This window comes from Notamacropus eugenii, chromosome 5, assembly GCF_028372415.1.
Source record: "Notamacropus eugenii isolate mMacEug1 chromosome 5, mMacEug1.pri_v2, whole genome shotgun sequence".
Taxonomy (NCBI): domain Eukaryota; kingdom Metazoa; phylum Chordata; class Mammalia; order Diprotodontia; family Macropodidae; genus Notamacropus; species Notamacropus eugenii.
In genome coordinates, this window is record NC_092876.1 from 429,910,716 (window position 1) to 430,199,073 (window position 288,358).

Sequence of the window (288,358 nt, forward strand, 5' to 3'; positions counted from 1 at the left end):
ACAACATGATTAATATGGAAATATCTTTTGCATGTATATATGTAACCTATATCAAATTGCTCACCTTTTCAGTGAGGGTTGAGGGTATGGTGGGAGAGAATTTGGAACTCAATATTTTAAAAAATGAATGTTAAAAATTTTTACACAAAATTGAAAAAATATTTTTTATAAAAGGTAGAAAGTGGGAGCAAAGAGGTCAGTTTGACTGGAAGACAGAGGGCATAAAGGAGAGTAATGGACAACAAGGTAGAAAAGTACCTAGAAAAGTAGATGGGAGTAAGATTATAAATGGCTATCAATACCAGTGTACAAGTTATTTTATCTTAGAGGCAACGGGGGGAATTAGAATTCTTTGCACAGGAGAGTAACATGATTATATTCCTGGTTTAGGATACTTTGGCCAATGTGTGGATGGTGAATTGGAGAAGGTGGAGACTTGAGATCAATCAGGGGGCAATTAAAATAATCCAGGTGAAAGGTAATGATGGATTCCATATGGTAATGACCATATGGAAGGAGAGAAAGGGAACACAAGATCATAGGACTTGGCAACTGATTGGATATAGGAGGAGGGGGAAGGTCTGCGAAGGGTCAAAGATGATTCTGAACTAATTTAGAAAGAAGGGTGGTTTGAGGAGAAAGATAAATTCTGTATAGGACATTTTGAGTTTGAGCAGTCTGTGAGAGCTCCAGTAGGAAGAATCCAATAGAGATAGTTGGGACTGGAACTCCAAAGTGACCACGAGTGGATTTATTAAATATGTAGCAGTTTTGTGTAGATGAAACATGATATTCCTGTGATCACAGGACGCAGGTCTGTGCAAGTACAAGTTGGGAATCTTCCTACACGTTTGTGTGAGTCGAGTCAGTCAATAAAAACTCTATTATGTATCAAGTACTGCACTCAATGCCCTAGATACGTTGTAAGAGATACCTTTTACAAGGTAAAAGACTATCCATGCTCTCCAGCTCACAGTCTAATGGAAAAAGACGATATGCAAACAGCTATGTACAATCAAGCTATCTCCAGGATAAAATGGAGAAAATTAATAGAAAAGCGTCAACAAGCATCTACTAAGAGCCAAGAGCTTATATTATAGAGCATAGGTGGGTGGATAGAAAGCCTGGATGCGTTCGCATGTTTAGGAGGAATACTGTTGCTGGAATGAGTAAGATAAGATAATAATGGCAATAAATGAACTCTACAATTACAACAGACATTGACACATCATGTGATACATAGTAACATTTACACATTTTAAGGTTTACAAAGAGCACATCTGTATGGCTTCATTTGCAAACATGGAGAAGGGACACACAGCTGGGAAAGTCAGTGCGGAGTGAACTTTGGAAGGCTGGCATGGGTCAGAAGGGCACGAATCCCTCCGAGCCCTGCCCATGTCCGGGAGTCAGGGACCAATCTCCCCAAAGAGGCCACGCCCCCTTCAGCCCGGTGACGTCAGAGGCGGTCTCTAGGCAACGGGACGCTAAGCACTCTCTGCCTCCGGGGGAGCCTCTCGGCAGCGTCCTCTCGGCCCTGCCCGGACCCCGCACCATGTCCCTTCCGCTGCTGCCGGGATATACCTTCAACAAGAACGTGAGTAAAGCTGGCTGGGGAAGAAGGGGCACAGGCCCGGCTGGGCATGCTGCGGAGAGGAGCCGGGCACTGGAGGGCACCCACGCCGGCGACGACCGCGGGCTTCCTGCAGCTGCTCCTTAACGCCCACCCCCAGGAGCGGTTTAATGCTCCGGGGGACACCCACCCCGAGCTGCCCTGCCGCCGCCCCGCTCTTCGGAGCGGGCGCACTGCCAGCCGAGTGCGTGGGCAGAGGGGCGTGTTGGCTGGTTTTGGTTGTTTGAATATCTCTCAGTTTCTCTCCTTGTGTCTCACAACGCCGCAGCGCCCCCAGGGCAGAGGGAACCAACGTGATTTAGGTGTGTAATGCGACGTGGTGAGAGAAAGTCAGCAGGGGCACACGTAAAGCCTACCGCCACCCTTGTGTTGGTGGGCTCGCCCCATGCCCGAGCAGCCCTGCCCCCCACCTCTCTGTGCCATCTGTGCAAGTCACGGCTGTATACATTAACATAAGAGGAATGAAAAAGTACTTTGTCCTCCTTCCTTCCTTCCTTCCTTCCTTCCTTCCTTCCTTCCTTCCTTCCTTCCTTCCTTCCTTCCTTCCTTCCTTCTCTCCTTCCTTCCTTCTTTCCTTCCTTCCTTCCTTCCTTCCTTCCTTCCTTCCTTCCTTCCTTCCTTCCTTCCTTCCTTCCTTCCTTCCTTCCTTCCTTCCTTCTCTCCTTCCTTCCTTCTTTCCTTCCTTCCCTCCTTCCTTCCTCTTTCCCTTTCTCCATCTCTTCCTCTCTTTCCTTCCCCTTTCTCCCTCCCTTCCTCCCATTCTCCCTTTCTCCCATCCTTCCTTCCTTTCTTCCTTCCCTCCTTTCCTTCCTTCTTTTTTCCTTCATTCTTTCTTCCCTCCTTTCCTCTTCCCCTTTCTTCCTTCCTCCACCTTCCCTTTCTCCTGTTCTTCCTACTATCCTCCTTTTCTCCCATCCATCCATCCTTACTTTCTTCCTTCCTCTTTCCCTTTCTCCTTCTCTTCTTCTTTTCCCTTCCCTTTTCTCCCTTTCTCTCACCTTCCTTTTCTCCCATCCTTCCTGTTTTCTTTCCTCCCTTCCTCCCATCCTCCTTTTCTCCCATCTTTCCTCCCTTCTTTTCTTCATTTCCTCCTTCCTTTTTTCCTTCCTTTTTTCCTCTCTCCCTTCTTTTTTCCTTCTTCCCTCTTTCCCTTTTGCCCTCTCCTCTTTTTCCTTCCCCTTTATCCCTTCCTCTACCCTCCTTTCCTCCCATTCTTCCTTTCTTCCGTTTTCCCTTTCTCCCTCCCTTCCTCTTTCTCTTTCTTCCTCTCCTCTTTTTCTTTCCCCTTCCTTCTTCCTTCCTTCCTTCCTTCCTTCCTTCCTTCCTTCCTTCCTTCCTTCCTTCCTTCCTTCCTCTTTTCCTTGGTCTCCCTCTCCCTATCTCACCTCTCCTCTCTTCTTTTTCTTTCCTCTCTCCTTTCCCTTTCTCCCCTTTCCCACTCTTCCCTCCCCTCTGCCTCCCTATCTTCTCCCTGCTCTTTTCCATCCTCTTCCTCCTCTCTTCCCTTCCATCTCCCTTTTTTCTTTCTTATCCTCTATCCTTTTTATTTTTCCTCCACAGAAGAGTTTGTTCTTGAACTTTTTCTTCTGGTAATGGTCAACCATCTAGTAACAGAAAAAAAGGCACGTATAAGCTACTTTATAAAAAACTTATGTTAGAAAGGTTTCATCTTGAAACATTCAGATTTATGGTTTATGGACAGTGTGTTGTACCCCCTGGGTAGACTAATATTGTTAAATATTTGCCTTTACGCACATATCTGGTTCTGTCCTTTGTAATCCATTATCTTCTTGGATCCTCTGTGTATATAAAATGACATCCTGAAAACTTCATGGGCCTTCATTTCAGTCTAATTAATTAAAACATCTATTTCAATAATAAAAGACCAGAGCATGAAAAAAGATCTTGGGTCTAAAATGTCATTGTGATAAAAATGGACAACACCATCCTCCAAAGATAATAACATGAAGTTATTTTAGGGGTCCTCTAGGCCTAGTCTAGCATTTACAGATGTTATAATATGTGGAAAGGGAAAGTGTTGTGGGTCAAGATGAAATTTTTTTTTTAATCTGAAAGCCTGTAGTAAATTTGATTTTTTAAAAGACATTTCAGTTATTAACTTTTTGCTTGAGGCCAGCAGGATTTTATTGTGGGACTTGGAAATGGAAGGTTACTTGTCCAATAGTTCGGGGAATGAATCATTCCAAATAGTTAGACAGTCAGTAAACATTTATTAAGTACATACTTCTTATGTTCCAGGCACTGTGCTAAGTGCTGGGGATACACAAAGAGGAAAAAGGCAGTCCCTGCCTTTAAGGAGTTCACAATCTAACATTTTTGTTGTGTGTTCACTATTTCAATGTAATTGAATTTTCGTCTTTCTGTCCTGTTATTAAGTGTACTGCTGTGTACTTCTTTATATTTTTGGTAATATTTATAAAATTCATATTTTGGATAAAGACACTGTGACTTAGTAGAGAGAATATTGAACTTGGAATCAGGATACCTGGTTCCTACCTCCAATGCTTATTAGCTAGTATGACGAGCCTGATTTTTCTCATCTGTAAAACAGGGGAAAATAACACACTAAATATGAATTATTAAGGTGTGGAAGTAAGCCTTCCACATATAATGGCCAGTAGATTAAGCCTCTTGATTATTATCAGTAAATGAAAACCTTTGTCCTCTTTCTTGTAGCATCATTACCTTGCTCTATGGGTATAAAATTAGGACCAATGCCAATATGTAAAGTTTATTGTTTTTAGGGAGAGGAGAGTGTTTTGTAAAAATCTTGTGATTTCATCAGTGTGAGGAATGCCCTTCACAGCTGATCTAGCATGGTGCAGTGGGAAGAGGGCTGAGCCTTGAGCTGTGGGACCGAGTCTAGACCTCAGCTTCCTCCTCCCCTCGTATTTTTCCAGAGATTTCTGGAGCAATGAGAAATGAACTGCCTAAAGTCACACAGGTAGTGTGTGTCAGATGCAGGAATTGAACTCAGATCTCCCTGACATCAAGGTCTACTCTCTATCCATTACTTCTTATTGTCTTTCAAAAATAATAGTGATACAGCATGACTATTATGGATATGTTTTGCATGGCTACACCTGTACAACCTATATAAAATTGTTTGCCTTTTCAATGGGGAAGGGTGGAGAGTGGGAAGGAAGAAAACTCAAAGTTTTAAAAGTAAATTTAAAAATTGTTTTTACATATGACTGGGGAAAAATTAAATACTAAATAAATCAAATTAAAAAATAATAATAGTGATAGCTAGAAATGTATAGAGCACTTGAATGTCTACAGAGTGCTTTATATAGGTTGTTATTTGATCCTCACAACAACCCTTTGAGGTAGGTGTTGTTAATTATCCTTATTTTACAGATGAAAGAAACTGAGGCAAAGACAGATTAAGTCAGAAGAGTCACACTGCTAATAGGTGTCTGACCTGGCAGAGATGGAACTCAGTTCTTTCTCATTTCCACATCTAGCCATAATACCATAATGCCACCTACATATGGATATGATGAGTAGAGCACAGGTTCTGATAGATTCTACCAAACTGGAAAACCTTTTTCCTTATTTTATTTTTTAAAAAATAATATTTACCCCCCCCCCCCAATTAAGTGTTAATTTTTAACATCTAAAAAATGTTTTGGGTTCTAAATTCTATCCCTCCTTCTCTGAGATGGTAAGCAATCTGATGTAGGTTATCCATGTAGTATCATGCAAAACATTTCCATATTAATCATTTTGTACAGAGAGACTAGAACTAAGGAAGGAAGGAAGGAAGAAAGGAAGGAAGGAAGGAAGGAAGGAAGGAAGGAAGGAAGGAAGGAAGGAAGGAAGGAAGGAAGGAAGGAAGGAAGGAAGAAACAAATAAACAAAAAGAAAGGAAGGGGAAAATAGTATGCTTCAGTCTGTATTCAGACAATAATAGTTCTTTCTCTGGAGGTGGATAGTATTTTTCATCATGAGTCCTTTGGATTTTTCTTGGATCATTGTATTGCTGAGAATAGTTGAGCCATTCTTAGCTGTTCATTGTACAATGTTGCTGTTACTGTGAACAACATTTTCCTGGTTCTGCTCACTCCTCTTTGCATCAGTTCATGTAAGTCTTTCCAGGTTTTTCTGAAATCATCCTGCTTGTCATTTCTTACAACACAATAATATTCCATAGCAATCATATGCCACAATTTGCTCAGCCATTCCCCAATTGATGGATATCCCTTCAATTTCCAGTTCTTAACCACTGCACAAAGAGCTCAAGCTGGAAAAGTTTTAAGCAATGTCCTGACATACTTAGGTTGAGCCAAGCTAAATATGGAGAGACTCATCGCCAGAAAGCTTATAGGAGAGATATTGTATCTGGGGAGATCTACTGTGCTTACTGTGATGTTTACTTACTATTGTATAGAGGGGTTTCAGTCAGTATGGTTGGAAAGCATACCTTTATTATTATTTTTTTTCCTCCAAATGATGCCTTATTGACCAGAGCAGGATCATCACTGCTTTATGCCACCCCCCTCCCCACCCCACAACCTTCCTTCCCCCCTCCAAAACAACAAAAACAGCAACCCATTGTTTCATTATTATCAGTAAACCCACTATGGAAGAGAAAGGGCTTGTCATTCCCTTATTACCACATGCTCTTCTGGATAGAGGAAGGAAAAGGGGTTCCCAGAACCAGTCTTATCATCTATAAATCAATAGGGATTCTTTAAAAGGGAAAAAATTTGAATATGAAAAAAGCAAAACAGATATATGAGGGAGACACCCTGTCCAGAAAGAAAAAAGGAATAGGCTTTGCAAGTTAGAGACAGGAAAGATATTCTCCCAGAAGACATGTCATATATCCCTGAAATATTGAGTCAGTAAAATATAGAGAATTATGCGTTTCAGAAATACTTATTGTACGTGTCAAACATTCCAAATGAGCATAGGCTTAATTTTCTCCCTTTGGCTCTTAATAACTCACATTTATATCTTGATATTTCATATACCTAGACTCTTCGAACCAACATTTATGGGTTCTGTTCACTAATTTATTATTGCAAGTTCCATGGTGTTCCATGGCAGTTGTTTGGGAGACCAGACCAGATGATTCCTACCCCTGACACACACTCCTATATCCAAATATGAGTTATAATTGATGTTGTTTTGATTGTGCTGCTAAGGACGTTTTATAAATATACTTTGACATGTATTAATAACAATATCACAATTACTTTGCTAATGTAAGTCTGATTACTCTCTTAGGGACCTCATCAGTTTCGGTGGGTTCTGTTATCATCTTTATGTACATGACTTCCACATTGATCTGTTGAGTCTGTTTTTTTTCTGAGTCCTAGAAATCCAACATCAACAACTGCTTTTTGAACATTTCAAACTGGATGTCCCATAAGCATCCCATATTCAACATGTCTAAAATATAATTTGGTTATCTTTTCCCCCAATACACCCTTTCTCTGAATATCTCTCTTTCTGTTAAGGACACCTGGTGTCCTTTCACTCATCCAGAGGCACAACTTCGGAGTCATCCTTCCCATCTCTGTCACTTATACCCCACTCATTTGCAAGTCTCCTTGATTCTACTGCCACCTCTTTTATTGTCATTGTATCCTTGGCTGTCTCTAGTCATCCTGATGAATTATCTGGTCACTGGATCCAGATGACTCAGGAAGAAAAAGAGGCTGGTGACCTTGCACAGTTCTCCCTCACTGAAAACAAAGTCAAGTGCAAGTCATGTCATCATTTCTCTGATGGTACGGTTTTCTTTGGCAATGAAGGACGAACACACATAGTCTATTTTTAAAGGTGTTATTTTCTTCATCATATTCTTGAGTTTCCTTTAGGAAGCTGTTGACACATTTTTCATGATTTTCTTGCATCGTTCTTATTTATCTCCTCAGTTTTCCTCTACTTCTCTTACTTGACTTTCAAAATCCTTTTTGAGCTCTTCCATGACCTGAGACCAAATCATATTTTTCTTGGAGGCTTTGAATTTGACTTCTGTCTTCTTCTGGTTGTACATTTTGATCTTCCTTGTCAATAATATAGGAAAATCCCTCTTCACTTGCAAAGTAAGAACCTATAGTTTTTTTCCCTATTTGCTCATTTTCCCAGCCAATTACTAGACTTTTGAACTCTGTGTTAAGTGGAGGGCTCTGGAAGCCGTGTTCATTTCAACCCTGGCTGTAGCCATCCTGGAGCTGGGCTAAGGCTGGGGCCAGACTGCTCTCCCCTCTCAGGCAGGTGAGAAACCCTTCCCGTTGACCTTTGAAGCTGTCTCTGACTTCTGTGGGTAGAGAAGTCTATAAACCACCATCGCCATCTGCAATTCAGTCCCTTAAGGCATGCTCTAGCTACTTCTGCGATGGTGCAGCTCATGCTGAACTGTACTCTCCTCCCAGCCTGGCATGACAGACCCTTCCTGTTGACCTTCCAGATTTTCTTGGGCTGGAAACATGCTTCACACCATCATTCTGTGACTTCTGCTGGTCCAGAATTTGTTCAGTCATTTTTTACAGGTTTTATGAGGGGAGAAAGCTCTGGCAGGGCCCTGTTTCTACCCTGCCATCTTTGATCTCTGTCTTAGCATCCTCTCTTTACTTCTCTTGGGTATCAATTTCCCTTTGGTCATTGATGTCCTTTCTTTTCCAGGGCAAGTGTCATATTTTTTAGCATAGAAAACAGAAGCAAAATAAGACTTGAACAGCTCTTCCTTCCCTCTGTTGTTAATTATCATTGCATCCACCCCAAGCAAAACTTCTGTCCTTCTATTGGGCCCCCCTTTTTTCTCCCAGGATAGCTTTAAAAAAACAACCCTTTTTGTTTTCCTTCATTTTCCTTGTCAACTGCACCTTATTTCTCACCTTTAGCATTTCTGACACTGTTTTTATAGGACCAGGCCACAGTTTTATATCCATCGTCACTTACCTGAACTCACTTCCACCTTCTATACGTTAAAAAGCAAAAACCAAAACCAAAAAAGCAAAACCCCCAAAACTTAAGTTGGTATATGACAGCTAATAATTAGAAATTCAGAAGGGATAGATGTAAATTCCACATTTGGGTTCAAAAAGTCAGCTTCACAAGATGAGGGAGGCATGGTTAGACTGTAATTTTTAAAAAATATTCATTTATTTTTAGTTTTCAACATTCACTTTCATAAGATTTTGAGTTCCAGATTTTCTCCCCTTTTCTCCTCTCCTGCACCCAAGAGGGCATGTAATTTGATGTAGGCTCTACATATACATTCATATTGAACCTATTTTCGCCTTAGTCATGTTGTGAAGAAGAATTAGAACCAATGGGAGAAATCATGAGAAAGAAAGAAAAAAACAGAGAGATCAAATAACGTCCTTCAGTCTTCATTCAGACTCCATAGTCCTTTTTCTGGATATGGACAGCATTTTCCATCATGGGTCCTTTGAAGTTGTCTTGGATCCTTGCATTGCTAAAAAGAGATATTAGACTTTAGTTTTTATGAAAAAAAGATGTAAGGTTTTAGTATATTTTGAGCCCAAATAGACTCAGTGGTGGGATGCTGTGGCCAACAGAACCTGGGGAACATGATTCTATTGAGAGAGCTGTGGCTTCCAGGACTAAGCAGGCAAGATTTCCTCTGAATTCTGGCCTTATCAGATCTTATCTGGACTATTGTGTACATTTCTGGGAACCATAGTTTAAGAAGGACATGGATAAGATGAGGAGAGTCCAGAGTGGGCAACAAGGCCTGGAGTTCATGGGATAGGGGGATCAGCTGAAGGAACTAGGAATGTTTATTCCCTAGAAGAGATAACGCAAGACAGGTGAAAGGCATGATCATTGTTGTTGTTCAGTTGTGTCCAACTCTTTGCGACCCCATTTGGGATTTTCTTGGTGAGGATACTGGAGTGGCCAACTGTTTCCTTTTCCAGCTCATTTTACAGATAAGGAAACAGGCAAACTGGATTAAGTGACTTGCCTAGAGTGATACAACTTGTAAGTGTCTGAGGTCAAATTTGAACTCAGGAAGATGAGTCTTCCTGCCTCTAGGCCTAGCATTCCATGCACTACTCACCTAGCTGCCCCAAAAGGAATAATAATTATATGGAAGTATTTGAAAAGTCATGATATGAAAGAGGAATTAATTAGCTTTCTTCTGTTTGGAACCAGGAACAATGGGTAGAAGTGTCTTAAGAAGCAAATTTAGGCTTGATGTCAGGAAAGACTTCCTGATTAGAGTCCTCTAGAAGAGGAGTGTGCTGCTTCTAGAGGAACAGATGAGATAATGTTTATAAAAGTGCTTTAGCACAGTGTCTGGCACATAATAGGTGCCCTATAAATACTCATTCCTTCCCTCCTGAAAGACTTAGTGGGTTCTCCTTCCTTTGAGGCTTCAAACTGAGGGTGGTTGACTCTTTGTCAGGTAAACTGTACTAGGCCTTTCATGTTTGGGTTGGATTAGGTCCTGGCTGAGGTCCCTGCTAATTCTCAAAATTCTCTAATGCTGTGAAGATGAATCACTGGATGCATTCCCTACTTAGTAATTTTTTTCAAGAGACAAAATATGTAATTAAGAAAAATTGTTTAATTAGACCTTTATATAAGACTCTCCATTATGTATGTTATTTATATATGTAGGAAAATCACTGAATGTGAGATGTATATAAATTAAAAGTTGGTTTTACCATATGCTTTGTACAGTAGACCACCTTTGATTTTGTTTGACTATAAATTATAGTTTGATTATAGATTGTCAGTCATCATATAGTAAGACCTTTATACTAGGAGAAATCTTATCTGAAATTCTGTCTTTAAATCACTGGGTTATATTTTTACAGGAAAGTGTAGTTGACCTACAAAGCTCTCTGTTGTCCATTAAATTTGGTCCCAAATGGTCGTTCAAAGGTGCCTGGAGCTGCTTCCTCAGCCAATGAAAACAAAATTAAGTTTCTGAAGGCCAGGAATTGTTTGTTTTTTATCTTTGTATCTCCAGAGCCTTAGGAAGACACTTAATAAAGGCTCATTGAATTATATTGAATCGAAACATATCAAATTAACAGTAAAGATTCTACATCACCTGGTTCTACTTTTTAAAAATTTCTTTTTATTTTTTATTTAACTTTATCTTCCACTGGCCACCATGTTGTTCTTTGTACTATACAATTAATCTCCCGACTCTGAGCATTTTATCTGGCTATTCCCACCCTCTCCCCTTCCCCTGCCCCCTCCCATGCCTGGAATATTCTCTCTCCTCATCTCTACCTTCAGGCTTCTCTGGCTGCCTCCAAGCCCCAGCTAAAATCCTGTGACCTACAAGAAGCATCTCCCATTCGTGGTCAATTTTAATGCCTTCCTTCTGAGATTATCTTCAATATATCCCCTACTGATCTTGTTTGTACATAGCTGTTTACATGGTGTCCCCTCAATTAGATGGTGAGCTCCTTGAGACCTTGAATTGGTTTTTGCCATTCTTTGTATTCCTAGCACTGTGCACACTTAACTTGGCATTTAGAAATGCAGTAAACAATGCTTATAGACTGCTCCCAGAATCCTCTGCTCCTTCTTGAACCATATTCATATGAACTGGTTATCTCAGCTTTCTCACTGCCTGTCAAAATCTGCATGGTGTTTCTGGCTATCTACAAAGCTTTAACTCCCTCCCCCCAACCCCAGCCCTCAGCAATCTTTCCATCTCAGAATTTCTAAAGCATTTACAGTCTAACACAAGTCTGCATTCAAATCACATGCAACCTTTAGAATCAGAGAACTTGGTTACATATTCCACCTTTGGAACTTACTGTATGATCTTGGCAAATCACTTAACCCTTCTGTGCCTCAGTTTCCTCATTTGTAAAATGATGGGGTTGGACTGGAGTTCTAAGGTCAATTCTAGTTTTAATCTGTGATAAAAATACTGCAATAAATTAATTGCACTTTTAAAAAATTTATTTTTAGTTTTCAACATTCTCTTTCATATGACTGAGTTCCAAATTTTCTCCGTGTCTCCCCTACCACCACCTGAAGATGGGGTATGATATGTAAAGAAGAATTAGAACCAATGGGAGAAACCACAAGAAAAAAGAAACAAAAAATTTTCAAAAAAATTCATTGCACTTTGATAAAAACCCTTTGGAGACTGGAGAAAGGCAAGTACAAAAGAACTGTGTTTTCTTTTGATAGCCTTTCAAATTCTTGAAGATGGTGATCAAAGTAAGCTTGTGGTTCACTAAAATCCTCAGATCTTTTTCAGATGTATTTTACTTTTCACAGCCAAACTTCTAGGAAAACTAAACAAAACAAAGTATCTATGCTCATTGCTGTCTTTGCCTTATCTCCCACTCACTTTTCAACTTGTGTCAGTATGCTTTATGCCCCCACTGCTGCCCTGAAATTGCCCTCATCATGGACGCCAGAAACCTTTTAATTATCAGATTCGATTGCCTTTTTAGTTATCATCCTTGACATTTCTATGGTATTTTGAAGTGCGAGCTGTCTCTTTCTAAATACTCTCCTTCCATGGTATTGAGGACACTGCTGTCTTCTGGTTCTCCTCCAATCTCCATGATTTATTTGCATATGAAATACAAATAGAAAAATGAGACATTTCCTGCTCTCCCAGAGCGGAGCTCCCATTCCAGTTGGGCCATTGATCCCTTTCGTCTGTCCTGTATCTGAAACCTCCTATCTGTTCTGGTTCCTTCAATTGCAATGGAAACGCTTTGAGAGTAGAGACTTCTACCCCCTTTCTTTTTGTATTCCTAGTACTGAGCACACACAGTACTTGGCACAAAGAAAGTGATTAATAATTTTGTTTTTCATTCATTCATTCACTCACTCATTGAAATCTTCTTTTTCTGGATCATCATCTTTGTGCCATCTCTCTCTGTGGGTTTACCTTAGGGCTCTATCATAGGCCCTCTTCTCTCTGATGGGCACCTTTCATCTCCTGGTGTATATGTATCTCCTAAAAGAAGGTGACAAGGAGGTGATATAGGGCTGCATGACTTCCATCTGCCCCAGAGTAACTTCCCCATGAACCAATGGTCTTAGCATTTCCTGCTGCACTTCCTGAACTCTATCCAGGCTTAGGTGAGAAGAGGAGTGAGACCTTCCTCTGATTATCAGCTCTCCATCTCCTGTTGCATGTGGGAAGACCAGGGGAAGGTAGCAAGGGCCTGGGGTGGGCTGACTCCATCTGTGCTAGCTCAAGGCAATTTCCCCATCCTGCTGCCAGCCTTATCTCCCAATTGTAATGTAGAGAACTTCCAGTATAAAGAGGAGCAGACCTGACTTTCCTTTGATCTCAAGTCTTCCATCTCTTGCTGTGCCTGCCTCTTGAAGGAAGTGGAAGAGGAAAGTTAGTGGGGAGAGGGAATTTCCTTTTCCAGCTGTACAGGTTCAACTTCAGTGTCCTGCTGCACTGTTTCCTTCCTAATCCCCAGTCTTCAGAGGGAAGAGAAATAGTGAAATGGGGCCTCCAATCTGACTGTGTACCTTCTTGTCTCCAGCCTGAAGTCTAACCTCCTTTCAGAAGAGGAGTGGTGCTGTCCACTCAATGATGAACATTTTCATACCTGGTCATCCCCTTCACATCCCACTGACTCTGAACTGTTGTAGGTCGAAACCCTGTTTCCCATGCCCCACCACTTGCTTCCTTATTCCCAATTTCCCTCAATGTCCCCACCCCAACATTCAAACCAAACTTACCCCTTCCATTGAGCCCTCTGGAATTGTTCCACAGGCAACAAACTTTCCTTCATCCTAAACCTTTTCCTCTCCCTCTCCTTCCATCTTTTAGCTGTTACTGAAAACTGACTCCTTGTGGGTAACACAGCCCACCTTACCATTTTCTCCAGTACTGGATATACCTTCACTCATTCCCATTGGCTCACTTGGGTCAGGGTGGGGAAGTTGGAATATTCTTTAGTCTCCATGACCACTTCCAGGGTTTCTTCCTACTTCTGTTATTCAGTAATCTCTCTTCCTTTGAGTCTCATGCAATTCATATTTACTACCCAGTCAAAATCTTGGTAGTTGTTATCTGCAGACCTCTAGCCTACTTCCTTTTCTTTTTCAATGATTTCAGTATGTAGCTCACAATTTTTTCTCTTCTCCCCAACTCCTGTTCTTATATTAGGGGACTTCAGTATACATGTTGATTGTCCCTCAAATCCTGTAGTAGTTTCTCAACCTCCTCATTTCCCATGAGCTACTCTTTCACCTCACCTCATCTCTGCACAAAGATGGTCATACCCCCTTGATCTTGTCATCCACCCACAGATGTACCAGCTTCATGTTTATGAATTCTGAAATCTCCTTATCCATCTATAATTTATTGGCTTTCTACCTTTTCCCATGATGTCCCTTATCAAACTATACTCTTCATCCACACTGTCACCTCCAGTCCCTTGACCCCTCAGTCATCTCCCATGTCGTTACCTCTGCACTAGCTGGTCTCTCTTCTTTTCCCCATTTTTATCTTTTGGTGGACCACTTCAACACTACATTGCCTTCATCTCTTGAGTTCCTAACCCCCTTACCCTTTTTCCAATTGCACTCCGCTAAGTCTCAGCCTTGGATCATTCCCACCATTTGCCACTTTTGCTCCTATTCATGTACTGCTGAATATAGATGGAAAAAGTCTTATAGTTGTTCTAATTTACTGCTACTAATTTATGTTACACAATCTCAACTGGGCCCCCACTGCTGCTAGGCAGTCCTATTTTAATTCCCTTATAAACTCATTATCACATGCTCCATAGCAGTTCTTCCAAATCTTTTCATTCCTTCTCAAACTGCTCATGGTTCACACTTTTCCCACCCTCTTGACAGAAAAAAATTGAGGTCATTTGCCATGAACTCCCTCTTCTCCCCTCTTATTATCATTCATATACCTTCTGCCACTATCTCTTTCACTCCTGTCTCACATGAAGAGGTAACCTTACTCTTTATCAAGGATAACCCCTTGACCTGCTTAAGTGGTCCCACCCCATCTTATCTCCTCCAGCAGATTGCCCCCTCATTATCCTCACTCTATCATTTATCTTTAGTTTCTCCCTGTCTACTGACTTCTCCCACACTTTCCACATACATGCCCATGTCTTCCCTTATCCTCAAAAAACCCTCACTTGGTCTTTCCTTCCCCTCTAGCTATCATCTTATATTTCTTTTGTGTTTTGTGGCTAAACTCACTGAAAAGGCTGACTACAATGAGTACCTCCACTTCAACTCCTCCCACCCTCTTCTTTACACTTTAGAATCCGGCTTCTGACTTCCATCATTCCACCAAAGCTTCTCTCTCCAAAGTTACCAGCGATCTCTTAATTGTCAAATGTAATGATCTTCTTAATCCTTATTCATCTCAACTTCTCCACCTCTTTTGACCTCATTGATCACCTTTTCCTGGTTCTTCTTCTACCTATCACACCACTCATTCTCAGCCTCCTTTGCTGAATCCTCATTCAGATCACTCCCACTAATCATGAATGTCACACACGGTTCTGTCCAGGGCCCTCTTCTCTTCTCCCTCTTGATGATCACAGTAGCTTCCTATGCTGATGATTCTCAAATCTACCTTTCCAGCCCTAGCTTCTATGTTGACATCTAGTCTCATTGTCTCCAACTGCCTTTCAGACATCTACTGGATGTCCAGTGGACATCTTAAACTCAATGTGTCCAGAGCAGAACTATTAGCTTTCTCTTTAAACCCTTCTCCTCTCCTACCTTCTCTGTTACTGTAGAGGGCAACACTTTCCTCCTGGTCCTTCATGACCTAGGAGTTGTCCTGGACTGTTCACTGTCTTTCATCCCCCATATCCAATCTATTGCCAAGGCCTGTCAGTGTCACCTTTGCAACATTTCTTGAATTCATCCCCTTCTCTCTTCTGACACTGCCACCAATCTAGCGCAGGTCATCATTACCTCATGGCCAAATCACTGCAATAATCTGCTCTGCCTCTAGTCTCACCACTCCAATCCATTCTCCAGCCAAATTCTGTCGACAGTTATCCCCTCTCCTTGAACAGTAAGTGGTCTTGTTCCTTATTTGAGCCTCTTCTTTTCCCCAATATAACTGAAACTCCCTTTTTGTCGTTTTCTTTGTAAACTTCAGTTCCTTTTGAGCATTAGCACCCCGATACTGTTCTTATTATACTAGGCCATATTTTGGGACACATTCTGTTACCTGACCTTGCTTTCATCTTCTATTTATAACTTTTTGAAGTCTAAATTTCTTGTTAAGATCTCCATGTGGACACATCAGTCAGTTTATAAACTCATGCCAGTGTTTCTTCTTGTCACAGTTGACTTTTTTTCTTTCAGAATTTCATTTTTTGAGAATTTTGCGTCTCTTCTAGGATGACTTTGTAGGATTTTAGTCTACAGAATTCTACCTATTTTATGAAAGGTCTCTTGTAACAAGAGATTAGTCTTATGATGTTATGACTGTTGTAGAATAAGATATTTTTTATTTTAACAACAGTGAATTGTGCGTCTCAGGATTTAAAAAATGACAGACTTGTTTTCTTATTTTCTGCAAACCTGTCAGCTAGGACCACACACAGTCTTTTCCCTCTTTTTTTTCCTCTTCTTCTTTTCCTTACTTCCTCTCTTGTCTTTTCTTAAGCTCCTTTCCTCTCTCTTAACTCACCAGAATAAGGCATTTCATGTTACCCAACAAGTTGATTTCCAGAAATCCTTAATATTGCAAAACTTTTGTATTTCCAAGGCAGAGATACTATAAGAGGAAAATGAGGGCTCACCTCAGTCATAAAGCATCAGGGTGAGCAAAGCTAACTGTTTTTTAGGTAGTTGTCACTAGCATTTGGAGGTCGAAGGGTTTTTATCAGTTTTATATGTGGATAACCACATGCCATATTTTGGAGTAACAGTACAGTACCGAATTGCTGATGCATTTGGTGGGGCTAAGGTGCTCTCCCTTTACCTTTTTAAGGGGCTTCTAGTTCTTGACCCATGCACATAGATGGTGTTCAGTCCTGGGGTGCGGGGGTCTGAGCCCCTAAAGATACAGGCTCAATCTTTCTTGAATGCTCTGCTTTTTTGTACCACTACCACAGAAAAGAATTACTTAGAGCTTAAGTTTGGATTGTGTTGAGCGTTGCATCAAGCAAGAAGGAGAAAGGCATTCAATGTACAACATAAATCAGTTATAGAACAGCTGTTTATTTATATCCTCTTTATAAAAACACCACAGATTCACAAGTGCACATTGACAAAAAAACTGCAGCACTAACTTATAACTAGGGCAGCCAGGTGGGGCTATGGATAGAGTGCTAGGCCTGAAGTTAGAAAGACTCATCCTCATGAGTTCAAATCCCACTTCAGATACTAGCTGTGTGACCCTGGGCAAGTACTTAGCCCTGTTTGCCTCAGTTTCCTTGTGTGTAAAATGAGCTAGAGAAGGAAATAACAAACCACTCCATTATCTTTGCCAAGAAAATCCCAAATGGAGTCATAAAGAGTCAGGCATAACTGCAACAGCTGAACATTGATCAAAGTGTGGGGGCTGGTAGAGGAGGGGGTGCTGAGTGAGAGCATTAAGAATTAAGGATTATTTTCTCTGCCATTAATTCATCCACTTGTCGCCTTGTTAGGATTATTGGTGCTTTAGCCTATGGAGGCAACTTCAATTGCTTTACCTCTTGTACATAAGTTTCATATTAGGAAGTTTTGATACTTAAAAATGTATGATGTATTTTGCAGTACTACTGAATTGGTATTTCACTTTTACCTCAGCATTGTACTATTCAAGCTGTTTCCTGGAGGGCCATATCTTCTGGCAAGCCAGGTTCTGTCTCCAGTCATTTTCTCCAAGTAAAATTCTAGTAGTTGTCAAGGGCTCCTCTCAGAATCCATTTGAGGACCCAGGAGCACCTGTCTGGAGTTGTACATCTCAGGATTGCTGCTCAGTCATCTATACCCATGAAAGAAACAACAGCAGAAGCAGCTCCAAGACCTGGACTCAAGGCTGCATAGGCAAGGCATGTGTTTTCTGTTGTCTGCACAAATCATTCATATATTAAGGTGGGGGAACATGGATTTTTTCTCATGGGAAACCCAAGAGAGATAGACTTGCATGCTAATTGTTATGGAGTAAGGGAGGGAGAGTGTTCCCCCTTTTAAATATGGAGTAAGGGAGGGAGAGTTCCCCCTTTTAAATACTACCAAGTGAGTAGTTCTTCCTGTATTAGGTACGAATCTGCTTGGTGCAGATACTCCTTGCCTCCATTATGAGATCAAGGGACCTGTAAGGGAATGGTTTCATTATCTCAAAGTGTCCAAATGTTAAAGTGCTCCATTACATACAACCACCTGGAAGTAGCCAGAGCAGCTCAGGACATGTTCCATGGGGATTCCCCTTGAGTCCCATCTCTACACATACACCATAGAATGTATTCCCATCCGCCCCCCATTACTTTGGTGTAGCAACTATGCTGTGTAAAAAGCTTGGTTGGTGGAGTGCTGAGATCTTCATTCTCTTTCTTAGCAATGTTTATGGAATTCCTGCTGGGAGAGTTATTATTACAAACAGGTTTTTTTGTTTTTGTATCTATGTTGCCTTCAATTTAATCTATATTTTCTCACTCAGATAAGCCTGGTATCTTAAAAAATATTCAGATTGAGTTGGTCATCTGTTTTATTGGTTATATGGAATCACTTCCTTCTCATTTCAACGTAGTTTTGTCTTTTCTCATTCATATTTCATGTGTTAGGAAGGTCATACTTAATAATATAGAAAATGCATCCAAGGTCATAGATTTCTGTCGTAGACTTTTAGACTTTTAGAGGTAGAAGTCACCTAGAAGAACATCTAGTTTTAATAGTCCTACCCTTTCAGTTTTGCTCCTGTGGAAATTGAGTTGAAATGACTTGCCCAAAGATTCATAGTTAATTAGTAATAGAAAGAGGAACACTAATAATGATAATTTAATAGCTCACATTAAATAGTACTTTGCAGTTCACACAACATTCTCTTTCATTTGCAAAAATTCCTGTTTTATAATAAATATTTTCTAATAGGGACTTTGATGGAATAGTATCCCTATCTTTCCCTCTAACTGTAAGTGAACATCAAGCCTCTGTTCTGGGTTGTCTTCTTCCTCTACCCTTTCTCTTCAGGTTATCTCTTCAGCTCACGTGGCCTTAATTTTCTTTTTGATGACTTTGAGATATATGTGTCCACACCTGGTTGTCTCTCCCACACTCTAGTTCTATATCACCAACTATGTATCAGACATTTCAAATTAGATGTCTCATACACTCAACATGTCCAAAACTGAACTTATTCTCCCCTCTCCCCCCCAATTCACTCCTTTTCCAAACTTCCCTTTTTCAGTTCCCTTTTCCCTCATTGTTTAGGGGATTTTTATACCCCATCTAGATTTCATGGTTCTCCCTCTTTAACCCATTCCTTATGAGAGTAAGGTTCTAGCACTATCCATCCTTTCCCCCCACTTCCTTCTTCTGTATCAGTTCTTCCTTTCATGCACTTGTATGAAATAACCAGTCCTTTTCATTTTTCTCTACAGTTTTATTTTATTGGAATCACCCCATCATACACCACTCAGCCCAAGCCTTTCTTTCAAAGTACCCAAATAATGATGACAGTCACAAGAGTACTTATAACTCATATATATGTGTGTGTGTGAGATGTAAGAAGTAAACAATTTGACCTTCTTGAATCCCTTATAATTGGTCTTTAATGTTTATCTTCTATTTCTCTGTGATCTTACATGTCAATTTTCCACTAACTTCTGCTGTTTTTTGTCACAAATACCTGAAAGTGTTTCAGTTTGTTAAATGTGTTTTTTTTTTTTTTCCAGTCAGGATTATTCTTAATTTTGCTGGGTCAAACTAAAAGCAAGCAAAATGGAAATGTTGCTTTTTTCTTTTTGGAGTTCAGTTTCCTAGGTTCAGCCTAAATTGAAAACATCTGAAGGGTGATTCACAACTGTGCTGAGTCACATGGGTTGTGATGCCTTCTGGCTCTGAGTCTATTAGTTGAAAATTATTTATACTGGGAGGTTGGTATTTTGCTTTGGGGGTTTTCTTATGAGTAGGACCTTTTGATTCCCTGATGGGACTCTGTGTAGCTGTTTGTTAAGAGCCCCACCACTACTCAGATGTTGCTGGTGCTCCCCTGTACAGTGGTGTTTGTAGATGGTTGCATTACCTTGTCAGACAATTGGAGCCCTGTCTATTGATCTTTGTGATAATTTCTTTGCTTGTATTTTCTCTGTATTTTCTCCATGGTCAGTGTAGACCTTTCCCCTAAACTAGTGAATGACTTATATATGTTTAATTGTTAAGCCCTTTGAAGCTGTCTTTCCTTTATAAAGCAGATCAAAGATTCTGTGCTAGCAGGCCATCGTGGGTGTGCTAGTGGACTTGCTGTTACAATAAGTTACCCTTGGTCATAACCCCAGCTCTTTTGCTCTGTGAAGTATAGTATTCCAAGACCTACATTCCTTCAAAGTAGTAGCTGCTAGGTCTTGTGTAATCCTTATTGTAGCTCTGTGATGTTTAAATTTTTTTTCTTGTTGCTTGCACTATTTTTTACTTAACCTGGGAACTTTGAAACTTGGCTATAATGTTCATATGAGATTTTCTCCTGGGATCTCTTTCAGGTGGTGATCAGTGGATTTTTTTTTTCTTTATGCTTTGCCTTCTTGTTCTAGAACTTCAGGGCAATTTTCCTTGATAATTTCTTGTAATGTTTTATCAAGATCCTTTTTTTGATCATATCTTTCAGGTAGTCCAACTATTTTTGTATTATGTCTCCTTGATCTGTTCTCCAGAGCAATTGTTTTTCTGATGAAATGTTTTACATTCTCTTTATTTTTTCATTCTTTTGATTTTGTTTTATTATTTCTTGTCTTATAATGGGCTTCCTCTTGCCCAATTCTAGTTTTCAAGGAATTATTTTCTTCCATAAATTTTTGATTTTCTATTTCTAGTTGGATTGACTTTCTTTTCATACTTTTCTTGATATTCTTGGATTGCACTTTTTTAAAAAATAAATTTTCCTTGATCTCTCTTATATGATTTTTAAAGTCTTTTTTAAGTTCTTTCAAGAGCTCTTTTTGGGCTTGTGACCACTGGACATTTCTCATTCAAGAAGAAGTGGCTTTTTTAACTCCATTATCCTCCACTGAATGTAAACCCAGATCTTCTCTATTCCCATAGTAGCTATCTATGGTTGGGTTCTTTCTCCTTTGCTTACTAATTTTTAGTTTGTTTTTAGTAGCTATTATTATAATCAAGTTTTAGTCCAGAGATATGTGAAATGATACCCCAAGCCACAGGTCCTTCTTACTCTTATTTTCTGAGCTCTGATCCTGGGGCCCAACCTTGGGCATTCCTCTCCACCCTGAAGCCATGGCTAGGGCCCCCAACCTCCACTGCACTGCTCCCTGTGGTCCCCCTGGTGGCTGCAAACTTCACTCTCTTCTTTGCCCTGGAACTGAAACCAGGGTCTCTGCTGTCTTCCAAGTGGCCATTGGTCATCACACTCACCAAGCATGTGCTAACTTCTTTTCCTCCGTGGCAGAAACCTGGGACCCCATCTGGTCAACACAACTGCACCTGACATCCCTTGACAACGGTAGCTGTCTGACCTCCAATTCTGTCTGTGACGTGAAAGTTTCTGAGGCAGAGGCTGCAGCCCAAACCAGCTGCTCCCAGGTCTTGCTGTTTGTTGACTCCAAAGAATCAGCCTGGAGGTGTTTGCACTTCACTCAGCTGCTTTACCCCACCTCCTGCAAATTTCTGCTGCTCTACATTCACTGGGAGGCAATATTCTGTCTTTTTGTTTTTTGTGGAGGAAATTTGGAGAGTTGCAAGTTTTCTGGTTTAAGCTGCCATCTTCCCCAAATCCTCTCTAGAAAAGCATTTATTGAGAAAGTACAACAGAATATTCTTTTGTAAACCTGGAGGCAAACTTATTCACAAATACACATGGAGTTCATGGAAAGGGTAGACAAATAAAATATAATGGTAGTGAGGCAGATTTGTCGGGGACATGTGGTAAAGGGATTCCTCCCAACTCCTGATCCTGGAAGTGCTTTTCTTTCTTCCCCAGGCTACTCACCAAATTTTAGTTAGGCGTAGATTTCTGTTAACTTCATGGGCACTGGAAGTACAAAGCCAAAAAACCCTGCCTCACAGAGTTTACATTCTGTCAAAGAAATTACATTCACATAAAGATGTGTTCAGACAACTAATTCATACATACAAACAGATTTAACAGTGAAACATAAGCATTTAAAAGTAATACCTGCTTTCCTTAATCATATAAGTGGGATCTAGAAAGGGATTATTATCTTTTTTCCTATTTTTTTGTCCCACTCTGAAGCCCAGAGGGTATTCAGTTCCTGGAAAGTTTAATTGTCTTTCCAGATCTATAAGTTTGTTTGCCAGGGTCTGAAATTTCATATCAGGCTGCTTAGTTCTAGTTGGAGTTGCTGTTAGTTCCTTTGTAGGAACTTAATTTGAAATGCTTGCCTGTACTGGGAGTTTTTCATCTCCCATTATAATAAGTAAAAGATAGAACTTAAGATTTTTATCATCTTCATAGTCTGAATAGATGGCCTTACTGCGTGATGAGGAGAAAAGTAACAGACTTAGTCCATCCCTATAACAGCAATAATAGTATTATCTATTGTCTATATATCACTTTTAAGCTTCACAGAGCATTTTTGCAAATATCACTTGATCGTCGCAATAATCCCGTGAATTAGGTACTATAAATAGTGCCATTTTACAGACAAGGTAGCTAAGACTGAGAGAGGTAAAAGGCCTAAAAGTATCTGAAGTGAGATTTATCTTAGGTCTTCCCAGATCAAAACCTAGCACTCTATCTACTATGTCATCAGTTGCCTTTCAGATCCTACTGCCCCATCTCAGGGAATGGAAGATCTATTCCAGCCCCTCAGGGAATGGATTATTAGGAGACAATATATTTGTGGGAGAGTTTATACGGAGAGACAGATTGAACAAAGTTGCTCTTTTGGTTTTATATATCTAGTTACTGCTGAGTGACTCTGGCAAATGAAATTTACTTACTTGTTCTTATGTGTGGTGTGACATGCCAGGACTGGACAAATAGATTCACCTGAGTTATGTGAGTTCCAACTGCTACGTGAGCAGCAGCCTATATAGCTTTTTAGGCTGTATACCTTAAGGGTGATCTACACACTTTCAGTAGTTCCTGGTCAAAAGAATTCAGATATGTCTACCTCTATCATCATCTATATCAATATACACCATCTATCTTAATCTACATCATACACAAATATCGTCATGTCATGTCATTTCATGTCATGTCACACCATGTCGCATCATATCATATGTTGTGTTATGATATAATATGTTATAATATGATATGGCATGATACAATATAATATGACATTATATATATGACAATATGATAAGGCAGGCAGAGATTAAGTGATTTCATCCTCACACAGCTATGAAATATCAGAGGCTGAATATGAATCCATATCTTTCTGACTTTGGTCCCACTGCTCTATCAACTGCCACAGGAGAACAAAGGAAACCAATAAATGTAGTTATCAAAAAAAATCATTGACCTCCTAAAATTTATGCATGGACCCCTTGAGAATCCATGGAGCCAGGTTAAGAACCCCTAGCCCATCTATAGATGCAAGGGAAACTCATGAACTGCTGATTATGGAGATTTGAAAATTATGGGATTGAGATGACAAGAACCATAAAAAAATCTAAAAAAAAACTTTATTAAAACAATTAGAAAGGAATAAATAGAAGACTTCATGTTTCAGAATGGAAAAACCCAGCATGGTTCCTATAAAGAAGGGAACTATGTAGGCATCTGCCACCATCATGAACTATGTACATCTGTATATACATGTATGTATGTATATGTATATGCATATTACATATATACTGTGGACGATACAGAGTATGTTTATATATGAACTATATATAGTATAGCAATTATACACTCATATGCACATACATAGATATGTATGTATATGTGTGGGCCTGGGGTCAAGACCAACGTTCAAATCCAGCATCATACACTTGCTAGCAGGGTGAATCTGAGCAAAACATTTAACTTTCACCTGCTTTAGTTTCTTCAACTATAAAATGGAAATACTAGTAGCATACATCTTACAGAGTTGTTGTGAGAATCAATGGGATAATATTTATAAAACAAATGGTATATAGTAGGCGCTTAATAAATGTTGGTTTTCTTTCTTCCTGTATATTTTATTTTAGGCATTTAAAAACATTATATTCATAGTTATTATCTATATTCATATTATATTCATAGTTATGTATTCAATGCCAGACTGCCAAAGGGCTCCTTTACACACAAAAAATGATAAGCATTGCTTTAGATAATGTACTTATTCCTCTTTCATCACTAGATAATTATTAATTATCATCATCACCTTCATATTATCATTTAAGGGTTTTCCAACCTTCTTGTATAATTTTGGGACATCGAATCCTACCTGTTTTTATCCTGTGTCTATGCCATGACTGTGATCTGATCGATTTTTCAAACTTATCATCTGGTTCTTTCTGTCTAGATGGTCTGTAGCATCCTTGATTGAGCTATTTTCTGCTTTTATTGACCTTTACCTATATGTCGTCTATTGTGCTTTTACGCAGGTTCGTAGAGATCCTTATATGAGTATTATCTCAGTATGAAATCCTACCCCACCCCCTTCATTACCTATTCTGTCCTTTATGTGCCTCTTCATCTCCTCGTCTTGAATGTCATCAAATACAGGTGATGCCAGTGAAGTCAGATCTGTCTCCTTGCATCAAGATCTGTAGTTCACCCTGCTTGTTCCCCTTAAGTTGTGCATTCAATTAGAGATAATCTGAGGTTATCAGTTCTACTGCGCTTGTCTTTCTTGAATTTTGTCTAATGAATTTCTTCGCTTCTTTGCCACTTTTCTTTTTCTCATGTTGTAACAACTCCTACTGTAACTAATATCACACACATTATATATTTTCATATATGTGAGTATGTGTGTGTGTAGTACATGTATAGTATGAATTGGACTTGTCTACTAGCATGAGGAAGGGCTTTGAAGACGTGCCCTAAAAATTGCCTGCTTCACCCAACCTTGGCCTGCTTACTATAACACTATGGTCAAAACACACAAAAAATACGTAGACATTTTTGCGAAGATGACTCCACTCCCCACTGGTACATGGAATGTGCATGTGTTTATGGACATCCCCAAATCCAGTAGACCTGAAAGATGAACAGCTCTTGTTGCGAGAGAACTCAGCAGGTATCACATCCAAATAGCAGCTCTGAGAGAAACATGGCTGGCAAGTGAAGGCCTGCTGACTGAAGTCAGAGCTGGATACGTGTTTTTTTGTTTTTTTTTCTGGAGTGACTGCAGTGATGGAGAGCACTGCGAAGCTGGCATATATATCACAATCAAATCTAATTTAGTCAACAAGCTTGAGTACCTCTCCGAAAGAGTGAACGACAGGCTCATGATGTTGAGATTGCCACTTTGGAAAACACCATGTTACCTAAGTGCCTATGCTCCCAACCTGATGAACTCTGATGTGGTCAAAGAAAAATGTTATGAAGACCTGGAGATCCTCATCATCAGTGTGCCAAAACAGGACAAGTTTTTAATTCTGGGTGATTTTAATGCCGTAGTAGGCACAAACTATGAGACATGGCAGGGAGTCCTTGGGAGAGATGGAATTGGAAACAGCAACAGCAACAGTCACATACTACTGAAGATATGTGCATCTCATGACTTTCTCCTCACCAATACCGTCTTCTGTTTACCTAAATTCAACAAAACATTGTGTATACACCCTTATAGCAAGCACTGACATTCAATGAACTATATCATTGTAAGGAGAAGAGATAGGCAAGATGTGAGAGTGACAAAGGCTATATGTGGCACAGAGTGCTGGACCAATCATAGACTTATCTTCTCCAAGCTGAACATTTATATTCAACAAAAGCATCAACCCCAAGGCCAGACAGCTGTCAGGAAATTTGATGTCAACATGTTAGAGCCCTCCTCTGTGTGTGAACAGTTTATTGCTGGTTGCCCAGAGAAGTTCCTCAGTATGTCAGTTTCATAATGGCTTGCTTGCACTAGCTTGAGATAAAGAACAATACTCTCATGCTTTACTGGACACCAATGGAATGAAGCAAGGCTGTGTGCTTGCTCCTATGCTTTTTAGCATTATGTTTTCTGCAGTGTTTTCAGATGTCTTCAACGAGGGTGAAAATGGCATCAAGGTCAGCCATTGCACTGATGGTAACCAAGTTAACTTGAAAAGACTACAAGGCAAGACTAAAGTGGAGGAGAGTTGTGTTATGTTTTCTTCATAGGTGATTATGCACTCAGTAGAGCCTCTGAGGCTGAGGTGCAACACAGGATGGATCAGTTTTCTGCTGCTTGTGTTAATTTTGGCCTGACAATCAACATCAAAGAAACAGAGGTTCTTCATCAACCAGTACCACACCCTCTGTGTGTGGAGCCATTGGATACAGCACATGGAGAAATTTTGAATGCTTTGAATAAATTAATTTACCTTCCAGGAAATGTCTGCATGGATGGCGAGATTGAGGCATACATTGCTAGAGCTAGAGCAGTGTTTGGGAGACTCTGAAGGAAAAGGGGTTTTGGGATGTCTACCAATCTGAAGGTCTACAGAGCTGTTGTGGTGACTTCACTGTGAAACCTGGACAATATACTAGTGTCATGCCAAAAAAATTGAACAACTTCCATTTGAATTGTATTAGGAAGATTCTAAAGATCACCTGGCAAGATAAGATACCTGACACTGAGGTGCTTTCCTAAGCTGAACTGCCAAGTATTCAAATTCTGTTGCAGAGAACACAACTCCAGTGAACTGATAACATAGCCAGAATGCCAAACATATGTTTACCTGAAAGATTATTTTTACAGAGAACTTGCACAAAGCAGGCACTCACACAGAGATCAGAAGTGATATAAGGACACTCTCAATGTCTCTTTGAAGAACTTTAGTATTGATTGTGAGACATGGGAGAAGCTGGCATTGGACCACCCAGCATGGTATACCCCAAAGAAGGCACTATACTCCATGAGCAAAGCAGGATCACAGTAGCACAAAGGAAGTGTAAGATGAGCAAATCTAGAGACATCTCCATTCTAAATGTTCAAGTGGAGTATTTGTGTCCAACCTGTGGTAGAGTCTTCTGGACTTATATTGGACTGATTAGCCACAGTCCAATTATACATGGACCTTGACTCCAGTCATCATGATGGCTCTCTTTGAATACAATGGATGAACAATGTCTGGTACCTGTATTGCATGTATATACATGATCGCTTTCTCCTTCTCCTAACTTTTCAGCTTAAAATTTTTTATGTTTAAGCATACATGCATTTCCCTTTATACATAAATATGTGGTATGTATATATGTATGTATCATATGTAGATAGCTTTTTATTTCCCCTACCATTTTAGTTTAAAGCCCTCTGGATTGGGTTGGCAAGATTCTGGACAAATACGTTTATGTTATGTACAGTCCATACATGGCCAAGAGTCCATTATTCTTGTAGTTTAACATATGGTCCAGAAATTCAGGGTACTGCCTTTTTAACAAGCTGTTCATATTCCAATTCTACTTTTCTCATCTGAAGCTTTTGCCTTCAATTGTGTTGCGGGTGCTTCTTTGTATCCTCTTAGTGTAGGTTTGGTGTTGCTGTGAAATTAGGCCCTCACAAATCATTGAATATTTAACGAATGAGGTTTATTTTGCCCTAACACAAACAAGAATGTGCAACAAGGATACAGTGACCCTTAGCTTCTCTGGAAGTGGTTTCCCTCCACCATTATTCCAATATGGAAACATATCTAGTCAATAAGTCGTCAGAGTTTTGTAACTTGTGTGATCTTCAGCAACCACCAAGCCAGGAAGGTCCAGACGCCAGACTTTTAATTCTCTTAGGTAAGTAGGAATCTGCAACAAGGAGGCCAAAATCAATCAGACAGGTTTTCCTGGACTTTCCCTCATGTTGACTGAGGAGGTGGGGAAGGAAACCATGTCTGGGAAGTTGAAGCCAGTCAGGACCTGGGGGCAGTTTTGTCCCATAACGGATTGGGAACAATGAGAAAACCACAACCTGTGACTCTGAATTCTTCAATTTCTTCATGAAGTCTTCATATTCCCTTAAGCGTCCTTCTGGCAGATCATTTAAGGCCCCATGACTCTTGAGAAGTTATTTGTAGCTCATGAGCCTGTGTACAGACCTCATAAAAATGAAATTCAATTTACCTCATCAAACATTTTTTCATGCCTTCTATGTCCAAGGCGATGTATTAGGGGTGCAAAGATAAAAATGAAATCTACCCTTTCCTGAAGGAAGTCACATTCTACTGGGGGAATGTGTTCCCATATAAGCTGGTATAAAATGTATACAAATGACTTTTTAGGGAGAAAAGAGGGACTTTGGGGGCTGAGTCATATAAATTATCAGCTCGTCTCAACACTCCCTGTGTTTTATTTCTTGATGTATTACTAACTTCTTCTCCTGGTTTTCACTCTTCCATCTTAGTTAATCCCTTAGATTTTGGTGTTCTACATAAACTAACCTGTCCTTTTGGTTTATGCATCATTGTGTTCTCATTTAGTCTTCCCCCTCCCCAAATAGAGCAAGTGCCTCATCCCACCATAGTTAGTTGATCTAATCTCTGGTCCTGCCTAGTACTGCTCCTTTCTCCTGTCACTCAATGTTAACCGCTTAGGGGCAGCTAGGTGGTGCAGTGGATAAAGCACCAGTGCAGGACTCAGGAGTTCAAATCTCACCTCAGATACTTGACACTCACTAGCTGTGTGACCTGGGGCAAGTCACTTAACCCCAGTTGCCTCATCCTTGGTCATCTCCAGTCATCCTGATGACTATCTGGTCTCTGGATTCAGATGACTCAGGAGGTGAAGTAAGGCTGGTGACCTGCTCAGTCCTCCCTCACTCAAAATAAAGCCAAGTGCAAGTCATGTCATTATTTCTCTGATGGCATGGTCTTCTTTGGCAACAAAGGACGAACATACAATGTTACCTGCTTATTAAAACTATTCCTTAGCACATGCCCAAAACAAATGTTTGGCATTTTCATTTTTTTTTTTTTTTAGTGCTTATGTATCAGTGGACTCACTGATATTTCTAAAATATCTCTCAAGTTATCACCAAATCAGATTAAAATTATTAATGCCTGCTTGGATATGCTTGATTTAAAAGTGTGAATTTATTTAAGAAACCCTAAATCTTTTACCCAAACTGTTCTATTTGAGTTAACTCCACCTCCACAACTATATCAGGGATTGTAACTGACTCTTTGAAAGTATATTATATTTTAAAATTGATTGGTGCTATGAATTGAATTATTTGGAGAAAAAAAGCAAGTCTTTCAGAGAAAAGGCTTCTTATAATACAACTTTTATTGATTTAAATTTTTCTTCCAGCTTTACTGATTTAAATACATTATTGAATATATTAAATTACTCTGCTGTTACGATTGTGCTGGTAGATGAAAATGACATGTAACTATCCTGTATTAGATTTAGAAAGAAAAGGAAATTAACTTGGAAAAAAAAAGATTCATGAAAGGTGTTTGGGAAAGCTATTTTATTTGCTTATTTTGTTTTACTTTTTGAATGACTTCACTTCATTAGTAAGTAATAATAGCTTTCATGCTCTTGTGATCTTAAACACTGAGGTCTCATATTGCTTTAGACAATTTCTTCTCTCATTTTCTCTGGATGGCTGATAATACTTTAATAAATTTTTTTTTGTAAAGAAATAAACAAGAGAAAATGAATTTCTCAAATACATTTAATACCTAGGGAAAAATATTCATAACAGGATGATTCTGGTCACAAACTTGAATTGGCAGCAGTATCTAGCAGCAATTACTTGGGATAATTTTATATTCAGCTTGCTATGATGTTCTCCCTCTCCCCACAAAAATAATATTTTGAAAGATGAATTATTAAAGTATATTGGAATTGGAAGTATTAATTTCTCCTCTTTTTCTACTCTCCACAGAAAGAGCACAGTGGTATATATGTTTGTTTAGCTATTAAAATGCATTTTAGTATTTTTTTCAAGATCTGTCATTTCCTTGCTATAGATCGTCTTAGTAAACAGTGCTTAAGAGCTCCTGTGGCTGGAAATTCCTTACCCCACAGCCAACCCGATCAGTCTTATCTAAATTTAGCTTAGTGTACCCCTTGGACAATAGAGATGTAGTCTTTTGCTGAGTTCATACTCAAAGCCTTCCTAGCTTGGTTGGCTGGTGGCCCTCTGTTGATTAGGGAACCTAGGATCACCTTCTTGGCAGGATGAAGTGTTAAGAAAAGGTTGAATTTGGAGCCAGAGAACTGGGCTCAAGTCTTGTGACCTTGGGAAAATCAATGTTTTTGAGACTGAATAATTTCCTCAGATGGGAATGATGATTCCTGGACTACCTATCCCACTGAGTTATAAGGATCAAATATATGTTAAGTGCCCTGCAAACTTTAAATTTACTATTTCGTGTACCAAACCCTCTTATCTCCTACCTGTCTGTCTTTAAACAGGTTGTCTCATGTGCCTGGGTTATTCTTCCTCCTTACCTCTGTCTTTTGGAATCCCTAGCATCTTTTAAATTTCATCTTAAGTGTTACCTCCTAGAAGCCTTTTTTGATTTTCATTAGAGTTTCATTAGAATAGGTCTGCCTCTCAACATAATATTCTTTCTTCTCATTAATTGCTAATCAGTCAGAGTTGATTGCCATCTATCAGGAACACCCACTTTTCCAAGGGTGCAGAAACATCAATAGGCCACCATGATCCATCTTTGGTTCACAGGAGATCTCCAGATGACCAATCTTTTTTATTAATTATTTGCTAGCCATAATTAATGAAATGATGAATTATTCAGAAGTTATATCTCTTGAACTTTTTGTATATCTGCCTTCAAGGAATTCAGATAAACAGTCCTGGAGAAATTAAATCCCAGACCATTGATGTGATTGCTGAGCCACTGACAGCAATCTTTTGAAGAGTAGGAAAGGTCCTGTAGCACTAATGAAGAGCAAATGTCCCATTTTTCAGAAAATTATGAAAGTTAGTGAGCTTGGCTTTTATTCCCACCACAGTTCAAGAGCATACTAGTTTGATGGTTTATGAACATTTACAAAGAGAATTAGTGATTAGTAAGAGACATTTAGTTTCATTAGTTTTTTTGTGTGCATACAGCACCTAGAACCATACGTGGTTTGAACATAATAGACACTTAACAAATGCTTGTGGGTATGCTCCTTTTATTACAGGATATTACTTGACTGATTATGGTTATATTGTAGACAGAGCACATCTGGAGTTAAGCAAAGTATTTGAGAAAGTCTTGTGTCGTCCTTGTTGGAAAATATGAAGAGAAGTGGATTTGGGTGGTTGTGTACTTAAACCCAAAGAGTAATCGTTAATAAGCTAATGGACACAATCTCAAATGGAGTGGTTCAGGGTTCTGTCCTTAGCCTTGTGTTGCTATTAGTGATGAGGAATCCTTAGATGTCCAACATGCTTCCTAAATTTATAGATGATACAGAACTGGGAGGGATAGTTAACACAATAATGGATAACAGAGTCAAGAATTTAGAAGTTTTTGACAGGTCAGAATGGTGGGCCAAATCTAATAAAATGAAATTTAATAGAGATTAATATGATGTCCCACATTTGGGTTCAAAAATCAACCCAACAAGTATAGGATGGGGGGGGGGGGGCGGAATGTCTAGACAACAACTGAGATGAAAAAGAAAACACCTGGAGGCTTTAATGCACTGAAAGCTCCATATGAGTCAAGATATGACATGGCACTCCCAAAAAGTTAGTGCCATCTTAGATCATGTTAAGAATTGAACGTCCAGAACAAGACGGCATGTGAAGCACTGTATTCACTTCTGGATGCTACATAACAACAATTTTGCTAAGCTTAAGCACATTGAGAAGAAGAGGGCTAGATTTTTGAGGGGACTGGAGACCCTGCTCTACAACAGAGGTTCCCAAATTCATTTACCCTACTGCCCTCTTTTTAAAAAATTTACTTAGTGCCCCCTGGAAATCTACTTTCTTTAACATTTTAATGTTTTTTTTAAATTTTTGTCATTAAAAATATAATTTTTTTTAAAAAGATGCATCTTAAATTTATAATTTATTGTACATTTGTGGTTTTTTCTTCATTGACATTTTGATGATTCAATATCACATCATATAATTGTACAGTATCATCTTGTAAACAAGTCATTACATGCACATATTCCTGCTGAGGCATGTTGGACTTCTTGACAATGTGCGGCACGCTTGCTTGCCAACACTTGCTTGTAACGCTTGTTGGTGGACTTGACCAGTGATCAGTTATAACTTACATTTTGTCTGTTTATTTGTAGTATTATCACTATGACTTTAACTCTGTTATACAACAGATGAAACAGGTAGGAATGGTTTTTAAACATTTTCTTCTGTTTTCTCTTTTTTTCTTATGTTTCAACAGCCCCCTTATTAATATTCGCTATATTTATATATTTATATCCAACACCTCCCTAATTGCACCCAAGGCTACTACCACCCCCTGGATTGTTCCAACATCTCCCAGGGGGTGGTATCACCCACTTGGGAATTTATGTGCAACTGGGCATATTTAACCTACAAAATTCAAGTCTTTTGGGGAAAGAAACTGCCTCTTTTTGTCTTTGCATACTTTTGCATGGTTCTTTTCCCATGTTGCAGGTACTTAAATGAATATAAGATGAACTGAGGGGGAGACTCATGGGGGCTATGATAGCTGTCTTCAATAATTAATAGCCAGTCATGAAGAGAAAGGATTAGACCTCTTCCCTTTGGCCCTTAAGGGGCAGAATGCTGGGATCTTTATGTGAGAGTTTCAGAGGAGGAGTTCTGCTCAATGTCAGGAAAGACATCTTAATAATTAGAATGAATGAACAACCTCAGGAGGCAGTGGCTATTTTAAAGTGGGGAGTAGTTGACCAGTCTAGCATTATTAAAAATGTTCCTGTTCAGATTGGGTTGGACTAGGTGACACTTGAATTGCTTTCAATTTTATATATTCCTTGATTCTGTGGGTAAGGTGTCTGTACCTTGTAAAGCCTGGTTATATGTATGTGGAAATGGAGTGGGCAATATGGCAGCACTTCCAGTATTTGCAGTAAGACAGAAGGAAGTGAGAGCACTTAAGCAAAGACTTGGAATTTATTTCCAGAGGGGGAGAAATGCTCTCCCTGAACCTTCCCTTACAACACCACTTTGTCCCCATCATGTGATTTTCTTTTCTGTGTCCTTATTCATCCTTATTCTCTCCTTCCTTTCTTTGCCATAATTTAGAAATCTACATTTTTTTTCCATTTCTTCAGTTCCCATGGAATCCCTTACTGCACTTCACTGCCTCTTCAACTGAAACTGCACATTACAAGACCACCAATGACCTCTAGTTTGTCAAATTTAGTGACTTTTTATTAGTTCATTGACCTGTTACATTCTCTTTTCATTCTCCTTTGCTGGATCATGATTCATATCTCTGCGTGTTCTATATTCCTGGGCTCTGTCCTGGACCCTCTTCTTTTCTCTCTATACACTCTTGGTAATTTCATCAGTGCCCATGGGTTCAATTTTTGCCTCTATGCAGATTTACACATCCAGTCTTCATTTCTCTCTCTCCTGATCTCTGTTTCTACCTCATTAAATGCCTATTGGACATCTCTAGGTTGCCCACTGGCATTTGAAAGTCAGCATGTCCAAAATTGAAGGTATTTTCTTTTCCCCAGAAACTTAACCCACTTCCTAACTTCCCTAGTTGTATTATTTCTTGCATTATGATGTCCAGGTTTTTTGGCTTGTCATGCTCTTCTGGGAGATTTCTGATCCTTAAATTGTCTCTTCACACCCTATCTTTAATATCAATCTATTTTTGCTTGTAGAAAGATCATGTGTTCTTTTGATGAATTGAATTTTCTTCTTTTGCTCCAAATTGTCCTTTACTTTTATATGTTTGTAGTCCTACTCAGTTTTTCTCTACTTCAGGGCTTCTTAAGTTTTTTTCATTTGCAACCCCTTCAGCACTTCTTTGGAGAAACCACTGTGGATTAAATTAAATTCTGCTAATTATTTCTTCTGTGTAGGCCATGAATTCTGCCATTTGTTTCCTTCTAACTCTTTCTGTTAAGATTTTTATTTCTCTCTTGAGCTATTCTGGAATGTCCTGATATGGTTTCATGTTGTCTTGGGAACCTACAGGATCCTTTTCTTCAGTAGGTCTTGGTTTGTTACCATATTTTCCAATATTATTTAGATATGTTTAGATTAATTTAGGCCTCTTAATAGCCATCTTTTCTTCTACTTTTTGTTTTTGAGATCCTTGATAATTTCAATCTTTTCCCTCACTTTCTGATTCCCTTGAAGACATATTTTTAGTGGCCTCAGTCCCTGCCCTGTATGACTTCTGAGCAGACAGAATTGATAGATGTCAGTCCTTTTTCCTTCAGGCCTTGTGTATACCACCCTCTTCACCTACTGTCACCTTGCCCCAATTCCTTCTTTTCTAGTTTCTCTGGGTTGGTATTGCTGCAGCACACTGCCAACCCAAGCAGAACATCCCTCACCTTTTCTATACCTTCCTCTCTTCCTCAAGGGAAGTGGGTCAAATTGAGACCTGCTTCTTATTGCCACATAACAGTGGGGTGAAGTTAGTGGCAGGGTATGCAGGCAAAGACTGAAGCATCAGCAAAGAAATCGCTGAGTAGATCCCAGAGAGCAGGTTAGTGAGATGCGTTGTGCCATCCAATTAACATGTGGGAGCTGGTAAGGGAGGGGATGCTGAGTGAGAGCATTGGGGTTTAGGGATTATCTTCTTCTGCCATTAATTCATTTATTTGTGGCCTTATTAGGATCATTTGGTGCCTTGGCCTGTGGAAGCAACTGCAATTGCATTGTTGCTTGTATGTAATTCTCATATTGAGGAGTTTTGGGAGTTTGTGAGGACTGGAGAAAATGCTTAATCTTGGTCTTGTCAACCAACTCAGTTAATTTGTTACTTGACTTTTTTGTGTTCTCTTAATGCACTGTCACATTATCATCGGTGAAAAGCAATAGTTTTATTTTTTATTTGTCTGTGTTTATTTCCTCAATTTCCTCAATTTCTTTTTCTTACCTTTTTTCTATAGCTGGAATTTCTAACACTGTGGTAATCATGGACGTCCTTGCTTTACCCCTGATCTTATTGGGAAGGCCTTTAGTTTATTCCATTATATGTAATGCTGGCTCTTGGTCTCAGATGTTCATTACTTATCCAATTAAGAAACGATCCATTTATTCTTAATCTTTTGATTTAGTTATTTGTCTTTAGCCTTTGTTCCCTCTTATACATTAATATTAGATTACTCTTTCTTAAACATCACTCTCACAATGTTTCCTCTTCCGTTCAGAGTGACTCATTTGCCTTTGGGTAAAATCTAAATTCCTGTCCCTGGAATTCAAGGTCTCCCATAATCTGATCCCATCCCTCCATTTCCATCTTTATTTTCCCACTACCGTTCGATATGAATATTCCATTGTAGTCAATCAAGCTAGTCTGTTCTTAAATATGCCTTGTGCACTTTATCTGAGTGTTATAGCTCAATAAAATCGTGAGTTAGGAATTAGAAACTAAATATAACCTGACTTTGCTTTAGGTTTCTCCAGGTAGGTTTCTGCCATGAAGCATAGGACAGTGAGGCAGATTTTCAGGGGAGAATCACAGGAAGCCTCCATAGTATTGCTTTCATGAGCCTTGTATCTGAGAGTTTTTAACATTTACTTCATCTAGAAACTGTATTGCTACTGAGTTTGGAGTAGGGTTAAATTTACAAGTTGAGAGTACACAAACCCATCTGTGGAAAATGGCATGATGCAAGGATGGTAAATCAGAACCATCATTTCATAGCTTGTCCTAGTTTCTTATATCTTTCAGGGTTTTGTTCAAGTTCTTTTTCCTCTGGGAAATCTTTTTGAATCATACTAAATTCCAATTGTCTTTTCCACTTGAATTCTTGTAGTATTTGCTTTTAAATAGTGTTCCCACCTTTTACTACAATGCAATTCTGCTACCTACATGAAAAGTGAATTTTTGTTTTTTCCAAAATAATAATGGCAAAATTAGAGGTTGTGCTTCGGACCAAGGACTCAGCCCCAAATAAATTATAGATATGACTAACAATGTCATAAGAGCAAATATTAGAACCAGAAACTTCAACAGTCATTTAAAAATAGTAAAATTATGCTCTAAGTCTTGTGGCCTTACATGGACCATATATATTGATGATAGCATACTACAGGGTGTGATTAAGTATATATAAAGTACATAAAAAAAATAGCACTTTGCCCTTTCATAAGCGTGACTTCTAAGATGAATGGGGGTAGTTATAGCACACATTGTATGGTGGAATGGTTAAAGTATTGGACCTGGAATCAAGATGAACTAATTGGGTGTGAATCTCACCTGTAATTGACATCATGTGAACATGTGCATGTGATTTAAACTTTCTGAGTTCCAGTTTACTCATCTGAAAAATGAGGATAATAATAATACCCGTAGTACTTACTTCATTGAGTTGTAATGAGGCTTAAATGAGTAAATATGTAAAATATTTTGTAAACGTCAGCCATTGTTATTTCCTTAAAAGTAATTTTATCTACTTTCTTATGTAGCCCCTGGCATCCCACACTCAGGCGTGAGATGTTGCAGGTGTGGGTCAGCATTTGCTCAAATCTACAGCTCACAGGCTTACACGTGTTTCTTTTACTAGCCAAGCAGAAGAAACATTAATTAAAAATCAAGGTCATTTAATTGTAACATGTTCGCTCTGACCTCACTTTCTGAGAGCTAGGTGGGTTCTCAGAGTAGACCCTTAGGGTTCAGGAATCTCTTTTCTCTGGCGATGGCTCAGATTTCTCCCAGCTTTGTTCATTCCCCACAATTTTAGGTGCAGCTATAATTAGCCCCCCAGTTTTATTCATTCACTTAACATATATTGGCTTTTACAAAGGAATGTTTACTTCAAAAAATGTAGCAAGAACAAATAAATGTACGAAAATTTCTCTCTACCATAAGGACATAATTCTCCCCCCACCCCCTCCCCTCTCAACATTACTTAAGTCTCTGCAGGGCAGGAGGGAGGAGGATTAGGCTCAAAATAAAAACAAAAATCAGAAAAAAAAGACTTTGCTCAGTTATAGCATTGGTCCCCTCAAATTCATGTTGAAAGAGAACTTTACTACCTGATGAGTCCTTCCACAGGTCTTGGTCTTGAAAATCACTTCTGAATATCACTCTTTGGTCTTTGGGGCGTTGATGATGTACCTTGACTGCAAAACTTATCCTGAATTCTGACTCCCAATTCCCATGGCTTGTTCTTCTGGCTTTTGAAACACCCAAGATTGGAGACTCCACTCTGAACACTCAACAGAAAAAAAGGGAAAAAAATGGTGAAGGAGGTCCTATTTCTTGGAGGCCATATGTTTTTAGAGCAGCCCCCTTATAACATAGTTCTCTCATCACTCACCATTTCATCACCAGAAGGAAGCTGAGCAGGAAGAGGAGGCTCAGAGGAAGTCACTGAAAGACATTCTAAAGGCAACTACAGAGGGTCTTTACAACATAGGTTAGCTGACCAAGACACATTACAGAATGTCCATGTGTATACTCCTGTCTTTGTAAAGTACTTCCCAGTCAGAGTGAACACATAGGGGTTACTAATATCCAGGGTACACATGTGACTGGGGAAACTCATGCCCCTGAGGCCACAGATCTGCCAGTGTTCTCTGGTGATATCCAGTCACCATATCTGATGATTCCCGGTACTGTGTGATCTTGTCTCAGCCCACGTTTCTAGCATGATCTGCCTTCTAATTCTTCTGTTGGAACACTCTCTTACATCTAGACTGGATTCCTCAGTGTCCCACAATGCCTGCTGCCTTTCCTGTTCCTGGCTGAGTCTATAGTGAGGGATAGAACAGGAGTTCTTAACACATGGAGGATGGTAGGACCTGCTTTTGGGAGAATCATGAGGACTGGAGCATGAGTGGACATCCTATGCTGCTTGACATGTGTTTGAGAAGGTGTCTTTTTCCACTGGCTGTACAGCCAGAACGGTTGATACCTTCGAAACAATTTGGCTCTGCATTGGTCGTGGTATTTGCTGCATTCAGGTCTGAGGATGTGGTGTGACTCTTTTGGTAATGGCTTCCTATGATCCTGAGTATCAGTCTTGGACCTTTAGTCTTTTGGTTCAGGAATCCAGGCAGGGTATTTTTGCCAGCCTGGCATCAAAGCCCTAAGGAACAAGGGCTCAGGATTCAGATCCAGCACTTTGGACGTGAACTTGGTGGAGCTTTGTAGAAAACAAGCATGATTTGTAACAAGCCCAATTTCCCCCTTCAAACGTTCTATGTATACTAAGCTCATTTCTTGAGCAATACTGCTAACTCTCAAGTTCAGAGCTGAGATGTACAACCAGAACCTTTCCTAGATATGGTCAAACGTTTCTTGTCTCAGTTTACTAGCTTTGCTGACCAAAAAAAAAAAAAAATCAAACAGGACCTTGTAAATGACTATATATGCATAGTCCTTGCTATTTCCTGATAGTTAATTCCCCCAAAGTATGTGTCTATTGATGTAGCACTCCTAACTCAGAGTGAGCCTCTCAGACAAAGTTCTTAATGATGACTCTTTACTCAGGCATTCCTAAGGGGCCGATCTTCCAGAATCCTATCTTTTGTTGTTCAGTTGTTTCAGTCACGTCCAGCTGTTTGTAACCCCATTTGAGATTTTCTTGGTAAAGATACTGTAGTAGTTTGCCATTTCTTTCTCCAGCTCATTTTGCGGATGAAGGATTGAGGCAAACAGGGTTAAGTGACTTGCCCAGGTAGTAAGTGTCTGAGATCAGATTTGAACTCAGGAAAATTATTCTTTTTTTTTTATTATTCATTTTTAACACAGTTTATAACAGATAAAGCAATTCAGACTTTTGGTCAAGTGATACTTCTTTTTAAAGCATTTACAATATGGACCACAAAAGAATTTTTTTTTTTTAAACATTAACCAACTGAGACACTGGTCTAAACTGGTCTAAAGTCCTAAGCCTAATAGCTTAATTTTAGACAACCTCGGATTTTCCCCTACCAATAATCTATAATTGAATAGATCTAGTATTAAGCTTACAAACCTTTTGACTGTAGGAAATTGCCACCAGTAGTAAGGACTTTGCAGGGATACAATATCTCCCCAGCTTCATGTCAACCCCAGGCAGGATTAGATTGTCCACTTGCATTCAGTCAGGCTTGAAGTCTACCAGGTGTCAGTGGGGAAATTGAGTCAGGAGAATCCCACCTCAGCCCATGATGAATAGCCGCTCTCCCATCCTTCCCTTGACATCACCTATGCAGTTCATACCAGCATCTCATGAGCATACTGGCATCATGTAATGGAGGCTTGGATCGCCTGTCTTGCTTCCCATACCTGGAGTTAGACTCAGAAGAACAGTCACTTAATAGTCCCATAGTATCTAAAAATGGCAAGTTCCAATAACCAGGTTTCAAATATGATTATTGTTTCACTATGGCTAAGGAACATCTTTTGAGGCCAGTCTTAAGTGGCTTACATGCCTTTCTATACATGTTCTAGTTCCTGGTTAAATGGCAATCATAAAATCAAATTTACCATTAAAACCTTGACTTTTCCATCAATGACAAATTTTACCCGAGGTAACCTTCCTCTAGGAGATTTAGACTGAAATTCTTTTCTCCAAACTAGATGTCATTGATTTATTCCCAGTAATTAATTCAGTCTATTGTTTTAATACTAATTGCTTTTACCTCACTTTGTAACATGTCCAATTTTTCTTCCCATCACTCCCCTCCCCCTGCTTCCTAATACCTTGCATTCTGATTACTCCTTCCCTTAATGTACCCTCCCTTCCATCACACCCCACTCCTCTGCTATCCCCATCTTCTCTGTTTTCTTGTAGGGCAAGATAAATTTCTATACCCCATTCCCTGTAGTTCTTGTTTCCCAATTATATGCAATAAAAATTCTCAACATTGGTTTCTAATGCTTTGAATTCCAACTTCTCCTCCCCCCCCAGCCCTATTGAGAAGGCAAGCAATTCAATACAAGCTAAATATGTGTTGTTTTGCAAAAGACTTCCATAATAATCGTGTTGTGTAATACTAATTATATCGTCCTCTGACCTACCCTATTGAGGATTAGTCTTCTTGACTTTAGACTTGGCACCTCATTCGCCGCACCACTTAGCTGCCACGTTGTTAGTTTTGAGGTAAAAAATACTCTCTGTGTGTGTATGTGTGTGTGGGTGCATGTGGGTGTAGGTGCCTGGCATGATTCCTACAAAGGGAAAAGGTAAGTTTCTGTGCACTCTTTTGCTTGGGACTGGATGGGGGAGTATGTATGGCTTGATTATATGGATGAGAACGTTCCTGTTTTAAACATTAACTGGCCAGACTAGCCTGCCCCTTAGGAACTGGCTTTCCCTGGAATCCCTGTCATTCTTTTCACAATCCTATGGGAGCTGTGGCAGAAATCCTTCATTGAATGGGTAAGAGACACTAGAAATGAAGCAGAATTGTCAGTCAGCATTGTGGAAACAGAGCAGGAAAATTAGAAGTGGTATAAAAAGCATTCATTCTCTAGTCATTTACTGGAAAAAGCATTGGATTTGGAACCAAAAGATTTGATTTCAGTTCTAAGTCTGACGTTTGCTAACAGTATGACCCTGGACAAATTCATTTAAACTCTCCCAGCCTTTGTTTCCTCATCTATAAAATGGGGCTTATAAAGTATAGCACTAGGTTATTGCTGCCTTTTCATGTAAATTTTATTTGAGCCTCCACTGACAAGAACCAACATTCATGTGGATATGAAAGTATGAAAAAAGAGAAGAGAAAAATTTAAATAAAGAACGTGTGAGATGAAACAAATAAAATCAGCAAGACTTTGTAAATGATTACACGGACATAATTTTTACTATTTCCTGATAGTTAATTTTACCCCAAAGTATATGTCCATTGATGTAACACTCACAACTCAGTGAGCCCCTCAGAGAAGATTACCACAGGTTCAAGGCACTCTTGGGGCTGCAGTCACTCAAAACTCCAGTTCTTGAAGGTACCCTGAGCATACTGTAAGAAAAGTAGCAAACCTATTCCCCTAACATGCATACGAACACACAGTAAACCTGGGTGTACTATCCATGGTTATACTCACCATTACCGAGAAGAGTGGACATCTTAGGGAACATTTGTGGAGAATCATGCATGTAGGGCATATTCTCATGGCCAAATCACAGATATGAACAATCACATACTATTGGGGATGCATGTGGCCAAGGCATTTAAGCAGAGGGGCAGTTTTATTTTGATGCTTCAGGGTGCCATGTCTTCTATTAAAGTCCCACATTTCTGCAGCTAGGTTGGTCTTAGGTGACATTTAGTGTCTGCCAGACATGTATAGTCTCTGATGAGTATTTATTGGCTGGTCTCATGGTCATCCTTTTTGTTACTGCTTGGTGGATATGAGATTGAGAAGCTCCTTTCTGTTTCCAGATTCTGGCTTCTCCAGGAGATATTGATTAACTGAATTAATAGTTTCATTATCTATGGTACCTTTGAGCTCTGTGAATTTGTAGCTTTATATTTTATGCCCCATCTTTTTGTTAAAAACTATATAATAAATTTTATATATCACTTTCAAAATTTTCCTTCTTGTCTTTGCTTCCTTCTTAACTTCCTTTGTTCTGTGCGTTTTCAAAAGTATTTCAGTGCCTTCTTTTTTGGCATCAATATTGCTCATCTGCTTTCTTCCTTGACCCTTCCTCCTCCATTAAGAAAAAGAAAATCAGAAAAAACCCATCTTGTAACAAATAAATAGCGTCAAGCAAAATGAATCCAAACAGTGACCACATCCCAAAATGTGGCTTCACTTGTGTCCATCACCTATCTTCATGGGTCACATGCTTCATCATTGGTCCTCTGGAGACATGGATGGTCTTTTTTCTTTTTTTTCCCCCATTTTTCCTGTGCTATAGGCAAATTTGCTTCCACCTTGCACCATTGATCAGAATTAAATTTTTTCAAAAGTTGTTTTTCTTTTCAATGTTGCTATCCTTGTGCAAATTGTTCTTTTGGTTCTCCTGATGTCATCTAGCCTCAGTTTGTATTATCCAGGATTTTCTTTCGTAATTTTCGTAATTTCTCCCTCTATGATAATGTTATGGCAAAATAATGTTCCTTTACGTTTATATGTGCCCATTCAACCATTCACCAATTGTTTGCAGCAAATCTAAAGCATCTCCTTAAAATCTAGTTCTTTTCTTTCTGTTTTCCTTTTCATTAATGGCTTCATTTAGGTTCAGAAGGTTTCTTTTGCTTATTGCTATTCTGAAGCAAGTATTATGTCCCCCTTTAACTCTGCCCCCTGATCCAGAACTCTTGCTTATTTCCTTATTAAAATGTGCGTATTTACACACCAGACTGGTTGTGTATGTGTGTATGTGTTCACTCATCTTTTGTCTACTTGAAGTAAGAGTCTGGTTCATCTAGTGCCCACTTTCTGTACCCCTTCCTCCATTTTATCTATTCATGCACCCAGTTCCAAGAATTGGCAAGTTTCACTTCTTTCTTCCTTTCTATACAAGTATATTCCTCATTTTACCCTTCCTTCTCTTTTCCCTATAACAGAACTAATTCATACCCAGGACTTCTGTTTTTCTATTTAGTTTCCCCAGTACTCTTTATGGACATTAAGATTCTGAACTATTTTTTCTCTCCTGATAATAATGTTAACATTATATCATCATGTAGCTCCTATAAGTTGCTCAGAGCAATTTATCTTACTAGGTTTCTTTGAACTCTTATTTTTATATGTCAGAATTCTATTGAGCTTTAGGCTTTTCATCAGAAATACTTGAAAGTCCTCTGTTCTATTAAAAATCCTTAAAAAAAATTGTGTGGGATTACACTCAACTTTGAGTAGTAAATATTCTTAGTTATCAGCCTATATCTTTTGCTTTTTAGTTATTGGTCTTCATCCTTATTCTCAAAATGTACCAATGACACCAGTGACTCTTGACTTATACATGAAAGTTAGAGTTGCACAAAGTCATCAGCTTCACTCTCTCCTCCAGAGTCATTGGAGTACAGTGATAAGACAAAAGTCAAGACGACTGGTAATGACCCAGGATACAATGGGAGACCATGGCTTTTCTAAATTAAAGTCTTTCCCAGGTTTCATTTTGTCTAAGTCAACCCATTCATTGACTAAGGACTAGGTAAGAATTGAGACAAAGGATGGCCTAGTTTATCATGACAAAAGGATCAATCTGGGAAGGGATGACCCTTAGAGATAGGAAATAAAATGCCTTGGGGAGGTGGGGGGTGGCCTATAGATATCTTGGGTTTAAGATAATCAAGCAGAAATATTGGTAAACATCTGGAAATATGACACTAAGTCTGAATAGAAACAACAGCTAAATCCATGTGAGTAGATGCTCTGCAAGGGAAAGAACACAAAGAGAAAACGGGTTGAGATAAGTAAATTACATCAATAGATACGTACACATATGGCCCAATTCTATGGTGACCTGGGTTAAATATTATATTAAGAAAAAAAATACTTTTGTTTCGGAGCATCAATAGCCCAAATGACAAACCAGTTCTTCCTGAGTCAATTAAAGTCAACAAGACTTACTGTGTGCCAAGAATTGTGCTAAGCACATACAAAGAAAGGCAAAAACAGTTCCTGTCCTTAAGGAGCTTCCATTACAAGGAGGGAGACAACATGAAAATAACTATATAATAATAGACACAATATGTAATATATTATAAAGAAATATGTTATTTATATATTATGTCTAATATATTTATATTACACATTATAAACATATAATATATAATAAAAATATATAGTAAAAACAATATTCAGAGTAAATTAGAGGTAGTCCAGAAGGAAGACACTAAACACTGAAGAGGAAGGGAAGGGGAGAAACATCTAGAAAAAGGCAGTGCTGCTAAAGTCATAGAGTATTTGGGAGTAGAGTAGGAAGGTAGGAATGAGCCAGATTGTGAAGGGCTTTCAAAGCCAAGTAGGATTTTATATTTGCTCTTAGAGATGAGAGGGAACCCCTGGATTTTGTAGTAAAGGAGTGATTCGGGCAGACCTGTGCTAGAGGACAATCTTTTTGGTTACTAAAAGGAGAGTGGACTGGAGAGGGAAAGATTTAGGCCGGGGCAGGGTTGGGAAACCCTGCCACATGTGGCCCTCTAGGTCCTCAAGTACGGCCCTTAGGACCTAGAAGGACACATGTGGCCTTGTGGCTGAAGGTTCCCCACCCCTGGGCTAGGAAGACCCAACTAGAATCTGATGAGGGTCTGTACCAAGGAGCAGAGAAGCCATGGTCTAATTGACAGGACTTGATACCTGATGGCATGCCGGTTATGAGTATCTTCATTCCTCCCCAGATGGCACCTTGTCTCTATGGGGCTTTGTCTAAATTGGTAGCCTTGGAAAGAATGCTTTGCTTTTTATAATACTGTATGTAAGGCCTCCTGTGAAGCTGCAAGGTCTTGTGTGATCCTGACTATAATTCTTTCCTACTGGAACTGGGTTGTTTGTTTGGTTTGATTTGATTTTTTTGATATTTGCATTGGAATGCAGTATTATTTGGCCTGGGAACACTTTTCCTTTGGGATGTACTTCTGGGAAGTGATTAGTGGATTATCTCTTATGTTGGTTCTCTGGTTCTCATAGACCCAAGCAGTTTTCATTGTGATTTCGACAAACATTGTGTCCAGGATTTTTTCTTTATGTGGTTTTCAGGGAATTCAGTGGCTTTGAAGTTAACTCTCCTTGATATGTTTTCTAGGTCAGTTGTTTTCAGTATCTTGTGTGTGTGTATTTATATATGTATATATGTATGTGTATATGTATAGATACACACGCATATTAGTCTTTTGATTCTGAATTAATATTTCTTGATATCATATGGAGTCACTGCCCATTTTGGTTTTCAGGGCATCCATTTCTTGGGTAAGGTGTACCACTTTCTCTCCTGGGCTCACTCCTTCTAATTCTTTCCTCTAGAGCTTTTGTTTAACTTTTTAGGTCTTAATTTATTCCATGTACTCATGTGCTCTCTGTGGAAAAAATCCATTCTCCCTCTGAAACCCCTTTGAGGGTTTTTTTTCAATTGTGTATAATTGTGTATAATTATTTTCATTAATTGTTTATAGTAGTCAGTGTTTCCTTCAATTTACTCATCTCTCCAAGTTTAATTCCTGAATTGGGTCTTTGTACCAGAGGCAAGTTTCACCTCTTGATGCAGTCATGAGTGGCACGATCCTTGGTCCTGCCCTGGGTTCTTGGCTGATCATCTTCAGGGATGAGGACTCTCTGGATCATTGGGGTTCAGAATGTTGTATCTTCAGGGCCCTCCTTGGCATCTCAGAACAGAGTGAAGGGACCTCAGAGCCCCTAAGTCCAGGCTGTTTGGGTCTCAGTGTTATGGCCCTATGCTGGTTACAGCCCAGTACTACTCCCTTGGGCTTCCAAGGTACCTTCTTTGGGGCTTTCTGACCACCCTGGGGCCTTCTCAGGGAAGCTTTGCAGGCTACATGTAACTTATCTATGGTCTCACTGACACTTGATTTGTTGGGGAAACTTCGTTTCCTGTTATTACCCATGGGCTTCGAGATGACTTTTTGTACAGTTTTGTGGTAGAAAATGTCTCTTATTATAGATTCTCATTGGATTTCTTGATCTTCATTTGATTTGGTTCAGACTTCAGGGTTTTGCTGGAGTTGGTATAGGGGAACTGGGCAGCCTCTCTCTTTGCCATCATGGAAAAAGATCTACTTTTTTCTTTAATGAACAAGATTGGCAGAAAGAAGGGAATGAGACCAAGGGTGGAGTGGTTTATGTCTAGTCTTTTCTACTTCCTCTTTTTATCCAACCCATCTCAGTATCTTACCATTTCTCTCTTCTTTTAATCTCCTCTCTTTAATCATATATTTATAGTTGATGTTTGTTTTTCTTATTAAGTATTCCCTCCTCATATCTACCTGACCTCAAATCCTCCTCTTCAGCTTCTCTGTCTTGGCCACTTCCCTGTTTATTTTGTTGCATTTCTATACTCAAGAATATGTGTGTCTCTATACATTCAAGTTTCCTTTGCCCAGTTCAAATAAGAGAGAAGTTCATGAGTTGTCTATTTCCCCCTCATTTCTATATTAGTATTATCTTCTGAGTTCCCCAGTTAGGAAGAATTGTGAATTTCTTCCCCTTCTTCCTCTGTCATATTCTCCACCCTATTCTCCTTTATCCTTTCAAAACAAATAAGCAGAAGAAAACCATGCCCAAGCCCTGAATTTGTCTTTTAAAAATTATCTCTGTGACCTTTGAAGACAGTGATATTCTGAAGAGAAAATGGTCATTTCTTTCCCTACTGAATATAAGCACTTGACCATTATTTAGCTCCTTTAAATAGCTCAAATGCATTTTCCTTTCTAGCTTTCTCCTGTGCCATATTTGAATTTCAAAGATTGTGCCCACCTCTGGTTTTCTCAGCAGGAATGCTTGAAAGTCAGCTTGTCTGTTAAAGGTCAGTTTTCCCCAGGTGGGATTATATTCAGTTTTGCAGAGAAAGTTATTCTTGGTAACATGCCACTTTTTCATCTTTTGGTATATCTTATGGTAGACTTTATTTTCTAGTAATTACTATGTAGTGTTGTGTGAATCCTGACTGTTACCTTGGTACTTGATATCTTATTTCCTGGCTCCTTATGGCATTTTTTTTTCTTTCATCTAGAAATTCTGAATTTTTGCTATGACATTTCCATGTGTATTTGGGGTTTCTTTCCAGTGTTGATTGATGTATTCTTTCCGTTTTCTCTTTGCTTTCTGCTTCTAATGGTTTTGGGATGTCTTTTATATTTTCTTGAAGCATGATGTTTATTTATTTTTATTACTTTTTGATTTGATTTTGGTTTTCAAGGATTCCAGTTATCCTTTAGTTAACTCTCCTCGACCTGTTTTTCCAGGTCAGTTGTTTTTAATAGTAAATTCCTTTCACAGTCTACTTTTTCAGATTTTGATTTTGCTCTAACATTTCTAGCTGTATCCTTGAACTTCAAAGTTCTGTTTTCTCCATTCCATTTTTCAAGTTATCTACTACTTGAATAACATATACCTTCTGTACTGTGCTTCCACGTGCCCTGATTTTACTTATTCCTTTTTCAATTCTTTGTTTCTCTTAACTTTTAGTTAATTAGTTAATTCTCTTAGTTAATTCTCTTAACTCTTAGTGTCTATTTCAATGTATTAGGAGTTTTCTTCTATCTATTTGTTTCTCTAATTTCAACTCCTTTATTGGGATTTTGTGTGAGGGCCAGGTTTTGCCTTCTGCTGTACTCTTAGTTGAGGATGACTAGACCCAAGCCTTATTTGTATTCCTGGAAGGAGCAAGCTTGTATCTCAGGATCAAGTCCTCTTCCCACTACAGTGCTAGCACCACTGCTCTAAGTTCTGGATAGATATCTGGGTACTTCCACTACTTTTCATTCTGAAGAAGCCTTCTTGGGCCTCACTAGGCCTTTAGCCTTTTATGGGAATCTAAAGCTGAATCCCAGAGCTGAGTCCACTTCCTTTCCACTGCCATGGTCTATGGTTTCATCCCTAGACTCGCTTCCAACTGACCTCGACCTATTTTGTATTAAAACCCAGAGTAGAATCCTGGCCTTTCTTCAGGCCCTGTTCCTCTTTCTCTTGTTTTAGACTCCTCTCAAGAGTTGCATATTTGACACCTCTATTCTAGACTCAGTAAAAAAAAATAAAAAATCAATCACTTAATGGCATTGTGCTAGGTGTTTTGGTTATAAGTATAAAAGTGAGACAGTTACTGCCCTCAGGGGTCTTACATATTCTGTAAGAGAGAGGTAATATATTCAAATATATATAAATGAAACACAGTGGTTTTGGTGAGGCATGAGCAACTGGGAGAATCAGAAAAGGTCTTTTGAAAGGGAGTTATTTCTCAAGGTGTCCACATGCTGTTTTCCTTGAGTACACCACCTGGGTCTCTGGGACATGTCTCTGGGATGGATTCCCTGGGCTTGCTCTTCTCTGACACCCAACTAGACTCTACAACTGGACCTTTGGACTTGCTCTTTGTTGGGCATGACGTCTGCTGGATGAATTTTTCCACTGCAAGGTGCTATTGCTATAGACAGGGAGGAGAGAGAAATCTTTTCATCCTTGTTACACTCTGGAAAATGGTGCAAAGGAAAAGGTGAAGAGGAATTCCAGCTGGATCTGGATAACTGGATGTTTGTTTCTTTTTTGCCAACTGCTAGTGATTGACTCTCCCAAATAATGAGTTCCTCTTGTCTCAAATGACTCTAGAGTTGGCAAGCTTGCTTTTTGGAGGCCACCAAGGTAGCCAATTCTTTAGTTACTCAATCACTAGCCTCCTTGTAATTCAAGTTTTATTGTGGAACTTTTTTATACCTCCTAAAGAAATAAAGAAGGGTAAACGCTTCTTTACATTCCTTTATAGTAATTTTCTTTTTTTCTGTACATTTTTATGAAGTGCTTTCCTTAAAATAACTTTATGAGATATGTGGGGCAAGTGTTATTATCTTCATTTTACAGATGAAGAAATTGAGATTCAGAAAAGTTAAATGAGTTTCCCATAAAGTGTCAGGTAGGCTTTGGATACAGATCTCCAGACTCCAAACTGGGAACTCTTTCTACCCCATCATGCTGCTTTTGTAGAAATCCCACATCTTCCCTAATATTCCATCCCACTTGAGAACCAAAGAGCATGTATATACATGTATACACATATGTATACACATATGTATATTTGTACATATAAACACTTACATGTTTGACTCATAAACTGACTTTGATAAACATGCATGCATATTTATGTATGCATGCATGTTTATCAAAGTCAGGCTTGGGGCAATTTTCACACCAGCGCTTTATTATTGTCCTGCCCTTAACATATGAACCCTAGGACAAATCCTTTATCTTGATTGACCTGTCTCCCTTTCTAAATGTCTCTTGGAAGAATTGCAGACTAAATTTTTATTGTTAAGTGAGAATTGAGTAACAAATCTGTAGACTCTTCATGGGGAATTCTTCTTTGGGAATTTGGGATTCAGATTTTTAAAGTATTTTGGCTGGTATCCAACACAGGGGAGTTAATTTAACACCTCTTTTCCCATGAGGGAACACAAACCATAAAGAGCTTCATAGATACAAGTCTACATCTAGCCTGGTAGGAGGTCAGCACAAGATACTGTAGCTAATTTACACAGATGCTACACGCTCTCTTTCTGTATTGACTTGATTGTCTTTCTGTATTGACAAGTTTGCTTTGCTGTGATCAGGTCAGAACACCATGAAACTTCTCAGGTGGTCGTAAGAAGGAAACTCGAGGAGCAGTAGAGTAGAAATACGTATACATAGAGTGATTTGTCCTCTACTCTGCCATTTCCAAACCTACACCAAACAGTGTTAGAACCATACTTTTACTACCCCTGATGAAGCTGAGATGGTTGTAAGGAGAGTGACTATCCAGTTGACTCAATATAGTGGGATGTCAGAATTTTGGCATCGTTACCAACAATGAATCAACTGACAAATATTTATTAGGCTCTTGCTATTTGCCAAAAAATGGAGATACAAAGAACAAAATGAAAAACCTTGCCCACAAAGTTTGGGGGAGACCATTAATTATTCCATAAGCTGGTCCTTAGTTTCGCAGATTCAGGAACTTATTTTTTTTTAGTTTGCTCATGATTTATCAAGATCTGGAGAATTAGGGGTGATAACAAAGTTCACAAGGGACATCAGTCCCACCAAAAATATTAGATATTTATGATGACTGGTCAGAGCTTTCTCTACCCTAAAGTGGCATAGACTTGGCCACCAACTATGAAATATCCAAGTGATCTCAATGAGAACTGAACTGCATGATCTTAATGGATAGCAGCATCAATCTATTTGTCAGGGTCTTATCACTGACTATCATTCTTCTGTTAAAAAAAAACCTCCAGTGTTGCCCTGTTGCCTATAGGAGGAAGTACACAATCTTCAGACTGTCATTGAAACACTCTAAAATATATCCCCTACTTCCCATTTTTTGCCATATTTCACGACTTCAGTCATCCCACCCAGATTGACCTAGGTGTTCCCTATACATGGAAATATCTCATCTCTCTGCTTGCTGGCTCAGTGGCTAGAACACTGGCGCTGCAGTAAGGAGGACTTGGCTTTGAATTCGGCCTCATGCTTACTAGCTGTGTGACCCTAGGCAAGTCACTTAATCCCGATTGTCTGAAGAAAAAATACCTTCTCATTGTTCTGCTTTGCACAAGTGGTCCCTCCTGTCTCTAATCTGCTTTCTCTTCACCCTCATCTCTTAAATTTTCTTAGCTTCCTTCCTACATGAGGCTGTTTTTAGTACTTTCTCCCTCTTGAAATTATTTGGCATAAACTTGCTTATATTTTTTATTTACCTATCTGTGTATATGATGTATTCTGTCACCTTCCCTCTCCTCTATTACAAAGTAAACTCCTAGAGATTTGGTTTTGTGTTTGTATCAGCTGTGCCTAGCACAGAGCCTTGAACACAGTCTGCGTTTATCATAGGATTGTTGAACATTGAACGAGATTTCCATTGTCCATCCTTCTCTGAGGTTTGGGAAGGGCTCAGAAGATATCAAGGATTCAGCTGTCATGGGCCTTGTGACACAGTGTTGTCACTTTCAGACACCTTGGTACATTTTGTGCCTTAAAGACTTTAGCGGTTTACAGTACACTTACCAGATAAAGCTCCTCTTGGGGCACACATACACATACAGACACAGAGGGAAAACCTCTCAGGCAACCAGACTCCCCTGGGCTCCACTGTTCTGACACAATGAGATCTCATCTGACTTTTGTTATTCTGAAAAGTCAGAAAACATTGTGTCAACACATTGAGCTTTTATATTCACAGTATAAGGGCTAGAATAGCGAACACAAGGCCAGAGGTCTGGACTAATTTTTGTTTATTTAAAAAAAAAACCAACTGCTTATACATAAGGTTATTGGTAGAAGTTGCTGCCTTCCTCGAAAAAAATTTGCACTTTTTATTGATGTCTTTTGATTTTTACTTCACCAGCATTTCCAAATGTATCCCCTCCCCTACCTCCATTCAGAGAGTGGCTCTTCTAACAAAGAATAAAAATAAAAAAGAAGAGAAAGAATGGTTCAGAAAAAACTAACCAGTATATTAAAAAAAAAAAGTCTAACATGTTTCATGATTATAGCCTCCTGCTCTTACAAAGAACCAAGGGACCTTTTCATATCATTTCTTGGAGAATAAACTTGGCCAGAATAATTTTGTAATACTCAGTTTTGGCTGTTTTGTTGTCCTTTTGTTTCTGTTGTAATTATTTCCTCTCTCTGGCTTGCTAGGTGGTACAATGGACAGAGGAATATCAGAATTCAAATGTGGCCTCAGACTCTCCCTAGCAATGTGGCCCTGGGCTTAACTTCTGTTTACCTCAGTTTCCTCATCTGTAAAATGAGGATAATAATATCAACTTTATCTCAAGGTCTTTGTGAGGATGAAATAAAATAATAATTTTAAGGCACCTAGCACCATGGCTAGCACACAGTAAGTGCTATATAAATGTTAACTTTTAAAATCTATCTCTTTCTGTCTCTGTCCCTCATTTCCTCTCTCCTGGTTCTCCTTATGTCGTAGTGAATCAGTTCCTTTAAGTCTTCCCATGTGTGATTAAAAACAGTATTTCCCACAGCTTTGCCATGTAGGCAAGGCTAGCTTTTCCTTAGGTCCTTCTCCACTCAGGTGAGGCTAGTTTTTTTTTTTTTCCTTAAAAGTTTTTTAAACTGTTATTGAGACTTGACTGGGGACTAAGGCTTGAACTCTTGATGTAGCTTCCTAGTCCAAAGCCAAAGGAAATCCAGCACCCTCTCTCAGATTTCTGATCATGGACATCAGGAAACTATGTGCAGCTTAATCAATGAGGTATCCTTCCTCTGCAGTTGCTAAGTACACTTCCTTTTGTTAACTGTTGGATGGATTATGAGCATCTTATTTCATTCCAGAGTCAAACTTAAATTACCAGACCTGAAACAAGCCTATCCTACAATCCCATATTTCTGTTCTCTGTAGCATGAGAGAGTGAAGTTGGTAAACAGGATTGTTTAGTCACTCTTATTTGCCCCCAAGAGTGTATATGTTTAGGGAGGACCAGCACATCTGGTCTGAAGGCTGGCCATGACCTTCCCAGGGCTGCTTATCCACTTTTGGCATTCACCGTTCACCCAAGTCTCTCTCGTGGCTCCAAGAAGTTGTAACATGAGCAGTGACCACATCCTGTAAAACTGTCTTGGCAGATGGGATAAACCAGATTTAGGGTAAGGTGAGTTAGGGGGATCCCTACCCCAAGCAGGTGAAGACTCTACTGGAATAGGTGGATGAGAAGTATGTGTTCCAACTGTTATGAAGGTGGCTGAAGCAGGTCCTGTGGAGTGCTTAGAGCTTGGTCAGACGTCCAAGACACCAAGATCATCCACTGCACCCTGGGCCATCACCAGTCATCTTGACTTTTGTCTTACCATTGGACTTAAATGACTCTAGGAGAGAGAGTGAGATGAGACTTTGTGCAGCTCTGCTTCACTTCAATCCAATTCACATGCAGGACTCAAGACATCAAATTCCATCATGCCACTGGCCCTCTTCAAAACTAAGGGACAAACAAAACATTTGCCCCCATTATCCTAAATTTAATTTATTGCCTGGATTAGATAAATGTTCTTTCTTTCTTCAGGGATGTTGTAGCAAAAACATGGATGGTGCGCTTTCCCTTGCTCTGAACCTCTAGTCAGAAAGAGTGTTTTGATGCAACATTTCAGTATAAAATCCTCCTTCTTCTTCAGGGATGCTCCACCTCCCCCACTGCCTCCTCCCAACTGCATTCTCAAAAAGTATACCTAGATTCCAAATGTCTCTGGTCAACAATATTTATGGAAATAAAGCAAACTTTTCTTTTTTTAAAAGTAAGCAGACTTTTCCTGTGATCTGGGGAAAAGGCTTCAGGCCTTCATTAATAAGCTATATAATAATGTAGACAGGAGATTATGGAAACTACATTAGGGTCTATAGAAGAATATGTGTCTGTGTGAGGTCATCTGGTCTTTCAGCAGTACAATATATGCCCTATTGGAATCCTGTAGTCCAGTTCTTCTTGTGATTGCTGGTACTTTTTATAGCCTCCACTTCTTTAGCTCCAGACTTTGATATATTCCTTAGTTGAATTATTCTTTCAGAATAAACAACCCACAGCCTAGAACTGGCAGAAATTTTTTTCACAAAAACTCAGCTCTGAAGCCTGTTTCCTAGGTAGGAGATAGGAAAATAAGAGAGTAAGGTTTGTGCCTATGAACTAATGACTTTTAGGATCAACCTATCCTATCAATGGCAGGTAGGTAGTACAGTTGGATAGAGCACCAGTGCAGGAGGGTCCGAGTTCAAATCTCACCTCAGACACTTGACACTCACTAGCTGTGTGACCTTGGGGAAGTCACTTAACCCCAATTGCCTCATCCCAGGTCATCTCTAGTCATCCTGATGACTATGTGGTCACTGGATTCAGATGGCTCTGGAGAAGAAGTGAGGCTGGTGACCTGCACAGCCCTCCCTCACTCAAAACAAAATCAAGTGCAAGTCACTTCATTATTTCTCTGATGACATGGTCTCCTTCAGCAACGAAGGACAAACACACATCTGGCTTAGTCTCTCCAGGAAAAGATCTCATCCTAACTTATGGTGACTATTCAAGTATATTTCCCAAATTTTAATCTCTGCAAGGTAGGCTAATCAGGCAATAGCCAATTTACCTAATAATCATCAAACAGTCTGGGGGATTCTGGGTTTAAAAATTCTTAAATCTTTCTTATTGGTACATGCAAATGACTGGTCTTAGAAAAGGTTTGGAGGCAATCTGTGCCCTGTGGGCATAATTATCCTCCTTTTTTGACCAGCTGCTTTCCTAGCTTTTCATATGCAGATTAGCTACTCAAAGCTTCACTGCCCTTTATACCATTCAAATTAGCCTACTTAAAGTTTTAATCCTTTATGAAATAGGAAATAATCTAGTAAATCTGTAAGGGGCTCACCCTTTACATTGTACTCATCATGTTTTATTCCATTATATTTATGTACTGTGTTTTTTTAGCCATTCCCTCGTTGACAGGCATTTACTTTATTTCCTCTTCTTTGTTACAATGGAAAGGCCATGTCTTGGTGTATACGTGACCTATTTTTATCGTTGACCTGGGGTATACCTCTCAGTTACAGTACAAGACATTTTAGTCACTTTCTAATTTAAGGACTGTGTTAAACCTTAGGAATGTAAATACAACGAAGTCAAAACAACCCATAATTATTATATATTTGTTGATGTTGTTGTGTTTGTCCTTCGTTTTCAAAGAGGACCACGACATCAGAGGAATGATGACATGATTTACACTTGACTTTGTTTTGGGTGAGGGAAGGCTGTGCAAGGTCACCAGCCTCACTTTCTCCTCCTGAACCATCTGGAGTATATATTTAAGGAGAAGAGAAAGTCCTTTTCCTAAAGGAGAACACATTTTGAAAGGGGATGATAATACAGAGAGGGTAGTGGTGTCCAGGAAAGGGTATTTTGGTTTGGAGTATCACAAGAATGATAAACTGAAGGAAACTTTTCCAGAAGCATTAGTCCTGTGGATTTGATTACTGTACTTTAAGCAAGAAGTGACTAGAATGAGGACTGAGGCTGGAAGACTTGATGGGATGTAAAGGTGAAATATGGTCTGTTGGCTAGTCAGCTAATAGTAGACTAAGTAAAGTTTGTACTCACTCAAGGAGTTCCAAAGATAAATGGATTAATTTTCCTGGGGACAAAGAGTGTGGATTCTGGTGTTCCAGAGTACGAATGTTCAGGTCCATGTGGATAGTGCAGGGTCCATGTGGGGCATAGTAGAGTAGTAGAACACAGATGTCCATTTAGCCCATATGGATAGATGGGAGTGAAAGGGAAGCATGCACTATTGGTGACTATATAACCCTTAGACTGCTCGTGGATTTAGTCTATGGTCTCTAAGCTTACTTATAATTTTATACATAGATGGTACAAATGATAAGGACTAGCTTAATTTGGAACATATTGCTAAAAAAGAAAAGATTCAGAATTCAGAATTTGTAATACAAATTCAAGGCCTCCAGTTTTCCTTGGACCCTAGCAAAAAAGTTATTTTACATCAAATATATTTTGTTTATATTCTGTCCTATAGGTCCTTCCCCCCTCAAGTTTTCTACTGTAAAATAGTTTAAAAAATGTCCTGATATCCTAAATAGGCTGTTATCAGGAAGGGTGAACATAAAATATTTTCAGATACTTTTGTGCTCAATCAGTTCTGACTAAATGCAAGTGCTGGGAAAGCTTCAGTCAGGAAATAAGATTATTCTTGGTTTATTATATATGTGCTGTATTTTAGCTTCTCCAGAACCACAAATGTTTGCCACTTGTCACCTAGGGAATGGACGGGGGAATGTTCAACAGCACTATATGAAAAGAGATTCAAAATGCATGACCCTTTATAGAAACACTTACTCACTCATATATTCAGTAAGCAAGTATTGCATTCCTACTAAGTGCTAGAGATTGTGTGTTAGAAGTGAGCCCGTCTAACAAGCCCCCAACAGGGAGAAACATGCTCACCTTAAATAAAGAACAATGCCTGTTGTGAAATCAGGAAAGCTTTAATTAATCTTTACATCCATTCCCCCTGAATGGATGGCTAGCTTCCCCAGTAAGGTAACAGGATGACTACAACATGTTCAGTTCAGAAAGATGGGGCTTCTTATACTGTTTTCTGAACTTTGGATCTCCCACCATACTGTCTCCTGGCCATGTGACTCCATGTTCTCCTCTCTGACAGGCCCTTCCTCACACAGCTTCTTGGGCCTGCGCATTAGTTTCTGGCCTCTAACCTGTCCATGCTATGTCACAACTCTAATCACCTAGGAATGTGGAAAACAGAACTTTCTTGCTTCCCACATTGTGTTAGGCATGGGAGTTACTAGACAAAAATGGCATATCATTATTGTTTGTCCAATTCTTTAAATTGGGTCTATACTGGTACAGTTGACCATTCTTTTGGATCAGATATAGAAATGTACTGATTGCAAATATTTTTCCTTGTTGCCTAGGTGGCAGTGGGAGGAGCCAGATCCCTCCCTGCTTCTGTTTCTAGATCAGGTTCTAACAGGAAGAAGTCCTGGGTATCATAACCTCCTCTGTTGCCCAGGGGAAATGACAAAGAGGAGGCACCAATTGTAGAAGGCTTTATCAAGGAACTTAGCAGGGGAAAAACATAAGACAATAGTTAGCAGGGATAGTCAGATCAAATGAGAGTGTGTTTTTTTCTTTTTTTTAAGGATGGAGGAAAAATGGGTATAGGTCTAGGCAACAGAGAAGCAGCAGTAGAGAGGGACTGATGGAAGATTAGTAAGAGAGGGAGGCAGATAGTGGGGGCAATCTGCTGGAGAAAATAGAATAGGATGAAATTAAGGATGCATGTAAAGGGGTTTGCCTTGGGAAGAGGGCCACCACTTAGAGTAAAACAGAGTGAAAGGAGAAGATGCCTGACTGATGAGAGAAGAGGGAACTAGCTCTTGGTGAATGCCTTTCATTTTAATGAGTGCTTCTTGTCGGTCATGATTAATGATGACGATGATTCAAAAATTAAGATGAGTAAAGAATACTTTCTTTATAAAGTGATTAATTCTTGGTAGTAACTTTGAACCATACATCCCCCAACAAATGGATATTCAGTATTGACAATGGGTTGGCTCTTCCTTGGTGCAACTCTTTTTGAACATGGGTGAGAGGAATCTATCTGGGTTCACTTTGACTCCCTATCCCAGTCAACAGCTACCAGAATCTTTTGGCTTTGGCAAATAGAGCATTGTCATAGATATAATCTAAAAAAAACCCCCAAAACATACGCACACAAATATATTTTTAAGACAAAAATAGTCAAGAAAGGCTAATGAACATATGAAATATGAGGAAAAAATCAAACTTAAAAAATACAGGCACATATTCTGACGGAGAATTAGATTATAAATAAGTAACTCTCTTTTTTCAGTTGATAAATTTTGTTTTGACACAGCAGATAAACCTAAACAAACACACAAATAAACTTCCAACAATGTGTATTTTCTTCCAAATGACTTAGCACAATAGTGTGAATTGTTGATTGTGAGTGGTAGTTCATGCGTAGCAGGCATGCAGAAATTTCCATTAAATCATTTCTGAATCCACCCAACTATATATACTTCCTTAGAGTTAGCATCTCTTCAGTTTGTCCAAGGATATAATAAGAAACTTAGACAAATGTGTTGCTAAAATACTCGCATACCATGATCATAATATTTCTCTTATTTACAAGTAAAAGCTGGAAATGAGGTTATTATGGAATTATTTATTTTTTGATGAAGCTGGACAGTTTTAAAGCTGTTTTATTTTCTCACAAACCGTTGATTTAATCAGGCCTTCTAGAGTTTGCTGAGGATTTTTAGTAAGCTTACCACTTTATGGTATGTATAATCTACTTTCTTCCCCTTTGTAAAATTCAGGGCAACATTTTCTTGTCTGGTCCTGGGTGATATCTCTTCTTTTCATAGATTTTTCACAAATTATTAATGATGGCTCTTTGATCAAATCCACAGATTCTTTAAATATTTTGGGAAGTAACAGATCTATTGATGATTTGAATTCATTGAGAGCAATCAGATGCTGTTTATCTCCTCAGATAATATTAGTTTTTTCATGTCTTGAACTTTTTTTTCCTCATATTTCCTAAGATGAAGATCAATCTTCTGATTTGAGAAGATATAAGCAGATCTTCCAGTAAACTGGTAAAACAAGAGACCACAAGAAACAATGAAGTGAAAAGGAAACTGGATTGAGAGTCAGAGGACATGTATTTTGGCTGTATCATTTCTACGTGTGTCACCTTGGGAAACTCAGTTAACCTGTCCAGGCCCCAGTTGCTATCACTGTAAAATGACTGGATTGGACCAGATTATCTCTATTATTTCTTCCAGTTTTTAAATTTGTGGTATAGCTCATAGATCTATGGATTATTGTCAGCAAAATGTTTTTAGATAAGTAAACTGATAAGCCAAAGGACAAATAAAAAGCCACCAGAATTAGAGCTTCATTAGTAACATAGAAAACAAATAAAACAGAAGAACTTGTTCTTTGAAAAGAGAAAAAACATCATTAGCAAATATATTAAAAAGTGTAGAATAAAAAAAATTACCAAAGTAAAATTGGGAAAGAGAAGATAATAAATGGAGAAGAAAAGAAAAACTTTTATACCTATGCCAAGAAAATAGAATAGAAAATAAATGAATGAGTATTTATAACAATATTCAAACTGACAGCACAGGAGAAACCTAACATAAATAAACCAATATAAGAGTGAGAAATTGAACAGATCAGGGCTGATCTTCCATGTTAAAAGGTACAAGGATTAGATGACTTAAAAAGTAAATTCAATTATATATTCAGATACAAGTAACTCCTACACAATGGTACTCCATCTTTTTTTTTAGAATACCTTATTTACATTAAAAAGGACCTCATGGACCCTTACCTGATTGAGAAAATAGATGATGGTAAAAACTTTATAATTTAGTAGTGCTTTGAAATGATTTTATATTTTAGTAATTATAATAGTATTTAATATACATTTGAAAAATGGCAATACATGTCAATGTGTAGTGTTTATTCAGTCTGCTCCCTCATCTGCTGCGGAAAGTGTTTTGTGGTGGTATTTTTTTTTTTTACTTATGTTGAGTTTAATACAATGTTTTAAGAGAAGGGAGTGATCCTGACCTCTAATTTAATCAGTGTGCTGTTGAAACATCTCCCTCTGATTTTGCTATTCTTGGTGTCATTCAATTATGTCTGACTCTTCATGACCTTATTTGATGCTTTCTTGGCAAAAATACTGGAGTGGTTTGCCATTTCCTTCTCCAGCTCATCTTGCAGTTGAGGAAACTGAGACAAACAGGGTTAAGTGACTTACCTAGGGTCACACCGCTAGATTTGAAATCAGGAGCATGAGTCTTCCTGACTATACGTCTGACATTCTATCCACTGCACCCCCTAGCTGCCCTTTGCCCTCTGATACAGATTAGCAACCCTTCTGTAACTTATGGGAATTCAGAGTTGCTTGGGAAAACTGAGAGATTGTGACTTGCTTATGGTCACATAGTAGCTTTAAGAGGTAAGACTGGAGCCTAGGTATTTCTGACTCTGACTGGTCCTCTTTCCACTATGTGGTCATGCTGTTTCTTTCAACATATTTGGAGCTAAATAAAGATCAGTCTGGCAAGGCTTGATGTGTGTTTGTGTATTTATGCACATACGTACATACATGCAAACATACATGTATGTAAGCATGCATGCATGTATAAAAAAATCTTTGAGGCACATGTAACTGCAGCAGCATTGGTGGCCAGGGCAAACTGGTCTCACCTACCTTCTACACAACATACTCTACTTCCAGGTCTCAAATAGTGCTATCAAGCAGTAATTTTCAAAATTAATTGGTATTTCTATTCTAAAATATAGAAAAAAATTTCAATGAAAATTATTAAATAATTGAAATTCATATAATTGATTAGCACTGATTAATCAGTTATCACAAATTCTTGGAAAATATTTAAAAATACTTATTATTAAGTAAAAAAATTAGGAAAATTAGATGACAATATGGCAAAAATGGAGTTAGATCATGCTCTCCCACAGCATGTATCATACATAACTATTACATGGAAATTCTGAGCACAAAATTATTACACATTAAAAGATAAAGGAATGTTAACTCTTACAATTATAATTAATTTTTTAGCTATCCAACAAGACAAAGAAATTATAAGAGAAAAGCTAGAAAAAATTAATTATTAAAAAATAAAAAAAGCTTTTATACAACAGAAGACAGTAAAAAAAGAGAGACAGACTGTGGGAAAAAACCTTTATAATAAGTATTTCTGTTAAATGTCAACATCTCAAATGGATGAAGGATTGTCGTGCGTTTATAAATAAGATCCATTTCTCAAGAGACAGTCAATGTGAGCAGAGAGTTGTAAAAAGAAGAATACAAATTGTCAATGACTTGGAAGATTTCAAACTTTCTAATTGTTATAATCATATAGAATAAAACAACCTTGAGATACCACTTTACACCTATCAAAATGGAAATAATTGTGCAAGGTAATAAAATTGAATGCTGATGTACTTGTGAAAAAGCAGATATACTATTATACTACTGATAAATTGGTACAGTCTTTTTGAAAAAATTATATGATTATTTGGTAATGGCAGCAGAACTATCCAAATCCTTTGATCCATTTTTCTCCCTTTTAAGATGTACCCTTAAGTTGTTATTGACTGGGGGCGGGTGCGAGGGGGAAAGAGATCTATTTGTACAAAAATACTCCTAGTGCCACCATTCACAATAGCAAAACAAAACAAAAAACTAAAACTAGAAATATTCTATACATTCTTCAGTTGGGGATTTGGCTGAACAAATTATGGAATATGATTTAATTAAATGTTATTATGCCATAAGAATGGACAGTTATGAAGACCTGAAAGAGCTGTGAGAAGACTTTTGTAGGATAATGCAGAGCAATGATGAAAAAGAACCGAAGGGGAGATATGTACACTGATTATGTGGAGATACGTACAATAGCCATGGTAACCTCATTAAAAGCTGACATAAATACACAGAAAAGAAATTCTGGAGGAGATCTGGAGAAAAGTGGGAAGATTTTGTTGTCACCTTTTCAAAATTCCTGTGTGATAAAAAAAAATTAAAAGTCCTATTCCTATGTGATAAAAAATTTTAAAAATTACAGAAATCTAAAGGCTTATAATATATACTTATTTACAATCCATTTGCTGTTTATCTAATTAAATATTTTTGTTAACATTAAAGAGAATAAAAATATATATATTATATATGTATCTGTATATTTGTATCTGCATTATATCCTATTTACATCTGTATATTTATATGTATATGTTATATGTTAGAGGCAGGGAGAGAGAAAATAGGAGTTGAGTAGTTTGGCTTGCTTATCTTTATTCTAGTAATCAATCAACAAACACTTATTTTGGTTTGCTTTGTGTTTATATGTTTAACAAATAAGAACTTCTTTGTTTAAAAGATTTACGATCTCAGTGGTGTGAATAATGCTTCCACTCATGTCTTAATAGGAAGTTTTAATGAGTTCTTGTGGCCAAATCAGTTTTGTCCTTGGTGGCCAGTTTCCTAGGGATGAACTTCTCTTAATTTAGATAGTCTGGTCCTCAAATAACAAACGTACAGGTCACTACTGGGCCATTTGTATTTCTTGGAGTTTGATAGAACCTTCCATAGCTTATGGTTAATCAATAGCTTTGGAAATCCCAGCATTTCTGCTATGCTAGAGGGAGGCATTTAAGGAAGTATCTAGTGGATGAACAAATAAAAAGAGAACAGTTAACAATTAAATATTATAAATGCTTACTTGCAGTAATAATGATTTTTTTTTAGATAGCGTAGAACTTAAGATTTATTTGTGCCACATTTCAGAAATTTGTATTGTTGACCTGAAAGTTTGGTTAAAAGAGGCAAACAGGCTAAATTCATATTGTTTATTACCTTAAAGCTAGCAGTTACATGATCATGGAGCCAGAAGGAGACTTCTGACTGTCTGATACAAGAATGGCCAGGCTTAATATGCTTTACCATGAGAAGGGAATTTTCTTAGTTGTATAAGTTGTAAATTCAGTGAGACAAGATAATTAACAAAGTCGTGTCAGTTGGAATTTACAATCCCGGAATATCTGAGTTTCCTCTACGTAACATATGTCTCTGTGAAACAAGGTAAAGAATCCCACCACATTGGTCGCAGGCATCCTGTCATAAACAGGTCTGAAATTGCTGACACAGAAATAGGGCATTTTTAGAGCAAAGCAAAGCAATCTGATTGATCCGTTTAAGCTTTGGTCCTTATTAAAGTCCAAAAATGATATTACATCTTGTCAGTATACATCTTAATTTGTTCCACTTCAAATATGACCCAGATTTTTGTATAAAACTTCGTGGTGATTATACTATTTTCCAGTTATTTTGAAATGGGGAAACTAATGTGAAAAAATTTATATTAAAATATTAAAATTTAATTAACTTTGGGCATATTGTTTTGTTTTGTTTTGTATTCACAGGTGGGGAAAGAAAAGTTCCATAAATCTCAGCACTGGGGCTTTTGTAACCATGTTCGTATGCTAGTGGATGATAAGAAGACTGGAATAGGTGGTAAATCTCTAAATGGACATCTTAAGTCAAAATACAGCATTTTCCCTCAAGGAATTGGAAGTGATGCCCCATCGTGGGTAGCATTTGACAAACAGGTATGTTATTGACTTTACTATAAATACAGTTATAAAAGGTAAAAAATATACAAAGTTATTTCAGCATGAGAGCAAACAGCAGCAACTGTGGGAGGGTTAGAGAAAGCCTCAGGTAGGAGACTGAATTTGAATGGATTTGGGAAAATGGGTAGGAGGGGGCTGGAACAGTGTCACTTGTTAAGAGCTTTTTCTCTAAACAAATAAACATAGACTGGCCTTAAGTAGCTTGAAAAGAAGAAAAGAAAACCCTAATGGCCAAATATTTTTGCCCCATACATAGCTTCAAACACTTTTTTGTAGTCTCTGGTAGTGATCTCTAAATATTTTTGATCACACAATTGTATCAATAATTTCTTTTCTCCTGGTGGCTAGTTGGTGGGAGCAGGAGAATTTTCTTAATGGTACCTGGGGTTGAAGCTTTATCATAACTGCTTTGAGAGGATGATGCTCATCTCTGGAGGATGAAGACTGGGGTATTGTGTAACAGAGAAAAGAGTAGGAGTGGTTGTTGGATACAAGCCCAATGACTAGCTGTTGCTGGAGGGGAAGGATGAGAATTCTCTTCCTACCCTTTGATGGTCTGATCACACTAAGCGATGTGATGTTCACCTCAAGGTCCTCTGACAGCTCCAAACAATATTATTAGGGGGGCCTGATAATATGCTTTTAGTCAAGTCATTTTTTTTCAACCAGATTGTTTTATGAATTGAGAGCAAAGAAAGATAAGGAAGAAAATCGTGTTATACTCACCATTTAATCATAACCATCTCCCTAACTGCAAACATTATAGGGTGACAACTAAGGAATTTGTAAAGGTAAAAATCATAGTGCTAAAAATTGAGTTTCTCATTTGTAAAAGAGTATGAATTTGTGTGTGCATGCATATATACATATACATACACGTACACATATATAATAGATTTGTGTATGTAAATACACAAAAAAGCTAATAATATTTATCTGTGAAAATCTGAAAATCAGCAATAAAATTAAAGAATCATTATTTTAAATCATTATAACTCATTTATGATCTCATAAATGTGGGTACTTCCATCAGTGTTGCAGATCAGAGGCCGTCCATGGTATTCTTTGGAATTTGGGTATAATGCTCCTGACAGTTTTTATTTTGGGATTTCTTTCAGTAGGGTGACTAGAAGATTCTTTCTATTTAAACTTTGCCCTCTGATTTGAAAAGATCTGACAGTTTTATTTTAAGATTTATTGAAATATAATGTCCAGGCACTATTTTTTTTTTTTTTTGGTGTTCGAAGAGTTCAAAGGTTCTTAACTTTTTTTCTCTTTAATCTGTTTTCCAGGTCAGTTGGTTTTGCTATGAGATAATTTGCATTTCTTCTATTTTTTCCTATTTTTTTGACTTTGTTTTAACCTTTCTTGTTGTCTCATGGAGGCATTGGTTTCTATTTGGTTCATTCAGATTTTCAGGGAGTTTATTATAGCCCATGTACTGGTTGTTAATTCTCTTTCTAATTCTTTCTTCCATAACTCTTATTTCTTTTCCATTTTTTCTCAAGCATTTTCATTCCATTTATAAAAACCTCTTCTTATAAAAATTTTTTCAAAAAATTGTTGCTTCATCTCTAGCAATCCTAGTTGAGTTTTTGCTTAAACTATGTTGTTTTCTGAGGCAATGTCTGTAGATGTTTTAGAGACATTCTTTTTTTCTTTCTCTTGAGTTTCCCTGCCATCATAATAGCTCATTATAGCATGGTTCTTGTTGTTTGGGCATGTGTAAGAGTGAGATTCTTGATGGATTCAGCCTCTATCTGCCAACTGGAAAGTTCTGTTGTTTCAGAGTAACAGAATTATAGGTTTCCCTTAGGTATGCCTTGATTAGTCCTCTGTAAAATAGACTAGATGTTGAGAGTAAGACTCTACTCTGGCTTGGAATCTGAACCACACCACTACTGCTGCTACTGCTGTTTGACTTCTGGATTTCTTCCTCTCTGGGTACTCTGCTTAGGGTCTTCCTACATGGGAATACCACTCCCCTGCTCAGGTCTCCTAGTTGGTCTGCCCTGGATCTGTGATGTTGAACTCAACAGTGGTTGGCAAAGCTGCCATTTGGCACCTGTCCCTGTCAGTGCTCTGGTAGGTTTTTGGGGTACCACCATAAGAGACTGGGACCACCTCTTGCACTCATGTTTGGCCTGGGTGCTGGCATACTCATGGTGTAATGTGAAGACCTCCCTATCTGTCCTTCTATGCCACACTTAACTGGACAAATAATTCACTGTGACTTGAATATGGATTTTGCCATCAAGTTTGGGTCTACTGCGTTTTCTAAATCGGCTTGGAGTAGTTCATGGAGCTAAACTCATTGTACAGCTTCTTACCACTCTGTAATCTTGGCTCCTTCCCCTCACAGTGTCTTTTTATGTCAAATTCATAGATCCTAGGATGCATTAATTCACCACAACAATAGATAGATTTTATTACAGAATCTATTACCCAATTAGGTTTTCATGTAGATGTCATAACCATTTTTTTTTACCCAAATGGCACAGTTGATATTATTCTGAACTTAAAAAGATCAAAACTGAAATGAAGAAGTTCTAGGTCAATAATCTTAAATCCTTGTTCCTCTAGGTACAGGAAGAGACGATATCATTTAGTGACCTTAATTTGGGGCATCACCATAGACATGTCTCATCTCACATCCCATATATAATGAAAGAAAATGTACATGTGTGTGCCTCTTGAGAGGGAATAGGAATTAGGTTTTGTTTGTTCTCCATTATTGTTTACCTTTACTCCATTAATCAACATTGACTGGATAAACTGAGGCATAGAACTTTATCCTAGGGAGACTTTCACTAGCCATCTTATGACATAATACAAAATCCTGAATTGGTCCATGGATCCCCATTTCTAAGAAATTGTTTGTGTACCTGATGTAGGTTATAAATTTCTCCTCCTTTTTTCTTTTCTAGTTTCATTACCTACAATGGGGTGAGGTACATAATAAATGCCCAATAAATACATGATTAAAAAAACAAATAAATGTGCCATAATTTTCTATTGTTCTCTCCCCTAAAGGGAGCTTTGTGATGTGGCTCCCCAATAAATCTATTGTGAAGACCCCATAGAAAACAGATTCTTACTGATAGCATTTCAGGCAGCATATTCTACTGAATATCGAATGCTGCGCAAAGTACATTAAACTATTCTCTTGCATTTTTTCAGATTGCAAGTTGTATTAAATTCTTTTAGAAATATTTAATTTATAAATTTCAAACCATATTTTGTAGTCTTTTAGTTGGTTATAAAATCATGTGGAATATTTTATGAGGCTGGTATAATTTTAGCTTCAGACTATTTGAGAAGCTGCTATAGAAGAGAGACTCCAGTTCTAACTAAATGCAACATAATTCCTTCAGGTTTTTGCTGCTGCTCTTGGTCAGCTTTTATTAAATATTCATTAAGGTGGAGATCAGATACTGAAGCTATGAAATATTTACTTACTCTAATGAGGCTGTGACCCATGTACTGCATCTTAGTTAATACCCAGGACAAATATTTAGGTACTTTCTAAATTAGGGGTTCCATAAACAAATCAAGACCTGTTCATCATATTCTTTTTGAAATTAACCTTACCCCTAACCCTTGCACTGGGGAATATAGAAGTTTCCAGATGTTAGCATCTTATTTGAAATTACTGCTGACATGATTTAAGCACAATAACAAACACAAAGGAAGAGCCTTCTCCCATTTTTCAGTAGATCTTAAGGTCTCCATTACAATACATTGTTCAGACTGCAGATTCACAGACAGGATGCAATTTCAGGGAACCCAAAGAGCAACAATAGATTTCTTTTATCAGTTTAAGTTTGTGGTTTAGCATTTTATGATTTTTGGCTGTTATAGTCACATATGATCAGTTACAGGATCATACATTTAGATCCAAAATGGGACCTTGGAGATCATTTAGTCAGTTGGCTTACTTTGTAGAGGAGAAAACTGAGGACCAGAGAAAGTTAGTGACGTGCCCCAAATCTGGCAGTCATGCTGCTTTTATAATAATTCGCTATCTAGAGAGGAATAAACTGGAAACATCCAGATAATAGAATCATATAGAATGTCTTTTATGTTCTTTTTTTCCTTTTGCTGTGTATTGCAGTTGCTCTAATTGGTTTGCTATTTTATATATACTGGATTTATTTTAGTATATATTTTATATATACTAAATTTGTTAATTTATTTATATATCCTAGACTTAATCTAGGAAAGTGGGAGGAAAAAGACATATCTAATGCAATATTATTGTATTCTTAATGTTTATAATCACAGATTGGTAACTTACTAAGCGTTTTATAGTTCCTAAATACTTAGAATTGATGCATAATTGTTTTGTGTCATTACTTTTACATTTTTGTTATTTCCTTTAAATAATTCTTTTTATTAATCTGAATTTGGGAAATGTATAGCAAAATAAACAAAAATATAATCTAACATAGATAGATGTTCATTTGTGGTTTTCTAGGTCAAAAATACAGCCTGTAGGGATCAATTTTCGTTTGAGTTTGACACCACTTCATTTTAGAGAATCATGGATTTAAAGCGAAAAGGGACTTTAGAAGCCATCTTGTCCAGCCTTCTCATCTTACAGAGAAGGAAAATGAGGCCCAGGGAGGTTTAAGTGATTGGACAAAAGTGGTAAACTGACAGCACTCTTTCTACTGCTGATTGTTTAGGTGACTTTTCCAAGGCTACTCATATTTAGTAATGGAGCTGGAATTCAAAGCAGTCCTTTGCCTCTAAGCCATATATATTTTCAAACACAATAAGAATGGTGCAATTATGACCTAAGGTGTACATGTTTACAAAGAGAAAAAGATCAGTATGACTAAGTTACACTTTTCAACTAAAAATATGAACTGCTTTTGAGTGAAAGTAGGGAGAAACTCCAACAGTCCTTCTCCTCTCAGTAGCATCTTTCATTCTCATCAGGGTGATAAAAGACTTTAGCTGTATGTCACTTTCTTTGCATGATTTCAAATTGCCGTCCAGATTCCTTGGCTTTCTTCAGCTTCTCAACAAAAAGAAAAATATCTCTGTCCAGAGTCTTCGGGTGTATTTGTAGGAAATATGAAGAGTCATATCATAGCAATATTTAACATTTTTAGTTTTATTCATTAGTCAGAACATAAAATTATGATTCTGTGGATAACTCTTGTTGTTAGGTCATCTATATTTCATATTGTATCTCCCTCTCAGCCCATACCCAGAAAGCCATCCCTTGTAAGAATTAATTTAAGAAGAGGTAGGAAAAAAAAGTTCAAGAAAACTAATCTACTTGCCACAGTATTCTGATTACATATTCAACAAAGATAGGCCCATGGAGTCCTTTTTGGCTCCTTTGATGGAGTCCCCTAGGTTTTACTTGAAGGACAGGGATTAGAGAAGGGGATGAGCTGCTTTGTTTTGTAGCTGATGTTATTAGTAGCTAGGGACAAGGATGAAATTGATGTGAACCAGCATAATTGTGGGTATAGAGAGGCATGAGTTAACTCCCCACATGCCAATAAAAAATGCTAGAACCTTTGTGAACAAGAGGTTGTGGAACAGGTCTGGAGCAGTGTGAGTTAACCTTTTCCCCAGCTGGATTGATTGGGCACCTACCTCTGAGTCCTTTGGGTAAGAAAATGAATGAAGTTTTTAAACTTTGGTAGGGTTCTCCTGAGACCACATGGAAACTCCTTGGCAGCTGCTTTGAATTTCCTTGCCAGTGGTTTTTACTTTTGTTTTCCCTTTCCTGACCTATTAATTGCCCTTCACACTTTTATCTGGGGACAATTTAATATTTTTTTTATTAAAGAGAATATTTATTTGAATGCCCAGGCTCTGAGTGGTCTGTTGCTTCAGATCCAGAATCATGACCAGGAGAGCTATATAGAAATGCTGTTGATATTTGTGTGTTTACTTTCTCATTCCGCAACTTTACTGAAGCTATTATGTTAGTCTTTTTTTTTAACTTGAATCATCATTTCATCATCAAATAGGGAAACATGTTCCCTTCCTTTTGCCTGGTTCTGTGCCTTTATTTCTCCTACTGCTATCACTAGCATTATGTATATACTGGCACTTATGTCAGATAATGGTAGGGAAAAAAGACATCCTTACTTTACTCCTCTATTTACTGGAAAAGCTTTTAGTGTTTCTGTTGAATTTAATTGTAACTTTTGGCTTAGATAGATGATTTTTTATCCTATTGAAAAAGAGATCCTTCGATGCCTATGCTTTGTAGTTTTTTTAAAACATAAATGATGTTATACTTTGTCAAAGACATTTTCTTCATTTATGATTCCCTCTTTCCTCATGCCGTATGACTCCTAATTCCGTTAGTCATTCTCACTGGGACCTTCATTCCCTCTATCCCTCAGGTCTTTCCCATGTCATCAGTCCTACCATGGCTAGACTATTCTCCTATCTCAGTCACTTAGTGAACTTGTTCAGCTGTCTACTGTCTTATACTGTCAAATCCCTTGCCCTTCGTCCCATCTTTGGCTATACCTTACCAAACCCCAACCTCACTAAAACAGTCTTCCTCCTTTGCTCCTATTCACATGCTTCTGCATGGAGCTGAAGACAGTCATAAGACTGTGCCACCTGGGTCACCATGGATTCATATTATCTAATCTCAACTGGGCTTTCATCCAGCAAGACAATCCTTCCCTCACTTTCTTCCTCTTCACTCCTGTTTATGATAAAGAGATGATGCTTCTGTGTGCCAAAGCCAATTCCTCTCCATGCACCCTTGATCCTATCCCCCCCATCTACCTCAGTAGATTTTCCCCACTCTCCGGTCATCATTCTCTCCCTATATATTTGTACTTTAGCTGCTGCCCATAATAATGATGGTGATGGTAAAGATAATGATGGTGACGATAACAGCATTTTATATAGTGCGTTAAAGTTTACAGTGTTGTACACATATCTCATTTCATCTCCACAACAGTTCTGGTGCTGTTATTATCCTCATTATATAGACATGGAAGCATAAGCATACCCATGTCTCTTTAACAAATCCTTACTTCATCCAATCATCTTCACTTTCTAATAATGCATTATATCTTTCCTTCCCTTCTGTAGTAAACTCCTTGAGAAATCCACTTACACTTTCCTTTCCTTTTTTTATTGTTGTCTCTCCTTCCTTTCTTCTGAATTACTGTTGTGTTGTCTGAGAGCTTAGCTGCAACTCCTGCTTTTTTTTACTTCCCTGATGCGTAGTGAATTTTGTCCTAATCTCCCACTTCGATTCTATGGTTTATAGATGTATTTTACACAACAAATTGTAAAGTTTTCTTATCCCTTCTGACATTCATTTTATTGGATCATTTAGTCCATTTACATTTAAAATTCTGAGAATTACGATGGCTTTTTCCTTCATCCATCTTTAGCATATTTAGATTGTTTTAATAATCCTTCTTTAAAGTCAGTACTTTGAACATTTACATAAATTTTGTTTAAACTCCTTTGAGGTTACCCTGTTCTCAGAGACTCTATTTTCTTCTCTTACCCTCCCACTTGTCAACCCTAAATTCTTGATTTATTTTCCTTTATATTTATTTATTCCTTTATCTATTTTTGTCTTTTTTCCTACTCTCAGTTGTTTGCCTGGTTAAAAATCTCCCCTCCTCTCTTTACCTTCAGTTTCTCATATTTATTTTCTTTTTTTATGCCATTTTCTGAATTTTTATTTGCTTTGTTCACTTCATTGATTATCTTCCTTTTCTATTTATTCTGAATTATTATTCTGATTCATGGTCTGTTCTCTTATTTATTCTTCTTTAATCTATGTTTTTCATTAATCTAATGTTTCTGAAGTACTGGCCATGAGTTCCTTCTTCTAACCAATTTGTGTGTTACTGCCTTTATAGGTTTTGCCTCTTTGTTTTCATCCTCTCTGCTTCTCTCTACCTAACCCCTAACTTTCTAACATTAGCTCTGAAGTCAGTAATTGTTGGCCAGGACACGTTAATTATTTGCATTGTGAATTTCCTTACCATTACTTCTTTGTCCAGAACATTCCTTCTTTGCTACCACTTCCCTCTATATGTTGTCTTTCCTTTTAGCATGAATGCTCCTTGAAGGCAGGGACTCTCTTGTTTGCTTGAATTTGTATTCCCCAACATTTAACATAGTGCCTGACACATCATAAGTGCTTAATAAATGCTCATTCATTCATTCATTCATTCATTCATAAAAGTGACAGTCTTTGCCCTGGAGAAACTTATAGTATAGCCTGAGAGATAATATGCCTGAGTTTGCAGACACAGGCACATACCCCCACAGAAATAAGCATATATATGCAAAATAGATATAAGAGAATGGGATAGTTGGGAGATAAAGTATAATTAGCTAGGTGAAATAAGCAAAGACTTCTGGTAGAAGGCAATGCCTTTAAAAGCTGAACCTTTAAGGAAACCAGGGATTCTAAGAATGGAAAGCTGAGGAGGGAAGGAATTCCAGGCATTGCGGGGACAGTCAGTAGAAGTCACAAAGATAGAAGCTGTGGCACTATATGTGAGGAACAGTGAAAAGACCTATATGGCTGAACTATAGTGTACTTGAAGAGGAGGAATATCTAATAATACCAGAAAAGTGATTGGAACCAGATTGTTTGGGTAGGTTTGTTTTTCATTTTTTTCTAAAATTTTTTTTCTTTACCTTGTTCTTTTAATGAACTCTCCTCCTTTTCTATCTATTCTAAGTTTTTATTCTTTGATTCATTCCCTCTTTGTGTTCCTCATGGGATTAAAGCTTCCAACTACTAATTTTCAGTTTCCTCTTCTGAAAAATTTCTGTGCTGTTCCCTTGTAAATCTTACTTCCTTGTCCCCCCTTTTCCTGCTGTGCCTTATTCTTAGAAGTAGCAATTACTAAGAGAGGTGATGAGGATGGAAGCATTGCTCAAAGATAGAAATTTCCCAGTGTCCCAGTTTGTTTGGTTTACTTCACTTCCTTGATCTTCAGGTGATCATTTTTTTCCTGTTTGCCAGGCAATTTCCTATCTGGTTCCGGTCATCCAGGGATGTCGCAAGGCTCAAATGAGATAGTGAATGTAAAGCACTTAAGGCACTATAGAAATGATCATTATTAGCTGATAGTCCCCATGCTTCTAGTCCAGTGATGACTGTTTCCTGAGTCTTTTACTGCACTCCTGCTGTTCTAGCAATGTTTATAGAATATAGGGGCTTTCCAGGGTGGGGGGGAATGTGTACACATATACTTTAAAATTTAATTTGTATTACAACACTTTCTCAAGTCTAGACAAGGGGTGGGCTTCGAGGTCACACGTGGCCTAGGCCCTAAAGTGCAGCCTTTTGACCGAGTTCAAGTTTTACAGAACAAATCCTTGTTTTCAGTGGATTTGTTCAGTCAAGTTTGGATTCGAAGGGCCACACTTGAGGACCTAGAGAGCCATATGTGGCCTCAGAGCCACAGGTTTCCCATCCCTGGTCTAGACAATCAACAAAACAATAAATCAGGCACTGATTTATAGAGAGGTTTCTGAGTTTAAATGCTGATACTGAAGATTTAACAATGGGCTTTTGCAAGTCAGTGAGAGCTGTCTTCAGCACAGCCCTGAGGCTCACGTACACTTCTAGATACCACCTTTCCTCATCAGATCTGATTTCATTATTCCTGCGGTAGGATGTTCATGGAGGCACAAGACTCTCTCAGAGGGAGTGGTCTCCTTGTTCACTGAATCTCCCTGCGGATTAGATCTGTTGGAAGGTTCTTACTTACCTTCTGACAGCTGAATAGCGATGTTTTCTTTTCTCTCTTCTTATTTCAATACCTTCATTTGCCACATTATTCCTTCTCCTTTTGTATCCCTGCTTGCTGAGGATAATCCATGCTGTTTTAGGATGACCGCTCCTCCTTTATTTCTCTTTCTTTAAATTCCTTCCTCTTTATTTTGTTATGTAGTTTTAGAAAAAAATCTTTTGTGGTCTCTGTTATTATTTTTTCTTATTTAAAAATTCCATTGGTGTTTCTCTATTTCTAGTTTTTTTTTTCTTTTGATAGTCTCTAGAGATAGGGCAATTTATTCTATTGTGCTTTCTTTGATAGTTGTAATCATTTATCTGTCTTGTGTTTCCCTCTTGTTTGAGTTGTGGCAAGTTAAATAATCTGCTCATATCTAGTTTTTGTTTGTCAGAATCTTTCTCTTTTATTGAATAGCCACATTTTTTCATTAATAGGCACATTATTTCAGGTTGCATCTTGATTTCTTTTATTTTTTTGAATATATTATTCCATTTTCTCCTGCAGTTTGTAGTGGGTGCAGAGTTTTCTTTTGTTACCTGAACTTCTTGACCTTTATAGTTAAAGGTTTCTTGAATAATTTGCTGCTTGTCATTGAAATTATGATATATAACCACTATATGTTGAAATGATCTGTGGATTCTTTTAATTAGTGCTTTGTTTTCTATATTTTGGAGAAGTTCTAGGCCATGAGTGGGAAATCTGTAGCCTGGAGGCCACATGTGTCTCTTGTGTGGCCTTTTGACTGAGTCCAAGTTTTACAGAACAAATCCTTTTATTAAGGGGATTTGTTCTGTGAAGTTTGGATTCAGTCAAACGACCTAGAAGGCCACACGTGGCCTCAAGGCTGCAGGTTCCCCACCCCTGTTCTAAGCATTATAATGTTCAAAGTCTTTGATTTGTTATGTTATTTGGGGAGTCTTATGATCATTTTAATTTTCTCTATACATACTGTCTTCAGGTTCATTGTGCATTGCTAGTATAGAAATCAGGTATTCTTTTACCAGGATTGCTTTTGCTCCTTTTCTTTTAGATTGTCTTTCACTGGAATATATTAGCATTTCAAATCTGTTCTCTATTTTTCTTTTTTGGTGAAACTGTCATTGATTTTTTTCTGTTCTGCTAGTCAGTTTGCCCTTATATCTGGTGTAACTCTCTCAATGTTCTGATTTGTCTCTTGAGCCTTTCAGAACATCCTGCTATAATTCCATGTTTCTTTGGGAATCCACAAGATGTTTATATTTTTATGTTTCATTGGATCTTAGTTCAATTTCTGTCTTACAGTGTTTATATAGAGACATTTGTAATCTTTTAACTTTACTGATGTTCATCTTCCCTTCTGATCTTAGCATCTTCTATAATGACTTACCTGCTTATGCTCCAGGTTTATAACTGAATTTTTGTCCTTCTAAAATCTTTGATAGTTTCAGTCTTTTTTTCCCCATTATATTCTCCTGTCACTAATTTTCTGATTCCTTACCTTTCAATGGTGGGTTTAAAACTATCTTAGCTTCTTACCACTTTGGGAAATTAATTTTTCAGTGGCATAGGTTGTGAAAGTAACTTCACTGTCTCAAATAACTTCTCAGTGGACAGGACTAGTCCTAGCTGAATTCTATTCCCCTTTCCTTTAGACCTTGTAAAACTGTACACACTAACTCCTTGCCATAGTTTCTTCTGTTTTTCATTTCTCTGAGATGAGTCTTTATTAGAGTGAGTATTCCAGGTAGAGGGAATATGAACTGATCTCAAGCCCAAAAAGTTTTCTTGAAAGAGCTCAAGAAGAATTTTAAAAGTCAAATTAGAGAAGTAGAAGAAAAATCGAGCAGTTCCTTTAAAAATACAATTGACAGAACAGAAAAAAAATCACTGAAGAAAACAACTCCTTGAAAAGTAAAACTGGCCAAATGGGAAAGGAGGTACAAAAGCAAAGTGAAGAAAACAATTTGTTAAAAATCAGAGTTGGGTAAATAGAAGCTAATGACTCTATGAGGCATCAAGAATCAGTCGAAATCAAAAGAGTGAAAAAATTGGAAGAAAATGTAAAATACCTTATTAGAAAAACAACTGACCTGGAAAATAGATCTAAGAGAGATAATTTAAGAATTATTGGTTTACTGGAAAGCCATGAGGAATAAAAAAGAACATGCATAGTATCTTCTAAGAAATAATCAAGGAAAAATACCCCAAAGTCCTAGAACCAGAGGGTAAAATAGTCATAGAAAGAATCCATTGATCACCTCCTGAATGAGATCCAAAAATGAAAACACTAAGGAATATAGTAGCCAAATTCCAGAATTATTAGATCAAAGAGAAAGTACTGCAAGCAACCAGAAACAAACAATTCAAATATCATGAAACTACAGTCAGGATCATGCATGATCTTGGAGCTTCTACATTAAAAGATTGGAGGGCTTGGAATATGATACTCTGTAAGGCAAAGGAGTTTGGATTACAACCAAGAAATAACTACCTCAGAAAAATTGAGCATAATCTTGTAGGCAAGGAGATGAACATTCAGCGAAATAGGGGACTTCTTGACCTTCCTGATGAAAAGACCAGAGCTCACTGGAAAACTTGATCTTCAAGTACAAGACTTGAGAGAGGTATAAAAAGGTAAACAGGAAAGAAAAAAAAAAGCATGTTATGCAATAAGGGCAAACTGTTTACATCCCTACATGGGAAGGTGATACTTGTAAATCTTGAGAATCATATCTTTATTATGATATTTAAAGGGATGTATATGGACATAGGGTATGGGTATAAATTAACTGATGTGATGATAAAAAATCTAATTGAAGGGTGAAAAGTGATTGTAATGGGAGAAGAGGAAAGAGTGAGGCAGAGAAAGGTAAATTATATCACATGAAGAGGCACAAAAACATAGTAGAGGGAAAAAAGGGAGGGGAGATGAACATTGTTTGAACTTTACTCTCATTGGATTTGGTTCAAGGAGGGAGTAACATACTCAGGTATAGAAATCTAACTTGCCCTACAAGTAGTAAGAGGGGAAAGGGTAAAGAAAAGGGAGGGTGGTTAGAAGGGAGGGAAGAAGTAGTAAGGGAAAAGGGAAAGAAAAGGGAAGGGGAGCTGATAGAAGGAAGAGAAGATTGCAGGAGGTTATGGTCAAAAGCAAAACTCTTTTGAAGAAGAAAAGGGAGAAGCGAGAAATAAAAGCATAAATGGGAGGGAAATAAGATGGAGAGAAAGACAAAAATAGTGATCACAACTGTGAATGTGAATAGGATGAACTCTCCCATAACATGTGAGCAGATAGCAGAATGGATTAATAACCATAATCCTACAATATATTGTCTATGAGAAACACATTTAAAGCAGGGTGATAAACACAGGGTAAAGGTAAAAGGCTGAAGTAGAATATATTATGCTTCAGCTGAAGTAAAAAAAAAAAAAGGAGGAGTAGCAATCATAATCTCAGACAAAGCAAAAGCAAAAAATTAATCTAATTAAAAGAGATGAGGAAGGAAACTATATCCTGCTAAAAGGCACCATAGACAATGAAATAATATCATTACTAAACATATATGCACCAGCTTCTTAGAGGAAGGGTGAGAGAGTTACAGGAAGAAACAGACAGCAAAACTATTCTAGTAGGGGACCTCAACCTCCCCTTCTCTGAACTTGATAAATCTAACCCCATAATAAACAAGAAAGAAGTTAAGGAGGTGAATAGAACTCTGGATAAGGTAGATATGATAGATCTCTGGAGAAAATTAAATGGGGATAGAAAAGAATATTTCTTTTTCTTAGTGATACATGGCACATAGACAAAATTGACCATGTACTAAGGTATAAAAACCTTATTCGATGCAGAAAGGCAGAAATATTAAATGCATCCTTTTCAGATCATGATGCAATAAAGAGTGTATGTAATAAACGGCCATTGAAAGATGGACTAAAAATTAATTGGAAACTAAATACTCCAATCCTAAAGAATGAGTGGATCAACAATAAATCAAAGAAGCAATCAATAACTTCATCCAAGAGAATGACAATATTGAGACAACATACTAAAACTTACAGGATACAGCAAAAATGGTTCTTTGGGGAAGTTTTGTATCTCTGAATACTTATGTGAATAAAATAGAGAAAGGGGAGATCAAAGAACTGGGCATGCAACTGAAAAAGGTAGAAAAAGGACAAATTAAAAAACCCTCAATTAAATATCAAATTAGAAATACTGAAAACTAAAGGAGAGATTAATAAAATTGAAATTAAGAAAACCATTGAACTAATAAATAAAACAGCTGGTTTCATAAAAAACCCCAATAAAATAGATAAATCTTTGATAATTTGATAAAAGAAAGACACAAAAACCAAATTATCAATATCAAAAATGAAAAGCATGAATTTACCAGCTATGAAGAAGAAATTAAAATAATAATTAGGAACTGTTTTGCCCAACTGCATGCCAATGCATTTGACAATCTTAGTGAAATGAATGAATGTTTACAAAAATATAAATTGCCCAGATTAATATAAGAGGAAGTAAATACTTAAATAACCCTATCTCAGAAAAATAAATTGATTAAGCTGTCAATGAACTCCCCAGGGAAAAGTCTCCAGGGCCAGATGAATTTCCAAGAGAATTCTATCACACATTTTAAGAACAATTAATTCCAATGCTACAGAGACTATTTTGGAAAATTGGTGGAGTCCTACCAAATTCTTTTTATGATTACAAATATGATATTGATACCTAACTGGGGAAGAGTCAACACAGAGAAAGAAAATTATAGACCACTTTCCTTAATGAATATAGATACAAAAAGTTTAAGTAAAATATTAGCAGAAAGATTGCAGCAACTTATCATGAAAAGAATACACTTTGATCAGGTAGGATTTATACCAGGAATCCAGCATTGGTTCAATACTAGGAAAATTATCAGCGTAATTGATCATATCAACAACAAAGCTAAGAGAAACCATATGATTATTTCAACAGATGGAGAAAAAGCTTTTGACAAAATATAACACCTATTCCTATTAAAAATACTAGAGAACATAGGAATAAATGGATCCTTCTTTAAAATGATAAGTAGCATCTACCTAAAACCATCAGAAAACATTATAGGTAATGGGAATAAGGTAGATGCATTTTTCAGTATGACTGGGGGCAAAACAGGAATGGCCATTATCACCACTGTTACTCAATATGATATTAGAAACACAAGCTTTAGCAATAAGAGAAGAAAAAAGTGAAGGAATTAGAACAGGCAAAGAAGAAACTGAGTTATCACTGTTTGTAGATAATATGATGGTATACTTAGAGTATCAAATAAAAAACTACTTGAAATAATAAACAACTTTATCAAAGTCACTGGATATGAAATAAACCCACACAAATCATTGACATTTCTGTATATTACTAACAAAGCCCAACAGCAAGAGATAGAAAGAGAAATTCCATTTCAGGTTACTGAAGACATTAGAAAATATTTGGGAGTCTACTTTCCAAAAGAAACCCAGGAACTATATGAACACAGTTACAAAATACTTTCCACAGAAATAAAGTCAGATGTAAATAATTGGAAAAACATCAGTTGCTCCTGAGTAGGCTGAGCTAATACAATAAAAATGGCAATTCTACTTAAATTAATTTACTTATTCAGTGCAATACCAAACTACCAAAAAATTCTTTATGGAACTAAAAAAAATAATGACAAAATTCATCTGGAAGAACAAAAGATCCAGAATATCAAGGAAATTAATGAAAAGGAATGTTAGTGAAGGTGGCCTAGCCACACCAGATCTTAAACTGCATTGTAAAGCAGCAGTAATCAAAACTACTTTGTTCTGGCTAAGAAATAGAGGGGTAGATCAGAGGAATAGGTTAGGTATGCAAGACACAATAGTCAGTGACTATAGTAATCTTCTGTTTGATAAACCCAAAGACCCCAGCTTCTGGGATAAGAAATCACTATTTGACAAAAACTATTGGGAAAATCGGAATGGCAGAAATGGTAGAATGGTAGACTATGGCAGAAACTGGGCATAGACCAATATCTGACACTGTATACCAAAATGAAATCCAAATGGGTACAGAATTTAGGTATAAAGAATGATACTATAAACAAATTAGGGGAGGAAGGAGTAGTTTATTTGTCATATTTATACAGAAGAGGAATTTGTGACCAAACAAGAGAGAGAGAACATTATGAAATGCAAAATGTATAATTTTGATTATATTAAATTGAAAAGTTTTTGTATAAACAAAGCCAATGCAACCAAGATTAGGAGGGATGTAGAAAACGATGAAAGAATTTTTACAACCAATGTGTCTCATAAAGGCCTCATTTTTAAAACTTACAGAGAACTGAGTCAAATTTGTAAGACTACAAGTCGTTACCCAATTGATAAATGGTCAAAGGGTATGAACAGGCAGTTTTCAAAGGAAGAAATTAAAGCTATCAATAGTTATATGAAGAAATGCTCTAAATCAGTACTGATTAGAGAAATGCAAATCAAAACAACTCTGAGATACAGCTTCACACCTATCAGATCAGCTAACATGACCAAATAGGAAAATGATAAATGTTAGAAAAGATGTTGAAGATGTTGGAGAAGTTGTGAACTGATCCAACCATTCTGGAGTGTAATTTAGAACTATGCCCAAAGGGCAATAAAAATGTGCATACCCTTTGACTCATTAATACCACTACTAGGGCTATATCCCAAAGAAATCATACAAATGGAAAAAAGTTCCACATGTATAAAAATATTGATAGCAACTCTTTTTGTGGTAGCCAAGAACTTGAAATTGAGGGGATGCACATCAGTTGGGGAATGGCTGAACACGTTGTGGTATATGAATGTAATGGAATACTATTGTACTATAAGAAATAGTGAACAGGCAGACTTCAGAAAAACCTGCAAATACTCACATGAACTGATGCTTAGTGAAGTGAGCAGAACCAGGAAAACATTATACACAGTAACAGCCACGGTGTGTGAAGTCTGTTTTTGATAGACTTAGCTCTTCTCAGCAATGCAAGGATCTAAAGTAATTCCAAAAGACTCATGATGCAAAATACCATCCACATCCAGAGAAAGAACTATGGAGTCTGAAAGGAGAGCAAAACACTCTATTTTCTTTCTTTTTTGTTTTCTTTTGTTTTTTGTTTCATGGTTCCTCCTATTCATTCTAATTCTTCCATACAACATGACTAATGTGAAAATATATTTAATAGGAATGTATACATAGAATCTATAACAGATTGCATGCTATCTTGGGGAGGGAAGGGGAGAAAATTTAAAACTTATGGAAGTGAATGTTGAAAACCAAAAATAAATAAATTACTAAAAAGAAGCAAAAAAACCCCTTTCTTTAGAATGATATAATATTAGAGGACAGCTAGATAGATTTATAATTGGATAGAATGCTGGCCCTAAAGTTAAGAGGACCAAAGTTCAAATCTAGCCTCAGACACTTGACCCTGAGCTTAAAATCATAGTATCCTGTTTGCTTCAGTTTTCTCATCTGTAATATGAACTGAAGAAGGAAATGGCAAACCACTCCAGTATCTTTGCCAAGAAAACATTAAATGAGGTCCTGAAGAGTTGGACATATCTGAAACAACTCAATAACAACAGGTGGGGCAGTGGATAGAGTACCAGGTATGGAGTCAGGAAGACCTGACCTCAAATTCAGCTTCCCACTAACTGTGTGACCCTGAGCAAGTCACTTGAATCCCATTTGTCTCAGTTTCTTCAACTGTGAAATGGAGATGACAATAGCACCTGCCTTGCAGGGTGGTTGTGAGAACCAAATGAGTTAACAGTTGTTAAGTGCTTACCATAATGCCTGGAACATAGTAGGTCCTATTTAAATGTTAGCCATCATCATCATCATCATCAATCATCTGGTTTTTGGGGAAGGATGAAGTAAAACCTTTTGGGAAATTATGCGAGAATAACTAATCTGTATTTTTTATTGGAGATCAGAACAGCCATTGTTCACCTCTCTCCAAGGAATTCCCCTTTCGTATTCTTGTTTTGTTTTCTCTCTTCCCTTCTTCTTTTCCTTCCTTCAGTGAGCCATTCCACCAACAGATATTTTTTGATCACTAGTGATGTCTCTCTCCTCCAAACCAGTACTGTAGGGATTCAAGAGAAATGTGAGATACAGTCTTTACCTTGAAAGAGCTACGGTTTAGTTGGAAGAAGAATGTAGTTCTGCCACTTTAAAATGGAACTATGGACTATCAGGCCAGATGAATGTTTACATAGAAGCAAGATATTTTGCATTTATCGTCCTTTTTTGTAGGAGGTGATGGCAGTGATGTGAATAGCTGAAGGCTTTATTAACCTCCAGGAAGAAACGTATTTCCTGTAAAATACCTGCATGTGGCTGTATCTTTTTAGATTTACGGTACATGTGAATGACTCTCACTGCTCTAATGGCTTTTTCTTTTTCTTATTAGTTGACAGTGAAAGTAAATAATATTCACATTGTGTAATTTTAACAGTACATTCACAATACTAGGTGATATTGCTAAAAGGTACCTAAGCGAAAAAAAAACACATCTTAAAAGAAAAGTATATGTTTACTGAGCTTTTTAATTTACATTTATTCCACAGGTCTTATCTTTTGATGCCTATTTTGAAGATGAAGTGCCAGATAAAAATCAAGAATTATATAGGATAAGATATTGTAAAATCTTCTTCTACCTTGAAGATGATACAATTCAAGTACTTGAACCACAGCAGAAAAATAGTGGGATGCCACAAGGTATCTATTTAAATCAGCTGTTAAATTGTATGTCTTTTTTGTCTTCATAAAAGCCTTCATGGAACAGACCATTGAGCACTAATATTGCTATTTTGTTTATAGAAGTTACTTATGAATGAGGAAAGTGATTTTTCATATAGAAAAAAAATGTATGTATAAAGTATGTGCTAAGTGTGTTCATCCTTTGTTGCCAAAGAAGACCATTCCATCAGAGAAATGATAATTTGACTTGCACTTGACATTGTTTTGAGTGAGGGAGGGCTGTGCAGGTCACCAGCCTCACTTTCTCCTCCAGAGCCATCTGAATCCAGTGACCAGATATTCATCAGGATGACTGGAGATGACCCAGGATGAGGCAGTTGGGGTTAAGTGATTTGCCCAAGGTCACACAGCTAGTGAGTGTCAAGTGTCTGAGGTGAGATTTGAACTCAGGTCCTCCTACTCCTGCATAGGTGCTTTATCCACTATACCACCCAGCTGCCTAATTATGTTTGTGCATATGTTTATAAATATATATATATATGTGTGTGTGTGTTATATATGTATGTACGTGTGTGTGTGTGTGTGTGTGTGTGCGTGTGTGTGTGTGTGTATTGGTGACAGTCTAATTTACTTTGGAAAAATGAGTCTTTTATTCTCTGGCCATCTTCTTAAAACTAATCTCAACTTTGGAATTTCAAGTTTTTGATGTAGATTTTCTACTAAATATGTTTCTGTTCTTAGGGAACCGAGGAAAGGAAAGGAGGGGAAGAGAATAAGTGTTTATATTTATTATTGTCATTCAGTAATTTTTCACTTGTGTCTGACTCTTCGTGAGCCCTTTTGGAGCTTTCTTGGCAGATACTAGAGGGGCTTGTTATTGTCTTCTCTAGCTCATTTTACATATGAGAGAACTGAGGCTAACAGGATTAAGCGACTTGGCCCATGGTCCCACAGCTAATAAGTGTCTGAGGCCACATTTGAACCTTGGAAGAGGGATCTTCCTGACTTCAGGCACTCTATCCACTGCACCACCTAGCTGCCTGTGAGGATAAGCAAAGTAGAGTCTTTGGTTGTTATTGTTTATATCAAGAAGTGTAATGCCTCTGAATAATGTGATTAAGGAAGATCTTTCTCACACATTGTTGAACCTGGGAAGATTTGTAGGAATGTCCACACCTTTTGTTAATGAGGCACTGGTTGCCCTCTGGCTCTGAAAAGGGTACAAAGACTTTGAGGTGTGATTTTATTTTGGGGCTTAGTTTTTGGAAGAAGGTTTGTGTGCCTGGGAAGCCCCTAAGCAAAGCCCCCTGGCTTTGAAAACCCAGATGTTGGTGCTTCCCTCTCTGGTAACTATGGTCAGACAGTTGGACCTGTCTGTTGATTTGTGCTATGTGTATTGATTATGGTCAAACAGAGGAAGCCATGTTGGTTGATCTTTGATATCTCTGTATTTTCTCTGAAGTTCAGGGTGCTGGCCCCTCTGAACTAGGTGAATGATATATGTGCTTGATTAAAGGAATGATATACGTGCTTGCTTAAAGTGATTGATTGTTAACCCCTCAAAAGTTGCCTTTCCTTTTATGAATGCAGATCTAAGAACTTGTGATAGCAGTCCCCCCCTCCCCGTATATGTTGGGGTGCTTACTGATTCACTGCCCAAGCATTTATGTAGTGCCTACTATGGTGCCAAGTACATATTACAATTGAGTGTATCCATAGATATGGTGATTATTACCTTTTTATATCAGGATCAGAGATTTAGAGCTGAAAAGTATTAGAGCCCATTTTTATATACGAGGAAACTGAGACCCAGAGCAGTAAAAGTGACTTGCTCACAAACAGTTAAGTATCAGAGGCAGGAGTGGAAATGGCTTTCCTCTCCCCTGACATGTCCTCCAAACCTAGTGCTCTTGTCATCACCTCATTGTTATTTTTATTTGGCATGCTTTAGCCCACCCCCACCCCCAAATGCAGAAATATTTTGTTTAGTGGGAAAGAGCTACACTAGAAGTAAGGTGGCTTAGGTAATAGTCCAGGCATAGCTATTTATTAGCTGGGCAGCCAATCACTTCGCCCCTTTCTGTGTTGCATTTTTCTCACCAAGAAAGTGGGGTTGTTGATGCCTGCGCTACCTACCTCACAGGGTTGTTGTGAGGATCAGCGTAAATAATCAGCTAGGATAAAAGTCATCTGCTTTTAATGTGGGTGCATTAGATTAATAGTGCTTAAGTGTGTGCTTTTTTTTTTCCCAGTTTTGTTTGCCAAATGCCCCAATCAGTGACTTCTCTAGGTTTTACCATCAGGGTGGGGTTCAGTTGAAAAATGGTAAGAGAAGACATTTGAACCATTTCCTATGGTTCTTCAAGCTTTCAGTATTGGTACTTTCTTGAAGTCTCTCTCTCTCTCTCTCTCTCTCTCTCTCTCTCTCTCTCTCTGTCTGTCTCTCTTTACATAAATGGATTTTGGAATATCGTTTCTAAATGAGTGGAATAATGAGGCACTTCTGAATCCCTAACTGGTTAGTCTGCAGAGTTCAGATGCTTTGACAGTGAGTCTTTTTCTGGTTTTAATTTTAAAAAAAAGATGTGTTAGGAGTATTCCTCTCAACTCTGGAAATGGATCATAAGTCTCTAAAATGTCAGGCACATAAATAAGACTTTTTGTTATTTGTTCATTTTTTTTTAGATTTTTAAAAAATTTATGAGTAAGTATAGAATATTTTGAAGAAATATTTAAATATAGAAAGAGAAAAATTTTAAATCTTCTAATCCCACAATGAATGTATTTTACTGATTTACATTTTATCAAATGTCTGCCCAACTGCCAAATGTTATTTGAGTAGGTAAATATTTTCTTATGATACTATTTGAAGAACTTTGTATTGATATTCTCTACCCAAATTTCATAAGTATACAACATCTTCACCATTCCTTTCCATGATAACCAGTATCATAAGGAATGATGCATTTGAGATCCGTGGGTTCTAGGAGTCTATAGAAATGCTATAATAAACTATGGATTTATTTCCTCATCTTTTACCTCCTTTTCCATCTTCTCCTACCTCACCTTCTTATTTTCCTTCTCTCTTTCCTTTTTCTCCTCCCCCTCCACTTTCTCTACCTTCCCTCTTTCCTCTTTCTCCTCCCTCTTCACTTTCTCTGCATTCCCTCTTTCCTCTTTCTCCTCCCCCTCTACTTTTTCCACCTTCTCTCTCTCCTCATCTTCCTCCTCTTTTTTTAGGGGGGGAGTGGGCTTACAATTCTGCTTCCCATTGCTTTTCTTTTAACCATTGATCCCTGGCTAATGAAAACATCTTGGAAGAATTAATATGCATGAGTTTGGGAAAGACTTTTGGTAGTGTTTTTCCAAATTCCTCATGTTTCTTCATCATATCACCATATTCCAAAAGATATTGAGGAAACCCATAGTACCCTGATCATGGACACGGAGCTGGGAATTTGCAATACTCACACTGGGTTGTTCCAGGGATTCTGGAAATCCACAGCCCCTTGACCTGAGCTGTTGCAGAAACCTTAAATATCACAGTGCTGTGGACCTGGACAGTCCAGGCAGCTTTGAAGTCTTCTAGCTCTCTGAGTACAAACACATCAGGGAAAGTAGAAGTCAGTGTTGCATCTATAGGAAGGAACCCAGGCAATCCAAGGCAGGAACCAACAATGCCTGACTTCCCCATCCAAGACTGCATGAAAGGACAGGGCCTGGCACAGATTCCCAAATCAGGAACTGAGGTTGAAATTTGAGAAAACAGAAGATACTGAATACTGTGAAGCAATATTGTATGTCCAGAAATGCCCAAGAGACAAACCCAGAAGAGAGTAACTGCAGAGCAGAGTCTTGGGGATGGGAGGGAGAAAGACTTTGCCACAGAGATTATACGAGAGTACCTGGAAGAATGAAGTGAGAGGTATACAGTTTGGAGTGATATTTGTTTTAAGGAGTTTTCTGCCTGCTCTGCTACTGTTTCTTTTTTGCAGCTGTTCCAGGGATGTGAATTTTGAGCTGGGCACTATGGCTGTGATGGAGGAGGACCTGTTTCCTCTTCTGTCATTCTGGTGATCCCCTCCCCCAGGGCCCAAACTTCCTTTGTCATCCTCCATATTGATCCTACCCCAAACCATACATACCAGGTGGTGGATAAGACATCATTTAGGCTACACTGGTCCTATAATGGAGAGAGTGGTTTCCTGGCCTCCAGAAGCATAAATGGCTTAGCTTGGGGGATGTGGAGGATGGTATCAGAGGTTTTCCTGGAGCTCCTGCTGCTCTATGGTAACTGGGCCTATATTGTCATTGTGAATATACGGTAGAAAGAGAGTAGCTTTTTGTGTAATTCATTTTTAATGTGGAAAATTCTTTCAAACTCTTATCATTAAAATTGTTTTGAATGCCTTTTATGGTCCAGAAATGCCTTATTATATTTTATCTCTTGATCCCAAATCACTGGACTGGCCTACGTTAGGCCTGGTCCAGAATATTTGGTGGCATTGTCAGGTTAAATTCATTTTCTTACATGATGAAATAGTGTTGAATCCTGTGTGACAGAGAAGCCAGATACAACATTTTTGTTTCCTGTGGCAATAATATTTGGAGTTTATGTGGAACCTTCTTAGTGGGATAAGGAGAAACCTCCCAGTTGCCCTGTGAGATTGGTATGATGGATACTTAGAGTTTAATAGGGATGGTGAAAATATTTCCTGGCTTTTATTTAAAGTTTTATAGAGGCTGGATTGCCATGAAGAGGAGAGTGATTGTATATTTCTACTAGGCACTTGTGTGTGTTTGTCGTTTGTTGCCGAAGAAGACCATTCCATCAGAGAAATGATGACATGACTGGCACTTGACTTTGTTTTGAGGGAAGGAGGGCTGTGCAGGTCACCAGCCTCACTTCTCCTTCAGAGCCATCTGAATCCAGTGACCAGATATTCATCAGGATGACTAGAGATGACCCAGGATGAGGCAGTTGGGATTAAGTGACTTGCCCAAGGTTCACACAGCCAGTGAGTGTCAAGTGTCTGAGGTGAGATTTGAACTCAGGTCCTCCTGACTCCTGCACTGGTGCTCTATCCACTGCACCACCTAGCTGCCCCTAACCTCAAGTGAGTAACTGAATAGACTTTGGCCTAAAGGGGTCAAGGTCTCTGAATGCATCCTAGGCACTTAGAGGCAAAGGGTAATGGGAAAAGAATAAGCATTTATATAGCACCTACTATGTGCTTTGGAAATATTATATCATTTGATTCTTGTAATAACTCTGCAGAGGTAAGTGCTAATATCCTTATTTTGCTGTTGAAGAAACTGAGGTTTGAAAATCATGCCTTGAAGGCAGTGCAGGAGTTAAAGGAATCAGCCATAATGTTAGATGAAAAAACAAAGGATAATAGAGGAGAGCACTGACAGGCCACAAGTGGAATGCATTCTCCCGAGGTTTCTCTGGGAGTATCCCCAACCTTGCCATGATTAGGGCTACAGGGGAATGGGAGCAGGAGTGAGGATGAATAGGAATTACAGGAAGGAGTAAGGCCACTCTGGCCTTATCCTGTTGATACACCCTAGCCTACGCTTCCTCCACCAGAGTGTCAGAGGGTGGGTATGCTTTCAGTACTGAGGAACTGAGGAAAAATTAAAACAGCAAACTAATTAACTATTCAAGCAGTGGCTAATGAAGGTGTGGTCTAAGGGGGGAAGTGTAAACTTTTTGTCAATTACAGGGTTCTGTCATCTGGGAGAGCTTACAAAGAATTTGCTCTTGCAGAATCAGATAAATCATTTGGAAGCCCCAGATGAGGATGGTCCTTTCTCAGGTGGATAAAACAGAAGATTCATTATTTGGCTCTATAAAGATGAATTCCCTCTACATGTGATTGCTTGAATGGAGGAAAGCAAAGGAAGAGGGTGAAATTTTAAATTGAAATGCATTGATGGATTGGATTTATGTCCCCTTCCCATGACATGTCATTATGTATAACTGGCAAACTTAGGCTGCAATTAAATGCTGTATTTTAGACAGAGCCACAGCTGCTGAAGCAACAGGCTTTAGATATGGCATGGAACTTTCCTGCCCGATTACACTGCTGGCTTAGGCAGATTAACTGGTGATGTTTGAGCAAGAGACTGAAACAGCCTAGTCAGCAAATAGTGCTGCCCACACAGCAGGCAGTCTAGGGATGATGGGAGGAGGGCCTTTGTCTGTTGCCATTTTAAGTGGGTAGAAGACCATGATGGTCTTTTCTTTAAGGATATTTAAGTCTGGTTTTTGAAACATGGGATCAATAAGATGAGATGATTGATGGTCAGCCCTCCAGGGGCATTAGCAAACTGTATCAGGACATCTAAGACCAGGAGAAGTAAGGGTTTTTCTTCCCTACCAGAATTTAGAATATTCCTGAAATCTTCCCACCCCTTACCTGATCATTCCCTGCCTTTTTTAGATGTTCAAAGTCACCCAAGTCTTTGAATTTAAAGTTGAGAAACTACTGGAATGAGTTCTACTAGGTTGTTAAGTGAGATTTGTTTGAGGATGTAGTCCATAATAGGCTACTGATACTCCCCCAGAGATTAATGAGGAAGACCAGAAGTTTATTAGACTCTTCAGATTTTAGAGAACCTATATTCTCCACCTGGATGGATATCTTGATGGCTCTTATCTGTCTAGTTTCTTACAAATCTTCTTCTTTCAAATGGTGCCCAGAACAGGCTATATCCCTTCAGAAGACCTAAAGAACCCTACTTATCAACAGTCTTATGATCCTGTGAAGCTTGTTGTCTGTTTATAAGGATCAGGCTGAGTGAAGGGATTAGGTGGTATAGTGGATACAGTGCCAGGTTGGAGGCAGGAAGACTCATCCTCAAACATTCAGTGACTCTGGACAAGTCACTTAACCCTGTTTTCCTCAGTTTCCCCATCTATAAAATAAGCTGGAGAAGGAAATGATAAACCACTCCAGTATCTTTGCCTAGAAAATCCCAAATGGGATCATGAAGAATCCCATAGTTCTGAAAAATGACTAAACAACAGCAAGTCTTCAGGAGCTGTAATCTCTGTGAATTCTGGGCACTCTTTATGCCACTTCTGAAAAACAGTTGCTTGCCTATTATTGGAGCTTAGTTTCTTATTACCCTTTGACTAGTTATCAATTACAGATTAGATGATGTAAGATGGAGCCTCTAACCAGAGGGATATGACATAGTAAGCTTGTATTTTTTAGTGGACATGATAGATCCAAACTGGGTGTTGTGCAGGGCCCTAGGGCCCTAACTGTGATGTTCCTGAAGGCAATTGTTTGCCTTTTCCATTAGCCCATTGAACCCCTGCTTATATGGACCTAGTTCTTGAGAAACATTATTTTCCTTATTACACTGATAATTCTCTGTGATATGAAAGGTGTGTTAATGGACCCCTGAGACCATTAATCAAGGAATCGGAGACACCCTGAGAGAGGAGATGCAGGCAGTGGAACAACCTGTGAACTACATCATTGGTACTAGAGATCTTTCAGGGACATGGCAGACAAGATGCTAATTTATAACAATTCCTGGGGAGTAGCTATGGTTTTGGTTGAATGGTTAGGTGCCTTCGAAGACCAGAATTGTACAAATAAATGCTTATGCACTTTGGAGTCAGGAATTTTGTGTATGTCTTCCACCAAATAAAGTTTCTAGGGCATATTAGCACCCATCAACATCATACTTCTACTGAACTTGAATAATCGAGTTGATGCTGTCACCAGAGGAGCAGAGATTGAGGATTAGGTCTTCCATAAGTCTGGATGTGGAGGCTGTGATAATGTTATGTTGCAGTGGGTATAGAACCCTTTGATTCCCTTAGCTAAGGATAATGCAGCCATGCTTCTCTTAGTAATCAGGACACCCACCTTCAAGGATCACTATGGCATAATACATTATTCTCAACTTGTGTGTGAATGTCAGATTGATTGGATTGGCCTTCTTCCATCTCAGGCTCTCATTACTGATAATATTTATTTGGGATATGGTATGGCAGCAGCATTTTAGTTTGCTATTGAGACAGCCACTATCGGAGCCCTGGCAGAACATATACTTCTTGCTTATGGGCTTGCTATATGCTACCGCTTCTGATTGGGATGCATTTTATTGTGAAGGTCTGAGATGAGGCTCTTTATGACCACATTCACTGGGTTTTTCATCTTTCATCTTCTTTGCCATCCTGAGGCAGCTAGTTTCATGGAAGCTATGGAATGGACTTTTAAAACAACACACACACACACACACATATATATATATTTACACACATACACACACACACATATAGACACTGGTTGTCTGTTGGAGGCATGGATCTAATACCAGCGCCATCTTAATTCAGGTTCAGCGTTGGGACACAATGAACCACTTGGAAGACACTGAACATTTAACAAAGGAGGTTTGTTTGGTCTTAACATGATAAGAACATGCAACAGGGATATAGTAGCACCTAACTTCCCTGGGTGTGGTGTCCCTCTTTGTCTCCATCTAGAAACTAAGTCATTAGATAAGGGCAACTCACATGGTCCCAGGAACCCCTCACATCTGAGAGGCTCAGACTTTGCATGGTTACAGTTTTTTAATTTGTTTGTTTGTTTTCCCCTATACCAGGGAGCTATATCTGGAAAGCTGGAAGCCAATCAGATTGTGAGAGGGAGGAGGTTGTGTCAGGGAAGCTGAGGCTGAAGAAAACTGTATCAAGAAGCTGCTGGTCCTATCATAATATCCTATATTCCAAAGGCAACATCTTTGATAAATCAGTGCTGTCCTAAGAATATACAGAATGTCCTAATGTATGTCCAGAATATCTGTGTATTTATGTATGTATGTATTTTCTCAGAACAACTCCTGTCTATCTGATTCCACTCAATCTTCTTCACCTGGTTAATTTACTGTGCCCAAGTCCTAGACTTTACATTTGTCCTTGCTGGATTTCATCTTATTAGATTCAGCCCAGTGTTCTAGCCCAGGGGTTAGCAAACTGTACTTACAGTTTTTATACATGTAGAAAGCATTCTTGGGTTGAGGACTATATAAACTAAGCAATGCACCAGTTGGACCCTTGGGCCATCATTTGCTGGCTCCTCCAACCCCATAAGATCCTTTTGGATCCTGACTTTGGCATAAATTCTGGTGGCTATCCCTGCCGTGTTTTGTGTCAACTGCAGACTTCATGAGCATATGTTCTATGTGTTTATTGAAGTCATGGATAAAAAGGTCAAATAGCACAGGCAAAACATGGATCCCAAAGGTACTCCACTAGAGACCTACTGCCATTTTGACATTGAATCATTAACAGTCTTAGTCTGGCCATCCAACCAATTTCTGAATCTATCTGATTTGATATTGTATAATCCATATTCAATTCTTCACAAGAATAGTATGGTACAATTATCTAGGTAAATTATATCTATATCATTCTTCTCATCTAAAACTTAAGTTATTCTGTCAAAAAAAGCATGACTTTTTCTTGTTGTAGATATATTGGCTCTCTGTAATCATCACTGTCCTTTTTAGATGTCCACCAGTCATCTCTTTAATGATCTATTCTAGAATTTCCCCATGTCTGGGTGACTGGTCTATATTTTGCAGCCTCTGTTCTTTCCTTCTTTTGAAAATTAGGTCATTTAACTTTCTCCAATCTTGTGACACCTCTTTCATTTTTTTGTGATCTTTCAGATATCAGTGTGGCTCAAAGATCACTCTACCAGTTCCATGAGGACTCCAGGTTATAGTTCATTTGAGCCAGGTGACTTGGAGGAATCAAAGGCACCTGGGTATTTCTTACCATCTCCTTAGCAATTAGCATCTCAATTCCCTGCTAGTCATCCCTGTTCTATTATTTCCAGCATGAAGGTCATTTTGCTTTGGAGAGGAAATAGAAAGAATTAAACATCTCTACCTTATCTCTGTTGTTGGTTAGTTATGATGGTTCCATCCACCTCAAGCAAGATCCTTCTCCCTCCTTTGTTTCTCCTTTTTCTCTCATTATAACTTAAAGAAAAACACTCTTTATTGTCCTTAGTTACTATCTTTAGCATTATTAACATTATTTTTATAGGACTGTGTCATGTACTGTAACTTTCATTGTTCATTACCTGATTCTTGATTCTAACTTCAATACATTTCTTTTAAAAAATCTAATTTAGTTGTCGAATCTTCCCCCCCACGCCCAAAGTAACATTAGTTTCTTCAGGCTAATCCCATTTTCCCTCCTCAGGGAAATTTGTGTCTTTAGAATTTCATCCTCACTGTTGTGCTATAAAAAGTGATAACCAGGATGATTTCAGAAAAACCTGGAAAGACTTACACGAACTGATGCAAAGTGAAATAAATAGGGCCAGGAGAACATTTTACATTGTAAGAGCAATATTATGTGATGATCAGCTGTGAATAACTTAGCTATTCTCAGCAACACATTGATTCAAAACAATTCCAAAGGACTCATGATGAAAAATGCTTTTCACCTCCAGATAAAGAACTGATGGAACCTGAATGCAGATTGAAACATGCTGCTTTTTACTTTATTTATTTGTCCACCCACCCATCTATCTAATCTATATATTTTAATCTGTATTTTCTTTCACAACATGATTTGTGTGATTGCATGTGGATAACCTATATCAAATTATTGTTTCATGAAGAAGAGGATTTGGAACTCAAAATAAAAAAAATATTAAAAATTGTTTTTACATGAAATTTGGAAAAAAATAAAATATTATTCATAAAATAGAATCTTATTCTCAAACATCTTCCATCCCTTCTGGATTGTCCTTCCTTGTCCTGTGAAAGAATATGGTAGGAGTGATAGCTGTTTCAGACCATTGGTGCGACTGTTGCCATACACACTCTTCTACTTTCTTGGAAAGACCCATCCAGAGTCATCCCTGAGGAGAATCAGCCAATTGACTACCCATTACCAAAGACTGAACTGTGCCTACATGCTTCTATGGCCTTGGATAGAGTCTTCTCCTCCTCTCCCTTCTACCATCAGTCTCTTGATTTTTCTCTCCTTCCTCATTGTTGGGCTTGTCTAGTAGTCTCCTAACCAAATAAAGGCTCTGGTGTCATAAACTCTGGGCTGTTTCCTTAAGGGGCAGAGGGACCACTTGGCTTTCTGCCTCCCTGAAACTAAAAAGGCCCAGTTTAGGGGGAATTTGTATTAAAGGTTTTTGACAGAGCTCATACTGTCCTCTGAGTACTGCTTTCCCAGCAGATATCCTGTGGTATCTATGGAGGCAGAGGGGGGTATCATTTAACTAACTTTAGAAATTATATTCTTTGAATATTTTGTCAATAAGTTAGTTTTTCTATTTTTCATTTTTTTCTTTTTCATTTCATGACCACTGAGTGCTTTACAGCATTTTATGCCTTGAGCTTGACTCATGGATCTGGTTTAGTTTGGCCCAGAATAACATTTTCAAAAATGTATCAGTGAAATAAACACAGTGGGGGAAAGAATTGGAAGGAGAATAAATAGCTTAGAAGAGAAAGTAGAAAATTTTATATGAGCAATAGACTGATGAAAACCAATCAGTGACTCAATAATGCGACAAGAAGTATTAGAACAAAATCAAAATGCAGTTTTCCCTTACACTTCATGATGCTTGGAGGTATGATGTCCCCACAATATTGAAAATCTGTGTAAAATTTTTCGGCTCTCCCTTCATACCAGAGAAGTCTGAATTTTTCTTTTTCTTTTATGGGGCATCTTTTCTGCTGGCCTTCACATGTCATCAGCAGCTTTCACAAAACTCTCCCCCAAATTCCATTTTATTTTCTTATTCCAACCTGTCATATGTCAAAGCCATAATGGGGAAAATTGTGGTGTGGAAGGAACAACAATATTGAAAAGTAGGAAAAATAAGGTTATCTAGGCTAAAACCAAACCAAAGCCCCAAACAACACAATCCAGAAGACAAGTCAAAGAGAATAATGTAAGACTTATTAGACTCCCAGGGAATTATGAACAACAATAGCAACCATAACAAGCCTGTATAATCAATGTCATAAATGAAGACTGCCTATATCTATTAGAATCAGAGGGCAAAGTTCAAAATAGAAACAAATATTAACCTCCTAAAATAAAACCCAAAATGAAGACTCCCAGAAGTGTCACAGCTAAAATCCAGAGCTTTCTGGTCAAAGAAAAAAACTTCAAGAAATCAGAAAGAACGAGCTTAAGTACCAAGGAAACATTAATATGATTAATATAATACTTTGGAGAAACTATTATAAAGGAGAGAAAAATTTGAAATTTGTGACTCCAAAAGGCAGGAGATAAAAAGCTTACAACTAAGAATAATTTACCTTGTAAGACTGAGTATAATTTCTGTAGTAAAAATGGTGGACTTTTAATGTACAATAGAATTTTCATGAATTCTTGATCGAAAAGAATAGATTTGAGTAGAAATTTGAAATGCAAACACAAAACGGAAACCTATAAAGGTTTAAGCACCTGGGAGAAGCTATATGATGATGAAAGATAGGAAGAGAAAAAAATAAGTCTTTTGTTAAGATCCTAATGTCTCCAAGGGTAACAGAGGCAGTCAAAATAAGATAAACACAGGGCCTTGGTGAGTTCCCCCCCCCCCCCATTCTGATAGTCTTAAGAGAAGAAAGAAAAAGAAATACATAGGAAGAAATGAAGAAGAAGAGCTCAACCTTACTATTTCTCATAATCAGGGTCTGCCAGAAGGTCTAAAAATATGGAGGAAAGCATGTGAAGAGTAGGTATCACATGAACCTCTTATCCAGATTGGATAAGAGTTGAACACACAAACACACACATGTATGCATACAAACATGAAGAGTTTGGTGTAGAAATATATTAAACTCAATGGGGAAACAAATGGCAATAGGGAAGGGGGGTAATTAAGAAGGAAAATAGAGTCAAGAAGAAATAGTCACTAGCAAAACAGCCTTTAGTTTGGAAGACTGAATTATGCAGAAGAGATTTTTAAAAAAAGAAAGAAAGAGTAAGAGCCAGTGATCATAGTCTGAGTTGGGGGAAGAAAGGAGGGACAGTTGAATCAAAACAGATTCCTTAATTATAAATCACTAGTCGTAAGCACACTTCTTTCACTACTACCTTCTTTTAAAGAGAGGGTCAGGGGATAAATAGAGCATGAAATATAACTATCCATTATAATTGTGGATATAAATGGAATGAACTCAGTTATAAAAAGAACAGTGAAAGCAAGAAAAAGAGAAGGAAAATCCTAAACACATTTCTTTTTGTTTTAAATAATTAGTAAATAATAAATATTAACTAATTAAGTTAATAAATACTTTATAATTTAATAATAAATAATATTTTATTTTTCTTACACTTATTAAAAAACTTTTTTTTTTTTTAATTTGAGTTCCAACTCTCTGGCAAGCAATTTTATCTATACATGTACAATCATGCAAAACATGTTTCCATATTGGTCATGTTGTGAAAAAACAAGAGGAAAAAAGGAATTTTTAAGAAGTATGCTTTGATTTGCATTAATACCCCATTTGTTCTTTCTCTGGAGGTGGATAGCATTTTTCATTATAAGTCCAGAGGGATTGTCTTGGATCGTTGTATTGCTGAAAAAAACTGAGTCATTCACAATTCATCATTGTACTGTCTGCAATGTTTTTCTGGTTCTGCTCACTTCACTTTTCATCAGTTCATGTAAGTTCATGGTTTTCCAAGAGAATCCTACTCATTGTTTCTTATGGCACAATAGTATTCCATCATAATCATATACAGTACATAACTTGTTCAGCCGTTCTTCAGTTGATGGGCATTCTCTCAATTTCCAATTCTTTGCTGCCACTAAAAGAGCCACTATAAACATTTTTGTACACATACGTCCTTTTCGATTTTGTCTATTTATCGCTAATATGGACCTGGTAATGGTATTACTAGGTCAAAGGGTATGCATGGTTTTATAGCCCCCTGGGCATAGTTCCAGATTGCTCTCCAGGACATTAGTTCATTACTCCACCAACAATACATTAGTGTCGCAATTTCCCCACATTTCCTCCAACATTTGTTATTTTCCTTTTCTGTCATATTAATGAATCAGATAGGTATAGGGGGATACCTCAGAGTTGGTTTAATTTGTATTTCTCTAATCAATAGTGATTTAGAGATTTTTTTCTTCATATGTCTATAGATAACTTTGTTGTTTCATCTGAAAACTGCCTGTTCATATCCTTTGATTATTTATCAATTGGAGAATGACTTATTTTTAAAAATTTGATTCAATTCTCTATATATTTGTGACATGAAACCTCTATCAGAGAAGCTTGCTGTAAATTTTTTCCAGTTATAATTACTAATTATGTATTTCCCTCCATCCTATTTCCCCTGTTTGTCCTATTCTTTCTCTCCCTTTACCCCATACATGTTTGAAAGTGTTTTACTTCTGACTGTTGCCTCCACCAAGATGCCCTCCCTTCTATCACTTCCCTCTACTTCTCTTATCCCTTTCCCCTACTACTTTCCTGTAGTGTAAGGCAGATTTCTATATCCATCAATGTATTTCTGAGAAAAACACTTGAAACACAAAATTTCATAGAGAATTAAAATGAAGAACTGAAGCAGAGTTGATTATGCTGTAGGCAAATTTAAAAGAAGAGGGAAAATCATCACAATTGCAGACATGACAAGGATACAAATTAACACGTTTAGTAGATGCTATGTTTAAAGTCATATTAGATAATAAAATAATAATAAATTATATATATATATTTTCAACAAAAGACACAGCTTCTAAATTATTGAAGCAAAAGTTAATTGAATTATAGGGAGAAAGTGACAATAAAATTACAAACAGAAGTGAGGAGCCCAGTGTACCCCTCGCAGACCTAGACATATCTTACAAAAAGATAAGTAAAAAAGAATTTAAGGATATATATAAAAAATTTAGAAAATTTAGATATGATCTTTGGTGATTACTGAATTAGATTAGAATGAAATATCATTATTTTTCAGTTGTATATAATACCATTATTAAAGTTAATCATGTACTATAATGTCAAAAATACAGAAAAACAGAAATATTAAGCATAAGCCTTACTGACTAAAATTTATGGAAGATAATGTGTCATCACACAAAATTATCAAAGCATATAAACAGGCAGCTTTCAAAGAAAAAAATCCAAGCTATCAACAAACACATTAAAAATGCTTTAAATCAGTAATAATTAGAAAATTTAAAATTGAAGCAACTCCATTGTTCTACCTTGTAACCATCAGATTGACAAAGATGACAAAATAAAAACAAACTGTTAAAGGTGCTGCAGAAAAGCAGGCATTCTAATGCACTATTGATGGAGTTATAATTCATATGTACACTGGCCCTTCTATCTTCCACTAACATCCAAAATCTATCCAAGCTCGTGTTTGTTGCTTCCATGACACTATCCATCTCCTCCTCTGCCATTCCCTTCTCCTTTTACCTTCAATCTTTCCCAACATCAGGGTCTTTTTCAGTAAGTCTCTTCTTCTCATTGTGTAGCCAAAGTATTTCAGTTTCAGCTTTAGTATTTGTCCTTCCAAAGTAGTCTGGGGGGAGGGGGGCAGAACCATGATGGCAGAGTAGGAAGATGCACATACTCTAGCTCTTCCCCCACAACCCATAAAATACCTGTAAAAAATAACTCTCAGCAAATTCTAGAGAGTGAGAGATTTCCAGCCAAAGGTAATCTGGCCAGCCAAAGGCCCACAGGAAAGGTCTATCACATGGAGTGTGGAATGGAGTGCAGCCTAGCCTTGGCCATGTGGCACCAAGAGGAACAGGACTAGAATAGGCCTCAAGGGCAGAATCCCCAGCAGCAGCAGAGGTTCCCAGACTCCTCAACCCACAAGCTCCAAATAAAGCTTCAAAGATCAGTGAGAGGGCTTTTCCAACTGAGAAAGAAGGGAGCAGGGTCCACTCCTAGCCCTGGCCCCAGGCAGTGGTGGCGAGGGCAGCAGTGGTGGTGGCGATAGCTGCAGTGTCCATTTGAGGGGCCCTCAGCCTAAAGCCCCTGGGGGAATTGAGCAGCTGATCTGAATCTCAGCCCTGAGCATGTTCAGTCCTGGGGTGAGGAGGCATGCTGACGTGGCAGAGCTAAAGGTGGTTGTAGAGAGGGAATTTTACTACTTGTAGATTCTAGGCAGAAAAGTTGTTGGTTGCTCCCAGAGCTGTGTGCAGGCCAGGAGAGGAGTGAACTCCTCTCTCTTGATTATGCCACCTTGGAGGAACTGAGATCTTACAGACCCCAAGAGTATGCCCTACTCTTGACAAAGTACCCAAAAGTCAAGTAACTGGCTGGGAAAATGTCCAAAAAAGGAAAAAAAAATAAGACTATAGAAGGTTACTTTCTTGGTGAACAGGTATTTTCTTCCATCCTTTGGGATGAGGAAGAACAATGCATACTGTCAGAAGAAGTCAAAGCTTCTACATGCAGTACCTCCAAAATGAATATGACATGGTCTCAGGTCATGGAAGAGTTTGAAAAGCAAGTCAACAGCTTGCTAAAAGAGACCCAAAAATGCTGAAGAAAATAACACCTTTAAAAATAGACTAACTAAATTGGAAAAAGAGGTCCAAAAAACCAATGAGGAGAATAATTCCTTAAAAAGCAGAATTAGTCAAATGGAAAAGGAGATTCAAAAGCTCATGGAAGAAAATAGTTCTTTAAAAGTGAGAATGTAGCAGATGGGAGCTAATGACTTCATGAGAAACCAAGAAATTACAAAACAAAACCAAAAAAATGAAAAAATAGAAGATAACATGAAATATCTCATTGGAAAAGCAACTGACCTGGAAAATTGATCCAGGAGAGACAATTTAAAAATTATGGGACTACCTGAAAGCCATGATCAAAAAAAGAGCCTAGACATCATCTCTCATGAAATTATCAAGGAGAATTGCCCTGATATTTTAGAACTAGAGGGCAAAATAAATATTTAAAAATCCACTGATCATCTCCTGAAAGAGACCCCAAAAGAGAAACTCCTAGAAATATTGTAGCCAAATTTCAGAGTTCCCAGGTCAAGGAGAAAATATTGCAAACAGCTAGGAAGAAACAATTCTAGTATTGTGGAAATACAATCAGAATAACGCAGGAGCTGGCAGCTTCTACATTAAGGAATTGAAGGGCTTGGAATATGATATTTCAGAAGTCAAAGGAACTGGGATTAAAACCAAGAGTCACCTACCCAGCAAAACTGAGTATAATACTTTAGGGGAAAAATGGTTATTCAATGATATAGAGACTTTCAAGCATTTTTGATGGAAAGACCAGAACTGAATAGAAAATTCGACTTCCAAACATAAGTATCAAAAGGAGCATGAAAAGGTAAATAGGAAAGAGAAATCATAAAGGACTTTCTAAAGTTGAATTGTTTACATTCCTACATGGAAAGATAATATTTGTAACTCTTGAGATTTTTCTCAGTGTTTGGGCAGGTGAAGGGATTACACATACACACACACACACACACACACAGACAGAGAGCACAGGTTGAGTTGAATAAGAAGGGATGATATTTAAAAAATTAACGAGTGAGAGAAGAATATATTGGGAGGAGAAAGGGAGAAATGGAATGAGGTAAATTATCACTCATAAAAGAGGTAAGAAAAATCTTTTTCAATGGAGGAGAAAAGGAAGGAGGTGAGAGGGAAAAAGTGAAGCTTACTCTCTTCACATTTGGCTTAAGGAGGGAATAATATGCTCACTCAATTTGGTATGAAAATCTATCTTACACTACAGGAAAGTAGGTGAGAAGGAGACAAGTGGGGTGAGGGGGATGATAGAAGGGAGGGCAAATGGGAGAAGGGGGTAATTAGAAGTAAATACTTTTGGGGAGGGACAAGGTCAAAAGAGAGAATAGAATAAATGGGGGGCAGGATGGGATGGAGAGAAATATAGTGTCACACAACATGAATATTATGGAAGTCTTTTGCAAAACTACACATACATAGCCTATATTGAATTTCTTGCCTTCTCAGTGGGGATGGGTGGAGAGGGAGGAAGGGAGAGAAGTTGGAATTCCAAGTATTAGAAATGAATGTTGAGATTTGTTTTTGCATACATCTGGGAAATAAGGAATACAGGTAATGGGGTATAGAAATGTGTCTTGCCCCATAAGAAAAGAGAGAAGATGGGGATAAGGGAAGGGTGGGGTGTGATAGAAGGGAGGGCGTATTGAGAGAAGGGGTAATCCGAATGCAAGGCATCATGGGGTGGGGAGGATGAATTTGGAACTGAAAACTTTGTGGAAATGAATGTCAAAAACTAAAAATAAATAAACATTTTTTAAAAAAATGAAAAACATAATACTCTGAATTAATTTCTTTAAGTATTGACTGATATGATCTCTTTGCTGTTCAAGGGACTCTCAAAGGTCTTCTCCAGCACCACAATTCTAAAGTGTCAATTCTGAAGTACTCAGCTTTCCTTATAGTTCAACTCACAGTTCAACATTACCACTGGAAAAATTACCTTTGTCTGTAAGGTGATATCCCTGCTTTTTAGTATGCTGTTCAGATTTGCTATAGCTTCCCTCCCAAGGAGCAAGCATCTTTTAACTTCATAGCTGCAGTTGTGTTCTGCAGTGATCTTTGAGCTCCAAGATTATAAAATCAGATACTGTTTCCATTTCTTCTCCCTCTGTTTGCCAGAAAGTGATATGACCAGTTGCCATGATCTTAAATTATTTTATTGTTAAGCTTCAAGCCAACTTTTATTTTCATCAATAGGCTTCTTAATTCTTCTTCACTTTTTGCTGTCAGAGTGTCATCATCTGCGTATCTGAGATTGTTGATGTTTTCCTGGCAACCTTAAATTCTCGTGTTTGAGTCATCCAGCCTGGGCACTTCACATGATGTATTCTGCAAATAAGTTAAATAAATGAGGTGACAATATACAGCCTTGTTGTACTAATTTACAAATCTTAAATCAATCAGTTGTTCCTTTTTCATCTGTTTCTTCTTGACTTACATACAACTTCCTCAGGAGACAAATAAGATAATCTGGTACTTCCACGTCTTTGAGGACTTGCCATATTTTGTTGTGATCACACTGTCAAAGGCTTTAATGTAGTCAAGGAAGCAGAAGTAGATATTTGTCTGCAATTCCCTTGATTTCTCCATAATCCAGCAAATGTTGGCAATTTGGTCTCTTGTTCCTCCACCTCTTTGAAAACCAGTGTGATCTTCTTCTGGTAATTCTCAGTCTGCATATTGCTGAAGCCTGCCTTGAATAATCATAAGAACAACGTTCCTGACCCTGTGAAATAAACAGAATTATTCAGTAACTTGAACATTCCTTGGCATTGCCTGTCTTTAGAATTGGGACATAAACTGACTTTTTTTTTCCAATCCAGTGGCCACTGTTGAGTTTTCCAAAGTTTCTGGCATATTGAGTGCAGCACATTTAACATCATCTTTTAGGATTCTAAAGAGTTCATCTGGAATTCCATCACCTCCACTAGCCTTGTTAGCAATGTTTCCTAAGGACCACTTGACTTCATTCTCCAGGTTGTCTGGCTCTAAATCAGTAACCACACCATCCTGGTTATCAGTGATGTTAAAATTTTTCTTGTATAGTTCTTCTGTGTACTCTTGTCACCTTTTAGTCTGTTTCTGTTAAATCCCTACCATTTTTGTCTTTTATCATGCTCATTCTTGCACAAAACATTTCCTTGATGTCTCTAGTTTTCTTAAAGAGACTTCTTGGCTTTCCCATTCCATTATATTATTTTATTCTATTTCTTTGCATTGCTCACTTAAGGAAATCTTATTATGTTTTTTTTTTGGTATTCTCTGGAATTCTTTGTTCAATTGGATCTGTCTTTTCCTTTCTCCTTTACTTTTCACTTTCCTTCTTTCCTCAACATTTGTAAATGTTGACAGCCATTGTCAGACAGCCATTTTTCTTTCTTGCTCTTCTTTTTCTTTGGAATGTTTTTGGTTAATGTACTATGTTTCAAACCTCTGTTCATAGTTCTTCAGATACTATATCTGCTAGATCTAATCCCTTCAATCTTTTTATTACATCCACTTCATTGGTTATTTAAGTAATAGCTATATGGTCTAATGGTTTCCCCTACTTTCATCATTCTAAGTCTGAATTTTGCAATAAGTAGCTCATGATCTGAGTTGTAGTCAGCTCCAGGTCTTGTTTTAACTGACTGTATGGAGCCTTTTCACATTTGGCTGCAAAGTATATTCAGTTTGATTTTGATATTGACTGTCTGATGATATCCATGTGCCCAGTTGCATTTTGAATTCTTGAAAAAGAGTGTTTATTATGACCAGTCAGTTATCTTGACAAAGCTCTTTTAGTCTCTGCCCTGCTTCATATTTGCACTCTTAAGGTCACATTTGCCTGTTATTCCAATCATTTTTTGATTTCCTACTTTAGCTTTTTAATTCCCTATGATGAATGTGACATCTTTTGGTGGGGGCAATGTTGTTGCTAGAAGGTGTTGTAAGTCTTCATAGATCTGATCCACTTTTATCTCTTCAGCATCAGTGGTTAGAGCATAGACTTGCATTACTGTGATATTGAATTATTTGTTTGGATTTGAGATGTTTTTGAGATTATACCTCAGTACTACTTTTCTTACCCTTTTCTTGACTATGCAGGCTACTCAATTTCTTCTAAGGGATTTTTGCCCATAGTAGTATATGTAATGATCACTTCAATTAAATTCACACAACTCCATCTATTTAAGTTCACCAACACCCAAAATATTGATATTTAGTCTTTCCACCTCCTGTTTGACTCATCCCATTTACCTTGGTTCATAGATCTTACATTCCAGGTGCCTATGAAATATTGATCTGTATAACTTTGGACTCTCCTTTTGTTCTCTAGACACAACCAAGCTGAGCTCCCTTTTGGTTTTTGGCCCAACTGCTTTATTAGTACTAGAGCTACTTCTGACTGTCCTCCACTCTTCCCCAGTACCGTGTTGTATACTTTCCAACCTGAGGGACTCATCTTCCAGTGTTACTTCTTTTATCATTTTGTTATTGTCCATTATGTTTCCTTGGCAAAAAAAGCTTAAATGGGTTGTCATTTCTTCCTACAGTGAATCACCTTTTGTCAGAGTTCTTCATCATGACCTGTCCATCTTGGGTAACCCTGTATAGCATAGCTCATAATTTCATTGAGTTATGCAAGCCCCTCTACCATAGTAAGGCATTGTATCCCCCAAGCAATATTCACAGCACTGAGGATGACTATGAATGTGCTGGTGTAGTTCTCAATCACAATGTATAAAAGACTTTGCATATAGAAGGCAGAAGAAAAACATTTATTCAGACACCAAATCCCAGAACCAGAAAACCAAATCTATCATAGTAGTCAAGAAGTCAGTACACATTAGCACTGCTGAGGACAAACCCATTCTACCTTATCTTCTATTTTTTCAAATCTTTGGTTTTGTTTACTAACTTCTTGGTTTAACCCATAGTCTTTTGTTTCCCTGGACTCAATTCTCTCTTTCAGTGAATTATTTTGTTCAATGAGCTTTTGAACCTTCTCCTTCATTTGGCTAATTCTGCTTTTTAAAACCTCCTTCTCCTCATTGGCTTTTTGGACCTCTTTTTCCAAGTGAGTTAGCCATTTTTTAAAGCTCTTATTTTCCTCAGCATTTTTTTGGTTCTCCTTTAGTAAGCTGCTAACTTGTTTTTTAAGGCCTTCTATTGCCTGAGCCCATTTTAAGTTCCTTTTGGAGGCAGAGGCCTTGACTTCCTCTGACAGTATGCCTTGTTCTTCCTCATCCAAAAGGATGGGGGGAGACACCTGTTCCCTAAAGAAGTAACCTTCTATGGTCTTATTTTTTTCCCCCCTCTTTTGGACATTTTCCCAGCTTTTTCTTGACTTCTGAGTTTCCTCTCCACACCCATCTCACCTCCAGTTCAGCCCAGCCAGTGCTTGGGGGCTAAGATTCAAAAGAGCATCTCCAAGCCTCAGGGTTTTAGGTGGGGGCAGGGTTGCTATTCAGTGTGAGATTAAGATCAGCTGCTCATGTGGGGGCAGGGCCACCACACAGAGTTCAGTTCCCTCAGGGGTTTACCAGGAGACCTTCAACAATAGATCTGAGCTCCTACCTGCTTTGGGAGCCCCTGCCTGCTGCTGCTGCCTCTGCTGCTGCCTCCCGAGGGGGCCTGAGTCATGGGGATACCCTGCTGTCTTCTCGGCCAGCTGAAAAGACCCTCTCACTGACCTTTGGCGCCTGTGGGTTGAGGGACCTGTGCTGCAGCTGGAGATTCTGTCCCTGAAGCCTGCTCAGATCTGCTCCTCTTGGTGCTGCATGACCAAGGCAGGGCTGGTCTCTGCTCTGCATCTGGTGTGTGATAGACCTTTCCTGTGAGTTTTTCAGGTCTCTTTGGAACAGAAATCTCCTCCACACTGTTGTTCTGTGGCTTCTGCTGCTCTAGAATTTGTTGAGAGTTCTTCTTTACAGGTATTTTATGGGCTGTGGGGTAAGAGCTCAGTGTCTGTGTATCTTTCTACTCTACCATCTTGTCTCCTCCCTGCTCAAGGACAAAGCCATTCTGAAGCCTCCCTGCCTCTGCCAGGGTCATCTCACAAGCAGACGAACACTCATGAGTCTGAGCCTTGCCATGCCATGCCTGCCTGTGTCCTCTCTCCTCTGCCTGACTGCTCTCATTCATTTCTTTCCAGTTCTGCTCCACCCTTTCTGTTCCACCTGTTCAGCAAGCTCCTCCCACCACATGTGACTTAGGTTTCCAGGTGATTTAAGCAGGTCACATGGGCCTATTAATGAAAGGGAAAATATCCTTCCATTTAAATTGTCAATACAGGCATTGATTCAGGATGGGAAAACAATTTGTACAATGACAGTAATATTGTAAAGATAAACTAATTTGAAAGATATAAGAACTATTATCAATGTAGAGACCAACCATAACTTTAGAGGACCAATGATGAAGCGTGCTACTCACCTCCAGAGATTTTGGAATAAAGATGTAGAATGGGACATAATGTGACCAATTCATGAGTTTATTTTGCTTGACTTGGATTATTTACTACAAAAGGCATTTCTTCCCTCTCTCTCCCTGATGGATTTATAGGAAGGAAGGGGTAGCAAGAGTATTGTGAAACAAAACAAAACAAACAAAAAAAAAGCCAAAAACTTAAGAAAGAAAATAGTTATTGTAGCATTTTGAACGGAAATACACAAATGATAAGAGAAGAAAATTTCCAGTGAGCCAATATATAAGCAGTCTAGCTTTGAAATTCTCATGTTAAATTTATTATATACTTAAAAAGTTGAACTGTATGTAATAGAGATTTGTGGTTTCAAATAATGTCTTTTTTCTATTTTTTGTCATAGATGGAAGAATTTATCTTTGTCAAGTTCAGAATAGCAAAAGAAAATTGAAATGTAAATTTTATTTATTTATTTAAGTTTTCAACATTCATTTCCACAAAATTTTGAGTTCCAAATTTTCTCCCCTTCCCCACTCCAAAACACCAAGCATTCTAATTACCCCTATTACCAATCTGAGTTCTCATCTAATATTCCTCCCTTCCCTTATCCCCGTCTTCTCTTTTGTCCTGTAGGGCAAGATAAATTTCTGTACCCCATTACCTGCATTTCTCATTTTCTAGTTGTATGTAAGAACAATACTCAACAGTTGTTCCTAAAACTTTGAGTTCCAACTTCTTTTCCTCCCTCCCCACCCATCTCCACTGGGAAGGCAAGCAATTCAATATAGGCCATATTTGTGTAGTTTTGCAAATGACTTCTATAATACTAGTGTTGTGTAAGACTAATTATATTTCCCTCCATCCTATCCTGCCTCCCATTTCTTCTGCTCTCTCTTTTGACCCTGTCCCTCCCCAAGAATGTTGACTTCTAATTGCTCCCTTCTCCCATTACCCTTCCTTCCATCATCCTCCCACCCTGCTTCTCCCCTTCTCCCCCACTTTCCTGTATTGTAATATAGATTTTCATACCAAAATGAGTGTGCATTTTATTCCTTCCTTTAGTCGAATGTGATGAGAGTAAGCTTCATGTTTTTTCTCTCACCTCCTCGCTTTTTCCCTCCACTGAAAAGTCTTTTACTTACCTCTTTTATGAGATAATTTGCCCATTCCATTTCTCCTTTTCTCCTCCCAATATATTTCCCTTTCATTCTTTAATTTCATTTTTTAAAGATATGATCCCATCTTGTTCGACTCACCCTGTGATCTGTGTGTGTGTGTGTGTGTGTGTGTGTGTGTGTGTATGTGTGTGAGTATGTGTAATCCCACCAACTACCCAGATACTGAAAAAAGTTTCAAGAGTTACAAATATTGTCTTTCCATGTAGGAATGTAAACAGTTCTAGTAAGTCCTGTATGATTTCTCTTTCCTGTTTACCTTTTCATGCTTCTCCTGATTCTTGTGTTTGAAAGTCAAATTTCTTTTCAGCTCTGGTCTTTTCATCAAGAATGCTTGAAAGTCCTCTATTTCATTGAAAGACCATTTTTTTACCCTGAAGTATTATACTCAGTTTTGCTAGGTAGGTGATTCTTAGTTTTAGTCTTAGTTCCTTTGACTTCTGGAATACCATATTCCACGCCCTTTGATCCCTTAATGTAGAAGCTGCTAGATCTTGTGTTATCCTGATTGTTTTTCCATGATACTTGAATTGTTTCTTTCTAGCTGCTTGCAATATTTTCTCCTTGACCTGGGAACTCTTTTTTTTGTTTGATGTTTTATGGATCTAGAAGTGTGTGGCAGATATTTATTAAATGCATTGTGGATTGGATTGGATATATTTTAAGTAAATGATGAGATATACCTACACAGGCAGTGGTGATAGGTAGTAAAGCAGCAGGCTTATCAGACGTGTCTTCTCCAGATGTATGCCATTGGACATAGTACAAGGTACCTTTCTGAATAGCTAGCTCTTGCTGCTACCTCAGCCTCATTTGGATAGTGGCTGCAGGATCTTCTAACCTACTTCATTCATCTTTTGCATTCTGTCTGTTTGCTCTTTCTTGACCCAAACAATATGTTCACCGGGGATATGGGAGAGAATGTTTGGCTGGAAGCTTGAATAGAAGTTATTTCTAATAGAGGAATACATGTAGCTCATCTCTATTCATAGTACATAGCACACAGAAAGCAGTATCTTTGTTATCTGAATTTTTATAGCATAATACCAGTTGAAAATAGGTAAAAATTCTGGAGACACCTCATTATGTATATTTCTGAAACTGTCAAAATATGTGGTTTCCTTTTTACTAGTAGTAAAAATGGTTCCTGAAAACACCTGAAGTGCCCATCTCTTTCTAAATGGTTAAATATGCAATTTGTTTTAAATACTAATCTTGAACGATTAAATAATTTGCACATTTCAGTACCATGAATTGAGGGCTAATAGAAGTACATTTTTTGCACTGAAATTACATCTTTTATGTACATTTTAAATATCCCAGGATAGTTCTAATTTTATGACTTTATTATTTCAATGTAATGTACCAAGTAATTTAAAAACATTACAACCAAGTAATTTAAAAACATGTTACCAGAGAAAAAGAGGAAAATTATTTTAGTTAGAGCAACAGCAACAAACAGAAACATCTCTCTTAGTTAGGGAAGAAATGTTTGGTGATCCATTGTAGCCCAGATTTTATGCCCAACTTGACCTATGACTTTCTTTGTGGTTTTAAGAAAGACACTATTGTCAGTTCTCTAATATATACCATAGTAACTGACGGGTCAAAGGGTATATAAACCAGTTAGTAATCATTCTTTGGCTCTTCATTTTAATTTTTTTTAATGGGATGGGTTTTCATAATTAACCAGTTATAGTTTTAGCCTTGTGTGAGTAGTAGGTCTATAAGATGAGGCAATCAATATATAAAATAAGTAAACAGGGGATTCTTTTATCAGCAATAAATTGTCATGTTGGTTCTAAGTAGGAAATATAACAAAGCCCACGGAGAGAAGGGGAAGGGAATAAGCATTTTATATCAGACCTACTATATACCTGAAACTGTGCTAAGCACTTTGAAGATATCACTTTTAGTCCTCACAGCAACCTTGTAAAGTAGGTGTTGTTATTATCCCCATTTTACAGTTGAGGAAACTGAGGCAAACAGAGGATAAGTGACTTGCCCAGGGTCACAGAGCTAGTAAGTGCCTGAGGACAGATTTGAACTCAGGTATTCCTGACTCCAGGTGTAGCACTCTATCCACTATCTCTAAGATTGAATGAGGGAGAACAGTGGGATGGTTTTCAAAGTGGGACTCAATTATGAGAGCATGACAGGAAACTCCAAAGAAGCCTAAAATTATCTTTCCTTAGAAGAAAAAAAACCTCAGATCACGTGATGGTGGACCTCTATAATCCATACTCCCAGGGAGGTCAAAGCTGGAATATTGCTTGAGTTTGGGAGGTCTGAGTTATAGTAGGACGAAAGCTGAGTGAGTGACTGGATTAAGTCCAGGCCCAATGTGGTAAACCCCTGGGAAGGAGTTGAGGGAGGAACCATGCTGCCTAAGGAAGGGAGAACAGGCCCCCAAAATGGAGCAGGTCAAGCCTTCATGCTGATGACCAGGGGAAGCAGTCTGTCCTAGTTTCAAAAGGAGGAGAAAGAACATCACTGAGACTAACCTTGACAGAATAAGGCTTGTCATCTTCTTCAATTTAGAAAAAAATCTTTGGTTCACATAGTATTTAAATTAATGCTATGAATCCTGGGTTTTGTTTGTTTGTTTTTACCAAATGCCCATGGAAGCAATGAACTTGAGCTGGGCCTGTGCAAGGGAAACAAATGCTGGTGATAATCCATATAGTAATGATTGCCATGTCATCTTTCACATAGCAGCATTCTATCTTGGTTTACAAAATTACCCTGAGATTCCAGAAGTATTTCCTCTGCCACATCTCTCTCACCCCTTCCTGTCCAGGTCTCTAAATTTCTACCCCCCTACTCCTCAAACAATAGAAAACAAAGAGCCATCAAATGAAAATAGACGAAAATCAGTCTAGGAGCTCCATAATTCCTGACATCAACTATTGTATTAAAGTAAAGATGCTCCTAAAGATAACTTAGTGGCTGTGAAGAATTAGGTCCACTGTTATTACTGATATGGTTAGGAGAAGCCTTTCTTAGCTACCTTTTCATTGCTTATATGCAGTATGAGCTGAGAACCACTTGTTGGCTTTGTCAGAGCAAATAAAGTCAGTGTTGTGTTTAGTGATCAGATCTACTATAAACACATTTTATTTGTTATAGTAAATGGCTGTTTGAAGGACAGTTGTCCAGTAAAGAGACACCTTTCTATCAGATAAATGTCCTTGTGCACAGGAAATCTGGAGCAATGGTTATGAAAAAGAAAGGAAAATTATTTAAAGATGTATTTCTATTATTAGGTTATCATAGTAGTTACAATTTAGCTTCAGGATGAGATATAAGTATTATAAATTATGACAATCCCAACAATAACAAAATTATGGAAATGGATCTAAATATATCTGGTCATATAATATTATTCATATCTTATGATACCCTATAGCATAGGCTGATATTTGCAGCTATGTCATTCAGTTTTGCTAGTAATGAGCCTAGTAATTTCAGGTGAGTATTAGACCTTCCTTAATTTCAATTATTTGTGAGTTCTTTATCTGAATATTTTGCTTCTACTACTTAAAAATTATGATGTTTTTGATATTATCCTTCTTATATCACACATAAACTCACAGACTTACACATATGCCACTCCTTAAAATGGAACCATCATCCTCTCAGTAAATATTCATGGTAACCAGTAACTCTTCCATTTGCTCAAAAATCTGATTTAGTGCACGTACAGAGTGAGTTGGCATAAATAGATATATCTATGTTGTTATTCAATTGTTTTTGACTCTTCATGACCTCTTTTAGGGTTTGCTTGGCAGAGATACAGGAGAGGTTTGCCATTTCTTTCTCCAGCTCATTTGACAGATGAAGAAACTCAAGCAAGCAGAGTTCAATGATTTGCCCAGGGTCACACAGCTAGTAACTATCTGAGACCACATTTGAACTCAGGGAAATGAGTCTTCCTGACTGCAGGCCTGACACTCTATCTCCTGCACCACCTGCTGCCCTAGATATGTCTATGGTCAACCTATATTGGTCTGGGGGATCAGTAGAAAATGGTCAAAAATGTTTCTTAAGTCAGCCAGGTGATTACACAGTTGGGTCCCTTTATTTTCCTATTTTTATTATTTCTAAAGCTGTCATTCCAGTTTCCTTGTTTTTTCTCCCTGTCTTCTTTGCCCCATAACATTTTAAGAATTCTTTCAATATAGAACCCTGCACTCTTGTGCAGCAGAAAAACAGAGATGCATCTTCCTCCTCCTCATACTAGCTAAAGGTGCATTTCTCACCTCCTCTTCTTTACTAGTTAAACAAGGTTTTTAGGTTGGAATCTAACAACTCAAAGGTCTAACAGGACTCTGTGAGGTCCTACTTTGTTTAAACTCTGGACAGTGAATTTGTACCTTTTTAATAAAAAGAGAAAGAGTGGCATGGAATAACTAATGTTGGATTTAAAGTTTAGAAGGCTTGGGTCTGAGTCTATCTGTGACACTTGCCAGCTACAACCATGGACAGATCACCTAATTCTCTGAACTTCATTTTCCTCTTCTGTAAAATCAGGATAATCATATCTGTAGTACCTATCAGATTTTGTGAGGATTAAGTGAGGTGCTCTATGGAAAAAATGCTTTGCTGATCGTAAAGCACCATATAAGTGTAAGCTATCCCAATCATTAAAAAGATTTACTTTCATTTCATCTTACAGGAACTTTTATCCGACGTCATCGGATTCCACTCCCACCCCCTAAAGAAGATGAGTTTTATACAATACATGATTTCAATATCAACAAAGACGTTGTCTTTTATTCTCGAGTGTTCAAGATTTATAACTGTGATCAATTCACAAAAAATTTTCTGAGGAAAATGGGAACCGTGGTAAATGCCCCAGGATATCGTCCAGATGATCCTTACATGAAAGAGCGGGAAAAGGTGAGAGACGACAACGTTTTGAGTTGTATTAAAATTGAAAACCTTCCCCCCCTCCACATTTAAATTAACAAATGCAATATGTATTTATTGTGGGAAAAAATGTAGCAAACCCTGAGGCAAGTTAGAAAACAGCATCATGTTAGGTTAAATGTTATGTGAATATTGCCTCTCCTTTTGCTCACGAGGGTATCATTTAGATGTCCTACAAAGTGCACAAAGGAGTTCAGCCATCTCACTGCCTACAGTGAAAACCTCTGCTCCAGGAACTCAGCAGTGAGCATCTTGGGGTTGGGCAAATTTATAGTCACCTAGACTTAACTTTGTGGGCTGTAAAGATTCAGAATTTGGACTGGAATATCTTTTTTTTCCTATCGTAGGAATAGATTGCATTAACATTGACTGGTTAAGGGATTCCTTTCATCTCCAGGCAGTTGCCAGGACATGCTGGTTATAATGCAGGTTATGCTTGTCTGGTTTTTACTATTTCAAAGCTAACTGAATACCCTTTAGACATTGGATTGGTCTGGGCTTCCACATAGACTGTAGGAGTTGAGGACTGAGTCTTCCTTTCTGGCCATGGCCGGACAACCTGAAAGAGGACAGCAGCTGAAGAAGAAAAAGAAACAAGAGTTAGACAACAGAGGGCCACAGTATTCAAACCATGCACTGTGATATCCCCTCCATTTTTATCTCTTTGATAAGTGGCACTTTTAGGTATTTCTTTTGTCCTAGGGTACTGTGAAAAAATTATTGCGATTCCATTTAATAGAGAAAGTTTGTGGTGCTCTGGAGAAGGAAGTGGGAAGGGGAAGGGGAAAAAAATGTATGTGGCCTCTGAACTTCTAACAACTAGGGGAGAAGAAGAAAATGGACCATTCTGTAGTCAAAGACCCTCCTGTGGGGTTTGCTATAGCAGCCCTTCAGGAAGATGACCTCAGGAGCCATTAGGAAGGAAGAAAATCTTAATTCTAGCAAATAGGAAGAACAGGAAGATTTTGTAGTATCTTGGGTAAAATGCCAACTCTAATCATGATTGAGAAACTGCTTTGCTGGAATAGGGCACCTTTCATGGCATCACTTTTCCTTGGTAGTTTCCTCAAATCTCTAGTGGTATTTCTGTGATCACAGATCAGCAATTCAAAGTCCTAAGAAATGGATGCTTCTATTATGGCAGTTCCCTTTTCGGTTCAAGAGGTCCAAAGTCAGGGGCTACCTGTCCAGTAGGAAGAGATTTCCTTAACAATATGTTTCTTGCAGGAGAACATGACCACCAGCATGATCATCCCATAATCATGGTGGGACTTGTCAGGAGATTTGGACGCTGTGGATTACTTATAGAGTGCAGGTCCAAGGCAAATGTGAAATTTGTTTCGTTCCACAAAATTATCTTTCTCTTACAAGAAGAAGTATTAATGACTACAAAGAGGCTATTAGAGATGTTTTGTGTGTGTCTGTGAGTCTTTTTGTACCTTAAGCATTTTCTGTGAAGGAAATAAAGTTATTCTATACTTGATACTCATATCTTGAATACCTTTTTAGAAGGGGCCTTGTTGCCTATGTTTTGGGGGAGCCTTAAGTCAAGAGCCGTATCTAAACTTTACTTTAGGGATTTTTCTAGAGAAACTTCATGATGAGGGAAGAGCACGGTAGAAAACATAACCCATTTTGGTATGGAATCTTGATCCTTGTAGCCCTGGAATTCCTTGCTGAGTCTCCTTGGACCACAGGCCACTGAAGTCACAGTTACCTATGCTCAGAATATGGGCCATTCTCTCCCTTGTGGGAAAAGATAAGTTTGTCTCAGGATTATCAAGAAGGTAAAAAAAAGATAAAAAATGGGAGAAAGACTTCACAGTGCCAGGCACACAGTGGGTGTTTAATTAATGTTTATTGAATGAATAGATGAATTATAAAAGAAAAAAGGAAAATATATCTAAAGAGGAAAAAGGAACCAGTAATCTGTGGCAGGAGGTTGGAGGCTAAAAGAATGTGACACATAAGAAATAAAAGGAGCCTGGAACACTTCCTGAAGAAGAAGGATTGAGATCCTTTGATATAGAAACTGTTACCTCTCCTCCAAGAATTCATGATAGAGAGTCATAGGCATCATTAGACAAGCAATCATATAGTAAGTATCAGAGAAGGAAGAGATGAGTAGTGCTGTCCTGAAGTAGTATATGCCTGGAATTAGTAATAGAAATACCTTTAGGCTTTCTAAGTCATGTTTCCGGGCTGTGAGAACTCCTACGATGGATGACTATGAAATATTTTTTGTTGATTGTGTGGGTACAAATACTACTGCTAGAATTACTCTAGAAAAGCTGTGCTAAGGATGATAAAGTCTTGGGTGAGAGTATGATCATCTCTTGATGCGCTGGTGATATTTTTATCATGGCCAGGGCAAAAGAGAAAGCGACAAGTGGGAAGCGAATGACCTATTGACAACATGGTCTCTGAGAACTCGATCTGGATTTCTTGGTTCACAGATTAAAATATGGGTGTGACAGACTCATGCAGTATCACTGAGATTTGGGGACATGAGGCATGTGGCTCCTTATTCAAAAGAAACAGGGTAGACCAGATGTGGGGACAGGTGGAGTGACATTGTCTATTCAGATTTAGGTGACCAAATCCAAGTAGGGAAGCATGGTGAAAAACAGTGGACAAAGAAGCAGAAGCAATGTACATTTGAACATTTGGACGCTAAAAGAAAACTGATGAAGAGTTTAGGAAATGTTTTTCGGAGAGGCAAATTTGAGACACAGTGAAATGAAATCTATCTGACTGCTTCTCAGCTACAGCCCTCCATCACCTGCATCTCTACTTTTGTACCAGTTGTCTCCCATGCCTAGAATATACTTTCTCCTCTCTGACATCTCTTAGAGTCCCTAAATAATTTAGGACTTATTTTAAGCTTCACATTGCCATCTCCTCTCTGCAGCTAACACGATCCTCCCCAAATTACCCTGTATCTAATTTGTGTATGCCTGTATATGTATACCTTAGCTCCACTGGCTAGAGTAAGCTCTACAATGAATGATTCAGTTTTCTCTTTTGTTTTTGTATTCCTACTATCTCGTATGTTGGCTGACACATAGTAGGCATATAATAAACGCCCAATTGATTGACTCATAATTTGAATATCTCTCTGGAAGGGTAAATTATCTTAAAGATAGATAAAAGGAGTAGGTGAGTGAAACAACTTTGAACATTAAGAAATTAAAATCACATGAGGAATGGCTAATAGGATATTGAAATCCAGGATAAATAGGGATATAGAGAGCACCTAGTTTAAGTGACAGGACTTAGATGAGCTACTTTTCATAAGTGTTAAATCTGATTGCTTAGCTACAATTAGTCATCTTTAAAGATGAAGACTTTTTAAAAATTGACATCTTTTGCTTTTATGTTGCCTGGATTTTCCTTTGTCCCTATTTCCCCATCCCAAGAGCCGGCAAAGATTTTTTTTAAAGCAGAAACAAACAATTCAGTGAAATTGATCAATATACTAAAACAAACAAACAAAAACCCCAATACAGTCTTCCACACTTTGGACACCTCTCCACCCCTCCTTGTGAGGAACTGGAGTGGAACGTCTTCTCATCTTTCTTTCTCTGAAACGAAATTTGTTCTTTATAATTTTGCAACATTGATTTTGACTGTCAGATTTCTTTGTAAAATTGATGAGAATCAGAGAGGTGTTGAAAGACTACAGAAGGGCAAAAGATGTCCAGATTTTCCAAAAAATGAATTGAATGAAGGCTAAAAACCATAAGCCAGCAAGCTTAACTCAAATTCCTGGCAGAATTCTAGAATATATTAACTATGTGGTTCTTGAACGTCTAAAAGGGATGCAGTGATCACAAAGGTCATGTTTTCTTCTAAAACAGGTTATTCGGGATCACCTTCATTCATTTCCTTTTCTTCTAAACTGGTAGTACATAGTTTACTCACATATGAAGAAAGCATTTGACAAGGTCTTTAGACCTCTGGCCATGTTCTTGAAATAAGACTAGATAGCTATTTAGGGGTCTACTAGAGGATGATGAGAGGAAATACTTGGACTGCTCTGTGCTGAACTAGATGTCCTATTAGTGAATTCTTTTCCAAATCTTAGATTTTATGATTTTTGTAAGACTGCTCTCAAGAAAGCTTGATTCTGGTGAAAGGAAGAGAGAATTGGTTCTACCTTTTTAAAACATTTATCATTTAGCAACTTAGGGAAGTTTTTAAAAAAAATTTAGTATGTAAATTCTATTGTCATTTACTTTGATGTACTGTCAAGAACTGTAATTGTAAGTCATCTTACATAGGCTTGTTCATTTATTACTAACTTTCCCACTCCTCCCCCCATACACATCCCACCAGTATTATTCATCAGAATGTGCACATACAGATAACTCCTACAAGGCATATTTATTGTTAATGAAGAATATTTAATGTGCAGTCTTTGTGGAATCAGATTTGTATGTGTTGATTCATATGCTTTGTGTATGCATGGATCCTTTGAGTAAAAGAGACTAGATTAATATAGAATATTTCTCTTGCCATTTTTTTAGGGTCAGTAGAGAGAACCAAAGAGAAATTTAAATCCATAGGAATTCTTGTCCTTTGTATATACCTTGCCCTCATTAACTAATAATACTTACTGTTTGTTAGGCTGTAGTGAATGTGAATTATGAAGGAATGCGTGATGTATATGGAACAATGCTCTACTGAACAGATTTATAAGAAAAAAATTTATTTGAGGCTAGGAACTAAATAAATCCTAGGAAGAATCAGAAAATGTTTCAGACACTTTACTTTCAGATGGCAAGAATAATTTGAGTATTCACCACTTTAGAATTAAAAAAAAAATCCTCAATGTAGCAATTTAGGGGAAAAATGGAATTTAGTAAGAGTTATCTGTATTTTTATTGATTTTTATGCATTCAGTTTTCCACTGTCTGCTCTCTAAAATGCAGTTAAAATCAAGCAATTCAGTTTAAACTGAAAAGTGTCTGCAGAATGTAATCAATATTGCATTTCTTGGTGTAGTTTTGAGATCAAAAGAAATATTTTTAATTAATAAAGAGAGGCAAAATGCTGTGGTGATAGAAACTTGGTCTTGGGGCCAGGAAAAACTGGATTCAAGTCCTGCCTCTGATCGATACTAGCTGGGTGACCTTGGGCAAGCCACTTAACTCTTCAGTGGCTGCAAATTTCAGAGTAGATGCTGATCAGCATTGGCAGAGGAGTTTCCTCTTTAGGAATTCCCTATGTCAGGGATATCACAAATCTGGTCCAAAAAGGCACATTAATTTTAATCAGTCAGTATTAGTCATATATACTAGGCATTCCTATCTCCAGGCACACATACAGCAAGGACTTCCCAAAGAGATTATATAACTTGACAAATATATTTTGATCCATTTTTTAATTGATACAGTAAATTTCCATTTCTCTGGAATTATAAAGTTTATGTGGTAGGATTCTAATCCTACCCCCTCCAATTTTGTACCTTCCACTTATGAGAAAGAGATCAATGACAAACCAACAGATATCACCTGGGAAGTATATATAAGTATCTACTGTGTGAGGCTCTGTATTAGGGGTTTATTTTAAAAGCAACTTTTTAAGGTCTTATAGAGAATGCAGAATCAGCCTATTCTCCACCTTCTACATCTCTAGGTCCTACTGAGAAATTGACAAGTCTGAGATACTACAGCACCTGCAAGTGTCTTTCTGAATCATGGAAGAATGATTAAATAAGTTTTACCATAATGTTAATGTGTTGCACATTCTCTCATTTTAATTCTTTGAAAAATTGATATGTGAAACCTAGGACACTGCTCCATCCTCCCTTCCCCCAAACAACAGCATAAACCATACATATATCTTAGGCCCTTGGATTGAGTGCTTCTTTCCTTAAGGTTATGGAAAAACATGTCATTTATTAGTTATTATCTAGGTAGAAAGTGCAGAGTCTGAGTTGCCTACCAGGTGATGCTCTATTTGAGACGTTAAGCCAGTGGTCTTATGAGTAACTTTCTTCATGTAAGATACTTTGCTCTCCTTCCCTTACCCCGCCCCCACCATGTTGCAGCTCTGAGAAGGTGTTAAGCAGCTTGAATTAACTTCTTGTTGGCCAGGCCTAAAATTAATCTAGGGTATGAAATGGAATATTGCTTAGAATATTAAAGTATTGAATCATCTATCTGTGCTCAGATCGTGAGCTCTATGTCTAAGTTCAATTCTCATTTATATTTATAAATTCAGAGACTCAGCATGTGATCTCTCATGTTTGAGCTACATAGATAGGAAATGAAAAAAAAAACCCAATGCTCATGCAGAGCCTTCTGTGGCCTTTCTAAACCTTTCTGAGTGTGTTTGGGGACTATCCCAGCCACAATCAGTTGAACCTTGTGGGAAAGAAATAGGGAGGAAAGGTATTCATTCCTCATTGCAGAATTATGGAATAGAAGAGAAATCACCTTTTCAGTTCAACAGGCCACTAAAACTCACAAAAGCTAGTGGTCTTTTCTTATCAAGGCTTCTGGTCCTCTGTTCCAGAATTAGCATCTCTTTTCATGACACCATAGCTTCTTACTGACCTTCCTGGGAAGGTTTATACCTTTCCATATGGCCAGTCCTAGTATCTTTTATACCCTCCCCTCTCTTCTCTCTCCTCTTCAGATGACAAGATTAGCAGAAGGAAAATAGGAAGCAAAAAGCAGAGGCCGCAATATAGGTCATCATTTATCTTATATTTCCTGATCATGATCCCTAGATGAAGGGGAGAGTGGTAATCAGTTTTCCATTGATGGAGGATCCTGGAATCATATCAGAAAATTTTATGTCTTTGTTTTTAAAGTAAGTTTTATGGATGTCTTCTGTGTTTTTAAAAATTCATTATAGTTATCCCTAGTGTCCCCCCCACTTCCCAGAAAGTCATCCCATATAACACAGTGTTTTTGAAAGCAGAAACAAAATCAGCATAACTGATCAATGTATTGCAAACGACTAAGTTCAATGTGTAATACCTGTGGACTACCCACTTTACAAAGGGGTGGGTTGGGGATATACTTTATTATCTCTGCTTGAGTCATGCTTGATTTTTATAATTTTGCTACATTCCCTTTTTATTTTTTGATGTGGGGGTTGTTTTCTTGGTACGGCTTGCTTCTCTCTGCATCAGTTCATAAAGATCTTTTCATGGTTTTCTGTATTCATCACATTTGTCATTTTTGGAAGCTCAGAAATATCCATTGCATCCACATGTCACCAATCTCTTTAGCCATTCATTGCTCAGTCAATAGGCATCTACTTCATATCCTTTGCTTTCACAAAAAGTGCTGCTATCTGTCTTCAAGGCAGCCTGGTGGCATAATGGATAGAATGCTTCATAGAAGTCAGGAAGATGAATTCAAATCCTTCCTCAAACACTTGCTGGATAGAAAGCTCTGGGCGTGTCACTTAACCTCAGTCTGACCTAATTTTCTCATCTGTAAAATGGGCATCACATCTCCCAGAATTGTTGTGAAAATAAAATGAGATCATATTCATAAAGTACTTTTGCAAACCTTATAGGACTATGCAAGTGCTTGCAATAAAGAAGATGATGATGGTAATGATCTTTTCCCATAAATCCTTTTCCTGAGTCCAGAGAAAAGCAAAATTCAAAGAGATGAAAGGACAAGCAAAGGCACAGGTTGCAAAGGTATTATATGTATTGGCCAGACAACCCCATTTCTTATTTGCTCCTGATAAATGGGATTTTAATATTCTTTTGATTCTGTCTTGCATTACTTTCTCAAGTTGCATTTGAAGGTTGAGTCCCTAAATGGTGATTGATTATACTCAAGGTTCTACTGGTAGGTAACCTTGTGAGGCTGTGTTTGTACTCAGGTGACTGTCTCTCTAAATCTATCCTAAGTGTATTTGGTTTGGGCTAGGTGTACTGTCAGTTACTGGTCCAGTTACTCTGGTGATGTAGTCAATGGGGCTTATTGTTGTCATGTGTGTCCTTTGTTCTAGAAGAGGACCATGACATCAAGATGATGGCATGACTTGCACTTGACTTTGATTTAGGTGAGAGAAGGCTGTGCAAGGTCACCAACCTCACTTTCTTCTCTTGAACCATCTGGGTCTAGTACCCTGATATTCATCAGGATGGCTGGAGACAGCCCAGGATGCAATGGGAGATCCTGGTCCTTTCAGGCTAAGGTCTTATACCATTCTCACTTTGAGTGAGATACACCCATTCAATGAATAGGCTTCTTTAAGTGGTTACTTAAGGGATGACCCCTTTGTCAATGGGAGTGGGGATATGGAAAAAAGAGTATAAAATTTCGTCTTTGGCCACTCTTCATTTTCCTGACCTCTGGTAAAGGTGCAATGGTATGCCTTTATGAAGTGCTCCCAAACTTGGAATCTCCCATGCTAGACAGATTATCTCCTCATTTCTTGTTTTTGTACATAGGCTTGAGGGGTAGGATTGATCCTTTCAGCTAAAAGAATTTTCCTCACTAGAATGATCAGGGCTTCTGAATCTTGTTTTCACATTACAACTTAATCATGAATTGACGATCATGATTGTGAGGTTGTGGGGAAAACCCTTAATAACTACTACTATGTGGTTACTTTCTGGGTACATGGATTGATTCTTTTAATCAAAGGGGTGTTCATATCTGATAAAGGTATTCAGGGCATTGGTATATCTTGTTTATACATTGATGCCTCATCTTGTCCTTTTATTAATTGGTTTAATTGAGGTGAAAGGTGGAACCTACTTCCTTAAAACATATTTAAATTAGATTTCTCCCTTTAGTTCCACATCCTGGGATCCTATGCCCCTCTTTCTATCCTCCTCCCTTCCCAGGAATGTTTGCCATCATTTTCTTTTCTCTTTTTTTTTGATTAATTTATTTTGATCTTCAACATTCATTTCCACAAGATTGCCATCATTTTCTTTACAACAACCCTTTCTAGATTTGAATGAACTTTCGGAAGTTTTTTTTTTCTCAGCCTGCAGTAATCTCTGTTCCTCAGAGGTTTTATTTGTCTACTCTATATCTTTCTCTTTGACTTTCTTCTTAAATTGTCAAGTCCAGACCTGGACACTGTTTTTAATCTGACTAGTGCTAGATACAATGAGAAGATTAAATGAAAGTTCCTACATAATATATATTTTATGCATCCTGATAACTTAAAAAAATCATTGTTGACTCACATTCAACACATACTCAGGCATGTGCTGGTAAATGTTTAACAACTGGCTTGGGGGAAGGGAGGGTGGGAATGCACACAGGACACACTTTTAAGTTTCATCTGCATCATTAACATTTTCCCCATCACTTTCTCAAGCTTAGAGACAATCATCAAAATAATAAATCAATGCCTGATTTGCAGTATTTGGTTGATTTGAGGTATAAATGCTCATGTTGAAAATTTTGTAATCAGCTCCAGCACAAATGTGCTTATACTTTGTGAGGGGGGGGGCAGTTAGCAGAGGGAGATTTGCACATTTAACCTGTCAAGACGCAGTTTGTTTTTTAATTTCCTAAAGTGTCTGAGTCCTACGATATTTGTGTAGGTCAGTTTTAACCTGATCCTTTGAGGTGCTGACTTTTACTTTTTCCTCAGTCCTCTTACTTTCCTGAAACTTAGGAGATAATGAGCCAAATTCTTTAAAAATTTTGGAGATAGTAATCATCATGAAGGGGGATATTTAGGAAGAGGGGGGGAATTAGTGGAATAAGAGAATTGGTGTGCCCTCCAAGTTGCAGCTGGGGGCAGGCACAGTGCTGGACTTAGTGTCAGGAAAGCCTGAGTTCAGATCCTGCCGCAGACACTTCCTAGTTGTGTGAGTGGGCATTCATCACTGAACCTCTCTCAACCTTAGTTTCCCCTTCTATAAAATGAAGATAATAATAGCACCTCCTCTTCAGGGTGGTTGTGAGGATCAAATGAGATAACATATGTGAAGAACTTTGTTAGCCTTAAGGACAGCTATTACTTTGGATTGCGTTTGAGACTAGCTGTTCTCTAAACCACGGGAATGTCCAAGATGATGTTGCTTATGACCTGGGGTGAAAGCAGGAGTGGAACTAGGAAATAAGTGTGAGATTTACCTGCTCATCTCTTAGCTCTGTAAACTCCTTTCATATCGAAGCAGGGGCCAGGACGTAGCTTGGATCAATGCAGCTATCTTACAGGGGAGCCCAACTATAGACTATCCACAGGACATTTCCTGAGATGGGCTAAGTGTTTCTCTGGGTCAAGGGTTCTTAGTCTTTTTTTATGTCACAATCCCCTTTGGCTATTTAGTGAATCCTCTATAGACTCTTTCTCAGAATAGTGTTTTTAACTATATAATATAAAATTCATAGGATTACAAAGAAAACCAATCATATTGAAATATTATCTATCCATCTATTTGCCTGCCTATTCAAATTTAAAGTAAGAACTCCTGCTTTGGAGGGGAAATTTACAGGTAAAGTACAAGATGTATGTCCACAAGATTGTCTCTACTACAGTATTTTTCTGAAGGGAAATTTGTAAGGAAGCAGTCAAACCCAGTGTACCGATGCTGATGATGAGAATGTAAAAGAACTGGCAATAATCTATTTCTCTAGATTGATTTGCTTTGTCTGCATTGTTTCTCCCAGTCCTGTTACAGAGAGCAGCTGAATAGTCCCCATGGTGCTGATTGAAGCCTTCCTGGTTCAGGGAGCTGGTGGAGCATAGGAGGAAAGGAGAGCAGCAGGGTTGTCATCCGGGAAGTACTTGTGCAGGCATAATCATCATGCCCATAAGTTAGGTTGAGTGAACTGGTAGTGGAGCAGGAGGGTAACTGGTGGGCCAGTTGGACAGAGTGATGTCAGAAGCAGGGTCCAAGTCAGGAAGCATCATGAAGTCCAAGGCTGCTAAAGGAAAGGCAATGGCGAAACTTTGGGCTTCAGTATTCAATAATGGTATTGACAAAAAATTCCCTCAGTTTATTCAACTTGTATGTTTTGTGGGTGCACAAACATGCCTGTTCACGCATGTTTTATGCCCAGCAACCTGTGGTCAGTGCCACACTCCATTTACCAATGAATTCTTCTCAGTCTTCACTAATGCATTCCCCCCCTTTACTGTTATGGTCTATATTGTTCTCCATTGCAATAACCATGACATTTTGGTGGCAGGTACAAGTGAAACTCCAACAGATAAATAACCCAAAGTATTATTTTTAAGCAAGGAAAAACACAGAATGTTTTAATTTTCCCTCAAGTTATTGTCTTTATGATATATCTTTGGGATGAGCGAGAAGCATGGAAAGATAGCAATGTCCTTTTGGTAAAGGACAAATAAAAATTATTTAAAGCTTTAGAAATTTATGTTTTTAAAAATGGTGCAGAAGTTTATTTCAAAGAACTTTCAACAACAGTCACTTCAAAAGCATGCCTGGTTTTATTTTATGAGGTCTTTTTTAAGAGAGATAAAGTTATTTAAAATTCCTTTGGATTTTCTAGGAGAGAAGATGCCCTTGTGTTATTTGTGTGCCTGCAGTTCAGGATAAACATACAAAACCATGCTTATTCAACTCTCCTTGCCTTGTAGACATTTGACCGCATGAACCCCCTCCGTCCTTATGAGCGCTTTGATACTCTGAGACAATTCCTAGAGCACGATGGGCATGTTTTGCGTTTTTACTGCTTGTGGGATGACTCAGAATCAATGTTTGGTGACCCCAGAGAGCTTGTGCTTCACTACTTTTTGTCCGATGATACCATTGAAGTCAAAGAAGTGATACCGGCCAACTCAGGCAGAGATGCTGTTCCGTTGTTCCTTAACAGGGGAAAGCTACCTAAGGTAAAAATAAAAAATAAAAAAAAAAATCTTACAAAATTGGAGTTTGCTTTTGCAACCTTAAAGACTTGACTCATTATTTCAATTGTCATCTGTTATGAATATGATGACAGTTACCATGCATTAGCCAGAGTGTTGAAATCACTGTAATTGTGTGAACTTCATTCCATATTCATCTTTGGATACAATACAGGTTACAAAGAATATGAAAAATTGGAGTCTGAGAATACTGAGTTTAAAGGGCAGCAAGGAAAGATTTCAGTTTCAGAGGAATTTAAAAAAAAAACCCAAAAGAAGCTATACAGTTTCTTTTACACAGGTTTATATCACAAAACAAGGAGAATTTGAAGGTATTTTCCCAAGCCATCTTAATTTAAGTCCAATTTATGACTCAACAACATTTATCTGTACTTTACATTTACAGTTTGTCTTGTAGAGGTTAGATGCCATCATCCATGTTGGCTTTGTCTACACATATAAACAGATTTAACCATTTTGGGAGGAATTGGCCTATTACTTCCTTTCTAGTTACTAATCAGTGAGTTTTAGTTGACTGTTGAGGACAAAAGTGGTACTGAGCATTCAATTCAATCAAAGTGACTGGACCAATTTGTGCATGAAAATAGAGTTCTAGAAGCTTTGTCACCATACTTCTAAAACCTGGGTAAGTTTATTTCACCTTTGAAGTTTACTGTAATAACCACATATTTTAAAATCCATCAGAAACAAAAGCTAGTCTGTTCTTCCAGAAGAACCTCTGAACTGAGAGCCACTGGCCATATGGGTAACTTTCATTAGCTTGCAGTAGGAAGGGAGACTTTGCTTTTGATTACAGATTCTTAGCCATGAGCACATTCTTGTACCTGACATCCCTATATGTGCCAATTCACCCTACTTTCAAAACAGCTGGCAGCGGGGCAAATACTTCTGTAGAGTATTCCATATGTACTTTTTATAAGTAGATAAAGACTTGGACCTATAATTTAATTGATGTAGGGAACTCCCAGATGAGGAAATTATCTCTATTAATGCTTATCAGCACATTTCCTATACGTTATAGTCTTAAAGAGTTGCCTAGAACTTTGATAAGTGGTGATTTGCCCAGAATTGTACAGCCAGCAGGTATGAGGTAGATCTAGAATCCAGGTCTTCCCTTTGTATCCACCATGCCATGATGTTTCTTTATGCTTTTTTGTGTAATGACCTAAAAAGTATTTGTATCCCCAGTACCTACAGTAAGTGCTTAATAAATCCTTGTTGATTTCTTAATTGATTGATGATGTCATTCAAATAAAAGAATTAATACTCGCCAACTCAGTCATAGAGGGATGTGGATAATTTATACGCACATATATGTACGCATTTACATATGCACTTATTATTTTATATATTTAATTTCACATACATGCATATGTGAAATTAAATATATGATATGCCAAATAATATGTGTGTGTGTATGTTTGTCCTTCATTACCGAAGAAGACCATGCCATCAGAGAAATGATGACATGACTTGCACTTGACATTGTTTGGAGCGGGGGAGGGCTGTGCAGGTCAGCAGCTTCACTTCTCCCCCAAAGCCATCTGAATCCAGTGACCAGATATTCATCAGGATGATTGGAGAGGACCCAGGATGAGGCAAGTGGGGTTAAGCGACTTCCCCAAGCTCACACAGCTAGTGAGTGTCAAGTGTCTGAGGTGAGATTTGAATTCAGGTCCTCTTGACTCCTGCACTGGTGCTCTATCCACTGCACCAACTAGCTGCCCCACCAAATAACATATTAAAATGTTAGATAGGGGGAACAGAAGGTGACCCAACCCTATGAGAAGGCATAGAAGTGGAACCATTTTACAGAATGCCAACCTTGCCCTTGGTCAAAAAAGAAGAACAATTCAAAGCATATTTTCTGCTTTGGGGAGCTGGATGACTTACATTCGCCATCTTTGTGTTCCAAGGCCAAGTCATCTTTAGTACCTTTTCTTACTCAGTCTTCTGCTTTTCTTTCTTGTTAGTTTGCACCAACTGGAATATATAATCCTGGTCAAATCACAGATCGAACAATTCTCAATGTTTTTGGAGGATTGGTGGGAAATCGAGGACGATATCTATTAGATAATTGTAAGGTGAGAGAATTACAGAATTTACTTTCCTGTAAAACTGCAAAGCTGATAAATTTATTGATGTTTTCTTATAATGATTCTCTAGAACCTGATATTGATAGATAAATATTATCAGAAAATAGAATTTTGTCATTTTGTTAAATTTTGTAAATTTAACTAACTCTTCCAGGTTTGAGTTGCCTACAGATTTGATGAACATGGCATTTTTGCCTTTATTCATGGGCATCTTAGAGCTATATGAATTGTATTTGAAAGTATCCATCAATACCATGTTCTACAGATATTTTTAAATGCACTATTTAGTGTTACAAATTATTTTGGTTTCAAAATCAGATATATTGATATATGAAATTTATTTTTTTTCTTTAGGAAGCTGCCATGTTATTTTGATGTTTCTTTATTTTATTTGTTTTTTAGACAGGAGCATTGAACCAGGAATTTTATAAACCTGAAGACCTGAAAATAGGTGCAACAATTAATATTTGGGGGAGAAAAGTAATAATTTGTGATTGTGATGAATTTACGAAGCAATATTATAAGACTAAGTACGGAGTTGGTAAGTGACAAATATATAAAGCATTTTTTCCAATGGTAAATATTATTTGAAAAACCCTTTTCCTAGAAAAAGTTTTCCTTTGTGGATTTAAAATTCTGAATGTCTAAGCTAAGGTATTATGAGATAATTGAAACAGAAAGCTAAGTACAGTTCTTCTCACTGACTGTCTTGTATCTCATTGTGAATGTGATGATTGGGATTTAATATGTAGTTTCCTTTCTTTTGTCTGTGCTAGTGGCTGCAAACATGTCCTCTTCTAGGTTTCCATTTTTTAAAAAAAAATCCCAAACTTGTCTTAAAGATGCACAATTTTAAAAAATGTTTCATGATATCTTCTGCCATTTCCAAGTTAAGATGTAGTCAAGTGAAATCATCCATTCTTTAGACTGAGCAACGGAAAATGTTGAGACTTTAGCTTTACCTGTAAAGAACAAAGTGACATAAAGATGTATCTCAGCTCCTTGACTAGTTTGCTCAACATAGATGCCAAACACATTAGAAAACCTGCATTAAAATCCTGGCTCTGCCATTTTGTGACTTGTAAAAAAAATCATAAGCAAATCCCTTCACCCTTTTGGCTTCAGTTTGCTTGCATTCATATCTTTAAATAAAAATTTCTATATAATGAAGTAAACATTTTCTCATGGGTCTCACTAAGACTTGAACTTTGTGTCTACCTTGAAAAGAGAAAAGGTGCAAATACCTATCAGGGGTTGAGATCAATCAATCAACAAGCCTTTTAAAAGCACCTACTGTGTGTCAGTCATTGGGGATGCAGTTGTGAAAGAAGACTTCCTTTTCTCAAGGAGCTCGCACTCTACTTTCTATTTTCTGACCCCGTCTAGGAGTACAGTGGAAGATTAGGAACGCTACAGCCATGCTTGATATCCCGTATAACCCTTTACATATTCGACTTAAATCAGGTCTACTCTAAGCCATATTCCTAGGCTAAATATCCCTACTTCTTTCAACAGATCCTCACATGGCAATGGTTTACAGTCCCCTGAGAATCATGGGTGCTGTACTTTGGGTACCCCAGAACTTATTAATGTCCTACCTCAAATGTATTGTACTAAAATGAACACAGTACTCCAAATATGGTCTGTTCAGGGAGACAGACTATCATATCACTTGGTTTGGGCCTTCTACAGATCTTTTAATATACCTCAGTATTTTTAGGGTTTTTATTTGGTTGATTTTGCTTCTCTATTATATTGTTGATTCATATTCAAGTTATAATCCATTAAAGGTCCCTGATCTTTTCCCCACAGGAATGACTGTCTAGCCATATGTCTCCTGTCCTGTAATTGTACACTTGATTCCATGAACCCAAGGGTAGGGCTTTGCATTTAGTCTTATTAATTTCATCTCATTGGATTGGGCCCATGGTGCTAGGTTACTGAAAACTTTTTGGACATCAGATGTTTCCGCTGACCCTTCTGGCTGTGAGTCACCTGCAAATGAGCAGGATGTTTTTGTCCTTTTTCATGGCACTGAAAATAATATTAAGCAGCAAATGGACAGATGCATCCCTGGAGCAAAGTACTAAAGACCTTCTCCCAAGCTGACATTGACCCCTTAATCGCTACTCTATGGGTTTTATCATTCTTCCTGTTTGAATCCATTATCCTCTAACCTAATTTATTTTTCATCTTGTCCACAATGATAGCAAGAAATACTTTTTCAAATGCCTTCATGAAGACCGCGTATCCTGTTGTGATATGCAAATTAACTGGATCAAAGTAAAATAATTAAATTTATTGCCATACAATATAACTTTTTACATCTTAAAAAAAACTTTTAATATTCTATATGACCCCATTTTAAACATTTTTTTAAGTTTTAGAAAATATTTTACTTTTATTTTCAGTTTCATATTTTTTCTCTCCTTCCTTCCACCCTTCCCCTATCCGTTGAGAAGGCAAGAAATATAATACCTATTATGCAAACACAACCAAACAAAATATTTCCACATTAGCTATGCAAGTTCTGGGGTGGAGATGGGGGACATAAAATAAAGAAAGGAAAAATATGCTTCAAATTTGCACTCTCTATCTGGAAGTGAACAATATTTTATATTTATGTCACGAGTCCTTTGGTGTTGTGGTGACTCATTGCATTAATCATAGTTACTAAGTCACATTTTATTATCTTTACAATATTGCCATGGCTATGTAGATGGCTCACCTCATTCTACTCAGTTCACTTTGCATCAGTTCATATGAGACTTCCCAGGTTTTTCTGAAATCATGCCCTTCATCATTTCTCATAGCACCATAGTATTAATGTGGCCCCATTTTTTCAGTCATTTGTTTTGTAAGATTTGACATTGACCTTACAAGATGTTGACACACATTCTTTAATTTTTTTGTCATGAAACCACAATGCAACATTAGATATTAAGCACTTTTCTAAGTATAAAATTAATTGTAGTTCCCAGATCATTGAAGTCTGGTGATCTTAATTTCTTAACTTTTTTTTGTGTGTGTGTGATATGAGACAAGGTATAATCTCATGTTGTAGCATTCCATTTCCATTTGAGAATTATTATAATTCCAGACCAGTTCTTTGTGTCAGTATATAAATATATTAGTAGAATTTATAATTTCCTCCATGTGGTCAAAACTTCGTGGCTCACTATAAGTAAAAACTCCCTATAGAACTTTTAGATGGACAATTTATGGTCAGATGAAAGTACCCAGATGTTACAGGCTCATCTTTACTTCTGACATTGATTTTGACATATTCTTGAATGAAAAAATGAATTATATCACTCAAAATTAACTTTTCCCAATCTTCAGTACTCCTGTCTTTATATTTTATTTTTTATGACAGATTGTTTTCATGTTAGCCTTTTTTTAAAACTTGTCTTCTCACTGTTCAATTTCTTTTATACCACACTACAAAGGAATCAGTAACAATTCCTTCAGCTACCACATCCCTCTGAATTATCTTTGCTTCTTTTCTGAGAAGTAATATGGCTGTTTCATAATATTTATTTTTCAACACTTGACATTGTTATTTGCTTTGAACTTAGGTGCAATTGATTGTAGTTTATCTGGGTAGCTAGGTGGTGCAGTGGATAAAACACCAGTGCAGGAGTCAGGAGGACCTGAGTTCAAATCTCACCTCAGATACTTGACACTCACTAGCTCTGTGACCTTGGGCAAGTCACTTAACCCCAACTGCCTCATCCTAGGTCATCTCCAGTCATCCTGATGTATATCTGGTCACTGGATTCAGATGGCTCTGGAGGAGAAGTGAGGCTGGTGACCTGCATAGCCCTCCCTCACTCAAAATAAAGTCAAGTGCAAGTCATGTCATCGTTTCTCTGATGGCGTGGTCTTCGGCAATGAAGGATGAACACACCTAGTTCATCATGGGCTTGAATGATTCTTAAAACATTTGATTTTAATCACACCCATAGCCTCTGCAGTATTTCTAACAGTCACTGAAATATTCTCTTTAAGAACTACAACTTCTACATTTTTTTTGTGGTAGTATCCATTCTTAAAAACCACAGAATTTAAAACAAAAGAAAAGAGAGCAAGGAAGAATATTTATAACATGAAATCCCTCATTCATGTGATATAATTAACTTAAGGTGGGGAAACCAGCTAGTTGACTCAGTGGGCCTGGAATCAGGAAGATCTGAATTTAACCCAGCCTTAGACACTTAATAGCCACCTATTCTTGCACACGTCACTTAACCTTTGTCTGCCCTAGTTTCCTCATCTGTAAAATGGGGGTGTTAATAAGCATCTCCTTTCCGGAGTTGTTGTGAGGACCAAATAAGATAGTTGTGATGTGCTTAGCTCAGTGGCTGGCACGTATCAAGTGTTATATAGATGCTGGCTATTATTTTTATTATAGATTCACTTTTACCTAAAGGTAGATGTTTTAATTCAGTAGAAGTACATATGAATAAACATTGCTATTAGAAAATGAAATCATATCAAAATTGCTCTAAATAATTTGCAGTCTGACCTGGATTTACCAGTTTAGTCAGTAATTGTTAAAAAAGAAATAAAGCCTTTTTAAAAATGTTTATTTTAAGCTTAAATACTAAAACTTAAATGCACAGTAAGAAAAGAAAAAGAAACATAATATAAACTTAAATACCAAAAAAAGCAAAAAAAAAAAAAGCTTTGCCTTGTGCACAGCAGAATGTAAGAGAGGATTCAAAATACACAATCACAAATTTCCATTTCAAAAAACCTAATAAATACTATACGTTGTGTTCTGAGCTGTCTGTCTTTTCTTTGCTTCCTTAGAAGCTTTCTTTAGTTCTCTGCTGTGCATTTTTTACTTTGTTCTTGTCTCCCCCTTCCTCTCCCTTATTCCAAGAAGGCTGCAATCAAGCACAGATGGATAGATGGATAGATAGACAGACAGACAGATAGATATACATATATACACATATACACACAAACACACAAACATATACACATATATACATTTACATACACCTACATATATCATGCTTATATATATGTAATCATACTTATATATAGACATGTACATCCATATGCATCTATATTAAAACTGTGCTATATATGTTTGTTCTCTGTTTCTCTGAGGCTGGATTATGCTTCCTTCATAGGTTTGAGCCTTTCTGTATTTTTATAAGTCTACCAACTTGTCGTTTCCTATACAAAAGCAATATTCCAAATTTATACTGTCTGGTTATTTTAAATAGTCTAAAACGGTATTAATATGACTGACATACAATGTAGTTTCCCTTTTTTTCCTCTTTATGAAGCTGTGTTTTGGGAAACTGCTTCTTAGTGATCATCATTTTTTTTCTCTAAATGCTTACAAATCATCATTTTAATAATATACTTCAGAATTTTGTCAAGAACTGCAGTCAGGATTTCTTCTTCTTCTTCCTCTTCCATCTCCTCCTCCTCTTTTTCCTCTCCCTTGTCCTTTTATTATTCTTCCTCCTTCCCTTCCCTTCTCTTCCCTCCCCTCCCCTCCCCTCCACTCCCCTCCCCTCCTCTCCTTTCCTCTCTCCCTCCCTCCCTCCCTTTTTCTTTCCTTCTTTCCTTCCTTCCTTCCATCCTTCCTTCCTTCCCATCTCATTTTAGGCAAACATATTATTGCAGCTTCATTACTGAGAGCATTCTAATTCTCTTGTGCTATCTTCACATTACTATTATCACATTCATATGCTAAGTGGAATTTGACTCTTCATAATTTTATTTATGAATCAAAACTTTTTTTGACCTCAGCACAGACTAAAAAACAGATTCAACTCTTTGTATAGATGTACTCCTAAAAAAAATCATCATCCTTGCAGAATAGGTTCTTGATATGGGGCTCCAACTTGCAAGAGCCACATTGAATCTTTATTTTAAATGATTAAATTTGGTCTAAATTGTCTGTTTTTATAATTTAGAGATTTAGTTAGGAATTTTTAAAATAGTGATTGGTTGCCTTTAAAATAATATATTATATGTTAATTACATGTAAAAATTACATATATATTATATATAAAATATAATTATATATTATAAAATATATAATTATATATTTTATACATAAAATATATAAAATTATAAAAATACATATTTGTATATAAAATATAATATAAAATTATATATATATAAAAATTCTTGGATTAAGGTATCAGGTTTAAAGCCCCCATGATCCATCTAAATGTAAACAACAGAGTTCGTAATTTCTTACTAGTTGTTTCTTTTTCTGTTCTCATAAATGATTTTTGTCACAAAAGACAATGCAGGTCAAAGGTCATGAACATAAGCAGAAAATGAAAAAATATGCATTTCTTATTGTTACATTGACAACCTCACATATCAATTAACTTTAAAATATCGCATTTAATAATTTTTATCATTTAACTTTATTGAGCATAAGCAAGATAGTAGGTCTAACTAAAATATGTTACATATAATAGACTGCAGTAAGTCATTTTTACTCTGGAAATCCTTATATTTACTTTCCTTAGTTTATGGTATGATCAAACTGATTCATATTCATATTTTTTTCCCTGATATTTGTATTTTCTTAGGAGAGTTTCCCCTTTGGTCCTGATCTTTTGTTTCTCTTTGGAACAACAACCCTAAGGGTCATGATTCTTTTTCTTTTTTCTAATTAAAGGGCCATCCCTTGACTCACTTCTTAAAGAGGCCTATTCAGTGAATGGGTGTTACCTCACTCTAAGTGAGTACCTGAAAAGACCTTAGCCTAAAAAGGCCACGGTCTCCCATTGCCTCCTGGGCCATCTTCAGTCGTTCTGATAAATATCTGGCCACTGGACCCAGATGGCTCTGGAGGAGAAAGTGAGGCTGGTGACCTTGCACAGCCCTCCCTCACTCAAATTGAAGCCAGCTACAAGTCATGTCATCATTTCCCTACTGTCATGATCCTTTTTGAAAATGAAGGACAAACACAACACCTTAGAACTGACAAATTTTATTACCTCTCTCCAGTTCCCTTCAGGTCTGCAGATAATTTCCCCGCCACCTTCTACTACCTCATGCCCCTTATCTCAATGAAACCTTGGTTCTCTTTCATCACTCCTCTCTAGCACCACAGGAAATAGCACTTCCTGTCAACCATTAGACGCAGAAGCCAACACAAATGCAAGCAGCCAGTACCATTTAGTCCTTTCCCAACATGATACAAGGGCAAAATTTCAGAATACTAGTAGGAACAACATTCATTCATTTGTTCATTCATTTATTTAATGAGCATTTATTAAGCCCTTATAAGGGAATGTTACTTCTGTGTTATCTTGAGCATCCCCTCACCATCTTTTTGTTGGTAGTATTGTCGATAAAAGCCAGAAAAACTAAGAGAAGGAGAAGGGATTCAAAAGGAGAATGGGAATAGGGAAAAGGGAACCCTAGGACATAGAAATATAGTCCTAGAAAGGAATTTTCAGAGGTTATGGAATAGATGCATTTAATCAGACAGTTAAAAACCTGCTGCATTTTTAAAGATTCCTCAGAGAATAAAATTGGATGCAGTACTGCCCTTCTCCTTACCCTAGTATCCTTGTCTAGTGTTTAACAGACTCTTGTTAAGAAATCTTCTTTTTTATCTCCTTCCAGTCTTATATTCTACTCTAGGACATTTTCTTCCTTCCATTCTTTCCTTTTTATTTCTTATTCTTTCCTCTCCTCTCCTCTCTTCTCTTCTCTCCTTCCCTCTTTTATCTTTCTTTCTTTTATTCTTTCTTTCTTTCCTTTCCTTCTTTTTTTTTTCCTCCTCTGAGTGTGGATGGAGAATCTTCAGTGGCTTTCAGCACATGGAGTCAAGAGAATAATGGAAGGGATCTATCTATCTCTCTTGTTAAATGATTGCTACGAAATGATTCAGGAAATACAGTAAATAGTTCTTTGCAGTCAAAGCAATAGACATCTTGGTTGAAAAGGTCATGAATGACTGAACAAGTTATGGTATATGATGGTGTTGGAATACTATTGTGCTATAAGAAATGATGAGCAGGATGCTTTCAGAAAAAAACAGAAAAGACTTATATGAACTGATTCAAAGTGAATTGAGCAGAACCAGGAGAACATTGCACACAGTATCATCAATATTGTATGATGATCAACTGTGAATGACTTAGCTATTCTCAGCAATACAATGATCTAAAATACTTCTGAAGGACATATGGTAAAAATGATATTCACCACCAGAGAAAGAACTGATAGAGTATGAATGAGGATCAAAACATACTTTTTAAACTTTATTTTTCTAGGGATTTTTTTGTCTGTATTTTTTCTACAATATGACTAATATGGTAATATATTTTGCAAGACTGCACATGTGTAACCTATATCAAATTACTTGCCTTCTCAATGGAGGGGAGTAGGAAAGGAGGGAAGTAGAGAATTTGGAACTCAAAATTAAAAAAAACTCAAATGTCAAAAAGTTTTACATGTAATAGGGAAAATGAAATATTTCAAAATTAACCCTCCCCCCAAATAAATAAAAAAAGAAATAATCTATCCATACCTTTTGGAGTTAGCTCCTCTATCTTAGCATAGTGCATGGCACAGAGTAAACATTTCAACTCATATATTCAAATGAGTGAAACTAGTAAGAAAACCATTCAAGTTACTTTCATAAATGCTTGAATAGACCAGTCAAATAGAGTTGTGTAGCATATGTGGAAATAATTATAATAATCTCTGAGCTCCTCATGCTAGAAACAAGAAATATAGAATAAGATTATCCTTAGGTATGGATTGGACTAGATCAGGGTTTCTTAACCTAGCATCCATGGTTAAATTTCAGGGCATTCATGAACTTGGATCAGAAAAATATTACATCATTATTTCAATATTCTTGTATTCTATGTATTTAGAAACGTTAGTCTGAGAAAGGTAGAGATTGTATAAGAGTAGAACTTTTACTTTAAACAAATCAATAGTTTATATAAAAGAAATGGCATAAAAAGTATGTATGATCAGAAATAAATGTAGACTGGTCATGGGGCAAAAAGGAGGGGCAACAGATGACTAGTCCAAGTGGCACACTGAATACTTGAAAAATTTTAAAAGAATCAGAGGAAGGCCTCCAGTGTGTTTGGTGGATTCTTTATGAAGAATTAATGGAAAAAAAAAACATGGAAAAGAATCACAGAAGATATAAAGGTTTAGAGAGGGGAGCATGCTATTATAGGGAAGCAGGTACTCACGCATGGATCCATCAAATAGTCAAGTATCAAATTGATTATAATATAATTGTAACAATGTGTGGTGAAAAGATCCTTAAACCGAAAGCCTTGAATTCTCGTCTCAACAATGCCACCAGTTTGAACAAATCCTCTAACCTCTTTGGGCAGCTGTAAAATGGGAGATTTAGATTTGATAATCTCTAGAGTCCCTTTCAGCTCCAAAATTCTATGATTGTTTGATCCAAGGGAAGATTGAAAAGCACTTTATCATGTAGAGCCAAGATGGCAGAGTACAGGCAGCAACCCAACTGAACTCTCTCAACATTCCCCTCCAAATAACTTTAAAATAACTCTTCCTATCAAATTTTGGAGTGGCAGAGTCAACAAAAGGTCAGGAGGAGATATTTTTACAGTCCAAGACCATATAGGAGGTCGATGGAGAGATCTGTGATACTCCAGGGTGGAGGGCAAACCATAGCATGGCAGCAACATGAGGAATAGGCCTTAGAGGTGCCAGGACAATGGCAGTGGCAGCAGCAGATTCAGGAGCTCTCAGCTCAGAGACAGTAAGAGGGTCAAACAACTGGTCAGGAAGAGATTATAGAGGACCTTTCCTGGCACTAGCTGTAGCTGGCACCAATGAGCAACTCTCTTGCCCATAAGCTGTTCTAGGTTTTACTTCCAGGATGGAGAGGAGCACTTGCAGTTGAGGGGAACAGGGGTCTTGGTCCTAGTTCCAGGACCAAGAGGAGCACTAATGCTTTCAGGTTCAGGGGACTGGGGGACTTTTCCTGGGTAAAGACCAAAACACAGACCAAGAGAGCAATGACCATACCTCTTCCTGGATCACATTTCCTTGGAAGCACCAAAAACTTTCAAATCCACAGAACTAGCTCTGAAAAGAACAAGCTCTGAAAATAGCAGCATGAAACAACCTGAAGTTTAGAATCATGTTTCCCCAACCCCAGGTGAGCAGAGCCCAAACTTAACATAAAGTTCAAAGTCAATAGGCTAGAAAAATGAGCAAACAACAAGGACAACAAAGAACTTGACCATAAAAAAAAGCTACTACACTGGCAGGGAAGACCAAGACATAAACTCAAAAGATGATAACAATGCAAAGACAGCTACAAGCAAAACCCTCAAAGAAAAATGCTAATTGGATATAAGCCCAACTAGAATTCCTAGAAGAGTTAAAAAATAGAGATGAGTGGTAGAGAAAAAATTGGGAAAAGGAATGAGAGTGATGGCCAAAATTATGAAAAGAGAATTAATAGCTTGGTTTAAAACAAAAGACCCCAAAATACTAAAGAAAACAATACCTTAACAAACAGAATTGGCCTAGTGGAAAAAGAGACACAAAAGCTCACGAGAGTTTCTTAATTCTTTAAAGATTAGAACTGGACAAATGGAAGCTAATGTTTCCATGTGATATCAAGAAACAATAAAACAAAGTCAAAAGAATGAAAAAAATAGGAAAAAAATGTGAAATAGCAGAAAAACAACTGACCTGGAAAATAGATTGAAGAGAAATAATTTAAAAATTATTGAACTACCTGAAAGCCATGATAAAAAAGGAGCGTAGACATCATATTTCAAGAAATTGCAAAGAAAAACTGCCCTGATACCTTAGATCCAGAGGGTAAAAGAAAAATTGAAAGAATCCATCAGTCATCTCCTGAAAGAGATCCCAAAATGAAAACTCTCAGGAATATTATGACCAAATTCCAAATCTCGCAGGTCAAGCAGAAAATGTTGTGAACAACCAGAAAGAAAGTTTAACTATTGTGGAGGCACAACCAGAATCATGCAAGATTTAGTAGTTCCCATGATAAAGAAGTAGAAGGCTTGGAATATGATATTCCAGAAGGCAAAGGAGATAGGATTTTAACCAAGAATAACCTGCCCAGCAAAACTGAGTATAATTCCATATGGGATAAATGAAATAGAAGATTTTCAAGCATTCTTATTGAAAAAATCAGAGCTAAATAGAAAATTTGACATTGAAACAGAAGATTTTAAAAAAAACACAAAAAGGTAAAAATTAAAAAGTAATTATAAAAGCCTTAATTTAAACTGTTTACATTCCTCTGTAGGGAAATGATACATGTAACTCCTGAGAACTTTATCATTATTAAGGCATCTAGAAGGAGTCTAAATGGATAGAGGGCATGAGTGTCACTTAGTTATGCTGGGATGATATAAAAAAATGAAGGGGTAAGAAAGAGGAGTGCCATGGGAAAAGGGGGAAGGAAGAGGTAGAGAAGCAAACATTTTTCTCATGTTTGTGTGCCAAAGAGGCACATAAGGAAGAGCTTTTATAGTGGAAGGGAAATGGAGGGCGAGCAGGCGATTCTTGAACATCTCTCTCATTGGAATTGGTTCATAGAGGAAAGAATTTGTGTGTATGTGTGTATTATATATTACACACTCACATACACACACACAGAGTTGTGTATACAAATCTATTTTACCCAATAGGGAAGTAGGAGGGGAAGAGGATAAGAGAAGGAGAGGGAATGATAAAAGGGAGAGCAGATTAAGGAGGCAGGGATCAGAAGCCAAGCAGACTTTTTAGGAGGAACAGGAAAAGAGAGAGAGAGAAGGATAAATACAACAAAATATAATGGAGGGAATTACACAATTAGTAATCTTAACTGTGAGTATGAATGGCATGAACTCATCCATAAAATCCAAGCAGATAACAGAGCAGAATCCAACAATATGCTGTTTACAAGAGATATACTTGAAACAGAAAGACAGAGTTAAAATAAAAGGCTGGAGTAGAATCTATCATACTTCAGTATAAGTAAAACAGGCAGGGGAAGCAACCCTAATCTCAGACAAATGAAAGCCAAAATAGACCTAATTTTAAAAGGATAATCAGGGAAGCTATATTTTGATAAAAGATACCATAGACAATAAAGTAATATCAAAAAAATTTTTACTGCAGGTTTCTCCAATAAAGGCCTCATTTCTCAAATATATAGAGAACTGGGTCAATTTTATAAAAATAAGAACCATTCCCTAATTGGTAAATGATTTAAGAATATGAACTGGCAGTATTCAGAAGAAGAAATTAAAGGTATGAGAATATACTCTGAAGCACTATTGATTAGAAAAATGCAAATTAAAAGAACTGACATACCACTTCACACTTATCAGAAATGACAAATGCTGGGGGAAGGGGGTGGATGAGGGAAAATAAGTACACTAATAAACTGTTGGTGAAGTTATGAATTGCTACAATCATTCTGGAGAACAATTTGGAACTATACCCAAAGGGCTATAAAACTGTGACCCAACAATGCCCTTTGACCCAACACTGCTGCTACTAAGCCTGTATCCCAAAGAGATGAAAAGGAAACGAATTTACAAGTGAAAAAATATTTCTAGCAGATCTTTTGTGGTGGCAAAGATTGGAAATTGAGGGGATTCTCATCCACTAGTTGTGGAATGACTGAACAAATTGTGGCATATGATTGTGATAGAACACTATTGTGCTATAAGAAATGGCAAGGGAGATTGTTTCAGAATAAAAACATGGCAAGATCTGTATACCCGATTCAAAATGAAGTGCGAACTGGGAAATCATTGTGTATAATAACACAGCAATGTTATAATGATAACCAACCGTGATCAACTTGGCTTCTTTAGTCAATGCAGTAATCCAAGGTAGTCCTAAGGAACTCATGTCCATCTCCAGAGAGAGAATTGATGAATTCTGAATGCAAATTGTAATATATAATTGTAAATATAATAAAGTATATAAATTGTATGTATAATTGTATACTTATAATTGTATATATAAGTATATAAATTGTAAATATAATTTTCTCGCTCTATTTTTTGCTTTTCTTCATATATGACTAATATGGAAATATGCTTTGCATAATTTCTTATGTATAATTGATATTTTGATTGCTTTCTCAGTAAATGGGGGAGGGCTGGGAAGGAGGAAAAGAATTTGGTTTTTGATATGAAGAGAAAATAATATTAAAATAAATAACAAATATTTTAAAAATTAAAAAAGAAAAAGACATTTTTTTTCATGGTTCCATAATAGACATTTACTGAAATTTGGTGTCATTTCCTACCAGCTATCCATGCTGAGACTGGGCAGCCACAGATCATTGGGAAAGGATAGTTTGAAATTCATTTTGGAAAAAAGATTTAGCAAATATGTAAAGACATCTTTAACTTTAAAAAAGTTCTTATTAAATCTCCATAAATATGGATGAGATATTGGAGGTGTCAGAACATTTAGAACTCTAGGATCTAGTTGAGATTTGCTCCACAGAAAGACTCTAATGAAAAATTAGAGAATTGTGAATGTTGCTGAACTTGGAAGGGTAAGGTGCCAAAGCTTGGAAACTTGAATTTATGGCAATATTAATGAGATCTTGGTTGTTCCTGTGAGCTCGAGTGGCTTTGGGAATTTATTAGAGTTTCGTAGGGAAATGCAGGTTAAGACTGCACTCTCTGGGCCAGAAATATTAAAATAGGAATATGATATGAGAAATCAGAGCAGTACAGTGAAACCCCTTCCTCACTGTGGGGGCACTAGGTGGCACTGTTGGAGTGCAAGAAAGTGCTAGACAATGTTCCTTTAGTTGCATAAATGCAGCTACAAAGAAACTGTAGTTGAGAAAATAACCTGTTACAAAACTCATTATTCTTTTGTACTTATGAAATGAATGTTTGATTAGGTTGCAATTCAGCCCATAGCCCTCCCAGGGTTTGGAATGGTGTATATTATGTTGGAGAGTATGCCTTCTGTTATTACTGGGACTGGTTTTTTCTACCTCATTTCCTACAAAACAATCATGAATTTCTAACCATCTCTCCATCCCCCATGGTAAAGGTGGTCTCCTAGAAACAGTAGTGCAAAACAATACTCGTGTGTGTGTGTGTGTGTGTGTGTGTGTGTGAGAGAGAGAGAGAGAGAGAGAGAGAGAGAGAGAGAGAGAGAGAGAGAGAGACAGAGAAAGAGAGAGAGAGAGAGAGAGACAGAGAGAGACAGAGAGAGAGAGAGACAGAGAGAGAGAGACAGAGAGAGACAGAGAGACAGAGAGAGACAGAGAGAGAGAGAGAGAGAGAGAGAGAGAGAGAGAGAGAGAATTAGTAGTAATTCTTACCATAGTGATGTTTTTTGTCAAAGGTATCCTTCTGTAATTATGTAAGTTAGAAAAATTTTAACTTTCCTGTTAGCCCAGCATGAAATAGCAGTAGGGCAAACTCCAAGGTTTACTTTGACGCAATTCTGAACAAAGAATCCTCCCTCCCCCTTATCCCTCCAATCTCCCCTCAGCCTTAATATTTCATAGTACTTTCCCTCAAATATTGAAAATTTCCTTTTGCAAACTTTTTTCTTTTGTCAAAGTTCTGACATGAATTTAACACATACTTGTATAAGAGGGAAATTGGCTGCTTCATTGTTTTTACCTGGAGCAACCTGACCCTTTTAATAGGCAGTTAGTGGCAGATCAAAAGCCTTCCTCTTTCCACCTTTCCCCTCTTCCCTACAAAAAAGTCTAGCTTGTATATGAGACTTGCCAGTCACTTGTACAGTATGCTAGATAATACATTAGTCAATTGTCCCTGCTGGAAGCTCCCTGTAGGGGTGAGCTGGGGAGAGATACTAGATGGTTCTTTCCTTGTTTTGTGTTCTTGCCAACCTGTCTTCTATGAACAGTTTCTGCTAGTGGAGGAATGGGGACAAGGCTCTTCCAGGAATTATTCTTAGGGAGATTTCAAACAGACGATGCTGATATGATCAAAGCAGAAACAAGTTGAAAAAAAAATCCGTACCCAAGTTACAAATGGACCCTAAATTTTAGGTGTTTGATCTGTAGCGACTGATCTATTTAAAAATTTATCTATTAAAAAGATTGCTGTGGTAAAACAAATGAACCCAACAAAACCCTGAAGTATCCATTTTATAGAAGTATGTGTTCAAAATTTACTATTCTTTGTCAGAACTTTGACAAAGAAAAAGAAAAAAATTAACTGAATGAATTCCCTCTCAGAATTATAAAATATGAAAATTTAGGAAAGGCCTAGAATGAGCTATGCTTTGAAAGGATAGCATGCCAGCCCCCATTCAGCAGCAGGCATAACAGTGAGCATGAAGCACGATAGACAACCCTGACCTCGCCACTTTGCCACTTAATAGAGCTATAACTGTGGCCATTTGTAAGCCATAGCTTCTCATCTGTAAAATGAAGAATCATCTTTGCACTGTCCACCTCCTATGGTGGTTGTAAGAAAAGCACTGATCAACCGTATAGGCTATGTGAGCGTACACAATATTACTGCCTTTTATTTATTTAAGTACGCATTTACTTTCTAGACGTACTGTGCAGATAATTGCCTAAAAGTTGTCTGACCATAAAAAAATTTACCAATTCACTCTCCTCTTCCTTCCTCCCAATCCTTCCGTCTTCCACAGACTAAGAAGAAATTAATGAAAGCAACATTATATACCACTCAACACAAACTCATTTGTTTTGAGAGAGCAACCAGCTGACTTTTCAAACTTAAAAAGAAAATCTATTACATCTTAGTACCACTGCAGTGCAATTTTAAAGTCTCTTTAATTTTAAGATAATTTTAAGGGGGGAACCTGGTATAGCAGTTGACATGAAGAAAGTGGTCTTTTAATTAAGGTAGTGAAATGAGACAGTAAATTGAGACATTGTTTTCCTATAAACTTCTCCTATTACTGTCTTATCTAATAATATGTTCAATAACTTAATATTTAATTACATATGAATGTTATGAAGATAAAATGTATCATTCACACATTCACACACACACACACACACACGCACTGCCCAGAATGCATTACTTGGTTAATCATCTAAAGACATCCCCCTTACTTTCCTGACATATTCAATCAGTTGCCAAATCTTATTGTTTCTACATCAACCCATCTCTCATGTACACTCTTTCTTCTTTATTCATATAGTTACCACCTCGTTCAGACCTTCATCATCTCTCACAATAGCCTAATTGGTCCCTTGCCACATGTCTTTCCACTGCAATGCATCATCCACATAGTTGCCAAAGTGATTTTTCTAAAGTGCAGGTCTGACTATGTCCAAGGCCCTCCACCCTCAAAAAATGTAGTGGATCTCTATATCTCTGGCATTTAAACATCTTTACAACTGGCCCTTTACTACCTTTCCAGGCTTTTTACACCTTACCTGCTTTCTACCCACCCTGTAATTCAGCCATACCAGCTTATATGCTGTTTCTTATATAACATCTCCTTTGTCCCAGTTTTTGTACTGGATGCCCTCCAGCCTGGAAAACTCTCCCTTTTCACTTTTTGACTCTAAGAATCCTTGGCTTCCTTTAAAATTCTGCTCAAATGCTGCTGTCTGCTGGAAGTCTTTCCCAGCCCTCAGCTGCTGTTGTCTTCCCTTCTAAGTTTACCTTGTTATCTGATATATGTGCTTGCCTTTCCCTCTGTAAGCTCCTTGAGGGCAGGTACTGTCCTCCCCCCTCCTCTCCCCTCCCCTTTTTGCCCTTTTGTATCCTCGGGGGTTGGCACAGTGCCTGACACTTGGTAAACCATTTATGCTTGTTGATTAATTGATTGATTACTGTGGCTTTTCAGAAGGTTGAGGTAATATATGAAAAAAGAGATCAGAGAGGAAGGATTGAAAAAGAGCTAAGTCCGTTCCTTTTTTGAATGGAATTCTTTTAATGAATGATTTTAAATCTGTATAGTAGTTCTGGTTGAAGGCAGAAGAAGGGTAAAATTACAGGTTAAAAATGTGGATATGGGTGATAAGTTTTCTACATTTTTTAAGCATAACTTCATATCTCTCAGTAAATTAGGAAAAACAACCAAATAAAAGGAATCTTATCTAAAAATCAGCACATAGTGACAAAGAATAAATGTTATTTTACTTCTGCTGTTTAGACTTTTTTCTCCCCTATTTGAATGTGTAGACCACTTTGTGAATTCTGTGGTTTTTACAAACGTGATTGAAACGTATTCTCCCAGGGTTATGCTATATTTTTAAAATAGTTCACACAGATCTTTGCGTTCATCCTAAAATCAAAGCAGATCTTTCAAAATGGCCCTAATGAGAGCACTAAAGCACTGACACTTTGTTTCCTGTGTTTTGTTATAGTGGACTTTAATCCAATTCCATACAAGAATCCTCCGCCTCCCAAAGCAGAAAGGACATTTCCACCCTACCATGGATATGGCTCTGAAGAGGATTCTCTTTGTTCCTGCTTAGGACTTATGCCCAAACCACCCCAGAAAGATTTCAAGAAATTTATGGAAAAAGACAGGTATCTGAACATAAGTTCTTCTCCCTCTGCCTCACGTAATTTCTAAATTTCCTCCTTGAGATTTAGAATATACATCATGTGCTAACGATAAATATTCTAGTCACCCAATTTACAATTCAGTGAAATGTTGCTGTGATAATAGCCGAATATAGCTTGTTCTTGCATGAGTCCTCGTTTGTAACATGTATCAGCTAAAGCCCCATAAAATAAATTAATGTTCTAACTTAGATTATATTTTCTCATACATAACTCATAAGATAGCAACTCCCTAGAAAATGTTATAGGGATGTTTCATTGATTTAAAAGTGTTATTCAGTATTTGAAAGTTTTTTGGTTGAGTTCAATGATCAATAAATTATTTATGCTGTCAAAATGATGCTTTTTAAAGGTAGCCTATATGGCAGGAACTTATTTCCAAATGCATGGAAAAATCAGCCCCCAAAGTCATATATACTGAATGTTTTCCATTGCCTCTCTGGTTTATTCTTCCACAGGGAGAGGAGGCATTGGAGGAAGAAGTATGTAGTCATAGACTAGTGAGCAATAGTACTCAGGCGGAAAATTATAGTGTCTTACATATGGGAAATAATGGGATGGGAGAACTGTAAAAAAGAATTGCAGAAGAAATGGAAGGGCGTGGGAGAATGAAAAGTCAGCACTGGGGCTGGTAGAATCAGACTTGAATTCAAGTCCTTCTTTGGACAGATATTGGCTGGGTTGTCTTAGACAAGTCAAAATCTCTTGTACTGAGCAACTCTAAGACCATGAAGTTTTTTCTTTTTTTAAGACCATGTAGGTGCTCTGTACACTGTTGTGTGCACTTGTTTGAAGTTTGGGTTCAGTCGGATAAAATTGACACAATGTAGGGATGCTGCTTTCCAGTATTTTGAGGTATATACAACAAAAAGATGACTGCATAGTGATTGATACATTTTTGGTTAGCAATTGCTTTAAATTGGCACAAATTTTTCTAGATATGAGAGTAAGCTGTTACCTAAGCACTCTTGTCTTGAAATGAAGTCTGTTTGCATTTTAATCTCTTATACGGGAGAATAAGATATTTTATTGGAAATTCCACTCTATACTTATTGGTGATATAATGACTCCAGCAGAAAAATTCTATTGCTTTGTAATGAGAATTGTACTTTTGATATATTGTGCTGATTGCTGTTTTTAGGGATAGTCGCCTGAAATAGGTTGGGGAATAAATTGTCCCTGTTGTAAAATGAATGTTGGAAAAAGTAATTCTCCTTGGTGAATAAATTGGTTTTGGATCTCAGGGGAACAGATTTTTTTTTTAGTTTGAGGCATTCTTTTCCCATTTTGCCTGTACTATACTTAAGGAGTTCTGATTATAAATAGTATGCTTCTTTTTCTAATTCACAAGTGGTCATGAAAACCACATTCTTAGTGACATATGACTTGCAGATTAATACTATTCTGTCACCTGGGTTGGTCCTGCAGGTACAGATGTCTCTAATTATGCCTCGTTCTGCCTACTAATCACTGTGTCCAGAATGGGCTTCCATCAAGCTCCACCCAAACCTATGACCCCGTTTCCATAGTAACCAGTACAATTCAGCAAGGAGTTCTGTGCATAAGCCAGAATAAACTAAGGTTTTAAAACTGTAAAAACCTAAGAAACAAAAGACCCAGCAAAAGAAAATAAGGCGGTTCATGGATGAAGCAAACTACCTTAAAAAATAACATATACTTTTAGATATAAGATTATATGACATATATCCCATGTTGCTTGACCACGAATTGGGGGACAAATTACAGTAAAACTTTAGTTGTTCTTTAGAGAGAAATAAAATTGAAGGAATAAGAATTTCAGTTGCCAATAAAGCAGGGCTTCTTGACTACCAGTGGGAGAAATACTGCTGAGGGTAATAATAGAATCTTTGAGCTGGAAGAGACCTTGGAGATCAGCTAATTCAACTTCATCAGTTTTCTGATGAGGAAACTGAGGCACATGACAATGAACTAGTCAACTTGACATGGGTAGCCTAGGAATGGGATAAGGAGAGATCTCCAGTTCCTTCACATTTCCCACAAAGTATCTCTTTTTTTCCCCTCAGCGTTCCAGCTCAGCTCTTCAGCTGTTCGGAATAATTTTCTTCTAACTCTTATACCTTGCTCTATTAGCTCTTGCCTCTTTGGTCTCCTCACAAAGGCATAGTTTTGAGGAGGGGAACTGCCTATCTGTGCCACTGTGGCTACTGCTCTATGTGGGTAGGAGAAAACCCCTTCCCTCTACATGTTCCTTTTGGAGAATTTTTAGAAACTTTTGCTCGAGGAAAACTCCATCCTTTCGTCTTGATCCCCAAAAAACTTCCTAAGATGACAAATGATACAGTGCCCAGGTCTTTAGCAAGTTAGGCCCCTTCACAAGGCAGCTAGTTCAAACTTTGCCAGAAGTACCACTGCATTTTTTTTAAAGGATAGATATAGTTCCAGGCTATAAGGAACAGGGATTGAGATAAAAACAAATGCAAACAATGTAAGAGTATTTATAAACATTTGTTGTTTTACTCAGTCACTTTCAGACATGCCCAACTCTTTGTGACACCATCTTGGGGTTTTCTTGGCACAGATAATGGAGTGGTTTGCCATTTTCTTCTCCAGCTCATTTTACAGATGAGAAAACTGAGGCAAACAGGCTTAAGTGACTTGTCCAGAGTCATATAGCTAGTAAGCATCTGAGAGGAAATTTGAACTTATGAAGATGAGTCTTGCTGACTCCGGACCTGGCACTCTATCCACTATGTCACAGAACTGCCCTAGTGGAGAGTGTTAAACTATATGACAATGTCTGAATACTGGAGAAATTAGGAGATCATGCAAGGTTTGACAAAATATGTAGGACTTGACTAGGACCTTGAAAGGCAGGTGGGATTTGGGATAGGCAGAAAGGGAGAATGAGGAAGGTATTGCAGATGGAAGTAATAAGAATGGTGACAGAAGCATAAAGGAGCATGGCAAAGGAGAGTAGACAAGTTGGCTTGACTAAAGGGGGGGTGGGGTAGGAGTCTCTGTTGAGCAATTGAAAGAAAAATTGCATAGGGAGCAATTAGCCTAGTTATGGAGGGCCATTAGAGCTAGGTGGAGAGCAGATCAATAATGTGGTGGGAGAAAGACAGCCATTTCTTGATGCTAGGTTTCTTTCTCAAAGACCCAATTCACTCAGGAGCACATAGATTGGATAACAATAGGTCCTGCCCGAGCACCTCTTAATGGTTATTTTTGGGGGCCCCCCTGTTTCAGAGTGAATGTCAATATTAACTGTATCTCTTTTGGCCAGCATCCCTGAGGGTCTTCCCATCCCAGTTTAATTTTTTCTGGTGGGGGGGGGATTAAAAGAGCCATCTCTTGACTCACCTCTTAAAGAGGTCTATTCATTGAATGGGCATTGCTTCACTCAAAGTGAGAACCTAAAAAGACCTTAGCTTAATAAAAGGACCAGGGTCTCCCATTGCATCCTGGGCCACCTCCAGTCATCCTGATCTATATCTGGCCACTGGACCCAGGTGGTTCTGGAGGAGAAAGTGAGGCTGGTGACCTTGCACAGCCCTCCCTTACTCAAATCAAAGTCAAATACATACAAAGTCATCTCCCTGATGTCAGGGTCCTCTTTGAGAACAAAGGACAGATGCAGCAGCAACCAACCTGTAGCAGAGTGAGCACTGGATTTGGAGACTCGGAGATATTTATTCAAATGTAGGATCTGGAATATGTTACTATTGATATGACTTTGGTGAAGTCTCTTAGACTCTCTGGGCCTCAGTTTCCTTCTTTGTAAAATGTGGAGGCTGGACTAGATAGTCTTTAAAGCCTCATCCAGTTAACCAGGAAAGTAACATGATTGACACTAATGATTAAATAAGATTAGATATATATTTGCTACTGAATTACTTTAATTTTCCTAAATATTTAGTCTTTTTAGTTTCTTACTTCACTGATGAGATCTACAGTCATAGCTTTACATGAAAGAGTGTGAAATCCTTAACATTCTTTTATAGCTTGTATATATTGTGGAAGTCTAAGATCAGAGAATAGTAATAAAAATATATATTTGATTTTGAATTAAACTACTCACTTAGAAGCTTTAGTGGAAATTAAGTACTATAATTTATAAATTAGCAGTATAAATTACATGGCATATATGTTATTAGTGTTTCACAGAGGGCAAAACTATTATCATATTTATTTCTAGATATCAAAAGACTGATCTCTACCTTATAAGAGAGTGGGCTGCTAGAGAAGAATGGACATTGTGGGTTTAATAATAATTAAAATTTCGCAGAGAACTGGAAACTGAAGGGGCACCCCTCACTTCAGGAATGGCTGAGCAAGTGATGGTATATGCATGTGATAGAATCCTGTTGTTCTTTAAGAAATGATAAACAGGGTGGTTTTAGAAATATTTAGGAAGATCTGCATGAATTGATGCAGAAGCAAAGTGAGTATAATCAGGAGAACAATTTTTAAAATCATAACAATATTGTAGAGAAAAACAACTTTGGAAGACTTAAAAATTCTCATCTATGGAATGACCAACCACAGTTCCAGAAGACTTATAAGAAGACATGGTACTCACCTACTGAGAGGTGATGAACTCAGACTGAGACATTTTTTCTTGGATGTGGAATTTGTTTTGCGTATCTATACGTATTTGTGATATGAGTTTTGTTTTTTCTCCCTTCAAATTATAGATTTGTGACCCCTTGATTGTATGGCAAAAGATTTTTCCTCATAGGGAATGCCTGGTATGAAAAGATCACCTACTAATGCAGTTCACAAGCAGTTTATGACTCAGTAGGTCAGTCTTAAGAGTTGCTTGAGATTGAGAAAGGTTAAAAGATAAAAGACTGGCCCAGGATGACACAGCTAGTAGCTAGCAGAGGAGGAGTTTGAGTCCAGATCTTCCTCACTCTAAGCCTACCCCTCTCTCCACTATTCCATGCCACCTCTCTGAGTTAGGTGATATTATTTTATTGGTGGGCAGCTAGGTGCCACAGTGGGTAGAGCACTGGGCCTGGTATCAGGAAGACCTGAGTTCAAATCTGGCCTCATATACTTACTAGCTGTGTAACCCTGGGCAAGTCACTTAACCTTGGTTGCCTCACTTTCTTCATCTGTAAAATGAGCTGGAGAAGGAAATGGCAAACCCCTGTGGTATCTTTGCCAAGAAAAGTCTAAATGGTGTCATGAAGAGTCAGACACAACTGAAATGACTGAACAACAACATTTTGTCCATTACTCAGGTACATGGCAACAACAGGTGTTCTTATATGTTGGGGGGGTCATCTCCTGGAATATCTAGAACCTTCCCATTTTAGGATCTTCTCGTTTACTTTGAAGAATTTATTTTGCAGTTTGAAGTTACAATATTACCTTTTAGCATGTTCAGATAAAATTGCATATCTTATAATGGAAAGAGATTAAGGCATGGGGAACCTGAGACTTTGAGGCCACAGGCCCCCCACCCCTGGTTAAATACATCTGAAAGAAGAAAAAAGATCAAAATGTTGTAACCCTTCGTTTTTGTCCTGTTTTCCCATTCCTGTTTAGCTTTGGCCTTATGAGTCATGTACTTCGGTTTCTTGCAAAACTTGACACAGAAGACTGTGTTGACAAGGAACGAAGATTCATCATTTCGTATTATCTCAGTGATGACACCATTTCGGTGTATGAGCCTCGAATGAGAAACTCAGGTAAGAGATTCAGAGTCATAGATTTAGAACCAGAAGGGACCTGAAAACTTATCTAGTCCAGCCCATGCATGGGTGAAAAAACAGAGGGTCGGCTATGTAGCACAGTGGATAGAGCACTGGCCCTAGAGTTAGGAGGATCTAAATTCAAATCTGGCCTCAGACACTTACTAGCTGTGTGACCCTGGGCAAGTCACTTAACCTCAATTGCCCCCCCCCCCCAAAAAAAAAGAAAAGAAAGAAAAGAAAAGAAAAATAAAAAAAAGAGGTTCAAAGTGGTACCATTCAGATAAGAGCAGTAATTAGCAGACTTGGACCTTGAAACTCAGTGACCTCATCTACAGCTCTGACCACTACACGACAATTCTTTTATAACATTTGATAATACATTATTCTAAAACATAGTAAGGATGGTCTACATGCCTGATTTGCATCCTCTAAATGTCAACATGTGATCTTGACATTTTTTTTCCTTCTTAGCATTTATTTCTTTCTAGCATGCTTTGCAAATATTTTTCTTCACCTTCTGAGACATTTTGAGAAATTCCCTATTTGGGTAAATACCTTGGCTTCTAACTTAAGTCTCTTCTTGGATAGTTTACCTCTTGCATCAAATACTAACCCTTCTCTTTGGTACCGCAAGCTCTTCACAAGTAGCCCCTTCCTATCTTTCCAAGCTTTTTACACATCAGTCCCTTACGTGCACTCTGCCGCACTGCCATACCAGCAGTTCCGCACACTCACCACACTCCATCTCCTACCTTTTCCATATGCCTAGAAGACCATATTTCCTCCTCTCTGACTATCAGATTCCCTGCCTTTCGCCAAGACTCAGCTCAAATGGTGCCTTGGGCAGGAATTCTTTTTAAAAGTCTCCGAGGCTGCTAAGGCGTTTATTCACCTTTTCACCTATTTATATACACATTATATCCTCCACTAAATTCTAAGGTCTGAGGATGAGAACTATTATCTCTTTTCCTTTGTTTCTTCAGTGCTTGGCACTGTCCCTGGGCTGTCAATCACAACAATGAGTCTATTTGGGAGATGGTAGACAGAAAGGGATCTAGACCCATGTATGACTCTCCCTTTACTGACTGTCAGCTCTTTTTAAACTACTGTTCCTAGAGATTTACTTGAACATTCCATACACCCATCAACCAACTTTCACCTGTGACTCCAAGAAGCTGTAGCATATGTGATATCTCCTCCCCAGTAAAACCATCTTGGCAGACAGGTTACACTAGAATGAGGGTAACTGATGGACCTCAGACCCATTGGTGAGTTAGGGGGATACACGTGAAGACTTTCTCATGGGCAGATGAGAGCAATGTGTTCTTGTGTGCCATGAAGCTGATAGAAGCAGGGTCTGTGGAGTGCTTAGAACTCTGTCAGACATTGAAGATGCCATGGTCATCCATTGCTTCCCCACACATTGCCAGTTGTTTTGACTTTTGCCTTAGCACTGGACTTCGGTGACTCTGGAAGAAAGAGTGAAGCTGACACAGCTCCAATCCATGCACAAGTCAAGACATCACCCATCATCCACTATTTTACTATTTTATTCTGTTGTTATTTCTGACACTTTATCCTCATGCTAACATCGTGATGTCATTGTTCCTCTTAAAATATGAAGGATGAACAACAAAAGCATTATTCCTACTTTACAGCTGAGGAAAGTGAGGCCAACAGGTTGAGTGCATTGCCCAGGATCCCAGAACCAGCAAGTATCTGAGGCCCAATTTGAACTCAAGTCTTTGTCACTCCAGTCTAGCCCCACCTTATTGACCTCTACTCATGAAGTACTTCACACGAGTGCAGCAGCCAATTACAGTCTTCATATACATATCTAATTAGCACTTAATTATAAATCTGCCTCACATCATTCTCTTACCATTTGCCATATGTCTGTTAGTATGTCCATATATATATGCTATTTAGTTCCTTGACTAGACTGCAACCTTGTTGTTTGTTTGTTTTTGGAGGGAGGAAGGCAGGGCAATTGGGGTTAAGTAACTTGTCCCAGGTGATTGTAACCTTCTTGAGGGAGGAATAAGACTCTTCTTTAAGCCCTGTAACAACCAAAATAGAACCCTCAATAAATACATGAATGAATTTACCATTGCTTAAATGAGGAAGACAGTAGACAGAAGAGAGGTCGTAGCCCTTCATTTTAGGAGAATACAACCATTCCAGTGCTCTTTAACTCACTTGCCTATTGTTCTAAATGAACACTGATGTGAAATAAAAGTCTAGATTAAGTTATATGCCCTGTGTAGTTTACGAAAAAACATAGTATTAATGGAGAGAATCATGGATGTGGAAGCCTGGATTCCAGCCAGGGGACAGCCCATAAATCCTGCCATATTTCTAAGACACTTTTTTTCTATCCACGTGATTGTATTACCTGTTTCAGGTGCTGAGCGAATCTCTTTACCATTTGAAAGGTGCGATAGAAATGTGAGTTACTTTTTACAAAAAGCAAGGCGCAAAAATTTGTTTGTTTGTTTGTTTTAGAGCAAGAACTAATTATTTGCCATACATTCCCTTTCTCTAGGGATACTTGGTGGGAAATTCCTGGAAAGAGATCGCATTAGGAAACCTGGACAGTTACTTTATAAGAGCGAGCCCTCTGAGTTCTTCAAGGCTCAGGATCTATTTGTTGGGGCCCACGTTTGCTTCAACGGTCACAACTTCATTTTGTTGAATGGTGATGAATATGCCTTCACCTACATGGAACAGCATCCGGATGAGGTGAATAGGCCTTCTTCTCTCTCTCCACTTTTTGTCTTGCCTTCTCAGCAAACTGCATGCTTTCTCCCTCCACACACAGCATCCCTATTTCTCTCCCACCCCTCCATTTGATCACCAGTTTTATATTGTTCATTCGTGTAGGAATCTGGCATGTATAACGGAGTGGCAAACTCAGCCATAGGTCTTTCCACAGAGACCAGTTCATTGTCTGGTCTCTTTATGCCTCTGTGATGGTGCCTCTGGGGATCATGAATTCAGGTCACACTAATGATACAAACCCACACACTTCAATCAAGTTTCCTGGTTTTTATGCTGATATGGCCACCATTACAGAAAATGATTCAGCTATAGAAAAGCAATCAAATTTGGCAGCACATATTGTGTTGTTCCAGTTCATTTGCTTATACTGATAATAAAGAAATAGATATTAACCCAACAGCAATCCTACAGGAATCTGATCACTGTTATGGCTGCAGCTTCTTACAGCAAGGGTCACCTGAGGCGTTGGTATAAATAAGAAACCAGGAAGAGATAAGCTCAATCCATTTTGAAAGAATTAGGGGAAGCTTGCTATGAGGAAGCCAGAAGAAAGAGGCAGAGGAATGCTACTGCTCTTAGTATATTATAATATTTCCAAGTAGGTAAGTAATGATAATAAAAAAAATTGGGGATTTACATAGTGCAGAAGTAGGGAACCTGTGACCTTGAGATCACACGTGGCCTTCTAAGTCCTTGGATGCGGCCTTCTGAGTCCAAGTTTTATAGAACCAGTCCTTTTATTAAAAGGATCTGTTTTGTGAAGTTTGGATTCAGTAAAAGGGCTGCACTTGAGGACCTAGAAGGCCACATGTAGCCTTGAGGCCACAGGCTTCCTTCCCCCGATATAGTGTTTTTGCATTAAAGAACTCAATATGCAAGCATTCACAAATAGTCTGGGAACTATTTGCCAATTTGTGTTAAGATAAAATTATATTATCATCTATTTAACAGAATGATGATAATTTTTTTTGTCATTACTGTTCAGTTGTTTCAGTCATGTCCAGCTTTTGGTGACCCTATTTGGGGTTTTCTTGGCCATTTCCTTCTCCAGTTCATTTAACAGATGAGGAAACTAAAGTAAACAGGGTGACGTGACTTGCCCAGGGTCACACAGCTAGTAAAAGTCTGAGGCTGGATTTGAACTTAGACCAGCGCTCTATCCACTGTGCCACCCAACTGCCTGATGAAAATTTTACATGAGTGTAATAATATTCATGTAGCATTTTGATGAAGATACTATCAGTATTATCTCATCTGGCCTTAAAATGTTCCAGTTGGATAAATTGCTAAAATAAATCTCAACAAATTAAATCTTTTTGTCAGAGATGATTAGACAGTAAGTTAGAGAAAATTGTCAGATTGTACATTTTAAGGAATGGACTGTGATTTGGGGAGCTGATGTTTGAACTTGATAGTCCTTTCCTTCCTTTCAAGTCATTGAGATCTCAGTTTTCCAAATGGCAGGAAAAAAATAAGATACAAATATTTTTAAATAATTAAAGATTATGCAAAGTTTTAAAGTGCATGTTTTTCAAAATTTCACTACATGAAAGATAGAAATTTGGTTTAATATGATGCAGATTTTCATGCCCACATGTCCCTTAATCAGTCTGGCAAATAACTCAAGAGCATGGATAAACATAATAGAATTATTCATCTACCTGTCAAATTTGTGTCATCTCATTTATCATGTTAGACCCCTTACAAACAATCACACAGAGAAACACTAGTGTAAATCAAGACATGCACTGGGATGTTGTACAGGCATAGAGGGAATGATGGAGGAATGAGGGAAGAAAGGTTGGTTCTTAAGTTTTATTAAAATTCCTTCACTCACCGCAGTCTGGTTTCTTTCAGGCCTGGGGTCTAAATAACCACCGGTTTACTAACATAGTTAATTGTAATAATTGTCCTACTCTGATGAGTAGGTAGGTAAAAGCCATACATTTATCATGCCTAATTCTATTGGAAGGCAAATTGTTTATTTCAGGTTCATAGCAAACAGAGGGCCTCTGATGTCAATGGGGTAAAAGGAAGAGGCCCAACATAGATGCAATTGAATTTTATGCTGAACTGAAGGAGAAGAGATAGAGCAGGGAGATGAGGATGCCTTCATTTACTTGGCAGCCAGGTGACACAGTGGAAAGAATGAGGAAGCCCTGAGTTCAAATTCTGCCTCAGACCCTTAGTAGCCTCTCTCACATCTCAGTTTCTCCATCTGCAAAATAGAAATAACACTTTGAAATGCTATATAAATGCTAGTGTTTTATTATTGAGGAACATGAAGCCTTCAATTCAATTTAACAAGAATTTATTAAACACCTTCTCTGTGCAAGGTGTTATATTGGCTATACAAAACTAAAATCAAACCCACTCTGCCCTGAGGCTCCCAGGGTTTCCTTGATTAGATCAAAACCCTTTGCTTTATAGTTCTCAGCCTCCCAGATGCTGTTGGACCCTCAAGGAATACAGAGAGGTCTAAGTTTCATGGATAGATAGCAGCTGCTTGAGGGGTTCTTTAATCTTCAGTTACCATTAGACAAATTGACCCAAGAAAGGCAACAAACTGTCTAGGAGAAGTAGTTAAGAGAGCTTCATTTCAGTTTTGACCACATAGGTAAGGTGATGTTATGGCGAGGTGCATTTGAAGGCTATGCAAGTTGAAGCACACTAAAGTAATGAGTTTTTCACCTTAGTTTAAAATATCCCCACCCTACCCTATATTGGTGTTACCATGACAAAATGCTCTACTTTCCCTCTAATTTTTGAAGTTTTGTGTTTAATAAAAGAAAATCTATTTTATTTTAAGGGAAAAAGCATTTGCTTTTAGTTTCTCTTCAATATCTAGTAAGAAACTTTATGATCATAAAGAATTGACTAGGGAAATTATTTTTTTGCAGGTTTGTTAATTACTTTAAATTTAAACCACTGTGATTTATCTCCTTATTTTACTCATCTGGAAAACCTAAAGTTACACAAAAATAGGAATTTTACTTGTTTAACATTAGCAGAATTGGTCCCACTAAGTCTTTAGCTATGTTTCTTTACATTTAAATACACATGCATATGTATACATATATTATGCATGTGCATGTGTATATGTTTACACACACACACACATATCCCTATCCATATCTTTTCTTTTTTAGTTTCCTATGAGCAACGTTGAGCTTATCCTGAAAAAATTGAAAGATATCGGAAGCCCCAGTGCCAGAGACATCAAGCTGATCTTTGCATCCATTGATCCTCTGCACACAAAGGTACTGGACTATGAAACTTTCAGGTAAGAATGTGGGAGGCCATCTTTTCTTTTTCCTTTAAGACTTCACAGTAGGTATTAACAATAGACTATTTCCAGGAGTCTGTATATTTTATGGTGGCATTTTTTTCTTTTCTTATTACGATATGTGATCAATTTTTATGCAGAATATACAATACTATATGGAGTAGATATAATTATTAGTTACTGAACTATGGGGCAGGAGCTGTCATTTTTCACATTTGTGTTCCTAACACCTAGCAAAGTACTTTGTATACTGTGGGCCAGTTGAATTGAATGTGAAAAGAAATTCACATAGAGACACAAGAAACAGCAAGCTGGCAACAGCTTCTTCTAAGTCATGACATTGAAACAGCAGAAAAATACTAGGGATCTCCAAAGCAAAAAAGGGAAAATTGTAAGCACAAATGAAAAACTGCCGCAAAAGACTTTGAAATAAGGAAAAGGGGCCATCAGAGGACAAGGTGGATAAATAGTGTCATGAAAGCAATGAACATGAGTTTGGATAGACTTCTGGAGATAGTAGAGGATAGAAAGGCCTGGCATGCTGTGGTCCGTGGGTTCATGAAGAATCAGACACAATCCAACAACTGAACGACAACAACAAAACATAGTCAAATAGAATTCCTGAAGGAGATGAGGCAAGAGTTGCTCAGTGTTTTTATAAATGAAATAAGAGTGTTGGAGGCAGTATTTAAAAGAAATAAGAACCAGGGAAGAAAGAATTGGAAAAGGAATTTTCAACAGATTTACAAAATCTTACCCAAAAAATAAACTCCCTGAAAATTTAAATGGGTTCAATGGGAGCCAATGACTCCATGAGACAATAAGAATTATTAAAACAAAGTCAAAAGACTGAAAATATAGAAAAAAATTATAAGGTATCTTATAGCAAAAACAACTGACTAGATTTTGTAAAAAAGAAAAAAAATTAAGCATGATTGAACTACCTGAAAGTCATGACCAGAAAACTAGTCAAATTATCATATCTCAAGAAATCTTAAAGGAAAACTATCCAGATCTCTTAGAACCAGAAAACAGAGTGGAAATAGAAAGAATCCATCTTTCATCTCCTGAAAAAAATGCAAAATGAAAATTCCCAGGTATATCATAGCCAAAATCCAGAGTTTCCAGATGCGATACTGCAAGCAGCGGAAAAGAAAGAATTCAAAGGAACTGAAGAAGTCATAGTTTAATGGCCACCATTGGGAAGGAGTAAGAGATCTCAGAATGTGGTATTCAAGAAGGCCAAGGATTTAGACTTACAGCAAAGAACAACCTATCTAGAAAAACTGAGGACAATCCTAGAGGAGGGGAAAGGAAAGGGAAAGGAAAAGTAAAACAGTAATATCAGAAGTGTATTGTTAGAACCAATGGAAGAAACTGAGAGAGAGAGAGAGAGAGAGAGAGAGAGAGAGAGAGAGAGAGAGAGAGAGAGACAGAGACAGAGACAGAGACAGAGACAGAGACAGAGACAGAGACAGAGACAGAAAGAACTATATGCTTCAATCTGCATTCAGACTCCATAGTTCTTTTTCTCAATGTGAACAGCATTTTCCATCATGAGTCTTTTGGAGCTGTTTTAGATCCTTGCATTGTTGAGAGGAGCTAAGTCTGTCCAAGTCAGTCATAGCACATTGTGGCTGTGGCTGTGCACAAAGTTCTCCTGATTCTGCTCATTTCACTCAGCATCAGTTCATATAAGTCTTTCCAGGTTTTTCTGAAGAAGTCCTGCTCATCATTTCTTATAGCACAATAGTATTCTATTACATTATTATACCATAACTTGTTTAACCATTCCCCAACTAATAGGCATCCCCTCCATTTCCACTTCTTTGTCACCACAAAAAGAGCTGTTATAAATATTTTTGTACATGTGGGTCCTTTTCCTGTTTATTTGATCTCTTTGGGATACAGACCTAGAAGTGGTATTGCTGATTCAAAGGGTATGTACATTTTTGTAGCATGTTGGGTGTAGTTCCAAATTCTTCTCCAGAATAATTGGATCAGTTCACAACTCCACCAACAAGGCATTCATGTTCCATTTTTCTCACATCTTCTTCAGCATTTATCATTGTCCTGTTTTGTCATGTTAGCCTATCTGATAGATATGATGCTGTACCTCAGAGTTGTTTGGATTTGTATTTCTCTAATCAGTAGTGATTTAGAGCATTTTTTCATATAACTATAGATAGCTTTAATTTCTTCCTTTGAAAACTGCATGTTCATATCCTTTGACCGTTTCTCAATTGGGGAATGACGTTATTATTCTGTATTTGTATAAATTTGACTCAGTTCTCTATATATTTAGAAATGAGGACTTTATCAGAGCTTGTTGTCAAAATCCTTTCCCAGTTTCTGCTTCCCTCCTAATCCCGGTTGGTCTGGCTTTGTTTGTGCAAGAATTTTTCAATTTAATATAATCAAAATTATCCATTTTGCATTTTGTAATGTTCTCTGTCTCTTGTTTGTTCATAAATTCTTCCATTCTCCATAAATCTGATAGGTAAAATATTTCTTGCTCTCCCAGTTTGCTTGTAGTATTGCCTTTATATCTAAATCATATACTCATTTTGATTTTATTTTGGTGTGTGCTGTAAGATGTTGATCTCTGCCCAGTTTCTGCCATACTATATTCCAGTTTTCCCAACAGTTTTTGTCAAACAGTGAGTTCTTATCCCAGAAGCTGGGGTCCTTGGGTTTATAGATTGCTATATTCATAGACATACTGTGTCTGGAGTATCTAACCTATTCCACTGGTCTACTCCCTTTCTTCCTTAGCGAGTACCACACGGTTTTGATGATTGCAGCTTTATAATACAATTTGAGATCTGGTAGGGCTAGGCCAACTTCCCTAGCATTTCTTTCCATTAGTTCCCTTGATATTGTGGAGCTTTTGTTCTTCCAGATGAATTTTGATATTATTTTTTCTAGCTGTATACAGCAAGCATTTATTAAGCACTTACTTTCTACCAGATACTCAGCTTAATGCAAAGCATACAAAAAGAAAAGAAAAGAAAAAAATAATCCCTTCCCTGAAGAAGCTTACATTCTAGTTGGGAAGATGAAATATATGTCACAAATACAAAATAAATATAGAGAAGAAAAAATATTAAAAACAAAAATGAAGAATAGTGACAATGTTCAAAATAAAAAATGCAGCTAAGGGAAAGGGAAGAAAAATACAATAACATTAAAGGAAATAAAAGCAAATGTTAAAAGATAACAAATTGGAGGTATCAGAATTTTAACAGCCCAACACAGAAAAACAGTATTTTCTCCGAAAATAGCCAAATGTCAAACTATGTTTAACTGTAAAACAAGAAAAATAATGAAATAGCATTAAACCCTAAAAATGACAATTCAGGAAACCAAGACAAAATTTGTATTTATCTTTAATGCATATAGGACATTCTGCTTTAAGAAAGGAAGAGAAAGGAAGAAGAAGGAATTGAAACATCATATAAGCTCCCAAAGCAAAAAAATATTTTAAAAAAGCACATGGCAAAGCCATCCATGTGTTGCCCCCATGTTCTTGAAGTTTGCACGTTTGCTTGTTGGAAGGTAAAAATGAAATGAAAAAAGAAAAAAGGAGGTATATTCATTGTCTCCTCTGTCCTCCACTTTGAAATGTGGGTATTATTTGGACAGCTCTTCCCACTAGGTCTAACTCTAGTTTTTGACATAAAGCCCCCCTTCCCCACCCCCCACCCCCTGGGAATTCTCCAGGCAAATATGGGGAGATGGAGCAAAATATGGAGAAGACAATATGACCTGACAGCCTATCTTCCTACCAGACAGCAAAAGCAATTGACTCACTTTCACCTAAGGGAAAAAGCTGTGGTCGAAGCTTTATCCACTTTGGAATGTTTATTAAAATTAATAAATCAATGTCATTCTTTCTCACATCAATTCTAAGCCTCCATTTAGTACCCAGATGCACTGACAACTAAGACAGTCAATGTTTCTTGCTTTCGTAACTTCTTATTCAAAATTAATGAAATGCCCAATTGAAAAGCAGTTGGGATTGAGCATATTTTACAAAGAATATTTATGTATTAAAGTATGAATTAAATCAGAAATTAGAAAAAAAGGACAGAATAAATTTTGCATTAAACATCTACCTCTCAGACAGAAAGGAAAAGGGGGGTCAGTGGATTCTTGGACAGTGGACAGTTCTCTGCCTGAAACATGCATCTTCCTAAGCAAGCCTAGGCTGTCCCCTCTGGTTTTATTGGATGAAACCTGTTGTGGCCATAGTCACTCTTTACCCCAGCCAATTTTACTCCATTTGTCCAGCATCCATCTCCTTGCTGGTCCTTCTTAGTGAACCAATTGAATCTTCCATTTAGCCTCTTTTGGTCCTTCTATGTGCACATGTGTGGCTGTCATGGCAGCAGCAGCAGCAGTGGCCGGGACAACCTTGCATCTCAGCATCTTCATACTGTCTTTCTTGTGCCACAGAAAAACCTTCTCTAAACTCATTGCCTTTCATGATGCCTTGGGCTTCAAGTGAGGGGAAATAATGCTTTCTCTTTTGAGACTGAGTCCTTCTTTTGTCTATAGATCATAAGTCAAAAAATTCCATTCTGGCCAGCAGAACTTTTATTCCCAACTGTATATGTCCGGGGATGGGGGCAGGGAGGGAGGGAAAAAATGGGCTACAGTAGAGAAGGGGAAATTTAAATGTAAGGTCAGCAGAAAGATTTCTTATTCTCGGGACAATGTGAATGAATGAGTTCAGGAGTATGTAAATTAAATTAAACCTAGAAGACAAAGAAGGCTTTCAATTCAGACTGAGGGTTTTGACTTTTGAAAGCTATATGGGAGGAAGCCAATCTTGATGGAGTAAAGACATGGACTTAGAAATCAGAAAATAAGCTTATAAAAATGAAGATGTGAGTATGTTCTGTTATTGTTTCATAAGTTGTCCATGGCAATGGTGACTGGTAACCCAGATGCCTATTGGAAAATTTACTTGCTGTTTTATGTAAGCATCAATGTGTCTCCAAAATGTAGATTCGTAAAAGTCTAGAATATTAGATCTAGAGATGTTTCTCATCTCAAATTGTGCTGCCCAGCAAGGAAATATCAGAATTCTCCACTGCAGACCATTCTGTCCTCAATTGCCAACTCAGACAGCTGAGTTGACACTGAAACCAAGCAGAAGGAGGGGGTGTCAGGGAGGGGAGACAGGATGCAGGAAGAGGAAATCTTTTTTTTTTTAAAGGAACATTTTTAAGAACTAAGGACTTTTGGTGGTAAAAAAAAATTTGTGGACTAGCTGGAAAACATGGATTTATTCCAACAGTTACCCTCAATAGACAAGGAAAAGAGATTCGGAGGGGCTTATAAAGTACCTTATCCAAAGTCACATAGCTAGTTGAAAGAAACACTTGAAAGAAACAGATCATGTTATGCCTTATTTAGAATTTCCTACTTTTTTGTAACAAGAATTGTCATTTCTTTTCATTATATGTATGTATGTATTATAGGTATATATACATGGGTATATATATGTATGTTATGGTTGTATAATTTTTTTATTAAATTTTTCTATTTGTTTTCAGTGTTCAACAATCACTTCCATATATCTTTGATATTTTTTCCCCTTCCTCCCTGTCTTTTCCTCCTTCCTCCTCACTCCCTCCCTGAGAGAGCATACAATTTTCTATAGGTTCTACATATCCATTGCTATTAAATATATTTTCACCATAGTCATGTTGCATAGAAGAATTAAAATGAATGGGAGAAATCATAAAACAAAACAAAACATAATACAAAAGAAAATGGTCTGCTTCATTCTGTGATCCAATTCCATAGTTCTCTCTCTGGATGTGGAAGGCATTTTGCCTCTAGTCCATGGGGAATTTTTAAAGTCCTTGCATTGCAATGAAGTACTAAGTCTACCATAAAATTTCCTCATACACTGTGGTTGTTGCTGTATACAAAGTTCTGGTTCTGCTCATTTCACTCAGGAACAATTCATGTAAGTCTTTCCAGGCCTCTCTGAAGTCTTCCTGTTCATCATTTCTTAGAGCACAATAGTATTCCATTACAGTCATATACTACAATTTATTCAGTCATTGCCCAATTGATGGGAATCCCCTTGATTTCCAGTTTTTGGCCACCACAAAGAGAGCTGCTATAAATATTTTTGTACATGTGGGACACTTTCCCATTTTTATGATCTCTTTGGCATACAGTCCTAGATGCAATATTGCTGGGTCAAAGGATAAGCACATTTTTGTAGCCCTTTGGGCATAGTTCCAAATTGTTCTCCAGAATGGTTGGATCAGCTCACAGCTCCATCAACAATGAATTACTGTTCCAGGTCTCCCACATCTTCTCCAACATTTACCATCTTCCTGTTTTGTCATGTTAACTAATCTGATAGGTGTGATGTGGTACCTCAGAGTTGTTTTTATTTGCATCTCTCTAATTAATAGTGATTTAGAGTATTTTTTCATATGACTATAGATAGTTTTAATTTCTTCCTCTGAGAACTGCCTATTCATATCCTTTGGCCATTTATCAATTGGAGAGTTGGTTGTTTAATTTTTTAAATTAAATTCAACATGGATATTTATTATGTGATTATTTTGTGAAAGAAATTCCCCATTCAGAGTAGTTAATATAGTTACACATGGTAAGATTTTAACACCTTAACAAATTCTAACATACCGTGATCTCTTTATGAAGTTCCAGCCCTTTCTGATTTGGTTAAAAATGGAACAACTTGATTGAGTGAACAAATTATGGGAGAGATTGTAAGGCTGGAGTTGCTTGCTCTGGAATGAAAGAGTCTTTTCTCTAAACTCTTCTCTCCCTCAACACACACACACACACACACACACACGTGTGTGTGTGTATGCATACAATATAGCTTTAAAGAAGAAGTACTATTAGACTGGAGACATTACATCTATCAGGGAGAAGGGGCATACACTACAGTGATATAAGAATGTAGTGAGACTGATCACAGGAACTTTCAAGGAGTACTATCCCAGGATGAGGGAAGATAGTTGGACCATGGAAGGGATCAAATCCCTGGTAAACCAGCTGAGCAACCTACCCAACAGAAATATGTTGCTAAAGAGTACATGAGGACTCTATGAAAAGAGAAAAGACTTACAGTACCAGGAATTTTATTGTTCATGTGTTTTTCAGTTGTATCTGACTTGTTGTGACCCCATTTAGGGTTTTCTTGGCAAAGATAGCAGAGTAATTTGCTATTTCCTTTTTCAGCTTGTTTTACAGATGAAGAAACTGAGGCAAAGAGGGTTAAGTAACTTGCCCAGGTTTACACACCTAGTGAGTGTCTATGGACAGATTTAAACTCAGAAATTTGAGTCTTGCTGACTTTAGCCCAACACTCTACCCACTGCACTGCCTAGCCCCTAACCAGGAATTAGTTGCCATGTAGTTATGGTCCACATGTTTATGCTGCACATGTGCTTTACTACTATGGCACCATGATATAATTGGATTGAACCCACTCTTCCCATGGATATGGTGTGTTTTTATGGGATTATGGGCAGTAATGTAATTACTCTTATTAATATACCATGTGAATATAGCATGCCTTTGTTAAGAGCTAATTGCCTGTAGCAGTTAATTGTTAATGGAAAACCCATCAGTGGAGTTTCTTGAGCTGTGATGTTAGGAGTATAGACCCACAAGGATATCCCTAGAACCCAAAGCTGTAGCAACCCCTTTGGGGACTTAGCCTGCAAGTATGAGTACAACTTGGGGAAAGATCCAGACGGAAGCTAACTCTGGGGGCTCATCTGGGATAAATTTGGGGCCCCTCTTGTAGCAACCTACTAAACAGAGTCTCCATCTGGGACTCTTTCTTGGATGACCTAGCAGGAATCCACTCACAAAAAATAAAAACAGAACAGAACAGAAATTTTTATTTTGTTTCATTTGGACAGTTGATTCTTTGGCTTGTTGTGGCCAACAGACTAATTTTACAAGTTAGAATAATTTCTTTGAGAAAGTTTTTAGATGATTGAATGCATAAGTATTGATATCAATGTATTATGTGCCTATTACAAGTATGGAAGCTATTATAAGCAGTATGGATTTTGTATACTTAGAATACTGCTCACAACCACTTTTTGTCTCACTTTCCTTATCTATAATATGGAGATCTTAATAGCACCTAACTGCCAAGGTTGTTGTGAGGATCAAATGAGAGACATGTAAAGGACTTAGCATAGTGCCTGGCACATATAAGTGCTATAAAACTGTTATCTGTTATTATTGTCATTCATCCTTTTTTCTTTAAGCAGACTTAGACTGCTTGCCTTATTGTGACATGAGTGAAGACAGCCTGTCAGATCCTAATGAACTACAGGTTCAAATGAAAAGATTTGCCTGCTGGCCCAAGTAACCAGGCCAAATACTTAAATTTCTAAATCTTTTTGGTACTTTTCTGAGTTTGTTTCCTTTTGAAATTAGGTCATTTGTCCTAGTGAAGGATGAATTCAGATATCTAATTGGGTTCCTAATATGTGCCAGGGATCTCTGGAGTAATTTTCACCCCTCTCCCCTATTTTTCAGACTAAATATGATCCTTGAATCTATGCAATTCACATTGGAGGGACACTTATGGGAGAGACAAAGCCTGAACACTTTGGCCCCATGTTGGCCCAGTGACAGTTTTTGGTAGCCCCTGGTGTGCCCCTGAGGGAGAGCAAATAGGCAGAGAGGACAAGTACCCCAATGTGCCTGGGCCCAGTAGATCCGTGTCATTACACAAGGACTATGCTAAGATACTTGGAGAAATGTGAAGGTGAAATAAGGCCCAGGCTCTGCTCTCTCGATCGCTAGTCAGGTCCAAACACTGTATGGCACTTTCTGAATCATGTCCATCACTGCTTTGTCCGGAGGTGAGTAGCGTGCTTCACCTCAGACCTCTGGAAGACATGATTGGTCATTACACATTGCACTGGTAGAGTTGTTCAGTCTTTCAAAGATTCCCTGAAATTGTCTCTCTTGTCATTCCTCTGTCAGTGCCACCCCTCTGGTTCAGACCCTTATCGTTTCATTCCTGGATTATTTCTGATCCTGAAGGAGGTTGGGAAAGTGGTGGGGGTGGGGTGTGAAAGCAAGAAAAAAAGTGAAATATAAGAGAGTACCTTAGATTGCCTCCTAGAAAAACTGGGGAATAGCTGAAGAAATCTTGGCATATGAATGTAATAAAATTTTATTACACCTAAGAAATGACAAGAGAGAATTTAAGGGAATCTTAGGTAGTACAAAGTGACACAGAATGGAGTGAGCAAAACAAAAGAAACAGTTAACAACTTTGCATTATACTGGTGGATGGACTAAAATATTTCATATATTTTACCACATTCTAGCTACTTACTGGCTTCTATTTGCAATATATAGAAATACTATGATCTTTGTGGTTTTATGGTTTTATTTTCTATTTTACTACTTTACTGAAGACAATTATTTCAATTGATTTTTTAAAAATACAAGTAGAGTTCTCAAAATAAACTCATTTCATCTGCAGTTGGGGAAACTTATTTATCTCTTTAGTCTATGTATATTCCCTCAGCTCTTTTCTAATCATTGCTTTAGCTAGTGTAAATGATAGTGGTGACAGTGAATAAATATCCCTGCTCTGTCCCTTTACTTTATCTTTATTACATGTAATGCTGAGTCTTGATTTTTGATAGATATTTTGTATCATATGAAATGTCTATTTATTTTTATGCTTCATAATGTTTTTTTAAACATAAATGAGTGTTAAATTTTTTGTTAAAAATTTGGGTGACTAATATAATCAAGTGATTTTAAATTTGTCTTTGTTAGTAATATGATCTGTCATATTTGTAGTTTTCCAAATGTGAAACCAATTTTTCATTTCTGATAAAAATTCAATTTTGTTATAGTCAATGGTCTTTTGAATGTGTTGCTATAGACTCTGATAAAATTTTATTAGCTATTTTGCCTCAATGTTAATTAGAAATACTGGCCTATTATACTTTTCTTTCACTTATTTATTTCTTCCAGGTTTTGATATGAGTAGCATATTGGTTTAATAAAAGGATGCTTTTTTTCTCTATTTTTTTTGCAAATATAATATTGCATTTAGTTTTTTGGGGGGGATGTTTGAATTTATTTTCAAGTCATGATTTGTTCAATTTCTTTTTCTGAGATTGCTTATTTTACGTGTTCATTTCTTTTTCTGTACTTTGAGTATTTTATATTCTTATAGAGATTCATCTATTTCATTTAAGTTATTCCTTCATTATTTCCATCTATTGATTATAAATTTATCTAAATTCTGTGTGTGTGTGTGTGTGTGTGTGTGTGTGTGTGTGTGTCTGCCACTTCTTTTGCCCAGTTCAGGAGATATTTGATCCCTTCACTCTCACCTCCATGTTCTGAAAAGATGTCAAAAGATGTCCTAATTGTAAGAGATAAGAAGTTTCTTTCTTCCCTCTTTTTCATTCATCCTTCATAAAATTCTTTTTCTTATTCCATTGTCTCTTAAAGCAAACAAAAAAGTTTAAAATCAAAACCCTTACTCTAGGTTTGATCTAATTTTTTTAGTTGTTCTTTATCAACTAAAGAAAGATTCTGCAGGAAAAAGTTTCTTTTCCGTATGTTAGTATGCAAGCACTTGATCATTGTTTAGCCCTTTGAAATGGCTCAAAGTAATTGACCTTTCTAGATTTTTCTTATCACTTGTATTTAGAATTCCAGCTTCCCCCTTTCCCTTTGCAACAAGGTTTAAAAATCTTGTTTCCCTGCTATAGAATGTTTTGCTACTACATACTTTTTTATTTTGTTTTTTTCTTTTTCCTTCTACTTTTTTTGGGTTATATTTTATTTCAAGTTTTTCTCTCCTTGGTAGTCATTGAAGCATAAGTCTTATGTGATCCTAATTGTGGTACATTATTTTATTTTTCATCGATGCTTACAGTATTTTTCTTTGACCTATGAACTCTGGATTTGGAGGTATGACATTTCTTGGCATGCTCAGTTTGACGTTTCTTCCAGGATGACTTACAGATACTATTTTTACTTGGTTCACTGATTCTTGTAGTCTAGGACACTTTTTTTAAAAATGATTTCTTAAAATACTGTGTCCAGGGTTCTTTTTTCCCCCAAGAAACCAATTGATTCTTATATTTTTCTCTTTATTTTGTTTTTCAAGTTAATTGTTTTTATTAGGAGATATTTTATTCATTTTTCTATTAATCTTTCTTTTTGGTTGTTGTTTTCTGAATTTAACAAATGTGAGCATAAACATTTCCATGTACAAAGAAGAACATAAAAACAAGATTATATATGAAATGGTAAATCTGTTTATTACAGTCTTTTAAAGTACATAATAAAATTCAATACATTAGTTTCAAAGTCATCATTTTCATATGGAGTTTCCTCTGAACTTCCTTCTGTTCTTCTATATGCATTAAAAATGCTTTCATGATGCTATTTGATTTCTTATCTTTTTTTATCATCACTATCACTCACTTCTTCTCATCCTCAAATATTCTGCCCAAATTTACGAAAACAATAGTCTTCCCTTATAACAAATAAATGTAGTTCAGAAAAAACAAATCTGCACATTGGCCATGTCCAAGAATGTATGTCTTGTTCTACGTCTTGATTCTATCACTTCTCTGTCAGGAGGTAGGTAACTTATTTCGTTAATGGTCCTTTGGAGTCATGATTGGACATTACATCAATCCTCATCCTTAAATCTTTCAAAGTTGTTTTTCTTAATAATGCTGTAGTCACTGTATAAATGATTTTCCTAGGCTTGTTCAATTCACTTTTCATCAATTCATATGAATTTTTCAAGTTTCTCTGAATCCATTCCGTTTGTTATTTCTTACAGTACAATAATATTTCATTACATTTGTATGTCATCAATTGGTCAATACATATTTATTAAGCACCTGGTGCTGGGAATACAAAGAAAGGCACAAGGCATAACTGCTTCTAAGAAACTCATACTGTAACGAGTGAGACAGCATGAAAACAACTGCATACTAACAAGTCATATACAGAATAAAATAGAGCTACTCAGAATGGCAGTGGCACTAGCATCAAGGGGGATCAGGGAAAGCTTCTTGCAAAAGGTAGGGTTTTAGCTGAGATTTGAGGAAAGCCAAGGAAACCAAGAGATGGATATTAGGATAGAGAGAATTCCAGGCTTAGGGGACAACCAGTGCAAATACCTGGACCGTGGAGATGGAATATCTTGTTTGATGAACATCAGAGTGGTCATTGTCACTGAATCAGAGTATGTGTCGGAGTAAGGTGTAAGAAAACTGGGAAGTAGAAAGGGAACAGGTTGTTAAGGGCTTTGAAAACCAAATACAGGATTTTATATTTAATTCTGGAGGTAATAGGGAGCCAATATAGTTGGTCATGGCAGGGGGGGGGGGGGTGTCACTATAGTCAGCCTTACCTTTGGGAAAAATCAATTTTACAGCCAAGTGGATAATAGATGAGAGTGGGGAAATACTTGAGGCATGACAGCAACCCAAGAGGCTATTGCCACAGTCCATGATGAAAGCCTGAAGCAGGGTGGTGGCTTCAGAGGAGAGAAAGGTGTATATAAAAGAGAGATGTTATGAAAGTAAACAATACTTGGCAATATTAGATACGAGAGAGAAAGAGAGAGAGAGAGAGAGAGAGAGAGAGAGAGAGAGAGAGAGAGAGAGAGAGAGAGAGAGAGAGGGAGGGAAGGAGAGGGGTTGAGGATGACACCTATGTTGTGAGCCTGGGTGACTGAGAGGATGATGGTACCCTCAACTGTAATCATGAAGATTGGAGGGGGAAAAGTTTTGTGCTTTATGGGTTTCAGACATTATTGGACATTTAATTTGAGATGTCTAATAGGCAGTTGGAGACGTGAGATGTTAGGGCTGGATTTGAGGAACATCAGCATATAGATGATAATTGAATCCATAAGAGTTGATAAGATCTCCAAGTAAAATAGTATAGAAAGAGATAGTCTTGGGGGGGAACCCATAGTTGGCAAATTTGACCTGGATGAAGATACAGCAAAGGAGCCTGAGGGTCAATCAACAAGTAGTAAGACCAGCAGGAAATAGTGGTGTTACAAAAACCCAGGAAGAGGAGTATATGCAGTTTTGTGACTCTTTGGCGCATATTGCCAAATTGCTTTCCAGAATGACTGTACCAATTCATAGCTCCACCACAACTGCATTAATGTTTCTGTCTTCTCATAACCCCTTGAGCAAATGACAATTTCCTAGTTGTCATTTTCACCAATCTGATGAGAGAGGTGGAACTTCAGAGTTAATTTAATTTGTTTTTACTTTATTATTTATACTTGGGATTATTTGTCATGTTGTTATTGATAAGTTTAATTTCTTCCTTTCATATCCTTTCAGGATTTACTTATCAGGGAATGGCTCCATTTCTTTTATTTTTTTTAATCCAATTAGTGATATAGCTTAGATATCGGACCTCCATCAAAAAAATTTGTTGCAACAACTTTCCCTCCAATTAACCATTTTTCTTCTAATTAAACTGCATTGATTTTATTTGTGCAAAATTTTGTTTTATGTAATTAAACTCATCTTTTTAATCTCCTGTGATTCTCTCTATCCCTTGTTTCATCAATCACTTTTCCTCTATCTATAGTTGCAAAAGGTCATTCCTTCTCTGCTCCTCTGGTTTATTTTTTATGTGATCTTTTATATCTAGGTTCTTTTTTGCTGTTTCTTTTTAAAAATTAATTTATTTTAGTTTTAAACATTCACTTCCACAATTTTGAATTCCAGATTTTCTCTCCATCTCTCCCTTCTCCGCATCCCATACATTCTGATTACCCCTTCTCCCAATCTGCCCTTTATTCTATTCTCCACCCTCCTTTTCTTATCCCCTTTTATTTTCCTATAGGGTAAGCTAGTTTTCTATACCATATTGCCTGTGTATCTTATTTCCCAGTTGAATTTAAAAACAATTTTTAACATTTGCTTTTTAAAACTTTGGGTTTCAAATTCTCTCCCTTCCTCCCTCCCCACTCACCCTCATTGAGAGGGCAAGCAATTCATATATCTAGATTTTTTATCCATTTAGAGCTTATTATGGTGTATGTTATGATATGGCTTATCCTCCACTTCTTGAAAATGATACCCCATCTTATAGGCTTCATGCCTAGTATGCTAGCTCTTCTTATCTCAACCATCTAGTTTTTCTGGCTTCCTTCAAAACTTCTCTCTCCTTCACCACTTCCCCCTACCCAATGCCCCACCAGCCCAAGTCCCCTCTCTTCACTAGCATCTTCTCTGATACCTTGTGTATTTCTAGCTATCTACATGTTGCTTCCACCATAAAGATGTGTATTCCTTAAGGCAAGGCATGTTTTGCCTTTTTTTTTGCTTCTTTTTGACTTAGCATGTTTTACTGGCTAGATTCCTCTCCTCTCCTCCCCTCTCCCCTCCCATCCCCTCTGCCCCTGCCTAAGGGCTCTCTTCTGGACACTCCTGGGTTATGAGTGATTATCAATAGTAACGGTTGCTGTTTCTCTCCCAGCCTGAAGTCTTTATTTTTCTTTGTCTCATTAAAGGGGGCCATCCCCTTCTTAAACAGGACTATTCAATGAATAGGTGTTACCTCACCCTAAGTGAGTACCTGCATAGACCTTGGCCTAAAGGGGTCAAGGTCTCCCAGTGCATCCTGGGTCATCTCCAGTCATCCTGATGAATGTCTGGTCACTGGATTTAGATGGCTCTGGAGGAGAAGTGAGGCTGGTGACCTGCACAGCCCTCCCTCCCTCAAAACAAAGTCAAGTGCAAGTCATGCCAGTCATGTCTCTGATGGCGTGGTCTTCTTTGGCAACGAAGGACAAACACAACAACAATAATTATTTGGCATAATACTTGACACATATTAATAGCTTAACAAATGCTTGTTGACTGCTGACTGATTGTTACAGTAGAGTCCTTTCTGGGATGGGTTGGACTAGATGGTTCTCCAGGTCCCTTTCTACTCCCAAATTCAATAATCTTGATTTCTTATATTTCTTTTTTGCTTTTTTTAAAACTTTATTTGGTGAAAGTCTTGCCATTTTAAGGTGATGAAGGAGAGCAGGACTGAGCCATGACCACTCTTTAGGCCTCCTTGATGGAACGTCTCATTCATTCATTCTTGAGCAAATGTTTAATAGATGCTTATATTATGTGCAGGGTATTTGCTTAGCTTTGAGAGAGATCAGTGAAACTTAATGTTGCTCTCAAGGAGTTTATAGTCTAGTTGAGATAAGATATGTAAAATATATCACATACATAAAGGGCTTATGAGGATAGCACAATGAGAGTTATAGAAGAAAGATAAGTTTTCACTGGCAGAATCAGGAAAGTGGGGCCATGTGATCTGAACCTGGAAAATAGCAATGGGCAAATGAGGAGAATATTCCATAGAGAATGACATGAAGGAAGATCCATAGATTGGATTCAGACTTTTTAATATTCCTTGCAGTATGTAGCTTTAGACATTATAGAGATATATAAATAATGATATATTTGGTTATCTATCTCTATACATAGATAGCTCTGTCATCTATATCTATCATCTGTTTGTCATCTACCTATCATTTGTTGATCTATCATCTTTCTATCTGTATATCTAACTATCACGTCTAGAGCTAGACACTGCAGGGAATATAAAAAGTATGAGTCCAATCTATGTACAAAGCTTTGTTCATACCATTCTCCATAGAATGTTCTCCCCACTGCCCATTGCTAACATCCAGGCATCAATTTCTAGTATTAGTATATGAAACCCCCAAACTGTCATTCCAGGTTAGCCCTGACATCAAGGATTATTGCTGTACCTCGTTTAAATACATATTGTACCAGCCTGTGCCAGACTTGTAAGGCATTTTAAACAATTTCATAGAAAATTGCTTAGTAAATGGTCTCTTTGTGAAGGGCTTGTTTCATAATGCACTGCAAGGATTTGTAACCACAAGGGTTTCCTATTACATTTGGATACACTGACTAATGGAACCATGAAACAATACTGAAGGTATACAAACCCACAATGGAATTTTAAAAGCATTGCATTGAAATTAGCATGGACATTCCATTAGGTGTGCAAGGGGTAAAGGCTTGATTATTTGCTATGAAATGAAATTAGCTGCTATTATAGAATATTAAAAGCTGTTTACATAAAATTGGGATTAGAAAATAAGATCTACAACTCAGAATACAAGCTGTAACCAACTCTTAAGAAACAAATGCATTTACAAAACAGATAAATGAGGTAATGATTTTTGCATTACAAAAATTTTTTTTCTGTTTTCTCAAGGATTTATTGCAGGTTTATGTGAACTTTTACAGGTTCCCCTGAAATATCTGTTTTCTTTTATATCTTTAACTAGTTGGTAAAAAGGCAGAGCAATTTAAAATGAATATCTTCAGTCCCACTGCTAGTAGAAGCTAAATCAGAATATGAAATATCTTTGTAATGACAGTCATATAAAAGAATTGGGAAAATGAGTCTTGATTTATAAACATTAGACTCACATGCATCTTTTCCTGAACAGAGCCATTTGGTGAATCAAGATGCACCTGTGAAGGCTCACAGTAAGCTGACAGAATTAAAGGGAGCAGAGGAGCTAACTTTGTCCCTATTTCCTACCCTGATACAAAAAATCCTGTACTTCTTATAGTCCCACCCCTGCAAAAAAGAAAATATTAGAAAACTTTTGAAAATCTCTTGTAGAAGGAGAGACATTTTTCTTGCCCCTACTGCCAATTCTGCCACCCCCAGATCCTACTCCCACCCCATTTTTTTATCTTCAGTCTGGTACCTGGTTTGTAGCCCAAGCAGGGCCGTACCCCGCACATTCCATCTCTCTGACTGCTTAGACTGGGGCCCCTAGCCATTGCTTGATGTCTCATCATTCCTGTCCCTTCCACTTGGCCCAGCTGATATCTTGTCCCTTCCCCACACCCTTGAATTATTATGGGACACCCAATCTCCACCCTCTTCTCTGTCCATATTTTTCCCATTTTTTCAGATTCTCCCAAATGGTAAGGGTATTCTTCTCCATTCTTTCTCTCTATCCACCAAAGGCAAGACTCTTCTCCCAAACCCCACTGCCATCCAAGCAACTTCAGATTGCAGCCTCATAGTAGCCTACAGTCCCCATGCATTCCTTTGACCTATTGTCCTTCTCACACTGATCACCTGCTTCTATAACTATGTACTCCAGCTGCTGTTGATTCAGTCATCTACCTGGGCAGGGCTGATTCATTCTGATCCCCAAAGTTCCTGCATCTAGCAAGTCCCAGGCTCACCTCCATAGCTTTGGTTTCTAGCAACCATTGAGTTAACCAAATGTTGTAAGTCAGGCCTGTCTTAGGCTGGTTCAGTGGTTCAAGTTTGGGATTAGAATGAAATGAGACACTTGAATATCATTTAACATTTAACAAAAGGAAGTTTTCTTGACCACAGTATGGAAGGGCTATTCAACAATGTAGTTGTCATTGCCTTCATCTTCATACAAAAACAAATCTGGTCAGCAGAGTGTGTTGAGTCAGGTGAGACAGCAGTTGTACATCCAAGTCTGAGGGGAACTTACTCCTTATGTGTTGGATTTTTTGTGTCCTAAGAGTCCAGTAAGCTGCTTTAAGAGCTTGAGCCTTGGCCACCCAGACCAATCAGGTTTCAGAGATAGCTTCTCTCCCTGTTAGGGAAAGAAAAAGTAAAGAAGCAAATCTATCCTACTCTACATAGCAGAAACCCTAGTACATAGATGTCGGTCCTACTATATCTCACCTGTTGGTGGCAGGGGCAGCTAGATGGTGCAGTGGATAGAGCACCAGTGCAGGAGACAGAAGGACCTGAGGTCAAATTCTCACCTCAGACCCTAGACACTCACTAGCTGTGTGACGTTGGGCAAGTCATTAACCTGAATTGCCTCATCCTGGGTCATCTCCAGTCATCCTGATGAATATCTGGTCACTGGATTCAGATGGCTCCAGAGGAGAAGTGAGGCTGGTGACCTGCACACCTTTGACCTTTGACCCAATCCAAATTTGGATTGCAGTATATATTAATATATCTCTGAACAAAATTTCTCTAAATTTTTCAAATTTGGATTGAGTCAAAAGGCCACACTTGAAGACCTACAGGACCACATGTGGCCTCAAGGCCACAGGTTCCCCACCCTTAGTTAAGAGGTCAGAAACTTCAAGACATAGATAACTTGACCCTGGGAACAGAGTAAGAAAATCTTGAGAAGGTAAAGTGGAAATATGTTCAAAAGCAATACATATTTATTAGTTATATCTTGCTAAAGCCCAGATCCAAGGAATTTCTGGACCAGAGAGCCCTGCCCTTTGCCTGGAGGCCTCAGTTTCTGTAAGAGTTGAAACTAGAAATGATGCTCAAGGGACCATTTATATTATAATGCCATTTATATTATACCATTTATATTATAATATAAATATAAATTATGATATACCTTTTATATTATACCATTTATGTTTAATAAAAGATACTTTCTACAACTTACCCAACTTATTAAAAAGGACCATCTTACGTCACCCAGCTGATAATATGGCCCAGTGCCAGTCATCCTGACCAGTCTTGCCACTGGACTCTGATGACTGGGGAGTGAGGCTGATGATTTTGCAAAGCCCTGATTCACTTAAATCCAATTCACTTGCAAGGCAAGACATCACCCTCCTGATGTCACTGATTCACTTTGAGAAGAAAGGACAACAACATAATGGGCAACTCTGGAAAAAATGTTATTGTAGGACCCCTGTGTCAACCCTTCCGTAACAGTAGGGACCAGTTATAGCAAGTGATTTTTCAAAGTGGCATAGCAAGGGGCAGTTTGGGGACTGTTAGAAAACTAGCAGTCCTTTGGTACAGCTACCACTAAGTGCTTGCAAAGGGTTCTTCTCAGTCTGCTCTTTATAAGCAAAGACCTCCAAAAATGTGTTCTTTTCAGAGTCATAATGACCTGGGAGAAGGTTGCTGCCTGCTCTAGGTCTTTCAGGGCCATGGTTGGATGTGCAAGTGACTTGACAAATAAGAGACATTGGGATACCCAGGTAGAGAATATATGCCCTCCCAAACTCAGCATCTCATACATCTCTGGATTTACTTTTCAGAGTCTGGAGAAATGAGTGTTAGTGGGTTATTCCAGACTATTTCTGTAATTATTTGGGTTTTCTCCATTCCTTAAAATTTGACTAAGTAGGCTGAACCCTAGATTTTCTTAGGGTTGATTTCTCATCACTCATCTTTTGTATATTTCACCATCTAATCTAAAGCCTCAGTCACTATGACCTGGTCTGATCTAGTCATCAATGTGTCAGGTTATGAATGGAAGTAGAGTAGAAAGTGAAACACAACTAAGTTGATAAATAAGATCAAGTACTGTTTTTTTCAAAAAGACCAATAAAATTGAGAACCCTTACCAAACTACTAAAAGAGAGAAAAAAATGCAAATCAACAAGACTTCAAAGTAGAAAGGAGAAATTGCGATAAATGCAAAATAATTAAAGATTATTTTAAGACGTATAAAAACAGTTGCATGCTAATAAGTTATAGAACTTAAAACTGACAGTTATTTACAAATAAAACACAACAGGAAATCACTAATTTATGGAGACCAGTTTTGGAGGAAGAAATAACATAAGTGATCATTGTATCACCCTTCAAAAATGCCAAATGAATTCAAGAGGCAATTCTCTTAACCTAAAAGAACAAATAATTCCTGTATTTTATAGGTCATTGTGAACATGAGAAATATGAAATGCTGCCTCTGTATACTTTGTGAATAAATATGATGTTGATTTTCAGACTTGGCAAAGAGAGAACACTTAAAAACTATAGATTTGTTTCCTTTATGAAAATAGATGTAGAAATACAAAATAAAATTGCATTTAACGGAATGCAGTAATACATTTATTTGTTTTCATTGTAGCCAACCAACATACCAGAAACACCAGGCTAACATCAGAAAAACTTGGAATATAGTACAAGATAGGAACAAAAACCTCTGTAAAAGTATGGTTATAACAGTAAATAATGAAACCTGCCAAGTTATATTCTGTTGGCCTAACCTTCAAGATCTCTTCACCACATGAGGTATCAGAACAGGGCTTCAGTGAAGAATGATTTTTCTAGTGTAATTTTTAAAAGGGCAGAAAGCCCAAAATAAATCTACTCTTTATTTTCAATAAAGTGATTTAGATGTGAAGTTTCATGCTGTCTTAGCATTAACTTTAAATGTATATTTTAGCACATAATGTTTAAAAAAATTCCAATTATCCTTTTCATCAAGCAAAACTAGCAAACATTTCAAAGATTTCATATGTGTATAATTATTTCTGTAGAACAGAGAGCACCTTTTATTGGGATCTTGATTGCATGTCTCTAGAGTTTAGACAAGTTTCAGTTTCAGCTCACATTTAAATGAAAAGTAGTAGAACCTAACCAATAACAAATTGATTTTAATTTAGTTACAATTCTCAACTACTGTGGGAAAGATGCATAATCATAACAATAAATTTTACAGGTAGGTCTCCATGTAACAAAGAATCCTCTAAAATAATCATGTATATTCAAAGCTACATTATTTGAAGTTATAGTTATATGAAATATGGTAATTGGTTCATATTCTGTGTAAATATACAATGAGAATTTTAACAATGGGACCACTTCAGGGCATTCTTTATTTGAACTAATCGAGACCTAGCTATTTGTATGTGTATGTGTGTATACATATATATTCACATATATGAATACATGTGTATATGTATGTATGTGTGTATCTTTATATCTATCTATCTATAGTGACATCACCTGTCAAAAAGGGATTAGTCTTGTTTTGGCTGACCAGAGAGGAGACCTGGAACCCCAGAGAGAGAGATTTAATAATATAAATAGGAAGAGCTCTCTAGAAATGAATTGCACTGTCATAAAACGTAGTGAATTCTCCCCCAATAGAAATCTTCAAGGAAAGGCTAGAAGCCCACCTTGTCTTATATAGGGAGGATTGTACTACATGATTTCTGAGGGTCCTTTGGCTGTTGAGGTTTTATACAATAAAAACAGTATAATAAAAAATATGATAAATAAAATAAAAATATAATACATAAAACAATATATAAACAATAAGTAATATGGTATATACGTAAAATATAATAAAAAAGAAAATTGCTGTGGTATTTGTAAAAAATGTTAGACTAAAAGCTCAACATTTAAAAAATTGTAATGTCATATTAAAAAATTCAAAGGCAAAGGGAGGTCCAAAGGGACATGGTCAAAAGATATGAATGGAGAATTTACAGATTGTTAATAACCACTTGAAAAATGCTAATTAATCCTCACTAATCATCTAAGTAATGAAAATTAAAGCAGCTTGGAGATACCACCTAAGAAGTTGAATTGGTAAAAAATTATTTTAAGAAGACGAAATCAGCCTGAGGTGGTTGAATAATAGGTAGATTCGTACAAAAGAGTCTTTCTAAAAATCACTGGCAATTGGTGATAGACCCTTTTATTTAAGACCTTCAGTAAGGAGGAACTCAATATTTCCTGAGTTGCCTTATTCCACTGTGTAAGTCTTTCTTTGCATTAAACCTAAGTTCATTTTTTGCTGCAACTTTTAAAGCAAACCAACATAAAGGAATGCTCACAAGAATCCTGGGAAGATAGCTGAGTGAGAGGTGACCTAGAACTTCTCCCTCTCCAAATACAGAAGAAACACCCTCTCTTTCATTGCTACAAACTGTGGGAAAATGACCACAAGGCAATTCTTAAATAAGTAAATAAATAAGGTACCTGAAAATCAACTCACTATTCCTGGTGCTACCATGCGGTGCGTCTATCTCCCAGCCTGTCACTGTGCTGGCCCACTTAGCCCCTGCACTTCTTCTGAGGCTTGCACTTTTAGTTAAAGTCCTTTCTGGAGTTAATCTATTAACAATATTCAAGGACTCTGCTTTCTGTTCTTTTTTTAACTTTATATAACTTATTTATTTTTCATTTTTCAGCATTTACTTCCACAGGAATTTGAATTCAAAATTTTTTTGCTATCTCTCCCCACCCCCCACCCCGGGACAGCATATACCCCATCCAACCCTTCCTCCAGTCTGTCTTCCCTTCCATTAGTCCCCCCTTCTTCAATCCCCCTCCCCTCTGTTTTCCTGTAGGCAAAATAGATTTGTATACCCCTTTGCCTGTACATCTTATTTCCCAACTGCATGCAAAAACAATTTTTAACATTTATTATTAAAGCTTTGAGTTCCATAATCTCTCCCTTCCTCCTTCCCCACTTACCCTCATTGAGAAAACAAGCAATTCAATAAAGGTCATACGTGTGTAGCCATGCAAAATATTTCCATAATACTTATGTTGTGAAAGACTAACCACATTTCCCTCCGTCCTATCCTGCCCTTTATTTATTCCATTCATTCCCTTGACCCATCCTCCCACAATGGTGTTTGCTTCTGATTATCCTTTTCCCCAATTTGCTGTCCCTTCTTTTATCTTCCCTCTCCTATTCCCTTCCCCCTTGTCTTCCTGCAGAAAGACTCTGCTTTCAAGAAAGGTTGAAGCCCATCAGCCATACTGGCCCAAGACTTCAGAAACGAAATGGAGTGAGGAAAGAAAGACAGTGGCTATGGATGAATCTGGAGCCCAGGGGAGAAAAATATTTTAGAGGATGGAGGGGCCCAGAAAAAAGTTCTCCTTGCTAACTATTTAGTATTGTATAGGAAGAAACAGTTTAACACAAAGAATGAGAGAAAGGGGGCATAAAGACATAAATGCTGAGGGAACTCAGAAATGCTCCTTGTCATTGCCCCTTGTCATTGCCCTATGGGGCTTTCCTCAGTTCCTTCATAGATTTCCTCCTAGTGTAGCTACACAGATTGAAATGGCCAATCACAATTAGTGAAACGTGAAAGAGTAGAAGTGGTAAATAAAGGGAATAGTCTCAAGAACTCCCACCACAGAAGATGTCCTTCCCCCGCTTCCCTTCTCCCACTTTCCCCTGGCCCCAACCTTGCCAGACCACACCAGTGGGACAGATTGACTACTCAAACAGCTTGGATCAATTGAGAGTCAATAACCTTATTTTCCCCCATGAAATAGAGGGCTATTGGGCCTTATAATATCCCTCACTTTTGTCCCTGGCACTTTCATCTAGCCTTCTTAAATGAATGTGGTGTAGTCAAAAAGGACCATCTTTCTTACTGCTGACTCCCAGGCCTTGCCATCTGCCCTGTAGTTAAGCTTTATCCTATATGTTGTCTCTCCAGTTAGAATGTGGACACCTTGAGATCAAGAATTGTGTAATTTTTTTTCTATTTGTATCTCCAAATACTTGGCACAATGACTGGCATACCTTAAATGTTTAGTGAATGCTGTTTCACTCATATATTAATACAAGGGTGCCTCAGAGACTGCCTTTGGCAGTGTCCCAACTGGTCATCCTCAAAGCTGATATAACACCAGCCATAAGAGAGAATACAAATAACAAATGCTTGGGGAGGACACAAAAGATCTGGCCCATGTAATAGGCCAGGGTGGTTATAGGAAAGATAACATTGGCAGATCAATAGGTTTACTGACAAAAGGAGATGAACACTGAAGATGAACACTGACTGAGGAGGAGAAATGAACAAGAAATCTGAAAGCTATCTCAATGAATGTTGAAAGAAATTGAATCAAGATCTCTTAAGGTCAAAGTATTATAAAATATTTTGCAAACCCCCTGAAATGACTGTTGCAAATTCCAATAATCTCCAGATATATTCAGAACAATAAAAAATAAAAAGTAAAAATGTTAAAAGAATAATGACAAAAATGAAAACTTAAAGGATGGAAACTAACAAGAGGGCATTTAGAACAAAGCACAGAGATACGGTCCAAAAAACTGCTTCTCTCAAAAAGGGAATGAGAGAATTGCAATATGAAGGCACAAGAATATAGGCAGAAGAATTGCAATATAGAGGCAGAAGAAAATTCATTGAACAAAACCACAACACAATAAAGTGGGAAGAATACCTGAGAGTTCTATAAAATTGTATAGATTATTGATCTAGAAGTGAAAGCACTGTCATTTTGCAAAGGAACAAACTGTACCCTATGGAAGTTAAGTATCTTATTAAAAGCCACATAAGCAGTAAATATCAGAGACAGAATTTGAACTGAAATCATCTAGACTCCAGAGCCAGAGAGCTTGTTTCTGTACTACTCTGGGAACTCAAAGACAGGAGGCAAGATCTAAGGAAGATGAGTCTTTCAGAAAAAAAATGATGAAACACTAAATGCCACAACCCTGAAAATTAGACAAGAAAATCGCTCAGAAATATTGGAATCAGACAGCAAACTACAGAGCAAGAGAGTGTACAGAAAACTAATGGAAAGCTGGAGCTTAATTCCCCCTCAAAAATTTAGTCAGTATTACATCAAACACTCAATTTTGTAGGCAACAAGGATAAAAAAGACCTTTTCTATTCCAAGGACAATCAGTCAGAATAATACAGGACTCTATATCTTATTTACAAGAAATTGAAGGAAAAATTGCAATAGGACATTAAAAAAAAACGAACACTGGTTACACTGGTTTGTACCCTAAAACCACATATTTCCAAAACTGAGTCTATGCATGAGGGATGGACAGCTCCATCACTCCACACTTATGGCTTTGTGTTGCCCTGGTCACATGAAAATAAACATTTCGTTTCTTAGGTTTTCACAACTATCTGAAAGTGCATAACTTTTTTTGGTCAGTTCATGAATTGAATGCCCTTCTTCACCTCTTGGGTTGTTGTCTTGAAGTCATGGTTCAAAAGATTCTTGACAGTCTTTTAGTTGGTCAACAAGCATTTATTAAGCACTTTCAATGCCTAGCACTGTGCTAAACTCTGGAAATGCAAAGAAAGATACTGTTTTATATTCAAGGAGCTCACATTTTAATGGAGAAAACAGTAAGAAGCCTGAAGTGATTCTATAGACTGGGAAGAAGGTAAGATACTATAGGACCTTGGCCTGAAAGGGCCAGGGTCTCCCATTGCATCCTGGGCCATCTCCAGTCATCCTGATGAATGTCAGTCCACTGGACCCAGATGGCTCAGGAAAAGAAAGTGAGATTGGTGACCTTGCACAGCCCTCCCTCACTCAAATCAAAGTCAACTGCAATTCAGTTTGATGTCATGGTCCTCTTCGAGAACAAAGGACAAACACAACAAGACTATTAGAGTTGCAATGCAATTCTTAGCTGGCTTCTGTGAGGGTGGTCACTATAGGAGAATAGCTTATCTACAGCCAGACTCATTCTTAGGAACATATATGATCTTTGTTCTAGAGTTGTAAGAGACCTCAAAGGTCATTTAGAACAACCAATGACAAACAATGGAAGAAAGGGCAAAGGATGGGACTGGGCCCTTCAGCCTTGGGTTACAGAGGAGTTTTTGCTCTGCTTCATATCAAGAATGTACTTTGCTGAGAAGAGTAAAGTATTAAGAAAGATGTAATGGAAATAAAATTTCTCGTAAAGGAGCATTGCTAATTTATGTCACTGAAATAAAGAGAATGGAAGAAGTTGGGGCCAAGAATTAAGAAGATTAGTGTTGCAATTAACTAAGAAAAAGAAAGATAAAAAGCAGAAAAGAAGGAAGAGAATGTAACCTGGGAGGGAGAGAAGTATAGAGATTAAGAAGAAAATTAACATTCTAGGAAAATGAATTTAATAGATGAAATTAGTACAAATCAAACCAAAGAGCGATCACTTAGAGAAGGCAAATTATCTATCTCTCTGTTTATCCAGTCTGTGCCTATCTATCTGTTATCTGTCTGTTGTCTATCTACAGTTTATTATCTATTTCTCTTTCTCTAAATATCTAAATTTCTAGATATACATTAATTTACATGTATAAGATATAAATACTATATTACATAAAATTTAATGGAAGAAACTTAAAATTTTTTAACAATTATAATCCTAAATATGAATGGATTAAATTCCTCCAATACAAAAAGAATAAGAACTTTTTTTAGAAGCCAACAATACAGGAAATACATATAAACATAACCAGAGTGAAATGAGACAAAGATAAGACAACTTAGGTAATACCCAAAACTAGGAATTGTGATCATATATTCAGACAAAGCATCAAAAGTATTAATAATGTCAAAAAAGAACAGGAAACCATATAATACTTAAAGATTCTAGGAACAATTTTAAAAAACTCATTAAATATATACAACAAATTGCATCATAAGTTCTTAAAAGAAAGCTACATGAATTACATCATCATAATTTCCCCTTCCTCTATACATCGGCAATGCCCCAAGTGAAAACTGAAAAAAAAATCTTGTAAGAGGTAAGCAGAGTCAAGAAAAGCAAATTCACACAATAGGCATGGGTCGTGTCTGAAAATGTTTTTTCCTCTTCCACACCTTATTTCTGTCATTTGTTAGGAGATGTTAACACACTTCATCATAAGCCTCCTGGAGATATGTTTGGTCATTTCTGTGATAAGTTCTTAAATCTGTCAAAGTTTTTTTCCTACTTTACAATATTATTGTCGTTACATAAATTGTTCTGTTGATAATGCTTACTTCACTTTGTATCACTTTCTGGTTCCCAGGTTTCTCTCAAATCATCTCTTCCATCATTTCTTATGACACAATAATATTTCATTACATTCATATAGCACAATTTATTCAGCCATCCCCCAACTAATATCCAAAGATTATTCCCTTAGTTTTCAGTAATGTTCTCTTCTTCTCCCCCTCTCCCTCCACCTCCACTTATAATACAGACTTCAGGATCAGAGAATTTATATGCTTATATCCCTCTCCATATTATCCCTTTTTAAAAAATCTCACCCCTTCCCTATCTCCACTGAGTTTTTGTATTTCTTCAAACTCTTGGGGTTTGAAATAGAGAATACTCAACTTTCCTTCATCTGGTTTAGATAGCAGAGAAGTTCATCTTATGCTGCTTCCCCCATCTTCTCCTTCATTTTTAAATACCTTTCTCACACACTTCAATTAAGAATAGTAAGTTCTACGCTTTATCTTCCAAACTAATGTGTAGTCTGTCCTTATCTTTCTCCTCTGGTGGTGTTTGTCCTTTGTTTTCTTTTTTTAATTATTACTAATTTATTTCTTTTCAGTTTTCTACAATCACTTTCATAATTGAACAACAAGCTATCTCTTTGGATGTTGTTGAGAGGTGTACAACTTACTCAATATTGGATGGGTCCAGAATGCTGGGCTTTCATGATATGAAGGATCTTGTTCTTTTTTTTTTGTCTCCTGTCTTGCTGTCAGTCCTTATTTATATTTCTTTTGCTGTTATGGGTAGTTCTTTTGTTTAGCACCCTTGTCTCTCTCCTAATCTATTGCTTTTGACATATTGTTGGTTTAAAAAGAAAGATTCATGCTTTTGTCAATCTTATTATACACTTGGACAGAATTTTGTATAAAAGCAGATTTAGTACTGAGAGCCAGTGCTTTGGAACAGATATTTTGGAGACCCTGCTAGCTCTTCTTCTTCTGATGAAAGGTTTGTCTCCCAGCAATTCTCAAGAAATAATATTCAAGAAGAGATTCATCAATAAAACTCTTCATCTAAAATATCTAGATAAGAATGCAAAAAATATTCCAAATAAATTAGTTGAAATAGAGACTTTAATTGTATGATCTACTTTAATTGTAGAGTAGCATTGAATATTCATAGGATATAATCCTGTGAGGACATCCAAGAGCACAAGGGGGAAAATAGGGAGAGAATTTGGATGAAATTCAATTGAAGGAGAAACAGAAGCAATGTTGGTATAACTTTAGACTACTTGGACAGAAAGAGGGATTAGATAAGAAACTCAGTATGAAAGCATGATATTTTGATGACTGGGAAAACCAATCATCCAGACATTTGCTGAAAACTTCTTTATGCTAAAGCACAATAGCTGACAATTCTATGAATTTCTTTAACAATAATTTCAATCTTCAAATGGTGAAGTTACTAAAGGAACTATTCTGGACCTAGTTCTGACCAAGTAGGAAGAACTGATAGCTGAAGAAACAATGAATGAAGCCCTCCTTCAAATCAAGTGACTCTTCAGTCATAGAATTCATGTTAAAAAAAAGGAGCAGAAAGCAGACATAGACTGAAATATACTCTAGAACTGGTAGGCAGGTAGGATTCATAGGAAAAGATAGGTAGCATCCCATGGCCAGAAGTCTGCTTGGGAAGCTCTTGTAATGAGGACCAAAAGATGACAATGTGACAGCACTGTGAAAAAATTTGATTTAAGAGACACATATAGAAAATGAAACTGAAGACAAGTTTCAGAGGATACATACAAAATATTAATATGGTTCTCTAAGAATAACATCAGGCCCATGAAAAGCCCAGTGAAAAGAATCAGATGATGAATACCCAGAATGACACAAAGAACTTTATCATCAATGTTGGAAACAAAAAGTGTATCAAAACTGCGATCCCAAATTCCTTCATTTGCCCTGGCAGGTTGGGTGGTCCCCAAATGGTGGCTGGTAACTTATTACCTCAGTGGTCGAAGGGTAACCCTGAGGGGTTAAATGTGGTTTTCTAAAACTATAAATCATGAGCCCCTACATGCATATATTTTCCAGTGATTATCAGTTAATGGTTAGTATCATTTAGCCACCCAGACCTAATTGACTTTTAGAAGTATTTACTAATTTAATATAGTAAAAATAATTAGTAAGGAACAACCCCCCAAATCGAAGGCATACTATCCCAAAAAAGTCCAAAGGAAAGTGAGTTCAGGCTTAGAGATATATAGCAAAGGGGGTAGCACATATCCTTTTTCATGGAAGTTGTTCCCTTCTTTTGGGGAGTCCTTATGATGTTCTGCTTAGGTGTGAGGTACTTTTCTGCTGGACCTCTTGTAAATTCTTGCAGCTGCCTTCCCTAGAATGTCCAGTTTGTCTTCACCTCTTGATGCAGACACTTTAGTCAGCCGCTGACCCTCTGCAGACCTGCTAGGATAACCATGAAAAGTCCCAAATCTTCCATCATTTTGAAGTTTACTAATCTGTTGGTCATAGTGGGAAGAGGGAGACAGAAAATATTCTTCTCTCCCCTAAGGGATTCCCTCTCAGTGACTTGGTTACAACTGCTTCTACCACTGAGCTGACCTACTCCTCAGATGCTGAGCTCCTTATTAGCTTGCTATTTTGTACAAGGTTCACAGGGCATGACTGAATAACATATGCTCATCCCAATGCACCTCTTGTGTAGCATCATTTTATTTCAGTGAATGCCTTTTACTCTTTCCAAATCAATCAAGTTCTTTTTACAATTTGTTTAATGCTTTTGATTCCATTGAAATATTCTTCTTGATTAATGAAATTACTTTAAGTTCAGTGGGGCATTTGATTGATTTAATCAACCCCTCACCCTAAGAAAAGAAAGGATAGGACCATATCTTTGATGGTGAAAAGTCATCTCTATTCCTCAACTCATATTTTGCTTGTTTTCTCTTCTCTTAAGATAATTTTTGAAATAGGAATGATAGAAGTGGTTCACAGAGGGCTGAAATTGAAGATAAGTAAGGATAATATAATAAAGCACTTTCCTGTCCTCAGTAAATTTGAATCACTAGGCCCAAATGAACTGCATTTTAGGTTATTGACGGAATTCATTGATGTGATTTCTGAACCAATATCTATGATTTTTGAAAGATTTTTGAAACTAAGATAGTTGTTACAGAATTGCTTAAGAGTAAATGTTTCAGTTTTCTGAAATGGTCAGAAAGTGAAGTTATAACGTCTTTTTGCCTCGGTTTCTTTATTCATGAGATGGAGATCATAATAAGACCTACCTCTCCTAGAGTTGTTGTGAAGATCAAATAAGTTAATAATTGAAAAGTGCTTAAAGGCACAGTATATGGAACATAGCGAGTGTTGTATAAATGTTAGCTATGATTGTTATTAAAGCTATAAGTTGGTAACCTTGACTTCTAGTCTTGGAAAAATTCTAGAACCTTATATGAAAGAGGTGGTTTATGAACATTTAGAAAGGGAAGCATTCATCACAAAAAGCCACCATATTAGTTTTTTTTTTTTTTAATTAAGAGTAGACCATGCCAAACTAATCCAATTACCCGTGGTTTGTTTGTTTGTTTGTTTGGTAAGTAAACGGGAGGAGGAACTTTAACAGAATATTTGAAAGGATCTCTTTAACCTTGTGGACAATAAAGGATTAAACCCTTAATTATTCTTAAATGGTTAAATAACTAGATCCAAAGAGTAGTCATTGGTAGATTGATATAAAATCTCTAATGAGGTATCCCAGGTTTCTGTCCTTGGCCTTGTGCTCATCAAACACTTTGTCAGCAATAAAATAAAGTTAAATTTTGACAAAGGTTTAATAGTACAATGGATAGAACACTGGACCTGGAGTCAGGAAGATTGATCTTCCTGAGTTCAAATCTGACCTCAGATACTAGTTGTGTGACTCTCGGCAAGTCACTGTTTGCCTCCATTTCTTCATTTGTAAAAACAAGTTGAAGAAGTGACAAACCACTCCAGTATCTTTGGCAAGGAAACCACAGAGAGGTAACAGAGTTAGACATGACTAAAAAACAACTAAACATCATCATCACTTTTCCAAATAATAAAAAGCTGGAAAAGATAACTAATATGATAGTCATGATCCAAAAAACTCAACAGATCAAATGAAGCGAAGTTAAATGTAACATTCTACACTCAAGTTCAAATTCAATTCATTTCAATATATGTTGAATTGAACATTCTACATTAAAAGAGGAATAATTTCTAAAACATTTGCATTAGTGGCCCCTCTGTTCTATACCCTACTTGAACTAAATCTAGAGTAAAGTGTTTAGTTTTAGTGTTACATTTTAGAAAAATCATAGATAATGGGGAAATTGGGGCCATATTATATAATAGGCACTATATGTACTGTGTCTGTGAGCTACAAAAATTAAAAGGCATATAAAAAAAGTTGATCTTAAAAGAACATTGATAAAAACCTCTTTTAAAAGACTCTTCTTGAATAAATATGTAAAAATGAGAGTTATTTAAAAATGTCTTGGTGCAGAAGCAGTGTGATGACTTGCTAATGATATCCTAAAGTATATTCTTCATTAGGTATCAATTGAGCTGAACGCTGAGGTCTTGGAAGTCTGATTTTCAGATAGCTGGGGCATTACTCTACATGAATCAAGGAATCAGTATACATAGCTTTTATATTTTAGAAGTGATTTCTCATTCCCCCAAATGGATGGTGAGATTGAAAGAAGACAATCACCTCTTTTCCATTTGATTATGCAAGTCACAGAATCTATTTCTTGTCTGATGTATGTATGCCATTTTGATCATAGCAAAAAAATTTTCCAAGAGCTGTTCAATTTCAGTCATGTCCGACTCTTCATGATCCCTTTTGAGGTTTTCTTGACAAAACGAAACAAAACACAACTAGAGTGCTTTGCTATGTCTTTCTCCAGCTCATTTTGCAAATAAGTAAATGAAGCAAACAGTATTAAGTGACTTGCTCAGGGTCGCACAGCTAGTAAGTGTCTGAGATCAAATTTGAACTCAGGAAGATGAATCTTCATGATTCCAAATATACACTGGGCCACCACGCTGACAGCAAAAATATTTTCAAAGTACAATACCCCAGATCTGGGGTTTTGTTTTCTCTAAGAAATGAAGTCAAATAAAAATGGGTTTTTGAAAAATATTTTCCCTGACTATATTTGTAATTTTCTTTACAGAAATGTGATGATGAACATAACAAATGAAAAACTCACAGAGCATGAGATTATGACAATTGGACGTTACTACAGTGTGAGAGAAGATTCTAGTGGTGATCTGACTTTCCTCCTTTCCTTTGCTCAAGAACAGTTGAAAAAATATACCTTTGAGATTTTTGACAAAATGATTGCCATGTGTGAATACAAGGATCAGGCCAAGTAAGTCTTTGGATAGTTTATCCATGTTAATTGATATTTTAAACTTCTCTAAACCTGAATGAGAAAGGGATTCTTTTTTTTTTTTAATTTTTCACAGAGAATCTTTAGCTCAAGAATGCAAGGAGTATCTTAAACCAGTTACAAGGAGAGCTCACTAAAGAGTTTATTCTTTCATCAGATTCATGATTTTATGTTTGCTGATGAAATACTTGCTCTTCTCCTTGAATTTTCTCATTATCTATTCCTAACACTTATAATTGCTTGATGAGCTAAGATTTCAACAAGGTTAAGCAACATGACATTTGCTACCTTTTAATATTATTTTATGCTAAGTAATAACCAACTATTTTGACCTCCATCATGGAAAGAACATTTTCATGTTAAATTCTGTATAATTTTTCTTTGAAATTATAGAGAACAAATCAAGAGTTTATGTTTCTGAATTTGAATTTAATAAAATTTCAGTAAGAGTAAATTATTAAGAAATGTTGTATTCAAGACATTCAGGAAAATTTTAAAACCTTTAATAAACAATATAAATCTAACTTTTTCCTTACAAAATTTGATATCTCCCTATCTAGAGCAAGGAAGATGATTTTTTTCAATTAACTCGTATCTCAGCTTATTAGTTACAAAGAAACTTCTCTATTCTTCATTGGCTTCACTTGCACCATTTCCTGGCAAAAAAAAGCATAAAGTCATCTGTGGTTATCTCTACTACTGGTCATTTTAATTGAAATTGATCAGTTTGTTGCCTTGGCTAAGCCCTCTGAAAAAATCTGGCGAGCATTAAAGGTCCAATTGTAGCTTCCAGGTTTTATGGAATCAAGTCCAAAGAAAACATTAAGAAAAAACTTTTGGGTCATAACAAACTAGATTCTTAGGACCTTAATTAATTTTCAGAATTTTAGATAGTTTCACACATCTACCTGATTAGTGGTTAAAAGGGCAGATTACATAGAACAATCCTTCTATCTGCAGTTTTAGTGGTCCATCCTGCTAATAAAAAACAATTTCAAACATGGAAGAAAAAAACCATCGCATGTTTAGCCTTCTTCTATTTTTTAGTGGAAAAATTTGATGAAATGCAATATTATTATTTTTCATTTTATTAAATCCTAATTCCAATTTTTACAAGACTTCTTCAAAAAGCTTATTTTAGAGCATATGCATATTTTATCATTTTTATTATCCAATTGTTACTAAAAGAAAACAAAGATACATTTCCCATTTTATTTGTGTTTGCTGCAGAACAGGATTATTGCCTAGTTCAGCTATCAGGACTCTTTGCAAGTCCTTTAGGATGCCTGTGCCAGATGATCTTCTAAGAGAATTATTATCCAAGTAAGTGATACATCAAATGATGCATATTTTTATGTACATTTCAAGGCATATTTGTAGTTGTATAACATTATAACATTAATCATTATATCTTTAAATATCTGTGACTTTTTGCTATTATACTTTGATAATGTTTTGACTTCATTAGGATGGTATACATCCATCTGAGTATTCATTGGAAAAGTTGGACCCACTAATATGGGAGAGAACAGGAGATTGGACCTATTTTAGAGTTTTTCTGGGAAGTTAATCCACGGGATATCAAGACAGAGTAAGCAGGATGATAAAGAAGGAACTGGAACCACTAAGCCCAAGACTGCAAGGAATAGTTTTAACTAATCACAAGACAAATTGAACAAAGCACAAGATGTAGAGCAAGCAGAGAAGGATAAACAAGTGTTAAAAACCAAAGAGGTTGAATAGGATAATAAGATCATATACGATTTAGAGCTAGAAGGAGCCTCAGAGACCAGCGGTACCTTCTTCCTCCTCTCATTCCCCCCTCACTATGTCCCATGAAAAAATTGTTGACTTTTCCTAAAAGACAAGGTATAATTCAATGCCCAAATCTCCAGTATCTCTTGCACTATACTATTCTCTTCTTCCCCCCAAAAAGCTTTTTTTCAAACAGAAATTAAGAATTGCAATACCATTTTAAGTGTTCATAAATTAGATTAAAAAATCACTAAAGGGATGCAAGATGTTTACTTTGACTACGATATCTATATCTATATCTATATAGACACATGCATACTTGCATGCTCAAGACACACACAGCTAAAATGACTTTGTCTAATTTTATATCTATATACAGAAAAAATAAGATCACTCCTTGAGTAAAAGTGGCTCTAATCTAGTCAGGCCAGTATTGTAACTGATGATAGTGGATCTCCTTTCCTCTGCCATAACTAAAACATTTTTGTACTTGATTCCCAAGAGATGCTCAAATTCCTATGCTAATTGGAATCTGTACTGGAATTACAAAAGAAAAAATTATTTAATGAAACATACCTCAAACCCAGTTCTTCCCTCAGATATCAAACAGTACAAATCTAATTCCTCTTACACGTGACACCTCTTCAGATACTCAAAAATAGAAATCATTCTTTCCTTCATAAGTCTTCTGTTCTTCAGGCTAAATATCCCCAAGTGTCTTCATCCCATTAGTATCTCTAGGGATACTAAGTATTTCTTAACTTATTATACTTAAGAAAAGTGTTTTATAAGTTTTAAGGGGTTTATATAAATATGGATTAGATTAATAAGTCATCATCTTCTCAACATAATTACCTTTTTTCTTTGCCTTAAGGCAGCAAGAAGTTAGACAATGTCTGTTTCAGTCCTGAGTGGCTAGCTCCACAGTGGTTAATGCACTTGTAGATATCTTTTGTTCATATGAATCAATCACCTAATTTCCTGGTCATGGGAAAGTACAGACTAACTGGATTTGAAAGATGTTTCTTTTAAAAAAAGAAAGAAAGAAAATGAGAGTGGCTAACAATGTCAAAAACATCCAAGAGGTCAATGGATAAGGGCTGAGAAAAGATTGCTGTATTGGATGTAATTATTAGATATCATTGGCAACTTTTGAGAGAGCAGTTTCATTAGGGTTGAAGTCAGAAGGCAAATGAAAGTAGGTTAAAGAAGGGTAGGTAGTGAAAAAGTAGAGGAACAGGTTGTTGATGTTTTATTTTATCTTTTGGACATCTAAACTCAAATAGCATGAGACAACTTGAGTCATTCTGCGTTGAAAGAACACAAACAAAGCACATGAAAACAAAAGTCTCCACCCTGTACAGTTTGGCTCTTTTTAAAGTTTGCAATAAATTCAACATGACTTCCAAAAAAAAAAAGAAATATGCTTCTTTCCCAGTGCTTTACTATGGTCTGGGTCACATGCTTGATGGATTCCATCGTCTGAACAGATTCCTTTATTTCTTTGAAAGACTGTCTCGTCTCCTAATGGAACAATCAGTTCAATCAGACAATTAACAATATAGTTAATTATTAGTATCCCCAAAGGCTTCATAGCACCTTACAAACTTCTTGGCCAAAGTTGGGCTTTCCAGGACACTCCTATGGAGCTTTCCATGCCTTGAATCCCTTTTGATCTATGTAGTTTCTGGTAAAAGTCACAAGTATGAAGTTAGATGAGAGTTTATTCAGTACAAACTATACCCTGGGGTAATGTCACCCTCTTGCACAAGGGCAGATACCGCCCAAGATAAAACAGGGACAGCTGCTTAACAGCTGTACTGCAATGCTGCTTGAGCTGAGAACAGGAAGTGAAATATAAATTAAATAAAAATGTCTGGAAGTGGTAAGAACTTCCCCACTTGGTTGCCACTTACATATTTTTCTTGACCTTATACTTAGATATTTAAATTCTCCTACAATTTGGCTTCCAAGTTCTCTCTCAGTCTAGTCAGTCCCATCTCTTACACTGTTAATACAATCCGAGATAGTATAAGGACATATAGGTTTTCCATGCCTGGTTACGTCCCACCTGCCGACATTGTTTTCAATGCAATAAGGTCACTTCCCTTGCTAAATGAATTCATTTCTCTAATGCACTCAACTTTCAAGCATACTTAAATGATATGGTGGTAGTAGTTCTGCCTTAGTTACAAGAATGTCACTTATAGAGTGAGCAGAACCAAGATGACTGAATGAAAGTGCAGACTTACTTTAGCTCTACTACAAACTCCTTCAGATGCCTATAAAAAGAAAATCAGAACAAATTTTAGAGTGTCAGAATTCACTAGAAGACAGAGTGTGGTAGAATTCCAGCCCAGGATAACCCAGAAGGTTGACAGGAAGGATCTGTTTTTGTGCTGGGGGAGCGCAGAGCTCACAGCCTGCACCAACACAATCTCTACTGGAGTGAAGTGGAGCAGGAACCACCAGAGTGAACTGAAGCAGAAGCAGCAGTGCACATTCTCAAACATATCAGCTGAGGACAGGAGTCTAGCAGAACTGAGTGAGAGAGAAGCACAAGACCCCTGGTAACAGCAGCAGCCACTCCTGAGACTATCAGCCCATAGATTAAATTTTTGAAAGTCACCTTCTTGAGCTTCCAGGAGCCAAGATGGCAGAGTAAACTGTAAATGTTCTCACCCTTCCCTTGTTGACCTTGAAAAACCCAGAGAATACTGCCCCGGGAAAAATCCTGGAATAGTGGGATTAGCTGAAGGGGTAAAACAGTCTCTCAGCTTGGGAGGCTAGGGAGATCATCAAGAAGAGTGCCTCTGACTATGGCTAAAGGGGACCAGTGCAGGACCAGAGCTGTCCCAGACAGCCCCACCTCAGTGAATAAGCAAGAGACCCTGAGCCTCAGGGGGTGGAGCCTGTAAGCACCAACACCAGGACCCCAGGTGTACATTAGCACAGCCAGGGGAACTGTGCAGACATCAGCACAGAAGGAAGTTCACCAGCTGCTGAGCCTGTCTGTGCTCTAGCTCAGGAGAGGAGAAGACTTCCTGCGACCAGACCACCCCTTCCCCATACCCCATGCAGTGAGCTTCAGGGTAACCCCAAGGAATCTCAGAAAGACTTCACCTGGCCTCTGCCTTGGCACACACCAGCCAGCTCAGCACCAGGTAAGCTGCAGCATTCTAGCTTCTAGCCGAAAGAACTAGAGGCCACAACACACAAAGTCTTAAGTTCTCAGAACAAAAAAACATAGGACAGAGCTCCCTGTGCCCCAGAAACAGAGGTCTACTTGAAAAGCTAGGAAAAAGGCAATCATCGTGAGCAAGAAGCAAACCAGAAAAGCAAAGACCATAGAATCTTACTATAGGCAAAAAGACCAAAATATAAATTCAGAAGAGGTCAGCACTGAGACTGTGCTTGTGTCTGAAACTTCAGAAAGAAATATGAACTGGTCTCAAGCCCAAAGAGCATTCTTGGAAGAACTCAAGAAGTATTTAAAAACCAAATTAGAGAGGTAGAAGAAAAATTGACCAATGATTTTAAAAATATGAGAAAAGAATTCATTGAAGAATTAAAAGGGAAAATCGGGCAAATGGATAAGGAGATACAAAACCTAATGAACAATTGGACAAATGGAAAAGGAGATGAAAAGTTAACTTAAGAAAACAATTTATTAAAATTTAGAATTGAGCAAGTAAAAGCTAATGACTCTATGAGATATCAAGAATCAGTCAAACAAAATCTAAAGAATGAAAAATAGAAGGAAATATAAAATGTCTCATTGGAAACACAACTGACCTAGAAAATAGATCCAGGAGAGAAAATCTAAGAATTATTGGTCTGCCAGAAAGCCATGATGAGAAAAAGAGCCTGGACAATATCTTCCAAGAAATCATCAAGGAAAACCCTGAGGTCCTAGATTCAGAGGGCAAAATAGTCATTGAAAGAATCCACCAGTCATCTCCTGAAAGAAATCCCAAACTGAAAATGCCAAGTCATACTGTTGCCAAATCTCAGGACTATCAAGTTAAGGAGAAAATACTGCAAGCAGCCAGAAAGAAACAATTCAAATATTGAGGAACTACAGTCAGGATCACACAAGACCTTCTAGCTTCTACATTAAAACATCAGAGAGATTGGAATATGATATTCCATAAGGCAAAGGAGCTTGGGCTACAACCAAGGATCAGTTATCCAGAAAAACTGAACATAATATTTCAGGCAAGGAGACGGACATTCAAGGAGATAAGGGATTTCCAGGCCTTCCTGATGAAATGGCCAGAGCTCAACAGAAAATTTAATCTTCAAATACAAAACTCAAGAGAAGCATCAAAGGTAAACAATGGGGAAAATCTTGTTATTCAATATGGGCAAACTGTTTACATCCCTATCTGGTAGGATGATACTTGTTAATCTTGAGAATTACGTATTTATCATGACATCTAAAAGGGATGTACATAAATAGAGAGGGTGGGTATAGATTAACAGATATGATGATAAAAAATTTGATTTAAGGGTTTGTAATGGGAGAAGACAAAAGTAAGAGGCATAAAAAGGTAAATTACATCACAGAAAAAGGCAAAAAAACATTATAGTAGAAGAAAAGAGGGGAGGGAAATGAGCACTGTTTGAGATTTACTCTCATCTGATTTGGTTCAAGGAGGGAACAACATACTCAGTTAAGTATAGAAATCTAACTTGCCCTATAGATAGTAGGAGGGGAAAGGGGAAAGAAAAGGGAGGGGAGGTTAAAAGGGAGTGAAGAAGTAGTAAAGGAAAAGGGGAATAAAATGGAGAGGGGCTGATAGAAGGAAGACTGAGAGAGGTGGTGGTCAAAAATAAAACTATTGTGGAGGGGAAGGGAAAAGGGAGGAATAAAAGCATAAACAGGGGGAAATAGGATGGAGGGAAAGACACAGATAGTAATCACAACTGTGAATGTGAATGGGATGAACTCTTCCATAAAACAGAGGCAGATAGCAGAACTGATTAAAAACCATAATCCTACAATATGTTGTTTACAAGAAACACATTTGAAACAGGGGGATACACATAGGGTAAAGGGAAAAGGTTGGAGCAGAATATATCGTGCTTCAGCTGAGGTAAAAAAAAAGCAGGGGTAGCAATCCTAGTCTCAGACAAAGGAAAAGCTTTGAAATAGATCTAATCAAAAGAGATAAGGAAGGAAACTATATCGGGCTAAAAGGTACCATAGAAAATGAAGCAATATCATTACTAAACACATGTGCACCAAGTGGTATAGCATCCACATTCTTAGAGGAGAAGTTAAGGGAGTTACAGGAAGAAATGCACAGCAAAACTATGCTAGTGCAGGACCTCAACCTCCCCGTCTCTGAACTTGATAAATCTAACCTCAAAATAAGCAAGAAAGAAGTTAAGGAGGTGAATAGACCTCTGGATAAGGTAGATATGATAGACCTTTGGAGAAAATTGAATGGGGATAGAATAGAATATACATTTTTCTCAGCAGTACATGGCACATATACAAAAATTGACCATGTTCTAGGTTATAAAAACCTCACAATCCAGTGCAGAAAGGCAAAGATAGTTAATGCATCCTTCTCAGATCATAATGCAGCAAAAATTATATGCAATAAAAGGCCAGGGAAAGACAGATCAAAAATTAATTGGAAACTAAATAATCTAATCCTAAAGAATGAGTGGGTTAAACAACAAATCATGAAAACAATCAATAACTTCATTCAAGAGAATGACAATGAGACCAAAACTTTTGGGATGCTGCAAAAGCAGTTCTTAGGGGAAGTTTTATATCATTGCAGGTCTACATGAATAAAATAGAGAAAGAGGTGATTGATAAATTTGGCATGCAGCTGAAAAAGCTAGAAACAGAACAAATTGAAAATCCCCAAGTAAATGCCACATTAGAAATATTGAAAACCAAAGGAGATTAATAAAATTGAAATTAAGAAAACTATTGAATTAATAAATAAAACTAAGAGTTGGCTTTATGAAAAAACCAATAAAATTCATAAACCTTCATTCAATTTGATTTTAATGAAGGAAGAAAACCAAATTACCAATATCAAAAATGAAGAGAGTGAACTCACCTCCAACAAGGAGGAAATTAATACAATAATTAGAAATTACTTTGCCCAACTGTATGCCCATAAGTTTGATAATCTGTATGAAATGGATGAATATTTCAAAAAATATCAATTCCCCAGATTAACAGAAGAGGAAGTAGAATACATAAATAGCTCCATCTCAGAAAAAGAAATTGAAGAAGCCATCAGTGAACTCCCTAGGAAAAAATCTCCAGGATGGATTTACAAGTGAATTGTATCAAATATTTAAAGAACAGTTAATTCCAATACTATATAGATTATTTGGGAAAATTGATGAAGGAATCCTACCAAATTCTTTTGATGATACAAATATGGTTCTGATACCTAAACCAGTAAGAACCAAAACAGAGAAAGAAAATTATAGACCAATTTCCCTAATGAATATAGATGCAAAAATTTTAAATAAGATATTAGCAAAAAGAATATAGCAACTTATCACAAGAATAATACATTATGACCAAGTAGAATTTATACCAGGAATGCAGGACTGGTTCAATATTAGGAAAACTATCAGTATTATTGATCATATCAACAACAAAACTAACAGAAACTACATGATTATCTCAATTGATGCAGAAAAAGCTTTGACAAAATACAGCACCCACTCCTAATGATATACTGGAGAGCACAGGAATAAATGGAACCTTCCTCAGAATAATAAGCAGTGTATACCTAAAGCATCAACAAACATTATATGTAATGGACACAATCTAGATGCATTTTCAGTAAGATCAGGGGTGAAACAAGGATGTCCATTATCACCACTGTTATTCAATATGATACTAGAAATGTTAGCCTTAGCTGTAAGAGAAGAAAAAGAAATTAAAGGAATTAGAATAGGTAAAGAAGAAACTTAGTTATCACTCTTTGCAGATGATATGATGATATACTTAGATCATCCTAGAGAATCAAGGGAAAGCCTCCTTGAAATAATAACTTTGCAAAATTGCAGGTTACAAAATAAACCCACATAAATCATCTGCATTTCTATCTATTACTAACAAAACCCAACAGCAAGAGAGAGAAAGAGAAATCCCATTTAAAGTTATAGTAGACAGTATAAAATGTCTGGGAGTCTACCTGCCAAAACAAATCCAGGGACTGTATGAGCACAATTACAAAATACTTTTTGCACAAATAAAGTCAGATCTAAGTAAGTGGAAAAGCATCAGTTGCTTGTTGTTAGGCCGAGCTAATATAATAAAAATGACAATTCTACCTAAATTAATTAACTTTTTCAGTGCTATACCAATCAAACTACCAGAAAAATATTTTCTAGAGCAGAAAGAATAATATCAGAATTCATCTGGAAGAATAAAATGTCCAGAATATCAAGAGCATTAATGAAAAGAAATGTTAGAGAATGTGACCTAGCCCTACCAGATCTCAAATTGTATTATAAAGCAGCTGTCATCAAAGCCACTCGGTACTGGCTAGGAAATAGAGGGTTAGGTCTGTGGAATAGGTTAGGTACTCAAGACACAGTAATCAATAAATATAGCAGTCTACCATTTGAAAAACCCAAAGATGCTAGCTTCTGGGATGAGAACTCACTGTTTGACAAAACCTGCTAGAAAAACTGGATAACAGTGTGGAGGAAACTGGGCATAGATCAATGCCTGACACAATGTACCAGAATAAAGTCCAAATGGGAACATGATCTAGGTAGAAAGGCTGATACTTATGGAAGTGATGGTTGAAAACTGAAAACAAATAAATTAATTAAAAAAAGAATGTCACTTATATTGACATAATGCCAAGACAACAGGATAATTCATAAATGCTTGAACCAATCACCATACTAGATGACAGTGTGTATCCTTTCTTCCTTTTTGTTTTTCAAATCTTGATTGCCAAGGCTCTACTTTTAGACTGTTGTTTTGTGAATGTGCTTCTATTGTTTCTACCCCTTCCCTCTCTCCTGACATTCCTGACATTTTTATTTATGAATTTTTTATCCTTCATATATACTCATTAAAGAAGAGCAAGGTCTACCTCCTCTTTCCCCCTCCACCTCAAATGATTTAGAAAAGATTTTTTTTTGCTCTTCATGAATACAACTGTGGGTATCTAGGAGTTGATAGCTCAGGACTCCATAAGAGGAAGTCTTGAGGATAAACAATTAAATTTTTCACTCTTAACTCAGCAGTAAAGGACATTTAATTTATTGTATATTGTCAGTGATAAACAAGCTAAAGCACTTGATTGTTGAAAATATTGGTCCTACTAGAAGTAGTAACCTTACTTTTGGAAGAGAGGTTTTTGAAAATACAAAAGTATATACCCTATATTATGAGAAACCAATGTTACTGATGAGGGTGAAGAACATATCACGATTAAAAAAATAAAAATTTAAAAATTAAAAAACCCCCAATAAATTCTCCTTGATTTCCTTGTCTTCAGTTCAATAGCAATATTTATTAAGTGCCTACTATGTTACAAGCACTGTTCTAAGCTCTGAGAAACACATGATCCACTGAAATGATCTTTTCTTTAATGTTTGGTTACTCATCCTTTAGCTATCACTGTTCCCCTAGCAACCTCCTCCCAGCCTGTGTTTTTTTTACCATGTGGGTTTTATCAGCCTAGCTTGCCCTCTTAAAGCAGGTGACTCCTGTAGAACAAAGCATTCCATAATGGTATCTTTAATAAGGTTTTAAACAGGAGATTTAGCATGGTTACATTAAGCTCTCTCAAGCCTTGCCACCTGCCCCCTCTGAAAGCTCTTTCTTGCCTCTCTTCCCTCTTGGGAGATATCTCACAGAAGCAGTACACAAGGTGTATTGGGAGCTGTTGCTATGGAAATGAGCAGTCATCACCACAAAGGAAACTATGATTACCCTACAGTGCCTTAGGTTCCCAAAACTCTTGCGTCTTGCCTGAATACCATTATCACAAATAGAAGGTGACCAAAATTTTATTATTTTCTTGCTAAAAAAGCAAAACCTCGCCTTATATTTGGACAAATACAATATTTTATTCTCTTTGTGTTTCTTATTTAGCAGTTGTGGTGTACTTTGCCATTGGGATTTGTGTGGAAAATTGTTAAGAGTCAGAACTGGAATGCTCTGGAGCTCCTTGCTTTGGGGTATTTTGAGAACAGAGCCTTTTATGTAACCAAATTTAACTTGGCAATTTTGATAATGCATCTTGGCAATCCTTAGTTTCTGTGCTTAACTATTCATGCTTTACGGGGAGAGGGGTTGGAATAGATGTCTTTCCAATTCTGTCATCCTATGATTCAATGGCCATGGTCCACAGTCTCCACTCTTCTTTTGTAGTTAAGCTTCGTGCATTTTACTGGATGGTTCGGTGTGTACCCTAGTTTATTAGTAAATATGCCAAAAGAGGTCAAAACACATTTGGAAAAATAAGTCTAAGCCTATGTGTATGCTGTCATAATCCTTTGGTTCATGTAAGCTGGGCCATTTCTTTAATTAAAGTAACCAGATTGGTTGCAGGATTCTCTTTTTGGAGTCAAGTTATCAATCCTTCTATTACATGCCAAAATACAAACTCTGCCCAGCAACCCCAAACCCATTCCTCCTTCCCCACAAATGAAACAAAAGCTTTTTTGTTTCTACTAAGAAGTAAATCCCTTTAGAGTAGCAGCCATCTTGTTTTCATCTTTATATCTGCAGGATATTCAAATTCTATAAATGCTTCTTGGAGCATTTCGGTACCCTTCCTTCACAAATTGGGGCCCCAGGATAGCTACCTAGACTCCAGGTACTCTGTGGGTCCCATAGCCACTCAGAATGATAACTTATAAGCCCTTATTGTTATGTCGACTTTTTCTCTATTTAGCCAGAGTGTACAATTAGTTCAAAGCATTTAATGAAATGGGCAGCTAAGTGGCACAGTGTATAGGGTGCAGGGCCTGGAGTCAGGAAGATCTGAGTTTAAATCCAGCCTCAGATACTTACTAGTTTTGTAACCCTGGGTAAGTCACTTAACCCTGTTTGCTTCAGTTTCCTCCTCTGTAAAATGAGCTGGAGAAGGAAATGGCAAAGCACTCCAGTTTCTTTGCCAAGAAAGAAGAGTTGGACATGACTCAGACGACTGAACAACAACAATAATTTAATGAAATGGTAAAGAAAGATTTACAATAGAACATTCTCCCTATAAACCTAGTGCACATTCTCCCACCAATATACATCCCATCAGGAGAAGAGTGAGCATGAACAGGGGTCATGCCTCAGGCACAGCTCATATATCTGACACTACACTGGTAGATCCCTGGTGTCTTCTGGTTACGTCATCATGCTGTTTAAACTGAGCCAACTTCTTCCTGGGCTCAGCATCTCTGTTGAGTGCGAGCTTGGTTGGTCTCTGCTGGTGCTTTGTTGGTCTTGGCATCTTTTCCAGGCATTATTCCCTACTACTGTCTTTAGGGCCAGGCAAGCCATTTCAGCTTCTGTTTGCTGCTGCGTAGCAGCATTCTCATTGATAAGCTGGATAGTTCTTTAGTCATAGTCACCAAGCCTCCCCTCCCCCTAAAACAAAATGAACAGGGTGCTTGCCCCCAGGTCAAAGTTAGGTCTTTCCTTTTTGACCCCTTTGTCCCAATAGAGATCAAAAGTTATGTTAACTTAGGGTTCCATTACTTTCACCAAGATGCTTTCAGGTTTAGGTGCAAAAAACTTGAGCCAGAACAAAACATAGATTAAGGAGTGAAGGTCGACGTTCTCCATCATCCAGGATACAAATTCTTCTCTTTGTTACACATCTCTATTAGTATAACTTTGATGTTGTATTTTGGCTTGCAAAAACCTCAATGTTCCTATAAAAGAATTTTAAATGATTTCCCATGACAAGAGTATTGACAGTTTTTACAGTTAGCAAGCCATTTATCATTTTTGGTAGGTGGACCATGAATTACTTCAATGTCATATTAAAGTGACTTCTTTTGAAAACTCCTACCAAGCTCAGCAGTAAAGGGAACATTTTGCGATAGTTATTATCTGGAGTAGAACAGGAGAAATTCATCTTCCTCTACCTTCTTATAATGTGTCAAAAATTAATAACAGTATCAAAGTAATTTAAATTTTATCAAGATGCTTTGGGCTATACACAGTGTGGCATAATAAGGGACTGATACTGATTTTTTAAAATAAGTATGTCAGAATTTATGTAGGCTTATATAATGTTTACAAGCAAATTTCATAAATAATAATCATAGTTACTACTTCTTTTTATAGCACTTTTCAATTTGCAAAGTGCTTCATATAGAATATCTTGTTTCATCTTCATAACAACCCTATGAGTTAGGTACTACATATATTATCATACTCATTTGACAGATTAGGATACTGAGGCTCAGAGATTACACAACTTCCCTAGAGTCACACAAAGAGGTGGTAAAGCACTGGGGGTATTGAAAAATAAGTTCTTGATGCCAAACCTAGCCTTCTTTCCACTGTACCACATTCTGTCTAAGTGTAGTCATGGGAACTACACTGATTTTAATGAGGGTCAGAGCAGTTTTGGGACAGTTTTGAATTGTCCTCAGAGTCTGTATTTTGTTTTTTGAAATATACTCACTAGCAGCAAATCTATAGTCCTTGAAGGTGGATTTGAATTTTGGGAATAGTCAAAAAATTCATCCTAGCTGAACTTGGTGAAGGAGGCAAATAGAATCATTCTAATCATTTGTGGGTTTTGTTTGTGTAAGTGGCAAGGCTAGTTTTCCCCACAAGACAATTAAAATGGCTATGCCAACCATCTTACAATTTCCTGAAAGCAGATGGAGCCATTCAGTTTCCCTGTGCTTCAGTGAGTGAGTGACATGTGCTTCACTGGTGTCAATAGAATGTCAGGAGAGTGAGAGAGTGGCCTCAAGAATGTTGACTGGGCAGAGTTTGTAGAGGACATGGACAGCAGCTGGCTGCATAGAAGGAACAGGGATGGATGGGCTGTAATCTTTATAGTATATCACTGTGTGTGTATATATATATGCATATATATAATTACATATTATATATGACAGTATATTATATATAAGACATGTGTAAATATATATTATATAATGATCATTATGGTGTATGTGTATACATACACATATATACACACAAATACACATATGCATATATGTACATGTATATTACATACATCAATAGTATTCATGTAGCAATTTAAGGTTTGTGACGCATTTTTAAATTATTAACTCATTTTATCTTTGTAACAGTCCTGGGAGGTACTATTATTGCCCTCCTTTTACAGGTGAGGCCACTGAGGCAGATAGTGCCTCACTCAAGGTCACATAGCTAGTAAGTGTCTGAGATAGTACTTGAACTCAGGTCTTCCTGTTCCAGGTCCAAGGGTCTATCTACCATGCCACCTCTCTGCCACAGAGATGAGATCCCAGATCCATTGATGTATGTTAAATGAATAAAGTGGTGCTCATGGTGGAGAGGCACAAAGGTGGAGTAGGGCTGCCATGTCCAAAGTTCCTGTCCTACTTGCTAAGACAGGAGGTTAATCATAAGCTTCATGTAAATGTGGTGGGCGATGCCTCCTCATGCTGCTGCCTCCAGAAAAAGGGCTGAAATTTCATGGACCAAGTCAATATCTCAACAAAACGTTAAGTTTCCCTTATCCTGAATGCTTGCTGTCACTTTGATGAGGATCATGCTCTGGAACTGATTCTGTCCTCTTGACAAGATATGAATTTGCTGTCAATGTATTTATTGCCCCATTGGCATATGATAATGGCGATTACTTGATGATTACTGATTTCTGGCTTATTCCCACACCTCAGATGTGTCCTTGAAAAAGGGGTTAAACTTGAATTTCAGAGGCAGGAGGACAGGGGGCAGGCAAAGGGGAAAGGAGTTCTGCACAGATTTGCAACTCCCTAAGAGGAGGTTTGTATATCTGCATGACCCCTAGAAGATGCTGGACTCAAATAAGAGACCGAGCAGAGGAATTGCAAAACAAAGCCAGAGAGCACCAAGGGAAGAATAAGAGACAGAACTACAATGTAGAAGTGCAAAGATAAACTTTGTCCTTCATTGGTATTGTGAGTTAGGTGGACTGTGCTGGTCTGGGAGAGAAGGCAAACTGTGTCACTACTCCTATTGATCCTAAATGTTTTCTCTTCTGGAGGGCTCCACTTTGAGTACATTATAATGGCAATCACCAAAGTGGGGAGTTTCTAGACTCTCCTCTTTCAGGTAAGGTCATCCAGGCTAGTATGAAGCTCTTGAAGGATTGTTATCTACCCTTGGGATGCAGATATTTAAGAAAGGGAAGAAAAGTTGGACTACTTGCTAGTAGCCATTTGTGGTGGGGTTTTTTTTTGTCAGTTTAAAGCCTTCTCTGTGTAGATGTCTTGTTATTCTAAATACTTGTGTGGGAGCTAAGGTCCCTTTCCTTTTATTGCATGTGTGGAAAGTCAGACAGGAACCTAATGGCTGTCAAGAGAAAGCCTAATAAGGGCAAAATGAGTGAAATTTTGATGCTCTCAAAAGAAACTTTTGAGTTGATGCATAATCCAAAGAGAAAATTACTGAGAAACCTCCAAGATTAATCCCAGTCTGTATAAACCCAACTTTTTATTTCCAGGTAGAAGGTTACATAATATTGGCCCTCGATGCTGCATTTCCAATGGCTAAAACATCTTTGTTCTGAGAGTAAGAAAGTGAAATGTTTTCCTTTTTGTTCTAGTTTGGTCATCTTCAGATGGTAGATTTTTATAAGGTTGACACCTGGTAAAAAAGGGCAGAAAAATCCTCATTCTATCCTAAACTTTCAGTTGAGACCTTCATTGAGTCACTAAGACCATCTGTGTGGCTCTTTAGCTCTTTTCCCATTAGAATAATAGCTTCAGAATTTCCAACCTAGTGCTTTATTTACTGGGCCTGAGTCCCTGTAGTGAAATTAATTTGACTTTACCACTCAACAAACTGTGGCAAGTTGAATTTTCCATTTAAAAAAAATTAGTTGGCAACTTCAGTGGAAAGGGAAGTATGTGTACTAGTTCCATTTGTTAAGTGTCAGGTTATTTTTCTAAATTAAAGCATGTTTAAATGAGATTTAATTCAATGTACACAGATATTTACTCTTAACTTTCCTACTACAAAGAAATACAGTTATTAACAAAGCTAGTTAATTCTTTCCTTAGTATTATATCCCCCAACTTTCCAGTAGTAGAGGCTGGAACTACACATGACCACTTATTAGCAGTCTGCCTGGTCTTTGCCAGGGTTTGTCTTTGAATCTCCCTTTAATAACCTAAGCATGCTATGATCTGCTCCCTGAATACACACATCACCTGTATTTTCTGTATTTCCACATTTTTTATTCTCTTGGATATGATAGCCCTTCCCCTGGGATCTAATTCAATGAGGCTTTGAACATCAACTGACATATTGCAAAGCTTTTTTTACTTTACCCTTTGTCCTCTGTAGGAATCATCATTTCCTCTTATGGCTGCATCTTCCCCAGTTTTCTTGCTGTTCAGGGAGTTAACACACCTAGGTAATTACCTGTCTCAGCCATTTTTACCTTCCTTACTTACATTCTCTTATTTTACCTTTCCTCCATCACTGCCTCCTCTTTTTCTTCTATCTAACCTTCCAACCCCTTCAAACATCGTTGATTTAAGAACTGAGTCACATTATAGTACTGTACAAAATTGCAACAGAGTTCTTCCTGGTGTAACCATGACTATCCTGGCCCCTAAATTTCAGTCCCCCTGAGTATTTTCACCCCACCCTCTAGTACCCAAAGGGCATGTGGAGGTATCTATTATCTCCCATTCACTCCAGTCTCCACCCTTTGTGTCCCTCCAATTATTGAGTCTCCTGTATCTCAGTTCCATTAGTACATTCAATAGATTTGCTTTTACAAAGAAATATTTATTTTAAAAGAATAAGAATAAATATACAAATATGTCTACCCAACAACAAGGTGTAATCCTCCTCTACATCATCTCAGTTACTGCAAAGGGGAGGAGGATTAGATTCTTAGCTTAACTCAGTTTCTACATAGCTTGCTTTCACCAAATTTCAAGTCCAAAGCAGCTAAACCCACGTTGGGTCTGAGCATCAGACACCCTGACAGCAATGTCCAGCCTAGACTCTTGCTCTAAGATCATCATGGCTCAAGCTCCCAGATCCAGAGACTCTTCTGCCTACATCAAAACTGAGGAGAACAAACCAAACAGACTAAAACTCCCCACCTGGTTCTTAAGACCACAAGGCCTAAAAGGGGTGGAGGACACAAAGGCAGCCCTTTTTCCCACCCAGCTCAGATCATGGCATCCATTCTGTGAGTGAACTATACCTTTGCCTCCTTTGAACACTACCAGAAAAAAAGAGAAATCCTGTCCCCATCTGGTGGTATTAAGGATGCAGTCCCTTGCAGCTATGCAACCAGTGGAAAAAGGCCATTCCTATCCAAATGCTTGGGGAACACAAAATGTCTTCTCTCAGTGGCTGACTCCTGGAGAATTGCACATGGGTGCCTCTAGCTTATAGATCTCATCATATGTAAATCCACACTCCACAGGAAGAACTTGCTCATCTTAGTGTAATGAAGAACAAGTCACCAGAGCTTACTAAAATTGCTCATCAGAGTAGCCTATGCCAAAGGGTTGAATTTATTGGTAGAACTGCATAAACCACTTCTTTGCCATTTAGTACAAAGCATCTTTTGATCCTTAGGGGAAAGGAAGCATTTGTCATGGTAGCAAAAGTATTCCTGGGGGAGCCGCCAGCTTGGCCTTTCTTCTCCTTTGTTTCTAGCCCTTATTAAGTTTTATCAATGTTTCAAAACAATTTGCCTGGCTGAGCTATTGTTAGTGGGACATTACATTAATTGAAAGAGAGTATAAGAATGCGTGTGTTCATCCTCAACTTGATGAGAGATCTTGATAAAGGCAAAGACCAGGCAAATTGATAAATAGCTAATAAGTGATCATGTGTAGTTGCCATTCCTGAGGTAGTAAGGAGGCAAAAAAAATTTAATTCATGATCATTGAGCTAGGAACAAAGGACCTGGACCTTCCATTATGAGAAGCAGATCAGTGAAGTCTCACAGATGCCTGAATGGCCCTTTTGTGCCCCAGTGAGATAGAGAATGGAGGACTATTTTCATGACAGATCTGAAGAGGTATTAACTAGTATGAGACAGGTAACTTAGATCAAGGCATTATCACTTCTCTGATACAGAAACAGTAGGATACTGTTCCTGGATACAGGAAACAAGGCAGGATCCCATTAGATGGCAGCTAAAAAGCCTAAAAACCAAGGGCAGAGCAGCAGCAAAAAGTAGAAATTTAGCAGATCATAATGACTTCAAGATTAGCACAGGAGCAGAATGATGATCTTCCCAACTTTACTGGTAGTGAATATGGGGTAGAGGCCAGAGGCATTGGAGGCCAGGACCATGCCAAGGAGCAAAAAGAAGCAGAACCACTAAGGTCTTCTAAGACAGTCAGTCAGTTAACATTTATTAAGCATCCAGCATGTGCTAGGCACTGTGCTAGCAGCTGAGGGTACAAGAAAAAGCAAAAAAAAAAAAAGCTGTCTCTGTTCTCAAGCATCTTACAGTCTAATGAGGAAGACAACATGCAAAATAATGGCCATTCAATGAAATAGAGAACTTCCATGTGTTCTTGATGAAAAGACCAGAGCTGAATAGAAAATTTGGCTTTCAAATACAAGAATCAAGAGAAGTATGAAAAGGTAAACAGGAAAAAGAAATCATAAGAGACTTACTAAATTTGAACTGTTTACTTTCCTACATGGAAAGATGATATTTATAACCCTTGAGAGTTTTCTCAGTATTAGGGTAGTACATACAGACAGAGGGCACAGGGTGAGTCGAATAGGAAAGGATGATATCTAAAAAAATAAAGTTAAAGTGTGAGAGAGGAATATAGTGAGAGGAGAAAGGGAGAAATGAAATGGGGCAAGTTATCTTTCAAAAAAGAGGCAAGAAAAAGCTTTTAAAATGGAGGGAAAGAGGAGGCGGGAGGTGACAGGGAAAGAATGAACCTTACTCTCATCAGATTTGGTTTAAGGAGGGAATAGCATGCACACTCGATTGGGCATGAAAATCTATCTTACTCTATAGGAAAGTAGGGAGAAAGGGAATAAGTATGTGGGGGGTGATAGAAAGGAAGGCAAGTGGGAGGAGGGGGCAATTAGAAGTAAAAACTTTTAAGGAGGGACAGGGTCAAAAGAGAGAATAGAATAAATGGGGGACAGGATAGGATGGAGGGACATGTTATGAGTGTTTTGCATGACTACGTATGTATAACCTATATCAAATTGCTTGCCTTTTCAATGGGGGTGGGTGGGGAGGGAGGAAGGAAGAGAAGTTAGAACTCAAAGTTTTAAAAACAAATATTAAAAATTGTGTTTACATAAAACTGGAAAGTAAGACATACAGGCATATACAGGGTATAGTAATCTATCTTGCCCTACAAGAAAACAGAGGGGAAAGGAATAAGAGAAGGCGTATGTGTGATAGAAGGGAAGGCAATTCAGGGAAGGAATAATCAGAATGAGATGTGGGGAGAGGAGAGAGAGGGAGAGAATTTTGGAACTTAAAATCTTGTTGAAACTAAAAAAATAAATAAACAAATTGATTAAAAAACAAAGAAACCTTTGAATCTTTTCCCTGGCTCAGGAGGCCTCTCTCTCTGATCTTTGACACAGCACCTTGTACTGAACCTCTTAGATGCTGCAAATAAACACGTACACATCTTTTAGTGTGTCTTTTCAATTTTGTCATGCTCCACTAGGTAACAGTTGATGGAAAAAAATTATGAGGCTTTAGTAATTTTCAAAGCAGGCAAATTAAATGGTACGAGCTCTCTGCCACTGGCCTTTTGTCACTGACATAACAAAGGTTTTTTTTTCCTACTTATACATATTTGCTTTTTTCCTTATTTATTATTTTTAAACATTAATTTTTAAAATTTTTAGTTCCAGATTCTCTCTCTCCCTCCTGCATCTCCCTCACCTACTGAGAAGGCAAGAAATATGATATCAATCATTTATGTGAAATCATGAAAAACATTTCCATATTAGCCATGGTGCAAAAAGCTAAGAAATATTTAAAAAGAAGAAAAATATGCTTCAATCTGCATGCAAATTATCAGTTTTCTTTCTGGAGGGGAGTAGCATTTTTTCATCATAGGTCCTTTGGAATTGTCTTGCATCATTGATAGCTAAGTCATTCACAATTGATCATCTTGCAATATTGCTGTTACTATGTACAATGTTCTCCTGGTTCTGTTCATTCACTTTGCATAAGTTCATATAAATCTTCCAAGAATTTTCTGAAACCATTCTGCTCATCATCTCTTATAGCACAATAGTATTCCATCACAATCTTATACCACAACTTGTTCATTCCTCAATTGATTAACATCCCACCAATTTCTAATTCTTTGCCACCACAAAGAGTCGCTAGAAATATTTTTATACACACAGGTCCTTTTTTTCGTTTTCTTGGAGATAAAGACCTATTGGTGGTATTGCTCAGTCAAAATGTATGCATAGTTTTATAGTTCTATGGGAGTAGTTTCAAATTACTCCCCAGAATGATTGGATCAGTTGAGAGCCTCACCAGTAGGGCATTAGCATCCCTAGTTTTCCAGATCCTTTCCAAAATTTATTTTCCCTTTCGGTCATATTAGCCAAGGTAGTACCTTAGAGATTTTGGTTTCTTTTTGAAATTTGCGCTTACCTAATCAAAAGTGATTTAGAGCATTTTTTCATATACCTACAGATAGCTTTGTTTTCTTCTGAAAGTTGGCTGTTCATATCCTGTGACCCTTTCTTAATTGTGTAATGACTCATATTCTTCTAAATTTGATTCAGTCCTTCTCTACATATTTGAAAAATTAGGTCTTTTGCAGAGAAACTTGGTGTAAAAATTTTCTTCCAGTTTCCTTCTTTCCTTCTAATCTTGGTTGCATTGGTTTTGTTTGTGCAAGAACTTTTTAATTTAATTTAATCAAAATGATTACATTTTACTTCCCTTGATCTTCTCTAACTTATGTTTGGTCATTAACTTTTCCCTTATCCATTAATCTGACATGCTCCCCTAATTTGCTTATGCTATCACCCTTTATGTCTAAATCTAAATATGTATATTTAAATAACTTTTTTAAATATAGCCTTTCTCAGGGTTGTTAGCCATTATCATTTGTATCTTTATATACTTCCAGGCTACTAAATGAGTAAAGATATTCCCTAAATAACTGAAATTTTAAAATTCTGTCCTGTCCTTTTAAGTGGCATCTGCCATCTCTGCACTGTTGTTGTTTTTCTATGATTCCCAGGACTCAGGCCACAGGTCATCTCCTATGACACAGAATGAACAAATTGGCAATTTAGCAATGTGCTTGTTTATAGTTTTCTGTGAGCAATTTTGTCAAAGGTGCACAGCATCTGAAATCTTTATTTAGAGAGCTACTTCATTGCCATTTCTGCTGGGAATTCTGATGAAGTGTCACATTAAAAAAAAGTTTATAGGACTTAAAGAATATCTAGGAATATTCTGAGTCTTACTGTGACCATGGAAGGTGTCTCAAGTTATTTAAAATAACAGTAATTTACTGACAATTGGTAGAAATTGATGAAGAATAAATATAAAGCATAGTAGATAGTTGTACCTAAGGAATTTCTTTCCAAGGCACTTCTTTCCAATGCAAAAATGAATCTTCTTACAAAATAACTTTCATTGATGGTGTGCTTCAGTTCTCACAGGAAGAAAGGAAAGAAGAAAGGAAGGAGGAAAGAATGGAAGAGAAAGGAAGGTAGAGAGGAGAGTAGGAGATAGGAAAGAAAAAAAAGAAAGAAATAAAGAAAATTGAAAGGAAAAAGAAATATGCCTGCATTTTGGCTACAAATGTTTCCACAAACAGAACACATCTATTAAATGACTTTGTATGTGTTAGCATGATGTCTGTGCCAAAATCCAATGAATAAACACAGGTTGGGAGAAGCAAGTAAAGGCAAAAGTCCAAAATCTTCAATTAACCAGATCATGAATAAGGGAATTTCAAGGTGTTCTGTTTCCCTCCTACAGCTTTAATCTGCCCCCACTTTCTTTTAATTGCTTTTTCTTTATGACTTCATTTTGTTATATTTCTCTTTAATATTGATCATTTTTATTATTTCCTCTATGATCATTTCTTCATTCTGTTTTCTAAAAAAATAAAAGGCCTTAGGTTGTGAGTTAACTTGTTTTTTCATGGTTTGCTTTTTATAAGGTTTCTTTTAAAAGGTTTTCCCTAGTGAATTCTCTTTAATAGAAAATTCAACAGCTCTCTTGCTGAAAGTGTGGATCATGACACTCTGGGAGAGAGTTTCTGGGAAGCTCTGAGAGGGTTGCATAGGCTGCAACTGTCTTACTTGAAATTTAACTAAAAAGAGTATCAGCACCCTTTGGGACTGAGGAATCTGCAGAACTTAGTCAAAGTCTAAAAGTGTGAGAATAAATAATAAACATTTATTAAATGCCTACTATGTGCCAGGCGCTGTGCTAATCACCAAAGATACAAAAAGGTAAAAGACAGTCCCTTCTTTCAAGGAGCTCACAGTCTGATGGGGAAAACAACATGCAAGCAAATAACGTACAAATAAGGTCTTTACAATATAAATAGGCAATAATTGAGAAGGAAGATGATAAAATTAAGAGGAGATGAGAAAGGCTTGCTGTGGAAGTTAGATTTTAGTTGGGTCTAAAAGGAAGTCAGGAAAGGCAGTAGATGTAGTTGAGGATGGAGAGCATTCTAAGCATGGGGAGAAGTCAGAGAAAATACCTACGACCAAGAGATGAACTGTCCCGTTCATGGAACATCCAGGAGGTCAATATCACTGGTTCAAAGAGTACTTGGCAGGGAGTAAGTTGTAAGAAGACTGGAAATGTAGGAGGGCGCTAAATTATGAAGGGCTTTGAACCCAAAATAAATGGTTTGGTATTTGATCATGGAGGTTATAGGAAGCCACTGCAGTTTACTGAGCAAGGATAGTGGGGAGGGGTGTTGCTGACATGATTGGACCTATTGTTTAGGTTGACTCAATGGGGGATGAGTTAGAAAGGGGAGAAATTCGAGGCAGGTCAACCCACCAGCAGGCTGTTTTTCCAATAATCCAGACATGAGGATCTGCCCCAGAGAAGAGTATAAAAACATCATTTCTTCCCCAAGGACTTCTCGATAAGATGGCAACTTGAAAGGTTTTAGAGAACCAATTCTATCCCAGATAAACCCCAACAAAAATTTAAAAAAGATTTCAGATAAAGAAAACTGAAAATAAATAAAAGTAACTTCTTCATCCACTGCAGACCTGTAAGGAAAAACTATCAGAGAAGGGAAAAGGAATCATGCTAGTGATGGAGTCCTATTAGAGCTGCCCTCAACACCAATAGTCTAAGTTCATTACAGACCCACTGTACCTACCTAGTGCTCCCCCGCCAATGTCCTAACTTCTTCATTTATGCCTCACTGACCACTAGAACAACAGGTGTGTCCCTGTTCTCAGAGAAACAGCAGGCATGGGAACCCAGCCACTGCCTTTACTCAGCCATGACCCCCAGACCCATTCCCACATATTTGAACAGGTGTGTTCTTGTATTCAGTCACAGTCACATCATCCATCTATCCCAAGACAGGACCAGAATACCTAACTATCTATATTGACCAGACAGGATCACAATAGCTAGCCAATTGGAGGGCAGCATGACCAGAATGTTTAACCACAAAACCATAGATGGGATGACTCCTCCATTACTTAATCCCTTAATAAACTCCTCCTGCCTTTTTAATATTAATCATATTTCTATATTCTATCTAAATTTCTATTATGTTGTTGCATCTTTACCCTATAAAAATCCATCTTCCTTTCTCTGAAGTTGCTGTTTCCTCTTGGAACTTAGTCCGTTTCATGAGAGATGTCAATCTCAATAAAATCCTATATTTGGACTAGAGGTGGTCTGAATCTGCATTCTTTGAGATGGTTTCACCACAGCACATCATGAAAGCTCAACATTTTTTAGCATCCCTGGGTTTAAGCTTCAACACTAGGGAACTCAATATGAACTCAGGAAAACATAGAAGTCAGTGGAGGTGAGGAGAGAAACTGAGTTAAGGAAACCAATGAAATAACTTACAAATGATCCTAAAGCCAGTCAGTAATTTGAACCAAGCTGGAAAAAGAGGAGGGATGTCACAAGCCAACATGAGCTTGTGTTATTGGGACCTTGAAGTCAAATCCTGGGCCTGGCCTGGCAGACTAGAAATGGGAATGTTACTGTGGAAGAAGATAGGACCTGGCTATGCACTCCTCAGACTACTGAGAACTACAGCAGGAGATAAGTCTGACTCAACACCTGGAGATCAGCCCGGTGGAAAGGAAAGACAGAGGGACTTTGCAGAAGGCCTGGAACCAGAATGATCATCATCATCCCATGGGAATCTAGCAAGACTCACAGCATAACTATCATTTGGGAATCATGCAAGAATAAAAAGATAGAGTGGCCAAAGCCAAGCTCAGCAGAAGACCACTGGAAGCCTGATACAGAAATCAGGAATTGAGGCAGATAATGGGGTTTTAATACCATCCAACTTATCCATTTTGCAGTGACAGCAGAATCCTGACTACAGAAGGAACACAACTAAACAAAGCTTATACAATTCATCCACAAGTACTAAAAAGAACAGGACCCAAAACACAACTGCAATACAGGAATTGAGGCTAAAAATATGAGTAAACAGAAGAAAACAATGAACACAATAAAGAAATATTATGGATTGAAAGACACCCAACAAAGCTACATTATACCTAAAGGTATCATCATTAATGAAATAATATAGACACTTAAATGTTTTATTGTTCCAATTACATGTAAAAAGAATTTTTAACATTCATTTTTAAAATTTTTGAGTTCCAAATTCTTTCCCTTTATCTCTTCCTTCCTCACTCTCTGAAAGGGCAAGAAATTTGATGCAAATTATGTAAGTGCTGTCATGTAAAAACATACTAACTTATTATTACTCATGTGGTGAAAGAAAACACAGACCAAAAAAAAAACCAAGAAAAAAAGATTAAAAAGTATGCTGATCTGCATTCAGACTCTATCAGTTCTTTCTCTGGAGGTGAATGGTATTTTTCATCATGTCTTTGGAATCATCTTAAATCATTGAGTTGCTGAGATTCACAGTTGATCATCATACACTATTGTTCTTACTGTGTACAGTGTTCTCCTAGTTCTGCTCACTTTACTGTGCACCAGTTCATGTAAGTCCAGGTTTTTCTGAAAGCACCCTGCTCATCATTTCTTATAGTACATAACAATCATATACCACAACTTGTTCAGCTATTCCCCAATTGATGAGTATCCTTTCAATTTACAAATTTTTGCTCAGACAAAAAGCACTGCTTTAAATCCTTCTGGCTTCTTTTCTTAACTTTTTTTTTAATCTCTTTGGGTACAAACCTAGCAGTGTTATTTCCAGATTGGTTGGATTCCTTCACAGTTCTACCAACAGTGCATTAATGTCTCAATTTTTTTTCACATTTCCTCCAACATTTGTCATTTTCCTTTTCTGTTATATTAGCCAATCTGATAGGTATGAGGTAGTACTTAAGAGTTGTTTTAATTTACATTTCTCTAATTGGTGGTGACAGCATTTTTTCATGACCATATAGCTTTGATTTTTTCTTCTGAAAACTAGTTGTTCATATTCTTTGACCATTTATCAATTGGAAAATGACTTGTATTCTTATAAATTTGACTCAGTTCTCTATATGTCTGAGAAATTAGACCTTTATCAGAGAAACTTGCTGCAAAACTTTTTTCCCAATGTTTTTGCTTCCCTTCTAATCTTGGCTGCATTGGTTTTGTTTGTGCAAAACCTTTTTAATTAATTTAACCAAAATTATCTCATTTTACATTCCATAATGCTTTCTATCTCTTGTTAACCATAAATATTCCCCTCATTCATCGATCTGACAGGTAAACTAGTCTATGTTCCCCCAGTTTGCTTATGGTATCACCATTTATGTCTAAATCATGTACTCATTTTGACCACATCTTGGTATATGGTAGGAGATGTTGATCTATACCTAATTTCTGCCAAACTGCTTTCCAATTTCCCCAAGCGGTTTTTGTCAAATAGTGACTTCCTGTCCCAGAAGTTGGGGTGTTGGGGTATATCAAATGCTAGATTACTATTGTCATTCATAACTGTGTATTGTATAGCTAATCTATTCCACTGTTCCATCACTTTATTTCTTAACTATTACCAGATTGTTTTAATGAGTAACACTTTGTAATATAGTTTGAGAAATGGTACAGGTAGGCCATCTTGTTTCACAATTTTTTTTCCTTGATTCCTTTGATACACTTGTACTTTGGTTCTTCCCAATGAATTTTGTTGTTATTTAAATGCAAACATAAGTAATTAGTACGTATGTACCAAATTATACATGCACCTGAATTCATAAAGGAAACATTGACTGAATAACCAGGAAAAAAATGACAATAGAATATTGAAATTGGAGAACTCGATGTCCCCTTTTAGATCTGGGAAATTAAAAAAAAATAAGAAAGTTCAGGACCTGAAAAGAAGTTTAGTAAAGTTTACTATATACATTTTTGGCTGTTACTAAATAGCATTCAAAACGAATATACATATTTCTTAAATGGTACCATGATAAAAACCAGGCATGTCCTAAGACATAAAAAACTCATAGAAATGCAGAGGACCAGAAATACTAATCAGGCCTTAAGTGACCAAAACATATAAAAACTATGAACAATAAAGCACTTTTGAAGAAAGAATTCAAATTTGAATGATTAAATAATTAAATTATAAAGAGCTGTTGAGTCACAAATCAAATCATAGAAATAATAGATAATGTCATTAAAGAAAGTGGTAATGAGACAAAATGCCAAAACTTTTGGGATGTTTATAAAACCTTTCATCAGTTGTTTTTTTTTAAAATAAAAGAACTAAGCATATTAGTAAATAAACTTAGAAAAGTAACAAATCACGTAAAAACTCCAAAACCCACAAGAATAGATATTCTAAAAATCAAGCAAAATTGAAAACAAACAAATGGATGAACATTGAATTAATAAATCTGTTAACATTTTTTTAAAAAACTAATAAAATAGACCATTAGATAATCTGATTTTTGGAGTCAGTCAGCAAACATTTTTAAAGTGACTACTATATGTCAAGAATTTTACCAATATAAAAATAGAATTCACAAGAGATGAAGATGAAGTAAAGGAAAATGTTAGAAATTATTTTGTCAAATTTTCTACTGACAAACATAACTTAAAATAAATGTTTATAAAAAATACAAAAAACCTAGGTTAGTTGACCAAGAAATGGAGAACTTAACCTAATTTCCAAAAAAGGAATTGAACAATCCATATATTTTCAAGGAAAAAAAATATCCTAGTACCAGATAGATTTACAAATGACTTCTAATAAGCATTCAAAGAATAATTAACTCCAATAATATAAATTGTTTGCAAATATTGAGAGAAAATTCAAATAATTCCTGCAATGAGACAGATATGGTCTTCATACATCTAGGGAGAGATAAAGCAGAGAAAGAAACTTCAGCAAGAATACTGCTGAACACAATACCAGACCTGCAAACAGACCCATTGCCCCTGAATTTGCCATAGTGGTGCACGTGGTCAGTAGCATGTATCAAGCCTAAGAAGTCCATCATTGCTCCAGCTTTTATACTTAGGTGACCAAGAAGCAATTCCAATAGCTCAGGATCACTTAGGTCTCAAGAATGATTTAATCACCTTTCAGGGGAAAAAATTGCCTGTTTAGCAGGGACCTCAGTATATGTTGCTTCTACCACAAAAAAAAAAAAAAAAAAAGCACTTAAATGATCAATGTCTCTGGCAACAATCTGTATCAGCAAGGACCCCAGCATACACAGGAGGGGCTGCTGTACAGGTTCTTAAATCTGCTTTTCCAAAAGGAAAGCAACTTTTGTGAGGTCAATAATCTACTTTAATCAAGTACATATATCATTTACTTAGTTCGGGGGAAAGTCAATACCTTGAACTTCAGAGAAAATACAAATAGAGAAACAAAGATCAACCAACAGACAGGAATTCCAACTGTCTGACCGTAAGCAATACATACATCACAGATCAACAGATAGATCCAGATGTCTGACAATTACCTACATATGTAGTTACCAGAGACGAAAGCACCAACATCTGGGTTTTCAAAACCAGGGGGCTCCATAGCAGCTATCCAGAGTCTCATCTGGCCAAACAAAAACTTCCAATGAGTAAGTCCCCCCCCCCAAAAAAAACCTCACCTCAGAGCATACATACTCTTTTCAGAGCCAGAGGGCATCATATCCCTTGAGAACCAGTGCTTCATTAGAAATGAACAAAAGATGTGGACCTTCCTACAAAACAAATCTCCCCTAATCAAGCTTCCCTTAATGGGCAATGAGTGGGGAAGATCTTTAACTCTCTTTATCATAATTAACATTACACTCTCTAAGACTATAAATTGCAAATAAGATATAGATCCACTATATTGTTGAAATGATAGGTAAGATTTTTTTTTTTTAATCAAGTAGTTGTCTTCAACAAGCAACAAGCACTTTCAAGCACTTACTATGTGCCAGACAGTGGTAGCAAAAACATAAGCAGAAAGATGGTCCTTGCTCTCAAGAAGCTTATATTCTAATTGAAGAAGACAGTACATTTAAGGAGTCATAAAAAGGATGAGGTGATGATACAAAGGTATCAGATGGGTGAGAGAACATGGAGGAGGAGCACTAGGTGCAGCTTGTAGAAGAATGGCTAGCCTGGGTGCCCTCAGGGAAGAAGGAGCCTTCTAGTCAGAGGGAGAGGCTTCTGATTGGGGTGGAGAGAACTTCCAATGTGTGAGTTCCAGAGTTGGAATGGGATTTCAGCATGAATAGCTGAAATGTGGTTGTGGTAAAGGATGTCTAGGTTGCAACCTGCACACAGTCTCTGTTGTCAAGAAGCTTATATCCAATTGTTCAATAGAATTATGTTCAAATAATTGTTCAAATTACATTCTAATCATTCTTTCCTTATGCATTTTCATTCAAATTCACTGTTAGCCATTATCCCTTTAACATTTACTATGCTGAACAGATAGTTTAATGAAAGAATAAACCTATCTAATTGTTAGGTTTCCAGTGTAGAATTCAGTTCTTTCTTGTTGTTTAATCGAATCGTTTTCTTCTCCCTAATTCTGTATCTCATACTTCTAATGTGTGAATTTCAATGCTTGAATATGTGTTCAGGATGAAGAGCTGGGATACAGTAATGGAAGTCCAGCATGCATTCAGGAGAGGAAAGTATCCTTCTCCTGGTTATTTGTTCCCCCCTGGGTTTTTTTTTTTCCTGAAAGAGCTCTCCCCTTTTTCTCCTCCTACTAGTTTGAATAATCCTTTCCAGTTTTCTTTGCACCATCATTTTCTATGTCATGGCCCAATTTGTGAGAGCACTTCCTCTCCCATGATTTTTTTTCTCTCTTTGCAATCATTCTCTTGTCAGTTCCATAATTTTATATGATTTCAATTATAATTTCTATGAAGATTACTTCCAAATATAGGAATCCAACCCTACTCTATCTCCTGAGTGCCAGCTACATGTCTTCAACTGCTTTATGGTCATTACCACGCACATGTCCCATAAGTATCTCAAACTCATCATGTCAAAAACATAACTCATCTTTTCCCTAACTCTCACCCCTTCTCCAAACTTCCCAGATTCTATCAAGGCATCATAATTCTCCTAGTCACCCAAGTTTTCAACTTAGGAGTCACTCTGCATTCTTTATTTTTACTCAGTTCCCATATCCAAGTAGCTGCCAAGCCATATTGATTGCACCTATATGACATTTCCCTCATCCATCCCTTTTGTGCTACTTATATGGGCATCATTCTAGTTCAGAACCTCATCCACCCTCAGTGGATGATTGCAATACCCTCCTAAAAGGTCTCCCTATTTCCAAGTCTCTCCCCTATCCCATCCACATAACTGCCAATTCCATGAAATCACATATCTAGAGTCAGAATGGACCTCAGAGGCCATTTATCCAATTCTCTTATTTTATAAATAAGGCCCAGGGAGGTCAGGTGATATGACTGAAATCAAAGACAAGATCTGAACCCAGGTCTTCTGACTCCAGAACCAGTACTTTCCCTCCATAGTACCAGATATTCCAAAAGCACAGTCTAGAGACAATGTCACTCCACCACTCAGGAAGCCTCAGTGGATCCCCGTTGCCCTATGAGGAAATGCAGACTTTTCTATTTAATATCTGAAGCCTCTCACAATTAAGCTCCAACCAGTATTTCCAGGGCAGCTAGATGGCACAGTAAATAGAATCCAGGGCCTAGAGTTAGGAAGACTCATCTTCCTGAGTCCAAATCTGGCCTCAGACACTTCCTAGCTGTGTGACCCTGGACAAGTCACTTAACCCAGTCTGCTTCAGCTTCCTCACCAAGAAAAGGAGCTGGAGAAGGAAATGGCAAACCAGTCCAGTATTTCTGCCAAGAAAATTCAAATGAGTTGGGCACAATTGAAATGACTGAACAACCATTATATTTCCAGGCTCATTAGGCATTGCCTCTCCTTATACACTGTGTTTGCTTGGTCTTCCCCTTATCTGCCCCACTCCGGAATGCATTCTCTCCTCTGCTCTGTAAAACCTATAGTATCTTTCATGACTCAGCTTCAGTGCTGCCACCTACAAGAAGCTGTCCTGATTCCCTTTCCTCTTCGTGTCTTCTCCCAAGAAATAATCCTGTATTATGTTAACATATCTGTTTATATATGATTGAGGACAGAGACAGTTTTATTCTTATCCCATAATTTCCAAAACCTGAAACATTACCTGGAACATAGTAGGCCTTTAATAAATTTCTAGTGAATTGCATTAAGCCATAAATTGCCATCATTTCAGATAAAGCATAATGGTGACATAGAGACTGAATGCAAAAAATTTAAATCAGTCAGTCCATAAACATTTTAAGTGCCTTCTTTGTGCTGGGGATACAGTACTTGCTCTCAAGGGCTTCACAGTCTACTGAGGGAGGACAGATTGCAAATAACCATATATAGACAAGGTCTATACAGGATAGATGGGAAATCAAATAGAATCATTCCTATTGAATTTATTTGCTTAGTGGATTCCATTTAATCACTTTCAATATGTTTGTGAAAATATGTCATCATTTCTAGAGTTCTTTAATTTGTTTCCTAAACTATGGGAAAATGAGGTTGAAAAAAGATAGGCCTTCTTTGTTCTTGTTTAAACATGAAATTGGAAAAGTTTTGCAGAAATATTCAGGGGAAAATATTGAATTAAAAGTTTCATAGGTTTTTAAGGATGTTTGTTTTATGTATTTATATTTCCATAAAATGAAGTACTTTAGACAAGATTAGATTTTCTTCAACTAGTCTATAACTTTATTTAAACAAGAAATAGCAATATATGTTAAAAATAAAATTAGTGATGACATTTAGTTCAGTTCTGACTATGGAATTAATCTGTGTATGAAATTTCTGTTTTCAGGTTTGAAGACAGCCAGGAACAAATCGACTATCAGAAGTTTTTCAGTGCCATAAACTGGAGAGTCAGCGCGGTGTCTCCTTTCCAGACGCTCACCTGCCCAGAAGTAAAAATTCACATATATATTTATATATATACACACACACACACACACACACATATTTCTGCTATCTATCCAAAAAATCTTCCAAACTTTGAAAAAATATTTACCTCTGATGGCTTTCATCTTAGAAATGTCATAAAACAGACAGTTGTAGGCATTTCTTTTGAAGGATTCTGATAATATAAGAAATCACAGGAGCGAAGCTCAAATGATAATAACATTGGCTCCATCCCCAAATGGATCTGAAATTTTGTTCATAGTTTCCCATAATACAGTGCTCTTTGAATACTTATTTCAAATATGAGATAGATGATTTTTTTTAAAAAATCTATAATATAATATTGTTTAGTTAGAAAAAAACAAAGGACATGGAACTAGACAATTCTTTGGAAATTTTGGAATTGTCTGAATTCTCATTTGTGAATTTCATTGAACCACCAAGATTTCAATGTGCCATGTATTTTAGAATATTACATTTTAATTTTTAAATTTTTTTAAAAATGGGAATAATTTCCATAATAGGCAAGTATTAAAGTGGAACAGATGCTGTATGCAATACTCTAGAAAATGAACATTTTATTGTGTATAATAAACATATTATATTTATTATATTAAATTATATACAGAATATTCTGTATTCTTTTATACTTACATATACAAAATATTACAGCTGAAAGGAATACAAGATAAAAATACGAACATTTACAAAATCATATCAAAAGGAATGATGGGGTAATATTGTCTTATAAAACAGAAAGAAGAAAGGGCATAAAATTGCATATAGAAAGGTTGGTAAGGAAGTCCAATTAAGAAAGTCCATTCTGAGGGCATTCAAGGATGAAAATGGAAAGCAGACTACAAACCGAAGGAAAATGGAAAATATCTGAAAAAAACATTCAACAAATTATTTTCTCCATCAAAGATAGTGGAACCATCACATATGAATCTTAATCACAGTCCTTGAGATGCTTATAGAGGAGGGACAATGTTACTAAAGAGAACAAAGAAAAGATACTACTCTCTCTTGATTCTCCTCTCATCTGACAGCTCCTTCTCACTTTCCTTTGCTGGATCTTTATCCAGATCACACCTGCTGTCCATGGGTGTCTGACAAAGCCTTGTCCTAGGCCCTCTTCTCTTCCCCTTCTGTATACTATTTTACTTCACGATCTCATCATCTCCCACGACATTTCAAACTGAATGTCCTGTGTACATTTTAAACTAGGCATATGCAAAACTGAATTAATCATCTTTCTCCCAAAATCCTTATCCCTTCTGAACTTTCCTCTTACTGTAAAGTGCACTTAGCGTCCTTCTGGTTGCTCAGATTTGCACCCCTGCTGTACAATCAGTTCCTCACTCTCACCCCTCCCCTCCCAATTATCCAATTTATTGTCAGGCTTTTCAGTTTGACCTTTATGATATCTCTTCCATATATCTCCTTCTCTCCTCTGACACTGATACCAACCTAGTGCAGGCAGCATCTATTGTAATAGTAATAGCTGTATTGTAATTTTGTAATATGGTAGTAGTTTTGGACTTTAGTAATAGTTACTTGGCTCCCTGCCTCAAGCTTCTCCCTCTTCAGTCCACCCTCCTCTCATTCCACTTGTCTCTGTAAAGTACAGGTCTAATCATGTCACCCACCTTTTGCCCCACTCAATAAAATCCAGTGGCTTCCATTTATCTCCAGTATCAAATTTAAATCCCTCTGTTTGGTGTTCAAAACCCTTCATTACCTGACACTCTCTACCTTTCCCGCCTTCTCATACCTTACACTACCCCCATTCTCCTACTCTGTGATCCAGTGACATTGGACTCTTTGGTGTTCCTGACATAAGGGACTCCTCCTCCTCCCAACTCCATGCATTTTCTTTTTCTCTTTCTTTCTTCTTTTTGATTAATATTTTATTTTTTCAATTATATGCAAAACAATTTTTGACAAAAAAAATTTAGCTCCAAATTTTCTCCCTTTCTACTCCCTCTTCTTCCCTGAGGCAGAAAGCAATTTGACATTGCTTATACATATGCAGTCATACAAAATATATTTCTGTGTTAGACATGTTGTATGAAAAAAAGAGATCAGCAAAATATAAAGAAAGCAAAAAATCATGTACTTTGATCTGCATTCAGCCTCCATCAGTTCTTTCTGTGGAGTTAGATAATGTTTTCATCATGAGACCTTTGGAATGGTCTTGAATCATTGAATTGCTGAGAATAGCTAAGTCATTCACAATTGATTATCATACAATATTGCTGTTGCTGTGTACAATGTTTTCTGGATTTTGCTCACTTCCTTCTGCTATCAGTTCATGTAAGTTCTTCCAGGTTTTTCTGAAGGAATCCTGCTCATCATTTTTTTTTTATCAATATAGTATTCCATTACAATTATAAACCACAATAGTTTATCATTCCTCAAATGATGGGCATCCCTCAATTTCCAATTCTTTGCCACCACAAAAAGAGTTGCTACAGGTATTTTTGTACATGTAAGTTCTTTTCCTTTTATTTTTAATCTCTTTGAGATAAAGACTTAGTGGGGTTGCTGGGTCAAAAGTTATGCAGATTTATAGCCTTTTGGGTATAGCTACAAACTGTTCCCTAGAATTGGATCAGCTTACAATTCTACCAACAGTTCATTAGTATCGTGAGTTGCACAACATTTCCAACACTTATCATTTTCCTTTTCTTTCATATTAGGCAGTCTGGTAGATGGGAATCAGTTTTAATTTGTATTTTTCTAATCAATAGTGATTTAGAACATTTTTTTTCATTACTATAGATAGCTTTGATTTCTTCGTCTGAAAACTGCCTGTTCATAACCTTTGACCATTCATTAATTGGGGAATGATTGGTGTTCTTATAAATTTGATTCAGTTACCTATATACTTGAGAAATGAGACCTTTATCAAATATACTTGCTATAGAAATTTTTTCCCAGTTTTTTACTTCCCTTCTAATCTTGGCTGTATGTGTTTGTGTGTGTGTGTGTGTGTGTATGTGTGTGTGTGTGTGTGTGTGAAAACCCTTTTAAATTTAATATGGTCAAAATTATCCATTTTACATTTTGTAATGCTCTCTATCTCTTCCTTGGTCATAAATTCTTTCCTTCTTCATGGATCTGACAGGTAAACTATTTCTTGCCCTCCTAATTTGCTTACATATCACCTTTTATGTCTAAATCATGTACCCGTTGGTATATGGTATGAAATGTTGGTTTATACCTAGTTTCTGCCAAACTGCTTTCCAGTTTGGAAAATTTGGAAATTGGAAAAAAGCAAATTTTATCAAATAGTGAGTTTTTGTCCCAAAAGCTTTGGGTTTATCAAACACTAGGTTACTGTGGTCATATACAATTGTGTATTATATACCTAATCTATTCCACTGATCCATCACTCTGTTCCTTAGCCAGTACCAGATAATTAACCACTACAAATAATGGTTGATGACAGTTTTGAATTGATACTACTTGCCACTTTAAGGAAAACTCCATTTAGTCTTATGCTTTATAGTATTTTTTTCATAGGAATCAGTGTTGTATTTTGTCCAAAACCTTTTCTGCATCTCTTGAGATAATTATACATTTTCTGTTGGTTTTGTTGTTGTTATGGTCAACTATTCTGATAGTTTTCCTATTGTTTAATCAGCTCTGCATTCCTGCTGTAAATCCCATCTGATCATAGTGTATGATCTTTGTGTTGTATTGTTGTAATCTCCTTGCTAATATTTTATTTAATTTTTTTTTGCATTACTATTCATTAGGAAATTGGTCTATACTTTTTTTCTCTATTTTGGTTTTTCTTGGTTTAGGTATCAGCATCATATTTCTGTCATGAAAGATATTTAGAAGGACTATTTCTTTGCCTATTTTTCCATATAGTTTATATGGTATTGGTATAGAGTATGATATTTATATAGTGTATTATTACATAATATACTTTAAATGACATGTGAATCCATCTGGTCATGAAGATTTTTTTATTAGGGTGCTCATTGATGACTTGTTCAATTTTTTCTAAGGTAGCATTATTTAAATATTCTCTTTCCTCTTCTGTTATTTAGGACATTTGTGTAAATATTTATCCATTTCACTTAAATTGTTAGATTTATTGGTATATAATTGGGCAAAATAACTCCTAATAACTTTATTGGTGGTGAATTCACCCTTTTCATTTTTGATAATGGTAATTTTATTTTATTTTTTTCTTTTCAAAGAAAATTAATTAATGGTTTATCTATTTTATTGGGGTTTTTTTTGTAAAACCAGCTATTAATTTTATTTACTATTTCAATGATTTCAATTTGGTGTTTAACTGGGAATTTTAATTCGTTCTTTTTGTAGCTTTTTTAGTTTCATGCTCAATTTATTGATCTGCTCTTTCTCTATTTATTGATGTATGCATTTAGAGAGAAAATTTTCCCTAAATACTGCTTTAGCTGCATACCTTAAAGTTTGGTATGTTGTCTCATTGTTGGAATTTCCTTTATGAAATTATTGATTTTTTCTATGATTTGCTCTCTGACCCATTAATTCTTTAGGATTAGATTATTTAGTTTCCAAGTAATTTTTAATCAGTGTTTCCACAGCCTTTTATCAAATATAATGTTCATTCCATTACAATCTGAAAAGGATGCATTTAGTATTTCTGCCTTCCTGCATTTGGTTGTGGGGTTTTTATGCCCTTATACATGGTCAGTTTTTGAGTAGGTGTTGAGGAGGTATTGTACCGCAGAGAAAAGTTATATTCCTTTCAATTCGCATTGAATTTTCTCCATAGGACTATCATGTCTAACTTTTCTAACATCCTTTTCATTTCCTTAACTTCTTACTTATTTTTTATGATATTTATCTATTTCTGAAAAAGACAAATAGAGGTCCCCCACTAATATGGTTTTACTGTCTATTTCCTCATGTGACTTCTGTAACTCTTCCTTTAAGAATTTGATGTCATACCATTTGGTGCATATATGTTTAAGATTGATATTATTTCAATTGTCTATAGTACTTTTTTGCAAAACATAATTTTCCTTCTTATCTCTTTTAATTAGATGTTTTTGCTTTTGCTTTGTCTGAGATCATGATTGCTACCCCTGCTTTTTTTTTTTTTTTCAATTCATCTGAAGCAGAATAGATTCTTTGTGTTCCTGTACATAGCACAGTGCCTGGCATAAAATAGGTGCTTAATAAATGTTTATTGACTGACAGATTAGATCAAGTAAAAAGAAGATACATGCTGGAGATGATGTAATTGTAAGAGCATTGCATTGAGGGAGTAATATACAAGGTATCCTGAAGGAAGGGAAGATGTAAGAGGAGTTGGAAAAAATATTGAACCTTATTAGTACAAAAAAAAGGTGACTGACAGAATATTAATGACTACCAAGCTACATTTTCCTTTCCTGTCTATACAAAATTTTTATCAGAAACATCTGTCCACTAACTGAGGACATCTTTGATGAGAGGGAACAACAGGTAGGCTTTTGTCAGTGATATTCAGTAGTAGATCACATACATGACATACCACAATTAACTGAAAGTTGTAGAGAATATAATATTGCATTGCTCTTATTGTTGGTAGATTGGAAAAGCATGTGACCTAGCAGAGTAAAATACCACTTTATAGGATCTTTTACAACAAGATATCTCTTCCATATATCAACACCTTTCAGGATTTCGTGGAAGATCTAACAATGAAAAGAATTCTGTTTGTTGACCTTCCGTGGGATGAAGTGTAAAACAAAGGAGTTACATACTTATCAAAATTATTTGTCATTGTGATGGAGATCCAGATGGATAATTCCCTGTGGATGTGAGGTCCTTCAGATTGTGGATGACTATTAATTGCATTCAAGTGCAAGACATTGGAGAGTCAACTGGAAAAGTTCTTTAATCATTTAAAGGATTTTGAAAGCCTATCCACCCATACAGGAGAGAACAAATGGATAAAGAATGTCTATTATGCAGATTTGAACATTCATTTCAGTGGAAACTGTACAGCATTTGTCCAACACTATGCATATCTGGTATAAATAGTATAGATGGCCAATTAGTTCTACCCATCATTAAGGAGGAGGAAATTATGCTGAATTGCTTTCAGAAACTTGTAATACTCTTTTTCCTGATGAAAGAAAGGCTCATCTTTTCAATATGAACATTTTATCAGTATTTTCATATGGCAACAAAACCTGGAACATCAATGACTCTGATGAAATAAAGATGTGTGTTATGTAAAAGATAATGAAAAAAATACATGGTAATTGTGAATAAGTTTCAAACTCTAACTAATGGCAGTCTCTAAAGAACAGGAATTAAATAATGTCACGCAGGAATTGTATGACAAGAAAAGAAAATGATCTGATCCCATAGCAAGTGATGATGATAGGTGGACATCCGGAATGATCTATTGGTATACCTACAATATTGGGTGATATTAAGGGAAGGCCTCCACAAGGATACCTTGTGGTAAACACAAGAGAATATGAACAAGAGTCACCCATGATGGACCAGATTGAATGAATTGCTAATCTGAGCTGGTTCTGACCCAGGCCAGTCCCCTGGTAGTTTAGCTTCAATACTGAAATGCAAAATAGACACATAGATCATTCAGCAGATAATGAAGGGGGTTTTACTTAGCCATCCTAGGAGAAGACTATCCAGTGGTGTTGAACATTGAGACTACTTTTGTTTGACTCATTTGAGTGAAGCTCCCTTATCAGAGTTGCTCATCTTTTTATACCAGTCAAGATTCAGAAACTTCAGGGGCAGAGTAGAAAGATGAGACTGTAGAAGCTCCCCCACATAACCCATAAAATACCTGTAAAAAATGACTCTAAACAAATTCTAGAGCAACAGAAGCAACAAAACAATAGAGTGAAGGAGATTTCCAGCCAAAGACAGCCTGGAAGGCCGACAGGAAAGGTATATCACACTGGGCACAAAGCAGAGTACAGGCCAGCATGGGCCACATAGCAGAGACAGGACCAGGAAAAGACTTCAGGGCACCACCAGCAGCAGTTCCCAGATTGCTCAACCCACAAACACTAAAGACAGCTCCAAAGGTCAATGAGAAAGCTCCTTCATTCAGGAGAAGGGAACATGGTCTGGACCACCAGCAGCAGCCACTGCAATGCCAGGGTCTATTTTTGGAGCCCTCCTAAAGCCCCTGGGGCAGCTAAGCCGCTGATCTGAATCTCAGCCCTGAGCTTGGCTCCTGGGGTAAAGGGAAGCACTGGCTTGGTGGAGCTGGAGGCAGTTGTGGAGAGGGAATTCTACTCACAGATTCTGGGCAGAAAAGTTTTTGGTTGTTCCCAGACCACTACATAGGCCAGGAGAGGAGTAAACTCCTCTCCCTTGATTGTGCCACCTTCGAGGAACTGAAAACTTGCAGGTCCCCAGAGTATACCCTCTTCTTAACAAAGGACTCAAAAGTCAAGTAACTGGCTGGGAAAATCCCCAAAAAAGGAAAAAAAAAATAAGACTATGGAAGGTTACTTTCTTGGTGAACAGGTATTTTCTTCCATCCTTTCAGGGTGAGGAAGGACAATGCATACCAACAGAAGAAGTCAAGATTTCTGAATCCAAAACCTCCAAAATAAATATGCAATGGTCTCAGACCATGGAAGAGCCCAATAGGATTTTGAAAATCAAGTAAGAGAGGTAGAGGAAATATTGGGAAGAGAAATGAGAGCAATGCAAAAAAATCATGAAAAGGAAATCAACAACTTGCTAAAGGAGACCCCAAAAAATGCTGAATGAAATAATACCTTAAAAATAGGCTAACTCAATTGTCAAAAGAGGTCCAAAAAGCCAATGAGGATAAGAATACTTTAAAAAGAAGAATTAGTGAAATGGAAAAGGATATTCAAAAACTCACTGAAGAAAATAGTTCTTCAAAAATTAGAAGCTCATGACTTTATGAGAGAGCAAGAAATTACAAAACAAAACTAAAAGAATGAAGGGGAAATAGATGCAGGAGAGAAAATTTAGAAATTGTGGGACAACCTGAAAGCCATGACCAAAAAAAGAGCCCAGACATCATCTTTCATGAAATTATCAAGGAAAACTGCCCTGATATTCTAGAACCAGAGGGCAAAATAAATATTGAAAGAATCCACTGTTCACCACTTGAAAGAGATCCAAAAAGAGAAAACTCCTAGGAATATTGTAGCCAAATTCCAGAGTTCCCAGGTCAAGGAGAAAACATTGCAAGCAGCTAGAAACAAACAATTCAAGTATTGTGGAAATACAAACAGGATAACACAAGATCTAGCAGCTTCTACACTAAGGGATCGAAGGGCTTGGAATATGATACTCCAGAAGTCAAAGGAACTAAGATTCATACCAAAAATCCCCTACCCAGCAAAACTGAGCATGATCCTTCAGGGGAAAAAATGGTCATTCAGTGAAATAGAGGACTTTCAAGCATTCTTGATGAAAAGACCAGAACTGAGTAAAAAATTTGACTTTCAAACAAAAGAATCAAGAGATGCATGAAAAGATAAACAAGAAAGAGAAATCATAAGGGACTTTCTAAAGCTGAACTATTTACATTCTTACATGGAAAGATAATATTTGTAACTCTTGAGACTTTCCTCAGTATTTGGATAGTTGGAGGGATTATGAACACACATGCATATGTATATAAATATATATGTATATATATTATAAATATATGTACATATGTGTATCTATATAAATATATACATATATACATATGTGTGTATGTATACATATATGTATATATTACAAATGTGTGTGTGTATATATGTATATATATAGACAGAGAGCACAGGGTGAGTTGAATAAGAAGGAATGATATCTAAAAAAATAAAATTAAGGGGTGAGAGAGGAATATATTGGGAGGCGAAAGGGAGAAATGGAATGTGGCAAATTCTCTCTCATAAAAGAGGCAAGAAAACTTTTTCAGTGGAGGAGAAAAGGGAGGTAAGAGGGAAAAAATGAAGCTTACTCTCTTCACATTTGACTTAAGGAGGAAATGACATACTCAGTCAATTTGGTATGAAAATCTAACACTGTAGGAAAGTAGGAGAGAAGGGGACAAGTGGGGTGGCGGGGGATGATAGAAGGGAGGACAAATGAGAGGAGAGAGTAATTAGAAGTAAACACTTTTGGGGAGGGAAAAAGTTGAAAGAGAGAATAAAAGAAATGGGGGATAGGATACGATGGAGGGAAATATAGTTAGTCTTACACAACATGACTATTATGGAAGTCTTTTACAAAACTACACATATATAGCCTATATTGAATTGCTTGCCTTCTTAGTGGGTATGGGTGGGGAGGGAAGAAGGGAGAGAAGTTGGAACTTAAAGTTTTAGGAACGAATGTTGAGAATTGTTTTTGCATACAACTGGGAAATAAGAAATACAGGTAACTGGCATAGAAATCTATCTTGCCCTACAAGGAAAGAGAAAAGATGGGGATAAGGGAAGGGAGGAGTCTGATAGAAGGGAGGGCATATTGAGGGAAGGGGTAATCAAAATGTAAGGTGTTATGAGGTGGGGGAGGGGAGAGATGGTGAGAAAATTTGGAACTCAAAATTTTGTGGAAATGAATGTTGAAAGCTAAAAATAAATTAATAAACAGTAAAAAAAAATTCAGAAAGTTCTCTGAGGTTCTTGTAGTTGCTTTGTATACAGGTGGTCAGGAAATGATGTCAGTAACCTGAGCCCATTAGTCCTCTATGGCAATCAACTCTTAAGAATGGTTTTATCTCCTTTTAAGGCAAAAAAATAGACTGATGTTCACAGGAGAATCAATTAGGATATTATACCTCCCATAGTTGTGATCTTTTTCATTGTAGGGAACTTGAATCAATGAGATTGTAGATCCATTTAAGTATCAAGTATTTGAGATGGTAGAAGGATTATGATTGGCTTTTATCACATAATCCCTCAAATTTTTTCTCTATAACCCTGAAATATCCATGGAAAAAGTAAAAGAAAGTCATCCCAATTATTTAAAAACAATACCAGAGAGTCAAATGAGATGCATATGTAAAACACTTTGTAAACCTTAACGTAGTATATAAATGGTAGTTGCTATTATTATATGTTGGTTATTATCCGGAATTTTATAGGTATCTGGATGATTAAAATTTTCATTTTTCATTCTGCTGTTTTGGCATCATAACACAACCTGTGTAGTAGATATAGCTAGTTCTAGGCTGGACAGTATATGGTTACCAGCTATAGGTATTGAATATGAGTATTTTTAAGAAGGAATTTTATTCAAAGCAGATTAAGTATATTTATCCAGTTACAGGATACTAGGCAGAGTTTCCAGTGGCAGCACATTTCTACTGTTCCTTCTTGTCCTCTATAAAAAAGAAACACAGTTAATCCTTCAGACCAATATACCCTCCTAGTCTGGCCATAATACCATATAATTGAATCCTTTTCTGTGAGAATAAACAAGTGGCCTATTGGGTTGAAACTTTGATCTGGGCCAGCTGACTGTTCCCTGGAGGTGTTAAGGACTAAAATCTTCGTTGAAATTAGCCAAGTGTCCTGTAAAAATGAAATGATTCCTTTAGGATGGGGTCAGTGAGGCTATATTTGGAATATTGGTGGGATTTATTTGACCAGTAGCAGTCTCTTCCATACCTAGAATTCTATATTTGCAAAATATTTCATTATCCTTTATTAGAAGTATTAAAAGCATCTTGCTCCACTCAAACAACAACAACAGTTTGGTCCCTTAACAATTCAGTCATCCTTATGTTTCAGAAGTTCGTTATGTTTAATTCACTTTGTTGTTTCACACAGTAGAGAAGGAAGGGCAGGTTACTGGCAGGGTGACATCCTGAGTTCTAGTCTTCCCTCCATACTTTATTAGTAGTATGGGTCCATGAAAGTCACATAACTTCCTTGGCCCCTAGTTGCACATTTGTAACATAAGGAATATGTAATATATTATACAATATTAGGATGGGGGGGGTGGTTTAAGCACACCTAATAATACTGCCTTTTGAAACTTCCTTTTTAGTTCTAAGGCTCTCTGGTTTTATTTCTGAACAGTGAGAGTCTCAGCAGACTGGCAACTGTGTGCAGTGAATTATACTTGAGATGGCAGACCAGGAATGGAATATCATGGAGTGGCTATGTTCTAGACATGAATGAAATATTTCCTTCAGGAAGGAATATTAAAGAAGTTGGAATGTTATTCACTAGAATTAAAAGAGCTTTGCCCAGAAAGTGTCTCAACAAGTTTAATGTCTTAACTTTGACATGGTTACTTCTAAGAGAAGATGCCTGTTGTGATGAGTTCATTTTTAAGCTGCTTGTAAAAGGAAGCCAAATGTGAAATGAAATAAAAGGATTGAGTTAGATGATGAGAATTTAGCCAGAAGAAAAAGACACTCCCATAGTTCCCAGAAAGGAAAAATACTTTCCATCTGGGATTAGAATAATAATTCCCAGAAGGGAAAATGAATTTTTACTGAGTACTATTTAAGCATAATTTTATAGAGCTTATACAGACAGATGAGACAGTAAAATTAGAAGAAGTCAGGCAATAAGTAGTTTGTGTTCTCTGAATATAGGTCCAAAGATACTTCTACTCAGGGCTTCCCGAATTAACTCTTCGCAATTGATCATTTGATCTCAGAGCTTGACCTGGTTTACTACATGGGGGGCAGCCACCGTCAGATGGTCTGCCACCTCAGGGAGGAGAGGTTCAGATTCATCCCTCGTTTCTAAGTGATTTGGGTTATTCTCTTTCACTTATCTGAAAACTGGAAAAAAATATATAGCTTTCCTGGAGAAAGACTGGGGACTCCAGTTCACATGGAGTATTAGAAACTCAGAGTTGGAAGTGCCCTTAGATGCATGAATCTCTCCACATATTCAATGATACACATTCTCTAGATTTTGCATGACACACTCAGAGCACTGGCATCAGTATATAACTAAGATACTAGTTTCTCCTTGAGGCAGCCAGGTGGCATGGGATAGAGTGTTGGACCTAGGGTCAGGAAGACTCATCTTCCTGAGTTCAAATCCCACCTCACGCACTTACTAGTTGTGTAACCCCGGGCAAGTCTCTTAACTCTGTATGTTCATCTTCAAAATGATCTGGAGAAGGAAATGGCAAATCACTCCAATATCTTTGCCAAAAAAAGACAGAAAAACCCCAAATGAGTTCACAAAGAGTTGGACACTACTTAAAAATGACCAAAGACCAAAGTTTCTCCTACTGTCCTTGATTACTGTCAATAGTTAAATACTTAGTAATGTAGATCATCTTGGTTTTATTTTACAAGAAGCTCTGGCTCTCTAGCCATCCATCCATGTAGCTGTTTATCTACCTACCTACCTTTCTTTCTTTCTTTCTGCCTATTTATCTATCTGTCTATCTATCTATCTATCTATCTATCTATCTATCTATCTATCTATCTATCTATCATCTATCTATCTATCTGTCTATCTGTCTATCTGTCTATCTGTCTGTCTGTCTGTCTGTCTGTCTGTCTGCCTGTCTGCCTACCTGCCTGCCTGCCTGTCTGTCTATCCATCCATCCATCCAACCATCCATCCATCCATCCATCCATCCATCTATGGGGTTCATCTTTGTATTTCTAGTACCCAGTATGTGGTACGGGCTTAATGAGTGCTTGTCAATTGATTAATCCAGTGAAAACAGCATTTTGTTGTGCAGATTTAAGTTAGTCAAATATCACTCAAAACCTTTGACCACTTTACTTTTTCTCTTATCAGTTCTCTCATTTTGGACTGATTTCTTAACTATCATCAGGTATAGTTCAATAGTACCTTGGGTAGTGATCAGAAGGGTGATTTATCTTTCCCTGTTCTGTGTGAATATCCTTGGTTCCAATTGTATTGCAGTCTTTGCTGTCTTATGTTTTGGAGAAATCACTTCCATTTTGTAGTGATCATCCACAGATGGCAACTATAAAACTGGCAGAAATAGGTCCCTTTGGTTACGAGCCTGTCTGATTAATCTCAGAATTAAAATTTAAAACACACACACACACACACACACACACACACTCTAAATAGATACTCATGGAAACTCTTTAACTTTGGCTTTCCAAGACTGGCATCTTATCTTTTGACATTTCAGACACCAGTTGTAAGCATAACTGGAGGAAGCTGCCTTTTGACGACTGCAACATAAAGCAGCATCGTATGTGATCTCATTCCTGTCATTGTTCTGTAACATGTAGGCAGGCAAAGCAGAAGGACATTTGTGAGGCCCTTGGGGCATGCCTTTTGGGAATATGTCTTACTGTCTCCTTTCTGCTTGTATATTCCTGATTTTGGAGACTATATGCAAAGAATTAATTGCCTCTTGGTCTGTCAGAAAAAGAGAACAGCTTCATTTTAGCTTAGATTGAGAACTGAAATCCAAGTTGTTTAAGCATGCAGCAGTCCCATAGAATAAGTTAACATTGCTTTTAGATGACAATACCAATTCTTTCAAACTATCCATTTTAGAAAATGGTAGATAGATTTGATGGCATGGTATTAAGACACAAATCGAAATCACCGATTTTACTCTTATGATTAGGCATCACTGCCATCTCTTAAATATTTCAAAGGTTTTTTCTTTTACTCTTCAATATCTTACATAGCTTGAGCCTGTCACTTGTCACTCTCCCATGTCTTCCACCTTTAATCTATTCTTATCCACTGGATCCTTACCTTGTTCACCTACAGATATTCCCAGGTCTCCTCAGTCCTTAAAAAGTATAAAAAAAACTTTTACTTTATCCTTCCTATCTCTTCAAACTCTAGTCCTACACCTCTCCTCTCTGTCACAGTTAAATTCTTAGATGGAATTATCTGTATTAATTGCTTCCATTTCGTTACTTGCAGGTTAATCCCTTATCAACTTAACTTTTGACCTCACCACTCAATTGAAAGTGCTTTCTCCAAGGTCGCCAGCAGACTCTTAATTGATCACTCTGATGGCTTTTTATCAGATCCCATTCTACTCGACATTTAACTTTCACACTTGTTGACCACCCTCTCCTGTTAACCATAGTCTTCTCCGTTGGCTTCCATGATACTGATCCTTTTTACTTCTTCTCCCAGCTGTTTGATTTTTCTCAGTCTCTATTGCTGGTGTGTTAAAATTATATTTTGTTCTGGTCCTCTTGACCACCACCCCCTTTCTAGTCAGTGTAGTAAAGTAATAATAACAGGAAACAAGATTGTAAAGATGAACCTAGAAGTCATTTATAGACTGTCCCAAAGATCAAAAGAATATGATTTGCAAACTATATCATATGTTAACTAAAAATCCCATCCTCTTAATATGAGTTAAATCAGGGGAAGCCATCTACCTTTTACTGCCAGGGCCTTTTGATCCTATGATATGTATGTAAATTTCAGATATTTCTAGACATCACAGCCACTCACAGAGATCTGAGATGATGTGAATATATTAATTTTAAATCTTATTGACAACTTTGAGATGATTTAGATATGTTAATGAACCAGCCCAAGGTGGCAGAGCTAAGTTAGTCTGACCCATGTCAAAACTATAGAAAGGGACCTCAAACTCCTACTCTACTCCAAGCACTCTTCCATCTTCATCTGTCTCCATGCTGTCTAATGCTCCCAACTCTAATCCGTGGTTATGAGGCCTATTCTCCATGCCTCTTCCATTTTCTTCCCCATGGCTGCCTGCCTTCTTTTTGTCACCCTCTCCATCTTCCCCATTCCCTCTGCTTCTATATTCCTCTTCCCTTTTTTTTTTTTACCACTTGTCTCTATACTTCCCATGCTGTTTGCCCCTACATCCTCTGTGTCCTATTAAAATGTGATAGTAGCCTTACTTCCTATTGCCATCATTGTCTTTCATAGTGAATACCCAAAGTACTGGGCATGCCTGATCCATTTCATAATTTCATACATAAATAGGCAATTCAACTGAATTATCACTCTCTTTCTGCTCAGTAAATATAGATATTCTCCAGTGCTTTGTTATAGGCCCTCTTCTCTACTTTCATGTCATTTTCTTCCTTGGTCATATCATCAACTCCCATGTTTCACTTAACATAATTATTTAGAGGACTCTAAAATTTATGCATCCAGCTCTAGGCTCTCTCTTGAACTACCATTTTGTATTTTTAAATGTTTGCTGCATATCTCCATTTGCATATCCTATAATCTCAAACTTCACATTTCCGTACAGACCTCTACTTCCCACCTCTCAAAATATATGCCTCTTCCAGAATGGCTTTCCCGATGTTGACAGCAACATCATACTTTAAGTCACCCAGATTCACGAATTTAGAGTTATTTTTGACTGTTTTTCTACCTCATCCCCACATCCATTCAGTCTAATCAGTTACCACATCTTGTCCATCCTACCTTTATTTCTCTTTTCGTCTGTGCCCTTCTAATTTCACTCACATGACCTCTACCCTAGTTTAGGCTCCAACACCTCTTTCCTCAGCTATCAAAATAGACTCATAATTGGTCTCTCCAGCTCCAGTTTACCATCATCCACACAGCTGCTAAATCGATATTCCTAAAATACAGATTCAACCATGTTATTCCCTTCAATGGCTTCTTATTGCTTTTAGGGTTAAATATAACCTCCTCTGTTTAAGCATTCAAAGCCCTCCACAATCCAGCTTCAACTGTCTCTGCTGCACTTGATTTCTGTTCCAGTTACTTTGGCCCATAAAGTTTCTCCCTACGTTTCTCCCAATTTACCACCTGTGCTTCTTCACCAGTGCTCCTGCATGTGTGGAAAGCACTTTGCTTCTTACTTAGTCAATCTCCAGCTTCCACGAAATCTCAGCTCAAGTGCCCCCACCTCCGCAAGGCCTTTTCTGATGCCTGTTCCACTGCCCCAGTCCTTCCAGTTATAAGCAACTTATCTACCTCTTCACATTCCTTTTTTTAAAATTTTTTATAATTTTGTGTTCACTCACTTGGTTGAGTGAGTAGCAGAATATAAGTTCTTTTAGGTAGAGCCATTTCAATTTTTGTCTTGTTTTTCCAGGGCCTACCATGCAGTAGGCTCTTTAAAATATTTTTTAAATTGAATTGCATTATGTTTATTAATGCAGATAATGTATTCCTCAGCTCACTCCTTGGTATACTCCTTGAGAGCAGTTACTATTTAGTTTTTTGTCTTTGAATCTCCTAGTGTCTGACAATGTCTAATATGTGTGTATATGTGTATATATATATATATATACATGCATACACACATATGTGTATATATGTATATATACATATATATACACACACATATGTGTGTGGGTGTGTATGTATTAAAATCTTAGTAAGAATATGTCAAATTGAAACTAGAGCAGAGGTGGGAAACCTGCAGTCCCAAGGTCACATGTGGCCCTCTAGGCCCTCAAGTATTGCCCCTCTGACTGAATCCAAACTTTACAGAACAAATCCCCTTATTAAAAGGATTTGTTCTGTAAAACTTGGACCTAGAAGGCCACATGTGATCTCAAGGCCACAGGTTCCCCACTCCTGATCTAGAGAAAGAAGGAATCTAATAAAAGTAGTGTCAGTTTCCTAATTTTAAAGATAAACTGAAGCCTAAGGAAAGCCTATATTCAAACACTATTTCTTTGACTCCAAATCTTATGCTCTTTTTACTATGCCATGTTTCCTTTAAATTAATTGACATATTTCTGATACTATTTTTATATACTGTTAGGCCCCAGTTAGGGGGAATAATGAATCCCCGGAAGTAGTCACATAATTCAAATTTGCAACGTGTGTTTCCATTATGCTAGAACCAATTATAACATTTTATGTAATTATAACTTTGAATAGTATGAATTTAAATATATGCAGCCACCTCAGAGATTTATTGTTCATATTAAGTAAGACCTAGCTATATAATATTTAGAGAAGCATATGGTTGAAACTGAGAGCTGAGATAAAGACTCCTAATACATTTCTGACAACTCATTCTCCTCATCAAAAAACTTCAGTGATTATCATAATAGAATCAATTATGATAGAATCAGCTACTACAAAGTAGTCTTTTGTTTTAAATCTCTACATTTCCCAACTCTTGCCGACCATTCAATCTGTTTTACTGTCCTTCTTTTCATATATCACCTAAACAAGACTACTATCTCTAGACACATTGTATCCAGCATCTGTGCAGTTATATGGGCTCTCTAGAATGCCTAGAATGTACATCCTCCCCATCTCTGCCTGCCAGAATCTTTCTCTTCCTTCAGCACTTTGCTCAAGCATCACTGCCCTTCTTGATCTTCTCCCAGCCCCAATCCTCCCTCTTCAGATTTTCTGGAGCACTTTGTGCCAATCCTTTCTTCATTCCATTGCCACGCATGTAATCTTGGGCACTTTGCTTAACCTAGCCAGCCTCAGTTCCACGATGAATGGTTTGGACTAAATGACCTCTGAGGTCCCATATACCTCTAGAACTATGACCTTATGACTTGTATTCTCTGTGTATGTCACCTCCTTATACAGAAGACTGCAAACTCCTTGAGGGCAAGTGACTTGCCCAGAATTATGCCAGAGTGTGCCAGAGGCAGCATCTGAACCCAGTTCTTATTAGTTCCAAAACCAGCTAATGATCCACAGTGCTCCAATGACTTTCCATAGGGGAGACCATATAACATTACAGAAAAGTAATTAATTTAATGGAAAGAATATTTGGAAAAATATACAGCTTTTATTCAGTTATGTGTAGCTTCCCTCACCTCTAAATTTGCCATGGTGTTGTACCCAGTTATAAGCCTTTAGAATTCTAGCTCCTTAGGTACTGAACTCTTTATGCTTCAGACAACCAGGAAGCTACTTCATTAATTCCCCTGGACCAATCAAGCATCAGAGATACTTTTTTTGCCTTTTAGGAAAAAAAATTAGTCTAGTCTATGTCAGGGATTTTAGAAGGTGTTACAAAATTAATCTAACCTACATGGAGTGATTTTGCTCTTCCTACATTCCATGCTTTGGTAGCGAGATCCTAAAGTCTTCTAGGAGAACTTTCACCACTCAAATGTCCTTAGAGCTATTGCTAGACACTCCATAACCCCAGAGATATGAAAAGACAACAACACAAAGCAACACTGAAGGAAGAGCTTAGGGCAGTTTAAGAACAAACAGAAAAATATGAAAGGAGTCAAAAACCGAAAGTCCTCCATGTTGCCTCCTCCCTTTGGAAGAACTGAATCCCAGAGGAGGCTGATGTGTTATATCTTTACAATTCGTTGTGAATTTCCCAATATAAAGTAATGGTAACGAGGAGTCATGCCAGGAATATCAGAACCACCGCATAACAGGAATAAATAAGTCTATCAGCATAGTCATAGATCCCCATCATGGGCCAAGGTCACCTGGGTTAAAGTAGTTAAGAGGTTATTATTCTTTTTGTATGCAACCTGTTCCAGGACTGGGCTTGATACTGAGATTCTCCCTGTATTATCGCCTATTCAAAGTTCCTGGTGCATCAGCCAGAACCTCCCCCTCACTGAGATTCTTAAGGGAGAAGGTAGAGACATCCATTGTTTTCTTCCTTCCGAGGCCTCCGCGGGGGGACTGAGAGGTAGTATGTATGATTTAGTGTGAAGTGCCATTTTTGAAGTCAAACAAAGTGAGTTTAGATCCTAACTCTTCCATTTTAATACCTGTGTGACCTTGAGAAAATTACAAAACCTACATAAAGTCAGTGATTATTATTATCAAGTACTTACAGTGCCTGGCACTGTGCATACGGAGAGAGACTCAGCCTAGACTCTGACCTCAATTAACTTACAACTCAGAAACGTTAATTCATTTTTTCATGACTTGGTGGAAACAATTAGAAAAATCTTCATAAAGAAAGTAGCACCTGGATGGAAGACAGCTCAGCCTCGACAAAAGGAGTGTCTTTAATAAAGAGACACATCCATTCAAAGCAGGAGGTGACCAAGTGACCAAAGGCACGGGAATGACCGAGAGTAGGAGAGAAATGGGAGATGGAATGTAGTTCACTTTGGCCAGAAGTTAGAGAGTGAAAAGGGCAGTACAATTTTCTTTAAACTTAGCATATTTATCATGATGTGCCTTGGAATTGTTTCCTCAGTTTTCTTCCCTCTTCTTTTATGAGTTAATCTCCTATTACATTGTAAGACTCGCCTAGGTCAAGTGGTATGTTTCATTTACCCTTTGTTTCTTGCCCTGTACATAATATAGGACCTCAGTAATATCAACTCAGCTGAAGTGAGTTGAATTATCATATTTATCATGAAAGCAGAACCATAGCCATCATGTAGGGAAAGCTTACTAGCACATGGTAACTGTGCCTTAAAATGGTGCTAAGGTCGTCCTTTCCTTGAGGCCTTTCTGAAATACCTTCAGCTAAATGTGCTTTCCCTCTTTTCAAGTCTTATCTCCCCCTCTTTTCCTGAGCCTCTCTTTTACATTCATCACATTCTCCCCTGTGTCCAGGCCATTTGTGTTTGTGTCTTATCCTCAGTTTCATTGGATTATTATCTTATAGACAGCTAGGCATCTTGGCATCCCCAGTGCCCAGCACAGTGCCTCACATGTTAAAAAAAATGCTTGTTTAATTAAATTGTTGTGTGAGTAGTAATAGGGAGGAATAAAGTAACATCTCCCACCCTTGGAGATAAATAAAGATCAGCTTTTTTTTTAATTAGGCTCCTAATTGGCCTCTGCTATTTTGTTGTTTTCCTCTCTCATATCTGGCTGCTTATACCACAATGGAAAAAATTTTAAAATAGAATTAGATATAATCCAATTAAGTTGTCTTTTAAAAATGTCAGAGCAGATAAGTCCGGAGCCTCTTAACTCACACATAGCTTTGCTCTTCTGACTCAGCTGCTGATGTTGAATGTGTTTCCATCCAGCCTCATTGTCTGCTTCCTGTTTCAAGAGTTAGGGGTTCACAGTTTTTCAGATCAGCATCTGCTTTTTTTCACCACTTATCTACAGTGATTTTAATCATCAATGTACTTGACTTCTTGAGGGGCTTCCCTCATAACTCGTTTGAGCAGTTTGTTGGTAACTCTTCCTGGTGTTTCCCTGTTTTTACATAGGAGACACTAACTGTTCTGCTGTGATTTTATCACACATCTCCTAGCTCCTCCTCGCTCCAAAAAGTGCTTTGTGCCATGTAATGCTTATTAAATGAAAGCAAAGGAAAATTAATTTTGTCTTGAAAATTAATAACAACTCTGAAGTATTTGGAAGCCCTCTTGAAGTGTCATAGAATCAAGACTGGGAGACCCTCAGAGGTTACGTGGAATGGTAGAAAGAACATTGAATTTGATGTTCTTCCACTCAGGACTGATGTTCAGGTTCCAGCTTGTCCACTTGCTACCTGTGTGACTTTGTAAAAATTACTTAACCTCTCTGGTCCTCAGAGTCCTCGTTTGTAATGACCTTTTTGGTCCCTTTCAGCTTTAGGTCTATGATCTTAGGAGCCTTGTTTGTGAAGTACTGGGGAATGGCGTTTTCCCTCCTATGGTATTTTAATCAGGGTCACATTTTCAAAATCTGTAAGTGACTATGAAGAGTTCCTTTTTTTTGGTTCTTATTAACCCATAAAGACAAAATCACATAGACTTTTAGATTTTAAAGATACACATTGCTTGTTAGTGAGATTTTTTTCCCAAAACCACAAGCAAGATTCTTCCTTAATTGTGATAGAAGTTACCAAGTTTTCTCTTCATAAACCCTTACTGTGTATTTGCCAGTGTGTGTTATCTACTTGAATGAATGTGCATTTTTAGCAAATTACCTGATTTTTTTTTTTTTTTGCTTTCAAAGGAGAGAACAAAGTTCAAAGGATGGTAAATGCAGAAAATGCTTTAATTGTACAAGTCTATAGAGACATCCTACTTTAAGTGAAACCCAATGCAGCATAGGAAAACTTTAGATTAACCAAAAAGAAAAATTGGAGAACCATTATTTACTTCATGGCAGGACATTTTTACTTTCAAATTTACTTTCAAACCGTAATCTTCCCTTGGAAAAAGGTAGCTGTAGAATAAACTATGATGCATTTATCCTTTTGCTGTCCCACATAGTCCTCTCTTCTGACCTCCCCTTTTGCCCTTAGAAGCCTTGTTCCATTCCTTTTAGCTAATTGCTAGCATAATGTTCCTATTAAGCACCTAGTATCTGCCAGGCACTGGCAAAAAGTGGCATAATTCTGTGCCCTTAAGAAGCTTCCCAAATCTGAGGTCTCAAGACTTATCAAGAGGTTCTACAAAAAGCTCTCCTTCCCTATTGTCCTTTGAGAGTTCCAGCTCTTAAGGGGCTAAAATTTCCTTGAAGTCTGTGGCCTCAAGGAGTCAGATATTTAGTTGGAGAGATAAACACCCAGAAAACAATTTAGAAATTATAAAAAGCATAATAAAGTAATAATTTGCATTATCACCATCTGTGGGCATAATTAAGAAAACAGTGAATGGAGTAGGTAGGTAGAAAAGGCTATACATATAGGAAATCTTGCTTCATCTTGGATCTCAAAGTATGGGCAGGATTTTAATAAAGTATCTTTAACTTTTTATTTCAGGAATTATATGCATAACTAAATAGTTACATTTAGTCAAATACCATTCATTTCATATCTCTTTTACTCTCGTCCTTGGGCAAATCTCAGGTCTATCATTACCATAACACAATTTATATTATGTTTCTTTTACTGTTAGAATTTCATTCTTGAGTCCCCCCTATTTCTACCATGTAAATTATAGGAAGGATTTTTGATCATCATGAGAGAATTTGGGAAGCACATCTTTTCCAAATATATTTTTCCTCATTTTAGGTGTCAGGTAAATGAATCACTGTTTAACACTACTATATTCATTTGTATTATTCATGTTGCATGGAAAATGAAAGAATAATTGTTTACATATACATATAGATATGCATATATGTATACAGTACATATATATGTGTATATATAAGTACGTTTGTACATATGTAAGAGAGGCAGCATTCCTAATACATGTGTGTACATATACATACACATATGGCAGCTAGGTGGCATAGTGGATAGAATGCTGAGCCTGAAGTCAAGAAGACTCTTCCTGAGTTCAAATCTGGTCTCAGCACTTACTAGCTTTGTGACCCTAGGCAAGTCACTTAACCCTGTTTGTTTCCTCACCTGTACAATGAGCTGCAGAATAAAACAGCAAACTACTCTAGTCTCTTTGCCAAGAAAACCCCAGATGAGGTCACAAACAACTGATCAACAACAATCACACAAACACATGCATATATCTATATTATATATGCACATATATACACATACACGTATAGGTGTATTTATACACCAACATACACATGCACTCACACATGTACATATGCATCAGTGCAGCATCTAATAAATGTTTATTTACTGACTTTATGTCTAAATGGAAATGCATGCACATGCATACACAATATACATGTGCATGCATACACACATGCAGATATGTCAGTATACAGGTTGTTAAAACTGCACTAAGATTTTAGAGACATCCTGTATAATTTTGCTGCACACAAAACACTGTTCACAACAATTCTTTGAAGTAAATATTCGAAGTGTTATTTATAAAGAAAATGAAATTGAAACAACTCTGAGATATTGTGACATTCTCTAAGGTAACATGGCTAGTAAAAACTTGGTACCCATGGGAGCTTAGGTGAGTCACTCACTATTCTGCGCCTTGGATTTCCTCATCTGTTAGTTGACCCAGATGCCAGCTGAGATCCCCACCAGATCTATCTACACGGATGATCATGAAGATCTATAGGTAGATCTCATTCCACATCCATGCTCTTTCCACCACACCAAGCTTTCTTGCTACAATTTCTGGACATTTATATCAGTGTCAAGAAGATAAATGCTTAAAGATATAATTTAGTGGTATGGACTTATTTAACATTGATAAGGGAACATATTTGACTGCAAGATTTTAGCATAGTGTTGTATAGCTCACAACCTCTGTGGACCAAAATCCACCTTTATTTCATAACTGTCCAGAATGAAAGACATTTAACTAATGTCAGTCAATGAGTATTTCATATGTCTCATAGTATTTACTATGTGTCAGTCACTGTTCTAAGAGCTAGGGATACTAAGACAAAATCACAGAGGAATTTGTATCCTAATGACAGAAACAAAATGCCAGCCACTATGTATGAAGAAGAAATATACAGAAGAAATGGAAGGCAGGCTCAGAGGGGAAAGACTTGAGGGGAGGGAAAGGTGCCAGGTAAGGCCTCCTACAGAAGTTAGAATCTCATCTCATTCTTGAAGTACACAAGGACAAAGAAGGGAGCAAGTTGAATATTCTCCTAGGGATAGCTGTTATAAATGCATGGAGTCAAGAGTATCATATATAAGGAACAGCAAATAGACCAGTGTTGATAGATTATGGAGTGTGTGTGTGTGTGTGTGTGTGTGTGTGTGTGTGTATGTGTATGGAGGGGTGGGAGTGGGGGGTGGGCATGGGTATGGGTGGAGGTGGGGGGCATTTTGAAGAGAAGGAGGGATCAAGCAAAACAAGGTAAAAAAAGACCAGATTATGAAAAGGTTTGAATGCCAAATAAAGGACTTTATATTTAATTCTGAAGGTAATGTGGAGCCACTGGAGTTTTTTGAGTAGTCAAAGTGACATGGCCAGACCTGTACTTTAGAAAAATCACTTTGTATTTGGGTGGCAAAATGCTTGAGGCACAGATATCAAAGCTTTTGAAATAAACCAGGCAAAAGGTGATGAGGAAATGAACTATGGTGGTAGCTCTGTGAGTGGAAAGAAGACAGATATCAGAAATGCTATGAAGGTAAAAAGAAAAATCAGATTTGGTAAAGGATCAGAGGTGTATTGAGTGAGAAGTCAGGGAAAATGCTACCATTGCTAGCTTTGGATGACTGGGAGGGTATCCTTTGTCCTTTGACAGTTAATAGGGAAGTTGGAAAAAGGTTTGGTTTTAGGAAGAAAGATAATGAGTTCTCTTTTCAGCACATTCAGTTTGAGGTGCCTATGGGACATCTAATACGAGTGCTGAAGTAGTAACGGGAATCTTGTGATTTGAAACCCTGGAGAGACAGTGTCAGCTCCTACTACATCTACATAGCATTCAATTATGTAATAGCTCTACATGGGTTGATTGCTTATTGATCACTCATCTGCATAAGCTTTTTAATTTTAAAATAGGCTATTAGTTGGGCTATGGGAGGGAATGCATTAATTCACTTGGAGATGGAGATGTCAATTGGTCTAGTCATTCTGGAAAGCAGTTTGGAGTTATTTCTTCAAAATTACTCAATTGTACATACCCTTTGACCCAGTAATATTACTACTAGGCCTGTTCTCCAAGGAACTCAAAGAAAAAAGAAAAGCTCCTATATGTACAAAAATATTTGTAGCTATATTTTATTTTGAATGGGCAAAAACCATGGAGGTGATCATCAATTGGGGAATGGTAAAATTATAGTATACAAATAGAATGGAATACTTATTTTGCTATAAGAAATGATGAAGGGGATGCTTTCAGAGAAATTTGGGGAGGCTTGTATGAACTGATGCAAAGCAAAGTGAACACAACCAGGAAAGCTACAACATTGTAAAGACAACTTTGAAAGACTTACCGATCCTAATCAACACAATGACCCCTGCTGCTCACCTCCTGACAGAAAGATGAGATGAACTCTGGGTGCAGAATGAATTGGACATCTTTGGACATGGTCATTGTGGAAGATTGTTTGCTTGACTGTATGTACTTGTTATAAAGGTTATGTTTCCCCCAGGGGGAAAGATGTGGAAGGAAGAGACAATAAATTCTTGTTAATTGAAAAAATAAAATTAATTAAAACAATAGACTGTTAGTGATGCCAGTGTCATGCCCATATAAAGTTGGTCAACAGCCTCTTTTAAATCTTGTTAGAATTGGCTTCCTCTCTTGACTAAAAATAGGTAGGCAGGACTATGTTTGCCCCTGGTGAACATAAGATCAATAGATTTAGAACCTAATTTTATAGGCAAAGATCTGAGAATTGAGAAAGGTAAAGTCATTTTCCAAAAGTTAAAATGTTAGCCTAGCAGACGTCCCTTGCATGATTCTGATATGGCACATGGGCTCCTTCAATGCCCTTGAATGGAAAGGAAGAATGACTCAATTCATGAATTATTATTCTTTTCACACTCTTATCATTAAAGCAAATAATTTATTAAGGTATAGATATGCCTTGAGTAGAAATCTAAGCCCAACGCGTTCAGTCCTTGTGGTAAAATGAGATGTTTAGTGATACCTAAAATGTTTCCCTTTTCTCATAGGCGTTCACTCAAGATAGCTTAGGGCAAATAATTACTTAGCTACTGACGAGAAATATAATAACCTTTTTTAAAAATTTTCTCAAATCATGTATTTGATCTTGTTGACCATATAAAAAGCACCCTACCAAGGATTAAGAATAAGAGATGGTGACAGAGCCATGGTCTAGAACCCATATCTCATGACTACTTCGTGGCCCAACCCTTTTTATAATATACTTAGTGGAATGACAGTAACCATAATCTTTGGATTATCTATTTAGATTTTTCTCTCCTAAATGATGAACAAATGAAGAAATTCGGTTCATAAGGATATTAGGTGGCATATGAAGTGAATTGTAACAGTATCTGGTTTAAAAAAATCTCTGTTATTAAATAGCTTTCATGTAAATCTGGATAACCCCAGCTGCAAATTCTAAGTGTGTTCTGTAATTCCTCCTGTGCAGAATGAAGATACTTGGAATTATGTGGCTCCTCCTCTTCCAGTGAAATGCGTCAAATACTTGCCACTCCTGGAGGATTTATTTGGCCTTGAAGATTAACAGTGATGCCAGTATTGGTCACCTGCTTTAAAATTAGTGTTTTTGCTTCATCAGGGTTACCAGGATGGATACAATTCCTTTTAGAATTAGAAAACCAATAACATAGGTTAAACTTAAATCCTGAATTCCAATGTAAACGTATAGTTAATCTATTTTTGTCATATCTGAATTTCAAAATGTTGTGTTGTGTAGCACTGGAACTAATAAAAGTATCATTTAAAGACACCCTAATATCTTCATTATGTGTACGACATTAACGATCCATTCTTTTGAATCTTTGTAGTAGGATGGAAGTGACTCTGAGTTTCTGAAGGCAAGCAAAATGGAGTACCTGGTAGCTCTTTCCAAACTGGAACAGACTGTAGATCTGTGGGGCAGTTGGCCTTTAGCAGGAAGTTGAAAATGGCCTAGTAGAGGCATTTGAACCAGCTAAGTACATGTTAATTAAGACAAAAGGGAAGCCTGCTCTGTGTAAGGGGGGTCACCGATTAATTTAAGGAGTTTCCAATCAACCTGCTGCTATAGGATATGTGCAGTTGTTTAGAGGCAACTGAAGCAGCCTTCACATGGCATATAAGCATACTCATTGGTGATCTACTGGCTGGGTTTCAAAGAATAAAATGTTCTCTAGATGAATGACCCACTTCCTGGGGCTTTAAAAATGAGCTGTGAGATGCAGTATGGCCCTTCTCACTCTCATACTTCAGAACTCCCCTTTGTCTTGCAGGATTGGACCTTGTGCATTGGAGCCCAGAGTCTTGGAGCAGGGTCGTACCCAAGCTGTAGATTACATCTTGGGGGATCTGTCCAGCAGCTGATAAATTGATTTGCATACAAACCATGTTTGAGGTTTATCTGTGTAATCAATAAACTAATCAACAGAAACTAGGATTTATGTAGCACTATGAAGCTTGAAAAGCACTTTGTTCTTTAATATTTTATCATTAGATCTTCATTTAAAAAAAAAAACAACTATGAAATAGGTGCTCTTTTACAGGAAAGGAACTTGAACCTGAGACTGAATTAGGTGATTTGCCTAGGATGGCACAGTAAGTGTCCGAGGCAGGTTTGAACTTAGATCTTTGTGATTCCAGGTCCAAAATGCCATCCACTGTGCTGTCCAGCTGCCTAGTGAAGCAGGCAGAGTAGCTCGTCCTGTCATGACATGAGTCTGAGTAGCTAGTCTAGAATCCTTATGGATTCTAGGTTCATGAGAAGGGATATTTGCCAGATGACTTTAGAACTGAGTTCTTGCCTTTTGGAGGGGATGCTGCTTCATGTTTTGTTATTGTTGACGATAATGATTTTTACCAGAGAACATTCCTATCAACCCAACTCATCCAAAACTTCGTTACCCCATGTGCTCCAGAGACCCATTCACACTATTTTTATCCAGGATCTCCATTTTGGTTTTCCCTATAGGAATCTTTTAGAGGAATTTTCATGACTCCAAGTCCTAACTCGTTCCTAACCCTTAACTCTAAACATCAGTCAGGGAGGGTCTGATGAGAAAGGATTTGCTTGTTCAGCCATCTCCAGAGCATGTCTATCTTTTACAGGGTGATAGATTGAGTCTTAGGAACACCACGAGAAAAAGGAACTCAGCAGAATGCTGAAACTTTGCCTCAGCTGTAACCTCAAATTCACTTCCTTTCCAGGTTAGAGCTAATGGGGCTAATTAAGTGTGTTATGTGCTCCTGTGTGTGAATTTACTGTGAGGTGAAATAAAGTCTGTTGCCTACCTAATACTTATATCATACGTTGAGTGCCAGCGCTGGAATGGGTGATTCTGTTATGCACATTTGGGGAAAACCTAGAGAAGAGTTCAACCTAAGATTGATTTCACTGGGGCAAAATGGGAGCAATAAGCCAAAGAGAGAAATTGATCCTAGGGTTCAGTCCCCGATATTGTGCCCATTCTTTGTGAGCTCAGGAGCTTTGAAGTTGGGTAGTCTGGTAGTCTGGATCTAAGTAAACCATTTGACTTTGTATCCTTAAGTGAGGAGTCTGTAGTTCACGATGAGAAATCATTGTGAGCTATTGAAGAAGGAAGAAAGAAAGGAATGAAGAAAATAAGCATTTATTAAGCACTAACTACATATCAGACACTATGCTCAGCACTTTGCAAACATCTCGTTTTGATCTTCCTACCAGCCTTGGAAGATGGAGGCTATTACTTCTCAATTTTATAGTTAAAGAACCTTAGACGAACAGAAGTAAAGTGACTTATCCAGGTGACCACTGAGCCACTTACCTGCCTCTAGGAAGGCAAATGTGACAAAAGGCTGAGTATCTTCTAGCAAGAATGAGAATTTTGCAGTGATACTCAGTGTGTGCAATTTATCTGTTGTCTCTCAGTTGAGTAGTAGCTATGCCCCTATAGTATGTAAAGAGGTTTAACAAAGGCACCTTCATTTTCTAATGTGTCAAAGCAAATGAAGTATTGCTTTTGAAAATAAAAAAAAAGGAACTCAAAGTAAAAACAAGAACCACAGTCTAAAAAACCTGATGGGAATCCTGGTCCTTATCAGGAGGATGGAAAATAGAAGATTGTGTCACACAGGAGAAAGGGAAGAAAGACCACTAAACTTTTGGAACTAAGTGATGAATGGGAAGCTTATCACACTGAGGGAAAACAGCAGAGGCTAAAGCAGGGGCAGGGAACCTGCAACCACATGTGGCCCTCTAGGTCCTCAAGTGCAGCCCTTTGACTGAATCCAAACTTCACAGAACAAATCTTAATAAAAATATTTGTTCTGTAAAACTGGGACTCGGTCAAAAGGCCATACCCAAGGGCCCAGAAGGTCACATGTAGCCTCAAGACCACAGGTTTTCCACCCCAGAAACCTATCTAGTAGGAAGCAGCTAGTTGTAGTCTGGGGAGCAATGATAGTTATAAGGTGCCCCCAAGAAGAATTGAAGAATAAGAGAATGGCAAAAGTGATCTCTTTCTTCTTGCTAGAGGTAGTGAACTCCCTTTTTGTAAAATTGGCATAAACAGTAGGAATTTCTGCTGACTCCCTAGGGCATGAATCCAGGACCTAAGGCAGAGTGTTCAAGCCTGACAACCACTGTCCACTTCTGGTGATTTATGTGGGGGCAAATTAGATGCACAGAAAGCATTACTAGTTCAGGGGAAAAGGAATAAAGACATTTATGGCATGAGATTTGCCAAAATAAGGCAAGAATTTTTGGAGAGAGAACCAAGTTTAGGAAGAGAACAGATAATTAAAAAGATAGAATCTGGGGGGTGAAATTAGCATTGTTGGACAGCAGCAAAAAGTAGAGGAAAAATTGACTCTTTCCCAGGGATGGAATGTACCTAACTTGGACTGGTGAAAATATATTTGCCTGAAGTCTTGCAAAGCTAATAAAAAAAAACTTTAAGTTTAAAAAGGGGAGGGAGGTTATCCATTAAATATATATCATAAAATAGCTATATCATAGTAAGAAGACTTTTAGTAGACTATTAATTCATAGTAATAAAAATACAAGAAAGAAGTCAGCAATAAATTGTTTGTTCTAAGATGTCTATACACAAATGTCTCAAATATATGTAATAAGTAAACTAGAAATTCTAATAGATGGAAGCAAATTTGACCTCAAAAGGTATGACTGAGATTTTGTGAGATTTCATCTTATGTGAAATAGGGTGTCATAAAGATAATGTCTCACTAAAAAGGAACAGAATAAGTTTAATGGGAAGTAGAATAATATTACATTTTAAGAAGATGTACTTGAATAAAGAAATTTAGGAATTCTGACTAAGATGGTGAAGTAAATGGGAACAGAACAACTTAGCTCTCACACAAGTATTCCCACAAAGATGGAAAAGGAACACTAGACTTATTAATAATAAGAAACACAAAGACAAACTGTAATAAGTACTATCCTTCAGTCAGGGACTGGACAAATAGCTAGAAGTCTACTGGCACTCAGGAAGTGATTTTGTTAGAAAAGACTGGTTAAACACAAAACTTGGAAGCCTGCCAGTGTAACAGAGGTGCTCCAAGGACTCCTGAAACCTGGAGTTCAGTGTACCCATCCAAGAGCAGAAAGACTGGAATATTCCCTTATAAGGAAGTTCCAGGGTAGCCTTCTGACCCCAGACATGGTAATGGGAGATCACAAAGCTGAGATATGAATTGCAGTGATCAGACTGGGATACCACAGGGACTCTGAAAGTTTGAAGCATACAGATCTGCAGAGCCCCTCAGAGCCTTGTAATATGCAGAGCCTACACCTGGATAAGTGAAGCTGAAATGCTTACATTCTGAGCCCAGATACACCAGAGAAAGTGAAAGACAGATGCAAGAGGCCAATGATACAGAGCAAGACCTAGTATGTCCCTACAATCTCATCTAATAGTACAAGTGAATTCAGAGTTTAGCTGTAACACAAATTGCCAACTCAGGAAGTAGGGATGGAAATATTAGTAAATGGAAGAAAACATGAACAATAAAGAAATTTTATGGCTCCAAGGACATAACCCAGAAAAAGAGAATAATTCTATAGCAACTATAAACAGAACCTCAGAAGAAAAAAATTAGCCTGGCCCCAAGAACTATGAGAATTCATGAAAGAAATGAAATGAGATTTAAGGAATAAGATCTCTGGATCAAAAATTAAAAGAAGAAAAAACACTTAATGTAGGAAGTGGTAAACCATACCCAATTAACAGACTCCCTGAAAATTAGAATGTATCCAACAGATATAAATGACTCAGTGGGAAATAGTAGAACAAATAAAAAAATGGGAAATATACGAGAAAATGTGGGATATATACTATCAAAAACAACAAATTAGGGAAAATAAATGAAAGATAATTAAAGAATCACCACCAGCAGCTCACCAAAAAAAATGAACATGAATCCTCTGTTTAAAGAACTCATAAATGAAATCAGCTCAGCTCAGACCTATTAAAACCAGAGGACTAACTGAAAATAGAAGGAAATCACTAATTGCCTTTTGACAGAATCTCTAAGATAAAAAAGATCAGGAATGTAATACCCAAAATCCAGAGTTTCTAAATCAAAGAAAAAAAATATGGGAGGTAGTAAGAACAGAAGAGTTTAAGTGCCAGTCTAAATTACATAAGACTTATCAACTCTCACCATAACGTATAACAGATCTTGGAAAATATTTATTCCAAAAGGCAAAATACAAAGACTTTCGATAAAGCATACTTTACCCTGCAAAGCAGAGAATGATCCTCTAAAAGGGAAAGTGTATTCCTTATGAAACAGAAGATTTCCAAGAATTTCTGATGAAAAGATTAGAGCTGAGGTAAAAGCCTGAAATTTAAACATAAAAGTCAAGATAAACCTAGAAAGATAAATCAATTAAAGGAATTGGAAGGAGTTATATGATGGTAATATGTTTGCATTCTAATAAGGGGCAAGAAATACATATCTTTTCAGAACCCCAATTCCTTCAAAGGTCATAGAGAGATTAAAAAAACACAAACAGAGGACCTGGGTGTGACTTTATCCTATTTTGATGATCTTGAGGAGAAAAGGGGGGTAGGGAGAAAGCCTTTAAGGAGAAAGGAGAAAGATGGAGGTGGAATACATTATCCCATATAATCAGGGCATGTGAGACATGTATACAAACATGAATGAAAGGATCTGGGGATCTGGGAAGAATGTATTACATGAACTTCACTTTCATCTAAACCAGTAAGGGGAGGGTCTATTACACAGTGTGTATAAACTCAATAGGGAAAAAGGCAAGGATAATGAGAGGAGAGAGGGGGGAATTGGAGAGAAATTAGTCATAGGTAAAACAAATTCCAACTTTGGAAGGTAAACCATGGAGAAAGGATGAAAAGTAAAAAAAAGTTCAAGAACCTGTGGCAGTTTAAACTCAGGGAAGAGACAAAGGATAGAGAAGCAGAAGTGAATTGTTTCAATTCCCTTTTGCTAACTTCTTTTTTTGTAAAGAGATAGTTGGGATAACAAGAGGAAAAAGTACAAGAAGATGGAATACAGGAAAGTTAATATTAATAATTAATATTATTACTAATATTAATAATTAATATTATTACTAATATTAAATAATTTTGAAATTATTGTTAATTTAATTATAATTAATTAAGCACATATAATAATAAATAATTATAATTATTAATATTAAATAATAATTAATCATCAGAACCATAAATAGAAATGGGAAAAACTCACCAATAAAAATGGATTAGAAAGCAGAGTCCACCAATATGATGTTTACAGGAAAAGCATATGTTAACACATAGACTCACAAAGACCTGGAACACATTCTAGAGTGCTTTTCTTAATAATGGGGGAAGTTGCAAGGGTACCAAACATGATCTAAGGAAAAGAAATGTTAACTAAAAGATAAACAGGGAAAATGTGGTTAAACTTGCCATAGGCAGTGCCTCAATGTCAATTATACATTGTATATATATGATATGTATATACATATGATATGTATATTATGCATGTATATATATAGTGTGTGTCATGTGTATATGTAGATATATGCATATATATGCATATGTGATGTGTTTATATCATACATATATGCATATATCTTATATATACATATATGTACATTGAATGGCATGGCACCTAAATGCTTTAAAGGAAAAGTTAACCAAATTATAGAGAGAAAAAGTAAAACTGTAATAATTGAGAAACTTAACATGCAATATTCCTTTCAGACTTAGACAAATCTAACAAAAAGATAAACAAAGAAGAAATTAACTATCTGAATAGAATTTAGGAACTCTGGTGATTACTAAATTGAAATTAAAAGAGTATACCTATTTTCCAGTAAGCCTTAGGATAAAACAAGGCAAGCTACCATGATTATTATCTGATATAGCTCAAGAATTGCTAGCTATAGGAATGAGATAAGAAAAAGAAACTGAGAAAGTAAGTACAAACAAAGGGAAACAAAATTTTTTTCTTTTTTTTGTTCTTTATTTTGCAGATATGATGGTCTATTTAGAGAACAATAGAAAGTCAACTAAAAATAATTGAAACAGTAAATAAATATAGCAGAATATAAAATATAATCAATAAATAATTAACTTTTCTGTAAATTACTAAAATCTCAGAAGAGACAGAAAATGAAACTCCATCAAAAATATAAAATGTTCACAACTTCTAAAACATACATGAACTACATGAATACAATTATACTCTACAGAAAAAAGAATTTAATAATTGGAGAGATAGTAACTGTTCATGGTTTTATTGTCATTTTATAAAATAAAGTTTTATAAAATGACAATTATATATGTATATATTTATAAAATAATATATGTAATAAAATTTTATAAAATGACAATACTATCTCAATATGCAGAATTGCTATGACACCAATCAAATCATGCAAGAATAACTTAATGGAATTATATATCATAAAAATATAAATTAGAAATTATAACAAATAATACCAAAATTCATCTGAAGGAACTTCAAAGAAATCTACATATTTTTTAAAATTCAGAAGGAATAAGGCTTAGTAGCACCAGATCTCATACTACATTAGATAGCTGTAATACTAAACTATTTGTTTAAAAATAGAAAAATTGATGAGTGGAATATGTACTTAAGATATAGGAAGAAATAAATGAACATAATAATTCAGCATTAAATAAACCCAAAGACCTCTAGCTAATAAATACTCTATTCAATAAATTCAACTTCTATGCAAATTGGAATGTAGTCTGGCAGAAATATATATATGAACATTCACACCATATACCACAATAAGTCCCAAATAGGTATATGATTTAAATACAAGGGTCACATCATAAAGAACTTAGAAGAACAGCAAAAAAAAAATACCTTTGTGACTATAGATGGAAGAATTCTTAATCAAACAAAAGAGAGAATCATAGAAGATAAGATACATGCTTCTTATATAAAAATGAAAAGCACAAACAAAATGAAGACAAAGGGTAAAGGGGAAAAGTTGACTATATGGGCATAGTGTCACACACCTGTCACATACCAGCTATCATGGAAGGTGATGCTATTGGATCTCTTGAGTTTAGGAGTTTTGAGCTTCAGCAGGTTGAAGCATCTTAGGTGTCTGCCCTAAGTTCAGCATTAGAATGGTGAGCTCTTGGGAGTGGGTAGCCAACAGGCTGAGAGAAGAAAAACAAATCAGACCAGGACAGAAATGGAGCAGGTCAAAACTCCAGTGCCAATCTGTGTGGGACTAGGATTATGATTATCCCCTGCTAACGCCAATCTGGGCAAGTTAGGGAGCTGATGTTCAGTCATTTTTCAGTTGTATGTAACTCTTTATAACCCCATTTGGAGTTTTCTTGGCAAAGATACTGAGTGGTTTGCTATTTCCTTTCCCAGTTCATTTTACAGATGAGGAAAGGAGGCAAACAAGGCTTAAGTGACTTGCCCAGGGTCACACAGCTAGTAAGTGTCTGAGGTTAGATGTGAACTCATGAAACTGAGTCTTTCTGACCCCATTCCTGTCACTCTATCCACTGTGCCATCTACCTGGCTCAAGTTAGGGACACATAGTTCTAAAAAAAAATTGAGGAAAATCTTTGTTGCAAATTTCCTCTGATAAAAATCTGATATCCAAGATACATAGGGATCATTTCTGAATATATGAGAACAAGAGCCATTTGCTGGAAGATAAATTGTTAAGGCTATGAAAAGGTGGTTCTCAAAGGAACAAGCTCAAGATATCAACAGCCAAATGTCAACAGTCTCCAAATCACTAATAATAAGAGAAATGCAAATTAAAACAAGTTGATATTCCATCTCACACTCAAGAGATTGCCAAAGATGACAAAAAATGAAATTGAGAATAGTTGAAGGGAATGTGAGAGTACAGGCACACTGATAGACTGTTTGTAAAACTGACTGCAGAAAAAAGTTTAATCATTTTGGAAAGCAATTTCAAATTAAACCCCAAAGTCAGTAGGCTTTGCATATACTTTGACCCAGAAATATACTACCCAGCTTTTTACACCAAAGAGATCAAAGAAAGAAGAAAAGGTCCAATATACACAAAAATATTCATAGAAGCAATTTTCATTGTGGTAAAGGACTGGAAAGTTAAAGAGGTGACCATCACCTGGGGAATGCTAAACAAGTTATGGTATACTAATGTAATGGAATATTATTACATCCCAGGAATTGACAAAAGGAATGGATTTAGGGAATCTATCATGGAATGATTTGTATGAGTTAAGGAAGAAGACATGAACAGAACTGGGAGAAAAATTTGTGTTGTGACTACAACATTGTAAGGAAAAACTACTTTGAAACTCTCTCAATTCTAATCAATGCAACAAGTCACAAATTTAGAAGACTGATGAAGTGTGCTACCCACTTTCTGACAGAGAACTGGTAAAAGTGAGGTGCAGAATGAAATGAGATAGATGTTTGCATCATGACTGATAGGTAAGTTTACTTTGCTTGATTATGCCTATTTATTTCAAAGGAGAGTTTTTTCAAATTAATTTTTTGGGGAAATTTAGAGTGATGATAGATCTTTAGGGTGGTAGTGAAAATGAAGAAAAGATAGAACATTTCATTTAAAAAACATGACACAGAAAAGAACGGGAGAAAGCTCCAAGGGAGTCCTAGATAAATAAGACAGCTTCTAAACTAATTTGTTGAATTTATTCCATTAAAAAAAATCAAGCTGCTGTTAATAAAGATTTGAGTTTATAGGTTAATCTTCTTTTTTTTTTTTGTTCTTTTCCTGTGGAGATATAAATGCTTGTCAGATTGAGAATAAACAATAAAATTATTTTGTAAAAGAAATTCAGGAATCAGAATGGGGAAAATGATACGGGATGCTCATCTGCAAACCAACCAACAATCAATCAACAAGTTATTATTAAGTGCCTGCTACGTTCCAGGGATGGGGATATAAGTCCCAAGAATTAAACATTCCAAGAACATATGAAAGCAATAGAGAGAGAAACAGAGTTAGAGAGTATAAAAATAAGCTAATAAATACAAATATATACAAAGTACTTAAATACAAGGTAGTTTAGGAAGTAACAGTTCTAGTAGTTGAAGGGATAGAGAAAGGCTTTATGCACAAGATGTTGCTTGAACTGTATTTTAAAGAACAGAAGAGACTGAGACAGAGATAAGTGGGGAATGCATTGTTGGCCTAGGGGGATGGTTAGCTGATCAGATTACAAGTCTCACCGTGGGGTGTAATATTAAAGTGATGTGGGGACTTTAATGATTTAGACTTTATCTTGACCTCTGACCTAGTTAATAATTTTGTGACTTGTCTTAATGATAAAGTTGTACTTCAGAAGGTCTAGGAATCAATTAGAGGAACAAGTATTCTGGCAACTCTGATCATCAAAGAACAATTCATTGTGGATATAGAAGTTATATAGAAACTTGTGGAAGAATTGTCTCTATCTAGATTTGGGGTGGAAGAATGACTGCCCATTGTCTCATATGTATTCTAAATTGTTAGAGGACAGATAACAAGGGTTCAGAGATCCTATGAAATAAATCTATGTACATCCCATTGCCTAAAATTCCATAGAGAAATTGATCCTAGGAGGATAGTCAGACATTATCAAAATGAAATTCTTAAAATAAAGAAAAATCAATTTCAATGAGAAGGGAAAGGGGTAGTTGTCAAAAGTTGTAAATGTGATGACAAAGGAAATTAATAAACCAATTTAGATTTTTTAAAAACCCAGAAGGTGGAAACAAGGATGAGAAATTATATGAATATGAAAGCTGGACATGGTCCTATAAAAATAATTTCAGAGACAATAAGATTTACTATGAGCTAAAGCTAGTTAAGAGGAACATCAGAGACAACAAAAAGTTATTTTTAGCTGCACTGGGAAAAGGATCAAATAAGGGGTAGGCCCTCTGCCAGATGTGGATGAGATGATAGTAATGCCTACCAAATGGAAGGCATCAGCTCTGATTTTGTTTCCTTTGTCTCTGCTTAGGAAAAACATTCTTGTATTGAAAAGAAAGACAAAGAAAAATGCCCAGTATCAGTTGAAACCTGAGATAACCAAGGGTATAAAGAGTACCTTGTTATCCTGGACAAGTCAAAATCTCTGTCATAATTAGCTGAATAAATGGAGGACGTGATGGCTGAGCCACTGTCTTCAAAAGATTGTAGAGAATAGAAGCTCTGCAGAATATTATAATGGGCAAATGTTCTGATTTTTCCAAACTGAAAATTGATCTGCAAAGTATAGGTTATTAAACTTGACTGATTCCAATTTGAAAATATGTTAAAGTATAGCTAGTGAACATCTAGTCAAGGAAATGGCAGCTACTAAGTTAACATGGTTTCATCAAGCATAGGTCATGAGAGAAAAATCTGTTACTTTTTTATAGGGTTATTGGACTAGTAGGTCACTGGAATATTGAAAATATACCTGAATTTTGGAAAAAAAAATTGATCAAGTTTCATACTACACTTTAAGATGAATCAGTGGTCTATTTCTTTCATGTTGGGCAAGGATCCCTGGCTAGCCATCCCTCATTCCTCCCCAGCTTATGACTCTCAAGACTTTAGCACCATAACCCTGCACATGTACCTTCCTTCTCTCACTTTTCTTACTATCTTTTGGCTCCTTTTGATGAGTTGTTTTTCACCATTGAAATGTACGCTTCATGAGAGCAGGGACTGCCATTCTTTTTGTGTGGATTTGTATCCCAAGTTCATTGACTATTGATTGACTTTTCTTTTTAATTCAGTTTTTATTTTCAGTTTCAAGTGAAAAACAAAACCCATTACAAATATGTATATTCCAGATATGTAAGACAAATTTCCAAGTTGTCCATGAGAAAAAAACAAAGAAGAAAGAAAAAGAACTTACACTCCACTCTGCACTCTGAGCTCCTTACTTCACCATCTAGAAGTGGAAAATGTTACATTATGAATCCTTTGGAATTGTGGTTGGTCATTACGATGATCACCGTTACTAAGTCTTTAAAGCTGATTATCTTTACCATACTCTTGTTATTTATAGTACAATATAAATTGGTCTCCTGATTCTGCTTGCTTCACTTTGCATCAGTTCCCAAGTTTTTCAGACAATTCATCAGTTGTTGTAGCACAATAGGATGCAGCCAAATTCATGTACCATAACATGACCAGCCATTCTTCAACTGATAAGCATTCCCCAAATTTCTAGTTCTTAGCCACCATCAGAAAAAAAACTGATTCAAATATTTTTGTATGTATGGTTACTTCTCTTTCTTTGAATGCTCCTTGCTTCTGCCAGTACTAACAACAATCTGTACCCCTGTGTCTGTCTTCTTAAGCTTCTTTGGGTTGGAAAAGTGACTCATTATGACTTTTTTCTTGGCTTTTCCAAACAATTCAGTTTGCTTTGTTTTCTAGGTTGTTGTGGAGAAGGTGTACAGGGTTAACTAGGCAAAAATGCTTCCCCTCACTCCATCTTGACAACCACCCAAATGACTTTTTAAAAATATTCCTCACACGTGATCCTCCATCTCTCCTATATCTCTGACTTTTTACTGGTTGATCTTTATGCCTGGAATATTGTCCTTCATCTCTTCCACCTCTTGGGATCTCTGATTTCCTTTCAAGTTCAGCTCAAATACAACTTTTTATAAGAAGCTCTTCCTGATGCTAATGCTATTAGGGCATGCTTTCCCAAAACTACTTCTATGCATTTTGTAGGTGTGTGTATGTATGTATATGTATGTGTATATACATGCATATACATACATATTTATGTGTATGTGTATATATGTACATGTGTGTATATATATGTATATGTATGTGTCTGTGTGAAGTTCTTCACCCCCAATGAATAAATCAATCAATAAATGGACATAGTTGTGAAGGTATACACAAGATGGTTCATATTCTGTAGTCTCTTTGTAAGGCATGGATCTCTTTGAGTCAGGAAAGAAAACCATTTTATTGACTCTTCATATCAGTCAAGATAGATAACAGAAGGTAAGCAAAACATATTGAATATATGTGTAAAGTATCAGTTCATTGTGTGTTCAGTCCAAAGGAGTCTATCCCAGAAATAAAAAACTTTGATTCTAGAGTTCAGGATTCCAATTTCGGCCAAACCTCTAATAGGAAAACATGAGGTAAAGAGAATTCCCTTCCCTCTTCTTTCCTATCAATCTTCCTGTTACATTTACATCAGAATGGACTGATAGGCAATGGTACATTCAATATAGAGCAGAGAGAGACACACCAAGGATAGACAAATCTAAAAACAGACAGATGTAGAAAGATTCCCACCTTAGAAAGGAAGCAGCTTCAAAGACAATATCCTCTGAACCCAAAAAGAACATAAGCTAGGTACTGAAGTAACTCCAGTAACTAGGAGTTATGACACCACCCTTGGTTCTTCTCTACATATTTGTGTGCCATTATATTCTCAGTTTAAGCCTACTTTTCCTCTGTACTATGTATATACTTGTGGGAGAGTGTGCCTCATATTTTTTAGGAGAAATGTTTTATAACAATTGTTCTTACTGTATCACTTAGTAAATACCTGTTCTTTTTTTAAAGGCTAATTTAAGCTACTGGTTGATAATCAATACTGGATGAGTTAATGATGAAGTAATACTGGATGAAGTAATGATGAAGTTTCATAAGTGACAGTACCAGAAACCACCCCATCCCAAAACTCCCAGTTACCTCTGGAGTCCTGTGAGAGGAGTGGTCAGATGTCTTCCATGGAGCCAATCCATCAATTCCAGGAGGAACTGGTTAGGTAGCCCAGATGAAGTTCTATCTATCTGTCTGTCTGTCTATCTATCTATCTTGAATATATATTTTTATATATGCACATATGAAGTTCTCTCTCTATATATTATGTGATATTATTCTGATTAATATTATGTAGTATAGGGTATATGTAAATGTTATATGTTGTCTCTCCAGTTACAATGTAATCTCCCTAAAGTCAGATTGTTTCATTTTTTTATTTGTATAGAATGCTTAATGCATTGGCTACCACACAGTAGATGTTTAATAATTGCTTGCTGAGTGATCACTTGATGGGAGCTAGTATCTTTGAAAATGATTGAATGGTTAGACCAAGGAGAGTGGAATTGATGGCTTCTAGTGGTAGTGGATTCTCTCTAACTAAATGCCATTAAATGTAGAGTTGTTGGGGATGTTTTAGAGATGTTTTGCTCAGGTACAATTTGGATGATTAGATTGCGTCTGAGGTTCTCCCCACATTAAGATTCTGCATTTCTTTATTTCCTGAGAACCCATTGAGCTAAATCCAGCTCTTGTCAAGGTTAACTTCAAGGACGTTAGGTTTTTTTTTAATTCAGTCAATTGTTTTAATACTAATTGGTTTTACATCACTTTGTAACATGTCAAATTTTTCTCTCCATCTCTCCCCTCCCCCATCCCCTAATTCCTTGCATTCTGATTGCCCCTTCCCTCAATGAGCCCTCCCTTCTCACACCCCACCCTTCCCTTATCTCCATCTTCTCTCTTTGCTTGTACAGCATGATAAATTTCTATATCCAATTACCCTATTCTTATTTCCTAGTTATATGCAATAATAATTCTCAGCATTCGTTTCTAATACTTTGTATTCCACCTTCTTTCCTCCCTCCCTCCCTCCCTACCCATGCCCAGTGAGAAGGCAAGCAATTCAATACAGACTAAATATATGTCGTTTTGCAGAAGACTTCCATAATAATCATGTTGTATAATACTAACTATATTGCCCTCTATCTTCCTCTATCCCTCCTTATTTTTTTTTATCCCCTCATTTGACCTTGTCCCTTCCCAAAAGTGTTTATTTCTAGTTATTCCTTCTCCCTTTGCCCTCCCTTCTATCATTCCCCTCACCCCACTTGTCACCTCCTCCCCTACTTTCCTGTAGTATAAGATGGCTACTCATACTAAATTTAGTGAGCATGTTATTCCCTCCTTAAGCCAAATGTGGAGAGAGTAGCTTCACTTTCCCCCTCTCCTCTTCTCCTTTTTCTCCTCCATTGAACAAGATTTTTCTTTATCTCTTTTATGAGTTATAGCTTGCCCCATTCCATTTCTCCCTTTCTCCTCCCAGTATTTTCCTCCCTCACCCCTTAATTTTTATTTTATATATATATTTTTTTGTGGATATCATCTCTTCTGATTCAACACAATCTGTACTTTGTGTGTGTGTGTGTGTGTGTGTGTGTGTGTGTGTACAATGCCTCCACCTACCCAAATACTGAGAAAAGTCTCAAGAGTTATATTTTCTTTCCATGTAGGAATGTAAACAATTCAGCTTTAGAAAGTCTTTTATGATTTCTCTTTCCTGTTTACCTTTTCAAGTTTCTCTTGATTCTTGTGTTTGACAGTCAAATTTTCTATACAGTTCTGGTCTTTTCAACCTGAATGCCTGAAAGTCCTCTATATCATTGAATGACCATTTGTTACCTTGAAGTATTATACTCAGTTTTGCTGGCTAGGTGATTCTTGGTTTTAATCCCAGTTCCTTTGACTTCTGGAATATCCTTTTCCAAGCCCTTTGATCCTTTAAATGTTGAAGCTGCCAGATCCTGTGTTATCCTAATTGTATTTTCACAATACTAGAATTGTTTCTTTCTAGCTGCTTACAGTATTTTCTCCTTGACCTTGGAACTCTGAAATTTGGCCACAATATTCCTAGGAATTTCTCTTTTTGGGTCTCTTTCAGGAGGTGATCAGTGGATTCTTTCAATATTTATTTTGCCCTCTGGTTCTAGAATATCAGGACAGTTTTTCTCGATAATTTCATGGAAGATAATGTCTAGGCTCTTTTTTTGATCATGGCTTTCAAGTAGTCCCATAATTTTTAAATTCTCTCTCCTGGATCTATTTTCCAGGTCAGTTGTTTTTCCAGTGAGATATTTCACATTATCTTCTATTTTTTTCAAACTTTTGGTTTTATTTTCTAACTTCTTGGTTTATCTCATAGTCATTCATTTCCCTGAACTCAATTCTCTCTTTCAGAGAACTGTTTTGTTCAGTGAGCTTTTGAACCTTCTCCTCCATTTGGCTAATTCTGCTTTTTAATGACTCCTTCTTTTCATTGGCTTTTTGGACCTCTTTTTCAAATTAAGTTAGTCTCTTTTTAAAGGTGTTATTTTCCTCAGCATTTTTTGGTTCTTCTTTAGCAAGCTGATAACTCTCTTTTTGAGCTCTTCCATTGCCTGAGCCCAATTTAAATTCACTTTGGAAGCCCTGGAGGCAGGGGGTCTTAACTTCCTGTGACAGTAAGCCTTGTTCTTCCCCATCTGAAAGGATGGGAGGAGACACCTGTTCACCAAGAAAGTAGCCTTCTATGGTCTTATTTTTTTTCCCCTCTTTTGGGCATTTTCCCAGCCAGTTACTTGACTTCTGAATCCTTTATCAAGAGTTTAGACTCAGTTGCTTAGTTCCCCTGGGCTTTGGGTGGGGGCAGGGCTGTCACTCAGGGCTGAGGTTTAGATCAGCTGCTCTCTACTGCCAGAGGCTTTAAACTGAGCTGCCTGAACAATGGACCCAGGTTGCTTCCCAGCCTCTGTAGCTGCCTGACTCTGCTGCTGTGGCCTGGGGCTATTGTTGAAGAAATCCTGGTCCCTCTTGCCCAGCTGGGAAAACCCTCCCCTGCTGACCTTTGGAGCTTTTTTTGTTGCTTGTGGGTTGAGGTATCTTGGACCCTCCCTGCTATGAGCTCTTCCTGGAGGTCTGTTCAGGTCCTGTTCTTCCCAGTGCTGCGTGGCCAGGGCTCTGCTCTGCTCAGCGTCCCATGAGATAGACCTTTTCTGTCAGCCTTCCAGGTCCCTTTGGCTGGAAACCTCTTTTGCTCTGTTGTTCTGTGGCTTCTGCTGCTCTAGACTTTGTTGAGATTCATTTTTACAGGTATTTTGTGGGCTGTGGGGGAAGTGCTAGAGTATATGTGTCTTTCTACTCCGACATCTTGGCTCCACCCCCAAGGACCTTCTTTCAAAACACAGCAACTCTGGAAGCCTATCCTCTAAGACACAGGGAGTTTCCAATCTGCTTCAATGAAGAGATCTTCCAAAGTGATGAAGTTCTTGAAAAATGAAGTAATGTTTTGTGGTAACTGTTGTATCTAAGAAATCTTGATATATTCCAATCTGAAAAAAAACAACTTTTCCTTTAAAATCATACAAACCAAACAGTAACAACACAGCAGTGATATCTAATATTTCTTGAAGTGCTTCTTAGCATAATTTTAATTCCAATGGTATCAATTCCAATGGTATTGGCTACCAGTTCCATGGTAGATCTTCTGTTAAAAGAGTTATTTATAGACTACTTGTATTATTTTCTTAAATTCTGAAGCTTTTGGGAAAAGGAAGAAGTATTTGAAGGAGGGATTAGGAAGAGGAATAAGTTGAAATATCAAAGTCAGTGGCATATGTATTACTCTGTATGTCTTGAAAAACTAAAATTTTCGGATTGCATATGAAAACTGTTACATTTACTGCACAAGTATTGCACTTAAAAAATAACCTCTGCTACTGGTTTTTATAAGTCAAGCTACTTAAGTAAGTGAGTTATTTCAGATTTTTATGAAAATACTTCATTCCTTTCTTTACTGACAAAAAAAAAAGTCATTGGCCTTGGCCTTGGAATCAAGGCAATTTGGGTACAAGTCTCATTTTTGACATCTAGCTATATGATGCAGTGCCTCAGGCAACTATCTAAGACTGTAAGTTGCAGACTACTTGCTTATGTGCATTAGTAAAGGAAGTTTCTTCACCAGAAACTCTCTAGCAATGAAATAACAGAGCCAAACCAAAAAGAGAAATATTCAAATACATATTTATATTTTATACAGTATATTTAGATGTATGCATAGAAATTGATGTTTTGAGTGCTTTTAAAGTCACAGTTTAGGAGCATAAATATGTATGATAGGCTTATAAAAATTATTTTGTCTTTATAGATATATTAAGTATATTATCATGTTTTTAGAGATAGATGTGAAGACCCAGAAGAAAAAAGTTGGAGAATTTTTTATTGCTGTTTTCTCCCATCCTTTTTTTTTAGGAGCTCCATCTCCCCAAAATCCAATAAGGGCTTCAGCTTTCTTCTGGATTTTGACTTCCTTCTTCCTGCCTGCCTTCACAACTCCAGATACTATGCAGGTGATTTAAAATGAATGTCATCTCCACTCTATCAGGATTCACAACCTAAGAAATATACTTTGTTCTTCTGTGTTGAGGCCTATGTATCTAATTCAAATGCATCTGACTAGATGAAAACCTTCCAAAACGGGAAAGAGCTTTCCATTTACCAGTGGCTGTCAGGAAAATGATTTCATAGAAATACTTAGTGACTGATGGCCTCTTGAAGATCTTTCCAGTTCTAAAGAGTGTCCTGCAGTGAAGAGTCTTTACAGTCTAAGAATGCCACCACAGATGAAAATGATTGCCCTCTTCTTTCCAATTCAGGTTTATTAATAAGTGATTTCTGTTTATAAACAGAATGTTTATACAAATATTACTGTCAGAGTCGAAGTCTTGCAAAAATCCACTGAATAACAACTACTGTTTACTCTTAGAACCATGAACAGAAAAATGATTTAATTTTTCTTCTCCAGTTTCTGCTTCAGGTTTAATTCAGATAAAGGGAAGTGCCAAGTGATTTTGTTACCTGGAAATATTTCATTCTGCAGATGGGAATCTTTTAAGGGATGATACTTCCCCATGGCATTTCAAAGTTGATGGTTTTGTCTTTCATCCACTGACTTAACTCTTCAATCAATTGCTTTCTTCCCCTCCCCCAAAATGTGAGACTTGTAGATAATGGTACAGTACTAGAGGATATGGACACAATACAATGGGATTCATTTGAGAACCAGGAGTAAAGGGGAGGTGAAAAGCTGCTGGCTTTGTGTGTTTGCTCAAGCTATGACATCCTTGTGTCCTATTGGATAAAGCTTAAGTTTTTCTTATCACGTTAACAATTTGCAATTAAATTCTCATTATGGGAATCATGCTGATAAACATGATACATTGCAGTTATACAGGGACTTTAAATAATTATTTCTTTTATAACTAACCCATATTCTGCAGGAGATTTATAATTTAGAGATAATATCCCCATTAGCAAAGTTTATGACTCAGTAAACAGCTCCCACTAGGTAATAAATGCCAGAGTCATAAACACGAGGACTTTTAATGCAGCATAATTTCTATACCTCCTTCTTTTGCTGGTGGTCTTGAGGCACCAAGGGAAAATGCTATTTCGAGAAAAAAAATGATTCTGGTTATGTAAATATCAATGAATTGTCTTGAAACCCATCTGGAAATCTCCCAGCCTTCTTCAGTCCCAGGTGGTCCAGAAATGCTGATGCATTCTACTTAGGTTACCATGTAGCAGATAACTCTTTGGTTTTCAATAAAAATAAACTATGCAATTCAAATACTGAGCTGGAATTTCTGCCACTTCTTTTCCCTCTGGGTAAGAAGTGAGAAAAAATACCATCTGTTGCCATTATTTGTGGATATTCGGTTTTAAAAAATTTCAAAATCTTTACATACGTTTTACTGTTCAGCTGCTAATATTTTCTCATTTGGACAGAAAAATGAATACGGTCTGTGGGTGTCCATGGCATTTGAAGGTTAATATAGACAAACCTTTTGTACTATAAACTATTTCTTATATGTTCTTAGAATTGGGGTAGTGTGGGGAAGGAAGCGTGATTAATGAAACCATCTAAAAAACTTAAATCAAATCCTTTCTTTTTATGAGAAACCAATTCAAGTTCTTGAAGTTCATGTAGAATGTTGCTGAAGATCTTCTGTTAAGCATAGAGATTATTGGCAGAGAAATAATAATGTATAATATCTTTCATTTACTTTTTTCTCTTGCTAAAGGTACATTTCTGTTTGAACAAAGAATAGATTAAAGTGTGTAGATTGACTTGGTATTTTCTGAAATCAATATCAATTTTAGTTGATATGGTTACAAAAACAAGATCACCGATGTAGAAAATACTTATATATAAAGGCAAATTTTTTTCTTATTTTATGCATGTGTTAACTAATATTGCACTTATAATTTCTTTCTCATTATAGACTATCTGATCTGGTTGCAAAAAGGGAGGGGTAGAAGTGAGATTCATAGTACCTTTGACATCTTCCAGCCATATATTTGGGGCAGCCAGGTGGTGCAGTGGCTAGAATACTAAGCTTCATTCAGGAAGACACCTCTTTCTGAGTTCAAATTTCAGGCACTTACTAACTATGTGACCATGGGCAAGTCACTTAACCTTGTTTGCCTCAGTTTCTTCCTCTGTAAAATGAGCTGGAGAAGGAAATGACAAACCACTCCAGTATCTTTGCCAGGAAAATCTAAAATGGGATCATGAAGAATCAGATAATATTGAACAACACCAGAGTATCTGCCTCATATATAACAGAAAAGTTCTATGCAGAGAGCCAGAAATCATTGTTTAAAGAATAAAATCACTCAAGAGCTCAAATTAAAAAGAATGATGACAACTTTTTCCTTTTTTCAGATCATGCCCTTTTCTTACTTTGAATTATTCCCTTTTCTTCTCCCCACCTTCGATGCCATTTTGTTGTTGGATTTTGTTTCAGTAATGGAGTCATGAAAAGGTGGTTCAGTATGAAAACTTTGAATAATATGGAATACACAAGATTGAATTACAGCCTTCCACTTCCATGTATATTTTTCCCTTCAAAATGCTTAGCTTTTTGATTCTTTTGCACTTACATTTTATGAAAGTTTAGTTTATATATAGTGCTGCTGGAAACACAATACTTCACGTGAAGTTAAACACAAGATAAGGTAGGGAAATTTCTGCCCTAACATTTGTTGGTACAAAATAAGATCCTTAGGGTTAGCACCTAAGTTAGGACCGTTTAGACTGGTAATTCTTTTAAGTTAGATGAGCTATTTCAGAGACATTTTTTTCAATTATACATAAGGCTATAATTTGAGGAAGGAAGGAAGGAAGGAAGGAAGGAAGGAAGGAAGGAAGGAAGGAAGAAAGGAAGGAAGGAAGGGAGAAGGAAGGCAAGAAGAAGGAAGAAAGGAAAGAAGGAAGAAAAAGAAAGAAAAATAAGGGAGAGAGACTGGGAAAAAAGGAGGAAAATGAGGAGAAAGTTAAGAGAAAAAAGAAAGGGATGGAGCGCGGGAAGAAGAAAGGAAGAAAGAAGAAAAGGAAGAAAAAAGAAGGAAAGAAAGAAAAGAACCCACCGAGTCTAGGCAAAGCTGCCTGGGCAATTAATTTAAGGGGAAAAAATAATCATTTTCTTCCACTTATGCTGGCTACCAGGTTATACACTAGTTTAAATATGAATGATCACATTAAGATAATTACGTTCCTTAAAACTGAAGCTTTCTAAGACACCTTTGTCAGCAGAGCAGCCTGAATGTGGAAATCATAATTGCCATTCATGTGTTTGCATTTGTTCTTGGTCATCATTGAAATACTTCCAAGGGGTCTGTAAAGCCCATTATACTGTATGGTCTTCAGTGCAGAAACCCCAGGGTCAACATTAACTGCTCTGAACCAACCAGTGAGAACTAAAACATGTGACAGATAAAAACCCTCCATGGTAGCTCTGTAAGAGGAGAATTAATGACTGGCCAGAATCAGTAGGAGCCTTTACTTCTAGACACTCATTAGTTTAAGCAGTGAGGCATGATGTTATCTGAGTTACAGAAGGAAAAGCTCCCTCTCCCCTCCACCCTTTCTTCACTTTCCATTTCTAACAGAATGTGTACATTTATCTCAAAGTATAAATGGTTCAAATGCATGAGGCCAGTTGTCTGGCAACCTCCCAGCTGTCCAGGGCAGACTCTGTATCTGTACCAAACCAACAAGAGGGAAAATGTGTATTGTGGCCACTACATTATTATACTCCAAGGGGGTGAAAACATTTAAATGCTTCGCAGTATCAGAAGCATTTTTTCCAGGATCACCTATGGCCTCTCTGTTTTTCTTTTCCAGTTCTAAGGACATCCGACTCAAAGAACTTTTCCAGAAGAGTTTTCATTTTGCCCCTGCTGTTACCCCTCCACCTGGTACTGCCGTCTTCTCTTATTTATCTGAGACCACCCATTAGATAAACAAGAGTCGATAAATGCTATAGAAACCAACCATCTCAATATGGAGCAAATGTTTTGAGTAGTCAGAAACAAAAGAAATAATACAGAAATTGAATAAGCAGGAAGAGAAATTGTACTTTTCTTTCTCGCTATAATAGTGAGCTTCTGCCTACCAATTCACTAATATTCTCCTAAAAAGATTATTGTCTGCACGGACTCATTTACCACCCATGATTTTTCCTTGTCTCTCCCTGTGGGTCTCCAGAGTGCCATAGCTTATTGTGACTCAGAAAGTCATATGGGTATTTATTTAAAAGGCTATTCAGAACAATTTTTCAAAGTCTTTAATAGGCTACAATAATTCTAAAAATTACTCCCCACCTAATTACATTGTATTTATAACTTATATTCCATTTATGCTTACTTTAAATATACTTACTTGTGTGCATGTGGTCTCCCATGCTAGAATTGTATATACCTGAAAGGAAAAACCATTTCTTTTTCCTTTGTTTTGCTATTGCTTAGCACATGTCCAGCACGTAGTTACTTAATAATTGTAAATCAATTGTTAATTGATTTATTGAATTTCTACAGTGAAAATGTTGAAAGAAACTTTTAAAAAATATGTCAGATAATGGCGATCACTTTTCGAATGCTAAGGGAGGAAAATCAAATTGAATCAAGTCAACAAAAATTTATCATAGTATTATCCAGCAGAGGTCACTATGGAGGGTAGTTTGGATTAAGAATACATTTCAAACTTCCTTTCAGGGAAAGAGGGCAAAAAATTGCATCTGTCGCCACTCCCTGAGATCCACTCACAGCATCACCTTCTCTTGAGGTCCCTACTCTCCCACTTCCTCTCTCACCTCAGGAGTAGAGGAAAATCCAAAGTTTCTATGTGCAAAGGGACCTTTATGTTTATTGATAATGAGTTTATTTTATGAAGTTTAGAACTTAAAGAAAAAGTCTCAGTTCCACATGATTGCTTTTTCTCTGCAAAGCTAAAGCAAACAAACAAGAAAAGAACCATTCAAAAATGTATATTGTAAATAAAATTCATAAAATAATCTAAGACACAGAACCCTGGTAAGAAGGTGGTCACCCAATGAGTTGAATTTAGGCTAGTCTATTATTCAGTCCCCCTTTCCTTTTTCATACTTTCTATAGCAAAAAGCACAAATTCAGGAAACAATTAAAAGTATCTTATCTTTATCTAATAAATCATTGTTTTGAAAAATGTAGATAACTAATAAGTAAATCTCAAAACAGCCAAGAAACACTTAGTAATAAATCCTGTCTCCCATTGTGGGCAATAAACACAATGGAGAAACAGAACAGAATAGATTTTCCATTGTTCCAGTGGTTTCTCAGAGTAGTCATAATCCAGTCACTGCTGGCTGGATTCTGTTAATAAGCCAAACTACCAGGGACAGAAAAAGGGTTCCAGATACTACAAGGCCTTGGGTCAGTCTCCTGGGAGGTATTCTCTATCTGTTGCTACTGGCTGTGCTCTCTCCCTCTCCAATTTTCACTCCCACTCTTTTTCAGGTCTCTTTCCAAAGAGATTTTTTAAAATGCCTTTGTAGTAAAGGACTCCCCCCTCAAGTTCCAAGACCTATATAGCTTCCACTTTTCCTGAGCTGGGGATAAATACAACTCAAGGGATCTTTAATGATGTAAGTCCTTTTACAAGGCAGTCAGTCCAAGCTTTTCTTGAAGGATTGTTACATTCATCCCCTGGGTTGGGAATTTTGTAGTCCCTTGCAAAATCAACTTGCCCTCTGAAATTACATCGTATAGTATCATAATATATAGAAGTTCTTAACAAACATGAATGATTAATCAAGTGTCCTACATTAGGGTGTCATAACCAATGTGTGCAATAGATATGTCACAATGCAAAGAATCACCTGACTCTGTAATTATAGGACCAAATTACATATGAAATATATTACATGCATGTGTTAATGTAATGCGTAAAACATCTGTGTAGCATAAGTAAGTGACTAACAGTGAACAAAAAGCAATAACACCATGAATAAGCCTACAAAATAACAAAATATACAAAAAAGCAACATATGCACAGATAAACAAACAGCAAGATTCAGCATAGTTAACAGATTCATGTGGCTAAAATACCATGAATCAATGTACATATTTAATTCCGTGTGTCAGTGTTTACTTGGGCCATCATCTGGCTACATTTGTAACCTACGTTGTCAATTTCACTTGGGATATTATAAGTCACTATAGTTCCTGGTCAAATACTCCCGGTTCTATTCTGACCTGCTCTCCTGTCTGCCCCCACACTTGTGCAAGTTCATAGAATGTTCTGATCATGGTATCCTTAGAACCATAGTCTTAACTACCTAAATTTAAATTAACAGAAGCCCAAGTTCCCTAGTAATGTTATTATGCTGTGAGGGGGTATATCTAATCTAGGAGTTTCTTCTGCTAAAGTACTAGTCACAAATAGTATAACTTCTAGTTTCAGTCTGCTTCCATATTTTGACCTTTTTATTCACTTGAAATGTCTATTTTTGATCCATTGTTTGTGTCAAGAAGTCTTTGCTTGACTGACAGAGTATCCATTTTACTTAGAGTGGGCTAACTTGAGCGTCCATCCATCTCAACCTGTTCATCATTAGTCCAATTTTTTCACCAACAATATTTCATCAGCAATAAGTCATTGTGCTGGATTTTCTTTACAGGAACTCCACAAGTCTCTAGAGATATTTTATAAATGGACAAATGGCCCAGTGTCTCCATAACATAGGTATGGAGTAGCTTTCCACTTTTCTCCTAACTTGTCTAAACCACAAACACCAAAATCACTCAGCAAAACTCATCATGTTGAAGGGCTTAGAAACCATCTTAGTTATCATACTGAGTTCTTTTGAGAGAAGATAAGGTGGTAAGCCTCTTTCAGCTTCTTACAGAGATGAGAGATTCATCTCTGTAAATAAATACAGGCTCTCAATTCTCAAAAAAAACTCCAAAATTTAAGTACATAGGCAAGAGTGACTCATGCCCCCAAATCAGCAGGTTGTATATAAATCCAGCAATATCACAAGAAGCAACAGTTAGAATCAAACATGGAAAACTAATTAGTTTAAGATTGGAAAAAGAGTACGACAAGGCCATCTATTGCGACATTTATTTAACTTACATCTAGAATATGTCATGTGAAATGTCAAGCTGGATAAATCAAAAGCTGGAATTAAGTTGCCAGTAGAAATATCAACAATCTCAGATATGCAAACAATACTACACTGATGACAGAAAGAGAAGAATTAAGAAGCCTCTTGATGAGAGTCAAAGAGGAGAGGGTAAATGCTAGATTGAAGATTAACAGCCGAAAAACTAGGGTCTTGGCAACTGGTCCCATCACTTCCTGGTAAATAGAAGGAGAAGAAATAGAAGCAGTGTTAAATTTTATATTCTCGGGCTGGAAGATCACTGCAGATGGTGACTATAGCTATGAGATTAAAATATGCTTGCTTCTTGGAAGGAAAGCTATGGCAAATCTGGACAGACTACTAAAAAGCAGAGACATCACCTTGCCAATGAAGGTTCATAAAGTCAAAGCTATGGTTTTTTTCCAGTAGCACTTTATGACCGTGAGAGTTGGACTGTAAGGAAAGATGAGCACTGCAGAACTGATCTTTTAGACTTGTGTTGCTGGAGAAGATTTTTGAGAGTCCTTTGGAAAACAAGGAGATCAAATCAGTCAATACTTAAAGAAACTAATTCAAGCTATTTTTGCCACATAATGAGAATACAGGAACTCACTGGAAATGACCAGGGTGTTGGGAAAGACTGAAAACAAGAGGAAAGAGTAATAGTGGAGGATGAGATGCATAGATAATGTCATGAGAACAACCAATAGGAACTTGGAAAGATTTCTAGAGATTGTGGAGGAAGACGAGCCTGGCATGCTGTGGTCTATGTTGGGTCATAAAGAATCTGACACAACTGAACAACAACAAATTCCAATTGTCTGCATGCGTTTGCTCCGCTAAGGTCTTTTTTCTGTTCAGTGTCTCTGATGTATTCTTTTTCTTTATTTTTAACATTCATTTTTAAAAATTTTGAGATCGAAATTCTCTTTGTCTTAATCCTCCCCCACCCATTGAGAAAATAAACAATATGACATCAATTATACATGTAAAATCATGTGAAACATATTTCGATATTAACCACGTTGCAAAAACCAAAAGTGAAAAAAGTGTGCTTCAGTCTGTACACAGAGTTCATCAGTTCTCTCTCTGGAGGTGGATAGAATTTTTCATCATGAATTCTTTGGAATTATCTTGGATCGTTGAGTTCTTCAGCAGTATAGAAACAGCAGAGCTTGACACTTACTTTCAAAGAATAATTAGTTAAAATAGATGCCCCATGGTGGGCATGGGAAATTTCCTCCTTTGCCCTCCTTGTTAGCATTGCTCTTGGTCCTTCGTTCTTGAAGAGAACAGGTAACATCATGAGAGTGATGTCTTGACTTGCATGTGGTTTAGATGTAAGTGAGCCAAAGCTGTGCAAAGTCTTACTTCCTACTTCTCCCACATGGTGGCCTCCAACATACTTATCCAAACAAAGGCTAACTTTACTCTGAAACATGTTCATATTGAACTCATCAAGGGAACTCTCTATCAAACCTCCTTGTAGTCATTAAGACTGGTGCCAAGTGTTATTTCTCCACTAGTGGTTTTACATTGGTGTCCCCAAAGCTGGAACTGTCCAGGCAAGTTCTCTCATTTCTGCTAGAATAGATTCCAGGATCATGCTACCTGGAAATTCAAAATCTTCTTCCACTTACTAGGAGGTTGGGATTAATGAAAGTTGACAGTGAAGTCCCCACCCAAACATGCCATGTAGGATCATGTGTCAGCTTCTACCATTTGCTTCAGCAGGAACTTCTCTTAAGGCTCTACTGCTCAGATACTTCTCCTGTCTCTTAGATTGAGAAAGTCTGCTCTCAACTGTCTGTGCTCTAGTCTCTGACTTGTGCTCAGAGAAACTGAAAGGCAGAAGGTGGTCAAGAATTTGAGTCCATGAATTCCCTTCCTAAGGGCACCTGAAAGAAAGTGCACACAGATTGCCACCAGCTTCTGTTGAAAGTCAGTCGTTAGCCATTCCTTCTGGTAAGGAAAAGGAAAGGAAAGGCAATCCTCTCTCCTGTTCCTGTACTTTTCCTCACTGGAAGAAGAGTAAAAAGGAAAGGTGAAAAAGATATTAAAGGAAAAAGGGGATGAAATTAGTCTATTGGCTCTCATATAGGCCAGATCCCTTCAAACAGGGTTAAATGATTTGTCTAGGGTCACACAGGAAAATAAATCTTCCTGATTCTAGACCTGGTACCCTATCCACTATCCCACGTAGCTACCCTGTCCTTATAAGAGTACTAGCCAATTAAATCATCATGAAGGCAGCCCTGATCACTGAAACTTGTCCAATAGGAAGTGTTAAGGAATGAATGAAACTGGCCAATTCTTCTTGGGGCACCCTCAATCTCTGAGAACTAATCAGGAAGAAACTCTGTACTTTCAACAATATGCCAATTCATCTTCTATGTGGAGAAGTGCCTACCAGATATTTAAAAAATTAAAGAAAGCCTAAGGAAAGAGTCCAGCCTGCCATACTGAGTTCACAGTCCCAGGTGGCATAGCAGTGCCACCTCTGTCCCTCTTCCTCTGCTCTGCTTAATACCTCCCTTGCTCTCTATTCGGTCTCTTGCAGGGTGATTAAAAATAGTTATTATGGCAGAATTCCTTCCAATTCAAAGTTCTCTGGGTTCATTCTCTTCCAGGACTGAGAAGACTGCAAACATTACAAGTCCTTTTAGATATTCTGAAGTCTCTGCCTGATCTGCACCAATTGATCCCATTACAAAGCTGCTTTCCTCCCACCATAGCATAAATTTGACACCCACAATTACAGCATCCAAGGGGGCATCAATACTTTAAAAAGGAAAATGATTAGGCCAGTATTAAAGGGAATCACCTTTGGGCACCATTCAAAGAAAATATACATTGATAATATATGCAACAGATACAATATGAAGTACCACATGATCATGGTCAAACATCTCTACTGCTTGGTCCCTTCCCAGTAGAGGAAGACTACAAACCCCAGAATTCCATGCAATGGTTCTCAAATCTCCCCATGACCTGTAGGAATTGATTCTAGCATGAGGCTATACTTGGCACAGATAGAAATATAAATTTTATTACACTTACAGGTTGCTGCAAAAAAATTTTTTTTTGCCCTCCATGGGATCCTCAACTATCCAATTTTGGGCTAATTTTTGTAGCTGAATGTCATAGCAAATTGCCCACTTTCTGCTCTCATTCAATGTGACATTTTAGTGAGGTCTAGCTTATAATGGGCCTCAGTCTCACAAAAGGGTATTACTTTATTCAATTGCCCTTGTATAGTTTTCAGAATCCCTGCAATTTCCTAATATATGTATATGATATATTATAATTATATGTGTATATATTCGTATGTGTATATATGCATGTGTGTGTGTATATATATATATATATATATATATATATACACACATATACACATATGTACAGACAGAGAGACAGATAAACACACATATAGCATTGCTGCCCTTGGCTCTTAAGCAGAAATTTACTTTCTGGCACTTTTCCTACCTCTACCTTTTGTTGGTGTTCAGACTTTAGACATATCCTCCAATCATGCCACTGTTTTGTTTTAATGTCATCTTTCTCTTCATTGATTCTGTTAACTAGATGTCCCCTCTTCCTATTCTATTTAACATTTGGTGCATACCAATCATACCCCTTAAAATGGCCAATTCTTTTAATTGGCTTGTAGGCATAACAACATTGTATCTCTAGAAATTCTTTATTGTAAGGCAAATAATTTTGGGAAGGCATTATCAATCATTCATACTTTAGTGTGAATTTGTTTATTAGTCACTAAGTCTAGTCAGTTGCCCAACAAGATGCTAAGGGAATGGAACAGAAATCAGCTAAATTTTGACCAGAACAGAAGAAAGAAACAGATGAGATGATCTCAGGAAAAATAGGCCAAGTTTAGTTCTAAGATTTATTGAAAGAGGAGTGTTTGAAAAAGGGAAGAATGGCAGAAAAGCGTGATGGGGAACACCAAAGATAAATTTTTGCCTACTCTACATTTCTGCCCGCACTGTATCTAGACTAGGCTTAGGAGTTGTATCTCCTGCCATTGTCTCCTTTGCACAATTATATCATCTCCCACCTTATGTAAGATTGGGGCCCCCATTGCCTTCTGGATCAAATTAAAATTTTAAGCATTTTCTTTCAAGAACAGCCAGTATCCACGCCAGTGGTTCATTACATAAATAGCAATCAAAACCAATTAGTGTCTGCAATTTCTCTGTTTCTAAATAATGTGGTTGAATGATGCTTAGATTCTCTTAGACTCTTTTTGTTTTTCTCCCCCTCAGGAAAAAAAAAAATCCATGTAAGGTAAATTACACTTTTTCATGCCTAACTAACTTCAGACATCGCTTTAGTGATGCCTGACAGAAAAGATGGATTTCAGAGGGTATATTATTCTAGTATTCCAAGTAAAGTGAGCTTGAAGCAACCACCTCTCAAATACTGAAAAATAAGATTGAAAATATTTTTCTCAGAAAATATTATTCCTATATTTCTTGAGGGGTGGGGGGGAAGAACGGATCTTTTTTATGTAGCAAAAACTATAATGGTATAACAAATGGATTTTTGTTTATTATTCCTGTCTCATTCAACTACCCAATGGTGCCAACTTCATGTACATTGGCAGTTCTGAACTTATCTAAGTGGTGCCTAAATCTGCAGCCTTGGGTTCTAGATGGACAGAACATTAAGGAAAATAATTCATAGTATATCATGTTGGTTAGGAAGGATTTCTACAATGGGGATATTCAAGAAATTGATTTTATAATTCTGAAGGCATACCCTTTGAGTGTTGGAGTCATCTCCTGTACAGATCAGTGCTTTAGGAGGAAGAAAGAATTCAGACTCTCAAAGCCTCACATGCTTTAAGATGTTTGAATGGGTGAGACTGCCTATTGCAAAGCACTACTTAGGCTTTGAAGATACAAAAACAGAGGTGAAACATCTCTTGCTATCAAAGAGTTTACTTTCTACTGTGGGACTTAGGAACATAAACACAGATAAATAAAGTTAATTTCGTGAGGTTGAGATCACTAAGAAGTGGGGAGATAGGGAAGTCTTCATGGAAAACTCAAGTTGGACCTTGAAGGAATATAAGATTCAAAGAGACTGACTGGGAGGATAGTTCATTTAGAAAGGAAGGATGCCTGAGCAAATACACTAAAGTAGGAGAAGGAATGGTGAGCTTCATCAAGAAGGACACTTTGCTTTTTAACTGGAACATGGAGTTCATGAAAGAAAGTGATGTGAAATAAACCTGGAAAGGGAAATTGGAAACAGATTTTGGAGGGACTTAAATTTCAAACCAGGAAATCTGATTTTATCCTCAAGACAATAAAGAGTCACTGGAATTTTTAGCAAGGTGTTGAGATCAGATTTGTACCTACAAAGAGTATTTCCACAGTTTTGTGGAGGATGGATTAGTGAGATATGAGACTGGCTACCAGGGGACCAGTTGGGTAGTAATTATGATAGTCTAGATAAGTGGTGATGAGCTGAACTGAAATAGTAGTTCCGTGAATGGAAACAAGGGGCAACAATTATTCAGCAAAAATGGATGGGATTTGGGATGTGAATATGGAGGTTGTTCAAATCATACCTCCTTGTTGTTTTTCAGTTATTTCAGTCTTCTCTAATTCTTTGTGACCGTATTTGGGGTTTTCTTGGTAAAGATACTGGAGTGGTTTGACATTTCTTCTTCCAGCTCAATTTACAGATGAGGAAACTGAGGCAACTGACTTGCCTACGGTCACACAGCTAGTAAGTGTCTGAGGTCAGATTTGAATTCAGGGCTTCCTGACTCCAGGTCCAATGCTCTATCTACTGTGCCATGTAGCTGCCTAACTTGGCAGGTTACTTAACTTCTCTCAACCTCAGTTTCTTCTTCCACAAAATAGAAATAATAATAGCATCTGCCTCACAGTGTGAGGATCCAATGAAGTAATGTATTTTACATACATAGTGATTTGCAAATCTTAAATAAATGTTATCAATTTTATTAGTGCTATTATTCTGCCATTATGAATCTGGGTGACTGGGAGAATAGGATTACCCCAAATAATATTAGGGAAATTTGAAGAATGAGCAAATTTGGGAAGGGGGTAGGAAATGATGACTTCAGTATGGGACATATTGAATTTGAGAGGCTAAAATTAGACAGTTAGATAGATATATAGAAAGAAATGTAAATACATAAATAGATACACAGAGAGTGAAAGCATTTATTCTATACTTACTATGTGCTAAATAACTGCTAAGTGTTGGAAATACAAGTATGGCAGGCAAGATAGTCTTTGCCCTCAAAGAGTTAAATATCATTTGGGTGAAGACTAGACATGGAGGAGTTGACAGGGAATGGAATGAGAGCCTGACTCATGGTCAGTTAAGGCACAAGCTCACCTGTCAGAACTTGGAAAAGTCTGAAATAGCTGAAAAACAACAAGGAGGTATGATTTGAAAAACCTCCATATCTATGTCCCAAATCCTATTCGTTTTTGCTGGATAATTTTTGCCCCTTACCTCCATTCACAGAACTACTATTTCAGTTCAGATTCTCATCACCACTTATCTAGAATATCATAAAAACTGTCAGAACTAGGAGATCCGGGGTCAGAGTTCAATTTTCTTGTGGGAGTGGAGGAACAGGAGCCAAAAGCAGAAGGCTTGATATGGAAACTTGATATGGAGATTTCCAACAGTCCAACATCTCCAACAGGAGATGTGAAACTGACAAAAAATTTGAGTTGGATACATAGATTTAGGTGTCGTCATCCTAGACATTCAGTTAAATTAAATAAGCACTTATTAAGTGCCAACTGTGTGCCATGTTCTGGGTACCTAAATAAAACAAAAAATGTTCATTGAACTATGGAAGTAAAGGAGATCATCAAGATATAGAATATATTCAGAATAGAGAAGAAGGATTAGTGCAGGTCCTTTGGGTTCACCCATTAAATATTACTAGAAGAAATTTTGAAAATTTTGAAATTATGAATCTTTGTATTGGAGAGAAGCTTGGGGTTGCTAAAAGCATTATACAATTTCTGAAATGCAATCAGACCCTTTCTTTCCCTTCTATTCAATTTTCAACCCAATGTTTGTCCATCTCAAGTGTTTATCCCAGCTTTAGTCACTGATGTCCCAACTCAATAGACTGGCTATCCAACTGCATGTAATATTCTCTACAACAAACATTTTTCATCCATTTAGGGTGGTTTTTTTTTTTGCATATACATTTTTAGATCATTCTCTTTCCTATAATTGTGTATCTCATTGCAGGGGCTCTATAATATTCTGGAATTTGATTGAAATTTTGTACAAATACTAATAATTGGAAGGTGTTAGCATATTTAGAAAATCCCTCTTCCATCTGGATTTTGCAGAAGACATGGTGATACTGGTGAAACCTTTTGCAAAGATATATGGCTTTGTTTTGTGTCTTGCCTAATGTTCATAATCAGTCTGATGAACAGAATTTAACACAATATTCTCATTTAACAAAGGAATTTTTATCATTTTTACATATCTGTGAGAAATTGGAGGAAAGTCTTTAAAGTTTTATTTTGGGGAATCAAGTCAAATATTTTATTTTAATCAGCCAACAATAAAGATAATCTTGTATTCTCTGTCTATTTCAGTCAATTGTACAATCACAAAGATAATGACCTACTACAGAGAATTGTTTGTGAAAGTCGACCTATTCCTTCTCATCATTTTATAGAAAATAATGACATTCATTCCATTTACATTTATTTTTTTTCTTTTGAGTAACTCATTTTGGTTTCCTGCTAAGCTTTCTATAAACTCACTTTGCTTCTACCACTTTTCACTGATGTCTCAGATAGTTTTAAATGTACTCTTCTATCAATTTCACCCCTAGCATTTTGTGAGCAGATTTATATTCTAAATAGTTATTGCCCTAGGATATATGTCTCTCTGCCTGACAAAGAGAGCCAGTGTTTCCTTGTTAAGGAAGTTTCTAGACTTTTTTGGCCTCCTTGCTGTGTTGACTGTTTCATACTGATTACATTTTTTCCCCCAGGACATGCTGATAATCACGTATAAAAATAAGTCAAGAAAAACCTGGAGTTTGTAGCACCAAGAATGTAGATCCCAAGGATTTCATTAGGGAAAGAGTAGAAACTGGGAATCCCTACTTGTGATAGTGTGTGTATAGGTGGTGGGGAAGAACAGTGAATACTTTTGAGAGGAGACAGTATAGAAAGTGAAAACAGAAGAACCAGAAGAGGGAAAAAAAGTATGCCAAAGGCAATCATTGGGGGGGAGGGGAACCTTGATGTCTTTTATTCCTTTGATATCCCCATTCATTTTCCAACACAGTTCTCTGCACATATGGCAAACTAAATAAATCTCAGTAACTAACGACTTTCAACACAAGTATACCTGGAGGCTTCCTCTTCCTAGACATGTGCCTAGACAGCACAGCACATGCTACCATTGGATGCTGCTATTGTGGTGCCATCTGATAGCTGTTGTCATGTCCAGATGGCAATGCAGACCTCCAGGAAAAAATTCCATGCCTCACTACTGGAGACAAAGGCTTCCCTCAGTGAGCTAACACTGCTGGAAAATCTGTTGTCTCTTCCTGTTGTGACCACATGGCTTATATGGAAGGGGTCCAAGATTCACATATAAATCTGAAAGTACAAACTCCATAAATTTAACAATAAAATATTTTTAACTAAAACTGACTTCACAACAATGTGTGGAAAACTTTAGGGAATGGGAACTGAGATTACAAAAACAAACCATCCACCTAAGCATTCTAAATTCCCCCAAAGAGTTTAATTATTAGATATCACAATTATTATGTATAGCTACTCAGAGACTATTCAAAATAAATTTTTCTTTTTTCATTTTTAATGTTAATTTATCTAGTTTATCATTTTCTTCCTACCACTCTATTACTCCAACTACCCAAGGCATTAGCATTTCACACTCATTCGGTCCTTAACACAGTGGCTGGTACACAGTAGGTTAATGCTTAATAAATGTTTACAGATTGATATATAACCCTCATGATTACTGGGTGTCTGTAATAAAGTGTTCTTCATCCACCCTAATAATAATGGTTGCCAAGTAAAGTACATTACATGCACTATCTCATTTGATTCTCACAACAAAACTATCAAGTAATTAATAGTATTTCATTTAATTAATAGTATTGTTATTGATAATAGAAATAGCAGTAATACTTTCAAGTCTTTACCATTGCCATCATCACCATTTGACAGATGAAATAACTAGGCACAGAAGAATAGGGTGACTTGCTCAAAGTCACACAGCTAATAAGTGACGGAGCTGGGATTTGAACTGCTAGCTATGGTTGGAACAAGCAGGACAACAAATAGATGTAAAATGGAATGAATTCATCATTGTTCTCAATGTTCTCACTGTTTACATCAGATTCTCAAAGCAACGTCCTTGCCACTACAACACAGCTGTCTCTACTATCTTTAGGCATTAGCATTCAGAATTTTAGGTTCCTCCCCAGAATGTTCCTTATAAAAAAGCAGTGACCAGGAGATGTAGCTTGGTAAGATGGGTTGGGTAGGCACACTGGGTACATTCTGCTACCCATTTGGTTGGGGCACCAGCCACTGAAACAACAGTTCCTTTGACTGAATTCATTCATATGAAACTTACAGGAAGTCTCCGAGCCAAAGGGAACAGTTGGGAGGGTGTTTTTGTAGGCAGGTTTCAGAGCCACAGAGTTGGAACTAGACTGTAGCAAAGCTGAAAGAAATCTGGCAGAGAAAGAAAAGAACCTTCTTCCTAAAAGCTGCACAAACCTGCAGTGACTCAAAAGGACCTATGCAGTGAAGATGCATTTGTGATTAGCAAAGCTAGTACTAACTTGGTAATGGCCTTGGTTTTGCTAATGAGACTGGGACCACCAGGACACTGGTAGATTGGATCCTATTGACAGAGACCTGAATAAAAATCACTGCTGTTCTATTTGTCTCTGACCATGAAAAAAGCAAAGTCTTGCCAGAAAAAAATGAAACAGGGGCAGTCTTCTGTGATTGTCAGAACTGAAAAGGACATCAAATATTCTTCTTAGCAAAACAAATTGAATTATTTATTGAGCTCTGTTGCATAAAATTAATATAAAAAGGAATGCATGCATATATGGAAAATACTGGGCATATGGTTATTACTAAAAATTGAAGTGAAGCAATTAATTTGAACAACCAGTCTGCTTTTGGCTGAGGAACTTTCAAATCCATTGGTACTACTTTTTAAGTTAAAAAGCAGCTGCAAAATGATTGGTAGTTAAACCTCTCATCAAAGTGTAGCAAATTGGGCATGTACTTGCTGGGTATCCCAATTGACACTGAACAGGCTGCTTTAGAAATTAACAACAGTTAGATTCCTATTTTCAGATTGTCCATCCATCCATCCATATATCCATCTATCCATTGGCCATCAAGACAGTATAATATGCAATTTGTCCAATAGGTGGTGCTACAAGTAAGTCATCTGTCAAATGGAATTGTCAGCATGTATCTAGGACACCTGTATGGACCCCCATGATGATTACTGGCACTTTGGCCCCACATTTTTCAGTGATCTATACATACATACATACATGTCCATTTAATTGTACCTTCTATAGTTCTGTGTGCCCATGCTCATGTGGAAAATGTCTGTAGCTCTCCATCAATGAACTTCGTTCATAAAACTTAGGCAATTGACTTTTCAGTATTTGCATTTTTAATTAAAACACACACACACACGTGCTGTCAAGTGATTCTCTTTCATAGAATTCTTCACGCTAGCCAAACTTTCTCTTCCGTGACTGCAAGTTATATGAATGTAAATATTTGGGATTTGCCATAATGAACTCTGTAAGCAATGGGGAAAGCAGGGGGAAGAGTCAGGGCTTGGGGTTGATCTCTCTGCACAAGCTCACTGGCCACTGTACTGGCTTTCTGGTCTATCTTGCCACCACAATGCCTTGGTCTCATCTCTACCTTAAGGTCTCTGCCTTTGCAGTGAAGCTCTCCAGGCTCTGTCCCATCTCTTCCTGTGGTGCTCCTGGCTGGTTTACAGGAAGTCAGTGGAAGTGCAAATGATAATTGTCAGGGACCACACAAGCAATTGTTGTCCTCTTCTCTGTTACCTGTCACATGGGATAGAATGGAGCTGAATGTTGTACTGTTAGTACCTTTAATCATAGACTAGAAAAAAAGCACAAATAATAGAACATTCAGTATGCGTTAGATGAAAAGGTTCATGTCACCTAAGGAGATATGGAAGTCAAATATACAAAGCTAATTTAAGGAAAACTGGTCATATTTGAGCACCTCTACTGCATTCAACTAAGCTTTAGTTTATTCCATTTACCTAGCAGTCATGATGTTTATATAGCTGAAGAGTTGATTGGCAATCAGTCTGGCACATGCCTCTCAACCCATGAAGAATAAGCATCAATTCAATTGTTTCCATCTGCTTGGTCTCTATGCATATATGTATGTGTGGAGGGAAAGAGGTGATGGCTTCAGAGTGTAGAATTGCACTCTGATACATAATAGCTATGTTATATATTATTATATTAAATGTATATTATCACACTATATTATTATAATGTATGATATAATATAGATGAGTTCTATGATATATGATTACATTAATTATATAATATATATTTTATTATATAAACAAATTTATGTACATACATACAACATCGTATATTAATATAAATTCTGCAGTATGAGGCTATCATCTCTCCGAAAGAGCTTGTTTCATCTATTGGTTGTCTGGAATCATAGTTTATCAGGGTTCTTAAATCTTTCAATTTTTAAAAAAATACTGTTATTGTATATAACATTCCCTTGGGTCTTTTCACTTAATTATCTCTTCATAATTTTATATGTGCCTTTTCATGTTTCTCTGAAGCCACCCCATTCATCATTTCTTGAAAAACTAGTACTACTTATAGCTCTAGAGTTCCCATGCTAATGTGGGAAATTCTTAGTTCTCCATCAATGAACCTCATTGATAAAACTTAGGCAATGAACTTTTCAGTCATAACATGGTTAATTTAAACACAACAAACAATAGTTCTCATCATCATAAATCTGAATCAATTTCCTATATATCTTAGAAATAAAACCTTTATCAGAGAAACTTTCTGCAAAACTGTTTTCCCTCCCATTTACTTTCTTCTCTTCCAACTGTAGCTGCATTGATTTTGTTTGTGCAACAACTTTTTAATTTTATGGAATAAAAATTATTCATTTTTCCCTCTGTGAGACTTTCTATTTGTGATTTGATGATGAGCTTTTATTCTACCTATAGATCTGACAGGTCATTTCTTCCTTCTTCCTTTAATTTGTTTATGATGTCACCCTTTGTTTCTAAGTCATGTACACATCTGGAGCTTGGGCCCAGTTTCTGCCAGACTACTTTACAGTTTTACCAACAATGTTTTTTTTTGCTTTGGTTTTTTTTTTTTGTTGTTGTTGTTTTTTTTTTTTTGGAATAGTGAGTTCTTGCCATAAGAGCCAAGATGGTTGAGTTTATCAATCACTGGTCTATTGTGTTTCTGTATATCATTTATTTATACATTTATTCATTCATTTATTTTGCTAATTCTCTTGAGAGTCTTGAGTTTTTGTTCATCCAGATGAATTTTATCATTATTTTTTCTACCTCTATAAAGTAATCCTTTGGTAGTTTGACTGGCATCAAGATTGAGGTAAATTTGTACAAATTTAAGTTCCATTGTCATTTTTGTTATATTGACTTGACTACCCAAGAGGAATGCATATTTCTCCAGTCATTTAGATTATGGCTCCTTGTTTGACACCTAAGTGACTGTCATATCATCTTCAAAAAGTAATAGTTTTCTCTTTGCCCATGCTTATTCCCTCAAATTTTTTTCTTCTCTTATTGTGCTAGCATTCATAGCACTATATTGATTAGTAATAATGATGATAAAGACTCTATTTTTATTTGTGTAAAGAGTATTCCAGAGATGTGTACATATACATATGGCAGGGAAATTTCCAAGTTTTTTATATCTCCTGTAGTTATTTTAAATCGAATTTAACTTTCTTTCTCTTCCTGCTGGACTTTGTTGGTAATATATAAAAATATTGATGACTTGTGTGGATTTATTTTATAGCCTACAACTTTAATAAAGTTGTTAAGTGTTTTAATTAGTTTTTTAGATGACTCTCTAGGGTTCTCTGAGTCATAACTGTCATTACAGCCTGCAACACTCTCAAATGTTGTTTGAACCAGATTGAAATATAATTGGAAAATATTTAACAAAAGAAATAAAAATATTTTAAATTAAAATGTGTTTTTATTTCATTAAATATTCCCCTATTACATGTAAAAAAATTAACAATCATTTAAAATTTTTTGAGTTCCAAAATCTCTGTTTCCCTCCTACTTCTTTCCTGCCTCCTGTGAAAGCAAGCAATATAATCCATAGATAATGTTTATATGTGGGGTTTTATGTTACATTCATATGTATGACTTAGTGGCTCCTTCTTTTTGAGTCTGACACCATAACTCTAAGGAAACTGTCATATCACCTGGCAAAAGGGATAATGTTTCCTCTTTGGCCATGCTTATTCCCTCAAATTTTTTTTTTCTGATCTTATTGCTATGACTGGCGTTCCTAGCACTATATTGATTAGCAATGGTGATAATGAACATTTTTGCTTTACCCTGATTTTATTGGAAAAGCCTCTAGTTTGTGCCCATGAGAAATATTGCTGATTTTTGGTTCTATTTAAGTAATACTTATGATAAGAGATTCATCTATTCTTATGCTTTGTAGTATATTTTTTAAAGCAGAAATGAATATTGTTTTATGGTCAGTAATGCTGTGGACTTTCTTAATATTAAACCAGTCCTGTATTCCTGATATAAATCCTACATAGTGTACAATTTTGAAAATATGTTGCCATAGTTGTCTTATTACTTGGTATCAATATTCATAGAGGTATTGGTCTATATTTTTCATTTTCTGTCCTAACTCTCCCTGTATTATTTAGCTCCTAAGACCATATTTGTATCATAGAAGAAATTTGGTAGGACTCTTTTTTTCCTACATTATCATTTTATATAATTTTTTTTTAAATTGGTTTTTTTTAATTATTTTTTTAAACATTGATAGGATTTCCTTGTGAATTTATCCGGTCCAAGTTACCCCCACTTTGGGAATTCATTTAGAATTATTCTATTTTATTTTCTAAGAGGGAGTTATTAAACTCTTCTACTTCTTATTCTGTCATTCTACAAATTTTACATATTTTTGTAATATTTATTCCAGTCCATTTAATTTAAATTTTTATTTTTATTGTAATTTTTTATTCAGGTCCTTTACCTCTTTCTTGTTTATTTATTAGTGAGATTTATCTAGGTCTGTGAGGGGTAAATTAGTTGCCCACTATTACAGTTTTAGTATTTTTTTCTCTCTGTGACTGGTTTAAACTTTCCTTTAAATGTTTAGACACTATGTCATTTTGTGCATATGTGCTAAGTATTGATTGATATTAATTCACTGTTCATGGTATGATTCTCATTATCCTTATGACATTAGGGTTATGAGAGGAAATTTGTATCATCTTCCTGAATTAAAATGTAAACACTGAATTCTTATTTTAGTTCCTTCTGACTACTCTCAAATACTTTCTTTTTTGTATTTTTATTGATCCATGTATTTATTTCTTAGAGTTTCTATTCAGCTCTCACCTTTTTATCAGGAATTTTTGAAAGCCTTCTATTTTGTTAGTGGTTCATTCCCCCCCTCCTCCCCCCCCCCCCCCCAGGATTATGCTCAGTTTTGCTGAGTAAGTCATTCTTGGTTGTGTGTCTATATCTTTTTTTTTTTTCTTTTTGGAATATAATATTCCAAAATATCTACTGCTTCATAGTGGTAGCTGCTAAATCATATGTAATTCTTATGATGACTGCCTGGCACTTGAATTCTTTCTTTCTAGCTGCTTAAAATATATTCTTTTTCCTGGAACTTCGGGATTTTGGCAATGACATCACTGGGAGATTTACTGATTTCTTTCTTCCAAAAGGGTCATTGGTTGATTCTTTCTATTTTCAATTTGCCCTCTGTTTGTAATAGAACTGGGAAGGTGTCTTTCATGACTTCTTGAAATATGATATTGAGGTTCTTTTTTGGTTTGGCTTGGTTTTGTCAGAGCTTTCAATTAGTCTACTTATTCTTCAGTGATATCTCCTTGATCTCTTATTTTTCATGAGATATTTTAATTTTCTCCCATTTTAATTTTTTTACTTTGTTTCAATGTCTCTTATTGTCTTATGCAATCATTATTTAACATGTGGTACTTTCTAATTTTTGAAGAGTTCATTGTTTAGTAATTATAGTTTTTGTATTAAACTCTTAATTAGACTTCCTCCACTCTTTCCCTCAAAACTTAATTTCTTTTCTGATTCTTTCCTCTTTTATAACATCCTTTTAATTCTTAGAAGACTCTTGTGTCATTTCTTCTAGCAAATCTATTTAAACTTATATCTAACTGCATTTTTCTTTAAGCCTTTACTTGCAAATGTTTTGGAATCATTCTCTTCTGTGTTTGTGTCTTAAGTATCCCTGTCACTATAGCAGCTTTCTGTAGGGATGTTCTTTTTTGTTGTTATTGCTAATTCAGTCTTCCAAACTTACAGGTAGAGTTGGGGCTTTGTTTTAAGGCCAGATTCTGTGCAATTCTGGTAGGAACATTTGGGATTTTCTTGGTTCTGCTTTGTATTCTTTTGTTTCTTGGTTCTCTACTTTTAGGTGTAAGTTCCCTTCTTAATCCTCTCTGGATCTCCAACTCAAGTTGGAGGCACCAGCACCAGAGCTTCCAACTGGATCCAGTTCCTGCTCCGTGTAGAGCCTCAAGCCTGTTTCTGTAGGATCAAGAATTGTTTCTTGCAATCTTGCACAGCTGCAAAGTCTTGTTCATTCCTTATGCTGGAAAGCCCTGTTAAGAGCACATTCCTGGCTAGACCCTGCCTCCCCTGTCTGTAGATCTTGATCTGTTTCCCCATGCTGACATGAACTAGAAAAACATTTCACTATATTGTTTTCCTTGGATTTCTCAGTCATGGCTTGGTCTGGGGCTCTTTCTAAATCTCTGTGTGAGTAGCTGCAGAGAGTTGAACTCCACTGTTCTCTCCTTCTCTACCATCTTTATTGGTTTCTCCCAGAGTACACTTATTTATTTATTTTATGAATTGTCTCTGGGAAATTGAAAGATTTTTCAATGATCCAAACCTCCTTTCTGGAACAAAAAGCCAGCCATTTGAGCGTCAACTCATATATGTTCTTTTAGTGATAATATGTGTCATCACAAAGCAATACAGCCTCAAAAGAACTAAAGTGGAATTTTTCTCTAATAGTAATAGAGAGATTGGTGCATGAACAGACTGCAATACGTTATAAAGAAGGAATCACGAAAGAAAAGCAGCACATAAAGGCCATCACCAAATAAATGTATGACAAAAAAATAAAAGCAGATTATTTATGTAGAAAAGAATGAGATATCACCACAATAGCTTCTGTAGCCAGTCCGTAGCCTCATGATGACAGAAGAACTCAAAGAAAGCTCTAAATAAGTAGAATAGACCACTTTTCACAAAGTAATGAGAGAATACAGATAGGAACTGGACAAAATGGCCCTGTGAGTACTCAAGGATGTATTTGTTTCCTGCTTGCCTACATACCTATCTATTGCCTGGAATATCATAAAACCAAAATAACTGAAACAATAGAGCAAGATAAATATTGGCATGTTTGGAAGTGTAATTTATCCCTTAAAAGGTCCTAAAAACCGGATTTATTTGCTTCAGTGAAAACTTGCATATTTTACAAACTCCCTCTGTTCTAAATTAGTGTAGGCCATGACAGATCTCACTAACTTCAAACGTGAATGATTCATTATGCCACAGAAAACTGAAAGACAGTGCTGTACAGACTTTTGATCAGTTCCATGAGTAATGTGGCTTGTCATGAAGCAAATCCCTGAAGAGGTATATTCATTCATAATAAATTTATCTACTTTTTTGGGGGGGTAGTTCTTTATGTTTATCATATGTATTCATACAAATGGAACATGTTTTTCTTTTTTTTGTACGGGGAAACCAAACAGTTATGATGATCAGATCTCAAAGCCAGAATTCAGTCACAATACTATACTTAAAATTCTTTCTTCTGAGAGAGCCTAAGCTTCTGGTGGCAATTATCTTCTTACTAGGAGAAAACTTGTATCTTTACCATCAGACTAATTAGCTTCCCAACAACAGTGTGGTTGTTGATGATGATAGCTTACATATCACATTATGGTGATATGCTACTTTGCATTCTTTCATTCAATTCTGTGAATACTAGTGAACAGGAAGGAAAGAAGAAAGGAAGGATGGAAAGGAGGGAAAGAGTGAAGGAAGGAGACAACAGAGGAAGGAAAGGAAGAAAAGGAAAAAGGGAGGAAACAAGGGAGGAAAGAACAAAGGAAGGGAGGAAAAGAAAAATAACTAGAGAAAGAAGGTAAGCAGACAGCCATGTACACTTTTGATCCATAAGAAAATTGTATCAAATCAGCTTCAAAAAACCAATTAGAAGAAATATTTGTTTTGTTAAAGAAAGAAAAAAATTCAATTGAGAAAACTGTTTCTAGGGAATTTTCATGTGGGTATGCATGCAAATCTACTGATAGCAGACTTTAAAAGTTCATTGATTGGGCTAGGAAGAAGTCCAATTGGGATTTGGGCAGGTAAGCTTAGAGTTTTTCTTGAACACCAATACCTTAGTATTTGACTTGCAGACAAAGGCTAAGTGAGGTCACAAAAGCAGAGTTACATATTAGAGGATGTGCCTTGAGTATTGTTTTTCAGGAAACTTCATCACCTCCTAAAACTGCACAAGAAAGATGGCTCATTTACTGCCTTTCCCAGGGGTGGTAGTGGATGGGGAGCTATGCCTTTCTCCTAATATGTTTCTGCTTTGGTTCAAAAGATTTAAATCACCAACCCTGCTGTTCCTTGCCTGGAGAAAAACACGTAGATTCTATTGGTACCACTAATAATAATTTTGTAAACCCTCAATAAATTTATCCCAGCTTACGTGATGAGAGATCATCTGACATTTGTTACTGTGATTTATTTTGACATAAGCATGCACATGCACATTCATATATGCATGTGTCTGTGTGTACACATATAATATGAAATGATAAATGATTCAAAGTTGGTGGGCCCTTGGAGAGCTAACTGTGATAAATAGGAAGCAGTTGATATCTCACTGAACAACGGTACCCACCTAGAATCCCCAAGTCCCTATGGGGAAGAAAGAAGAGATAACTCAAAAAGAAATAAACTATTTATAATCCATTGCTTTGAAGGAACTATTAATTTGATTTTTAATGCCTTATGTCAGTATTGCAAGGTTGCATGTGTAATCAGCTTATGATAAATCATGGTGACCACTTGGTATACCCCAAAGCAGTCTAACCTGGAGGCATAGTTAATGCAAGACAGTAACAAAGCCTCACATTGATTTACCCTAAATTAATTTTTCACTAAAAGGTCAGCAACTCCCTGGAGGAATCTGTCTTTTATCAGATCAACCATGAAGTGATTACCTGTAAGATGGGTCTTAGCAGCTTGCATACGATGGCAGAAAGAGAGTTCAAATCACCCCAACCAGAAAATCCAACAGGGTTTAGTATGATCTTCAAATAATACTTCCATCCTTCAAAGAGCTATAATTTTGTCACAATGGGCACATTCTCTATTGATAAAGATCATTATCTTTCTAGAACTTAATAGGACTCCCTCATTTTATAGGTGAGGAAACTAAGACTCAAAGATATTAAATGTACTGACATGGCCACAGCTGGTTAGTGAGAGAGCCATATTTATATCCTATTACTTCTGCCTATCAGTCCAAAGATCTGGATAGAGCTGTAAGTAGAGATTCTTTTACCTTGGGCAAAATCAGTTGAGTAGAAAGGGGTTGTGTTTGTTGCAGAGTACAATCCAACAGCTAAGGGGAGGCAGGATTGTTTCAGAGAACAGTTTGATCTCATGTGTTTGCACTATCCTCTAAAGATTCTTGATCTCACCTGGGGACAGGGGTTTGGGGAAACAAGCCAGTGTTAAGAGAATGGTCACTGAGTGATATAACATTGAAGATGGTGGGGTGGTTTCTCTGCTGAGTTCCTAGAGCACTAGATATAGAGATTACTATATGGAAGAAGATTGTTCTCCTCTGGATGTCAACTCTGAGGACAAAATCTCATTTATCTCATATTAATTATAGATTAGGTTCTTGCTTCTTTCCTGTGTGGTATTCATCCCCTTTACTCCACAAAGTTACCATAAAACTCTCCAGAAAGATACCCTGGGTTCTTGGTATTTGGTGGATCAAGATTTTCTTTAGACCAAACCTCATGATCCCCTATGGATATGTTCATCTTACTAGTTATCCAGAGGAGAAAGTTCAAAGAAAAATCATTTAACAAAGTAGCATAGAGATCATGGATGTGCACAGAATGCCAGTTCACGTTCTAGTTATACCTAGGATAATAATAAAAACTAACAGCAGAACATTTCTACTGTATATATTCTCCTACAAATAATACATAGTTAGGGTGCAGAGGGAACATTAATAGGGATCAAGAGGGGCACCCACACATAAAGAAACATGTGATCAGGGTGCCTGCATGGAAGAGAGCAAATAGACAAAAATGATGTGTGAACAATATACATGACTTGGGCACATGCATGGAAGGAAAACTTGGGACTTAATGTTATACAGTAGTCAGTGTCTTCTGGTAATATCATTGTGCTCTTCTTAGACATGCCCCCTGACAGTTCTCTGCTCTATTTGTCTGTTCTTCCCCTTTTCACTTTATTTGATCTTGTTATCTAACATATTTTCAAAGATACCTAATAACCTCATAAACATTAAGAATGTTACAGTGGGTAAGCCTCTCCTTTACAGAGCATATCTCTAGCTTGTTCAGCTATCTCCATCATCTACTTGGGTATGCTATCGTTAATCAGTGGTGGTAGTAGTAGTAGTAGTAGTAGATGTAGAGGTAGTAGTAGTAGAAGTTGTAATAGTAGTAGTGGTAGTAGTAGTAGTGGTGGTGGTGGTGGTAGTAGTAGTAGTAGTAGAAGTAGTAGTAGTAGAAGTAGTAGTAGTAGTAGTAGTAGTGGTGGTGGTGGTGGTAGTAGTAGTAGTAGTAGTAGTAGTAGAAGTAGTAGTAGTAGTAGTAGTAGTGGTGGTGGTGGTGGTAGTAGTAGTAGTAGTAGTAGTAGTAGAAGTAGTAGTAGTAGAAGTAGTAGTGGTAGTAGTAGTAGTAGTAGTAGTAGTGGTAGTAGTAGTAGTGGTAGTAGTAGTATGTAGAGGAGGAGGAGGAACTAACACATATAAATAGCCCTTAAATTTTGCAAAGTGTTTTATAAATATTATTTCATTTTACCCTTACAACATAATCCTGGGAGGTATATCCTATTTTTATCCCCATTCTATAAATAAGGAAAATGAAGCTGATAGAGATTGTGACTCGCCTAGGATCACACAACTAGTAAGTGTCCGAGTCTGTATTTGAACTCAGATTTCCTTGGATCATCATTCTATCCCCTATGACACCTC

General features: G+C 37.1%; 1 protein-coding gene across 1 annotated transcript; it reads left to right on the forward strand.

Moving 5' to 3' along the window:
* The first annotated feature begins 1,476 nt into the window (after positions 1-1,476).
* EFHC2 (EF-hand domain containing 2) lies at positions 1,477-242,710 on the forward strand. Its single transcript, XM_072615117.1, has 15 exons — positions 1,477-1,597; positions 62,122-62,307; positions 80,700-80,850; positions 109,645-109,868; positions 121,455-121,706; positions 123,716-123,826; positions 124,241-124,379; positions 141,180-141,345; positions 146,920-147,062; positions 149,614-149,810; positions 152,999-153,132; positions 184,914-185,111; positions 186,363-186,455; positions 216,570-216,672; positions 242,390-242,710. Exons 1-15 carry the CDS (start codon positions 1,556-1,558, stop codon positions 242,483-242,485), a joined length of 2,235 nt encoding a protein of 744 aa, XP_072471218.1. The 5' UTR covers positions 1,477-1,555; the 3' UTR covers positions 242,486-242,710.
* Positions 242,711-288,358: the final 45,648 nt, after the last annotated feature.

What these genes read in the sequence shown, in the direction of transcription:
- EFHC2 (XM_072615117.1), top strand. Translation starts at nt 1,556, where the DNA reads ATGTCCCTTCCGCTGCTGCCGGGATATACCTTCAACAAGAAC. An exon ending in TGGAACAGCATCCGGATGAG is followed by an intron (nt 149,811 to 152,998) that starts GTGAATAGGCCT and finishes TTTCTTTTTTAG; the next exon opens with TTTCCTATGAGCAACGTTGA. An exon ending in CTAAGAGAATTATTATCCAA is followed by an intron (nt 186,456 to 216,569) that starts GTAAGTGATACA and finishes TTCTGTTTTCAG; the next exon opens with GTTTGAAGACAGCCAGGAAC.